The sequence below is a fragment of the Excalfactoria chinensis genome, chromosome 8 (assembly GCF_039878825.1).
Source record: "Excalfactoria chinensis isolate bCotChi1 chromosome 8, bCotChi1.hap2, whole genome shotgun sequence".
Taxonomy (NCBI): Eukaryota; Metazoa; Chordata; class Aves; order Galliformes; family Phasianidae; genus Excalfactoria; species Excalfactoria chinensis.
Window position 1 is genome coordinate 8,045,999 of NC_092832.1, and position 253,342 is coordinate 8,299,340.

At 39.0% G+C, this 253,342-nt stretch overlaps 5 protein-coding genes and 2 long non-coding RNA genes across 13 annotated transcripts; 4 read left to right on the plus strand and 3 right to left on the minus strand.

Moving 5' to 3' along the window:
- Positions 1–4,089: 4,089 nt before the first annotated feature.
- Positions 4,090–48,489, minus strand: LOC140255809 (uncharacterized). 2 transcript variants are annotated; one of them, XR_011904554.1, is made up of 4 exons: positions 48,411–48,489; positions 39,731–39,810; positions 12,973–13,081; positions 4,090–4,887 (listed from the first exon to the last, which is right to left on the minus strand). It is a non-coding gene; the product is annotated as an uncharacterized lncRNA (long non-coding RNA). The 2 variants fall into 2 exon arrangements; XR_011904553.1 differs by having other exon boundaries at positions 4,090–4,890.
- A 38,146-nt stretch (positions 48,490–86,635) lies between these two features.
- CDC73 (cell division cycle 73) lies at positions 86,636–195,853 on the minus strand. Its single transcript, XM_072342659.1, has 17 exons — positions 195,616–195,853; positions 191,375–191,480; positions 190,892–190,961; positions 189,887–189,949; positions 189,745–189,797; positions 188,781–188,869; positions 186,312–186,528; positions 173,551–173,649; positions 172,216–172,294; positions 158,307–158,371; positions 108,197–108,254; positions 105,285–105,320; positions 104,844–104,931; positions 96,934–97,095; positions 94,954–95,054; positions 92,757–92,898; positions 86,636–91,528 (listed from the first exon to the last, which is right to left on the minus strand). The coding sequence occupies exons 1-17, from the start codon at positions 195,744–195,746 to the stop codon at positions 91,492–91,494; spliced, it is 1,596 nt and encodes a 531-aa protein (XP_072198760.1). The 5' UTR covers positions 195,747–195,853; the 3' UTR covers positions 86,636–91,491.
- On the plus strand, positions 128,417–137,957 carry B3GALT2 (beta-1,3-galactosyltransferase 2). The gene is made up of 2 exons (XM_072342660.1): positions 128,417–129,023; positions 133,495–137,957. The coding sequence occupies exon 2, from the start codon at positions 133,631–133,633 to the stop codon at positions 134,897–134,899; it is 1,269 nt and encodes a 422-aa protein (XP_072198761.1). The 5' UTR covers positions 128,417–129,023; positions 133,495–133,630; the 3' UTR covers positions 134,900–137,957.
- Positions 195,854–196,095: 242 nt separating the features above from the next.
- GLRX2 (glutaredoxin 2) lies at positions 196,096–198,295 on the plus strand. Its single transcript, XM_072343306.1, has 4 exons — positions 196,096–196,199; positions 196,437–196,506; positions 197,039–197,215; positions 197,643–198,295. The coding sequence occupies exons 1-4, from the start codon at positions 196,165–196,167 to the stop codon at positions 197,766–197,768; spliced, it is 408 nt and encodes a 135-aa protein (XP_072199407.1). The 5' UTR covers positions 196,096–196,164; the 3' UTR covers positions 197,769–198,295.
- Positions 198,296–199,019: 724 nt separating this feature from the next.
- On the minus strand, positions 199,020–215,341 carry RO60 (Ro60, Y RNA binding protein). 5 transcript variants are annotated; one of them, XM_072342748.1, is made up of 9 exons: positions 215,211–215,341; positions 210,950–211,549; positions 209,662–209,882; positions 209,274–209,420; positions 208,212–208,349; positions 207,807–207,923; positions 206,855–206,968; positions 206,270–206,416; positions 199,020–205,019 (listed from the first exon to the last, which is right to left on the minus strand). In XM_072342748.1, the coding sequence occupies exons 2-9, from the start codon at positions 211,527–211,529 to the stop codon at positions 204,867–204,869; spliced, it is 1,617 nt and encodes a 538-aa protein (XP_072198849.1). In that variant the 5' UTR covers positions 211,530–211,549; positions 215,211–215,341; the 3' UTR covers positions 199,020–204,866. The 5 variants fall into 5 exon arrangements, 4 of the variants coding, with proteins under 4 accessions (XP_072198849.1, XP_072198851.1, XP_072198850.1 ...); XM_072342750.1 differs by lacking the exon at positions 215,211–215,341 and adding an exon at positions 212,300–212,428 and having other exon boundaries at positions 204,753–205,019; XM_072342749.1 differs by lacking the exon at positions 215,211–215,341 and adding an exon at positions 212,065–212,205 and having other exon boundaries at positions 204,753–205,019.
- On the plus strand, positions 212,628–214,162 carry LOC140255817 (uncharacterized). The gene is made up of 3 exons (XR_011904556.1): positions 212,628–212,649; positions 212,872–213,002; positions 213,544–214,162. It is a non-coding gene; the product is annotated as an uncharacterized lncRNA (long non-coding RNA).
- UCHL5 (ubiquitin C-terminal hydrolase L5) lies at positions 215,342–228,577 on the plus strand. 2 transcript variants are annotated; one of them, XM_072342753.1, is made up of 11 exons: positions 215,342–215,742; positions 216,195–216,258; positions 216,982–217,087; positions 222,012–222,137; positions 222,222–222,283; positions 222,382–222,512; positions 223,307–223,370; positions 224,493–224,595; positions 225,002–225,115; positions 226,380–226,478; positions 227,963–228,577. In XM_072342753.1, the coding sequence occupies exons 1-11, from the start codon at positions 215,472–215,474 to the stop codon at positions 228,005–228,007; spliced, it is 1,185 nt and encodes a 394-aa protein (XP_072198854.1). In that variant the 5' UTR covers positions 215,342–215,471; the 3' UTR covers positions 228,008–228,577. The 2 variants fall into 2 exon arrangements, with proteins under 2 accessions (XP_072198854.1, XP_072198853.1); XM_072342752.1 differs by having other exon boundaries at positions 215,443–215,742; positions 225,005–225,115.
- Positions 228,578–253,342: the final 24,765 nt, after the last annotated feature.

The following is a 253,342-nucleotide window of genomic DNA, read 5'->3' on the forward strand; positions in this document are numbered from 1 at the left end:
AAAGATGACAAAGCTCCTAGGAATTAAAAGAGAGAAGATATTACCTCTTGGATCAGGTACTAGATTGCCTGGATTCTTCTCAAGACCTTCAAAATTACTGTTTTAATTCAGAATTTTAATTTTTATCATATTTTTAAAATCTCTGATGTCACCTTTATATATATACGTAATTGTAAAGTTGAGATTTCCAGACAATTGAAAAAGTAGCATTAGAAGTCATAATTGTTGTGTATGTGCTTGAGTTATATAAAGTCAAATAGCTGGAATGGAAGTATTGCAAAGATCCCACCCAGAACACTTAGAGACCACTATCTGTATGTTACTTTTAATAAGCAAGTAACAACAGCAGCTTCAATTGACTCATGCATCTAAATTTAATGCTGGTTTAAAATACCCACTGCATTCATTAGCTGATAGGTGGCAAACCTGAGTTCTGTTAAACTGTCAACACGTCCTCACTTCATGGTGATAGATAGCATCCTTATTATCTTCTTAAGCTTTTTATTCCCGCCATGCTGAAATGTAAGTGACTGTGTTGTCAGAATACAACAGCTCATAATGGTTTTTATTACTACTTTAAACCTTTCCTAATCTTATCTAAATAGGTAGCAAGGGATTTTTTTCTTTTATTTTCTTTCTTTCTCTGTTTCTTTTACATGAACTATGTGGCAAAGATTTGTGACTCTTCAAACTTCTTCTAGTAAACACATAACTGAAGTGCTCCAGATACTAAAGCAAATTTTAATTCAGTTCAAAGCTTCCATCCACAACAAGCTGCCATGGCAGGCTGCCACGTTCTATCTAGAGAAAGGCCAGGAACAGACAACAAGAAAGGAAGGCCAATAGGCTCTATAATACCATACACATCAATGTTTCAATGTCCAAGAAAATTATATGCATTACAGTTTAATTAGCCAATTCATATAATATATGTCTTTAATTATTCAGCTATGGCAAGTCATCACAGAATCTCAGCTCACATCTACCTCTGAGACATACCACTGCAATATTGCTGTTGTTTTCAAACTTGTAGTTTATATTCATCTCCTGACTGGCCTTTTAGGAAAATTCCCAGCAGCCGATCCAGACAAGGCTCTGCTTTTGCCTTTCAAATACTGTTTTACTGTGAAAAGTTTACATATTTCACTCATACTGAGAATAGGACTAAAACTGAGCAGGAAAGTTATACAACTATTTGAAACAGTACTGATTGTTCCTTATGTACTACTCTAAATTATGCATCCTCTTAGATTAAAGAAACCCTCTCTACTCAAAACAACAGATTCTCTTCAATTACGTACTCTCCAAAACAATGTCTAGCTCTTCACTGACGTGTGTAACCCCTCACACATCCCTCCTTACCTTCTCTACATGCTCTGCTGTGAATGGGGCTTTTTTTCATTCTACTTTAACAAAAATTTATGATAACAGTGACAAATGTGACCATCTTCATAGTGCTGCAACGTCAGATTGTGCCTCCCCAAATTCTCCACATTCATATATAAAGGACTAAGATCTGTTACTATAGTAACTACAGTATTACATGCCCTGAATGTTCTGTCTTTAAAAGCTTTGCAACAATGCTGCTGCAAGATGTTTTATTCTTTTTCTTTAATACTACAAATCATGAGTTCCTTACCAACCAGTCACATAAACATTATGAAATATTCTCTCATAAAAAAATAATCTTACACTTAATCCTCTCTCTCCTGAAAGAGTCAAAACAGCGGGGATGTAATTTGAATCAGAGATTTAAAACTGCTTGATTCTAAATTACATTATGCCTGAGCTTTATACTGGCAATTTGTAAAAATTATAAAACAAACTCCTGCTGCAGTAGCGCTGTGTCTCATTGAGTGTGGTAACTGAGGAACAGGGCAACCCAAAAGTTCAAATGAGCACCACTTCACACATCCCATTCTTGTTTAGGCTGAATCCTAAGATGTTACTCAACCAGTAGAAAACTCCATAAATTTTGAATATTTTGCTACCAATATCTTATACATTATTTCTTCTCTCCTCTAATGTTAGTCTTTGGGTCTGTATTGTCTTTGAATGCTGTACATCCAGGGTGTCTCATACATAAATGCAGAATCTAAAAGAAAAAATAACTAACCAACTGTTTAAACTTCTAATCTTTCATAACTGTTGTTTAGAAAGAAATGTTTCAGGTACTAAGCTTGTATGTGAAGTTCCTCAAGAAGAGTCAGATAAAGGTGCCCACTTCAATATTCCAGAAGCAGTTCCCCTTGCCATGAACTGTAATCACTGCTTAACTATGGGCAGTGACTTTGATAGTTAGGTGCCTTTGGACTGGAGATGACTCCTGTGTTGCTTGCAAATTCTTTTCCCACCAAAAGGCAGTTGATTCAGACTTCAGATGTTACAGAACATAAAACAAGGACATTTGTTTCCAGAAATATTCACTATTCGTTTCAATACATAGTTTCAGTATGTGTCCTGAATTTATTATGATTTGTAGGACTCCATCTCTTCATCATGCATGCTCACATCTGGTTAAGATGTTGTAACAGTCCAACGGGTTTTGACAAAAGCTCCCATCTCTTTCCTATTGCTGAGAGTACTTTGGATCCTCAGAATGATCAAGTGCAATGTGTTGCACTATCCTTCTGCACAGTAGTTGACGCTTCAGTCAACTGCTATAACCTCTTGACACAAATTCATTCTGGATTTTTTTGGATGTCTCTCTCTGGTTTCAAAAAAGGAGTTGATTTACTCTCAGATAGATCTAGGCCAGATGGCACCTTTTGCGTTGCACTGGATTTGCAAACACTGTCTAATTTTGAAGTTATGCTTTAAAGGCTTAACAGATGTTATAGCTGATGGGAGCTTTACTAGTTTGCTTGTGCTGCTTAGCAGTAACAATGGATAAATACACAATATTCCATAAATTCTATTCATGGCAATATCACTGCTGCGACAGCTTTCCTTGGCTGAAAGACTACAGTGTCTTACTTTTGAGCCAACAATTGCTGTCTTCTGGTCAGGCAGCACAGCCACATGTTAGTCTGTGGATATGAGAGCCACTTTGTGCTCCTGACACAGGAGGAATACATTTGTGTAAATAGTACTGATGGTACTCACTTGGGCAGAAGGTAATGTCCCCAGTTTTGGGTTTTTTTTTGCCTAGTTATTAAAGTAAATGAAAGTTTTGAAAAAATACAAGCATTTCTCAAGGCCAAAGCTCTCCCTCCATTCTCTGGCAATATTCAAGTTGGAAGGGATAGCACACTCTATGAAATTTATGAACTCTGTCTTAAATTTTCTTTAAAGTTAACTTTTTCTTTAATGTTAATTTTTAACAGAGCTAGCACAGAATAACCTTTCAGAGGTTAGCAAAAATACTTCCACGTTGTTTGCTATTTTTCAGTTCTTTCAGACTGTAAAGAGGCCCTTAGTCCAAAAATACTGAAAAGCAGGTAACAGGAAAGATGTTTGCAGCAGCACAATTAGACCAAAATACAGTCTGCAGTTACTGTGTCTGTCCCTTTATTGCAACTATTGCAAACTGAAGTGCACAATGTTGCAAGCGAAGACAGAATAATTTTTTTCCACCACATTTAGAAACACAAGCATGAAAATCGAGGGAAGGAACAATAATGTAAAGAACAAACACTCCCCTCCTTTTCTCTTTTCCCCTAGAAAATCTAAAATTTTGAAGGTCATTTTAGGAATATATTTCACATTTCTCTTCTGATTATTTTTCCCATGATTCAGCTAAGCACAGCTGAGTACACACAATGCTAGGTAACCATTTTTCAATGCAGGAAAAAATTAACTACTTATACAAAATAATGTTTCAATTAATGATTATCTTTGAACATCCTTCTCATCCAAAATTTCTTCTCCAAGTGTCCAATTAATTGTGGACTGAGAAGATAAAAACAAAAATGTAGCCGCTGTTGGTATTTTAATATCCATACTGTACTCACACCTTTTGTCATGGGGAATAATCATTTGCAAAAGCTAATTCTTCTACCAGCAATAACAAAAGGCACTTATGAATAGCAGCGTACATATGAGTTGTCCAGATAGGGCATTTGAATGATGACTTCTCAGACCTATATCTAATTCAGGAGTAGAAGATGTGAATGTCAAATTTCTTAATATAAATTATCTTTTTAGTTTGAAAACATAATTAAAAACAAAGTCTTATTTTTCTTACTGACTGGCTCCAGAAAGAACTTGGCATTCAGATTTGGAAAGGCAAAGATTGTAGTCCTGGAACTGAAGGTAAAATAAGTTTGACTTGTCAGCAGTTTGCAGGAGGAAAAGATGTTTTTATGTTTTTTCAACAATGACAATTTGTGAAATTAGCATGTGAAAAATAAAAGGTGCATGAATGTTTAGATGACACGTATGCTTTCAAACATGCACTACTAGTAACCCGCAAGGCTTCAGTTGATGGAAATTTTAAGTTTTTGAGGGTTTTTCTAATCAATTTATAAACCTGGAGTAGTAATATCATAACATCAGCTTCCTTTATATACATTTGTCCGCTTCATAGACCACTCTTCCAACACTTCATAAAAGGGCAGAAAGATCACTCTCCAGTACACCAATTTCTTTGTAACCACGTTAATCATTCCTTGAAAGCTCCCGAGACTTGCTCTTGAATCTATCTAAAAAGAAAACCTCCACTTCAACAGATCATTCAGAGAGATGAAATTCTGCCTACTACATGATTGAACATATTCTCAATCAAAAAAGTAGCAATCACTGAATACATCAATGAACAATGACATTGGGCAGGGCATTGTTCTTCATTCTGTCCAACAGACCATGGCAAAACACCTCTTTCATATCAGAGATTGCTGCTGAGTGAGTCAGAGTTCAAAAAGCATCTGGTCTCTTGCCTTTTTTTTCCTGCTTTAAAAAAAAAAAAAAAGAAAAAAGAAAAAAAAAGAAAGAAAAAAAAAAAGAAAAAGAAAACCAAATGTTGGCAAGGTTCTCAAGGTTCTGCCTTAGAAGTAGTAAATTAAGTTAAAATCTCACTTCTGATGTTCGTTAAATGTTGGGACTGATTATCCTACAGTCATAGAGTCAGGATTTCCTTCGTGTATGTCTGCAGGGAAAGTCTGGCAGGACATGTAAAATACTTTTTACCAGGAAGAGTGCTTCCTTCACACATATTTAGATTCATGGAATATATATTCCCTGCATGTATGTGTCTGTATGTTTGGGTAGAGCTTTAAAGAGTAATTCATAGTATTATTCTCCGCTAAAAATTTGTTACATTCACACGTTTCAGAAACCAGGAGTTTGAAAAAGACAAGCTGTTAGAGCTGATAGCTGTGGATTGTAGGGAATTAAACACAAACAACACGATTCTTGCATTGATCTAATTTTAGCTCTAGGGTACAGCAAATAACAAAATGGTCAGGATCTGAAATATGGAAAGTACAAGGAGAGGCTGAGAGAACTGTGTTTGTTCAGCCTTAAAGAGAGAAGCCTTCAAGGGTTCTCTAATACCTTCAACAACTACTCACTGGCAGAGTGCAAAGAAGACAGAGCCAGAGCATTCTCAGAGATGCACAGTGGACAGACAAGAAACACTGAACATAAGTTGATGCACATGAAAAAATTAATTCAATTAAAACAGAACTTTTTTCCTTACAGAAGCAGGTCACTCACAGAGTTTGTTCAATCTCTGCCCTTGAAGATAACCAAAATTTGACTGCACAAGGTGCAGAGCAGTCTGCACATTTCCCTAGACCTGCTCTGAGAAGCAAGCTGGACAAGTTGAGCTCTGAAGGTTGATTTCAGCTGGCAATTCTGAGATTTTGTCTGACTTTAGAATTTACTACATGCCACTCAAATTTGATGTCACCTTAGTTTTACCACTGAGAACTATTCATGCCAGAAATAAAGAACAACAATACTAAGATAATAGACACAGAAAAACTTATATAAAAGTATGAATACCCTGCATTTGTTAGTTCTGTGTCTGCCTCATTTCAAATAATTGCATTCCATCTCTGGAGTCTTGGCACGGGTATGGGGACACATTCAATATCAGAAACTTCTCTGACTACTGTTCAGTAGCTTTCTTCTATAATCTTTTCCACTATGCAGGCAGTTGGAATAATAATCTCTTTTCCACTTCTCAAATAACATTTCCTAGCACAGAGTGATTCTTAACGGAGTTATACTGCTGTGTCTCCCTTGGCATTCCAAAGACAATAAGCCCTTAACAGCACAAAGTTATCATGAGTACCAAGCTTACTGTAACCAAAAGTTGGTATCTCAAAAGTATAAGGAAACATGAAGTGTAAACATTATGGTATTAGCAAACCTATATTTAAAATTGACTCAAAATATAATCAAAATGTTACTTCTGGCTAATAAAATCTACTACTTTTCCTGGCATTTTCCAGTCTGCTAAATTGAAACTAAATATAGTTTAACTCCAATGCAATTATAGCAACTTGAAAAGAATAACATTTTAAAGAATACTTCTGCTTTTTCTTCCACAGCTTACTTTTTTCTTGATAGAATACCTCGCTTCAGAATAATTACGTAGCTCTCATTGGCATATGGAAGAAGGCAATATCTACCAAAGGATTTAATACTTCTCACACCTCTTCTGATGCATGATTGTGAAAACATCCCAAAGATTGGAAGTGGAAGAAGAGAAATAAAAGGAAGAATTTACATCTCTATTGCAGTTGAAAAAATATAGCAACCAAAAAAATATAGCGATCGAAATATCTTTCCTTCCTTCAAACAGTAGAGCTGAAGCTAAAGAGATATTCATGAGATGAAAAAAAGGGAAGGGAAAAAGAGAGAAGGGTGGGAAGAGGAAGATAAGAAGTGAAAAATGCACAAAAACAAATAGACTGATGCAGATTCTGGTCCACAAAAGTAGGCAGCTCTCTCTCCACCAGATTTTTTCCCCTCTTCTAACCTTTAGTCAAAGAACGGATAAGTGATACGATCTACAGATACCTCAGCTATAGCAAAAACTCAGTGTCTAATAAACAAGTGAACTAGCTTGTGTTTATTGCTTTGTCTGACACAGCCTTATAGAGAATAATCCTGAGGGTTACTTGCAGTGAAAATGTTAACTGACTTATTAAATTAATATATGCACTGATGATGTATATTTCCCAGGTTGTATATGACATCTATTAAATATGTGTGTGTAGATATTACCCTTACATTTTCTTATGAGACTCTGTAATTGATCAAATGGGAATACATTTAGTCATTTTCATGGCTTTTCTGGACATCTTAATCCTCAAAGGTATAAATTAGAGTGGCAGATATACTGGAGGTTTTCCAAGTTTGTCTTCTAAATTATGAGGTGTTCAGCAAATACTATGCTGCTGAGTTCTTTCACACGGAATACATAATGGGAGAGAAAGACCCTTCAAGATAAGAAGCTTGAAACTAAGCACACGTGAACTCACTTCTACCTTCTCTCTTCCTCGTGTGTGCACACATACACTTGTACACACAATGGCCAAGGTTACAGTGCATTTACTTTATTAGATTCTCCTGTAGGCAAACCTCCAAAAATTGCCTTAGGTGAAAATAACCTGGCACACCATCCTTTTGCTGCTGCTTCCCTTCATTCCTTCTTTTCCCTTTTGCTACATTTACTTCCCCAGCTTCTTTGGTCTGCCTCTTTCTCATAAGCAGAGTTATATATAAGTATGCATTAAACTGAGAATTTTTAAACAAAGCTGCCAGAGTGAATCTTTCTGTTCTGCTGAATTTTATATTTAAGTTTTAAATCTCAGCATAGAATTAGAATAACAACCACAGATTTATTATATAAATGCATATATTGTTTCAAAGATTGCCACCAAAGAGCATGGTACTAAACTGCCTCAATAACACTGCATTATGGCTATGAGGACATATCATTTAGCTCTTACTGAGACGTCTGAACAGATGCTTTCTCTCTCATGACCCCACTTTTATGACTACCTGCTTATTAGTGTGAACAACGGTTTCAAAACTCAGTCATTGATGGTTTGGTCAGTCCCTGCAGCTACTCATAATCAATAGCACAGAATGTCACGCATCAGCAGAGAGGCTGACTACTCTAACAGTTGAGTAATTTCTTTACATCACGTGGTATGATGGAGATATGGATGTAAATAGTCACAGATCACTATTTGAACCTCTTGCATGAAGAAAGAAAATGAGACAGTCTTAAGAGAAACCAGAACAAGTAAAACTTGTAATGTTAGGATAGAAAGTGGCATAGCAGTAACAATGGTAATTGTAGACTTCTGAAAACTAGTTTGTTATTCAGAATAGCAAATAAACCCACTCATGGGAATTTAAACAAAAGAAAGAGGACTTGACTTACAGGAGGTTGCTGTAAGTGGAGGCCCTATTTCACTGAGCTTTCAAACGTTCAAGTGTTGGATCAGTCAGTGCAACATTAGATTTGCAGGGAGAAAAGAAAAAATAAAAGCAGATACCTCCTTTAATCTCTTACACTCCCTTTGTGAAAGCAGAAAGCTCCAGCTGAAGAAAATGAACTATTGCTTTTTACAGATGTGATCCAATGGTTTAAACTGCACTAACTCCCACAGCTCAGATATTTAACATGCTATTTAAATACATGTCCAGTAATTTTGCCTGATACAGTATTACTTTGTGTATTTGAGGTCATCAATCAAAAGTATAATAAAAAGTTTGATGAAAGGGCAAAAAATAACCTTCTGTGACAACATCTTGTTCATCTATGATTTGTTTCCTGAAATTGAGGTCCTTAGTGACAATTCTATTCTTGACCTTATGTTCATTCCAGGTCACATGCCCATTGTAATGAGCTGCCTTAGTTTCTTATATTCTATGGCATGTCATTAACTTTTAACAGATATTTTTCTGTCCTCACTTCACAATGCAGTAGGAGTCATTCATTTAAATCTAACTGCAGCTATCTATTGCCATTGAATTTTTATCTTATGAAAACATACTTAAAATCCACAATCTCCTGACAGTAAACAGAAATGGCTATTGAAGGATTTTGAGAAATATAAATGAAGTTTCTTCTGGAAAGAAACAAAATAAGACAAGGCATCTGCAAATAGCATGGAAATGCAAGACAGAAGAACATTTCACGTATTATGTACCTTCAAGGCTCCTAATGGAACAGTTCAAAGAAAGTAAGCCTATCCTAAGCTAAGGATATAGTATGAAACCTTAAGTGTCTCATTTCCCATTCAAACACAACTGCTCTGGGTACTTCTAAGTCCTGCGCAGGGCACTAGAAGGCAGAAAGGCAATGCTTGCAAGTGATTGTTAGGCAATAAATTTACATTTCAGGTACAGAATACTTAGAATTTTAAAATGAGCTACTTGTGTGCCTGTGCTGAATGTTCTAATCATACAGAAGTTACGATTTTTATATAAAGGCATAGAATACAAAATATAATTCTTTTTTTTAGAAGAATAGCAAACAGAAATCCTGCTACTGACCAAGAGATATCACAGCAAAATCTGTCATTGATGTGAATAGCAAGTATGCATGTAGTATATTTTAGTGGGAAACGACATCTCTGTGTTGCTATATATGCATTTTGTGACAAAAACTAAAGAAGATGACAAACTACACTAATGTAGTCATGCAAGGAAGTAAATAGGAGTTCAATAGCATATGCATGCACTTCAATTTCCTACAAACTTTACTTCATGTTCAACTGCAGTACAGGGTTTCAGCGCTTAATGTTTCAGAGAACATGCTACTACTTAAACAAGTAAAAGATTAAGAGAGAACAGGATTGCAGAAAAATTTTTGTGTCTGCTTTCCCAACATCTTAGACAACAGTAATTTGAACATGTAGATTATTCGGACTTTATGAAGAGCAGCAAAATGACCTCTCTGTTGAAGCTCAAATGGGACACAGTTACCACTCCTTTCTTGGACTGTCTCTTCAGCTACACATTGCTCAAGCAATCTAATACTATATATATATGTGTATATATATATATATATATATATACACATTAATTAATTAAAATATATTTTAAATATATATACACACATTATATATGTATATTGTATATATATTAATAATTAAAATATATTAATTAAAATATATATAATCAAAGAATATGCTCAGTTTAGAAGCAGATGGACAAAATCGTACCCCTTCCTAAGCAATGAAAGAATCATTTAATAGAGAGCTTTAAAATTCCAGCACATCTTGTCAATCACACAAGAAATGGGAAATGCTGATGAAACGATTTGCAAAATGTCTTCTTTATGGTAATTGGCTCTGTCAAATTTTGAAACAGATATTTATGGAAGAGTTGCTTGGAAAAGCTGAACTGCAAAACTTGGTAGAAACCACACAGCCAAAGAGAAGACCAGTTGGTTAGTATTCATGTATGCTGCTGAATTCCAACTTCTTCACAGGTTCAGGAAGAACTGCCAGACACTTTGAGGGTGTTCTGGCAGTTGAAATGATTTAAATATTGTGTTTTTTTTCTCCTCTCATTTAAAATTACAGGAAAGATTTAACTAGTCAGTGTACACACTCCATGTGTAAAAAAAACCCTTCGGAATAAACTAGAAACTGCCTTAGGGACCCAAAGCTGCTGCCCTAACTGCTGCCTGTGTTGCTGCCATAACTGGAGCTGACCCCTAGGAGGGATCAGAGATAAATTGTATTGCCAATTCAGTTGTGAATAAAGACTGCTTGCTGGTATGCGTAGGAGGAATGTACTTACCCTTTATTTGTTTAGGTCCAATTGCTGTATATAAATATCTTAATGAATTTGGTGGCAGAGAGATATGAGATAAATAAAAGATTTGCAGAAGGAAAATGCTGCAAAGACCTCAAAAACAAGAGTATGCAGAGTTTTAATCATTACAAATATCATACTTACGTGCTAGACATACTTTTCTGGTGAAAACTAGCTTAAGTTTAATTAATTTATACCATCAGGAGATGTGAAGCATAGCTGCTGATTTTGCAGCTCCTGCATATAACCCAATTTTGAAGAAATATCTGAAGCAGGGATTTCACCTGAATTACTGGGAGCAATCTGGCTTAGTTACTGCTAAATGTTACCATCACAGCCAGATGAGGTTGCTGGGTGTCCTTTTTTTTAATGAAGCTTTTCAAATCATCATCTTAAATACAAAATATAATGTCTCCAACTGTGTTAATTTCATGGTAAATTTAATCCTAAATATGCAGAGCAATGCAGTGCTAAAGGAAAAATAAAATCCCTGAAGATTTACCTCAGGTGTCTGCTCTAAAATACTATTTATCGTTTTAAATTTTCTAGAAAGCTAATCCATATGGATACACAAATAAATAAAGGCACAAATGCATGCATGCCTATACGACAATATTGTCTCACACCCACACATCAAAACATACGTTTTGTCGAACGCACATACATATTGAACAATAACATTTTCTTTTTTTTTTTTACTATGGTATTCATTTGGAACAGGATAGTTGACGTTTTCATTTTACACGCTGCTCCCATCAGAAATAAAATAAACAGTACAAATAAAGAGTATGCAACCTCACTATCGTTAAAATTTTGTGGGTCAGGATGATAATTAGTCTTACAAAGCTGAGTCGAGCTGTTATTAATTGTACATCTGTTTTTCTTTGAACTGAAATTCTGGTTATCTTATTAAACAAAACAAACAAGTGCAGGACCAAGATGTAAAATGCCATATCTCTTTCTTCTCTATCATGCATTCCCAGCAGCCAATCACCATGTACAGTTTCCTGTTACTGGGAATATTTAATCATAGAATCACAGATAAGTTTGGGTTGGAAGGGACCCTTAAGATCATCTAGTTCCAATTCATTGCTGAATGCAGGTACACCTCCCTCTAGATCAGATTGCTCACAGCCCCATCCAGCCTGGTCTTAAATGCCTCCAGGCCTTCCTGGGCATCCACAACCTCAATGGGCAACCTGTTTCAGTGTCTGACCACCCTCACAGTAGGCATTTTCTTCCTAATATCTCATCTAGTTTGTAGCTGATAAACAGTACATATTTGTGTTTCTGGTAATAAAATCTCTTATACAGGATCATGAAAGTAATATTTTGAAAAGTTTGAACCTTCCTCTAACAGAACCTACATTTGTCTGTGAAAATAGTAACCTACTTAGAATCAAAAAGACCAGTTTTTATTCAGAAGCTATTTTAATGACTGAGTTGCGATATTCCTGAAACAAAAGGTATTAATGATGCTATATACATTGTGTTGATGGGAACTCTTGACAGCAAAGAGCAAGTAAGAACCATACAAGCAAATAAGGGAAAAGAAAGTAAATAACAGAAAACTCTTTCAGGAAATACTGCCGAACATGATTGTTTTTACTATCTTTTAAGCAAGGCCATATTCCCCTGAACTAGTGAGTGGGCAATATCTGGCTTACATGCCAAATACAACCCTGCAGAAAAATTAACAAGCCCCTAGCTTATGTTTTCCCTAACGGCCTTCCTCAGAGAAAGCTGGAAATAACATGGCCCACAAACTCCAGACGTATTAATTTCAGTGCTGGAGGCAACACATACACTCGTTCAGCAGAAAAAATTCACATCGAATAAAGGAGAATTATTGATCTCCTTATCAAGTTTATATGAAGAAAAAGCATTGGATGCAACAGGGACCTAAAATGAGGGTACTAGGCTATCAGCATCCTAGTGTTTGAGAGCAGAGAGGCCAGTGTAAAGGGTAAGAGCATCAGCTGAATGGGTGTGAATTGAGGATAGAAAGGCTGCTATGGTGTTTAGAACTGAAACATGTCAGGTCAAATATGATATTTTAAAAGAAGTAGGGGCAAGGTCCAGGAAAAGTCTTGTAGGACCAGGAGAAAACAGAGAATTGGGGCAGAAGTGGAAAACTTTCTCACATCTTCATGTAGTACTGCTAACTTGGGGAATATGAAAATCTTAAGAGTCCACAAACAATAATATTTGTAGATTATATGCTGAGTTCTTTTTATTTACCTTTCCAGTGAGGGAGTCATTTCAGACTGTACAAGATCAGGAATCCTTCTCTTTCGTGTAGATAATCCAACAGCTTATTTCTTCTGAACATGTAGCGTCCGAATGTTTTCTGAAAGAGACAAGAATTTTTTCCTGAAAATCCTGTGCTTAGCACTTTTTCTGGGAAAAAAAGATAATCTGAAAAAATTTTGGTTGTTACAAGGAAAAATCTTTTTAATATTTCAGTTCAAAAGAAATACCAGATTTAAAATCACTAGATTTTATAGCTCTGTCAGTTCCGTTCAAACTGAATGCTTGACTTACAAACTCCTTAAGGACTGGCATGCATTACCAGTATCAGAGGTATAGACTACATCATATGCATTTCCAAAAAATAAACATAATTAAGAAAACTACCTCATGCATATATATTCTATATGCTTGTGGAGAAGAGGCATTTAGTAATTTAGAACGATATACAGTAGTAGATCTTAGTAAATAGAAGTATGGACAGTAACCAAAGAGTTCATATTCTCCTTACCTGGAGAGCCTTGTAACACAAAACAATAAATAAGGCTTCCAAAAAACATATTAAAAAAATGAAAAGTATTCACGAATAAAGTTTAAAAATAAAAAAAATCGTGCTTGTATCAGCACTTCTTCAGCTGAACTGAAGATACAAACAGAACTCATTCTGATTCTGATACAGCTTTTAAAGCAGTGAAACAGTGTAGTGGACAAATGGCAAATGTAAACGTAATCTGTCATTGCTCTGCACAGGAAAATTGAGCACATACAACTTTCAGAGGCCATAGAAGTTGTTTCATGGGGTACTAGTGAATAATTTTGTTGCTTATTCTGTTTTGAATTTGATGAGTATCCTCAGGCATTTCTTTTCACTATGGTTCCATTTCACTATGGGTAGAAATAAAGTGTATAAATAAATGGGTGTTGAAGATTCTTGTGTCTAGTAGAGAGTGGATAAAATGAGTAAGAAACTCTCTCAGCAGTCCATTTTAATTAGGGCTGCTGAGATGCGTATAATTCAGATAAAACAAAACACAGTTATGATCACTAAAATGAAACTTGACAAGCGCTCCACCTAAATTCATGCTTGGTTGTTGGCATGCTGGGAAAAAAACGTTAATCATACAAAATATACCTTGTTTAGCTACAAGCTACTCAAAGAGAACAACGTACTGAATATAGGGTGCCTTTTGCTCTTGGGACAAAATTTACTAAGAAGTGCTGATGAGGTTTTCTTCATAATTTCCTGCCCCTGGCGTCACTGCGGCAAAATCTAAGGGCTGTCACCACCAGCCTCTTTTGCCTTCACATTGGTGAAGGAGAGCCTGCCAGAAGTCTCCATGGATTCAGAGGTGAAAATTTCATGGTGTGGCTAAGGATGGATCTAACTCTGTCAATGCAATTCTCATAATGTTTTATGGTGGCTCAGACCTCAAAGAGTGAAACAAATGTTAACCAGCAAGTAATTCAGTGGCACATGGATAGGACTCATTTGTCAGATAAGCATCAATAACTGCTGACAGGTAGTCCAGAAACCTATTTTAAATGAAAAGACAAATTGTGTGTATTCTGAGAGCTAACTGACAATACGTAACCTGGAATTCTTCCTACAAAAAATAATTGTTACAAGATGATGAATATGACCTTGAAAGTCTGAAAAAAATCCTTCCCGTTTTTAGAATGCTAATATTTCTTATATATGCAACATATGAACTTGCAATGAGGAGACACTAATTTTTTGAGGACTGCAGTAATGTTAACATACATGGATTTTCATCACCAATACCAACTTTACTACATGTAGAGCACTTTACGCCAGCTGTATATCTGACTAGCTGTGTAATCGTGTCACGTTATAACATTCAGAAATAATTTAACCAAACTTTTTCTAAAAACTAGCTTTAAAAAAATCTCTTTGTTTTAGTCTATCCAGAATTTTCAAACATTAAATTACTCACGACTAAAATGTTGCCATTTTAATTGTGAAGTCAAACACCACAGACCATTTTTGTCATATTTTAGATAAAGCTTTTCAGTCCAATTTGCAATTAGCAAAGTGAGCAGCAGTTTACAAATGCAAAATAAACATCACAAGTATTCACAGACTGTCTGTGAGATACAAACAGAATTAATTACATTTCCAGCTGAATTGAATGAAGGGCTTTTTAAATTGTCCTTTTTCTTGAAAACTTTAGAGTTTAAAATGCATCAGAAGGAGTATCTTCCTTCCACAATCCCTGCAATGTTACATTAAATTTCATGAAATACCAGCAACTATTTAAAAGCCACCATTTTCCCTCAGCTGAGCATCAACACTGAAATGCAAATTGATGTGTAAAAATTGCCTGCAGTGCTTGATGTAAATTAAAATTACTCCTATAAATTCCATGTTCAAATTATCCGACAACTGCTGTTGTATTAATTTTGCTGCTGAATACATTAAACAACAGTAGATTCATTTTCTCCCTAAAATCACACTTACTTTAGATGCTGGTCAGGAAGAACTACTAAATACACCAATAATCATTTAATATTTCAAGGCAGGCATTTTTTTAATGATCTTCCTCAAATTGGTATTTTTCCTTCAAATTATAAAAACTAATGAAAAAACCTTCTGTAAAGTGAGTAAGTAGCAGTTCTTTCCTAGAAAACACCAACACTGGCCCCCAGGGAGTCTTTTCTACTCCTCATAGGTAGATCAGAGTATTTCCAAACTGCAGGTTAAGGTAGCCTTAGAAAAACAGACATACTCATATGGGTTTATCAAAATAGATACATGGTCAAAGCCATGAAGGTGAGGACTAAATATTTAAAACAAACCCTAAGCTACAGAAGAAGACAGTAGCAGAATTAAAGTTTAGGTCTGAAATCCAACACCACTACTTCAAGCTTCTAGACTACCCATTTTTCAAGACAGATGCCAGGGCTGTTATAAATGAGATGAAGTCACTTCACCCCTTTCCTCCTCTTTTACTCTGAATCTTTCAGGAGAAACCAGAAGTGGGTGGATGTGTCTCAGGCTTCTGCTTACTCTGGCTTAGCACAGCCCTGTTAAGCTGCTGAAAATAGACACGTAGGTAACATTTATTTGAAGGCACATTTTCCTCTGTATTTTTAATATAGCAAAGAAGTCTAACACACTCCCTAGGTAATTTTCTCCCCAGTCAATACTGATCTCACAGATTTTCATTCCCTTAGCAGCTTTTGTCAGGTGCTGTCTGTGAGGAGAGTCAAAGCCGGTGGTGGCAGTAAGGCAGCATCGCCACCAGTAAGGCAGCCACAGGCACAGAGTCCCACTGCTTTGAATATGGCAAGTAGAGCAGGCCCAGGGCCAAAAGCACGTTCCAGCAATGGCCAGAAGGTCCAGAGGGACAGGATGCAGAGCTGGGGAACTGCTGACGGAGCCAGGGACGCACAGACATAGCACTGGGATCCATCTGACTGCCACAGGATATCACCAACCCAAATCACCAACCTGGCTGTTAAATCAGGCTCTATGTCAAGTTTCTGGCAAATACATTGCGCTCTCAGACACTCAAATGAAAGCTGGAGGCAAGATTCCATTCTCTCTTACATTCTCTTTTAGCCACAGGGCACTTGGGAAAGAACCACAAGGAGAAACATAATAACTTTTGACCAAAACAGCTTAAATAAAATATTTTCAGTCAATTGCAAAATTCTGTAGATATTTTCCTAGTTTTATTAATCTTAGTGCTTTGTTCATTTTGTTGGAAACTTACATCAGGACAAAGCATTTTCAGAACATTTTCACCAGCTCAAATAGTGCTTATGTGCATACAACACAGCATATTCTGTGTCCTTATTATTTGCTAATTTTCAACTTTTTAAAATGGATTACATTTTGTTTACACCAACTCTGAAACTCCATTCCCACCTTCTTTCTACATCTCACACTATCTTACACGCAGAAATGATATGGGGTCAGAGACAGAGAAAGGCTTACAACGCAGAAACACCTTCGCAATTGAGTTTATATCTAATGCTGAACAATTTCACAGAAAGCATTCACCAGTCTGGGTTGCTATGTTCAACAAATCCAAACTGCAAATGACTTTGGATGTTTAATATGTCAGTGTAAATTTGGGGTACAGTTCAAGAAATCACCGTATAAATTTCTACAAACATTTACACATCCCCTCATGTTTCTATTTCTAGCTAAATGAAAGAGGAAAGCGGTTGATGGAAAAAAAAATCATATTTATAGTCTTGCATCTCCTTCACAGCCTGACTTAGAAAGTCTCGCCTTTAATTAAGGAATTTATCCAGCTCACAAAGGAGTTTAACACAAATTCTTCAGTCTTGACTGGTTTCAGAAGTTTTATTAAAGCTGCAGAAAATTACAAAGTCAATTCACGAACCTAATTCACCACATTTTCCACCTTACTTCATTTTCATGCCACAACTTGTTTACAACAAGACAACCCTGTTTAAAGTGGAAAAAAACATTTCTATATGCACTGTAGGAAGTCAGTGATAAACAGAAAAATAGGTATTAAATTCTTTTTTTTTTCCAAGGTTATATCATGAACACCATCAAAGTACTTACCTTTCCAAACCTAGAGTCCTCTCGTTTGGACTTCTGTAAACATTCATAGGGAGATTTGATTACATTTCCCTCTGCTCTCTTACCAATCTCTTCTGCTATCTGAGTTCTTAGATGCCGGGGGAAACAAAAAATCTGTTTCTGCCTTTCCTCCAGAGAACATCTTTCGTCCCTTGAATGGCTCAGAGTAACCAACTTGAAGGCATAAGTTGCAGCTACCAGTCCTGACTTTCTCCTCCATCTTTTGCCATAGTAATCACAGGCAAAACAAATAACCTTAAAATGTTGTAAAGTTGCAATTACACATTCCTAAATGTTGGAAGGGGAAATTACTTTTGCTAGTCAAGCTTGTTCCCATAAGCGTGGACAGATCAGTTCTCAGTCCTAACTACTATCGAGCTTTTTAAGACTTCTGTTGCCTGTGGCTAACAAACTTAGCATTCCCCCAGGCCAAGTTCTCTATTCCATTGATTTCCCTGGACTTGGCTCAGCAGCAGATTTGTCTTTCCTGTGTCTACAGACCCTTATAAACGCAAGAGCACATGGAAAAAACCTGTGAGGATTTCATAAACTGTGTGTAATCTGTGGGAGACATGGTTTCATATGATGAAAAAGTTTGCATCTAAATCAGAATCAATGAACACTGAATGATGAAAGTTGATAGTATTAAGGATTCTCTATTTTCTGTTTAAAGATTGTTTCCTTATTTAGTAGAAATAGCACGGTGAAAGCTTGAAGAAACATTTTCTGGAAATAAGAGTTTACATTCCCAGAGCATGTCTCTAATTTCAAGTTGAATGTCTGAGGTTTCTTTAAAAACGCCACATTACTCCTTTCCAGACTTTTTTTTTCAGCCTAATTTAACTGTGCAAGTGAAACAAAAGCAATTAGCTCGTCATTGGTTACTGTAAATCAACATGGAACTTCTGAAGACAGAACGCTCCCATTTAGATAATGCTACTGAATCTCCTCTTACTATCCTTTGTTTAACTTAAGATTTTTAGGAATATCTACCATGATGCTGAGGAAGTTAATGGATAGACATCTATTACTTTCTCTTTTCTGAAGCCAACCTTCCATCACAATCATGAAAACAGAAGAATAAGAAGAAAAAAAAAAAAAAAAAGATAATATCCTTTCTAGTGCTTTGTTTATTTCTTCCACCAGAAGCACAAAAGCTGTTTTTACATTCTAAATGTCAAGGTAGATTTTAAATCTATTGTAATAAGCACTTAGTTTGGGGGCGGGGAGGGGGTAAGGGGGGAATAAAGAACTGGTAATTATCTTTCTTAATAAAATGCTCTTTAATTTCAGTTAGATGTTAAATGGGGCATGACTCATATTTAAAAAGACCACTGCATAGTATCTATTAGTTGCAGTTTAATGAGTTGATGTCCAACTTATTTTCAGTGTTTGTTTGTTTTTACTATAACTCTCACAAGTTTATTGGGTAACAGGGAGCAGCTCTCTCTCTCTTCAGAACGTGAACAACCACTAGGACACTCACCACATTTATTTTACACACAGCAATACTTGCCTTAGTAGCCTCTTCCTGTAACCGAACAGCAAATTAAGAGAACACAAAAGTAGCAGAATTACAAGGAACTTAGAAATTTCTGCCCAAGAATAATTACATTGTTACCATGAGAGTGGTAAAACACCAGCTTTTATTGCTAATAATTCTCAGAGGGCCCCTATCTTTGCAGGGACCGTTGCTTTTAAGTCATTAATGCATAATAGACTCACAGTGGTGAATAAACAGGATCGATCCTGTTCCGCCTCCTGCCTTATCCTTCTCACTAAAATGACAAAACTGACCGTGCTTAATGGAAATAATCCTGCTTTCATCTTCTAGTGTCGGAGAATGAACTTTGCATCTGTTAGTCAGCGTGAGCCTTGGCTTATTTAGTTTACAAAGCATGATGTCTTAGTGAAAAAAGAGAAAATTTGAACACGTATCTGAAGTACTTTGCTAAACAGACTTCAATATGAGTGTTCTCTTGCACTGTGTTGCTCCTCTGTAAAGCACTCACTCCATATTACAGCTTCACAAAGCCTATGTCCTAATTTTCCCACCTCTGAATCACAAACATGACTTATCTCTGAGATGCTGTGCAGAGGGAATAGGACACTCATGTTCATATATGTAGATATGGACAGTGACTTCTTTCTGAACTTATCTCCAATAAAAATGTGTTTGTTTGCTGAGAGAGCTGGTAAGCAAGTAAAAGATAAAGAGGATCCCTGGTATGGATAAGGGATTTCCACTATAGCAACGCCTCTGAGGAATGATAAAAATTCTTTCCATATTTCTAATTTATTGCTATTATTTCTTATTCCTCACTGAATTTCAAAACATTAACAAAAGGAAATTGAAAAGCTCACGGCAGCAAAATAATGTTTTAACTATATTAATCACACAACCAACTTTATCCCTTGGTATTTTATGCTCCAATTCAAACAACACATCTGTTCATAATTGCATGCATGACTCATTACTATGGGCTATGAATTTGTGAATACTGGAAATATTGTATGAAGGATAAAGTATTTCAGATTGGAAAGCTCTGTAAATATTATATAAAGACACAGTTTGAGATATATATATATACACACACACACATATATATATACATATACACAAATATATCTTAATGTGTTTTCTAATTTTTGTACTTAGGTTTGGTTGCACTGATGGCTTCTCACACAAACACTCCAAGGAAAAAGAAAACTTCACATAACTTGGAATTTCATTCTCCAGTTGATCAGTATTTAGATAATAATTACAGATCTCATCTTCCATAACTGTATTAGTCCAACTTCCCCTTGAAAAATTATAGCCCCTTATTGTTCCGTGTAGAAAAAAATAATATTTCAAACATATATCACAGTTTTAGTATTTCAAAATTGCTTTCCATCTTCTTTTAAAGATAAAAAATCACTAATTTAAAAATTTTTTAAAAAACGGGGGAAAGATGATGAAATTGTAACTTTTCCATCAGCGGTCTATAAAATCCTCCCTTCCTCTAAAATTAAATATGACTTCCAACATCTAGTAGCATAATTGTCCCACACTGTACACTTTCATAAAAGACTGTGCAGACCAGAATGCAATCGGTAGAAAGGCACCTGTATTCTGAGAATAAAAAAAAGTGAGATGGAAACTCTTCTCCTGGCAATTACGATTGAAAATTGTATCTTCGTCACTAGAAAGAAAATCAGAACATACAAAAAACCCACAAACTTATCAAGTTCTGTCTTGACCCAGAAACTCACAATTGGGAGGTTTCATTTCAACAAGGAATCACTGTAGGTTAGGAGTTGGAAGGGATCTCAGGAGATCACTCAATTCCAACCCAATGCTAAAGCAGGTTTCCTCAAGCAGGAAAAGTTTACAAAGATCACAGAAAAATATGTGAAAATTATGCCTATGAGGAAAGCATAACAGCTTCCTTTTCCCAGGAAGTGGATGTGAAGTCAAACCAGCAGGAGATGCTTCTGTTAAATCTCAACTTAAAAAAACAGTCTTGGAAAATGGAGGACAAATAAACTCAACTAAATTCTAGAGCACCTGTTAATAAGCAATAAATACGTCTGTAAAAGGACTTTTTTTTCGTGGATAACACTGTTTGCTGTACAGTTCTGCCAAGCTCTGCAGGACAGTTCAAGGCAAAAGACAATATTTGTAATAATATAACAATCAATAAAAGCAGCATTCCCAATGAGAAATTAGAGCCTCACTACTCTAATTCGGTCTATACATTATTCTGTTTCCTTGGAGGAGAATTCAAGCACAGAAAAATAAAGCTAAAAATAAGTTTAAGAATCCTACAGAGATTGAAAGATTTTTCTTCAGGAAGTCTGAAATGGAAAAATCCACAGAAAACTTGAAAAGTTTAGCAGCCTCATAAAATACTTCTGAGGTTTTTATGCCCTTGAAAATGCTTTTTTGATGAGGCAGGTAAGGTAACCTTTTTTTTTCATAGGGTATCAGCCCTTTCAAAGGACATTTTATGCCCAAACAGTGAACCAATCAACAGTTTCCAATAATATCTGTTGTTATTGCAGCACATTTAACATTTCCTGCCCTCCAGCATAGCAAACATAGGGACCGATTTGTTAATCCTTTTTGACACTGCTCCATGAAGAGCTTTGTTAACATTTTTACAGTATCGTTAATGCTTTAATTTATGGTGTTTAAAATCTAAATATTAAAATACTATTTTTCTGATTTCTTATAATAGTAAAAGAGCACAACAACAATTATTTGCTGCACGTTTCAAGCAGCCATTAGTAAATTAGAGGAATAAAATTATCTGTGGAACTTATTTATCGTAATACTTTATTGTTTTTAAATAGATAAAAGACATTTCAGAATTAGAGAGTAACTTCCAGAGCTGATAATAATGCCTGTAAAGATTCGGGAGTTCAAGATCCCAGAAGTCTTCATAAAAATGTTCCTCAGCTTTATAAATCCCTGAGATCCATAATATCGGTCTTTATGTAACAAAATCCTTAAGCCTTTGCATTAACAGGCTTAAAGCCAACCATTTGGAGAGGAGCTCTGCTGAGAGGGACCTGGGCGTCCTGGTGGACGACAGGTTGGCCATGAGCCAGCAGTGTGCCCTTGTAGCCAAAAAGGCCAATGGCATTCTGGGGTGCATTAAAAAGAGCGTAGCCAGCAGGTCAAGGGAGGTGATCCTCCCCCTCTACTCTGCCCTGGTGAGGCCTCATCTGGAATACTGTGTCCAGTTCTGGGCTCCCCAGTACAAAAAAGACAGGGATCTCTTGGAAAGAGTCCAGCGGAGGGCCACAAAGATGGTGAAGGGCCTGGACCATCTCCCCTACGAGGAGAGACTTAGGGAACTGGGTCTGTTTAGCCTTGAGAAAAGAAGGCTGAGAGGGGACTTGATCCAGGTTTATAAATACCTGAGGTGTGGGAGCTATAGTGGCAAGGCTGGTCTCTTTTCAGTAGTGCGTGGGGACAGGACTAGGGGCAACGGGCTGAAACTCCAGCATAGGAAGTTCCGCACGAATGTGCGCAAGAACTTCTTTACGGTGAGGGTGACGGAGCACTGGAACAGGCTGCCCAGGGAGGTGGTGGAGTCTCCTTCTCTGGAGATATTCAAGACCCGCCTGGACGCCTACCTGTGCGACGTGGTGTAGGGAGCCTGCTTTGGCAGGGGGGTTGGACTCGATGATCTCTAGAGGTCCCTTCCAACCCCTATAATTCTGTGATTCTGTGATTCTGTGATTTGCTTGATCTGATTTGGATCCATTACCTCCGTTTTATCAGTTTTAAGCAGGAATAAGGGAAAGCTAAACAGTTTGTACAAAGCCAGCCTGTGTCAGAGAAAGAAGCTAAATTCAAGGCATCTAATTCCAGGACTCCCTCTGGAAGTCCATCACTCGCAGCTGTTAAAAAAATATGTATATACTTAAGCTTTTGCCTCCTCTCAGAGATTTTATGCATTGTTCTCCTTAGGTGCAGAGCCTATAAAAGAATGAAATACAAGCATTCCAAATGGCCCTTTAACTAAAACGAATGCTAAATCAATGCAGAAGTTGTCATATATTCTTCTGCACCACCATCCTAAAAGTTTAGGTTGCAATAATGTCTCAGAGATGCCTGGAAATACAAATGGATTCTATCTAGAAGTCAATGAAGCTGCTGAACTGAAAGGGTAACCTTCAAGATTGGATCAATGTATCACGCAGTGTTATAAACACGACCGTTGTTGCTGGTTTTCTGTTTGAGATAGGCTTGTATTAATCAAAAGCAGGAAAACAAACACGTCAGCATTTAGTAGCACTGAATCTTTTCCTTATTTTTGGGAGGATGGAAGGGATGGGAGGGAGATCCTCTTTTGTTTAAACGTCTGCTTTTAAGCAGCAGTAATAGAACTGAAGAAGTCACTGAATCTACACACACACATAATCCCATGAAAATTTCAGAGGGTTTAATTGTCTTTTTAGAAATTAGTTCACAGTAGAAACAAAGAGTGCAAGATTGAGTAATGAAAACAAATCAACGCTGGGACAAGAAATTTTGTTCTTAATATGAAGATTGTAAATCTCTAGGGTGTCGTGTATCCTGGGCCAAATACCATGAAAGTAAATTAATACCTGTCAGAGTCAATGAGACCATTTCTTCTGACATCAGTGAACTTTGGTTTAGGCTGTATTTTCAGTGCAAGATTTGACAATGGATGAAAACACAAGAGAGACTATTCCCACTTTATCAGCACTCTGCTGTATGGCCTTAGGCAACTCCTACCCTCATTATGCTTCAGTTTCCCCAGCATGCAAACACTTGTGCAACTGAGGACCGTAAGACACAACAAAACCACAAAGACTGTAGGGTCTTCGTGCGGTAAAAAGTCTGCTTTGAATTGAGTTGTCTGCAGATAACACTACTATGTATCTTAATCAGATTCTTCAATTGCAAATTTTCAATGCTGGATAAAAGCCAGTTTGCAAATAAAATCTTTGTTGTCCATTAAATGTCTCTCGCAGACACAGTAAAATCTGAGGTTTCTCAGTTTAACTTGCACTCCAATACCTCCCTCTCAGGCTCTCAAAATACATTTGACTCCAGGCAGTGCCATAAATAATCCACAAAACCACCTCCATACCATTGGTAACATTGCTACTTAAGCATGACTTCCCTACTGAAAAAGAACATAACTACACCAGTAGCAAACACGTGCCTAATGAAGCAGGATCATTTTAAACTGCTGTTATTAAAGTTACATATGCATGTCAATGTTTTTCAACTTATTACATAGAATGTGAGCTAATAAAAAACCAAGCTTTAATAAATTCACGTCAGTGCTCTCAAGAGAGCTTACAAAACACAACAACAACAAACGTCTATTTTCATGATAATACATACAGAGAAAAACACTCGATGTTGCTAAAAGAAATAGCCAAATTTACCCTAGGTGGGGAAGCCATTAATAGAGAGTTGATCACAAACCAAACAAGCACATACCCCATTCAGAAGCCAGGTAGACATTTGTGCCAACACTTATTACAAGTCACTTCCAGTTAAGCAAAAATGGACCTCAGGTATTTGAAGATCATGAAAATTAAATGCAAACACCTGACAAAACTAAATATGAACCAAGATGCTGGTATTTACTGACAGGAAAAAGCAGCAGTTTCTGGACTTTCTGATTTTTAAGAACCTGAATACTTGAGGACAAAAGCAATTCCTTTGTTACAATGGCTATTGCTTCGCTCTCCCAGACCTTGATATTTGGATCACTCTCAATGTATTCCGCATAAACTGAAGAACAGCAGCTCCTAGTTTGTGTTGAAATTGTGTAAGGCATAGAATTTGAACACAGACTTTGATATGTATGAATTTAATATTTATTTGCAAAGAAATCAGAGTAAGAGTTGGAAAAAGAACATCATTGCAAGATATTTCTAAGTGTTTTATAGAAATAGTCAGGCTATGCTTCCCTCAACAACTTCCATTATTTCAGTCCCACCCTACTTGGTTGGCACAGTGAAGAACAGAATTTCAGTCACTCACTTCATTTAGTTAGATTCATCATGTATAAATACCTTTCTCCTCTTTATTGCCAAACACCTAAGAGGATTGTCTAGTCTAGAGACCAAGCACTAATCACATAGAAAGGTAATTAATATTGCTTTTGATTATCACAAATTATGTAAGCATCTATATTTAAGAACCTTTTACTTTATCACACAAAATATTTTACCACTCCTCCTTTCCAGTGACAATTAAATGCAGATACTTAGCAAACAATACCCATTTTACTATTTTTTTGTTATTTGAAAACACGTGATAAAAGCTGATAACCACTTGTAGAAGCATCTGAATGAGACCTCTGGCATTCCTTCTCCCCTCTGCTTTAATTTTCCCTTCCCTCAGTTATACAACGATACACCACAACGTGCTAAAGGTACATCGGTGCATATGGTCTTTCATTGAGATACACAAGAGAAAAGTTCCACAGAACAACTTTAGGGAGAATTCCACAAATCATGTGAAAGTGCTGGGCGCCTGCCCCTCCAGTCAGCTGAAGCACTACAGAGTTGTGGAAGCAACTTGCGCTTCCTGCTATCACTGCCTCTCCCTGTGCTCTGCAAAAGGCACAGAAATACACACACAAAAAAACAAATGAGCCAATTAACAGAGGGGCAGTTTAAATGAATGCATTGACATGTCCAAATGGACACTTTTAAACTGTGATTGATCTCCCCTATACGGCTCCATGCCCTCATAGGAACAGCACTAATGCACTGTTAATAAGTGTTGTATTGCCTGATTTTGAGCTTACTGAGATCCTGGATGAAAGATTCAGGTGTGAATCTTGCTATGTAACAGAAACAGCCAGGACTCAAAACCTATAGGTAGCTAATGTCCTTAAATTATTTATCTTATCATACACAAACAAGTTTTCATTACCATTCCAAGCTGCCATCCTGGTAATCCTTCCTTTACTTGTTTAAATGTAGGAAGACATAACCCATCTTAGGAAAGCACCAAATCAATGAGAATTTTTGACATTATTCTACATTAAGCAACTAAAAACTTTGTGAACCACAATAACTGAAAAGATCAGTAAGGTTTATAATGAAGTAACAGGCATTAAAAATGCTCCACTCCTTTCAGCTGCATATATAGGTAACACCATTGGCTTGTTTGCGTGCACAGACTCAGACACACACCTAACAGATTCTAATAGAAAGCTTACTGACAAAGCAGTACTTCAGAAAGAACATTAAGTTCTTTACTGAAGAACTCCAAGCTTACAGTTCCCAATAATAAATAATAAATAAATAATTAAAATAAATAAATAATTAAAATAATAATTAAATAATAAATAAATAAATAAATAAAAAGCAGCAGCCGGTCAATGACAGAAATCAGTTTACTCCCTTCTAGTATCAATTAAATCAAAACTATCTGTTACCACTGAGCTGCTGCTGGCACACATATAACATACTGTGTGTGGAGGTGCATGTTGCAAGGCTGACACTGAACGTAGGCCCATCATCTCAGAGGCTGCATTTTGACAGACATGTCTGAATAATACAGAATGTTTTAGCTTTGTAGGAACCAGAAGAATCCTGATCTCAAACCATTTCCCAGAGTTAGGATCTACTGTTCTTCTGAATAAAAAGCTTTTTGTGGTTGGTTGGAAGAATAATCTCTTCTATTGTCTTTTCATAAATTCTGTTATGTGCAGCTCTTTCACTGCTAGAAAAACTCCCATTGTGGCTGCCAATTTCCTCTTACCTTATTTATCCATTCAGCTCAGCACAAGATGGCAGCTTCAAGCAGCCAGCTCTCCCTTTCCCTTTGTTTCTGTGAGAGAAAGCAGCACCTCTCCTGCAGAAATGCACTGGCCTACAGCATTGCTCTGAGCCATCTACGTAAATCATTCCAGCTAGAGAAACAAAGCTCTTAAACATAGCAACAAACAACATTTCACAGAGAGAGGAAGCTAGCTGAGAACAACGCTGAACATTTGAAGTAGTGCCAGCTTATGTAGCAGAGAAAAGAGAAAAATTCATCCGACTACCCTAGGAAAAGATGCAAGAATAAAGGCCAGAGCACAGGAAGGTGCTGTAAATGTGAAGGAACCGAGAGGCATAACCTGGAGGTGAGCATCATGGTAGAGTGGCTGGTTATTCCTGCCATTGTAAAGTGCACATGAAATATAAACACAGCCAGGGGGGGTTTCCTCCACATGCTATTTGCAATACTCTCACTTACAAACAGACCATCAGCCTTTTATTAATGTTTCATTCAGGCTAGAGCAGCTATTGACCCAAAATAAAAGAATTGACCTCTCCAAGGCTTTTGTCATACTCTTATTTTCAAACTTCTTTAGATGTACGTGTTTTCTGATGAGGAATTCAAACCGTACTTAAGGTCCCAATTTTCTGTGTTGTTCTAACATAAGAAATACTCTTTTAAAATTAGCCCTTGTGTAATTTTGTAGATACAGAAACCAGAATACATTTCAACTAATTTTGCACAACCAATACACAGGCAAAAATATCTGCTCAGACAGGAGACCAAAGCATCTACTTTGTTTTCAATTTCTCATAATATATTCTTCCCACAGAGAAAGCAGCCCTGAAATTCAGTCTAATTCTTATCTGACATTTGAATCACATGTTTTTGCACTAATTCAATCTTCCTATGTATCAGTGACTTCATCTATAATACCAGTGTGTGCCAGTGACACAATTCTTAATCATGTATTTGTTTACAACTTCAAACTTTTTTAATCACGACCTCTTGGAACATGCTGTCAGCAGACTTGTAGCGTAGATACTGATTTTAGGAACATTTGGGCTGGCCCTGGTAGCATATATTATATCTTCCTCAGCTCTTTCAATAAAATACCCTAACACACCAGCTAAGATCTTATTCTGTGTATAAAATTATCATCTTCAATGGGTCTGCTTCACACTACATCACATACACTAACAAGCCAGGAAGATTCACACAGAACTCCTAGAATACACAGAGGAGATTTCCAACTGATATGAAATGCCACAGCTCCATTGACTTCAAATAGAACTGTGCCATTGTATCCTAGTTGAGGATGTGACCCGCCAGCCTTCAGCTATTCAGCAGGCTAACTCATCATTCAGACAAAGCATTAATGTCATCTGATAGGTTTGCTCTGAAGACCATACAGAAATTTCAGCCCGAGAGCCAGCAGGAAACACATTTTTTACAAGAATGAATTCATAGCAGAACTACTGAAATGAAGCTCTTAGTTCAGAGCAGATCCCCCTCCTTCAGAAATGATAGCACTTGGAACATGCTGCAAAAACAGCTCCTCCAGGATTCCTCCGAGAAGAGGACAGACTGAAGAGGTTAAGAGCCATTTTGAGAAATACTGGGCAAAAAATGAGCACTTTCAGAGAGAGCTTTTTTTTTCCCTGCAAGAAGCATCAGGCATAAAAAGGAAAATGGATTAACTGTCAAAACTGCACTGTAAACATAAAAGGGTAAGAGATACAGCCCTGTGGAAAGGTGAGGTGTTAAGAAAGTATGTGCTAGGGCTGCTTAAATACCACTTTTATAGCACAGCTGTCAATCCAGAAGAAAAAAAATCAGATTCAAAGATAAAATGTTTCTGTCCAATATTGTTCTCAATAAGGCCTGAAAATATCTAAGAACAATCTCAGGCAAAGGCTCATAGAAAAGCAAAACCAGCTATCTCTGTTTTATGCTATTTGTGGTACTACTCAATGTATAGCCAGTATGGCACCAGCCCCTTGAAACTTGACTTATTTAACTAACAAAACATTAAGATGCTATGATGTCTATAAAAGTATCACATAGTAGGTGTCTTTAAAGAGCATGTAAGGTAAGAGGCAACAATGGGCCATAAAAAAAGAGTAGTTAGAGTAGGAAGTAGGAGTGGACTTTTAACCATGAGGTAAAAGACATCCAGGAACTCTCATGGAATATCAGACTGAAAACTCCAGGAAAACTGCCTAATTACAAGATTGAAATATCTAAATTTCCAAATTGGAGAATCTAGCATGGGACATGTAATGGTAGATTTATTAGAGACTAGTCACGAGATTGATTCGCATTAACATCAGCAAACAAGCCCCACTTGCTGTGCAGAAAGCATGAAGATGAGCACATTTGGCCTATCATTTTTGCTGATAGGACAAGAAACTCTCATCTCTGGATTCTTGCCTCCCATGTGGGTCAGTTCGCCATTCAATAAACTATTGTTTGATAGCTATGTGATACAAGGCAAGGGGTGTGAAGATCCAAAGCTGATTCCTGCTGTATTCAAGTCAGAAAGGATAAGCAGAGTTGAAAGTTACATAAATTACATCCTAAAAACTTAATCCCAAAGTTCTAAACCTATGCTGTTATTTTGCTTAATTAATTCCACTACTTGCATTTGCATGGTCCATTCTGTGTCTGCACAAAGGATGTAATGTTAGTAACTCTGAACACCCCTGAGGGAGACAGAGCTGATCAAAACCTTAGATTTCCCTTTTTCTGGTTATTCAATGGCTTTGACAAAAGATTTGTTGTGCCTTGGTATGAAAGGAAGTGAACTTAAAAAATATATATACATCTGCATAAGATGTGTGACAGTTTCAGTTCTCTATTTCCTAATGGAAGAAAAACAAAAACAAAGAAACCTAAAACAACAAAGCAAGCCATTGATGCCTGAACTCATTAGTCTGCCTGCTGTAGCTTCCAGAGCTGGTGCTATTTGAGAGCCTGCATTCCCACCAGGATTCTTCTTATCACTTCCTGTGTTTACACTGGGAAGCTGGGAATAAAGTCAGAGTTCCCAAGAAATTCAGGCTTCTAGCATTCCTGCAAGATGAAGCTGCACAAAAGCTCAGTATTCGGGCCTTGCAACCCAAACCTGTAGAGAAGATTCTGTTCTGCAGCTCAGGGAAACCCAGCAGCTTGCCAGGTGAGTCTGGTGGAAAGCAGACAGGTTTCCAATTGCTGCTTGCAAGGCAAATGAAATTCAGTCAGAACTGTTGCAAACAGAAGAAAGTGTTCCAATTTCAGGTATTCAGCTACTGTTTTCTTTAAATGAAACATTGATCTTCCTTCAGTTCTTGGCTACCTATGGATTATTTCAGATGATCATTAGATTCCTCTAAGTGGATCTACAGCTTTCAGGGCAAATACAAAGCAAATACTAAGCACATAAAGACAACTAGATTAAATACAGATGAGGGGAATTATAGCATATAACTAGAGTTAAAGATTAGGCTATATAATTAATATAAGCGTCACCCATAATTTCTATAAATATAGAGTCCACAGTTAGGCATTTGTCTGCCTTATAAATTACTTACTACTTATTACTTGCTTGGTACCGTGAACACTTAAGTATTAAATAAAACTGTAAGTAATTAAGACAATTATGTGATTTGAAGTTACTGGGGAATTTGCTACTTCTTTGTAAGAGTATTTGCATTTAATTGACAATAACTCAGTTTGAAAGCAAAGAAGTTTAGAATAATGTATATATCCTTAATTTCAAGCTTGCTTACAAATACTATTATTTCTTCAATTAAAGTATAAGAATTGAGAACTTAACATTGATCATAAATACTGATCTCCAGCTTGCCCTTATCTTTTTGTCCAAGGCCATCATACCTTGCTATCTTTCACCTTCCAGTCACCTCAGATTTTTACATGAACTTGCCTAAATCTATGCAGATGCTTATTTTCAATAAGATATCCCTAAATCACTCATAACAATCTTATGTGTAATGGAATACATGATAACATATTAATATATGCAATTCTGAGCTAAATTTAGTTTAATTATTTACAGAATTAATTACTCAGGTGGCAGAATTTCTTCATTTTCTTCATTCAATTTATTTCCTAAATTAAGCTACTTTACTTAAATGAACAACTTAGAAATAAATAATTCGTATGCACTATTTATGCTTTCCACAGGAGAAGTTTACATCTCTATTTTTAAATACAGCAGAGAAGACCGAGTCCAGCTAGGCAGGTAGCCTCCATAATTTTTCTAAGTCTTAAAGTACTGAGTGAATCATCCACCTGTTCGAAATCCTGAGGGAAAATTGGCTGCAGAAGAAGAAAGTAACACAGGATGAACGTGGAAGGAGTTTGGAAAGATATCCTGAGATATGCAGAATGAGATGCAGATGCTTCTGAAGCCCAGAAAGTCAGCAGATACAGAACAGAGAAAACTGGCAGTCTTGATTGCTGGAGTTGTCCATAAATTAATGTTTCCAACCCCCGTATTTGCCCTGATGAGTAACTTTTAAATAATTGAATAAAACTACAATTTACCATGGAAGAAAATTCGATATTCGACTTTTACAGCAGTGACCTTTCTAAAATCACACTTATTCATGAGTTTAATTGCAGAGGGGATAGAACCATGACATCAGCTTCAACGGTTTTGTTCAATACAAATGTAGCAGGATCAGGCCAAGGTGAAGAGGCAGTATTTGTGTCACAGAAGTTAAGTGGGGAAGGTCTCTGTAAATGTCTAACCTAAGAAAGCACAGAAATCTGTATTTGGACTTGGCATTTTTCCTTTTCTCCCACTTGAAGACAGCACAACTCCTTTTCATCCCGGATAGCATTAGTAATAATTTGTCAATAGCAATTCTGAAACTTCCATGTCTAGAAACTCTTTAGTAGCACAGTATTTCCTAATCTTTTCCAACAGGATGAACTTCCATTCTCATCAGAGACAGAAAAGCCTACAAGCAGATACTGAATGGGAAATGGCCTCATTCACTAAGCTCTATGGAAAGTAATCACTCATCAGCTAAACCACCACCTTAGCTACAATTCTTAAGGGAGTTTAGAACTTCCACATCTGCAGTAAACATGCTTTGCAGATCAAGAACTAAACTTGATTTTATAGATCATTTGACTAATATCACCCATTTACTCTCAAAGAAAGTATTAACTATCATTTTCAATGGCTAACACTCAGCTCCACTGAAAACTGAAGATTTATTTTTTTTAGCATTCTGTAATTATTTTGTATATCTTAGAGTACACAAACTGAGTATTTTCATAGAATCATAGAATTGTTTGAGTTGAGAAGACCTTTAAGGACCAACTAATCCAACTCTCCTGCAATAAAGAGACATCCACAGCCAGATCAGCTTGTTCAGAGCATCAGTCTCAGTACCGACCCCTGAGGGGATGCCACTAATCGCTGATCTCCATCCAGGCACTGAGTCATTGACCGCCCTCTCCTGGTACAATCTTGCAACCATTTCCTTGTCTGTAGACAAGTCCACCCATCTAATCCATCTCTTTCCAATTTGGAGAGAAGGATGCTATGAGATTCTACGTCAGAGGCCTTCCTGAAGTCCAAACAGATGACATCAGTGGCCCACAGTAATTTAAAAAAAAAAAAAAATCTAGAAAAATATTATTTCTTGTGTTTGCAGGTATAGTTGCATATAAAAACAGAAATTCATCCTACTATTGTATGTTATTGTATTCCTTCTTAATATAAATTAAGACACTATTTGCAAATTTCGGGCCCAAAATAAGGTTTGGATTTCAAATGTTCAGAGAGTTTTTTCCATCAGTGAAAGCATGAACTGCATACAAAACCTAAACTGCATATACAAACTTAAACATACACCAATATGGGGACACAACAAATATTTCACTCCTATGGTGTTTTAGTTTTGGAGATGTCAAATATTAATCCCCAATTTCTTACTTTCTTTAGGCAAAGCAAGAGAATAATCAGATGGCACATGAATACAAATGTATGGCCTGGTTTTTTTCGAATCCAAATCAAAAACTAGTGACTGACTGGGTCATAAATAATTTTACCTGTTCCATATTCCATGAAGTATAATCTGAGTAGCTCAGAATGAGATGGCTGCAGCTGCCTCTTATAAAACTGCAATATATTTGGTAATTTAGGCCAAAATAACTTCAGGCATGGATTAAAACCAAACATAGGGGCATACATCATTTAAATTTGTCTTTAATCTTCCATACTGCCTCTATGCTTCTATATTACTTCAGTGAAAGTATTTGGAGTTGATCTGTATAATATCCATAGAAAGACCTTGAGAAAGCTGCAATAATAGGAAATTTTATACACCAATATTAAGTATAAATCAACAGGCAGAAAAGGGAAAGAGACGTTTTCCATTTTTAAGAAGTGAGCACAAAAGCGTGGCTTAAGCAGGAACCAAATGAAGAGGATGAAAGTTATAATGGAGCTCCATAATCAACATAGCTATGCAATAATTTGATTTGCATTATAATGACACTATTTAGACATGCCCTGCATATTAGAGATTGAGCAAAGTACATAATTATTGATTAGTTATAAACCATTTGTGTTTTATGTTTATTTTGTCTGACAATAATTATCATACATTTGCACTAATTAATTCATCATCTTTTATTACTGGAACTGAAAGGTAACTAGCATAAAACAGCAGAAAGGGCACTAAGAAGAAAAGTAGGAAGTCCTGCAAAGCAATAGAATTATTTGCAATGTAATACCAAGACAACTCTCTTTGCTTTACTCATTTTTATATAACAAACAGTGGCAAATGATTTCCTAGCAAAAAATTACTAGTAAATTGCTAGCTAAAATACGCTCAAGTGAAATTCAGCAAATATGATGATGTGACTGACCTATCATTCAGTGTTAATATTAGACTGTTTTATGAAGGCCCCAGTAAATCCTGGTCTTTTAGAATTCATTTTAGAAAGTGGGTAGGTTTTTTTTGCTTTAGGAACAGAAGTTCTCTGTACTATTTCTGTCATACAACAGTGCACCGAAAACTTTACAAAATGCAGCTGTATAATGCTCTGTGAACAGAAAATAAGTTTGTTTTTCCTGATGGATGGCTTCATCAACTAGTTGTATAGTCACTGTGCTGTACTGGCATAAAACCACTGTGCAACACAGCATGGTGCAGACAGCCCTAGGTTGAGCCAGGCATTAGAGAAGCAGAAACGTATCAGCAGAGCATTGCTACTTAGCCCTATCAAGAGGCATAAGACACTGAATACAACCGTATTAATGTGGTTCTTGCTTGCAAAATCAGGGCTTGTAGCTATGCAGCACTAATCAAAATCATGCATATTTACACATGGCTTACAGCTATGCAGAAAATACACATGACGCTGCACTGTACCACCCTGTGATAGCACCTAGAAGGGGTGAAGGAAGCAGCAATAACCTTTCTTGAGTTTTCCCTCTGTGAATATGTATATAATACAATGAAAAACCATATGCAGAGCAGCTGGGTCTACACTGCTCTATTTAACTGTCCCCAGTTGCACATTACAACCTGTTCTACAGAAATGATGGAAACTCATTTGTGATGCACTAGTCTGCATCTTCCAAATAGATGCCTGAAATAACAAGAAGCAGCAGGAGCAACTGTACTCAAAAGAGAAACTAGAGTGTGAAATCCTTTTCTCTACCCAATCTGGGCAGCCTTTTCCAGCATCTCACCACTCTTACTGTAAAGAACATCGGCGTCCACAGCCAATATTGGAATTCCACACTGTCCTCTCTATTGAACAGTGCATGGTGGATATGAGTCAAGAGAAGGCAGTGACCTGAAGGTTTAGTATTTAAGTGTCACACAGCATCAGCTGACAAAGGGCAAGCAAGGTGCTGCCCATAGGCCCAGCACAGGATGTTGGTGGAGATGCATCTAGCAGAGCCATGCTCTTGCAGTTAATGATTGCATGCACCACTCATATTTACTTGACACACTGTTTCCCTGGAAGAATTCAAATGATTTCTGAAATGTAGATAATGGTGTAAAAGCATACAATGTGGTTACTGTACATAATATTTATGTTACTACAGACTCCAAGATTGTTTTGACAAATACAGCCTTTATATATTTCCCTGATTATTTCACTGTCTTTTAGCTTATATTAACTTTGTACATACCTTAGAATATAGGAAATGTTTACTGAACTGGAAAGTCCTGTTTTATTTACATGAGAGAAAGGAGACTTCGGAGCACAAGGTGATGCTTTATGGGTCAGTATTGAAGACTTGAATAGGCAAGAAGTTAAGGAGAAATGAGTTAAATCATATCAAACTCAAAAGAACCTAGAAAGCATTTTCCTGCTTTTACATCAACATTCTCTGCATATATGTAACACAGATTGAGGTATTAAAAGAAAGCAAACACAATTACTTTATATATACATATATATACTTTATATGTATATATACTTTATATGTATATATATGTATATATAAAGACAACTTAACCATCCAGAAAGAGCAAGCAATCGTGTTCATGCTTAAATCTGGGTTTTAGGGAGGAATAAGAAAAAAAAAAACTCACAGTACAACCTGATATCTAAGAACAGAACTGCTGAATAAATGCAGTTTTGAAGGCAAAATCCACAGAAAAGCAGGAAGCCATACCGTGAAATGATACTGAATAAATGTTAAAACACTTAATATAGCCCCAGAGCAATACACACCACAAGAGTTTTTACTTACTTTTTTCCTGTCTTTTGGCAGCTTTAACTAATTAAAACACGTTCCAAAGATTGTTTAAAGTCGCAGCGTTTTTGTTCATTGAGTTTGTATTAAAGGCATTCTAAGGTAAACTTATGGTGTCTCATTTATTTTGACTGAGGATATATGAGCATTTTTTTAGGCAGCCACAAACAAGGAAGTGATGAATAGATTGCTTAGGTGAAACAAGATATGTGACTTAATCACTCATTTCAGCTTTCAAGTTGTGAATGATTCCGGACATTTTTACATGTGTTCACCTCCCTTTCTGCCATCCTTCTCCCTATCACACTACTCTGACAGAAAGCTTCATCTAACAGCTGACACTTATTCTTGTTCCACAGCTCATCCTCCCCAGGCAGCTCCCTCTCCTCCTTCCTTGATTGCCACCCCGCAAACATTCTTATTCCTGCTTTCAGCTCCCCCCTAACGATTCCTCCTGCAACTCTGATGACATTCCTGCTTTATATCCAGGCATCAGAATCTCTTCAAAACAGACAGAACAGCTCTCCTACAAAATGTCAAAGTTAAACAGGATGCAGAATCTGGGATTTTATACACTATGTTTTAGGAGATCACTAGTATCGAGTACAGTAGCTGGCTTATCACCTGGACCTGATTTGATACAGTCTCCATGTGTGGTACAAATTTTAGATAACATATTCATGTCTCTGTAACTGAGAAAAAGTACCAAAAGGAAGATGTGTTTTCCAGTACAGATGCTCTGGGGGGCTGGAGAGGGGAAGGAGGCAGGAACAATTGCTCATTGTTCACTTTCACACTGGGAACAATCTTCACAACACATCAAATGACATTCAATAAAGGAGGTACCCAGAGGTTCTATTTACTAAGCTCTTAAAGTACATGATTTCCTCCTTGTTTGTTTTCATACCCTAAGCAAAGGGTTTACCTCACTCCATTATAAAAACACAAAGAGAACATGAAGCAAAGTAACTGTGTTATGATCATAACATTTCCTGTATTTGATGATATTCTAGCATTTCAATCAGACTAGATAAGTGTAGTGCAGTGTAGTACTAAATACTCTCTCCCAATTTGTATTTGTGCTAGAAAATACCAACACAACTCAGTGAAGTGCCTGATAAAAGGATTTCATGAATTCTTTAGAGTTTTCCATCATTCCCCTCGGTGGGGATATTTCTGTTTATCTTTTTCACTGAGCTCCAAAAAGCCAGCAGGTCACATCCCTTGCTACTCAAACACAATGAGCCTGCTAGAATGGATTAATGACTAGCAAAGCATATTTTAGCATGACTGATAAATACGCTCATCCTTCATGTGATTATAATCAGCAAGTTGGCTACCAATAGCCTAAAGACCACTATGTTTGCTTACTTAATATTAGTTGGGCAATGTTAAAGCCTAGACAACAATTGCTGACTTTTTTTCAATCAGACATTCTGACTGTAGGTAAAAGGTAATTACATTTAACAGTAATATTTTTGTAGATCAAAACTGTCCACATGAAACAGAACCACATCATGCTAAATGCATATGAACATGTGCACTAGGAAGTAGCTATTGGTGTACAAGAGTGTACACTATTGGTGTACACTGTGACAAAGCAGCATGGTATTGCATAATATTATCACCATCATTTTTATAGCTGGACATGGAAGTAGAAAGGAGCTTGATTCACACACAATCAAACAAGAAATTTCTGGCAGTTCTTCCCCAAATGGGAGTCTCACTGAGCTGAAATTACAAGTCATTTCATACACAACTGAAGGCTAATATACATCATCCTGTAAATTAACTCTCCCAGTACTGTCCTGCCCTATAAACAAAGGGGCACCAGCTGAATTCTGTCTTCATTTGACTCTGCAGCAAACTTGCTTTCTTTAGCCAGATTCCCTGATAGAGCAGCTTTAGTAAAACTGTTGTAAGTGCAAATTAAATCAGTGAAAAATGAAAACCTGGTGATTTGTTTTGTTGTTTATTTAGGGAAAAGCAAATGGGGAACTGTTCAGATGTTGTGAATTGAGTTACGATTTCTAAACCATTACTAAATTATCAATAACAGTAATGACTTGTTTGATGGTTAATTGTCAAGAGGAAAAGGCCAGTGAGTTTCATTAATGCTGTAACAGATCTGTGTTAATTATATTAGCAAACATTTCTGCTGTTTAAAATTATAATTACCAAGATAGAAGTTAATAACAACTTGTCTTCTAAAGAAAAGTACTATAGCTGAACTAGCGGAGCCAGGATAAAAGCAAGGTAATGTATCTAGTTTTACTAAATAAAAACAACTGTGCTAGAAAACAGGTAAATTTTGCTGATACACAGTAGAGAATTACTCTCCGCCTACTGAGTAAATTGAAAGCATGACTAACATAATTAACAAAATAACTTTTCACATTCACGCCGTTGTTTAACAACATATATGCTGTATATTGTTTACAAAGTGAATCTGTGCAAAAAAACAGCCTTTCCTTATAAAAAAATCATATGGTAGAACAAGGAATCTACTTTAAAGGCTTTTAGAAAGAGGCGGTTCATCACTGGTATAACATGGGAATGTATTTAAATACACAAGAATCCTATGAATCCTGGTCCTTCTGCAGCTCTCTACACTGAGCAAAGAATGTGCTCTCGGTGTAACACTGTTTATTCTGCTGCGTTAAGAGCAAAGTTATAAAAGAGTAAAGATGTTCAGAATGTTTGTGTGACCAAAAATTGGCATTATTCTACTAATAAAAACTAATGAACAAATCCTACCAAGTTACAATAGACTTCGGTTTCCTCAGTCAGTGGCTGATTTGATTTTCAAGTACTTTTTATGAGCTCCGTTGATGGGAAGTGATATAATGTAGCACATCCTCACAACAGTCAGCTTCTATCCTTCTCCCAGATAACTACAAACAGGACTGCTTATATCTGAGCCCTTAGATATAGTTTGTAAAATCAGGCAAGTTGGCAGGATACTGGGGAAAACCACATGGTCTCCATATCTCACTCAGGACCATCCACTAATTACTCTTCCTAGAGATTAAAAGCAGAAGTTCTTCATAGCAAACCAGTCACACATTCGTCCTGAGACACGAGCAGTTGTCATCCAGCAACAACCCTGTCTGCCCTTTTGCTTCAATAAGGTGAATATGGATTTATTTTAATGCAATTGCAAGCAGCCAGGCCCTCAGGCCCATTACCAATTAAAGAACAATCATGCACTGTGCATCCAGCATAAAATTACTTAAAAAGAGGAAATGAGAATGTGGTTATTTTGCTACAGTTGCAAAGTCCATAAACACCTCTGAAAGATAAATTGTTATTGGAAAAATACTATATTCAAAGTGGAATTGAATAGCAGTTATTCTACTTGTAAGCTTGAATTTTTAAAATGTAATTTCACGAAACCTCAAAACTTTTTACAAAGTGAGGTTTCACAGAGTTCAATTTAACTTATACCTGACTTTGATCAGTCAGCAAACTTACAGTGATTGCTTCCCTTGTCTCTCTGCTCTCCCGTCTGAGTCTCCGGACTATGTGAAGCCTAAAACATCTAATCTCCAAAACTGGCATGCTATTACAGAATTAAATAGAACATCCATGTTTAATCACACATAAATTTGATCACTCTGCAATCCATGAGGGATTATGAAATACTCATTTCCCTGTTCCTTAATCTCAGGAGGAATATGGGGAGTACAAAGAAATCTCAGAAAGTTAGCAAACTCCATTTGCCATTAGCAAAGAGTATTGTAGCAGAAACCAACAGCTCTCAGGTTTGCAGTGACTGCAGGAGTTATACAGTGGATGGCAGCGACTAGCATGGCATACAACAAAGGGCAGTGGCAAAGCTACTGTTAATTCTTTCTCATGCAATTCTATACTGAAAACTTTCAGCGTTCCAAAATATCATTCCTGTTCTTGTTACAGATCATAAATTAAATCAAAAGAAATAAAGCTGGATCCTTGAATGGAACCAAGGGCCAGCTCAGGAATCTGCATAGAAGCTGGCTGAGCTCACATGACTGCTCTATGGATTAGACTAAATCTAACCTCCGTGCCCATGCTAGGGTTAACATGTCACACAAGCACTATACTTTTATTCTTCACACAATACAAGAATGGGCATTGCTTAGGATATTTTCTTAAGCTATAGAAGGAATGGGCTCTTATGGCTTACCTCACAGCCCCTAGCTGCATGTGGCTGGAAGGCAGTCTGTGCAATCCAGTGATGGCCTTCCCTAACTGCAGGATGATGCTCTGGAAAATAAAGAAAGGTCCAAGTTAGCATGCCCTTGGGATCAGAAACAGGACAGTTCAGCTTCGTTTAAGACATCTGGTTTTAAGTCATTTTAAATATGAGTCTCAAAACTGAACAAACAAAGAGGAATTGTTTTGTCTCACACAATAGTTTTGTTCTTTGACAAGGTTTCCTTATGAAAATTCAAAAAGGATTATATAATCATCACATGCAATACTCCAATTTAGTGGTGTAGTCAATTTGCCTTACCTAGACACAGAAAAAAATGGAGTCTTCAATATTTCTATAGTAGCAGGATGAAACGAGTTAGTTATCCCTTCAGAGCAATAAAGATTTAACCAAATGATGGTTAAAAACAACCTTTTCATTTAATACTTCTTTTGTACCATCAAGTAAGTGTGCAGATTTTACTCTGAGGTTTTGTTGTCCCTTTAAGATTAGTGGATAAAAGCTTGTTTTACACTACTTTTATTAAGTGAAAAACATTCTTAATTCACATAACGCATTACATACCATGTGAAAATGCAGTTATTGACTGCACCATTGCAAGTTTATTATCCTGTTAAAAGTTAATGTTGTAATTACTCCTGGGCCATTGCTTTTTTAAAGCTAATATAGGCCAACGGTGTAATTAACTGTGTGCAATTCAAAGAAGCCCAAGAGAATTCTTAGTGCTGCAAGAACATGGGCAGATGTTTGTCAACCAACTGGACTTAGAAGAAAAGAATTAAGTAATTCAATACATCTAAGAGAAAAATGGTTTTATGCAGTAAAACGGTAGAGAAAGAGGTTAGTTTTTTCTCACAGGTAGCTCGTAGAAAAGGTAAAACCAAGAATATATATACAGTACTTCTTGAGGGAAAGAGTATATCAAAGATGATAGCACAGAAAAAAAAAGGAGAACACTGAAAAGTAATAAAACTCCCTTATACCATCATTCTCCAAATACCTTTGCCACAGCCTCGTTTTGACCCCATACATTCCAAGCTGACCTTAGAGGAGAAAACATTCTCTTTCTGCCTAGCAGCAGCAGGCCCTCCCTCAGCTGAATACAGAAAAAGGCAGCCTTAGTTTGGCTTGGTCCATCCAGCAATGGTTGAGAAACAATAGACTTCCTATGCATGACTTCACGCAGATTGCACCCACTGGAGTTACCCCAATTGCAAAACTAGTCAAAATTAAACAGGGGGAAAAAAGATCCAGCAAAACTTTATCTGCTTGGATGTACTATACAAATATATCACAAGAAGTCAGCATTACCAGCACAGATTTTGCCTTGCTTTGTAAATTCTCCAGTTACTTAAGCAACCATGCAATATATTCAGCCTAACTTCTGGCTACATGTGCAGCTTGTAAATACCAGAATTGTCTAAGCAAAGAAAAAGGCAGTGTAAATTTAACCGAAGTTAGTTTGCCAGCAGTAAAACACAAAGGCAGACAAATAGTTGCTTCAGCAAAAATCCAGCTGTAAGGAAACCTCAGGTGGCTAATTGATGCGAGTAGTATGATCTATCAGGATCATCACCTCAGTCCAAATAATTTAAGTCCTCCACAGATGAGACCTAGCAGAACTTTTATTCCATGTCCAGCCATGCAGTTCCTTCCCTCTGTCCCTAGTTATTCAAGCAAACAGACCTGCAAGCATCTGGAAAAATGTTTCGAATCAAACATTCAGATAAAGCCCACTATTGCTTTTGAAGAAGGAATACATTATTAAGACAATACAATTACTGAAATCAACAAATACTTGGCAGTTTGAATAAGGTATTCAGAATCTGGACTAAGTTTTGTAACAGACTAATTTAACCAGGGGTTACCTTGAAAATCTGTACCCCTATAATATCTACTTTTGCCTCTGCTTAAATGTTTTCCAGAGCCATTAGCAAAGTAGTTGCTACAAACAGGTTCTGTAGCTGTTCTTACTATAATGCCTAAGTTCCATATTCCTCCCCTATCTCCAAGGCACCAATTTGCCAGAAGTATAGAAAGGCTTTGCAAGCATGCACTAAGCTCTGGAATTATGCTAAAATTTTAGCACAGCTCTGTTTTGCACACCCCTAGTATAGAGAATTATTTTTAATTTCACTGACTGGTTAAGTCTGTTGCAGAAACAACTGTTTAAATAGCCCTGCTCAAAGAACATTCAGAATGTGCAGACTAACCATTTGTGGAGAGAGGGGTTGGCACCTACGAATTAAAGGAGTATGTATAATGTGCAGCTGTACCTTCACGCACCAGCATACCAAAGGACATCCTTATGACAGTCCTTGCATATTCTTGAGAGGATTACTTCTTCCAGACTCTGACAAGGAGGTCAGCCAAGCACACTTGCTATTCTAAAACACATCCTTACAAATGCATTTACACTGGCAGGTTCAGCCTCACTGAATCCCACACTTGAACCAAATTAAACCATTTCAAACATAAGAAGCCATTATGAAGAGTTTGCCTGCGTTCTGCTCGGTCTAGCTGCACGTTATAGAAGACAGACATTCAGTAAGTGTTTAATCAAGGCAAGCTTTGTAAACTGCAGGATAGTGCAGTTTCCAGGGAAAACATGAAAATAGAAACATATTCTAACTGCCAATCAAGGCAATTATTTTAATGCTGCCACTCATCTTAAAGAAAACACATCTAAGTTTAAATACTTACAATCTGCGTGCATATTCACTACACTTCTGTACCTTATTAAGCTTTTGCATTACACCAAGTCCTGTCTAAACTTCCTTACTCTATATCTGTAGCTATAAAGATAGCAATTTTCTATGTATCTTCATTTTCATAAAACTAATTTATTCCATTGTTTTGTGCATGTAATACTCCACCCTATTTTCAAAATACCTCATCCTCTTTTATCAAAACGAGATTTTCTAGTGGCCGAATTAGTGCAATTAGAACCAGTTCTAAAACAAACATCCCTTTCGCATTTAATTTGTTAAATCATGGTAAAGCACAAAGTAAAATGATTCGTGCTCCTGCACAAAACCAGATGTTCATTGGTTACTTTCTATTCTGTTCTAAACTGTATTTCTCTGGTCTTACCCATCTGCTCTGTATGTGGAGCATGTATCCCTACTTCCCCATATTTTCATGCTTATTAATTTCCTATCAAAGTACTCAGAACATCCAGGTAGGTACTGAAAATTGAACAGGCAGTTCAGCACATTCCAACTAAGCGGCTGGAGTTAAGGATCAAGCAGAAATAATCAAAGTTTCTTTGGCAGCAGAACTTCTGAGTCCTAATTTCCCAGGGTTTTTCTTCTTTGCATATTCTCTGCTATCTCACCACGTGCTTGAGCTCTTGCTTCTAACATTCCTTCCTGGGAAGCCTAACGGCCACGGTGAAAAAGCAAGCTCAGTGAAAATGGAAGCATGGAAATGCAAAGGGCCTTGAGACTGTCCAGGGGGGCTGTTTGCAGCTGTCCCCTACAAGGCCTGTCCAGGGGGCTGTTTGCAGCTGCCCCCTACACACCTCTCACGTGAGCAAGAAGCCATCTGCTCTTTCTGGATCTTGCACTGAGAATTGCCCATACACAGTAAAGCACAACTTTTACTTTAGATATCACACTGCAATCCATCCTCCAGAGACAAGGTCTAAGTTCTATTCCAGCCCTCCAGTGTCTGCAAGCATTCATGTGAAGTGCCCCCATCACAACAGAGAGGCGACTTAGAAGAAGATGAGCAAAGCAAAGGCCGTGTGAAAAAGCAGAGTTAACAAGCTGAGGAGAAACACAAATAAATGAGGAGGGAAAGAAAGAACCTACTATACCAGAATTCCAAATAACAGGAAGGAGCCAAGAAATACATCATCTTTATGAAGGATCTATCTCCTAAATAGTTGTTTCTAAATCACAATAATTCCAGGCCTCTGTTTGAAAGCCAACTGCTTGCCTCATAGCTTTGTTTTCCCACTCCCACTCAGAATGGTAAACTGCTACTGCACCCCTAACAGCCCTTTTTTTCCCCTTCTCATTAAAAAAGGCTTGTTTGCCAGAAACCTTAGAGCAAAAGATATCTAGCATAGCAGCAGTATCAATTTACTTCCTAATCATTAATGTTTTCCTTACAACAACATTTTCATTTGCTCCTCTCCCTTTTCAGTACAGCTGGGCTGCTTCTGGGCCATAGCAACTGAATTGGGATTTGTACCTTTTAACCTGCAATTTTAACTATCCATACTTGACTGGAATCAACATACACTAAATAGGTTACTGCCACGGAGTTCTCTCTAGAGCTCCTTCGTGACAGGGGAACAAACCCAGGGGAGCAGGAACAAAAGGACCTCCCTTCCCTAACGGTCCAGCCACGTGCGCTCCAGGAGAGGGGAAGGGAGACCGCGAATGGGTCTAGGAGGAAAAAAATGAAGAAAGAAAGGATGGTCTGAGAACGAACGGCAATTAATAAACCCAGTAACACTAAACAACAACCAGAGAGTTTCAACAAGGAGAAAACCAAATCCCAAATCTCACCGATGGGCTGCGGGAGGCGGGAAGCTCCGACCACGCTGTCTCCTCACATGGAGCCGGGCCAGAAACCCCGTCCCCTTCCCGACCCCGTCCCCTTCCCGACCTCCCCTCCGGTGCCGCTCCCCACGTGCACATTTAAGGCAGCCCACAATACCAGCACCAACCGAATTACACGACCATAGCAGTTACACATATATATTTTTAAGAAAATATACAAAGTAATTGCTAGAGCTTACACAAGGCATCATTTCCTTTGCTGAAACTGTAACCATGGTAAATAACACTGTACTTCCCAGTGACAGGATTTCAATGCATTTCCAGTTAACCTCTGAAAGAAGAATATACTCTAAAGACTTTTGACTAGCCTAGAAATGTATCACTGTTACATTAAATTCCTCGGTGTGCCCATCACAGCAGGTCAATAACTAAGCCACTCGCTGTGGAACTTGATTCTAGTCCAAGCCAGCTTTTATCTGAAGTAATGCAAAGTTTCTTACTGTTGTGGCTGTGGGAGGAAAACCTGGATATGTAGCTCATATGGCAACACAATATAAGAGCAGATCAAAGGATGATATTTTAGATTCCTTTTATTTCATGATGCTTCAGTGCTTGGATACGGGGGAATAGAGTTCAGAAGAATCAAAGATCAATGCTAAAAGAACTGAAGCTAGAATCAAAATAGGTCTGGATCAACGAGATGAGATCCATTAGTAAAGACTTAAGTGCAAAAAGAATAAAAAACAATAAAGCTCCCAAAACTGGAGATGCAATTTAAGACTACAAAGGTACAAGAACATTACAAGGCACAGTACAAGAAATATTCAAGTGTTTTTCCCTGTATTTTCTAATGTGAATGCATTCTGAACTTCATTATATACCGTGTATCTCATTATTACAAAAACATCAGCAAAACAGAAAAGCCAGAGGAGAACAGCAAAATTTGTACATATACAAGTTACACTTCATATTGGAGGAAAATTAAAAGCAGCGGTGCACACACACATACACAGCATGGCAACACACTTATGAAAAGAAAAGGAAAGAGAGGGAGGAAAATACTGTTTACAGATATCTTACAGAGCCAGGAAAGAAGAGTAATTATGTGGTCTTAGGAATAAAGGAGAATGCTATTGCAATGAATACCATCAAATATATTTGAAAGAAATTCTTTCCAGCTTTTGATTGACTGTTCAATCCAAAATACTCTGGATAAATACTCTCAAAATGTATAAATAACCTTCATAAGCAAAGTGACTGCACGAAGAGTACTTTAACTCTTATAAGGTTTGGAACTTCTGTCAGGTCTAAGTCACTTGAAATGAAAAGGTGTGATTAAACTGATGTGTATGACGGGACAATAGTAGCAGAGCTATATACACACTTGTGAGAGAAAAATAAAGTTATCACTACTGCTGTCACAGAAATGTATATTATGAGAAACAGGTGGTCTATTCCAAATGGAGTCCGCTATATTCTAACAAACTGCATCCACTCAATGGAAAACGATCCTCAAAAAAAAAACAGGTAGAGCAGTTTCCCGATCTCTGCATCAATTTGTACCAACGAGGACTTTTTGCTCTAACTGTACATTTGACACTTTTTCCTCTTACAAGCAATAACAGCATTTAGGTATCATATATCAAAACACTACAAGGATATTAATGATCAGCTTATGAAGAAAAACCTCAAACCATTCCATTGTTGATCTCACTGAAGTCACCAGAATCTACAGCAACATAAATTAGATTGCAGGGTTTGTTTTTTTTCTGTGAGGTGAATTCTGCCATAATTTGTAGGGAAGGAAAAAAACAGAACACCTTAGCTATCAACAATTGAGCTAATTAGTAGATGTAGCTTATTCCAAAATACAACTGTCAACAATATTACCTTATAACACAAACATGCTTCAAGCAGGCTTAACTGCTAAAAGTAAGCAGGTGTGAGAATAGCGAGGCTGTCTACCTCTCTCATGCCTGAAGAAATGCTCAGGTTCAAAAGATGCTAAACATTTTTGCTTTTAATTAGTTGCCATTTGGATGTCAGCCTCCTGACTGCATAAAAGAGATGAGAGCATAAATGGGCATATGCGATAAGCCCAAGATATCACCTTTCCTGCCAGATTTCCTAATACCTCTGTTACTTTTAGAACACTGGACGAGATTCAGGAAAGTTACAAGCTCCAAAATTCCCCAGTCTCATTCAGTACAAGACTTTTTTCTTCTTTACAGCTGTGCTGAGGTTGTTCACTAAACAGTGAGTTAGGCTCTGGGGAATAAGCACCCCAGAAAGCCTCACCTGGAAGGGAACACAAATTCCCTTGGGTTTGCCCTGTAGGTTCTGAGAAGAAAGACAAGGCTGCAAACTGTCAGCTTAGTACCTAGGATTCTGTTGGTCTTTTTTTCCACAGGAAATGAGGTAATTCAAGGAGAAACAACATATCCAAGACAAGAACACACACATTTAAGCATTTTTTGCGGGAAGAGAAAGGAAGAAAGGGGTTCTTTTCTTTTGACATATTTAAGCTCTCTGTGGGTTTGTATACTGTTCAAGATTTTAAGAGAGACTAAGAAAAATAGCAATCAATAGTGTCAGCAAAAGGTGACAAATGGAGAACAGAGTGGCTACTGGAGGGACACGCCACTTCGACAGTGACCAAGCAGTGATCAATGGCATTTGGAGATGAAAAAAGACAGTGGGAGCAAAAAGAGGAATCGATCCCGTCTGCTGCAGACACAGGCACCTGGAGCAGGTAGTGTGTGACAGACAAGGGTTTGGTCTGTCAATAATTTATACTGCTTCACTGCATAACTTTTAGTTAGAGTCTGCCCTGAAAGCAACGGCATTGACAAATATTGTATAACAGAGGTCTACTAAAGCCTAGTATCTTCCATTAAGAGCATTTCAAAGCATCCTGCTCAGGATCCCATCACTTCATTCCTTTCCACAGAACAAGTTTTAGGCCAAACTGAAAAAGCATTTGACTTACTAGTTTTGACAGAAGAAATAATAGTGAAGCACTCAAAGACTAAGCAGAAACAGGAAATGAAAATTAATTGTGCTCTTACAAAACTGATCATACAGTCCAGCTTTGTATTTTTGAAAATGCTAACATCATACAAGGCAAGCACACCTGTTGCAAAACAGTAATTAATTCAGGTGATTATAAAGGCCTGCAAACTGAGCTGGAAGAATTACCAAAGACATCTGAAAGCAAAGGCTGCAAGTGCAAGATGCTTCAGGGCCAAGAGAAAAGAGAAATGGTATTGCCAGGCTGCATCATATACAGCAGCTGACAGAGACACCCTCTATTACTGAAATATGACAGGTAGGCTGATACTTAGAAGCAAATAGGGCTCAGCCCACTCCGTACCTGTAGTTCCAGCCTTATGCAACAAACACATTTTTTTTCTCTGTGGTTTTCTCCTTTTAGCATACAGAAGGGGTTATTGCATCCATTCAAAAGGATGGCTATTGTTAGGACTCTGGGGATAATGAGGGTGTACTGGTTTTCAATTGTAACAGAAGACTCAGGAGGCACAATTTAAAACATTTGAAGAACAAAACAAACACAAAGCTCTTTCAGTTTATATAATTTGGCACATAAGTTAACTGCACTGGTTTTACCCAACTGTAGCTTCTGTAAATTAAAACCAACTTCAATTCATAGAATTAAGACTGCTTTAATATATAGTACTAAATTAACCAGTTGTTTGTGGTGTGGTCTTTTTTTGCCTACATGCATAAACTTTTTCTATAGATTCAGACTGCCTTTCATACACATTTAAAAAAGCTGAGAGCTCAAGTGCCCACAAAACCTACAGTCATCTTCAGCATCTCAGTTTATGAAGAAAACATCTATTGGCATATTAAGATAAATATCACATAGAATATGTGCTGTGAAATGGAAGCTTTCAACCCTTTTGAGAAACAATAAACAGATATTTTATTCTCAAATCCTAGATTTTAATTATACTAACTGTAAAAGCAGACACGAGGAACAGAACTTTCATAACTGTTGTAATGAGATGGAAAGCACAGCAACAACAGAAGAGCAGCAAAGTCCTAGGCTGCAGCAAGAACTTACTCAGACACTAGAGTCACAAGCACAGAAGTGTAAGAAAGACTCTACTTACATTTAGAAGGTCTCAGGTACACAAGTATCTCCAGAGAGAAACCCTCACCTCCACTGCCAACTCTTAAATGAGGTCTGGGAAGGGGCAGATTCTGCATCCAACCCCTCAAATCACACAGGTTTGTCCCATGCACCTGAGCACTTTGGGTTGGCCCTGCCTTCCCACCATGTGCTCAATCACTGCTTCATGCCAAGACTCAGCATTTCCTCTACACGTGTCCTCAGAAAAGCACAGGAGTAAGGCATTCTTCCCCAGGTCTCCCATAGGTGTGTAAGAAAATGTCAATTTTATTTATGAATTAGCAATTCTTTCAATAAATGTTTTACTGCATTTACTTGGAATCCTGGATTTGCTTAAGAACTCATCTTGGGAGAAAACACAGATCTTTTGAGCAAAATAAAAGAACATTAATTGACAATTGTGACATTAATTTATTTCAAATCTTCTAAGCACCATCTAATTTTATCAATACTTTATTTATTTTGCTAGCCAGTGTTACGCAAGGTCAAGCTTTTGATTAATTGCATCTTCATCTCTGAAGACAGAGATTAAAACTGGTGATATCTATTCTAACCGAATCCATATAGGTAACTGCCGTGTCTTCAATGAATTATAGAAACTAAAAGTAATGCTTAGTCAAGTATTTACTGCAATTTGGACACTTAATAAGTTACACAGAGCTTCCAAACACTACTTCCACAAATATACACACTTCAAGATAACAGGCCAGTTAGAAGAAACACACACAGTTTAGCTTCAGTGACACCCATTCCTGACTGCTTATTTTCAGTAATGTCAGTCATTTCTGCAAGAAGCTGTCACTGCAGGGCAACTTGCAAGCCATGTGACGGTTTGCTTCCCAGCTGCTGACAAAGTCCAAGGTAAATTTTGTGACCCTCAACCAAGAACACTACATGAAGTGCATCTAAATTTTACTTCCCTAAGAAAACCATTTCAAAACAGTTGTATTGAGGAGTTTAAATCATCTGTCCACTACTGCTGCTCTTCTCTGTTTTCTTTCAAGTCTGAAACCGACCTATGGCTATTAATTTAGGGCATGGTCACTGAAGTGAAACTTCTTTTGGTTCCCTGCACATCATTAGTCTATACGACATTGCTTCTCGCAGATGAGCATGCCATATGCAATTCATTCATCTGGTGCAAAAAAGTTTGTACAGATCCCTCCAATTGTAATGAAGACCACTTGGCTGGTCTAATGAAGTCTTAAGAAAACACTCACAAAGTGGAAAGGATTCAGCATTCAGCAGAGCCTTAACTGTTTCAGAAACCTGCCTTCCAAAGCAATTGCCGGTAGCCTGACAGTTATGCTTAAGGCTTTATATGATCCCTGCAGATAAATACATTTCCAACCTCATTACACTGCTACAAACAGAAGCCAAGCGTTCAAAATGCTTTATGTATTGGCTGAACCATATTTCAGTTTGGAAAGCAGGTAAAATTTGTATCATCACAAATAGGTTAGACATTCAAGTAAACAAATCAACGACATTATTCTATGTTATAAAATCAAACCAAATATCGAACTCTACATTTCACGGCTGCCTACCAATAATTAGTGAAATTAATTTAAAAAGTTTGCTTTTCTTACTTTATTTTAGCAATTATCCACCATTTTATTTGATTCAAGTCTAAAAACCAGTTTAAGCCATGCTATCTTTCTAAACAAGTGATGATCAGAGTAATCGCTTGCCCTTATATCAGCTTGGCAGGTTTTCAGCTCCACAAATACAAAAGCGCCTGCAATAAAATCTACTTCTGGCTGTTCATATAGTTTGGTCCATAAACTTTCAAGTATCTATGTTGCAGCCAGTGTGTAACAAATTATAATGTTTGGTTTAGTTGTAGAGGCATAGTTACTGTGATAATTTCGGGGCATTCATCTGCATTTCCCTTAGGACAACATCATTTGTTGACTATCTGCCTTCTCTGAGTCAAGCCCATCCAAGTTCAGCATTGTAGTATTCAAAAAGCGAGTCTCTCTCTTAAAATCCCTAGTCATTTGTAGGCTCTAAAGGGACAATTTATATAAAAGGAAAGCAGAGAGACAATTATCACTGAGTTATTCTGCAGGAGAAAAGTGAATGGAAAAAACATGATTTAAAGACTATATAGGAACCGAGGTGCACAAACTTCAGATTTTCAAATAAATGAAGTATAATCACTAAATTCTTATAAGATGTATCATTGTTTCCACTCATACACTTCGGTTCTGGGTTATTTTTTTCTTTAAAACACACATTTGTGGCCAGATTGTTTTAAAAATCCCTTATAAAAAAAACCCTTTTTTGAACAGGAGAGGTTCGTCCCTGAAGTAATTTAGTGTCTGTGTGTGCAGACGAAGAAAAATGGACAGGAATCTTACGAGTTTAAATAATTACTGCCGAACATGAAAATTAGCCTGTCATGTACAGAATGAAGTTGTTTAAAATGCATTTCTACAAGTTGCACTGCGATAAGGGAGACAGGCTTTTAAAGGACGGAACATGTTCTAATGATTCACCTGGAAAGTATTTTTTAATTCAAAATTAGAACTTTTAGAGAGAAGTAATGGCGTATTTCTTTTTGATAAGCCACTTCACAGAACAGGGATCAGAATGCAAATTACAGTTATTTGCTCTAAGTGGTTTTCCATTAGAATGGCATTAATATGAAACATTTTCTTTTTCCATTTCATCAAGACATTTTACAGTATTTCTGCTACTTTAAAACATGGTGTATTAATTTAACAAAATTATATATAATCTCAGGTGTATTATGTCTGCTTCATTTACTTTTAGCAACGTTCATTATCTTATTTTTAATGTTTGAACCTGTCAATTGGTAACACAACCACTTCTCCTCTCTGAAGATCAGGTTTCAGATCAGAGAAGCAAAGTCTAATTACAATAGTCATTTTTGAAAAAATGAGGTTTTCATTAAATAAAAGGGTGATACAAGTCCTTGGGTATAATAAGCCAAAAATTGGTAGTAAAATCTTTCTCTCTTCCTCTCAGGAGTTCAACAAGTAACAAACACGAGGAGGTGGTAAATGTTTGGGGTTCTTCACTCTAATGTAATGAGATTGTGCCAGAGAGAACATGCTGTAGGATGAACACCACATAGTGCCAAAAACACTGGTAGAAATTATGGGACACGTGAAAGAGAGAAATCAACACCGATCCATGATTTTCCCAGTGATACCCAATACTACTCCCACGTACTGGTTGAGGACAGCAGGAAACCACTGACTGCACAAAGGGTAATCCAAAGGGCACATAGAATCGTTGGCCCACGAACTGTATCACTCTTTCTTAATATCTGAAATTGCTGTTTTATCAGCTTCTTTTAGCTTCAGTGCCTGTGAAAATGACTTAATTCCCATCTCACAAAGCATATGCTTACTCCTGTCTCCTTCAGTTTTGCTCAAACAATGGTTTCCATAGCTGTGCAATGAAAATAGATATGTAAAAGATCTGGGATAATCTTTCTCTCTTGTTAGTTTATTAACCCCCAATATTTCCTGTATCTGTTGTCAAGACAGACGCACAAATAATTGTACTATCATAGCTCAGAAGGTCAAAACATAGATGCAGACACAAATTCTGCATAAGCTGGCACTCCTATAGAACAATATGCTCACGAGCTTTTACCACCATAAGAAATGGTTCACATTAATGCCCCCCTTAGAGTCTTGAAATCCTAGGCCACCTAAATGGTGGGACTCTCTCTGCCAGAGAAGCTTTAAGACTTTGCTTTCTTCACACTCAGTCATCGAGAGAGCACTGAAAGTGTTTTTCCTACACCTTTAATCTCTAATAATTTCCAAGGATATGAAAAATTAGCAGCTTATGGTAACTAAAAAAAAAGAAAGAAAAAAGCAAAACAAACAGAACACTGGCTTGGTGCAAGCATAAAGGTTATACCAACTTTTTCTTCCACAGTCAGTGTACAGATGGCTTATTGCATATGCATAGAAAACTTGGGAAATGTCAGAAACAGAAAATGCAGAAGTGATTCTTACCTTTGTTATTTATTTATGACAAATACAATGACAAGTGAGGGGAGGAAGTTTTCCATCTTCTTTCACCTTGTCAAGTGCAATCAACCCCACCGTAATGCGCAGTGTTCTTCAGTATAGCAAACACAACACTTAACTCTCCCAGATTGAATTAATAAAGAGAATCTTAGGTTTTTTTATGTTATACATTTGTATTCTTTCATCTCAGCCCTCTGCCTTTCAGAGAAGGTTAAGAATGACCCAGGTGAAATTTCTCATAAGTAGGCTGTGAATCACAGCCCTGCGGGTCTGTTACAGGACTCAAAGTCTAAAACCAAAGATTTTATTATGCAGAACTTTTATTAAAAAGGCTGGAAAGGGATAAGAATTGTCCAGTGACACATCTGTGGTAATTACCTGCCAGAAGCTGTAACAACTATCAGTGAATACAAAGGAAAGTTAGCAGCAGCAATTGTTACTTGAGAAGAGGTGGACAAGCAATAGCAATAAAGTGTGTCAAATAAAGTAAAAGAATAGGGGAGAAATTGTGCTCTCTCAAAAAATGCAGAGAATTGACGATTGGGATGAAAGAAAATAAGAACAGAAAAAAGCATTCAGGATTACAAGAAAAGAGCATTTTATAAAGTGGAAATCCTTGCATCAGTGGACCTTATTGATAATTGACTGGTTTGTTATTTATTCTAATTACATTACCAGAAGGCAGTCCACATTAAAAAAATCATTACGTGTAGTAATACTTGGCTTCAGGGAGATTAGCCCTTTTATAACCCATGTCTACTAGCTTACAAGAGCCATAATATGCTTTCAGGAATGTTGGTTCTGTGGCTGCTAAGAAATAGTTTTCTCTTCATCATCAGCCTCCAGCAGATGAAATAAAACCAGTAGGATAGTTGTAGTTTTTTTTTTTGAACAGCTTACCTCTTCAATAAGTCAAAAAACCTTCTGTTGTTCCGGTCCTTCAGTGGTATGGTTCAGCTCTTTTGGCTGCCCATCAAGATTCCCATGACAGTGCTGAAAAGAACGGTGTAACTGAAAGGAAAATCCTGTCTCTTATGTTACGTTGAATAAGAATCAGAAAAAGTAATGGTAGTTGGGGGGTTTCACTCGCAAATCATTTTGGAGATAACAAGACAAAAGCAAAGGTGCAAGAGTTTATCTGGAAAAGATATACCGACGAGCAGAAAGAGTACAGAAAACACAGTTTTGGATGAGAAAAACATCTGACAGGTACATATTTTCACTAGAATTTTGAGAGAAGGTTTGTAAGAAATTGATGCCATTTTACATATCTTATCTCACAGATGTTCAGAACCTATTTATCAGTCAAAATCATTCAAGTAGCTCAGAAAATGTTATTTGTCTGCACCAAACTCACCACATTACTGGGAGGACTAAGGAAGAATAACTCTGAAACACACCCAGGCATTTCCTTTTCTGGAGTAAAATTGATCATTCATTCTCTGGTTTAGCTAAATAATCTTTTTTTTATTTTTTTTTAATCACTCTTTCTCTTATATTAGGGAGACTAGCAGGTTTTCCAAAGAGTCAGATGAGCACCCCTTGCTCATATAACAGATTAACTTCACAGTAGCAGGAGAGAAGTCCACAGCTATCCTCAGTGATAGACTAGTAGATAGACTCTGCCATCTCTTGAAACTCCATCTTGACTACGTAGACCTGAGGAAAATGCAGAACACAGAGATTCAGGCTGAACTCTAAATTAGACAGAGTCAGGATCTATAACCAGAAAGATGTTCTTCCTACTACAGCTCCTTTCCAGAGTGAATTAATCTTTGCAATACCATTGCTTCCCTACAGAAATTAAGAATTCTCTCCAGTATTCACTAAAAACAATGTATTACCAAAACAACTACAGCAAAAAATGTCTTACAACATAAACAGCCAAAACCAACATAATTTTTAGAAGTCTCAGCCAGTTGTCTGTGGAATTGTACTTTCATACCAAAGAGTACTTTATGGGGATCACAAGACGGTAATTAGTTAGAGTCTATGGCGTGCTCTACAGCTGAAATAGTGTCTCTATAGCAAGACAGTAAATGTGACATTACATTTAAACTCTGAAACCTTACATGTACCAGGCAATTGCTATTGACAAGGAGGGTGAATGGCTGATTACACAAGGTAAAATTTCATTATTTTCTAGACATAAATGTCCTGTCATTATTACACTCCTTTACTCACTTTGAAATAATTATGGCACCTAAGAATGTTGGTTTAGTACATCAGTCTCTTCCTGTTTGTCTGTCACCTCTTCTGATTAAGCTGTCTCTAATAGGAATAATTGTACATACATTCCTCTAATTCTGTACTCCTCCAAGCAAATTCTCTCTTGTAATGAGAGATAAGCAAAGAAGCTCCAATTATCCCTATTATAGCAACCACAGGAAAATGTTCTTGTATGTTGGAAGTCAGTCTAAATTCAGGTCTCTGTAATTGTCTGGACTGATCTACTTGCACAAGAGATGCGTGAGGATTTTAATGATGCCAGAAAACCAGCCAACGTTTTATTGCCGTTTCCTAGACAGTGACTGGCAATCTCGTCTAGGCATTAAAAACAGACTTTCTAAATCTTGTGACCATATTCGACTTACTAAGGAGGGAATTTTGTTTTAAGGAAGTTCAATTATTTTGTTGCTGACACTGTTTTGTTTCTGGTTTTAAAAAGAAGGAACACTTTCTTCTTAATGTTTTACAATATGTGATTTGTAAGCTTCCTCTAAGAAGATTTTCTCAAACAGCCACTCCATTCTATCCCTTAGGTGATTATTTGCACTAAAATATTTAATAAATGCATACATGATAAATATATACAAAGTAGTAGTTACCCAGTAATGCGTCCTAAATATTGCTTCTAGGATCTGAATACTGTAGGTTTTTGAACTGTTGAATGATGTTGACCTTAAGTTCAACAAACAGAACTATTAGATGAACTATTTTGTGTAGGTGTTAGGCATCAAAACCATCTCCCAGATAATTCTGGCCACCTAGGAATCAGACCTTCAATTAAATAAAAACATGAGAACAGTTCAAATAAAAACCCAAAGACTAATAGTAAGAAACAAACAAACAAACAAGTCTGAAAAATAGTCAAATAATCTTCTTAACTGTGGAACATAATCCTTAGTGAATTTATGTCTTCTGCTATCAGAGATACGTGAAAATTTGTAATTACAAAAGCAAGCAATCAGCTGTATTGCCTAATTCTACAAAGCTTTGTGACAATCATATAATATAGTAAATACTTCAAGAAAAACTATTTATTTCAGGTTTTAGCGTTCTAACTGATGTATCGAACAACTTTCTTGGTAAAAGAAGAGAGATCTACAGCCAAGTCGTAACTCATGTTGTCTGGAGGCTGGAAAGATAAAGGAAAAAAAATGGTACTTTACATATTGGTCAATGCAGTTTTACTGCTTCTAGAAAAATCATACGTTTTATTATTATTGTCTTTGATGCACCAAACAGGCATTAACAATGCTCAAGAGCTTGATCTCTATTATCTGTTGCTATTAGCCATCAACGCACTGCACATCTTTGCACGCATACTTAACAATCTGTTGCAGTTTTACAGATCACCTTTTGATCCATTCACAGTACTCTGAATAACAATTATGTAGATAGCTCCCAGAGGTTACTCTTTGATCCCTTCCTCAAGAAAGATCACTGTTACCTGTGATACCCCAGCAGACATATTCCTGCTTTGTTATTAAAAATGTCCAAAGACAGAATAAAAATCCTAAATGCTTCCTACTGTATTACATTTTCCTTTATGCTATTTTTGAGTCTCTCTCCTTTCTGTCACAGACCTGGATAATGGTACTTTATTGCAAATATTTTTCCTCTTTTCCTAGGTTTCCTAGGTTGTCCTTCCTGATTTACAGGCAAAATTCCCATTCTGCTCAGTAATTAAGCATCTGGATCCATACAAATAAAAACACAATTTAATCCAATATTTCTTCCCTTCTGTGATAAGCTTTCCAACAGAAAATGGGGTTTAGTAATTTGCCTGAGCCATATGATATCAAGACATCTAAAGGAACTTGAAAATGAAGTGTTTGAACAATAGATGATAACCTTCTGATAAAAACTACCTCTGAGTCACAGCAAACGTAATGAGAAATTTTGGGAAGGCTCTCAGATGGCTCACAGAGAACAGATCAGACTGAAAAATTTGCAGCATCACTGGGCAAGAGGTAGAAGATAATGTATGTAATATGATATTTTGCCCACAGATGTATAAACATGAGATAACATTGAATACTGGAGGCTATTAGCAAAATCTTGTCCCACTTAGACACTGGAGATCTTTGAAGATACGTAGGTAAAAAAGGCACATCCAGATATCGAGTCCACCCAGATTTCTGAAAGACCTTAAAAGAAACTGTGAGAGGTGGTCTTTCCATAGGTAATCTACTGGCTAAAACTGAGAGGATACACTATGGAAAAGTTGCATTATTTGTCTTTCTCCAACAGGAAGTCCTATGCCTTCTCTGTCTTCCCTACAGATTGATCTAACCTCCCAAAACATAGGATGAAAAGAGTTCTCCTCTTTTCAGAATACACAGAATTATTAACCAAGAAAATAACTTGGTTGCTATCAAAATTATTTGGAAAAAAAAAAATCATAAATAAATAAATATATATCTATATCTACCTTTTTCCTTTGTGGTACTTTTTAGTAAGAACTCACAGCATAAAACCAGAAATATCTCAATAGCTATCAGTAGACTTCACAAACATCAGCCGTGTTAACTGCTTAAAAGTACAAGTTTGCACTTGAAGGGAAACTCTTCAAGTTTTAATCAGAATCTTGCATTCAAAATTCATTGATAAAACACCACTGCACTTTAACCTTCCTCTGAGTGAAGAACTGCATTTCAGGTTGGGCAGCATGAGTCTGAAAGTAATGTCAGTGTTTAGTCAGTTGCCAAAATTTGAGCTTCCATACTTAAAAAGGCTGTGAACATTGAGTTCTATTCATTTCATCACCTGCCTCATTTCATTGGAAGCACCTCAAAATGCAATTGTATTTGCAGTTCATGGAAACTAAAACTTCTTAGGACTTTGAGATACCTTCTCCAAATCACTACGGAAAGATAAGATCCATACTGACTCTTATGGAAGACAGGCATACACACAAACAGATAGGCTTATGCAGAGAACACCAAATAACTTTCTGGGTTTTATTTTTTTGTAAATACATATATATCTATAATCTTAGGAAAGAATGAGCTTTCATTGTTTGTAACTTATCATCTTGTATTTTCATCTTATTTTTATCCTTTTTATTTCCACTGAAAGTCCAGTCATAATTCACTGAGTATTATGCATTTAATACAATTCTTAAGAAAAAAAAAAGGCTCACTGTAAATACTTATCAGAATATTTACTCCTTGTAAAGTGATTTATTTGTTATAACTTGTCAATGAGCAGATTTACTTATCTTTCTGCATGTATGCCCTTCCTGAGAAAGATATTTATAAATAGTAAACAACATTAACAAAAATGTTTCACCCCAACCAAACAGAAATTCTGAGAGAGAACAAAACAGTCCATACAGGTAAGATCATAGAACCATAAAATCACAAGGTTGGAAAGGACCTACAAGATCATCTAGTCCAACCATCCTCCCTTTACCATATCTACAGAAAACCACTAAACCAGATCTCCTAGCTCCCTATCCAGACAGTAAAGATGGTCAGCTCTGCTTCTTTCCTGATACTGTGAGGAAACAAAACACCTGACAATTTCTTTTTCCCCCCATTTCCAAGCTTGGTTGTTTTTTCCTCTCTTCCTTTCAGTTGTCACAGAAGTAGATTTTTATATAAATCACTAACATAAAACTACTGATAATTTTGAAAAGGTTATATGGAAATTGCACTAACATCAAGAGTCACATTCGGTGAACTTTATGACAGCTTTTGCTATGTTGTTGGCTGATTCAAATGTCCTTGCAGAATACCAATCGTACTCCTACATTTGTAGAATAAAACATGAATAAAATATAAAAGTTTGACATTAATAAATATTAATTTACACATTTTTCTTGAGCTTTGTTCCAACTCTGGCAAGTTCCAAGTAAAATTTTAGTAGGCTTACCTGTTCTGTTGACCTCTAATGATCTTGATGAAATTTGCTCTTCATAATGTACTTTCATGAGCAGTCTGTGGCACTTTTATGTTGAGTAAGGTTACATCCAGCACCCGAAACTCTTCTATGATAGCTACATGGGATTTTTCTATAGATTAACTTGGTAACAAAAGAAGGTATAAAAGATTTAAGTAACGCTTTGTAATGAGGTTGTAAAAGGATAAATTTAAATGCAATTGGTAATAATTATTTCAACAGAACTCCAATACATTGTTATTAAAATGGAGTGTGACCAAAACACAATTGTGAGAATTACTAGTCCTTTCTATTTTAAATAGCAATTATAGACCAAAAACTAATAGGTTAAAAATTAAGCATCACAATAGAAGGGCAGATACTATATGAACAGTAAGAATGAAAAGAGGATGGATAAAAAGTCATCTTTGTAATAGACTGATAGACTGTTGATAGACTGGCAGGGTGTAAAAATGAAGAAAGGAATGCAGTCTTATCACTGTTACATCCATCAATTACCATAATAAATTAATGAATCTGCGCACTTCTTTCACACTGTTGTTCCTAAACAATAACTGGACAGGATTCTGGAAATAAGTGGCTCAGGTTACAAAAGTATAACTACATTAAAATACTCAAAATCTGCTAACATTTTAATAACAATGATAAGAAAAAAAACAGTTTCTTTTATTTTTTCCTCTGTAAAAGGCAATTATATTAAGAAAACAATTTATTGAGAATCGTGTTTTATTATAGCATTTGATGCTAAGAAAATGACAACAGTTTTACACTTTTAGCTTCTTTCCTTTCATACTTGTGTTCATAAACAATTTTCAGGTTTTGCTCTGAATTAGAAAAGTAATTATTTTCAGAATGTTCTCGTTAAAAATATATTCCCTTTCATTTCTGAACCTATTATAGAATCAAAAATGTTGGTGTTGGTGGGAATCGCTAGATCCATTTGGTCCAAGCAAAGATACCCAAGCACAGTGTGCCCAGGCCCACATCTACTCAGCTTTTCAAACTCACCAAGAAAGAGACCCTACAGACCCTTTGGGCAGCATGTGCCAGAGCTCAGCCACCCTCACAGCACAGAAGTGCTTCCCAGTGTTCACACAGAGCTTCCTGTTCCAGCTGTGTTCAGTGCTTCTTGTCCTGACCCTGGGCACCTCTGAAAAAAAGCCTGGCTTCATCCTCTTCATACCTCTACCTCTTGGTATCTCTATACATTGATGTCAAATTAAAAAAGCATTGCCAAAGCACTTACTTCAGTTCCATAAATAATATGAACAAGAAAAATATATATACATATATACATATAGCATATAAATATATATATATCACATATATTTAGCACTATATATATATGTATATATATAGCATTTTCTAGTTCAAAATTGAAATTAAGATGAAAGTAAAAGAAAACTTTTAAACAAACAACAACCCATAGAGTTCAAGTGAAGCACTCCAACAACATAAGCAGTAAAGAAACCTGCTCCTAATGGAATCTTCCATAGGCACAAAGTCAGCTCCAGAAAAATACTGACCTTCGAAATTAATTTTACTAAAATAAGCTAGAGTTGGCTAGAGGCTGTTTTTTTTCCCTCAGCTTTGCATGAAGGTCAGCCACAGGCTGACAAAAACAAACCCCAGGTAGCATTACTAAATTTCAATAAGCTGGTCTTCAGAGGTCAACTGAGGATAACATGAGTATACTAACAAAAGATCATTTACAAGAAGAAGGGAACATAGATATCAAGATGTCAGGAAAGGATGTTTAAAATTGTTAATTCTCCTTTTGACAAGAAACAGAAATTTCCACCAGAAAGTAAATAAATATTCATGAAAGGGATTGAGCCATGAGATGAGTTTCTCTGATTATGACAAATTTTCCATCCACATTATGATGAGGCTGTCATCCTGAATACGAGATGGGAAGAGAAGAGAGACAGATAGAGGTTTACTTTCTTCTAAAACAAGAGAATATTTGGAAGAGCTTTTAGTAACTCTGTATTTCTAAAGCAGCAGTAACTCATTTTCTGTTTGGCTGTCTATAAAGAAAGAGAAGTTTCTTCCCTTCTCTAAATATACTTCAACATATTTCTCCATGTACGTTTTTATCAAAGGCCATGTTTACCCTGTGTATGTAATGTATGTCTACAACACATGTACCTTGAAGAAATAAAGACATAAGATCACACTGACACGAGAGTGCTACAGTCATGATTTCTGGATTTGCTGGAAGTACTCTATTAAAAAAGTAGATGCATCTACTTGCTGCAGAGAAATACCTTATGTAAGTAGCTGAACTAGATTCATTTCTTGGCCCAGATTTCCTTACGTGGGGGATAGTCTGAGACTCTACAGTAGAACAAGACACAGAGTTTCCATATACTTAGTACTAAGTGTCATCTTCACCCTACCACCAAACTAATTTCCATTCACTTGTAAATTTCACCTACATTAAAAAAAGAAAAAATCTGCAAATAGTAATAGGCAATAGAAGGGTGACAAAATTTTTCTGTGTTGTCATCAGTATTAGATAGGTTTTTCTGCACTCATTCTTGGTTAAGAGTATTACTTCTGGAAACACTAACAAGAAGTCTAGAAACATCAGCATTTAACAGCAGAATTAACAGCTGATAGGCAAAATTAACCATGGTAGCGACTGTACAGCTTTCTTCACATTGTTTTCCACCTGTTGCAACTGGGAAGGGTTTATATTCCTAACTCCAACACAGCTGTACATCACACTGAAATCGCAAAGGTTGTGTTATAAAGCATTTGCTCACAGGCACTTTGCAATCAAACACAAGGAGCAAAAAATTAGCAGGAGGCAAGCTGAAAACGTGAGCAGAGAGTGAAGCAAGGAATAAAGAAGTTCATTTTCACATCTAACATTTCTTACATATGACTAGTTGCTCCTCTGTACATCCTGACATATTTGCCTCATTTACAATCAGACATGCTGTCAACTGGAAACGCGTATAATTGTGTAAGCAGAAATCAAACCTGTTTTTCCCATCCTGTACTTCAGACACATTCAAACAACGTGATCTTCAAATGTATCCTTCAGACACAAAGTTCAGTTCCCAGAGGAAATAGAATCTCTTTTTCTTCAAATCAGAAGGGCTTACGCAGAAAAAGGTTTTATTCTTAAATTTCCATCTTCTCCTACAACAACTTGTGTCAGTTCACATCTCATTGAATGAGGAAAAACAGTAAAGCTGTTGTAACCCAGCATGAATCATCACAAAACATACCAGTTAGAAAGTCATGCGAGAAACAGTTACTGTCATGGATAATAAACATATAAAAATGTAATACGTCCTGGTACTTGCAATGATGCAGCCAGCAGTGAGATGGCACAGAGAATTTCAGCAAAGTACCTTCTTCGTTATTTCCCCTTTGACAAGAATCACCAATCATTTCATAATCAAAGTCATTTTACTCCAACATCTAGTAAGTTCTGATGGCTTTAATACAATTTCTTCTCTCTTGCTAACATTCCCATGCGTCTAAGGCCCAGTGAAAGTAAATTCAGTTTTTCTCCATCTTCAATATTAAGAATACACCCACATGAAAATGATCACATGAAAGTCTGTTTTGAAAAGAAAAATGACACGCAGCAATATCTTGCTAACGCTAAAGGAAAATGACGTTACTGCAAACAGACTGCTGGAAAGTCTGGAGTTTGAATCATCTGTGCAAAAGACAGGAATGTTACCTGAGATGTGAGTAAAAACCTGATTGCAGTGTCTTTAATAGCCTAGTCTAAGCAGAACTGATATGATTTATAGTGGAAGTACCCTAACAGAAAAATGGCATGCTATGGAGCAGAGACTAACCTAAAGAGTACTTTCAAACAAGTATCAATCGTGAACCGTTTCCATACTCTCAGTTTTAAAACACAGCTCCCCCAAGGAGATCACTTTAGCATATAGATCTGTAAACGCTGAGACTCTTAGGCAATCGATTATTAAGATAACACTAATAGGAAGTAGACACAGAAATGTCCTTCTAATAATCGCAGCCTGGATTGATAGATATAACGAGGCAGTCCCAAAAATACAGCATCTATAAACAGGTTACAGTTCAACCAAAGTGAACAAAGACTGCAACAGAGGTACACAGCAGTGAAGTATCAAACTGTCTCAATGGACCATTAAAGCACACTCAAATGAAAGAGCAGTTAAACATTCTGCTTTGTTTTCTTCCCCCCTGCAAAGCCCTGTGACAATGACAATATTTACAGCCCACACACAAAAACACAGATGGGCAAAAATTCATCTGCCCTGATACCTTCCCCCAAACTTGTGGTGGTCTTGCGTGAATGAAGGTTTGTTCTGCTGACTGTCTCCTTTAAAGAAAAAAAAGGAACTGATGGATAAAGCTATTCAGAAGCTTAATTCCAAACTGCGGTATGGTGGTCAAGACATGCATAAAAACGCCTGGTCAGTGAAAAGTAGTAAATCACACTTCTTACACAAATCTGAAGCCTATATACCACTTCACTTTGTTTTGCAGCATCTATCAAGGCTTTCCACAGAAGTGATTTAAAATTAAAAATGGATTTAACATTACACATGCCATCACATTTACTTACACAGCAGTGGATTCTGGGCTTGTTTCTATAAGGTGAGAGGAAAAAAAAGTGCATCTTTTTGATGTATGCTTTTGAATAAAACATATTTTATGCTTAAAAATCAGTGGGGTGGGTTTTTTTGGGGGTATTTTTGTTGTTTTTTTCCCTGCTGGCAATTAAAACTAATCCTATAATACAATTGTTTTCCCTACCCTTCAGCCCACTCAGTTTTATTATGCTGTATCAGATGTTTCAGATTTTCTTCTCAAAGTACAAATTCCTTATACCATTTATTACAGTTATGCAATTGAGATTCAATCTCACATCCATGCGCAATTACGTGCACGAAAAGTTTATCTTAGCAAATTACATTTAAATTGTACAATTATAAAAGCTTGATGTAAGGCATTTATGTGGGCTGTGTAAGAATGGCTTCCTATTTCCAAATGTTATATTGCCTTTCCTTATCTTCCTCTGTAAGTCTCTGGCAAACTGTTTTCTAAACTCCTTCTTTTATGATGCTACACTTATTAAAATATAAGGTAAAATCCATACCATGTTGACTACAGGCAATTCTTCAGTCAAAAAAGTACAGTTAAGAGAGGCAGCCTTTTCAGCTATATGCTGTTCAAGGGATGAATTCCCAAGGAAATCAAATTAAAGCATCAACATTTTTATTGCCTACCTCAAAGGGTTTAATAGTTAACTTGTCTCAGTACAGTTATGTTCTTCATGGATGCCGTGTTTGTTATGGGGACTTTTATAGGACTGCTGAAGTTAAAATGAAAGCAGAAGATTACTGGAGTCAGAGATAGGAAGCGGAATACACGATTAAATAGAGTATGTTGTTACAAAGCCCAGAGACTCTTTTCTTTCTCTCCTGTTCCCCTGTTCTCTTGAATAGACATTGCCTGTAAATGATCTACTACAATGAGTTCTTCCATTTCGCAGCCCACACACTGAGAAAGTTTTTGAATTACAACATCATGTTAGGATTTTCTGGACAGGTAAAAGGATGCTCAGTTCTAAAGTGCCATTTGTGTGCATGCGAATAATGCCATCTCTTAATAACAATGTTTCTCATAGGTTGGGAAGAACTATTATTAAATATAATTGATCCATATATGAAAGACCTGACAATTTAATGTTTTTTTCTTATTTAGCAGAACTGTCTCTTACCTCAAATAATTAAGGCTCACATTTTTAAGTATGAATCAGCCCTGTAATTCAGCCAATGATTCAACCAATCACCCACCAACAATCCAGTCAAACATGAAGTTTCAATGTGCCTAACCTCCACTTAGAAAATAATTAGCAGTAGCAATACTTTTTAGTATGCACATATATGTTTATCAATATATAAATTATCAGTACATAGACTATATGTGCCAGTATATCAAGTATCAATATTGTATGAATAGTAACAGAGTACTATCATAAATACACATCATTATCTTGTCCGAGTTTTCTACCCAGTTCTTTTGCCTGCTGTATTCAGACAGTAACAGTCACTGCTCAATTTTCTTTCTTTTTTTGTAATGAATTATCCTTGGCACTCTTAATTTACATTGACATGAAAATTGATTTCATCTTGAACTTCCTGAAGACAAACCTACTCTTCCACATTTCTACTAAAAAAAATAGTTTGGAAAAAAGTCTATCAAGTCTTCCTGAATTTTACAGTGCCCATGTATTATCATTCTCTCTCACTTTCTTGAGCAAAACAGTAAAATCCTTATGGACAATCAGACATCAAGTGGCAATGCGTTACAGTCACAATACTTAAGATATTTCTTGCCTTAGGCTCTGTCAGCAAAAGCAGCCTTTTCACAAGGGGAAGCAAGACTCCTCCCTAAGAGACTCTTTCTCTAGAATCACTTGGCAGATTCTGCACAAACACAAATGTCCCTCAATAAGAAATAAGAAACTTTCTCTCTACCAGTCAACAGTAACCCCTAGCATTTCTCAGATAAAGGTGATAGACACCATCATATGAAAATAAAACAAATTCAGTTACTTCAACATGTACAAGGCCAATTTTAATATAAATAGGCATACATAAGCTAAAGAAAATGGAATTAGTTCCCAGTACAACACCAACTGGAAATACAAAGATCCATTCCTTTGTTTAAATATCTGGAGATAAATAGTTTTCATTTAATATGATTTTTCATTCTTTGTCCTGGTATTTAAAAATTATTTTAAGAACTCTACCCTGATTTCAGACATTTAGATACTCATCATCACACCACCTGAACAGCTAAACATTACAAATTTCAGCAATAGAATCTAAACCATATGTGTTCCTCCATAAAGGCAGTTAAGAATTAAGTTTGGTTGTTGTTGGTGGCTTTTTTTAATATTAATACTCATATACTATCACAACAAGCTGGGAAAAACAAGAGTAATACAGAAACATGTTCACAGATGTTTGTGACAGGCTGAGAACAGTATGAGAAAGAGTGAGCTACTGTCTCCTACAGAAGTGTTTGAATACTCTTGCATTCATCACTTAAAACTAACAAAGCTGAAAGGCTCAGCTACAAGGTCAGATCCAATCATTGCAATTGTATGTTTTTCATTAAAGAACCGTGGTTGGTTTCGGTTATTTGTTTCTTCAAGACACACAACAAACTGCAGGTCTTCGAAAGCCCAAGATCAGAGGTACTGCGTTGACTCAAATTCCCATCATGATCATGGGTGTTCTATCCCTAAAAGCATGTGTAAATTGAGTGTGATATCTCTAGCCTACCTCACAGCAGGAACATAGTTAGAACATCCACACCAAAGCACTGGATACTGTGGCCACAGCAGAAGCAGATGTATAAGAATCATGATTCACCACTGCATTTCGCTAGTTTTCACTCTGCTGTATCAATTTATTTCTCTTTCCCTTGATCTTGCATGGCAAGATACGGTAAATAATCACTCTCTATTCACTCTCCCCAGGCTACTCATAATGTTATGTCATTTATTTACCCCCAAGTGTTCTCTTCCACCTACACTGGAAACTGAAAAAATGTTTAAGCTCTGCTAGCAGAGAAGTTGCATCACACATTCCACTACTGTCCATTTGCCTACACTGTATGATTCTCTACTACATATTGTTAATATTTTGACTTAGTCAATCAAGACAGCATTCAGATTCATGCTATAATATTACATATATTTTCTGTTTCCTTTTCTGTTACTTCCAAATAATATTAGCATTTTATTATCCTTGTTCGTGCTATTAAAAATAAAAGGAAAAAAAGTTGACTCATGTAACATCAGAAAAGGATATTCATTACATACGTTCTTTGACTTCCCATCAACAGCTACTGCTGGCAGAACACAGTCCTACGGTCATGTTTCATTCTGGAGATCCCAGTGTCTGGAAATACCTCAATGATTTTACTTCTAGAAAGATATGTGCTTGTCTTGGTGAATTAGTTAGATATTATTGGGATAATTATGGTATTAAAAGTTAGAAATTCAATTAGAAAAGTGAAGGAGTGATTTGGGAGTCAGTAGCATTGAGCACTGCAAAGTGTCAGTTAAGGCCAGGAAATTCAAATCACTGCAGTCAGCTGAAACAGAAGAAGTGTCACGGATAAATAAAATGGGCTCATAACTGACTCACCCAACATGTAACTGGACATATTTCTTCTAGTCAGAGCCTCATCATTTGAGAGGATGCAACAAAGCGGCATCTTTATAAGCATAGGCACTTATGACATCAGAAGTATTTAGTTTTGATGGCCTCAACTGGAAAAAAAAAAACATTCCCTGTTGAATAAGACTTTACACACGCTGTGATCTGAAGCTATCACAATTTAAAGTAACAAGAAGATAGGGAACTTTGGTATTATCAAAGCTACTTGCAAGTAGAACTGTATCACAGGTGGTCAGAACATGCAATCAGTCACTCCACACGTCTCTGAATGTGTTTATATAAGAGAAAATGACAATGAAAGTACATAAAATTGGGAACAAATATTCAAGAATTTGTATACTCTTCAGTGTCAAGTTAGAAAAGATATTCACCTCTTTATTCATTCGGAAAGCCCTCTGTAGTAAACAGACAGCAGACTGCATGGCCACTGCACTGTCACAAAGGACGAGAGCCAGCTGAAGTCATGAACTTCAATAAAGAAGCGGTGTGATTTCTGGACACGTGGGTTTAGTGGTATTTTCTGGAGGAAAGAAGGCACTAAGACCACTGGCTTCAGGCTGCAGTTGCTGTAGCTTGTAACTGGTTTGCTGGTAGAGCTGCTGACAGCACTGGCACCGAGTGCTCTGCAGGAAGCAGAGAGAGAGGAAAATGACAGGGAACAAATCAAACCCTCTCATTTCTATTTTTACATATAAGAGCTTCCCTAGGGATTATTTAAGAAAGTAATCTAATGGCTATTACATACACTTACATGCAGCATTCCTAGCTTATGGGAAAGAATCTTTAACATATTATGTTGCATAAAAATTTCCCTTACATGTTTGGCTATAGGATTACCATTCTCTTGAAAAACTGAGAGAAGATACCAAATTAATTCTATCACTGATAAACAGACAATTTCTTGTAAGAAGGCAATAGTCACACTATTCTAAGTCAGAAAATGACTGATCATTACAGTTAAGTTGTGAAAGATTGTAAGTCTTTTGGTGAAAACTCAAATGGCAGCTGTTAAGAAAATGTAACATTAAATAAAGCAAGAAAACATGCAGGAGAAATGCATAGCTTATTTCTTTGGCCTCACCTATGGGGTTATTTTCCAATAACACCTTTCTCTTCTTTCCACTTGGCCAAACTGAAGGATCAAACACATGGTCTGGTTGAATTTCATCCCATTGGTCTCAGCCCAACAGTCCAGCCTGTCCAGATCTCCATGCAGGGCCTTCCTACCCTCAAGCAGATCAATACTTCCTCCGAACTTGGTGTCATCTGTGAACTTACTGAGGGTGCACTCAATTCCTTCATACAAAATATCAATAAAGATATTAAACAGGATGGGCCCCAATACTGACACCAGGGGAACACCACTTGTGCCCAGTCACAAGCCCGATTTAACTCCATTCACTGTCACTTTCCAGACCCAGCTCTCCATCCAGTTCATACAGCAGAGCATACCTGTCAATCCATGGGCTGCCAATTTCCTCAAGAGAATACTGGAAATGAGGCTGGTCAAGCAAAACCTGCCTTTCAGGAACCCATGCTGGCCGGGCCTGATCTCCCAGCTGTCCCACACATCCTGCATGATGACAGTGAAGATGACCTGCTTTGTGACCTTCCGCAGTACTGAGGTCAGGCTGACAGGTCTGTAATTCCCGGGATCCTTCCTATGACCCTTCTTATAGATAGGTGCAACATTAGCAAGACTGCAGTTGTCCAGGACTACTGATAGGCAGTGGAAAGTGGCTTGGCAATCACCTCTGCCAGATCCCTCAACATCCTTAAGTGGATCCCATCTGGTTCTATGGACTTGTGACAGTCCAAGTGGAGAAGCAGATCTCTGTTTCCACCTGAATCATGCGGAGTTTATTCTGTTCTCCATTCCAGACTTCTGGTTCAGGAAGCTGAATATCCCAATAATAACTGTTCTGGCTATTGAAGACAGGTTTAAAGAACGCAATGAGGACTTAAGCCTTTTCCTTATCCTCACTACATTCCCCACATCATCCAGTAAAGGATGGAGATTCTCCTTGACCCTCATTATACTGTTAATATATTTGTAAAGCGTTTTCTGTTGTCCTCTACTACAGTTGCCAGGTTGAGCTCATACTGATTTTCTGACTTAGATTTTTCTCCCTGCATACGCTAGAGACCTCCTTGTACTCTCCCTGAGCTGCCTGTCCATTCTTGCACAGGGGACAGCCTCTCTTTTTCTCTCAAAATCTCAAGAAAAGTTCCCCGTTCAGCCACGGTGGTCATGTTTCCCACTGGCTAATCTTATGGCACATGGAGACAGACGGCTCCTGGGTCTTAAAGACTTCCTTCTGGAGTAGCATTTAGCCTTCCTGGACACCACTGCCTTCAAGAATGACTCCCAAGAGATCTTCCCTACCAGCGTCATGAGCAGTTCAAAGCCTGCCCTCTGGAATTCCACAGTAGCAGTTTTGCTGACTCTCTGCATCTGTTCAAAAAGCTTCTGTGTTCAAAATGGATTAAAACCTTCCATTTAGTTTTAAGGAAGCATACTTAATTCATCTCAGTGACAAGTGAGGTCTGTTTGAAGGTGATCTTTCTTTGAAAGCAGAACAATTATTTTTTCTGGTACCTCCCCCAAATCATCACCATCTTTTCTTTTTCATTCTCTTTGCTAAAAAATAAAATAAAGGGGAAAAAAACCAGCAGAAGTTACAAAGGAACACACACAGAATACATTATTTGAGAAATGATACTCCATACCATATAAGCTTGGAAGAAAATATGCAAGTAACTGAAAATAACTCTTGTGAAATTCCACAGGATGAAAAGTACTTCTGCATTTTCCTTTAAGAATTCTTGTATATATTTGTGCCTAAACATAAGCTGTTTGGAAGGCAGCTTGAAGTCTCCACATATTAACGCCTGTCTGAACCAAAACGAAGACTCACAAAAGCAGCAGAATATCTCAAGTATCACTATTGTAGTCAGAAAGGACTACAGCCACTGAGAAACTCAGCCAGAACTAACCACTGAAGGACTCCCTTCTCAGCATGAGGAGATGGCAACTGTATAAGCATGCAAATTATCAGTTCAGATCTTACTCCTGGTGACACAGTCACTAGAGAAACCTTTCTCTGTAAGATTTGACAGTGTGGATGGTGGTTAACATTATAAGTTTCTGTGTATTTCGTCTATATTTGAATCTTCTTGCAACATCTACATCAGTCCTTCTCTGCTTCTGTTACTTGTTCTCTAGTTGTCAAAGAGGTAAACTAACTCATTTTAAAAAGCAACTGGGAATAGGAAGTTAGAACAATACAGACAAATGTATTGTCTGGTAGCTCAAATGATTGTTCCACCCAGAGCTTTTTCTCTGAAATGAAAGAACAAAGAAAACAGACTTGATTAGAAAAAAATATCGAATTAAGATCATTAAGCAGGTTCTATAGACATCTTGGAATATTATTGTTTTCCTGTGTTAGCGAAAAAACCTGTTGCTGAGATGAAAGTCACGCAGTGACTCCCCATTCAGTCTCGAACACCAGCACTTTTTGTTCAGCAACAGTAGAATTCTATCCCATGGAGGACAGAAATGCTGAAAACAAGAAAGGCAGTTCAGGTAGTGCAGACACTCTCAGGTCTCCCAAGGAGCCTGGGCCCTCTCAAAGTCCCAGGGAGACAGAGAGGCAAGAGCATAGGCAGCTTCCAGTGCAGGTTTAGAAAAAGCTATTGCTTCTCTGACAAAAGTTCATACTGGTGTTCCAACTACACACATCACCATGAAAATAAAATGAGGAACTACAAAAACTGACAAGTGATGTAAATGCATCTAAACAGCTGCCTAAATCTAAGAATGCCAAGAACTCTCAGTGGAGGTTTTGTACATGTGGTGTGGTTTAAGACTTCTATGCCACACAAATCAAGCACGTGATAACATGAAGAGACAAGTAGCCTAAAATAAGTACGTTCAGAACCTAGATTAATATTTAAATATGCAACTGAAGACACTGTTTGCACACAGTCCTGCACCAGAACATTCTTGAACAAGAAAAGTAACTTACTGTACTCACCAACCTACAGTTTTGAACTGAAATCTCCAATACAAAATATAGCACCCGAATTAAAACTTCATTTTAGACATGCATGAAATCTTGCTTGTAAATCACGAGAACACAGGTTTGCATTTAAAGGGTACAAACCACAGTATAGTCCTGACTTTCTCAAACTCATATTTCCCTGCAATTATTATTCACGTTCTATTGATTTTCTTTGTAGCTGGAGGATGCCTCTCAGTTGCTGAGTGATGTTCTGGCATATCTAAAAGACCTGATCTTTACTTTCATTGAACCTAATTGAGACAGAATACTACAAGAGAACAATTTCCTTCCCAAGATACTATCACCGTGTCACTTACTTGTGACAAATGCTTTTGCAGAAAAAAATATAACAATAAAAATAAAGCATAAAAATAAGAAAACCAGCAACAAATGCAAATATCTGTGTCCAGATACACAGACAACAAATCTTCACAGTCACTGAAGGCAAGCTTACAGCTGGGGTCACAAAGGAATAGGGAGGCAACATTACCTAAATGAAGGAATTGCAGTTCTTTCAGACCAAAAAAATACTTTCCATTTAGGGTGGAAAGCTTTCAAAATGTTAGTAATTAAATCTTAGAGCACAACGTTGGTGTCAGTCTCTCCCTGAAATCACCTGTCATTATGGTACAAAGTACTTGGAATGGCTGGTATTATAAATATCTGATGGGATTTTTCTAACATCAAAATTCTGCTGGCAAAAGAAGACACAAAATGGAAAGTCTCCGTTGTCCACCTGGATTTCTTCCACCCAGATGAACTGCCCCAATGTTCTTCCTAACACATGCCGGCAGTAGCTGATGATCTAAGTGAGCAGAAGAGTTCATGCACTGACTGCTGTTCCATGTGATTACATTATTTATTGATCTAGGAAAGGAAAATGTTTTCCACAAGACTTTCTGTTAGGACACATTGTCCTTAGTGGCTTAAAAAAAAAAAAAAAAAAAGGCAAATTTAAAAAAACTGGGACGTGTCACCTGAGGAAGTTTTTCACCCAGAGGGTGGTGACACACTCTGAACAAGTTGCCCGAGGAGGCTGTGGATGCCCCATTCTTGGAGGCATTCAAGGCCAGGCTGGATGTGGCTCTGGACAGCCTGGTCTGCTGGTTGGCGACCCTGCACATTGCAGGGGGTTGAAACGAGATGATCATTGTGGCCCTTTTGAACCCAGGCCATTCTATGATTCTATGACATAAAGTGGCCTGAAGATTCCATTCTTCTGTTTTTGTTTCACAAACCCTTCAGAAAAGAGCCACCTCCCCCCAGTTATAACAATTCTACATTTGACTTTCCAGATGCGCAATCCAAGCTTGCCTTTTCTGGGGTAACAGCATCAGAGGGGTCCTCTTTTGCTGACATCAGCTCCTTTTTTAGCATAGAGGAACAGCACGGTAGTCTGACGCTACATGGACATTAAGTGAGATGGTTAGGAAATAGCAGACTGACTCGACAAAAGGAACTGATACTTCAGCATTCAATCACTCGGTAAATGAAATAATACATGTAGGAATTTATGGATTCTGTGCATGGTGTGAGATTTCCCTAATACCTCTTATCTGTTCATCTGAAGAAATTATAACACACAAAAATGGCCAAGCACAGAGTAAGTCCCTTCATTGAAAATCCAATGAAGTAATAGCCAATTTAATTAATTATTTGCCAAAATAACCAGTGGCTGAAATGGTTTTGCTTGGATGCCATCATTTCATTCTATCCAGGCTGTTAATTTCTACGACACCATTATGCACAGAGCTGCCAGTTTGGCATTTTGGCCTCATTAACTCCAGCCCTATTTATTCCCTGGTTTTAGAGAATCCTCCTATGCCTAGACACATGTTTCATTCCTGTTTAGCTCTGTCACATGGCTGATCTGATGGAGATGAGTGTCAGCTGGTAACCTTTTCAGGTTACCGGAACATCAGCAGCCAGTACAGCAAACACAGAACGTGGAAAATGTCCAAACTACTCGTTCCTTTTTACTTTCTAGGACAAAGCAAATTGTTGTCTAGAGATCTGCCATTGAGACTGAGTTGTTGTTTTCTTTTTGCACTAAGGGCAATGCTACAGTCTATTTTTTCTTTCTTTTACACAATAAATGAAGTGGTTTCCCATTCTCAGGAAGAAATTAAAAATTAGCTTGTGGCAAAAAAGGAATTTGTTACTTACCTATACGAGCAAGCTACTCAAACTCATCTCCCTTTGCAAGCCTTAACCATAACAATCTTGTATTTTTCAGTAGGCTTTATAGTAAGAACTTAGCAACTTTTGCATTGATCTGTCAAGATTAAAAGTTATTTGATATTTTTGCCCCATCACTTGCTACCACTGAAGAAAACATGCTTAGAAACAGCTACCAGATTAGTTGCTTTCTAGTGAAAGGAACCTGAACATTTGCTGGGCTTAATCCCCTTATCTGCCTCTTTGCCCCCTCCCCCCCCTTACCAATGAAAAGGCTTTTCAAATCTAGCAGGCAATATTCACCATCATAGCATGTTCAGATGTCACAATATTTAGCATCAGCAAAATTCAAGACAAGGAGGTTACATGTTCTTCACCCATGAAAATAAAACAGCTGCTGAAATACCTTTCCAAAGCATGTGTTCGCTTCCCCATTATGCAGAGGTCATAAATCAAGAGTGGCTTCCTTCCTGAAAAAAAATCATGTTCCAGATTTTCATCCTCAGTTCACTTGGAGGTAAAGTCTGCTTCATGCTGCCTTGTGGATGTGATTAGATAACAACAACAGAGTCTTAATCTACACGTCTTCAACATTAGAAATAAAACATCTTGTTATAGCTAACTGTAATAATCCGGTTAAAATTCAAGGAGGTGGAGCAAAATGTCCTGCTACTCCACTTTCACAGCTACAAGAATACTTATGAAGTTAGTACAACATGGATGGAGAAAAGTTCTGGAGTAATTTTGTGACAACTTAGTACATGTATAAAGTGATGAGGAAAACAGACAGGCCTGTTGGAAGCCAGTTTTTTCTGCACAGCTGATGCTTAGAGCACAAGATGCAGTAAGACTGGAATGCAGATCCCCATTAGATTTTGTCTGATTTTTGAATCACACTGAGTAAGTTATTCAGAGCACGCTCTGATCTTGACATGTTTGAGAACACTTAGGAATATGGATGAGAATTGGAACTGACAAACCATGCAAAGAATCTAAGTGGATTGTCATTTTTATTTATTGTGTCAAAAAAGGGCTGCTTCTTATGTTACTGACATCACGATTAGGCAGCCTGCATATCGCCACATCCTACACTGAATAGGTTGCACTGTGTCACTGAATGAGCTAGCACTATTGTTCCACACATTTTATAACAGATAGACTCATCCTCATGAAGGTAATGAGACAGGCCTCCTCCAGAAGTACCAATAACATGGAAATTAGCATGAAGAGATCATAATATCAAATGTTTCTGGCCACAAACTAATAATGAACAACTATAGGACTACAAATGTCTCATTAGATATAATTGTTTATGGTTAATATTCACCCAATACCCCAAAAGCCATTAAGAAAGCACTAATCTTTCCTAGCATCATCTTGTTCACAGAGGAAGGTCTTACCCTAGTAAAGCACACAAAGGGTTCATTCTAAGTCTCGAAATAAGCCTTTCAAAGAATCACACAGCCAGAGCGATTGCAAGGAACCTCTGGAGACCACCTAATCCAATCCTAAGCTAAAGCAGATTCCCTATAGCAGTTCACACTGGTAGGCATCCCTACAGCTCTTTAGTATCTCCAGAGAAGGGCACTCCACAACCTTTCTGGGCAGCCCGCTCCAGGGCTCCGTTGCTCTAACAATAAAGTGCTTCCTTGTCTTTGACAAGGTGAAGAATAGATCTTATAGCTATCAAATCCCCTACAATAATATTTCATTCCTCCACTGAGGCACCTTTAACAAGCTCTTCACATTCAGTGGGTCTGGCCAGGGACAGAGCTGAACATGAGCGCTGTACATACACATGACAATAACAGTCAGGGGTGTGTATTGGCACAGTCAGAGAGCAATGCCTTTAAAAGCACTTCAAATAACAGACTGCACGCAAACAACATGAGATGCTTCATCCTGTTCATCCAGTCTGAAGAGGATCAGAGCAAGGTGCCACTGGTCACGCACAAATGGACCTCTTTAGTGGCTGACCCCAATCACTTAGTGTACCCAGAGCTCCTTCCACTGGTTATAATCTCCCAGACCTTTTGGTCCCCATGACTCCCAACCCTCTCTCACAGCTTGTGCCCAGACCTCTCATCCTACACACCCAGTAATCCAGCTTGGAGTTCAGTAGCGAGCCTACAAGCACACACAGAAAAGAGCATGCTCATACAAAAAGCTTCGGCTTCATTGCTCTTTTCCATTCTTTCCTCCTTTATCCGCCATCACTTCCTCCCATATCAACAGCCCACTCCTACATACTTTTTCCCATATGTCCTCATTTCACTACATTCATACTCACATTGGGTATCTCTGATGCCATTACCCTTTCTGGGAGGGTTACTTAAATCAAGTAGGCACTGCAAGACTTCTCCCCAAAACATGCCCTATGTGCTCTTTAATTACCTGGTAAGTCCCTCTTGCTTAACTCCCCATTAGCCACCTGCTAAATCCAGCTGTACTCACATGCTGCCTGTACCAAAACCTGATAATTTTGATCCCATTACTGAACTACTTCCCTTTCATATGCTAATACTGATGTGGCTATGTAGCTACAGTCGACCTTGCGAAATTCCTCTTCCTTTGCAATTATATGTGAGGTTTGGATGCTTTTCTTGTAATGCCCACTTACCTCTCTGTGAAATGTGACCATTCGTCAATGCCTGCACATCTTTCTTTCACTCACTTCAGCTGTGATTTCCTCGCACCCCTCTCTGCCTTTCATTTTCCCTTCTTCTAAACCCAACAGTCAGTTCCCTCTTCATTCACAAAGATGGATATTCAAAGAAAAACTAGAAAACTCATGAGATCTAAGCAGATCTGACTTCCCCTTGGGTAAGGATAGAATTTGTATGTATATCTCTCCTCCATCAAAGGAAGTATTTATTTTCTTTCAAGTCCAAGAAAAACAGTATCTTTATATAGCCTCCCTTTTTCCTCCATCAAGTTTTTGCCTCTGTTAACAGGAAAATAGTCATCCATAAGAACTCACTCTGGCAGATGTCAGCTCCTACTTGTTGTAACGAGAACTTAGCAGTATAAACAAGCAGAGAAAAGGGGATGATGAAGCAGGGCTCTTCAGCAGCAGGAAGATGAAAAGTTTCCCATTCCATTTACTAGTGGTGTCACAGCTGAGCGCCCATTAGTTTAACTCATGCACTTGGGATTCATTTCTTTGCTACCATTAATCACTTTATCTTTCACTGAGAGAACAGAAAGGCACGCTGGATTTCACTTCTGAGACTGTGATAAGAGTCTTACAATAAGAAAAATAAGACAGAAAAGAGTAAATAAAACATCTTTTTTCTTTTTTTAATCAAAATTATCAGACTCCTTAATGTTGATATAGCCATGCTTTGATTGTTTGGGGATGTTTGTACAAGGCTAATGCACTCTTACAGAGCCAAGTCGATTCCGGGGGGAGATGTCAAATTAAAACCCCGTTGCCCATATCACCTGCTGCTCTAATCTCCTCAGATCACAAACCAGTTCAGTCAGCTCTGTTTCTCAGCTTTCCAATTTCCTGCAACACGAGAACACAATTGTGATCCATTTACACTGCAGAAACAACTGCCAGAGCAAAGATTCATTGCGAACTGCTCTTCAAGTAAGCAAAGATGCACAACAGAACTCTCGCAACAACACCAGGGTTTTGCCAGAAAATGAGTATTGCTGTTAAAAACCTCTTAGCACTCTTGTTCTGAGCAGAGAGCATCAGTACCTCCTCTCCTTCAAATTGTATCTTGAGGTCCACTGCAGCCTAAAATCAGATGGGACAAGCCTGTTCACCTATGGAGTTTCTGGTTAAACAAATCCCTTCAACTTTTCTAGAGCAGATGTAGCTCTGCTACTATAGAAACAGTAACACCAACAGAAAAGGTGGTGTTTAGCTCAGAGCAACAAGGAAGCAAATTTGAATTCTCAAAGACGTAGGGGAAATGAGCAAATCATATCCTGGACTTGCTGTTTGTATGGGAGATAAATGGGACTCAATTTTGAAGGCCAATACTTTGCAGAGAGATATAAGTTTGATGCTATTCCCTTCTGACAATGAGGGCTCCTACTGCCAATTTCGACACACAAAAAACCACAACATTCATTATTAACATACAGAATATTAGTGATCAATTCTTAATGTCCATTTACATTCAAAGGAGTGTTAACTTATTCAAATGAATTCTTCCATGTCAAATGCGACAATTAAGCACATAAAACTACCTTGTATACCTAAGCAAATTCTAAGTTTTATGATGACACCTATAAAAACAGGCTTGCAGGCCAGCCAAGGGTGAGGTTTTAGTACTGTAAACACTTTAAAAGATTAGTACACTGCTGCAAAGAACATGCAGCCTGAACAGATAAAACTGATAAGGGATGGAAAAAAGGGGATATAAACACAAATCTTCGATTGCTCTGCTTTATCTTGAAGAAGAAATAGGTTAGTAATCTAGGGATAAACTAAACAAAAAGAAGAAAAAGAGAATGTTGATACTAAAGGCAATGAGACACAAAGAAGGGCAAATGTGGAGCAGAACTGATGAAAAATAATAGAAATGGGAGAGAAAAAAAACAGGATTGGGTAAGATGATCAGTTTGTCAGAGAAGATGTCCAGACAAAGCCCTAGAAGAATAATCCAAGTCAAAGGGCTCCAGCATTGCCTGCTTCTTCCACATAATCCAATCCTCTCTTTTTTCAGTGCAAGAATACATCTAAATGGGCAGCTGACAGGACAGGGAAAACCTTTGCCTGAGTTCAGAGGTGTCTGATTTTTTGGGTCAGTACTTAACACTGTGTACTCCAAAACTAAACGTGCCTCAGCTTAAAAGCTCCATATTACATTCATTTTATAGGGGTGGGAAGCTTCAATCTTCTTTGTACACCTATAAGGGTTAGAAGGTTCTTGTAATTCTTTATTTAGTCAAATTATATTTCTTAGAAAACTCAAAAAATACACAACCACACATCTTTTTTATCACAGAATCACCAAGGTTGGAAAAGACCTTCAAGTCCAGCTGTCCACCTTTCACCAATATTTCCTGCTAAACCCTTAGCACAACATGTAAATGCTTCTTGAACACCTGCAAGGGCAATGACTCCCAGTCCTCCTTGGGCCACCTGTTCCAGAGCCCGACTACTTTATTGGAGAAGAATTTTTTCCTAGTGTCCAACCTGAATCTCCCTAACATAACTTGATGCCATTCCCTTTAATCCTCACTAGATACTGGGCAGAAGAGGCCAATCCCTCCCCCCCCATCCCTCATAATTCCTTTCCACAGTTTAATACTGGAGATTTAGGTAAGGTTTCCTTTTACTTATAGGCTATTACTTCCAATCAGTGTACCAGGCTTACTCTTTCTTTTGCCATTAGTATCCTATTTTTTTCTCTCCGTATAAATCCTTCAGGATAAAACTACATTTGCAGAATCCCACCTAAATACTATTTAAAGTTGTCTCATCATTCAAGTACTATCATTTCTCATATTCTCACAAATGAAAGATTCATCTCCAAATCAACACATTTGACACACAGAATCCACATGTAAACGTGCAAGTATTCTAGCACATTCTCTTCCTCCAAATAGTTAAAATAGGAGTAGAGAATAACAGTGATAGTATCTGAAAACTGAGAAAGCTTGTTTAGATTTTGCTACTAACTCTGTAGTTTGTGATCCTACATATTCTGGTTAGATCCAAGCTGTAAGACTATCTTCATATTTAGAACAACTAAAAATACTTATGAATACGCTTTGGGAATTCAAGAATTGTTCAAATATAAGGAGAGCCACATTGAAATTATTACAAGCAACTTTCTAGGAACCATAAGCCTGCAGCATGATGAATAGACATGGGAAAAAGTAGGTAGAGATCCCATGAATTTGTTTTTCTCTCGGGCTCCGGCTGCAAACCCAACATTAAGGCCCACGTTCTGTATTGCTGCACTTCCTGATCAAATCTCTTTGAAGAGCTGCAGTTTCTCATGCCCCTTCCAGTGCCCTCCACCCCATTCCAGTGGTACTTCTTCCAGTCTTTGGCAGAAGAGTGAACTCATTCCAGCTTCCTCCCCACCCTTCCCCCCCAAAACAAAAAAGTCTTATGGGACAGATTTTATAGCACTTTCTTATATTAAAAATAAAAATAAATATGACATTCAGTGACTTCATGAGGCTTGGAATGACAAGCTTGTACTGTAAGTAAGGAAGGTTTGGAAGAAATACTGTGTAAATGGTTTCCATTAGCGTAACTAGGGAGCTGAGCTGAAGCATAAACAGTCTTATATTTCCAGAACTGACAGAGACCTATTTTGTTTTAGGAGGTGAAAGGGACAGAAATCATAAGGATCAGCCTCAAGCACTTTACGGATTTGCTGGAGTAGGTGTGGGAATATCATCCTCAAAGAGCAAGTCAAAGACAGGAAGAAGTCAGGAATTAAACTAAGGGTTACTGTTACCTCCCTCTATGCTACACTTCTTCCAAATCAATGGCTTTCTTCTGAAGCCTCCAAAGGGTTAGCTGGGCCATGTTAAGAAAACCAAAGCACTCCCAGAGAACATTATGAACTCCACACTTTATCCAATAGCAAGACACTGCTTCCAACAATCAGGAACAATAAATAGCAGTACCAGTGTTACTTCAAGATACCATTTTAGACTGTCTAATATTTTAAGTCATCACTCCCAAACTTTGTGATGCCGTTTTTCTGCTACTCCCATGACTTCAGGAATATGAGCTCACAAGTGCATTTCTGCTTATGTTGCAAACTGTGTCCCTTAAAAAACTCAAAAGGAAAGGCCAACAAACTCTCCTCAACTCATCGCATATTGAAAATCTTTGGCATTGTTGGTTTTTTTTTTACTCCTTCCTTCAGTGCATGAACAGAGATGGCAACCCTTTAGAAGAGACAGTAGGGAAGCAGCCAGCACATGTAATTGTAAAGGTTTTATACACAACGCTTAGAAATTAATGGATAAGTCTGTCCAACTCCAGTGAGCTTTGTGCCTGTACCTCATTTCACTATGAAGAGGATTCTGGGTTTTTTTCCTCTCCTCTGTTTTATGTGCTGCTTCTCCCTTTGTCCTCGGGTTTTAGAGAACATTTGTCTGTTCACTCTTGTCTGAATATCAGGAGTTTTTATTGTGCCTTAGAGGAGTATAAAGCTATTAAAAACAGGCATTTTCTCTTCCTAAATCTCAAGGTGAAATTTATTTTCAAACTAGGTATGCCCTTGATTTCTCCTATTGTTTGTATATGTAAATTTCTACGCAGATCAAAAGCTTAATATATTCAAGTGCTTCCATTTTATAGTCACAAAACACTTAAACGTGTGCTCAGTTTTCACTCCATACGAAGAGAGTGTGGAAAAAAAAACAACAAACAACCCTCACAGCTTCAATACACCCAGCAAGAAGGAAGTGAATGGAAGGAAAGATCTTGTTTTGACTGCTAAGTAAAAGTTGATTGAGAAAATCATCTCTTCATCCATCGCCCAGAGACCACCTATCAGCTGCAGCTCATGGAAATAAACTGTACCCAGTATAATGCCCAAGCCACTTTAAACTGGCATGTAGAACAATTCATTCTGCTACAGAGATCTGAAGGTAGTGAGTCTGTGAGTGAGTGAAACTAACCTGAAGTATTGAAGTAGCTCACAAGTCAAGGAAGAACCAGTATCTGCAAGTCCTGCAAAGGCTTCTGACACCAAACTATAACTGGGACACAAAATGAACCTCCAAGGTTTTTGTTTTGTTGTTGCTGTTAGAGTTACAGGTGCTCCAGCCCTCTGACCATCAAGCACTTTGGATGCTCACGTAAAGTATATTATCGCCTGACACTTTTAGAGATAAAGGAGTTGCATCAAATCAGTATTTCTCCTGCAGGAATCCTATTTTAAAACATACATTTCTACCCATGAAGCACAAAGTTCCATTGCAGGAAGAGGTGAATCTGAAACGGCCCGCACTGCACAAAGTACTCCCAATATTGCCACGTGCCTGTGTTAAAGATTTTCCTTCTGAAAGCTGCCTTTTCCTTCTGATGGCAAAACCGCTTTCGATCTCCTAAATGAAGTACAATAGCACCAACTGCTGCTATCTCACCCGATGACTGCTAGATCCTATTACTCTAAAAGCATGAACTACTTCCCAGCACAAAGGCTCATTTACCTCACGAATCAGCTGCAACCCATCTTCGGCCTCAGCTGCCAATGAAGCTCTTTCATCTCTATTCAAATGCAAACCTCCCGTGATCTGAGCAAAAGAGAGACGCCGTCCTGGGGGAGCAGCTAGAAATCAGCTTCCTGGTTACACAACAACAAAGCCATCTCCCCCGGAAAAGTCGGTGGAAAAGTACTTCATTCTTGCAATTAGCTGTTACTGAACAACTCCCGTTTCACTTCGAAACGTCCCTTCCAGATGCTACATTTCTATCACACGTTTCCATGCCTGTCCCACCTCCTTTTAACTCGCACTGCGGCCGCGTGCAACGCAGAGATGTACCGAATAACATCAGTACCGTGGCCTAACAAAAGAACTCCAAGGAGCTGAAAGCTTTTAGCAGCCACACTTAGCCAATGTTTTGATGAATTCGACCGGCTGGCTTTTCCAGACTCCCTGCTACACACTGAGCCTTTGGGAAAAAAAAGCATTTTGAGAGCTCTAACAACTAGCTAAACCTGTGCTCTTCTCACCTGCTTTTATTACAGGTATCTGCCACACACGATGCTGCTTCATCGGTACAGCAGATTGAGCAGACATGGCCTTTGATTATCGGGAAGCAAAAATAATGGAGCAATTACAAGGTAACGTACACACCTGTAAAGAACCCTGATGCTCAGCATTAAAGGCTAATAGTATTTACCATCAGTAAGAGGTTAAACGTTACTCCCAATTCCTCGTTGCCTCTGAAATACAGCACACATCAGAACTGTATCACATTACCAAGTCCTCACTCCAGTCAGAGATAAATGGCAGCTTTCTAATTATGATTACATCCTCTCGTTTGTGCTATAACTGATAATGACAGCAGCGTGCCTGGCTGCCTTGGCTGCTCACCTGCATTCTGATAGCTACAGAATTGCTGAGCACTGAAACTTTTATTGAAGCTTTTGAACAATTAGAAATACGTAACAAAACACCTCTGGAAAAGCTCAGAGTTTGTGAACATTACATAACAAGGTGACCAATGGCTAATGAATGCAAAGTTACTGCTTACAGCTGTTTCAAGCTTGAAAAAACAGCACAGCTGCTTCTCACTTCTGACACCTCTACTTCAAGAACTAAGCAATGCCAGTTAAGACACCAGCTCCAAGCCAAATGCTAATGCCTAATACACAAGCAACCACTGTCTCAAGATAAACTGCTCTTTAACAGGTAATGTGATCTAGAAGGCCAGATAACAGACTTTTTGTTCACAATGAACATTTACCTTATGCCACCTTCCCACATGGGAACTCATCACTCGATTCTAATCCATTGCATTTCCCCGTGAAGAGAACAGATTGTCTTAATCAAATGAGTGAACTCTGGAATTGGTTCAACAGTTTTGGGGGCCTGACATTTGCAGTAATTGTTATTTTTAACTTGTATGAGTTTGTTCTATTAAGTTTCCTTACTGCACTGTCCAAATAAACCTGATTACGTAAATGTTTTGTATGCCGTTCCTTTTTACGGACTCATTTGTTAGCAAATGAGGATCTCACGGCAGTCGCAGCAGATTGGACTTCCCTGTAAAACAAAGCAAAACTCACCATGTTTTTTCAGTACAGTAAAGCAAAACACTCATAACTCACCCCATTTTAAGGCTGCAAGTGCCTTTAAGGATTGCTTGCCTTCCACAGAATAGATAATTTCATGCTGCAATTCCTACTCCTAACTGATCTCTAATACTCATTACTCCATGTATTTCTAACAACTTCAGTCTCTAATAAGCAGCTGCTAGGAGTTGCCTTTTATTGTTGCTTGCTTCTTTTGTGTTTTGTTTTTTTTTTTTTTTGTTTGTTTTTTTGTGTTTTTTTTTTTTTTTTTTTTTTTTTTTTTTGACTGAGCAATAGCTTGCATACCCATTTATGCTATGGATGTTTGCAAGCTAGAATGCTAAGCTCTGGATTTCATCTGACAGGACATTTTGCTGTCCTTCATGCAAGCAACAGTTGAAAGTGTGCTCTATGAAGCACTGAATCAGTTCTTGCTGCCTGACCTGTAGCTGAAAGCCTCATTAAAGCCTTCAGCTTAACCTAAATAGGCCTTTTAATGAAATCCTTTATTAAATAGGTGTACTTCTCAGGAGATCCTGACTGTGCCCAAGTTCAAAGGCAGTGTGCCACCACGACAGTGTCCATTTGGCAGCCTTATTGCAGGCCAGCAACATATGCTGTGCATCTAGGATAGGCTTGTAACACACCCATAGTTTTGGATTTCTCAGCTAGCAATACAGACAGCAACAAGAAGATAGGAAGTTACGAGGGGGTTAAAATGAAGACCCAACAAGTATAATCACATTGACCTCCCGCACAAGACGCTCTTGGTAGAGGTATCTTAAGTGCTAACCTTTTTAGGAACTGTAAAACAATAGGGAAGAAAAAACAGATGCCTCCTGAAAACAGCAAGCTGATAGGTAAAGGAGCTCGATTAAATTTCACTCCATACACATGGGAGAAATTTGAGATTCCCCAAACCTCGTTAAACCAAAACATTCTGTACTTAGTTCCAGTAATAAGAGGCTAGAAACCTGGTTCGCTTTATGAACTACATGCATCTCAAGGACCTTTTTACTGTTAGTGGAAAGCACCGTTATTGATGAGGACCACCATCACTCAGATGCAGGCCATTCTGTGGGGGATTCTGGTGAAGAGCCACAAACCGTGGCAGTGTGGCATTTTCATCCTCCCAGCAGCTACTGAGCACAGGTCTGCAACGCACATATACAAAGGCAGGTTCCCACATCAACATATCACTGCAGTCTATTTTAAGACCAAGTTAAACACATGGGCTAAAGGACAAGAATACACCGGTCTTCTCTCAGACCAGAGGTAGTCCAAATGAAAGCTGCCATTGTGTGGATATTTGGATTGACAGATCATTGAAAACCATTTCAGCCTTCCATGTCTATTGTAGTTCGACCAATTTATATTAACAGCAAAAATCTAGAATCATTAATTTCCTTGCTTCATGCTCTTTTGTGAGCCTAACAGTTGAAAAGACATCTGTGGAAAATTATAGTAAAATCGTATTAGCTCTGCATGACACAATGGTATTAGGGTTTGCATTTTATCCCATGACTTTCATAAATCAGGTTTATCATTCTGTTGCAAGTCACACACATTATTTCAAATAATTGAAGTTAAAAGAGGTTTAACAGAGAGGTGAAAGTTAACAGCACTCATTTATTTTCTCTCTGCAGTGCATAGGACAGCCATTTAGAAGTGTAAGACAACAGCAATCACTGCTATTGTCTAGACAGAAACAGAGTGAATTTTTGCCTATGGTTGGACTTGCTACCTTCACAACAAGGCAAAGAAGTTACCAAACGCGGATGTCACAACACAGAAACAATGATTTCCTAGTTATGCTCAATACTCAATAACATTCCACTTAAAAATCAGTACTTTACCAATCATTTATAACAATCATCCTATAGTATTTTCCAATGCAAAATATATCTGTGCAAGCAGTTGTTTTTCCTCATACAAGTGTTGACTTTCAGTCCCTTTTCTAGCTTCAAAATACTTAATTTTTACTTGGTGATCAATTTCCAATAGTAGAAAAACTGCTGTGTTTAGCAGTTATTAGCTCTGTACTGCACAGAACTGTAAGCTATGTCAATTTACCCATGACCTAAATTGGGGTTTTGCATGGTCAGCTAGCTTACTCAGGGAGAAAGATGCAATAGTTAGCTGAATCAGACAACTATCTCATTAAATATGTTTTCTTTGCACATTCTAATGAAGGAAATGACATGATGAAAAAGATGCACCATCTTTCAAGCATGGAAATCTTAACCTGTAAGGTCCCACGTAGACTTTTTCCTGGCATTTCAGTTAATAGAGAAACTACACATCACTTCCTCTAACCTTCAGAGCCTCAAAACAGAGGAGCAAAATAAACAAGAAGTTAAGCTAACTAAATCACAGTTACCTGGAGTGACTGTAGAAATACAGCTCGTGATGCTTCTGAATGTCCTCACTCTTTCACCTTTTCATGGCAGAACAGAATCCTTGTCTCTGCCATGCTTCAAAAAGCTTCCATGTTATTGCTGCTTTTTCAGTAGCTCAGTCTACAGTCTTTCATATCCACATGCAGCATTGCTAACTTTGGTTTGGAACACAAAGAGCTGCGTTAAATAAAACCAGACACCTCATTAATCTAAATTTAAGCTTTACCTAATGCTTTACTATTATTATGAAAACACTATTTGCCATGGATACAATATGAACAATGACTGTTTATGAGGCTAGCAGTATATTACTTAGTATGCCTCCTGAGAGGCAAACTGCTAAGTGCAGAGGTCTCCTTATGCATAAATTCTAATGTAGCTCAATCATTGCATCATCTTAGGTTGTATGTCAAAATGTCTAGTTCCTGTTCAGAACTATAGTGCCAGCTTAATTTTGGTATTTTAAAACTAGCATTGTAAAAAAACTAACAGCACACATCACGAGGGACACACATTTCTTCTCAGTGGAATAAGGACATCAACATAACTGTATGCATATAGACAAAAGTACCTGTGCTTTAGTTTTGTATTCAGAAGATCATCTAACTGCCTTGATCATTGGGGAATCAGAAGCTCAATGAACACCCAAAGTACTGAAATTAAGAAGATTACAAGTGAAAAAACAATCCCATTGAAGAGACATTTTTAGATGGCTATCTGCAGGACCACTTCATTCAATCACGTTAAAGTTAGACTATTGGGACAGCAATTTAGGGTATTAGTCCACTGCATATAGAAGTTAATTCATTCTCTGCTGCTTATGTCTTGTATTACTGTTTAGTAATCTCACTTTAGGAAGCTTTCCCATTTATGTGTTTTCTTGCATTTTTAATCTCATAATTCTGTTTTCAGCAAGTTTTCAGTAACCAGACTAATTATTTCCATCACACTTAAAACACAGAGGCTCTTTCATAAAAGTTTTATCACAGAACAAAAAAGACCTCTCTCCATTGCAATCTGCAATCTAACTTCCACACAAGCAGCAACAAGTGAATTCAAAGTCAAAGGTAGGTTTCTGGCTTAAGGTACCCTCCAACACAAAGTGGTTCTACATGACATTCTGGAGTAACCAGCCCTGCTAACACCTCACTGTTACTCACACAAGTTCAACCTTATGAGAACTTTCTCTTCTTCCATTCAGTGGTGGCCATTTCCATTTCTAAAATGGTTTTGATTCAGTTTCAACCTTGTATACCGGTGGTAATGTTTGGGCCCACTAACACAGGTCAGAATGAATAACTTAAAAACCCTTTTAACAAACCTTAAAGCAACTCCAAGACTTACCTCTCACAGTTTTCAGGGAGACATGCAAAAACCTTACAAAGCAAGTAAGCAGTTTCTTCGGCTGTAAGTGAAGATCTACTACAGTAAAGAAATTAACAGATGCAAATGACAACAACGACCCAAGCTACTTTTATTATTGACTGTATGTATTGACTCATATCTTTCAGTTTTACACGTGAACTAGCTTGTGCATTGTAGTTTCAAAAATCTGAAATTATTCTGTGCACTTGTATGCTCACAAAAATATTAATATGAAAAGAGAACGCAATAAATCAGTTTGGAGGAACAGCCCACAACCACACGTTACTTACCAATTCATTTTCCTTGATTAAGTCTCATTCTCAAAACTTACTCTCTACAATAGCAGCACCATCAAGAGAATGATAAATTCACTTATGATTGTCAAGTACATGAACTCTACTTACACATCTCCATACTTAAAACCATCAGTTTTCCATCCCTGCTTCAATTATCATATCATATTAATAGCGTTAAGGTAGAACTAACCAAAAAAGTCAATACAATCACTACTGCTGTTTAAGATTAAGGACAAAACCAGCATTGGACAGCTGGTGGTTGTAATCTACTACAGGCCATCTGATCAAGGGGAGCTGTCGACAAGGCCTCCTCGCTTCATCTGCAAGAAGCATCACACTTGCAGGCTCTCATTCTGATGGAGGACTTCAACATCCTGGGCATCTGCTGGGTCTGGAAGTGGGCCACAAAGATTATGAGAGGGCTGGAGCACCTCTCCTATGAAGACAGGCTGAGTGAAATGGGTTTGTTCAGAGAAGGAAAACTTCTCTGCAGCCTTAGAGTATTTAAAGGAAGATTTCACTTACATACATGGAGGAGGATTTTCCACTGAGAGGGTGGTGTGGCACTGAAGCAGGAAGCTCAGAGAGACTGTAGATGCCCCATCCCCACAGCTGTTCTTAGGCCACATTAGTTGTGGCCCTGGGCAACCTGATCTAGAGCTTCATCTAGTACCTGACAACTCTGCCTGCAAGAGGGGGGGTTGAAACTTGATGATCCTTAAGTTTCTTTCCAAGCCAAGCCACTCTGTTGAATTATGCATCTGTTCAAAACCAAAAACAATACTGCCATCATTCTTCAAAACATTAAGTAACAAATGAGCAACTCTGAATACGGCGTTCAGAGATTTCATTTTGTGACACATTTTTCCAAAGATCAGCTGAACTGTAACCTGCTTGGCCAACAGTTTCTTCAGGCAGCAATCTTAATTTTTCATGAACACATTGCTCTAATAAAGTACTTGGCATTAGTTATGGCTTTAGAATTAAAATGCATTCATGACATTAAAATTTAAAATCACTAAGCCATTAATTTTGACTGACTTTTTTTTTTCTGTACAGTGTTCTCAAGAATTAGCAGCTAAGAACGTATTTCACCAGCAAAAGAATGAGAGCTGTAATAAAATATATATTGCAGGGAATAGCAATATTTTATACACTGCATAGCAAATAAAAGCCAGAAACAACTTTTCTATTCTGATTAAGGCTTATCCTTAAGACAAATAGCACATAGTAGTTGAGCTTACAATCAAGGGAAACTCAACACTGTCTGCTGTCTACATTTCCTTCTATATTAAGAAATAGAAAGGTTTACAGCATTAAAGAACAGTTCTTTTAGTTGTCTATTTCCAGCAATGTCTCGAGTGACTATTTTTGTTACTATCTGGCTACAAAAATACCCATGTAATAACTGAAGAGTTGAGCTTATTCGTTGAGGACACTGATCTGCAATTTGTTCAGGTATGCAAACACACTTTAGAAGGTAGTTGTCCTCCTTTGCCTTATGAAAAAACTGCTGCTTTGTTTAGGGTAGCATTCGGAAAGCTCAAGCAGTATATATCACAGGCACTGTTGTTCTTAATATGCAACCATTACTTTTGATATCTTTGCTAGCATCTAAAACCTTGCCACAAAGAAAAAAAAAATCACCTGCTGACAGTACCGGAGCTCAATAACAAATTTCAAACCAGTTCTCAGCTTATCTTGTTTCACCTTGTTCATCTTGTACTTATGGAACAGAGCAGTGTTATGACAATTAAGATGTTTAATAGAGACGGCTATTTCAATTTGCACACTAGTATCATTCCACTGTTCAATAAACTACAGGCAGTGCAGTAGCTCAGTTTTAGTTGTATGTTTTAATTGAGTACAATTTACACACTTTATATGTTTCTATGTAAAGTGTCAAACTTACTCAACAATAAAAATACAGCTCACTAAAACAGATGTCTGATCCTGCAGCTTCCCCAGTTCTTACCATCGGTTTTCTTTATTACTCTACATTAACTGGTAGATAAATTAAGCATGACATAAGTGTTAAAAAATCCAGCTGTGTTGCAAAACGCTGCTGTAAGGCTAAATTTTTAAGTCCAAGTAGTTTCATAATCTATGTGCAGATATTTCTGAAGTCAGTAGGAATGCTATTCTCTGACAACCTAATTAAACTTCCAATAATGTCAGCAGGAAACTGATTGCAAAACGGCTCATATTATAAACATCGCTACTTTTACGACTGACAAAGAGATGCACAGCCAGACGATCAGGTGCCACCTCCTCCACAAACACATTTTGAACTTGTGATGAAAATTCCCTCCAAGAACAAAACCCCAGTGATGTCCAAGGTCTGCCTTCAATCCCTAAGAGGCACACTTGTTATAAACATAGCACAGATTTCCTCTTCTGCAAGTTTCACATCCACATAACTTCATGCCTTTAAGAGAAGCTATTCCCAATATATACATAAATTTATATCTACATCAAACCATCTTCTATGTACAATATTGGATGCTAGACTGCATGTTTTTAAAACACAAGTGAAACACAGGGCATGGAAAAAAGAAAATGAAGTTTGTATACCTTAAGACTACTACGTAGTCTTTACACCACAGTGCACATGAAGCAGTTATGTTCAACGTTCAGTATATCAAGCTTGGTGCCCACTGTAGAAGTTTCTTTAAAACTGCCTGAGCTGTTGAAGTCTGAACAACAAAAAAAACCTTTACATTTCTGATTGGAAACACGTCAGAGGAGAAAAGCCACTTACAATATCTCTCTTAAGTAGCAACAAACCCTAAGCTTACCACTTCCTTATGGTACTGACTGCATTGCTCATAGCCAGTACAGTTTTGTCTTAACGCAGCACAGGTTCAAACCAAATACTGAATGTTTTACTGCACTCAGATATGACACACATAGGTGTTAGGAAGTAAGTCACACGGTACTGACCCAACTGCCCACACAGATAGGAGAACTTGCTAGCAGACTTTCAAGGAGCTCTGTATTGCTCGCTCTTCTCAGCCTCTTTGCAGAATCTGTTCAAATCATCCGGTTTCTAATCCTGGAGCCATTTATTTATTTATTTATTTTCCTGCTTGTTTTTATTTCCATCAAGAGAACTGGCTAAATTTGAAGATAGTAAACCTAACACAGCACGAGTAGATACATATTATTAAAACCTTTCAGACTTCACAGTCTTCATATAAATTTAAGACAACCTTAAAAACCTCTGAAGGACACGTGGCTTCTGGATTCGTTAAAATGAAGGTAACATCAAATGAAAAGCAAAACTAAAGAACAGGTAGACCATTTTACTTTTGTCAAGTCTTAAATGTAAAGTATATTAAAAAACATGGTTTTGGATTTCAAGAATGGAATATAAACATGTATTTTATATCCCAAAAAATCCATGCAGGTGTTACAATATCGGATCATTCTCTACATGAATTGGTATGCAACATTGTTAAATAGATACACAGGTACCATAAATCCATACAAATACCATGATCTTCTGGCCTCATTTATACCGTGGCTCATGCAAATCTGTTCTTTGGTAAATTGAGTCAACTCATTTTCCACTCTGCTAGGAGGCCTTATTAGCCACTCGTATCAGGAAATGACAACTCCTCTAGACATAGTTTGGGCTACTTTTGTCACAAGAAAATAATGTTAGTGGTGATATTACAGATATAAATGCAAAGAAGTTAATATTATTCCTCCTCGTGGTGACTGTTTCCAGGGGATAAAAAAAAGAAATCCAAACTCTGTCCCTTTCTATTCCACGTTCAGTCCAGGTAACGCTTAGACTTGCAGGAAGGTATTTTGATAGATGGGAACATGCACAATTCCAGCTTAAATAAAGAGACTTGTATGGAGGATAGAGATTTAGAATTAGTGTGAGCTGAAGGTATTTGTATTTAAGTTTTAAGATTCAGTAAAGTGGGACATCACAAATCCAAGTCAGTTTCTAGCATTTTCATCTTCCCTTTTTCCAGGACTGACAGAATATACATATACAGGTTGACATTTTGATACCAAAACAATCTTCACTTTTCTCAGTTTGCAAGTCCTATCAACTAAAATGTAAATTCATCCACAACAAAATATTTTCAGTAAGTGAAACAATAAGCAAAGAAATCCAAAACTAAGCTCAGAAGCTAAGTGGTTTAGAAAGCCTCAGTAATAACTATGTGTGCGTTAGCGTGTCTATCATTTTTTTTTATACATTATATATATAGACACATACACACATATATACACACACGTGCGCACACGCGCACAGGCACACACACATCTGTAACCTGCAGTGAAGATCAATCTATTTTCTAATAAGGAACATAACACATTATTTAAAAATGTGCCTAATTTAACAAAACAGAGAAGAAACTGCTGCTATCAAAATATACAATTTGAATTGCAGACTAGAAGGCTAACAACATTAAAAAAATAGTTTTAAGCAAAACCCCTTTGCTTCTGAATAACAACAGGTAACAACCTGCCACGAAGCATCCAAACCAGATTTTATAAAAAGTTTCAACTGTGACCCTTCTTCATTTGTAAAGTTATTGACACAACATATAGTGCGAGCTCTGGTCTCCAAACTGGAGTCTCTTTCATTGTTCTCAATCCACACTCCAGGAAACGAACGGCAGCTGAAGGATTCAGAATCTCAAGTGAGATTTGTGCTTCACCATGTACCTAAAAAAAAACAAAAACCCAACAAACAACTTGACTCCTCTTTTGGTATTTATAGACATTGTGCTCTCAGGAACAATAAACAAACTTTGTTAAAACTCCACTCTTAGAGCATTAGCTAGTTGCTGAATAGATGAAATGCCTTATAATCCATCAAACTCTATTAAACACAATATCCATCCCATTAGAAGACAGCTAAAACGTCTGCTTCAAAGAAAATTCATTCAGTCACATGGATTCCAGCATTTGAAAACTGTTGCTAAAGATAACCCATTCAAGTTCATTCTAAGAATTTGAATATATAGTTGAGCTGAGACTTTTAAATAAGAAGGCACAGAAAGTTTGATGCTCAGAATCATTTAGACAACTCCCACAGGATTTTTCTTTTTGAAGTCCACTCAATCGTTCAAGCCGTTTGCCGTGCAATCAACATGAAAAGATTAAACACTCATTAAATGCATGGACTTGTCTCTCCCTTCAATATTTCAACTGCTTAATGATAAAAAGTTTATCTTCTACAACATGAAAAAGATATTACAATGAACTTGGTATTCAAAGAAGGTTCTGAACCAGAGAGAAGCAGGCAGAAGCAGCACCACTTTTCAGAGCTGCTTGTGTACCTCCATTCCTCAATTCTTATGCAAGGCATTGCTAAAGTAAGTGGAAGGTTCCAAAAATGCAAAGTGAGAACACTACACCTAAACTCAATGCATGTCATATCTTTTCTGACCTTTGTTTTCTACCTGGTGCTGTGGACTCAGAGGCATCAGAGTAAGATTATGCTTTGTGGCTATTATCTTGACAGTAGCTTCTCACCTTTACAAGAAGACTGTAATCTACTAAGGTAGGGATAGGAAAGAGGAGAACTACAGCTCACAACTGCAGTTCAAATGAAGGGCTGGGGGAACAGCAGCAAACTGCACCATGTGGTGTGATAATGTTCTCTGTTCCTTTGCCTCTGCCTAAAAGGAGATGGGGAGTCATTACTCTAAGTCCATGATCAGTAATCATCCTTCTTTTACATCCATGCATATTGCCCTTTGAAGAGGCTTGTTCCTAATTTATACTGGAAATATAGTGGTATGTACGTTAAGAAGTCTAAACAAATATTTAACACCTAAAGCATTGTTAAGCCACTGAAGCTGTATATGGTACTCGTTTCCTTAAGTTCATTCTTCCTACTGAACATCACAAAAGCACAAGCATAAAAGACTTTCCACATGAAACGTACCTGTCTAAAGTTTCCCAGAAGCGTAGAAATACTGGCCTGTCCAAATGTCTTTTGTGGTAGCTTAGTTCTAACACTGTTACATCCCATTTCTGCACATTTGGATCCAGACGTACTTCATCATATTTGAGATGAAAAGCTTTAACTACAGGAAACAAGAAAACATTTAACATACAAGAGGACTTTACAGTGCTTAATTATTATTCAAAGAGAACCTCCCCCTTCTTCAGAATAAAATCCAAGAATAAAACAAACAATTCTAGCTCAAGAAAATCAGCTACTTAATATTGAACTCAATACAGCAGTCAGTGATCACTACAGTTCTATGCAAAAGGGCTATTTATAGCCAGTTTTATCTTTTATTTATCTCTTTTTCTCAGGGCTAATTTTATCTTTCTAGTTATATAAATCCCAGGAGAACAGTAGGAAACTCACTGCCAATTCATGAGTATTTTCTTTAGAAAGCCAGGATATTATTTCTGAAGATTCTGGAATCCCCCCAAAGCCTTTCAAAGAAATCCCACCATAACAAAACCAAAAACAACAACAAGAAAGCAAGCTATTTCTGACACCACTGGAAGGCTTGTTTAAGTCAATGCCAGTGTAACCCCTTAATGCCACATGAAGTAAGCTGAGAAAGTCAGTAAATGCCGATTTCCTCTGATCTAATGCTCAACTAATAACAGTAAAATATTATCAGTTCATTTCCTTTTGGGAAGCCTTGTCTCATGCAAATTATGCAAACCCAAGCATTAGCAAGATGAGTCCTACATTTTTCTTGACATTCTTTTTGCTTTCTGGACCAAATCATCATTTTGACATGATCCAGCATAAAGTACTTGAGTCTTGTGCAATCCCTTCCTGGTAATCAATTAATTGCACCATCTATTTTGAGTCTGCAACTCCTCAAAAGCATTCATGCATCTAATTCCACTCAGGACTGAATCTTGGAGGCAGTGAATAAGGGAATAAGTACATGAGGTATTCATAAAACCTTTGTAGATGTTGATATGTTAATGTTTGTAAGCAAAAAAAATAATCTAACATGGGAACAAGATGTACGTTGGTGGGAACTAACTACTGAAAGAAAGAACAAGAGGTATCATTCTTTCACTTGAAAAAAAAAACCCTAAGTATTTGTATACCTCCAGTCTGAACTATGCAGGCTAGGATTTGGATTTACTTTTTGGCACAAAGAAATTCAAGACAGTTTCTGTGGTCCTCTACATCTACATCAGTCTCTTCTGTTAAGCTCTCCCGTGGTATGTTTTTCTTTTTGATTATAAGAATCTTTCACTTCCTCCTTGTTCATTCCTTCATTCAGTTTTCCTTCTCACACATATATCCTTTGCCTTCTGGACTACTCTCCTCCATCCTATCCCAAACCAGCATTCTTCCCATTTTCAACTTCATCTTCCAAATGTGGACTCACACAAAACCTGACTGGACATGTCTCCTCACCGTACTGACTGGAAGATGACAGACTGAATTATTGGTTTTTTTTCTTTCTTCTGAATTTTGAGTTTTTTGTTTGTTAAATCTGCAGGTTCAGAAAACAGCACATGCTGAAAAAAAGGGCCTATTTCCTAAGGCAACTTTACAATTAAAAAATAGCAGGAGAATAGAGGCTTACAGTTCCTTTACATGTAACAGTACGCATTGCAAATAGACGAGAGAACTGTGCAGTGTATGCACTGTGTGTACCAAAGCATACAGACATAACAGTGCTAATAGAAAAAACTTCGGATCTACACAGTGGAAGCATACAGTTCACATATTAGAAGTGGCTACTTCTTATTAGACATTCAAGTTCTTGTCAAGACACCAGAGCATCTTTGTAGAACTTCCTTACTGAAATACTGGGTGGTTAATCCTCTCTTCAAACAAATCATGAAATCACAAGACAGCTCATAAACCTGTTTTTCTATCAAGTGCCATATATGCGGTCTTTTTGTCCACTTAAGAGACTTGGAAAATCAATTTACTTTTCAAAACAACAGCTGTTTCCATGAACTTTCAATAGAACAGAAAAGTTGCAGAGGTCTTTGTATTTGGGTATTCACACAGATAGCAAGACCATGTTTTCTAAACTGCCCCAGTGCAACAGTACTCTGGCAGCACTTCACCATGTGGTAAGCATACTGCTAAACAAGAAATAGAGCAACAGAAAGTAAAATACAAATGACAACAACAGCCTTACTCTTAGCAAAGATATCAACAGGTGATCCATCAGGCAAGAGCCACGGCCAGCCTTTGAACTGCCAAGCAGGACCCTGTACAAACACTGCTACCACACGATCCCTGTGAACATAATAGATCAATGTTTAAAAATACATTTTCTTAATTGGAAAACCTATCTTAACATAATCTGTTGGTTCTGTTTCTCTTTAAAGCAACAGCAGTCAAGTTCATGTAACAACTGCATCTTCCGTACAACCATTCTTTCTCTATTACAAGGTAAGTGAAAAAGAAAAGTTACATGAATTACCTTTCAGCTCTGCTCTCTGCAGATTCATTTATCTCAATAGTGTTTATTTCTGGACATTATTCTTTGGTTTTTCAAAGTTCTCTAACAGTTTAGAGATAATCCTCTATGAATAACAGTGTAAACTGACTGAGATGTAGCAATTTAAAAGCCATTATTTTGCATGCTGTTAACTTTTACACTAAAATCTTATTACAAGAGACAGGTGCTACATTCCTTCTTCCAGTTACAAAGTTGGTCATATGTTGTGAGGCTATGTACCCATTAACTGCTGTTTGAGAAAATAAATTTGTTGTTAAGATGATGAAGCTTTAATATTAATTACATTTTCTAAATAGCCTTTCAGAATACATGTCCTTCCATATATGGGCTGCTTTCTTGAACACTTGCATTATCCAAGCATGGTTCCTACCTACTATAACAAATTACTGCATATCTAATCCATTTCTCAACTTTAATTTACTGAATCACAAATTGCAAAGAATAAACAAGAGTTGTGTGTGTGCTTGACTTTGTGGTGGTGGGTTTCCTTCTTTTTAATTGGGGGGAGAGGAGGGAAGGAACTTGGAGCTGACAATCCTAAAGCTTAACATTTAAGATCATGTTGCAGCTTTTGTAATGGGTAGCAGAAAAGTCAGCAGCAATGTTTCCACACATCCACACACACATCCAGATACTAATATTTGATGATACCATGGATAAACTAAAAAAAAAAAAACAACAACAAAACAATTCTAAAAGCATAGCACTTGATCCCCTTTGGTCAGAAGCATTTTAAGGTTTGAGCATTAAACATCTTGAATGCTATCTGATATCAGAATTTCAAAACCACTGGCTTCTGATTAATTGTTTCTGCATCAAGAACTTGAATTCAGAACAGAAGCTCTGGAAAAAATAATCCTCCCCATTAAAATCTACTTTGGAGGTTCAAAAAACCAATCAGCAAAAAATGTCCTGCACACCTAATATCTTTACACCCACGAGGAAGTAGTAGAAATGTTTACTGTTTCAATGCATCACAGATATAGAATAAATACAACTATTATAAATGTGTTTCATTCAAAGGGAAACACATTCTTGTACTATCAGTGAATGGCCTTATGAACAAAATCTTTTGGCAGCTTTTTTTTTTTTTTTTTTTTTTTTTTAAACAGGAAAAGATATTTCTGATTCCCTTTCCGCAGCTGAAGTTCTCCCTTCAGAACTAAGGTCCCATAGTGTAATTCAGTTCAATCTATGTGATTCACTACTGAACCCGTGGTTCATTTCTTTTGACTGCTGGAAAAGAAAAATTACAGTATCAGTTGCTGAAGATGTCTGCAAATGCTGTTTCCCCATAGACTCTCAAGTCAGAAAGAAGATGAGAAAGGATTTTTGCTTTGCATCATACTTCAATGACTTGCACGCTACAGTATCAGAAACTGGAAAAATCGTATCAACATTTCTACTTGAATTTCTGGAATCATTTCAGACAAACTGAACTTAATTGTGCTGCTCATACTGTTAAAATGTAAAACACTGTTTCAGTTATATATTGTTTTAACCTGGAGACAAGAATCCCTTAGTATCAACAGACAAATCCATTCTTATATTCCCATCTTTATTTTTCATGCAACTTAATAGAATTTTATTGGTTCATTTCAAGTTCAGCACTCTCCCAATGAAGAAGTTTAGTAAAGGGGAAATCTATCTTACCAGTCTTGAGGCATTAGTTTCAGAGGTTGGTCTACTACTCGGTAGGGTACGGTCACACTGACCGTAGTTCCCCCAGGTTGCATCTGGTCCTTCCTTCTCTGTATTAGAGTTTCATTCTCTCGTTGACAGCCTTGTTTCTTCTTTTCATCTGATGGTACAAACCTTGGGGAATAAAGAAACTGTCAGTAGACAAAAGTACTTCAACAGAACAGGGAACATAACAACTTGATCAGATCCTTGTATTACTGCAGTCACTGAAGCCATCTCACTTTCACTATGCTACACCTCCACGACTCCATTCGGTACATCAAGACGAAGTTTCATAAGCACTTACAGTAAAACCAGTTGTACTCAAAGGTCTTCTGCCCCTCAAAACTACAACCATTATATGCTGATGACATGTCTTGCCTACCTAACACAGTTAAAAGATGAAAAGCCAAATCACAGCTTGCTGAATGGCATTAACCAATTCTTTTCAGGGATCAAGGGTTACATAGGGAAGCTCGTGCATTAAGAAAATGATTACTTTCTAGAGCACATTTTGTAGCTTTTGTCCTCATAGAATTCAAACATACACATCACAATTACATTTTCTCCAGAATGCTGTGATTTTGGAACAAAAACATTCAGGGGACAGTTTTCTGCTGGGTTTTTCCTTCTCTTTTTTAAATTATTACTTATTAATTTTATGACAGTGATTTCACACTATTAGATGATTCATCTGATGTATGATACTACAATTATGATTTCTTTTCTTCCCTTTTATTTTAAATAGCTTCTTTGACAGATCAATTATGTTTGCAAAATAAGGACAATGTGATCCTTATGTCTCAATCTCTGTAAAAAAAAAAAAACAAAACAAAAAACACAAATGCTTCAGACTCAACCCTTGATTTTTCTACCTCCATTTAAAGAGTCTCCTCTATATAACGGTAATAAAACGAAATACACACAGCAGTTCCCAAAATTGGCATCATAAATGTGAGATTAACGTAAGGCTCTTGATGAATCTCAGTGGAATTGTAACAAGGAAAGGTAAAATATCTTGCATTTCAAAGAACTACAACTATATGACAGCAAAGTTTGCTGACGTGACCCAGTATCACCTTCCAGGCCAGCAAACTAAGGAAAGCATGAGCTCAGAACCATCCTCTCTCCCCTAATGTTCTATTCAGAACCATCAGTTGCACTACTAATATTGTTTGCTTCTGACATTTTGTTTCTGAAGTTCTGACCAAAAGAAGCAGCCTATTTAACTGTAAAAGGTATCAGGAGTATTGGTGCTATATTTTAAACACACAGTGCTATATTGGTGACATTTCTCTTCATTATAGAACAGATGGCGCATACTAAAAGATTACTGCATTTAAGAGTACGCTGTTTGAACAATTTCTAAAGGTATTCTCTTCGATCCATTCCAACTTCAGTTCTCAAAACAACTTGAATATGCTCAAACATTAGGTAGACTGCATTTCAAATTACCAGAAAAAGAGAGAAAGGAAGTCAACTAAGAGGAATATTCATTATTCACTTGAAAATGCTTCCTTACGCTAACGTAAGAGACATTTCGTGGGGGAGTAACGTGTTACAGACGTAATATCTTTGTTTAGACCAGCATGTGGAAACTGCCAAGTAAAAACCTGCTAGCAAAAATACTTTACTTTCCTTACTAGAAAAAATGACAAGCAGATGAACCCCTTCTATACTATTCAGGATTTAACATTACTTCATGAACAGACTGGCACAATCAGTTTTTGAAATGCATCTCCAAATGCATAGCACTACACTGGAAAATTATCAAAAAAACATTACCAATAACTAACCTGAGCACTGCAGTTATCTACCACTGAAAGGACAAAAACAGCATGGCAGATGCTATGGGATGAACTACAGATTATCTGTCTACCTACACACTGCACATAGCTCAGCTCTGAAACATTCAACACAGGTTTGCTTTGGACAACTCCACCAAGCACACTAATTTAAAAACTCAGTGGTGAAAAGAAGCTTTAATCATGAATGTGCCTAAAAGGCTGACAACATGTTGATGGTTTTGTTTTGCCAACACCACATGATAGGAAACTGCTCCAGCTGGATGCATTTAAGTCCATGGGGCCCAGTGGGATTCATCCCAGGGTACTGAGAACTGAACCATGTCATTGTAAGAACTCTCACAATTATTCTTCAACAGTACTCAGAATTTGGAGAGTCCAGTGGACCAGAAGCCGGTAAATGTAGGCCCAGTTTTCAAGAAAGGCAAGAAAGAAGACCCTAGTGATTACAGGCCTATCTGTCTCATTTGGACACCTGGCAAAATTACAGAGAAGATTATCTGAGAGTTATTGGAAAACACCTGAAAGATGAAGCAGTCAGCCGTGATAGCTAACATGGGTTCACAAGGGGAAAGGCCTGTTTAAGAACTTCATCATCTTCTATGACAAGGTTACCCGCCTAGCTGACCAAGAGAAGGCAGGTAGGTACCATCACCTGGATTTCAACTAAGCTGCTGATAACTGCTTCTCATAATACAGCATACACAAAGATAAAAAACAGTGCAATGGGTGAACACTTCTCCAGCAGACTGGAAAAGTATAGGAAACGGGGTTACATCAGGCTAGAGGCCAGTCTCCATTTTAGAGCCAGTTATCTTTAGTGTTTTTATAAGTGATCTGAACATAAAACTTAAGCATATACTGAATGTGTAGATGATAATAAACTGGGAGTAGATGATGACACCTTTGATGCGCCCTGCAGAGGTCTTGACAGATTAGAGGGTGGGCAATCACCAATCACATGAAAATTAGGATACTCTAAGCTTCCAAACTTAGTAGAAGAGGTAAAAATGAGAACAATAAACCTAATCACCTCTGTCACACGAGACAAACATGGATGAAAAGAAGCAATATTGCCATTCTACAAGTTTAGCAATTTCAACCCTATAAATTACATCCGAGACATTCCAAAATTGGCTGACACACCTATCTTCTGTTTTACTTCTAGTTTTTAATGTTTAAGAATTCATCCTTATTGACAGTTGTTCTCCACCTCAAGGTCAGTTAAAAACTGTGTTACGTAACTGAGGCCCAACCAAATGGCATCTTAATCCTGCATATTCCGGACTACAATCCCCTTCATTTTATTTGCTACACGAGTCTGTATGTTTTTGAACACATCACCAAGACAGAACAAACAGCTTATCTGTATGATTTGATGACAAAAAAAACCAATGAAATATACTGTTCCAAAAAAATGAAAGAGTTAAAAAGGTGGCTATTGTAAAGAAAGCATTGAAATGATTACACACATCTACACACAGAATAAGAAAAGAAACCTGAATCTCAGCATTAAAGAAAACAGCAAAAATACTATATTCTCTTGGGAATTACTTGCCATAACACTCTAGCTGGTGGTGACGTATTATTTTGCTTGGCCCCTTTCATCTATCAGTATGATAGAAATGTACTGGAAACCTGACTGCACAGTAGCATATACTTTCATTGCTTCTACATTTTACTGTTCTCTAGTCAAGGAAAATTTAAGATCCCATCTCTATTTAGAACTCATCTTCATATCTCTTCCAGGAAATTAATAATGCTCAATTCTCTCGCTGTTAATTGCCAAAGTGCGTATTCACATCATCACTGTTGCATTCCTTCACAGAGCAGGTCACTTTACTCTGGTAATAGGCAAGCAATTGAACAGGATCAAATGATGGAAGATAACTGGAAGACTTCTAAATTTAACTGCCAGGTCTGCTTGCATCTAGGCTCTGAACTCACATCAGTTGCTAACATTAACTTAAAAAATACTTTCACTCAGGGCAGGTCAACACTTTCTGCCTCACAGTTTAGGCACACTGAAAAATGCATGAACAGAGAATAAGGCAGCTCCAACACTGGACAGTAACTGAGTTCACCATAACACACATTTGATTTGTCTACAATTTGAGGCTTATTTTTACAACTCACTCAAAATTTCTTACTCAATTACAGAGCCAAAAGCCTCACAGACCTACATTCGCAAGAGAATAAATCATTTTTTGTGCTGCACAATCCTTTAGACAGTTTGCTCAATATTAAAGTTGGATAAACCGTCAGTGAGATTTCAGTCCATATAGATCAGTTAAAGAAACTGCACTTGAACAAGAATTTCCAATGTTTCATTTGTCACATCATTTTTAGCTGTGCAAAACTACTGATACTGAAAATTAAAGGTTTTCCTTGTTTCTGCGACAAAGGGTCAAACGATAAACTTTCAGAGCTTGTTAGACATACCCAGACTTTTTAGCTCTTCATTTTATTTCCTATGTAATCTGCTTTCTTATCAGATAAATACATGTAACTACGGTTAAACATAAGATGGGTAACAGCACTGACACATTAAAAGTACATACTGATGATCATTTAATTGTTGACATCTCCCTGATGCAAATTCCTGTTCCACTTTAGTTATATGTAAACTCAAGTACCCTTTCCTTATTATCACACACTTCATGGAACTGTGCAACAGTCAGCACTGCAGCCTGCAAACAGAGGGCTTCACACGTGTGTCAAGGTCTCCCTGCCCCACAGCCTTGGGTCTCATTTTCCCAGGGGACAACTCACCTGTACCCTGCACATCTCTTACATTTCCTACCAGACTCTCCACCTTTCTTCCAGCTCCAAAAAATCCTTTTTTATTCTTTTTCATGTTCTCTCACTCAGCTTCTACAAACCAGCTGACTAGATCTCTGAAAATACAAGGGATTCTAATTTATCTGCATCTTCTTCTGTGGGTGCAGTGAGCAAAAAAGAATATTATCTTGGATGTTTCTCTGTGTGAGCAACTTCCTTATATTTTATTTTAATTATTCTACAATTTGCAGTAAATAACATTTGCCTTCCAAATCTCCACTTTCCTGTAAACACAGCTAAAAGTGGTGAAAGAGTTATTGCAGGTAGAGACTCGGCAGAAATTATACAACTATTTCCTTTGGAAAATCATCACACATACATGCATACACACACACACACACATATATATATACATATATATATACACACACATATATATCTACATATATCTATCTAAGGCTAGTTTCACACTGTGCATATCTGAGTAGTAGGAACAAACCCTGCAGCCCTTCCTAAACAAACTAATTCAATTGGAATACAAAAACTGCAGGCCAGATGGCACACTGTCTAGCAAAGTGCTGAAACTGCCACGGTGAAACCAATATTTTGCTCTTCTGAGTTCTGCTACTGCACTTCTGATTTGTTAACACTCTCTGCTTCCTTGTTTTGCTTTTCATACCTGTTAAGTATGTGAGCATCATCCTTTGTTCCCTTAAACTTCATTTTTGTTGTTGCTTTTTCTTCCTTGTATCAAGTTCTTCGCACGCTAATGATCAGCCCTCTCTGCAGGAGTCTTAGTGAACCCTAACCATAATTGTGCACCAACAAGCTGAAAACAATCAAGGTTTCCAAACACAGACAAACTCAAATGTGATAAACACAGGCTATATTCCATTGCAGCTATTCATCTGCCAGAAAGTTGTCAAGTGTAAAGACAGAGCTTTGTTTCTTAAACTAAATACCCACATAATCAAACATCTTCTGTCAACATAGTTATATCAGCCCAGTATCTGCTTGCACATTAAATTATAACATTAAAAGCAAACCTCTCTGGTTAAATATTTCAGAAGACGCACTAAGAGTCCAGTATGCCTACCAGACCTGTGATGAAACGTGGCATCTAGAAACTGGAAATAGCTGGAGATCAGAAGGCACTTAGTACCTCACAAAGCTGTTTTGGAATGTTCTAAGTTAACTCCAGTAAAAACTTAACACTGCAGTAAGGACAGCTTATTTCTCAAAAGTAAGTGTATCAAGTCTCATTGCAGGATAAAGTTAAAGGTGAAAGAAGAGCTCTCCAGTTTTTAAACAGACAAAGAGAATCTATAATTGTGTACTTGACTGTTTCAGAAATGATGCAATATTAACAGACAGGTAATTGTCAACACCAGAGTCTCTTGAATGTGTTGTGTTGTTTATAAAAAACCATAATACCAACTTTTACCTTTCCACTAGGAAGCAGACTGTCATGTTGATTGCACTTGGCCACAACTAATTAAATTTCTGGATTAGGTAGGCTTAGCTAAGCAACAGTAGCTATTACTTTACTGTCATATCCTAGCAAACTACAGTGGAACAAACAGATTTTAGCAACTCATTAATACACATCCCTGAACACAATTATAACTATTTTTGCTGTGTGTGAACTATAAAGAATGCCTATCATTTCAGCAGTCATTTCTTATTTACTAATCTTTGCTAAACAAAAAATACAAAAAGAAAAATAAGACAGTCTCCATCGTTTTTACACCTATGAAAATAATTTCAAAGACAATGCCACATTGGTAGTGGCAAAGAAAGACTGAGCAGACCTGTCCAACCATTCATTGTCCTTGACAGTAAGTGATCCCAGCACATGAACACTGGCTATGATCTGAGGTAGCAATTTTTAGAGATCTACTCTTATTTTGTACCTGCCGACATTGTGCTTGGTATATCATGTCTTTACTAACTTTATCTCCTACTAATGTTTAAATCTTACCTCTTAATTTCGCTACTGCTGTCAAGCAACTTCTTCACAACCAGCACAAGCTTTCTAATCCTTTCTTCATGGTTTGTTTTGTTTTTTGTTTTAACAATCTTCCCATTTTTCAAATTCATCCCAGCTATCGCTCAGATCAGGGCTATGTTCTACTCATGAAAAAAATCCCACTTTTCTACCTCTCTTTTTCAATCTTAACCGCTATCTCTAACGCACCACTGTACAGAATGATTTAGACTCTATAAATGGCAGCACTCTCATTTGCACCTGGTCTTACTGCTACCCTTCCTTCCTCACAACACAAGTTGTTCTATAGGCTTTTACTTACAATTACTACGCTGAATAAAAGTCCCATTATTACTGAACTTATAGTAATTATCATTCATCCTCAGGAATATCTTAAGCACCTACCGATGTGAGAACCCAATCCTTTCTGACCAGGGTCTACCAGATATTCCAAAACAGAATAGTTTTATTTAATATTTCATTTACATATATGTGAACATACGTTCGATGTTTTATGGAATTTTGATTGAACAGAGCAATAGAGCAATGCACTGAAATCAAAATATATGTATGATACAGCAACTGCAATACAGACTTAGATGACTATGTACATGGATTCCCATTATGAGTCACAACATGATAACTGCCACAGTGCTAGGTGTTCCTAGACACTGGGATAGAATATACACGCTGAAGAAATATCAAGCTTGCTCTAAGTTGATTTTCTCGCTTGTTCAGCTTTTATATTCCATGATAGGTTAGGCAACATACATAGCCTCCCCTGGTGGTCTGGCTCTCTCATGAAGTTAGTATCATTTATTGATCACCTCAGGGAAGGCCATTAACACAGCTGGCTCATCTGCTCAGCTAATACAGGCATTGATCTAAACCAAAAGCCACTCTCTGCACCCCTTTTCCTATACAATAGCTGTGGCAATTTCCCACGTTCTCTTCTGAGCTGCATGAACACATTGTCCTTTCCCATGTCCTCTGAGCCATCTTCCATGGCATTCGCTCTTCAGTCACACGCACACGCATGTGCATTACATAAAAGACAACCACAATAGTCATTAAAATTGCAAGGTCTTTTCCACCTTGATTTGGCTCACGGGTCACAACTGTGTAAACATTACAAAATAATGTTTTGGCATTTTTATCACTTTTTTTTTTTTTTATATATAACTTAGTTTGCAAACCTAGTTTGTCATAGGAGACAGCAGATACTTCCCCTTGGTTACTTATTAATTTGGTACTGATACCTTTATATCTGAAAACAACTGTTACACAATATGTTCTAATCAGCTACTTACTTCAGATCTTGCAGAAGGTCCTTTGCGTTAAGCATTGTTATTAAAGAGGTCGTGGCTGCTGGAATAATGATTATGGGAGTTCGAGATCCTGTAGAGATAATTAAGTTGTATTTCTTGGTTTACTTTTTTTTTTTTTTTTTTTTTTTTTTTTTAATTAGAGGAGCTTTACATTAAAAAAAAAAAAAACAAAAAACTTTTGTTTAATGGACCACAATTATAGACAAATACTCAGGGAAAAACGTAGTAAGTTTTATCTAAATTGAAGGTCTTCATTCACCAAATAAAATGTACTCCTCTAACAGGAGCCTCCAGGAGTCTGTAAATAATGGTAACATCGTGTTTAGCAAAACACAGTAATGCTTGCTTGTGGTTCCAGCAAAAGAAAGAGTGGGTGCAATTCACACAAAAACAAAAAGGGCCATGTAACCAGAAATGACTCACCTTTTTTCTGGTTTGGAGGTGGTCTTGCTTGAGAAACTGAGAAAAAAAGTAGAATACATGACAGAATGACTAATATATAATACAAATGCTGCAACTCAAAACATTTCAATATTTATCCGACACTCCAATGTTTTCAGCTGCAGGAGTCACACTACAGTCACTAGATTGTTTTCATAGATGCAAAACACAAAGTTTAAGAAGGACTTTTTAATTGGAGTCCCAGTATTCAGAAGATAAGCAGTTTTGACCTAATACAGATGCAAGTATAACTGACTCAATCTCTTCTACTTTTAAGCCAACCAGTTATCCTTCTCCATACACCTCAAGAGCAAATGATATGACAGTGTCGAAACATTGCCAGCCATGTGCAAGTAAGTTGCTTGTAGATCCCAAGCTCGACTGTGCTCAGCCAACAGGAGTAATGTTTCACAAGATCATCTTTACAGATCTTCACCTTTTCACTAGTAGTAGTGGTAGATGAGACCTGGAGGATTTAGCTACCCTTAACATACACAGAACTTCCAATAAGCTTGACATTTCAGTCTTATTCAAGTTAGTTTTGGATTACAATTTTAACCTCTCAGTTGAACTTCCCCCCCATACAATGTTTCCATTTTAGTCATTCCAAGTTTTGCAACTTGGAATCTCCTCAATAGTGGAGATGCTTAAGCCTGAAGTCAGCAGCAAAGCACGTATGCTTCTTCACTTGGGTGCTGTTACTGAATAACCTGGCTTCTCCAAATAAATGTTTCAGTTTCAAACAGTTTTCAGAAGTCCTAACCTTAAAAAAATAAAACAAGAACTCTTGTGCTTGATAGCCATTAAATACGTTTACCCCAATTCACAGAATTAGAAAATGGTGAGTAGAAGAATTGATGCAGACTGTGTAACATCAACTCTCAACCGCTACTATGTACAACACATTTCATTAATTGACTTCCAATTTCATAGCACCAATTTTGCTCATGTTTATTTATGACCAACTGTTCCAGAAACTGGCTAGAATACCATAAATATTCACATGAGCAGTTGCCATTGTTGAAATATTGAGACCATATCCTCAATTATCTTTTCCCGACACTATCAAATGCAGAGATATAATTGGTGATACTGTCTTGAACTACTTAAACTTTATGTACTCTATTATTAGTATTATTTTTTTCAAAGTAATTATGTCCTCATTGTAAAAAAGTTGTAAAAAAATAAAAATAAAAAATAATAATAATTAAAAAAAATCATGGGTGGCATCAACTGCCTAGGGAACAGAAAACTGCATCTATAAGAGAACCTGATACCTGTACTGAGACAGTGTACTTGAAAATGTAATACTCTAGGTATGTCCCCCAAAAACCTTGAACTGAAACCATATCTGATATATAATTGTTGAAGACAGTATTCTAGAACTGCTTTTAGACAATTCAGCTAATTCTTCTGTATACAATGAAGCAACCTCATAAATACTGAACATTTTCAATACTTGGATCACTGTTACCGCCCTCTTTCCTGAGGGGAGTATCTCCAAATACCCCTAGAACTGGGCAGAAGAAGAAATTCTTTTCTGGAATATCGTATCATATATTTTCTTCAGATACCTCTCTTTTTTATTCTATTTTCAAGCTGCAGTATGGAGGCAAGCTAACAGATCAGAGCAGCCACAGAGAAAGGCAATATCAGTATAATTATTAAAATGCATTTCCACCAGCTAATGCACATGAAACTACGGCTAGCAGTAGGGACCTGTGACAATCCAGTCACGCTTCTGCTCTTGCTTCTTTTACCCTTTTCATACTGCTGTCTGTCAACTCCATTTACATTATTATGCTCAACAGGGCCAGCAAGATAAGTATGACAGGTAGTATAACCTTTCTGGTACCCAAATAAGCAAACAGAATCATAGTATCTGTGCACAACACCATTTAGGAATGCTGAAAACATTCAGTGTTAGTACCATTTTAGGGAATTTCTTATCACTTTATTGAATTATAGCATTAAATCCTGCTAATAAATCTCAGGGAATGACCAAGGCATACAGTCAAAGCACTCAGTCTAAACAACACAAGCTCTAGCATGATTTATAGAAAAAGAAACAACATCCATTTAAAAAGGCAGCTTAGATTTAAAAACAAAATTAACGCCAAGAAAGCTACCAAACAAACCAATACCAAATTACCCCTCCCAAACACATTTATAACAACTACAAGTGACTTGTTCTTTAACAGTAGCCTTCACTTCAAAGTTCCTTTCACAATAACACGAAGTCTGTTTGTACACTTAAACTCATCTCAAATCTCTCTCATTAGAACACTCCAAAATACCTATATCGTTCTAACTCTGAATTTGAGATTCAGTTTCATGTACAAAACTGAAGTCCACTAACCCATGAATTGAAAATCCAGCTGAAGAGTCTAGCTCTACTATAAACATATGTTAAGACACATCAAGAAGTAATGGTAATACCTTAAACGATAATGCATTCAGAGAAATAAATATTTCTGATATATTAGTTTAAGAAATAATACATCTCTTTCTGAGATTTGTTTTTCTGCTTACGTTGTTTGTCCTTGAGATATTAACCAGCTCTTGCTATATATTTCAGTATTTATTTGTGAGCTATTAGACTTCTAAGCAAGAAGCTTGTCACTCAGCTTTCCCATTTCACTACCACATCCTTTCAAGAGGATGACTGGGCAAATAGTGAACTGAATGAGCACAAGCACCAGATCATTACAATTCTCAAACTATGAGGATAACTTTAACCAAGAAGTCATTCTGTTCTTTCCAATACACATACAATTAAAGGCCACAGAAACAACCCTCACTTCATTCTCGTGCTAAACAAAATTTGAGGTATAACTGTTCTGGAGCTCATACTTACGTGGAATAAAAGCATAAATGAAAGGATGTCAGCCTACCTGGTCGTGGTACAGGCTGTGCTGCTGGTGTTTGTGTTTTTCGAGCAGAAGCACCTTCCTTTAAAGAAGACAGAAGAGGTAACATTAACCGCTGGCCATTTTGTCAGGTACAGTATTTTTCCACTAACACAGAGTTACAGAGGATATAAAAAAAAAGAGAGCAATGTATTCCCATTATAAGAGAGAAAGAAAATACTGAACATACTCAAAATCATTCATAGATCCTGTTTTAGATGTGGAGGAGAAGAGACAACCTGGTAAGCCTTTATAGCTTTACCATTTAACCACCAGATGCCAAAACAACTTTTTACTACATTGACAGAATTATTTCCAGTTTACAGTTCTGTTACATTTCAGACACGATCGCTTCTCATCAAGGGTTTGTATGTAGCTATAAGCAATTGGCTGCAGAAATTTTTAAACAAGATATGCCTATGCTCTGAGATGGAAAATGAGGACCAAGGAATGCCAATGCATTCCTGCCATCATGAGTTTTAGTGACCACAAATAGCACTCTCATGATAATTGGTTCTGCTCATGCCTTATCCAATTACCTTAATGTAACAAACAAAAGACCTGTACAGCTATTTATTCTTAATTCTGCAGTTAACGCACCACATAAGAGAAAAGTGAAATCACATATCTGGTTGCAAAGCAACAAAATTCTTTCAAGAACACATTCTGCTCTTGTATACTTCTTTCAAAACCCACCTGAATAAAACATATATTGTTAGAAACAAACAAACAAACACACAAAGGCATATGTACATTCCAGCTACTGCAATATGGGAGACTGACAGAAAACCCTTAAAATGCATCCTTGCTTTCACGTTACCTGAATTGTCATAGAAAAAAAACTGTTTCAAGTGACTCCAGTATGGCACACATATCTATGTAGACTTAACAGTATGTTCTGTAATTCAGAATTTAAAAACCTAATAAGCAGGAGGCGACACACAAAGAGCTTCAAGTTCCATGACTTAACTAACACAAGAACTGCTTTGCAATTTCCACCATGAAGGTTAGAACTCAATCTTTCGTACTCAGCAGCCTCCTAATTATCTTCTGCATAAGGACTTAACCCACAATAAAAAAAAACAAAAAGGATGAATCCTAATTTTTGCTGTCCTCTTTTCTGATTATTAAAATACCAACACCTATGTAGGACACCTGAGTCAGTAACTGTTATTTTAAGATTTACCGTTATAATACCCAAAGAAAGGTATTTTTGCCACTGTCCTTTCACAGTAATTACTCAGAAAATGATAAAAATCGAAACACCGCGTTCTAAAGGAAGAACATCAGCAAAAGCTACCTATGAGACAGGCCTTGCAACTGAGAACCGACTGCTATTTAAATCTATATCACCTTACTTTCAGCCAAGAAAATGGAAATTTTGCATCTGTTTCTAGAGAAAAATAGCACTTTATACGTGAAAAGGCTGTTCCTGCAGAGCACTGATTACACATTTTGAAGACATACCAAGAATTCTCCCATGACATTTCTTTGAAGTCAGAGCAACACAAAATGGAAAGAAAACCTGCAAGCTACCAAAACATCACTTCCCATAAGTTTCATATTTCTAAATCCAACTTAGTTTGTTTGCACGTTTAACTATTGCAGGCTGCAGTCCCACATGTCCATTCGCCTTTTCTCCCCTACAGAGTCCCTGCTGCAACTTCTCTGCCTCCCCTTCCACCAACTGAGTGTTTGCTATAAACAGACCTGCAGGTCCCACTTTAAGGAGGGATAGGAAACATGAGTTGCATCAAAGACAGTTGAGTTTTCCTGCAGCCTTGCAGAGAATCATAATCACAAAGCCTTGCATTAGTTTCTATGTAAGCTGTATTGCACCAGACCATGTGTAGTCCCATCTAATGAAATAAGTTCCAATCTTCTATTTTCCTCCTCATATTTTTTTTTTTTCTGAATTATCATCTCTAAAGCCAGTGATGGAAACAACAGCACAGAAGCCTAAAAGGATAAAGAGAGGCTTTAAGAACACAACTGAAATAAATAAATACAACCACAAATGTAACACGAAAAGTATCTGATTAATGGTGGGACACACAGCCATTTAGATGAGTAGACACTAAACACATCTACCAACTCTACGTCTGTGACCTTTGTTTGTATGAACCGTTTCTGCAGGATCAATAAATGACAGAGGTCATGACTTTCAGTTCTGTAAATCACTGACTCAGTCTGATAACTTCATGGACAAACCTCAGCTTACAGTTCCTGATGCCTTCTTAGCACAGTTAGCAGTTCCCAATTATTGGAGCTGCAACATCCTTCCTTTGCCACTGATTTTACAACATCGCTGCACCTTATTACCCTAATGACCTAATCACCATCTTCTAACATTTAAAACCGCAGACAATACAGTTGTAGAGGCTAGTACTTAATCCTAGACTTTGTATGCTTTTCTTCTTAAAAATCATTTATTAAGATGAGGGAAGACAGAAGTACATAACAGTGACAGCTGACAGGAGAAAGATCAAATACTTTCTATGAGGAAGTCATCAGCTTCCATTTCACACTGTCCTGAAAACAAAGATTATTGAGTTTAAATACTAGACGAATGCTTTCCAAAAGCATTTATATGAAGGTATAGGTTTTTCCCATGACAAAGCATAGATTTACGATACATATTCCATTTACAAGGCATATACAAGCTCAGAGACCTACACACTTTGGTTTCCCTCAGAGCAGAAAAAAAATGAGTTGACAGAGAAAGTATCGTAGTGGGTTCTTTAACTACACATGGCATGTGCAGCTGTTAATTTATGGCCTGTTAGCTATTCTGAGGCAGATTCTCATTTACATACTCTATGTATATACAGCAGCTTATTTCCCAGTGAGTGCACAGAAAGATTTCACATTACTAATGTGGAGTTTTAATGTAGAAGTTGCTCTTAAGTAACTTCACACTGCAAATTCCATCTCCAATTAGGGCAGCTTTTGTTTGTGCAGCTGTACCCTGAGCAGCAGAAGTCACTGTTTTGCTATTTAAAGAGCATTCAATTTCAAGTTTCTGAACACTTCACAGTTTTGCTCAAAGACAACATACCTCATTCTTATGCAGAAGCCATTTGAGACCGTTAAGGAGAACAATGTGAATATTCATAAGTTGAAATTCATTTAGTAACAAAACCATGTAATTTGAAAAACACAAATCTGTAAGATGACCACATAACACAGCGTTCTAATCATAAGCACCTTGCTTGGTTTAGTTTTGCTAATTTAACATAGAGAGAGACATACATTTCTTCTGATTTATATTACATGTATGAGCATTTACATGATGGGAACAAAAACCAGACACAGAATGAAATCAGGAGAACAGATATTGAAACCTGTCCTGGATTTCATTACATCAATTACAGATAAAATGCTGCATATATTTGCCATAGAAATTCACTCTGCTTCGCTATTAATGGTTCCTACCCTGATGCACACCTACAAAACACCTGTATAATAATCTTTCCAACCATAGCATACACACTCTGCTACTAAGATTTGTCCTATCTCTCTTACTAGAGATATGGGATTTTACAACAAATCACTGCACAGGTATGAATACAATCAGGTTATTACATGTGAAAAACCCAGTATAGGCAAAAAAGGAAAAAGCTCACACTCTGAAGGATAACTGAATTCTTCTAGTGTATGCCTTGTTAATTAAACTCTTAGCATGTTCTGTCCTAAACTTGCAGATGTGGGATCAGGGAAGCCAAGGTGCAGGCAGAGCTGAACTTGGCAAGGAACGTGAAAAACAATAAGAAAACCTTCTACAGGTACGTTGGCCAGAAGAGACAGGCCAAAACGGGCGTACCTACTTTGGTAAATTTAAAAGGAGAACTGGCTTCAACAGATGAAGAGAAAGCTGAGGTGCTGAATGAGTTCTTCACCTCGGTCTTCACTTGTGGCCAGGATTCTTGTCTTTTTCACGTCCCTAAGCCCTGCATCCCCAAACCTCTAGGTGGAGACCAAGGAGGTAAATTCCTCCCCACTGTAAGGGCAGAGCAAGTCCGAGAGTGCCTCCTTAGACTGAATGAGTACAAGCCTATGGGGCCAGATGGCGTGCATCCCAGGGTCCTGAAGGAGCTGGCTGCGGGGTGACCTCATTGCAGCCCTTCAATACCTGAAGGGAACCTACACCCAGGAGGGGAATAAACTCTTTGAAAGGGCTGACAATAGCAGGACTAGGGGAAATGGATCCAAGTTGAAGGAGGGAAGATTTAAGTCGGATGTTAGGGGGAAGTTCTTTACTAGGAGAGTGGTTAGGCCCTAGAACAGGCTGCCCAGGGAGGTTGTGGGTGCCCCGTCCTTGGAGGTGTTCAAGGCCAGGTTGGACGGGGCCCTGGGCAACCTGATCTAGTGGGTGTGTATGTTTGGTGGCCTTGCTAGGCAGGGGTGTTGGAACTACATGATCCTTGAGGTCCCTTCCAACCTGGGTCATTCTGTGATTCTGTGCGATTCTGTGTAAACAAATTGCAAAGGTTAAACAGAACCCTACTTTTCTACAGATTAACTCTTGAGTAAATCACTAATGTATGACAAACAGTCAAAACTATTAAATGGCTTCCAAAACCTGCATCTAACACCTGGTCTGCATGTTCTACTTTAAGCTTGATCGAAGCATTTGTCTTCATATAAATCGCTTGGATTCTGAAAATGTAGGGCTATCTCCTAAAAATGTAAAGCCCTTAAAAGCCTTGAAAAGAAAATCTTCCAGAGGATCAAACTGAATGATCAGATTGAGATGCCTCTACAGACTTTCTAACAATTCCGAGCTTTCTATTCACATCAATGGATTTTTATAGTAATGTTTTAAGTTCAGACAGCGCTTCTTATCATGGTTTTATTTACACATGAAACTGGTATAGCTCATTTGCACATTTCTACGCACACAGATCTGCATACAGAATCCCCCAGGATAGATATTTTAATAATAAATTGCAAGTTTTCAGCTGCATCTCTAAATTTAAACGATGATATAAAATAAAATGTAATTTGTTAACACGATCTTAACTATTGTATAAATGCTGCTAACCTCACAGCCATTTTAACTTGCATTGCTTGCAATGTTAATAAAAGGGTCATTTCAACTACCTACATTGTTTCTACTTGCTTTTAACCAAGAAAATAGGGGGGAAATTGAAGCAGAAATAAAGTTATCGTTATGGAATGAATTTTAAAAGGGGAAAGAAAAACAACATTATCTACCAAAGGACCAGGATACAGATTGCCTATGGAGAATAATAACGCTGCCTCACCTGCTTTGCCAACTAATAAGCTCACATGACATTAGACAAAAGGGGTTAGTCAATGTTAGTAAGTAAACAGCTTACACCGAGCATCATGACTTCTCAAGCACAGCATAAAGAAAAATACCAATGGAAGACTGCCAACCATCCAGACTGGTTACAAGAAAGAAACTTCATGTTTGTCTTCTTACAAAGATAAGGCAAATTTCATTAAAGGTGAGGCTATGATTCGAAAGTACTGTTAAGGTACAGAAATTTCTCGACTCCATGAAAATCAGATGTAGACAGTCTCTGCTGAATGAGTACAGCATTATAACGATGGAGGAGAGGGAAAAAGGATTGGTGAGGGAGGGTGGCAAGAATAAAACCAGGGTGATATCATCAAGAACTGACTGAAATCTGAAGACATCAGCACTGAATGTTCCACAGCATTTCAGTTCAGCTTTTGTTTAACAAAGGTGTTTTTTCCTTAGCGCATTATAAATTAAAGCTAAAAGGTGACACAAATTCTAAAAGATTGACACCGTAATGGTCAGGATTAATGAGTTTTTTTAGTAGCAGGGCAGGCCTGGAGATCAGCATCAGGGAAAGAAACAACAGGTGTTTACTGCAACTTCATGTATGTCACAGCCAGGTTCAGCAAAGTATGCTTTAATCAACAAAGAAAGGGTAAGTGAATGAATAGGCCTCCGGTTTATAAATACTCTGCACAGGCAATGCGCTCACTCTGCATGGAAAACATATCTAAGCAACTCAAATTACAACTGAACCCGAATGAATATGATAGTGACTGGTGACCAACTGACTACAACAATGCCATACAAACAACCTAATTAAAAAACTGAAGATCTTTCTGAGAAGAGGTTGTAAATGCAACGATTATTAGATACCTTAAAACTTATGCATTAACCCTCAAAAGATGAGGTTTCAAAATGGTCTTAATCTTCAATGAAGTGTGACAAAAATTCTCCCATCTTTATCCTTACACAAAATTAAGTATTTCCATGCGAAGTTACTCCAGTCAAGTAATTGCAACTCTGTTGTTGCTGGAATGCCAACTTAGAGCAGAAGTGAAATGAGAAAAACTCACACCTGCATTTTTCTGGAGAGAAGCGGTTTTCATCAAAAACCTCATAACTAAGAGAGACTCTGTAAAGAGAACCTTATGGTGGGTTACGTTCCTCCTTTGAATCAAAGAGTTGTCTATTATGTACTTGCTTATGTTTAAATGACTCATTCCCTTCAAGTGAGCGAAAAGTAGATTATCACCAAAATCTTATCTTTGCTTAGAATTCTCTGTTTGGTTTAATTATCTGAGCTGGCCTCTTGTATATTACATGGCAATCCATAGAAGCTTTGACAAGTACATGAGAACAAAAGGATTTTTTCATCTTTTAAGAAAGTCAGGTACAAAGGTAATACACTACTTTATGTTGACATCAGGCCATCAGATCAGTTCAACAGAGATGGTAAGTGCATAGATATCAATTTACTACCATTTGCTTATGGTTTAGTCTCCAACTTTCAACCTCACACATTTATCCATCTCTTGTTCCAGCATCGCTTCTAGATGAAAGTATCAGCCAAACACTCATGAAGCATTTCCACACCCACAGCTTCACAAAATATGGGGCTCAAACAATTACTGACAGAAAACCCCTGCTAATGGGCAAACACCAAACACACACACAGAAAACAACGTCACTTTTGCTATTCAGATCATACTTGAAATGGTATCAAGAGAAACTGTCATATGGACATGAAAGTTGCTCAGTACGGAGCAATGAGAAGATTCCACTTACACCTGCATTCTGTGAGTTATGACTTAGCAGAGGAAAAGGCTTTAAAGACTTCAAAAATGTTCCTTTGTAGCTTCTGGAAAAACTCATGAAGTGCTTTGTGTGAGAAGAATTTCTACTTTTTTTTTTTTTTTAAAAAAGCTCTGCAGGTACCCAAATGAATACAGATGGATCCTCAGTGCTTGTGTGAAAACTCTTCCAAAATGCCCAAACTGAATCAAAGTCCAAGCAACTGATTAAATGGAGACAATGCTATTCAAAGCCTCAACACAACAGAAACTGACGATGCTCTTTACAGCCTCCCCTCTGTTACTCTGAATTCTGTTCCTCAACTGGGCTATGCTCTAATAGAATTCTAATATATAGGAAGCTAAATAAAACCTTCTTCCCCCCTCAGCCCCAGTAACAACCGGTTAAACAAATTATTCAGCATCATTTTTTTCCCAGCAATGTTTCATCCCTTGTGTTTACAGAAAAAAAAAATTCAATTTTTAATTTTATTCTCCTGTATGCTACCAGTTTCAGCAATTGCAGCTCAAAGCAACTTCAATGTTCATGCTTATAGATCACACCATGTTACAAGAAAATGAAATTGTCTTGAGTGGTCGTGGGCAGAGGGACAAAGGGAAATTTCCAAGTATCACCTTGGAAGACTTGAAATATCAGGGGAAAGTCTTAGAAACTGTATTTGTAGCTGATGTACAAAGTGGAATTTTGCAGCAATGAACTCTGTGTTATTTTTGTCACCAGGTAAAGTAACTGCTGAGTTCAGAAGCAGCATGAGCTTTTTCAGGATCAAAAGCCTTAGCTGTGGCTACTGTAAATTGCAATAAGGGAAGAAGAGACAAGAGGCTCTGAATGATGGCAGTGATGATAGGAACACAAGAGATCGGAACTACTTCTACATTGAAAGGGCTGTTTGGAAGACATAAGCCAGGGAAGAAAAAGGGATGATCTTGAGGCCTGGAACAGACTGCAAGCAACATTAATGTACGGACTCATGAAATCTGTTGATTAATGCTGATAATGAAATTCAGGCTCAGATTTTCTCCTCAACTTTTTGTGCATTTCTTTGCTGAGTCACTCATACACAAATACACTTCAGAGTCCTGTTGAACATGTACTTGCTGCACTGGCTAGAGGTAAGTGAAATCAACTGCACTTAGAAAGTAGTATAAAGTGATGTAAGAAGGACAAAAGCGTATCTGTACAGGTTTTGTGCCATATGCAAGCACCGCAGAGGTCTGCAGAACAGCATCTGTCAGAGCCCTTGTATCAACAGGCTACTCACTGAGACACTAGCTTGGGCACCTGCACAACAAGTGTCAACAAGTACTGAGAGCCAAGCAATACCCCTACAACACCAGCCTATCAAGTTAAAAACACCACAGTAATTTACTGTGAAAATTTCTCAGTTTGGTCCATGGTCCACATCTGATGCTTCCTGCAGCTCCATGCACTACAGTTACACATGTAACTCCCTCAAGCTGGAAAGGCCAGACATTTTCGGAGTCACCTGGAATATTGCCTACATTTGTCCTCCTGTTCCAGTTGCAGAACTTGACAGGTTCAAGTTGCCATATTAGAAATAATAATAATACCATATCCTCAAAAACAAAACAAAGAAAAAGCCCTCCAAACCAGATTCCATCCCATTCTTACCCCACACATCCTGCCATTTTAGTTCAAGGAACTTAAAAAGTAGACCAAAAGGAAGAAATGTGTGCTACGAAGGTGGGAACAAGTCAAATCAAGACACAGTGCTTTTTTGGCATGCAGGGGGAACAATGAATGGGCTTGGTTTGCCTTTTAACACTAGGCAGATGCATCCTTGATCCTAATGGCAGCCAAAGATACCACTTTCCCACAGCAGGAATGTAAATTCATGTTTCCCCCTTTGTCACAAGCCTCATTTAAGCCTTATGTTTACAGTTTGTACAGTCAGAAAAGCCCCTGTGAAATGTCTTTGCCAAGCAGTATACATAAACACAGCACTACTCTAAGTTAAAACACAAGGAAAGAGAAACACAACCTTGAGACAAAGGCCTTTTCAGGCAGGGCACCTTTAGCTGGGGCTGCAGGAGCACACCCCATGCATGTCAGTGCACATTCTGTTCCCCTGCTCCCTCGCTCACACTCCTGCCAACAAGTTTAAATCTGTTCCAAGGAGCTGACCTTGTCCCAGCTCTTATCACACAGAAACTGGGAAAGCTAACATGTGGCAATCTGTCCCCAAACACTAAAGACACTGTTGGTCTTCTTGTGACTAACTTCTTACTTCACTAAAAAGAGACAACCTGAGCAAAACCAACCCTTCTCAATGGATACAAATATCTTACATTTTTAACTTACAAGCTCACTATAGGCTCCATGTGAAAAAGCACTGTTTAAAAAACTATCACAACTGGAGGTGACATTTGATTACAATGCTACTTTATTCCTAAACAGTGATTGCATATATTTGTGTCAAGTAAAATGAAATATTTCAGGAGGTTTAACATCGATTCAGTAATAAGACTATTGTCCTCAATGTGTTTACTTCCAGATTTTAACAAAATAAATCCTCAAAGACACACTTGCACATTCAAACTCAAACTATGGACTTTCTTCACTACCTAAATAGGATTTATCTATGTGTGTGTGTATATACATAGAAATAGGCATAGTTCCATTCTTAGAAATCCAAATACATAAACTCCATGAACCAAACCTGCGAAGTTCATAAGCAGCGTACCAATACTATCTCATTCAACTTCAGAAGTCCCAAAGACCCCAGTACTTTATGCTTTCCCTATTTAACCCAGGAAAACACAGGGAAAAATAACCAACACCTTGTGCTTCCCAGTATTCTCTACTGGTTGCTCCTACCCCTAGTAGGAATTGCTAACCATCTTTCTCAGTACATTAAGTTTGCACACTTCTAAAATACACAAAAGCCACTCATCAGTCACAGGATTTCTGACTATCTTCTATGCTACCTAAATCCAAATCGTCCAAGTTGTATTTCCAACAGGCCTGCAGCTTTCCTCCCTAGGTGTTGACAGAAAAATCTTAGTATGTTTTGCAACAATCACTGCTACATAACACTAAATTACATGACTTCACACATCAGCCCCAACAGCTGGGAAGGCAATGGAAACCCCAAATCCCTGATTTTCTAGGCCATGCCTATATTCTCCCTAACAGATCCCATGATAAAGTAATTCCCCAAACACTATAAACTAAAATCTGCTTTGTACTCAACGTTCAGTTTTCAGTTACCTTCATTTAATTGTGTTCTGGAAGTCTGACTCTTGATCCAAAATCTATACCGACTTTTGATGGGGCTGCTTCCTTTCAACCAAAAGAAGTGAGCAACAAAACCACAGCTTTAATCATTGTACAACAGTCACCTGAGCCACCAGTATTTTAGTCTCATGCATCACAGATTCACATTTATGATAAACAGTAGAATGTATTCCATCTTCATCATAGCACAAATGCTTGCTACTTGTGTGCTTCTTGGCAAACATTCAGGTTGAAAGAATCGACTTCAAAGTTTCTGCACTAGCATGTGTGTAACAGAACACGTGGATTATTGCAGCTGTAATCTATCTGTGGCAAATAGATTACGAAAATCACTGGCGCTGAATTAACGCCACCCTACTGTAGAAAGTAAAAGTCAATGATATATGTCTGTATTAAAAATTAACCATAATTGTTAAAAATTAATGAAGAATGTATTCTGTTAAAACAGAGGAAGAATTTTGGCCCTATCACCAAAGATAAATTTTTCTATTTTTCCTTCTGCCTCTACTTTCAGCTTCCTTTGGCATTTTATCTAAATTCCCCATTATTCCTCTCTCTTTAGTAGTGAAGATTAAATTAAGCCCTTCTCAAAGCACAAGGATGAGAACATCCAACTTTTATTTTTTCAATTTATATACAATCCATATGCTAGACAGCCCATCTCGAAGCTTCTGCCTATGCATTATGAGATCCGCCTTATAATACTACCGCTGTTTGAAATGGCTCAGGCACAGCTGTATTTTCAGCAGTGCAGAAGTGCAATCCTCTTAAATGAAGGTCAGCTGGCAAAGTCTCACTCCTACAGTCTGGGGCCACTCTGTTCAAAGATGGAGACAAGATAAGAGCCATACAGAAACCTCGACCAACTTACAGATCTCCCTATTATGCAATGCCTTACGCCATCTTCACTAATCCCTGCAGAAAAGCCTAACGCCCTAACTCAATGAACAGAATCTAAGTATATTTAAAACACATTTTAGAAGTTTTCAAATGGCTTTTTCCTCTACATATACGCACATACATAGAACCTTAACATGTAACTTCCAGCTGTGAACAAAGTAAGATGGCACACCATGCCAGGCAGGACGAACACAGGTAGGGCTCAAGTGCAACTTCCATTTCTTCTGCTCGCATTTGAGTGACTATCAGCTGTCCTTAATGATCCCTCAGATTTCACAGTATATCTGAAGGAAATGCATCTTGTGCAGTAAGAGCTCCTCAGCTCTCCTTGAGCCTTCACAGCTGTCCAGTTACTTCAAATAGTTGTGTCTTTGATATGCCTTCTGTCAGTGACTAAAAGTAAACACTTTTTCCACCCCCCCTATTGCAATCTGTCGTGGACTAAGATCCGTTCACTGGAAAACTCTTGAGCACTTAAGTGGAAGGAAATAAAAATGAGTAAGCCACAGAGAACAATGTTTTGGAAGAGAATATGGTTCTCAATGCCAAGAATGACCTCGCTAAGGAGACAAAAAAATACCACAAAAGAGCAACAAGATTCCTCTGTTATGACACCCTGGAACTTTGTGCTTCAGAGAGCTTTACCAGTCAGAAACAGATGTAATTTCACAGGGCTCATCCTTGCTTGTCTTATGCTGGTGTTGCTCTATTTTTATGAGAAAAACAAAACCAAAACAGCAGCATCACCTTTTGAGAAAGGACAGCATACAGTAATATTACAGTTAATTAAAAAGGCCGGTACTAAGTACAGATACTTCATGCATTCATATTTATTCTTCTGTTCCTCTAAGAAGACATTATGAAAAGGCAAGGAAAGAGCTATTTCTTCTTTATTAGCTCCTACACTGCCATATTCTCGTGTAAATGAATACATGCCTACTCTGAAGGAGCAGCAAAATCCCTTTTCTTCTCAGCCGTTTTTGTCACTGACTAGTGCCTAGTTTGAAGAGTAATATTTGAAAATTCGATAGAAATTATGACAAGGCACTATGAAAGCCACTCCATAAAAACCCAACCTACTCTTGCCATCAGATCTCAATCAACAGTGATCAGATATTCCAAGCGGCACATTTTCCATTCCAGATGAGAGAGGTTCCTCTGATGTAGCGATTTCATTAGCTCAGGGCAGCTTCATAGAAACATAGCCAGCTCCCTCTCTATGCCAGCAGGGCTTCAGAAGCTGCACCGCCACACAGCACGGAGTTACTATTTATAAATCTTGCAAGCATCTCATGTATGCCGCAGCATTGTTTCAAGAACAAGCAGGCAATTCTACACAGAGTCATCAGAGCTTATTAGCTCCAGCCACACGGGACCAAGCCGACTCCACCAGACCACTCAGAGTAGGCTGATGCATCTGCTCCCTAATGGTCCACATTCCACCAGGCTTATTAGATTGTAGGCATTATCATGTGAATACACAGATGCAATTTTAATCTGGCACTGCTCCCAACTATTGGGAGGTACTGCTATTGAGAGGTACAGAGATTCACAAAACCAGCTCCTTCCCCGCTGCAACCAGCACTTCCCACATTACTGGCATATCTCTTCTCCCCACTCCATTTCCCCAGCCCACCTCAGATAACCAAGTTAATTATACAGAACAAAACCCCTTTTTGTCATGAGGCAAACCCAGCACTGAAATACAGACACTGGTGCATATTTCCACACAGCGCTACGCAGGGTCAATGGGAAAATAAAGAAACTTAAATGGCAAAAGGTATTTTTTTCCACAGTGAAGATATTTCAATGTGAGGCGACCTGAATTCTCAAATCCAAAAGATTCCCTCTACACTAAGTGTTGTATTCAGGTCTTATTCCAAGCAAATATCATTATGGCAGGGTTTGTACTCCTTTGCTTGCTTACGAATTAAATAGAAGTAGAAAACCATTGTTTACTGTTTTCTCTGCTTTTTCCCCATCCCCCATACATTAGTATGCCTCTTACTAATAATGACAAGGTTTTTGTGGATGTGGCAAAATAACCAACTCCAAAGCAAACCACGATGGGGACCCAAACATGGGAACAAAAACTATCATTTAGTCTCCTTAAAGCTAGCTGCCTTCTTACCAAATTGTAGACCATAATACTTGCACGTATGAGTAAAGCTCAATGCATTAACTGGAAAAAGAAAAAAAGAAAAAGAAAGAAAACAAAGAGAGAAAGGCATTTTCAGAAGCCTGAATGCTTAGTTAGGAAAATCCTTGAGAAAAAAACCTGAAAGAATCTGCAGTGTGCAACCCATTGCCCAAGGTCATGAGACTCTGGGATATTATTTAAGGTTATGACAATTTTTATGGGTTGTTTTGTTTGGTTTTTTTTGTAAGAGGATGACAGATGCTCCCTATAAATTTACTTCACTAAGACGGATCAGTGATAGAAAGCTTTGCAAATGCTGATTAAGAGTTACTAAAATGTATCTCTTCTAGAAATAAAATCCTTTAGCCCTGAATTCATAAAATTTGGTCTACAACATTAAAAATACACCTTTTCTTTCTTTTCAATACAAAGCTGTCCACAGTATGTATGATATTTAACATCATGCCTTGAGATGGACAAGATGCATAAGAGCTCTCTTTCCTATTCCATTAGGTAACATTAAATTGCAGAAAAAACCCTGAATGGAATATGGTTTAGGGCAGCAGAACTTTGAATGTTAATTCAGAATATTCTGTTATGTCAGAATAATCATAGAACGGAATCACAGAATGGCTTGAGTTGAAAAGGACCACAATGCTCATCCAGTTTCAACTCCCTGCTATGTGCAGGGTCGCCAACCACCAGACCAGGCTGCTCAGAGCCACATCCCACCTGGCCCTGAATGCCTCCAGGGATGGAGCATCTACAACCTCCATGGGCAACCTGTTTCAGTGCATCACCACCCTCTGGGTAAAAAACTTCCTCCTAATATCTCACCTAAACCTCCCATCTTAGTTTAAAACCATTCCCGCTTGTCTTACCACTATTCACCCTTATCAACAGATGTACCCCCTCTTGTCTAATTGCTCCCTTCAAGTATTGGACGGCCATGATGAGGTCTCCCTAGAGCCTTTTCTTCTCCAAGCTAAACAGTAATTTCTGTTAAAAATGCCTTCAAATCTGCCAAAATTCAACTAGAATCTTACATAAATTACAGAAGGAATTATGAACATAGCTACTCAGACCAAAAGCATGTTTTCCACAATACATCTTAAATGTCTTTTGAAGTCACTAAGGAGATGCTGTAGTAGATTTTGAAGTGAATTTCCAAAGTGGAATGACAAAGTCTGTAGGATAGACCAGAAAACCAGCATATGGGAAGTCATTTCACATAGCAGGACAATTTCTTTGTCCGACAGAAACATGGACAAATGAATACCTGCTTCCAATTAAATTTTCCCACAAGAATAGAAGTTACTTTGAAGGAACAGGGAATCAGTTCAATGAATTTAAGCACAATACGTGATAAAACATCTTATTAATATACACCTGTTGGAAATCATTTCCAGTTGAGGGAATCAACACAAAACAACTTATGGGAAATGGCAGATGTTTATCTGCCTGGCCAAGCTGAAAGTAACTCTACCAAACTAGCTAGTATGCAAGGCAGTGGAAGCAATTTTAGCAGTACGTCCACGAGCACAGCAAGGAATTGCTTTAAAAAAGAACAACAAGTTTCCAAGCTAAGATCCAAGTTCGACACTGACTATTAACAAATACTTCTTAAATTTATCACAGGGATCACTGGAGAAAGTAGTTATCCATATATTTTGTTGCCTTTCTCAGTTTAAGCATTCTTGTTAGAAGAAAAGGCCCCAGGTATTTAAGACAGCTACTAAAGCGTTGTGGTTTCCACTGTAAATCCTCTAGATCCCACAAAACTAGCTGTAAATGAGGATACCTACCTAATGGAGCTGCAGAAATTCACGCATTAAAGCTCCCGAGGAAATACGACACGTGGAAAGAATCAATACAGGACTCAGCCCCAAAACAGATGAAATTCGGGCAGCTTGGAAACTTTCAGCTTTTCAGTCTCACTGTTTAACATTAACTGAAGATCCACGTCACCATTTTTACCTTGATTTACTACAAATAACAAGAAACTTTTGAGGTTGATGAAATGCCTCCATATTCACACACAAACCACAGAAACAGTGGCGAAAAAAACCCACAACTAGTGAGAAGATGAACATCAAGAGCTGCAAGTCTCTCAGCCTCCAAGAAGCCACAAGGCAGGTCCAACAGCCCAAAGAAACAGCCCAAGTGGGCAGGAGAGGCCTGTGCTTTGGCAGCGAGCCCATGGGACCAAGGCTCCTCGATTTGTTGGGATGCCTTAAAAGCCTGAAGGCAGATAGAAAGAAAAGGTCTTTCTGCAGCATTTTTTGGGAACAGATGGTGCAGAAAGAAGGAGCTGGGCAGGCTGCAACAGGCAAGCCCTTCCCCAAAATCTCAATTTCTGTAACAATTTCTGTTCTCATTAAAAAGTGTCAAGTTCATGCTGGGAGTGTAGGGAGAGCGGTAGGGACAACCTGATCTTATAGGGCAGGCACCTGGAATGAAAAAGTCTCATAAGACAAGCAGAGTAAGTTCATTTTCCAGTCTTTAAACTGCCTCTGAACGTTTGGTACTTGTGTTCATTGGCCTTCTCTCCCCTGCTGTGCTGAATCAAAGCTTCATAAAGCCCCTGCTCTTTTCAGAATGCAAAAGGAACACTTCTGACAGGCAGAAAATGCTACCACTGGCACTGGCATGTCACTTCAACAGGAGAACTGCACAACCAAAGAAGCTGAACTATCTAAATGAAATTGTTGTCCATCCCCTGGAAAGAAAACCTTCATTTAGCACTTAAGATCAGCAATAATTGGATGCAAAGCCTGGGGGAAAGACATGAAAAAATCCAAATACAGTACAGAAACAAATGTGATAGAGACAAAATTCTATTATTGAGGGAATACCTGTTCCTAAACAGCAGTCGAATATGCCAAATCTGCATCTAATGCGCAACCAGAACAGTATTAGACCAAAAGCAATGGTGTTTTGGCTTTTCAATCATATTCTGAAGCACTCCAGACCTGCGCTCTTCATAAGAAGCTGTAAGAAATCCTGAGACTGAACTCCTCTTGGGTAGGAAGAACGTCTGTTCAGTTACTAGAGACTCGATCCTGAAAAATCCCCTTGAAATGTTTCATTGGGCAGATGGTGGACTAAGCCTCCTGCCTCGGAGAGATCATCCGGTCTTTTCTCTCTAACAATTTTGCAAAGTGCTTAAATCGCTTTCTGACTGATTAGAACAATTATAAACTACTCATTAGAGAACATAAAAATAGGTATGCAGTTTCACTTACTGGAAACTCTTCCTGTTCTTCTTTAGCCACTGAAGATGGATCTATTGTGCTGTACTTGTGCTTTAAATTTTATACATCCAAAGATTAGTGGAATCACTTGGGAGCCATTAGAACAGAGCAAAATCTTGACCATCTACACAAAGTGCAGCAAGTGTGAGATTGGTTACAAAACATCCTAAGAAACAGTGAAATTTTCGCTAAGAAAAATAAAGGCAAGCAATACTGACACTTGTGGTCATTTCTAGATTGCTGTTTTTCACTCAGTTACAAAAATGCTTCTGAGAGTTAAGAAATATGTTGTGATCACAGAGTAGGGATTCAGATTAGTAATTCTCTACTGTAAATGATATATTGGACAAGTATCCTATTTGAATCACTGAGACGAGCAGCCACTGGCCATATACATAGTTTAACATAAAGTTTAAGCTAAACCTTTATGATGTCCTGTATGAAAGCATTTCCAGAGTGAAAAACGGAAGTTTTAAAGTAAAAATAACCATCCTTGAAAACATTGCCATTAATCATTTTGAACTGTCACCTAAAAGGGTTTTCAACACATTGAAACTTATATACGGCTACGCTTTACTCTGATAAAACAGAGCAATCTTTGCAGAGTATTTGTGGAGCATTGATAAAGCATAACCCATACGGAAACATTCAATTTACATGTCAGCTGTGATGTACATATTTAGTTTAACTTTCAGGGGATTTGTAGCCATCAGGCAGAAAATTATCTTTCTAAGCAGTACACCTGACTGTTGCAACCACTGTAAACTCATTTGAGAAACTTCTGTTACTGCTGCCAAGAGAAAGCTTTATTCAGATGGCTCCCTCCCAGATTCTAATTTATCTTAAAACTAGTTTGACAAGACTTGACTGCTCTCTGAAAGTTACACAAAGGAAGTTTCTCAAGATTTTTGGATAATATATTCCAAAGCCACACACCTTTGTTTTGCACAGATATTCTGCACAATTATCTTTGTCTTGTGCACAAGTTACTCTAGTTATCTTAAATGATTTCCTGCATCTGCTTCTAACATGGTATAACTTACTGCAAAGTCAACCTTACACTGTCCACATTAACTCTACAGCGTTCCTTACATTCACGCAGCACATCTGCACATCGCTGTAACTCCTCCTTAGCCTTAGTAGATATATTTCAAACACCAACATTGCAGCTTCTAATTTAAGATGTAACCATGGCAACATCACAGAACATACTACTCCTCGGATCAAGAACAAGCAGTCCACTGACCCTTCACAGTGAGATCTGGCCAAAATAAAGCTCATTCCAATCTACGACCACAGCAAGACTACTTAAACCTTCAGGTCACACTTACAGAGCAAAGCAAGTTCCGCCCTCCTGAAACAGCCAGGAACACACAGTACTGCACAGAAACACTGAAAAAGAAAGTTCTATACAAGGAACTTGTTTCTGAAGCTTTGACTATCTCAACCTACAATTGCATACACAGATAGAAATCAATAGGAAGTGGGGTGGAGAGGAGCAGAGCAAAGGGTTTTTCTTTACACACCCGCAAGATAAACCAAGACCTGCTCATTCTTTAAATGTAAACAGTGGGTGAAGAAATGGTGCACTAAGATCTAAACATTCCAGATTCAACTTGTTCGTGTCACAAGATGACAACAGGCAACAGCTCTACCTGAACTTCACAGCCTATGCACAAGTGATATGGTCATATAATTTAAAAGCCTAAACTAATGTCACTCCCTTCTATCTAGAAAATAAATGGCCCTTGATGTTTTTGTACCTTTAGTATTACCATTTATGGGAAGAGACAAACACCAGGAGGTAAACGTACTGCTAAGTATTCATGACCCTTTGGAAATGCACTTCAGGTACAGTGGAAGCCTGAGTAAATTAAGTCAGCAGAAACTTAAATCAGTGGAAGCACTATGGATCTCAGTGGGCATCCTGTTGAGATTTAGCCTTGTTTTTCAAATACATTTTTATATGCCTGATCCAAAGATTGAAAAATCAGTCCGATTTACATTACTTACATATAAGTAAGTCAACACAGGTTTAGTTAACCACATGAGCATCTCGCTGCCCTACTGGTAGTCCAGAGTAAAGCAAGCTGATAGCACTAACCTCTCTGTCATGGCTGCACACACGCAGCAACAGACTATATACCCTATGTAATATACAGAAACGTAAACATAAGAAACTGTGTGTTTAAGTTGCAAATCCAGTAGACAGCATACATACAACCTTTCAAAAACACCAGTTCTGAATTATTCATTGAAGTCCCAGAACAGTAAAGCAGTGCCGGCTGGAAGCATCTCCTCTCCCACTCCATTCCCTCACTACCTGCATCACGTCCCATCCTCCAGCTTTTTTGAAATAAAAGATTACTAGAATTGAGGAGATTAAAGCCTTTATTGATATGCATGTTTTATTTGCATTAAATATTTGGGGAATACAGCCATGTTCCTAAAATGGTCCCACGTAAGATGATAGGATTTGCAGAAAATGCCATTAGGACAGGAAATGCATACATTAAACACAAGACTAAATTAACATAGAAAGTAAGTATGCATAGGTGATTTAGGGGAATAGAAGTCTGATTATGTTTCTAGGAAATTACCAGAATATGCATCTAGAATAGTAAAACACAGTGACTGTCTGGAGAATTATTAGGCGCTACTGAAGGAAGCGCCTCCCCTAATCCAGCCTGAGATTCCATATGATAGACCCATCACATTTTCTTTATCCTCTGACTAAACAAGGAAAAAAAAAAAAAAAGAAAAGAAAAGAAAAAAAAAAGGAAATTGGTCCAAAGCACTGAATTCATTCTCTTCTCAAAAAGGATGGACAAACACATGGGTAGGAATGCTGCTCACTTGCCATCTTCAGCATCCCCTACCGAGAGGTGTTTTTAAAGCATACAGTAAATATAATGAGGTGCTTCAGCACAGAAGGGTCAGTTACTGACAGAAGTAACAGGAACACAGATTTTGTTAGAAGCAGAAAAATTTCTATAATATAAAAATGCCTGTAACATAAGGAAGACACTTTCTGATTCATCAATAATGGAAATAAAGCTTAACAGTTTATACATGAATGCCTTCCAACTGAACTGGCCAACCTAACGTTACAAAAAGCAGCTTTTATAGTGTAAAAATATGAAACATGTAAAGCAAGTATGAGCCATGAAATATATTTTTTCCTCACCATAAAAGCACCAAAAAAAATTCTACTAAGAGCACCAAATGGGTTAAATCAAGCTTTGGTGTTTAAATGCTTCTAATTCCTTTGCAAAGCAGAACAGCCTTTGGAATACTGAAATAGAACATCTCGCATTAAAAATCCCCCAGAGAATCATAAGTTACAGTGTCAAGGAAAAGTGAAAACAATTTGGAAAAACTCTCAATCATTCATTTAATCATCGTACAATTCTTATACTATTCACCTATCATTGCGCTTGTGCTGAATATGTATCATTTATCAAATAGGAGGAAGAGCCTGTAGAGGTTTCTGGCTGCCTTTGGATTTAGTCAAAATGAATGCAAACAATCACGTGGGATTCAGCCAAGCAGTGACGTTAAATTCTGCTCTGTCAGAAGACAGCATCTGTCAAAGCCCACATTTAAACTGCTGCCTGCCTGTGCAGCAGCCGAAGGACTACGGAATGGATTTAATAGAGCAGAATCCTTGGTTAAAACAGCTCGAAACCACTTCTACTACTGCCTAGCAACAATGAAGGAGGGAAGAGAGGCAAATCCTATTACTAAAGGCAACTGAACCACTACGTGCTAGCACTCGCTGCTAACATTACCGTTAGAAATATGGATACTGGGAAGAGGAGAACACAGCACTGCATTGTCCGACAAGGGAAACACCAGATGTAACAGCTCCAATCTATCGAGTGGGAACGCCAGACAGCCCCGACCGCCGGAGCACGAACAAGAACTACTGTCCTTTTGTTTGAAAGATGAACAAAAAGCCCCAAGACAAGGACAACACTTATGAGCAAGGAAGGTAACGCAGCAACAAGCCGACAGATGGACAGATTGGATACTGAGAAAAGCAATCGCAGGAAGCAGACTGCTGGGGGATGTGCGCATGTTCAATAGCATCTTTTTTGCTGAAGTGATGGCGTGCCAAAACTCTTTTCTGTGGGTATAATCCTCGCATCATAAATGGCCTGACCAGGGAAGGTATGTCAAATTCTTGTGTGTGATATTCATTCAATTGTCTGTTACCTTTCAGCCATTACAGATAATGAGCATTCCTAATTTGCAGTGCCCAGAGATAAGGTGTCTGTGAGCAGTGGAAAAAATTCCAGCAGGTTTTCCTTTCACCGTGCAGAACAATGTCACTACCTTACACATTTAATGCACCGCATACAGCCTGCTGTGGGTACAGGAGGGATTAAAGGGATAACGTGGCTACTGTAGTGATTGCATTTAACTGAGAAATTAAAAACTTAAACCCCTCCAATTTAGAAAAAAAAAAGACCAGTTAGAAATCCTCTCAAACTAGGTCAGAATTAATCCTTATCGGAAGTAATCTTAAAGCACTGATAAAATGGCCATGATACGATGCACACAGGGAGCACTGAACCATCAAAACAGACCGTGCAGTCAAATTACATTATCTAAGGAGTACCTTCAGACCTTTCTCACACTTGCTTACTTGCTTCCCCCCCCCCCCCCCCCCCCACCCCCTTGAAACACCAGGCATAACTGGGGAGGCTGCAAAAGACTGGACACATTCTAAGCCATCAGCAGCGTAATCAGGCACCACGTTTTACAAGTAACATCAGGCTCCGCTGACATCCCAAAAGGAAACCTTCACACACTGTGCACTCAAAATGGTGAGCACGTAAATTACCTCATGCCATCATTACGATCTCTGTTTAATGTGAAAACACTGACTGTTTAACTTGGATTGCAAAATGGCACTCAGTGTAATTGTCATTCATTTCTACATTTTGTTTTAATTTAAATACTTCATCAGTTGTGGCAAACAAGCAGGAAGACAGTTCACTATTTACAGTGCAAATTTAAGATCTGAACGTACGGCAATTTAATACACTATAGGATGGAAATGCTTCTCTGCAGAACCAACCAATAAGCTGTAATAAATCATTAATCTGTCAACATAGCTGTGTTTACTTTGTGCAAGGCTCTCATCTGGCTCCCATCACTTTTAAAGCCTTTCCAGGAGTTTTAAAACAAAAAAGACCCTGCCTTCCGGCAGTACTCCCAGAGCAGCACGCCTACCAGCAGTGCCACTTTCCTGTCTGACATTTTAAAACCCAAACATCACAGCTTATCTTGATTATTGCCCGTTTTGAGCACAAGATGAGTGCAGTTGGAGTGAACCAGGGCACGACTCTGTGAGGCCTCAAGCACAGCTGCTGCTCTTCAACAGAACACCGGCTCAGGCTCCTTTTGAACTCTTCCCTCTAATTAAAGGGTTTGCCCACAAATCGGAATATGAAAATGCAGAACGTGTAAATAGGGAGTCGAATGCTTCAGTTGTAATTATAGAGCAGAACCGAAAGTACAACACCAATAGAGCACAGACCACAAATAAAACCTCAAGAGGCATTCACAGTGAATATATTTGGCATTCGATCACACATCAGAGGCTGCACAGGCAAGTGCCAAAATTCAAGAGCCATCCTAAGTCATATCTTCAAAAGGCACAGCTGTATGCAACAACGTGCTTTCAGAGCACAAGGTGACTGTATGGAGACCTTGGGCAATAGTTAGCAATTTGCCTTCTGTTCTGTTGCAATTGCTGTTTCAAGTGCCTACTATCCACAGCATATTTTGAAAGGTTTTACACCTGAATTACAAAGGAAGTAATGTGCAGCTTCACTTAGTTTTATAAAGCTATCTCATATAAAACTATCAGTGTTATAAAGCCAAGAAACAGCTGTGGGTCCTTCCTTTATCCATATAGGGCCTTTCGAAAGGGCAAACATGGACCTAAGATTTTCCAGGAAACTCCCACCTGGCAAACATGCAAGCGAGAGAGGACTCTCTTTATAAATAAGTCTTTTTGATGAGAGATGAGACTAAGATAGTAAGAAATTTAACATGCACTATGTGAACATGCAGTGCAATAGAACAACAAAACACTTCAGCCATTACAACCCCATTCTGGGCCAGTTTCTCTGCAACACAGAAAGGCAGCGTCTGCAGGCAGTTTTCACTTTACACTAATGTTTCTATAACAAGGTTTTCCCTTTTCCTGCGTGAAACTGGGGGCACAAGAAAACTGAAAAAGTCTGAGTAGCACAGAGCAGATTTGCCAAAGTATTTGTATCTAACGACTGAAGTTTTACAAGTGGCATAATTCAGCGTAGCAAAGTTAATTCTGAATTACAGCTGCTGCTCTGCATTCATCTCCTCATGAAATTCTTGTTTTCACTTCTTCCTGAGCCGCATGCACATGAAACGAAATGGCAATTAATCAAATATTCCCACTGCTGCCTCCTAAACCGGTATTGAACAATTAGCTTCCCTGAGATCTAGGATATCCTTTGAAGTGACATTTATGTTTGCTCATGTGGTGATATTCATCCCAAATAGCTGAGCACTCATTTAGAACACTGCACACTGCAGAGAAAGTAAGAATTATGCTTGGAGAGCAGGCTTTTATTTTCTAAGCATGTAAAAGAAGGTGCGAGAGGTCGGATAAACACACATCTTCCCCATCGGGGGCTTATTTCCTTTCGACTTAAGGTGTAATTTCTGAGCCAAGAAACATAATAAGAATAGCGTGGAATTAAAGACTAATTCTCAAGCACCACACTTCAGATACAGGCTTAACATTTGAAGGCTGGAAAATAATTTGTAAGAATAGATAGCTCAGGGAAAAAATAAAATCCCAAATACTTTCGGAACACAATTCACAAGCACTGCTTCACAGCACAGCAGGGAAGAGTTCAGTGTAGCACAAGGCAAATATTTTGCCCTTTCAGAAAGGAGTAAGGAGCACTGTTGCCGTTTTTGATAATGCTCATGGTTCCAAACCCGTTAAAATCCCCACTTACTTGCTCCTCCTGGTGGAGGTTAATAAGATAGACAAACTACAGTTTCGACTCAGTAGCTGCAGCAGTACTTCCCCCTTGCTTCTAAACACCGAGTCGCGTCTTCTACATATAGGCTTTTCTACTTACATGTGAACTCACACAGTAACCAAAATGAAGGGTAGTTATGCATCTGTCCTTATTCTTTCCAAAATCTCATCTTTCCTTTGCATTAACTCAAACTGAATGTTAGTCACACAGTCATATATCATTCAACAGCCAACTCTTCATAAATTACTTCTTTACTGTGCAAAATCATGTAATTTCCCCATATAATGCGTTACTTAGTTTTTAAACACTGAAATTAATCCAATATTGGTTTTTAAAGATAGTGAATAATTAAGAAATTACACATTTATATTAAAAATAGCATTTTCTGTGGAAGCCTTGTTCAGCTGCCATCCCTTTTTTCCTATACAAAACCCCAGGGCCCAGAAATAAATTAGAGCAAATTGAAAATCACAAACGAATTGCTACTGTGCAGTGAAAGGTTCATTTACGAGACGATGTGATCAGCTTTTAATATGCAGCATCATGAAGCTGCCATATTGACTCTGCTCTCAAATATGAAAAAAATTTAGGAGAAAATGAACCACAGTCTACTTTGGCACTACTTCACATTTCTGCATGATAATAGAAGTATAGTAGTTACATCTAAATTCTCAGAGGAAACAAAACCCAAAAAATCACATTCATCAGATAGCTTGCCTGAAAGTAACTTATTGCTGTGCAGCTTTACTTCACGTTGATGCTACTGTTCACCTAAGATCTGTATCCACTAAAACACAACAGCTTAACAGAAAATCAACTGCATGCCAGTCTGGTACAAAAGGCAAATACTCAATACACTTTCAATGCAGACTGGAGGGTTAAAGGTGCCTGAAAGGTGAGCAAAATTGTTATCGTGTGTTACCATCTAAGCACTGTGCAGAGAGGTTACTGGACCCTGAAAATTAATTTTGACAGGTGCACCTTCTCATTGACTTTCTGAACACAGTCAGGGCTGGTGGAGACACGCCAGGCAGTGTACTGTGACTAACAGAGCTCTGCCATCGTCAACCTTGCACCGTCTGTCCCACCACCAACACACGTCCATTTTACAGAAGGAGTTTTAAACTGAGCCCTACCAGCCTCTGCGCATCAAATCCATTTTAATTAATGCCAATCAACTTCCCAGTTGCTATTGAGCTCTCTTCATCCAGTCCTTCTCAAACACTGCACAAGGATTTCATACTCAGTAGATATGATGCTGTTTAAGGCTACTTTACACTTTCCCAGCTAGCATGATAACTTTTTTCCCCGTTTCATCTTCAGTGCTCAGGATGTTTCCAGAACATCTACCATAAAAGTAGGCCTTTTTAAAAAGCAAGTAATTTCAACTGTAAAACAAAGCTGGCTTTTAGAAAATTCAGACCTAATTTATACTACTGCAGGTTGTCTTCTTGAAAAAAAAAAAAAAAAAAAAAAAACAACAAGCTTAATTTTATCTATTTTGTCTACTTTCTCATTGTTCTCATTGTTGCCTCATATTATGAGCAGCTAGAATAAAATATGTGTTTGGTTTTCTCTTTAAACCCTTCCAGAGAGAGCCATTTGCAGAGAATTACTCGACATGAACAAAAGAAAATGAATACCAAAGAATAGCAGTGGATTTGGGAAGGAAGCAAACTGCATTTTGCTTGGCCATCGTCTCACACCCCATCACTGGATTCTTACAACATGCTTCAGTGGAGAAGACGACACTGCTGCCTTGCTAAGATGACCTGGAATACCAAAAGGTCTCTATTTCGCACCCATCTGATTGGTCTGATCTCTCTTGTATTTCTTTTTGCTGTGTTTCTGTTTTTTAACCATCACGACTGGCTGCCAGGCAGGGCGGGCTTTAGAGAAAATCCCATGACTTACACAATCCGAGGATTTAGATCTACAAAAAGTGAGATGAACCACAGCTCTCTAAGGAACACGTGGAAAGACACCGTACCTCAGACCCTCAGGCCTCATATAGTCACCAACCCCAACAACACTGATCTGTCTTTGCAAGGAGTAACTGGCTTGGAAAACACCCTCAGTGCTAATGGAAGTATTTACAGTGAGAAAGGTACAGGGCATCCAACCTCATATCATTTCAAATACATCATCAATGAGCCTGAAAAATGCCAGGAAAAGGTCCCTTTCCTGATTTTGCTCATAGCTGCAGAACCAGGCCAGGTGGAGGCCAGACAGGCCATTCGACAAACCTGGGGTAATGAAAGCCTAACGCCTGGCATCCAAATTGTCCGCATCTTCTTGCTGGGGCTAAGTACCAAGACCAACGGGTACCTCCAGCGTAGAATACAGGAGGAAAGCAGACAGTACCACGACATCATCCAACAAGAATACTTGGATACCTATTACAATTTAACCATTAAAACACTGATGGGAATGAACTGGGTTGCATCTCATTGTCCAGGCGTTCCCTATGTTATGAAAACTGACAGCGATATGTTTGTCAATACAGAGTATTTAATACACAAGCTTCTGAAGCCAGAGCTTCCTCCGAGGCGCAAATATTTTACAGGATATTTAATGAGAGGTTATGCACCTAACAGGAACAAGGATAGCAAGTGGTACATGCCACCTGATTTGTATCCAAGTGAACGTTACCCTGTATTCTGCTCTGGAACTGGTTATGTTTTTTCTGGAGACTTAGCAGAAAAAATCTTTAAAGTCTCCTTAAGCATCAGACGTTTACATTTAGAGGATGTGTATGTGGGGATCTGCCTTGCCAAGCTGCGAATTGACCCCATGCCTCCACCCAACGAATTTGTCTTCAATCACTGGCGAGTTTCTTACTCCAGCTGTAAATATAGCCACCTAATTACCTCCCATCAGTTCCAACCTAGTGAACTGATCAAATACTGGAACCACTTACAACAGAATAAGCACAACGCCTGTGCCAATGCAGCAAAAGAAAAAGCAAGCAGGTATCGCCATCGTAAACTGCACTAGAAGGACAACACCCCCTCTTGTCAAACGTATTCCACGTGCAATTTGTAAATATTGCTGAACGCATGTACAGTGAAAATGGATGAGCTTAATGGGACAGCCTTTAGTTGATGCCCATCACATAGTGGAGTCTGAGAATTATTTTTTTAATTTTCAAAAAGTATAGTTCTTGATAACGTTAATATTATAAAACCATAACCCAAAAGGTTTTCCCAGCAAATTTGAGGAAAAAAATAATGGAGATATGACAGTTTTTTGTGTTAACGTGCAATAATAAGCATGCACACTTCAGTGGTACAATTGCTGACTTATGCGCCAATAAAATCTAATTGAGCATATTTTCCACACAAATTTTATTTTTAAGACAACACATTCATAGCTCCTGCTCTTTTAAATGTAACCATTTCTTGTCTAGGATTGCTATAAGTAAAATGAAAAACAAGAAGGAAATTCAGAAAGGGGAGATGAACCTTACCTTCAATTAGCACATGAAAATTACCACACACTTCTTAGAAACGCAATACACTTAGAAGCGTCACATTTAAAACTAAGACACCATTCAATGAACTCTGAAATAATGCAAAAGTCTTAAAGTAAGCCCACTTTTAGCAAGGTTGCTTTTTTGGCTAGGGGAAAAGAAAGAATGAAAACAAAGCTCAGAAAACCACTACTCTGCATACCCCCTTCTGAAACTCACAGCAGGTGTTCTTGATTCAGGTCTTGCTTCTCCTCCAAGTCATTCTCTACAAGTCATAGGGTAAGCACCTGACTCTGGGTGCCAAGTAGCATTGGTACCTATGTGCAGATTCATTCAATCTGCTATTGAGTTCCTTACGTAACTTCAAGACAGCACAAAAGCTAAAAAAGAAACGTAAAAAAGGCCTTTCACCACATTCTCAAAAATGCCCCATTTTGGAGGAAGAGAAAACCAATTCTGTCTTGGTTTCTTTTACTATTTACTGCCTATCAGAAAAAGGGTCAGTCAAGCTCAGATAGGACTGCAAGAGGAAATTAAGCCAAACGTTACCTTACAGACAAAGAACTAAGTCATATAACATTTCCAGATAGAATTATGGGCAGGACCAAAATGGAACTTACAAATTAAAACTACAACATCTGTCCCTGAAAACAAGATGGGAGAAGTAGGTTAAATCGATTTGCAGGTTTCCAGATTTTTTTAACGAGCAGAACTTTCGAAGTTTATTTTCCAGTGAAGCAGTGTTGCATTGGAATCAGGTTACTGCTACTTGTCACAGTAAGCTACACTCACCTGTGATTTAGCAGCAGCAAATGATCAAACTGTGATTAGTTTTGTTTGACTGGTACTTTTTAATTGGATAAAACACAATTATTTGATGTACTTTTATTATTTAATAAAACTGATGATATTTATGGTCCTTCAGACTTCACTTATTAATGGTAAAGCTACTGAGGAGGAAATTATTTGCTAGCATTAGCGTTACCTGACTTTTCCTCATTTCCCCTAATTCTTAACTTTCATGCCACGTACAATACAGAGATTCCAGAAGGTTTTTGTTTTCCTTTGTAATGAAAAGATGGATGGTGTTACTGAGCACTCAGCAACACTAGGAGTGTAAGGGTCTGGAAATAGACACATCTAAGCAAATGGTGTCACACTGAACTGGCACTCCTAAGGAATGCCAGGAAGAAATCTATTGAAGATGGCTAGTGGAATTTGCTCTTCATCACTATTTTTTTTCCCCCCACTGTCTTCCAATAAACCATCATTTGCTAGATTTAAGGTATGATAACCATATGTCTGCACATTTCCTACATACCTCAAATAATTGAAATAAACACTTCAGGGGAAGGGGGGGAAGGGAGCAAGAGTGTTAAATAATAAATCTCTGCACAAAGGTCTTCTCAAACAACTCCAACTGAAAGCACATTGACTTCATTTCCAGGAAGGTTACTGGCATTCACGTGACACAGCTGCAACAGAACAAGTCTTCAGACATATTGTTTTGGCACTCACTTGTAGTTCCCCTCACACTCTGAGCTAACACAAACCCCAGCTGAAAGCTGCCTGGCTTGTGTTAACTACACCCATATTAACTATTACTATGCTATACAAGTTTATAGAAATCAAGCAATTTTTAGACAACTAGAGAAAGCCAGCTGCTATCCAGAAGCATTTGGCTGTAGAAGATATACAATCACACAAGCAGCCTCTCCTTGAGTCATGTTGGCCAAGGACACAGTCCTCCCTCTTGGAGGGAGTTTTAACACTGTTCCCTGCCTTCAGCACTTCCCTGCTAGAATGTAATATAATGTACTCTACTTGGACTTTCCCAGCTCTGGCTAGTTCAAAATGCTGTTACTGGCTTCTGGGTATGGTCCAAGAGGTTAATAACTAAACCTTAAATAGTTTGGCACTTTAATTATGAAGTTTGGCAGCCAAACAACCTCTCGGGTACTCCACTTTGGAGCTCATGCACGATACCAATCTGCCCGAGTTTGGCAGAATTATGTTACAATACCAATGAGTTCAGCACACTGAACTTCTTTCTAGGTAAAATATAAGAAGATGCAAGAAAAAACAAAGCCATTTGTAATGTTCTTCTAAGAGCCTGACAATTTTTAAAAATTTGAATTAGTACTTGGGTATAATTGAAAAATAATCTATAAACATAACATACTCGAACCATTATCTGAACAGTCAACAGCTACTTAAATCTTTTGTGTCCATGTATTGTTTTCTTGCAGTCTGTTATGAAGCTTTCAGAAATGGGAGGGAGAGCTTTTATGGTGAAATATGCAATTACAGAATGAAAGATCTCTCTTCCATTCTTTGTGTTGTTACCACTCTTTAGCTTGTGTTGAAGCTATTTGCCCAATGTAGAAGAGCGCAAAAAACAGCTGATGTTAAAAACAGTGCTGTTATTAATGTCATCAAAACCCTTGACAAGTTTTCACATGTCCTGTCCAACAAAAAGAGGGACTAAAAATGCATTGTTAGTAGCAGCAGGATAAAAGTTTCTATTTGTTTAATGTATCTGCAATGCAGTAAAAAAAAAAAAAATGGATAACACCAGTCTGCTTATCAAGATTTGTGTAATCTTCTCTCTAAATGTCTTTTGCTCTCTGTATGCTTGTTTCGCTTTGAGAAGAAATACAAAAGGATCTAACATGACTCTCAACTTATTCAAGGAAACACATGTTGTCATCAGCACCATCACAATGGCAAAGAAATACTTTGGTCAAAGGAAGCATGAGAGTCAAGTCAGAAAATGTTTTTAGTAGTTCTTCTATGCATTTAACTTTTCAACTAAGTATGGAAGCATTCATATCAGACAACCAACATAAAGTTCCACAAATATCATCTACCAACAGCAGAATTGTTGATCTCCAATGATATCAGTAACCTGAATTATTAGCAGATCACCCCACATCGTATTTAAGCATGGAAAAAATGCACCAGTACAGCTGCTGGAGGAAGAAAGCCAATCCTATCCCCAACCACTGATCCACTTCTCACAGATCAAGTTCATGATCTATTCTACTTGGGGGGGGGGGGGAACAAACAAACAAACAAAAACAAACACTACAGGTAAAGGTACTTAAGGTACTTCCAAGCTTTAGTGGTTGCTTTGAGGAAATGAAATTAGATTAGTGTCCTTTAAATTACTTATGTAAATACTATGAATTATTCCTCTGTTCTAGAATTGAAAATTATATCATGGCAGTGATGTAGGAATATAAGACAGACTGGTCGTCAGGTCAAGGAGACTAGAACAGTGATTTGCAAACTCACCCTCTCTACAATGCTGTCTGTGTATTTTAGACCATCTTTACAAAGTTATTTCCAAACATAATGTTATGTGTTATGTCTCAAAATCAGTGCGAGATCATGCATGGTTTGAGCATGGGAAAAGAACCTACAAGCCATTGCTATAGACAGCCCCAACACCATCTCTATTATTTTCCCAATAACAAAACACCCTCCATGCATAGACCTCATCATTTGTGAAAACTTACCAGGAGCAGATGAAAGAGAGACGATGCTAATATAAAGGTCACTACTTTCTATATTCAAGCTAATAGCAAAAACAGGTTTGTAACTACTTTGCCAAAGCATCAACTGTTGTTTATATCTTTTTTCATTTTAAGCATGCATTTTTCAATCCTTACTTTACACTGTCAGATAACACAAGTAACCACTGGACAATTTATTTACACTATGATAACTGCAGCTATGGAATTTTAACAGCATAATCTCCATTTTTCATTTCTGACTTTGTACTTCAAAAGCAACGTGGGATTTCGGGTAGAGTCTTACCCTTCCTGACCCCAATAATTTCATATTGGAGATCATCCCCATCTTACATGGCATTTGCTGTATTACTACAGATGCCCATTCATTCCAGCCTCCCATATCCAGCTATGCTTTGCAGGCCACTCAAAAGGGGAGCACAGGGAGAAGAAGGAGGCAGGGAGCTGCACCGCCAGCCAGGCAGTGCTGTACCATGCAAATGTAGGTCAGGAAGCCGAGAACAACCTCAGTGCTTTGTACCCAAGGCAAGAATGAATTTAAAGGGCTTCCATGGCAGGAGGCTGGGGGAGGGCTGCAGGGAGCAACCTTACAGCAGGTCAGTTTAAAAACCTCTTAAATGTGAAAAAGCAGAAGAGTGAAATGAAAACAACCACAGCAGCTGATCAACCCCACACAGGTCAAAAAGTATGTGTGTCCCGTATAAATAGAGCAGCCTTAGTCTTAAAGAAAAGCACCATGAGGCCAAGTTAGAAAGCATTCTCCGAACTTCTAGTGATGAGCACTTGCCTTTCTCCCCTCCAAGAGAAAATAAAAAAAATTCCTGTGACTGAACTTCTAGCTTGTGCTTCCAGTAGAAGCTTTCTATTACACCCTGAGCCAAAGCAATTACAAGAAATGACGTGACGGCATGAAGAGATGGTCAGGAATTGCAGAGGGGCTGTTTTACACACAGGAGTGCCAACAGAATCAAGTCATAAGCATAGAGAACTCCATCAATTTTCCCTAGGACTTTCATTTCGTCCCCAAAGAAGGCATTTGCTACATTTCTCATTTGTCCCTAGTTAACTTGAAAGAAAGCCAGACCTGGTACAGTGTAGTACCTTTGCCTCGTAGTGAAATGACTGCATAAGAATTCAGCTGAACACAGGATAGAGATGAAAACTACCATGTTGCCATTCTCATATTACCATGGCAACAGTTAAACGAGCTCTCTTCAGCAGTTAAATCTGACAGATTTCATGGTAACACTAACTGGATGATAGTAACGATGTGTTGTGCTCCACGAATCAACCAGTGCACGAGTCAAACCACAGGGTACGAACCACTCACCACTGCCTGTGGTCAAAGTGTTCTGACCAAGATAGTAACCTCCAGTTACTCCTCTCAAAACAAGTCCCTCCAGCACAGGGAACACTCATGGCTTACAGCTTCATGTAGTCTCAACGATTTCCATTTGAATGCTTAAGTCGTGCACAGATGCTGTACCGGGTAGAGAAGTCAAGGCTGCTGAGAAATGCTTGATGGGAATGTTCTCAAAGGACTCCATTCACCTGGGAATGCGTGAGAAAAGAAAACTCTTTCTACAGAGTAAACAAAATTGTTGCTGCTCTCTTTTCAGCTTCATTTGCCTGAGCAAGCAGGAGGAAGCGGCAGTGACTGGTGTCTTCCTTAGAACACCTACCAACATGTAACCAACATAGACTTCTTCAGATAAAAAACCACTCTACTTCACCGAGGGCCAAAGTATGCTGACAAATATGAAAATCCTTCTCTGAAGACAAGCTCATCAGAACAATCTCATCCACCTCCTTCAAGCCTATTTAAGCTTTATCTAATATTAACTGACATGTTAGATCTTTAACATCAATATTCCGTGAAGCACTCACTGCTATCTCCCAGATACTTAGCTTGGGTATGATGGAAGAGCCTCTACATATTTACCTCATTAGAAAGAGAAGTGTGTGAATGAAGCATTACTCACCTTAATGTTCTGAGAATAACAGGGTTGATCCTGTCTTGCAACTGATTCAATAGAAAGAATACAAGAGAATTGAGAACAGCGTGAAACCCTTAAAAGTTCAAGATTTCCTAAGATGACAAACGGATCAGAGGAAATAGTTATATTTGCCACCATATAAGAAGTCTTCAAAAAGTCCAGTATTCCCAGTTCTTCCTGTTGACTTATTAACTAAGTTTTGTATTACATTACATTTTCTTTTTAGAAGTCTGTGCCAACACAAAAATGCTGAATTCCTCCACTCTTGAGAAGTCAACAACATCATTCTTGGGGAAAGGCCAAGCATTCCCACATCACAATAAGCCAAAGGCTTAAAACAAGAAAAACTGACTGCCGCAAGAAATGCTTTTTTAATACAATACCAAACAAGTCACTAAGGAAAACAAAAACCTAACCCACTGCCTTTATTAAATATTTAACATATCCAGCATCTAAAAGACATCAGGTCTAATAGAACATTAAAAGAGATTCTAGGTTTCTTTCATTCACTGCCACTGTCATCATCTCTAAACCAAGTATGAATTTGGCACATAAAGAAAAGCTACGTCACAGTTAAAGCCTGTTGTGCCATAATATATAGATTGATGCGACATAAAACAAAATGAATCACAGGAAAACGCCATCTGTGACTCAGTCTAAAAATTTTTTTTATGTAAAAAAAAAATGGAGTGCTGCCACTTACTGCAAATTCCAGCCTTTTTATAGGCATTCCTCCCAAGTCCACCTAGGCATTGATTTCTCTAGACATAAAAATTCAACTAACCAGCCTTGTGAATCATGAGAATAACCAATTTCCCATTATAACATCTTTGAATAATTTAAAGCTGTGTATTTTATTCTTTTCTTTGTTTTTTAAACTTGAGAAAGAATAGTATTTTTATGTCAAAACAACATAGAGAAACAAGACCGTAATTTAGGTATGCTCTTCGCATTACTTAAGACTCTAAAATAAGACTAAATATCATATACACACCTGAGGGGACTACACATCTGTTCCTCAAAAGGCAAATTGCAAAGCTTATGCTGTTAGCACCATGAAGCACATCGAAAGGGGAATAAAATAAAAATAATTATATTACATGGTTCCTAAGTATAAACAAACCTTCAGCTGAGAAGGTATTTACAGTAATGCTCCTCCCGACGTTGTGAGAAAACTGTCTTCCAAATAGCAACTGATTTTTAAGAGCAGATGCTCCATCCCTAGAGGCATTCAAGGCCAGACTGGATGTAGCTCTGGGCAGCCTGGTCTGGTAGTAGGCAACCCTGCACATAGCAGGGGGGTTGCAACTACATGATCATTGTGGTCCTTTTCAACCCAGGCCATTCTGTGATTGTATGATTAACCCGATTGTTTCACAAAACAGCTAAACCATATTAATCTAAAAATTTGTCTGTTTTCTGAATTCTCAACATGGTAAACAGAAATACCTAGATTAAAAAGAATGATAGATAACCACAATTGTTCTATTATCCTACTAAGTCTGTTTGCTACATCCAGAAAACGTATTATTTTCTTTCTCCATTTTTATTCTCTTTGAGAAATGGATGCTGAAAACAAGTTAAGACATTCCATTTCATTAATGTCAAAAAAGCAATGACAGCCTTCTCCCATTAATTCCGAGGACTCCATTCCTAAGTACAATATAATACTGCCATTTCATTAAATGAGAAAGGAAAAGACTAAGTCCCTCAAGCACGTTTTCCCTTACACCATTTTCTAATAGTAGATGTTAAATGACTCAAATGATTTATTGTCCAAATTTCACACTAGCAGAGAAGAATACAAAAACTTAAAGTACACAATCACACCTCTTTCCTACCCTGCCTCCTATTCATCACAAGACTTCACACCTGTGAACACACACTTTCTGTGCACCATCTTCTGCACACATTCTATAAATAAAGTCTCTTGGAGAAACATTAGTTTTGTTGCATGCAACAGTCCTTATGACAACCAGACTAATATTAATTGGTTACCTCTTCTGGTTCCATAAGAGGAATATCTACAAAGCTTGTATTTACAGTTTTTCCTGTAAAACATATCTGCTCTGGAATAAAGCCATTTTCCCCATTCCTTATCATGATGTTGTCTTGGAGTTGCATTTACACCGCTGAGAAGCTGTTATTTACAGAGAGCTATACTCAAACAAATTACAACCGCTTAGAAATTCCTTATTTGTCAGGAATTGCAGGTGATTTGTGTCTGAAGTATTAATACAATGTACTGACTTATAGAAGAGCTGAGCAAGCTTTTCTCTTCTAAAGTTTTCATATTCCAAGGAACCAAGCCATTTTTTCCCCATTTTTTCTGTACAAACCAGTTTTTCAGCAAGAAAGCTACTAAAAATGCTGGTTCTTCAAAATCTCACCACCTGAAATAGTATTCCAGATAGCAATACACATGGTCATAAACTAGTGAAGCACTTCTGCATCTATGCTCCAGCTTCTAATTAGGAAAAACTGGAGAGCTGGGCAGTGCCTGTGTGCTGAGAGGACTGATATAAGCATGCCAAGAGGGTGAAAGAGCTGGCCTTCACCCTGCTTATCCAGTCCAGATATATAATGCAAGGTGGCAGATAGCTTCCATTTTTTTTCTGTGACACTTAAAGACTTCCAAGCAAAAATAGCTTCCAGTATTTGCTGAACACATTTCACACTGGCTTTGTCAGTTACTTAAAATGAAAAATTACCACAATGAGATGAGTTGCCACTGAAAATAATAATAATAATAATCCATTTCCTACCAAGGCCAGCTAAATAATTTGGCTTTTCATTTGTATCAGCAACAGACAGACAAGAAGAGCTTGTCCCGAGCTTTTGGAAAGTGAACAAAAACAGAGTTCTTCTTCGAATGGACAATAAAGCTTTCTATTCTTGCTGCCCTACTTTCTTTCCTTGCCAGGAAGGAAGATGCCCTTTCACAGCTCAACATTTTCACTATATAACAAAAAGATGCAGTAACCCTATGCAACTTCCTTAAGATGTGCTACGAAGAGTGAAGCGCTTTTCCAAACAAATCCCATAACAATCTCTCCACCCAAACACCCCAAGAACACACTAACGACATTTTCTCTCAGGGAAAAATGCCTAACTGTTTTAGCCTTCAACATATGGATATTAATTCCCTAAATGGAGCTTTTTTTTGAAGACTGCATTCTGAAAAGATGACACAAATCTGTCTGTTCCTGATAAATACCAAAGTAGAGCTTTTGCATTTTCTGTGCAACACTTTGAAAGCATCTGATAAGCTATATCAGATATCCCAGAATTGGTCACGTATTGTAGACCAACTGATTCTGGCATCAGATGGAATTAAACTAAGCCAAATGGACTGGCTTCAATGGTTTGCCATGGAACAGCACAGAGTTCAATAAGTCCAGAAAGAACATAGTAACTAAATGGAGGCCTTCAAACAAAACAGTAGAAATGCTTTGTAGCTACTCTGTTACTATTAGCACTTGGGTATTCTGACACTTCAGCAGGTGTTAGAAAGTACATCCCTCTTACCATTAAACAGAATGAGAAAAGTAAAGATAAAAACAAAGGCAAGCCACACGTAGGGGAAAAAGCTACACAGAACAAGCACAGTGAAATTAGGTAAGAAATTCAATCCTAAACCACACATATAGAGCCAAATGAGAAGAAAAATTTTAAACGGCAGGCTTATATTGATCAATTTAAGTAGGAGGAAAAGGTGTTTTCATTGCATAATGAAAACACAAGTTAAATGTGAAAGGAGCGACCATAATCTGAAAATAGACATCCACTGCTCTTCCATTTCCTATGCCATTTCCTATTGCCTTCTCACCCCAAAGTCCTCTCACATATTCTACACATAAGCGAAAGCAAAACAAACTACCCTCAGGCTTCAGCAGCAAAATGAAAACAGAAATGAAAATGATTGAACATTTGTGAAAAGCAAGTGAAGAACAATATTCACATGATGGAAATTCTAGAGCTTCCCAGATTAACTACTGCTCATTTATCATGAAATCCAAAAAAATCTTGGATTGTATACACTGGAAAAGGCACCATCTTCATAATGCTGTTAATAACACCACTGTCGTTCAACAGAACCCATTGCTACCTGGACTGAAGAGGACTGACAGTAGAATTTTATTTGCCCATCTAATTCAGATGATAGCTGTAATCCTACGTAACCTAACAGTGAATAGCACTGAAAACAGTGACCCAAGAAACAGGAGAAGTGAGCAAGAGAAGCAGGAAATACATGTGACAGCCTCGCACAACTGCTCAGGATGCAGTGGGTTCATTCATGATTTAAATGTTTATAAAAGATTCAGGTAAAGGTGAGAGGTCAAAGCATATTAATTTAAATGCATGCAATTTCCCCACAAACTTTCCAGTGCAGGAGTAAGTTGGCTTTTGCTCCACTGTAAACCAAGGAAATTAAACCACAGCTAACTATAGTAAATTTATTCCTAAAGACACCACCAGCCAATGGCAATTTTATGCTTTATAGCTTATGAATGTTGATGCTGTACACTTTGGTAATTTGCTTTAATTTGCTTAAGTGCTTTGATCCATATACAGCCTTAAGGAACACTCACATATCGCCATAATAGATGGCATCATTCTTTGTATTGATGAGAAAAGGCTCTTTCCGAATGGCAGAACTATCAAGCATTTGTACTAATAAGAAAAAGATGATTGTTGAAAGCAAGTTCCTACTGATTCATAGTCACTACACACACGCATTCAGGTGACAACAGTTCTGCCCTGGAAAGACCTGGGGTGTTTAACTCTAAATGGAAAATAACTGGAGCTTTTAACCATTTAGAACAAAGCCTGCACTGGGGAGAGCGGAGGCTACAAACAGTAGGCTGGAGGAACATGAAGAAGATCCCTGAAGGGCTCTGACTGACTGAGACTCAAAGGGAATACAGCAGGTTGAGTTTCAGACAAAGGGGAGGTGTTCCCCCACTGACAAAGCTGCACACAGCTATGGTCTCTAAACAAAATGAGAATCCAGGAAAACTAGATGCTGAAAAGGGCAGAGAGCTCAAGGACAATCTGTTAAGCACAACAGATCAGCAGCAGGTTGAAGGCTACAACAGCTGACCACAGGCTAGGATTCATTTGTATAAACGAACGCCTGGGAATGCTGCTGGAAAGCACAGATCAGATGTCAGCCCCTCCTACAGCAGCATGGCAGTTAGAAATAAGCATGAGTGTGGACAAGGTTTTATCAGTATCGAGGTAACAATCAAAAGAACTCAAGACTGAACCCAGATTTCAATTTGCATGTTTTTTTGTGCAGAGAAATCCTACATTTTCTTACCTTAGAGTGAAAAACAAAACAAACAAACAAAAACAAACAAACAAAAAACAAGGAATTAAGAAGCATAACACAACTTAGTCATACTTAGATTTATATTGAAGTATAATGATAACTGAGGGCTGCTAGAATGAGCTCTTGATAAATAAGGACAGGAAATGTCTTCTTCCTCCATTAAGATTACGCCACAAAGCACAAGAACTTGAATGACTGAGAGCTCCCCCTCCCTCCCAATAAACCTTTCTGTAAAGAGCAATTTAACTGCAAGCAAAATATTTCTCTCACCACCTTCACACTTTCTACACAATCTTATTCTACTCTTTACCCTTGAGAACATCTGCCCACACCATCAGCTTTTAATCTTATGGACAGAATTAATTAAGCATCCTTCTGGGGAATGTGGTAGAAGTGAAAAATGGTGAATCCTACTCAAGCCAGAATTCATATTTTGTTTTAAACAAAACCAACAGAAATCAGAACATATTTCCAAGAGCTGTGAACATTATTATGCCACGCATACAAAGTATCAGCATATCCCTATGCATTTTAATGCTGTTTCACTATGACTTCACTAATGCAGCACTTCACTAAATTCCTTTAAGTTTGCCCAATATTAAATGTCAGGTTTATCAGCCATTTCCACTCCCCTTACAATAGCATCAGAAAGTTCCACGACTTCCTTAAAGGTATGATTTTTATTCATAACCAAGAACTGCCACAACTATTAGTATATTAGCAACTTATGATATGTTCTTGAACTTCACCTGGAGTATTTAAGCTGTTTATTACCTTTAGTATTACCTTCATCATAACTTCACATAAAGGAGTGACAATACTTGGAAATATTTTCTATATGCTGTAGAATTTCACATTTCCCGCATGCAGATTATTGTTACTGTACTCTCACTGTTTAAAATATGCATGTGCCAATAGATGCTTCTAAGAGGATTAGAATTCACACAATTTGATAATGTAACTTAACTACAGGCACCTTTCCAGACAAGAAAATTAAAGGACATGAAGAATCTCACTGGGAATTGCCAGAGGAGTGAATATAGGAAATATACTGAATAACATCCTTGCCGCACATTAATTATATGAATGCCTACCCTTATTAAACATTTACTGCATCCAAATGAAGGAGAGCAGAATACCTGATGATTCTTTCATTAGCACAAATGGAAGTTGTAACAACAGATACATTTACAAAGATTGTCAGGGATCAACATGAACTTGATTTACACAACCAAATTCTATGGTATTTGCAAAACTTGAGCCAAATGTAAGAATACCCTTTGAAATGACATATAGCGATAGCCCACGTAATCCAGCATCCCTTTAGGTTTTACTTTCTAAGATAGAATAGTATGCAGATAGTAATGCAAACACGTATTTCATTATTTTAATCTGAACCTCTTCTGCTGTTTGCGTCTGCATATTTTTTTTGAAGATTCTTCATTTTTCATACTTAATTAAACATGTAAAACCTACTGCAAAATGAGTGGTGTGTTACGCCATGTGATTGCTAAGTTATTTGCTACATAACATGTGTCTGAAGGCCTTCCATAAAGCCCTTTCTCCATCCAGAAGCCTTGTTTTACTTAGTAACCACAAAGGAAAAAAAAAAGATGAATCAGGCAGGCTGTTTTTTCCTAATGATAACTGAGTTCCATTTAGACTTCAGTATTATCGCAGTCTGCTTGCCTGAGTCGCATCAGCCGCTCCCAAGGCAACTATGAAGCAAGGCAGAGTAACACCACTACAGGACATACCTGCACCTTCCCGGTTCCAAACGAAAGCAAGAGGTTTTCATTCTCATCAGGACACCCATGTGTTAGCAGCCTGCTTCACTAATGTTCCTCCCCTCCTCCCACAACATTTTCTGTATCTACTTTCCAGTTCAAGTCTAACTTGAAGCAACGTATGTGCTTCTTTTTTTTTTTTAATCTTTGTCAAGTTTAATGAAAATCACCAGCGAGAGAAACAAGAGGCTCCGGTTAAAGCCCCTGAGGAAGGAAAGGCAGGCAGCCCTTTTCAAAACAGCAGCACCAAGCCACCACAAAGCACACACCTGCACTGATCAGCTGTACATCCCTCCAGGCTAAAGCAGCGCAGGAGGAGATACCACCTGACCTAAGTAGAGGAGAGGTGATTCCAGAGAAAAACCACCATTTGTATTGCCCATGAAGAAACCCATAATTCCAAAATAAATACGGATTTGAAATTTAAAGCACTATGAATTCACAGCAACTACAGTTAACAAGAAACCATCTTACATCACTATTACAGGACTTAGTCATGCAACGTTTTGCTTCACACTTCCTTTTTAAACCTATGTGTAAAAGCACGTCTGTTGCTTATGCATATAACCCACTCATACACCTTCGTGCAGGAAAAGTGTCTGCTTTCAATCTTGAAGAGAAAGGGGAGCAAGATATTTTAACTCCAGTAACACCTTACGTCTTCTGAAGCAGCCAACCAACTGAATAGTTCCTAAAACAGCCTGCCAAATGTAACACTGAAGTAAAGCAAAATAACACCACATTTTGTTAATATTCATACTACACCAAGTCTAACTGGTAGTTTTACATACTAGCTTATCAGGTGGTGTATTTGTGAAAGAAGCAGCGGTTATTGTCTATTTATCATTTACCAATTTCAACATACCAACTGCTTTGGGTAACTTGGTTTTTAGACACACACTGTTTTAAATAGTAAGCACTGAAGATGAGCAACAACAAGAAATCTGTGAGAATCTCTTTGACATGTTAGAAGAAAATCAACATCTCTTTACTAAGAAGTTCACGTTCACACTATGCATGCACCTGTGCAAAAATATTAGAAACCAGACTGTCTTTGTCTGGTAAGTATCTTCATGGATACATCTCAAGCTGCAAACACGCAGGGTTCATGTGACTCAGAATGATCTCTAAACTGAAATAATCCAGAAAAACTCACTATGTTTTGGGAAATAAAGCGTGTGTAATAAAATAGGAAATGAATGACAAGAGAAAATAGACACGCACATTGACACATAGATGGGCCTCCCTGCCCTCCAGACACACAGTATCTTCCTGAAGTTTTTAGAGGAATCAAGACTAAAGGCCCACCTTTCCTGCAGCAGTGATAAAAGTAGTTTCTGTGATAGCACATTGCTTGGTAAAAGCATAAATGCAGCTCCAGATGGCAACTCTGCAGAATGCAATCATAGGTATATTCCAGAAGGTATGATCAGCACTGCCTAAATGCTAGTTGAGTGAGCCATAACTAACGCAGAGTTTTTTTATATTGTCTTTACAGCCATTTACCTAATGAGAATGCCTGTGCTGAAACAGAGTATCCAGGACCGCTGACAGCAAATGTGATCACGCCAGAACTCTGCCTATACATTCTTGTCTCATCAGAAGCACACAACGCTTCCAAGTAACCCAAAAAAAGATGATGTGGATTCAAATGCAATAGCACGTGGCTACACCAAAGGCAGAGGCAGATGAATATGCTGACTTATGTGGAACAATAAAACCACATAGAAGTAGAAACCAAGATACAGTCTGCCTCAATCAATTCCACTCTCAAATAATGCAAGAACAAACTGCTTCAAAGGATTCAAATCATAACATACTTTGCTATTCTGACAGGATCTTCAAACCACCAGTGATGCTGCACTATGTTAAATAGTGCTGAATGACAATTTATAGTTCATCCCTGAAAAAACTGACACTTGTCTCTCAAGTCCCATCTCAGTTGTGACCTCTGCAGGTTTGATGTGCTTAGAGCTGAGTAAGTACTACACCTGCCTTACATACTCGTGTGCCAAGAACACCTTATAACATGCTCCTTGTAACATGGGCCTGTAACAGCAAGCTAACAGTTACACTTGTGAAGCTACACCTGCAAAGAAAGCCTCCTGCACTTAGACATCCTTTGGCTGGAATCAGAATGCTGACAGCCATAAACAGAGAAGAGTTCTTACAGAGAGGATGAAACAAATATACAAGCACAAGAAGGAAAAGGAGGTGGACCTTTAAAATAATAACTCCAGAACAACACCCACAAATTAGAACTATAGTCCAAGACATTCAGAAAGGGCTTTGACAATAAGGAGAAAACACAGACTTGATGAAAACAAAAGCTCAGGGGAAAGTTTGCTCTGGCTTAACTACTAAGTAGCAGTAAGCTCCTTGAGTAAAAGGCACAAGTGTGGGCTTAGTGACATGCTCCTTATTGCTTAAATAAGTCAAGCTATCCTGACTTCCATGCTCAGAAAAAGAAGGTACAACAATAATGCAATGTTACACAAACAACTACACCAAGCAGAGAATTTGTTTCCACAAAAACTGAATTACCTTACTCCACTAAGAGGAAATAAATGCTAAAGTGTCATATGGTCTAACTCCAATAGCATGTAAGCAGAGAAGGGCATCTTGATTCAGCCATCTCAAATTAGCTACGCCAACTCCTTAGCTAATCAATAACTATTCAAGGTCCAATTTTGATTTAGTCTCTCTCTTGTAAATTGAGAAGCATGTTAAGCTTCAGAAATGTGTTACAGCTACTATTCAAAGGCAACAGGATAGTAACCTTATAATTACTGTAACAAACGTGGATGAGCTTGGGGGGAGAAATGGCAGTATGAAAGTATACTGCCTTCTGATCCCCCATCTTTCTCATGCTCATTTCCATCTCTTTACTCTTCCACATTCCACATGCCCGCAGAGCCTGCCTTCAGGGACCCAACACGTTCCTTGTCTCTACCTTTAAGTTTCCACAATGAGTAAATACAAATGTCACTAAGACCACGCTAAACTAACATGCTGCCTGAAGGCTCAGCACACTCATACTTCTGCCTCTGCTGGGATCTTTGATATCCCAGGCACTATTTAGTAGGAACAGTGGCAACAATTATTATAAATGTTATGAAAAACTTGGAATTAAAAATTTCCACTGAAACAACAACCTCTGCTTTAAAAGGCCATGACCCCAGTCTCTTAATGACCAAATTCAGACACACCTCAGCAGAATGTTAGAACCTTCTTAGTGATAACCGTTATCTCAGTTGTTAAGGATGGGAGGTTAAAATATGCTTTTATCTAGATATTCCTTTGGAAAGGTTCCTAAGGCCTATATGGTATTCAAATACTGTGAGTGTATTTGAATGTCACACAGTAGCTCCATTGTCTCGTCGTATTAAGAGAAAACTGCTAACAAACTGTCAATTGAAGACACAGCCATCACATATTTAGTAGATACTTGGACTTAATTTCTAGAAGGAAATACATCAACAACATTGCCTAACTTGGAAACATTGCCTAAGCTGTGGAAAGCACATGATGTTTGGTCAGAACAATTTAGACAAATATGAATGTCTGTAGCTCGAGGTCAGCTAGCATCACTGCACAATGCTCTATAAAACTTTTATTAATAGCTCAAATCTCAAGTCCAGAGAAATACGAATGAAACTAAGCACCTTTATGGGATGTAAGCTGAAGTCAGGCTACACTAACAAAGGCAAACAAAATTTGCTGACAGTTTTATTTGAGGTCATGTTTCCCAATAAGGCTGACCGCTGGAGCATTTGGAAAGGACCCAAGGCCTGGCTCAAAGCAAACAGGGCAGAAGAGTCTCTTGCAGGGGCATTCACAGAGCTAACAAAGCAGCCAGGAACGCTCATCTTTAGGTCAAGACAGGTCTAGCAAGTCATCTTAAAATTCATACCAAGAGTCTTTAAGGCACTCGAGCGCTTTTTAAAGTAATGCTCTGTGGGTGCCTGAAGTTCCAGTTCAAAGTATAGTCAGAGATTCTTCAGATTCTCATACTTGGCATTCCTCTATTTAAACTCCACAAGGACCTGAGGTGCACACCACAACCTCTGCTGGCATGCTGACACAACCAGGTTTTACACAGAACAGTGACTTCAGACACGTTCATTCAGTAACAAAGCTATGTGGCCTGAGCTCTCACTCTCTTTTATTCAGTGGCCAACAGAGAAAAGCTCAGCTTCCAGATGTGTGACTCGTTACACAACATCCCCATTTTTTCTTGCATTTGCAGTTCTCAGACTCTAAACCTATTATGAGGAACAAAACAGGCAGTTCTATTGTATAATGCCGTACAATAGCAAGATATCTTGGCACAGATATACATGATTTACAATCACTGAGAAAATGAGTGCAGCATTGTTCAACCTAGCATTTTCTTGAAAGCAGCATTTGTGTGTCATTTTCCCCAGTTTTTATCAACTTGACTGTTTATGCTGAAACTCTTTAAGGGAATCTTTATTTAATGTTTGGAAAACAATCTGGGCAGTAAAATGCCAACCACTGAAATGACTATACAGACCCTTTAGCATGTAATAGTCTTTAGCAATCTTGCATTTCATTCGCTGTTACTAGAGGAGAAAAACACAGGCCACAAAAAAGGCCTGCTGGTCTGTTGCTCCAGAACACTCTAAGAGGGCAGGAATACTATGAGGCTGCTGGGAGAGTGGTTCAGTGAAATCCATCAAGGACTTTCCAAGTTAGTGCTCAAGTACCAGCTCTTGGTCCTGACGGACTAAGAATGGGTGGTCACATCCCAGTTAATTACAGATAAGCAGACTTAATAAGAAAAAAAATTACAAGTCTTATGAAAACAAAAGCCTCTACCCCAAGCATCATTTGTGGAATGCTCTCCCATTATGCAATGATTACACCACATTCCTCACCCTCTTTTGCTGGTTAGCAGCTGTTACACACAGAGCATACACAGAAAGAGGTTGGGCCCACAAAACAGGGGCCATGGGCAGGCTGACCTTACACTGATGTGGGGAATAACGGCCAACTTGTGCATTGCGCTGCTTCAGAGGCTGCTGCAAGCACTTCCAAAGAGTCTGTTGTTTTGCTGACTCCTCCTTCAGTATCAATCCTTGCAAGTATTTTAATGACATTATGATACATAAAGCTGGCGATGAGGATGTAAGTAGTCTGCTCACCCCAATCTAATATTGAAGATGCTTTTCATTTTTATTTACTTTTGGAAGTTAAGTGCTTCAATATTGGCACATTGAAAGGCACTGTTCAACTCCATCACGTGCCTTTGGAAAGTCATTAACGTAAATTTTAAAGCATCTCATGGATCTATCTTATTTACATAGAAACCTCATTGCTATATGAAGCGCATACACCACTCTGCTTGCTCCTGCCCCTGCATGTTTCCTCTCCACTGCTCCAGTGTTCACAGCATCAGAAACTCAGCCTTACCCTTCATTCTATAGCACGGCAATCCTTCACATATACACACCAGGGGTTCATAAAACCTTTTGCATAAAATAAAGGAAATCACCAAGACTAACATACTCAGGTTTCAGGAGCAGCATCAGTAATATACTTACATGAGTTAATATTCAAACACAAGACTGAGCAAAAACTGCTGAAAAACACCTCTGACCTTAGAGGTGTTAAAACATATTTCCAGTTCTTTCAACATGAAGCCTGCTTGTACCGTGGCTTACGCTGGGACAACCAGTTTTGTTACTAAGTACATTACCTCAATACCTCAGAGAAATGTTATATCCACCTGCTTACAGAACACTGAGAAAAACAAATGCCAACAGTTATTTCTGGCTGCGTACAAGTGCAGATGATCAATGACAGATCCCATTAGTTACAGAAAAACAATAGACAAAGGGAGCTTCTGTGCTTCTGCAGCTTTGATTACTGAAAGAAAATAGAAATTAGGAAAAGGGGAGTGTCCCAGCAATTAGGAAAAGCAAAGTAATTTCCATGAGGAAGGCCCTACTACAGTAACACATAGATCTAATTTGCTTGCATCCAAGTTTCCATCACTCTGAGTTATGGCTGATGGTTAGGACTCCCACAGATGAAAGAAGCAGAAAGCCTTCCAAGGGGCATCAATCTACTTCTTTCTCCCTTATTAAAGTCATGAAAACTTAAATTAATAATAAAATTAAAAGACATAAAACAGTGACTACATTTGTCATGGAGAAACAAACATTACTTGCACACGTACAATCAATACAAAGCAAGCTCTCAGCTATAAGAGCACATGCTTTAGCACCTATCTATAAAATCCAGATTTACCAGATACATGCAGAACCAGCAGCCTCTCCAACATTCTAAAACAGATACAGACGAGACAGCTTGTTTGTTCTGATCATTGCATCCGAAGCTGTTGCAACAGTTAAGTACATCACAATTCCTACTGACAGTAATCGTTAGTCTGAAATTTAATTTATATATATATATATATATCAAGAAATGGCAACAACCACCACCACCCAGGCCCACTTTCTAGGCTTCCTGAGGATACCAGCTTAGTCTCAAAGCTAGCATTTCCCTTCAGTAAGTAAAAAGTAAACAGAAAATGCCCTGAACTTGTCAAAAAGCATACATGTACGAATGACAATGTTGAGAATAACAGTTTAAAATTCTCTCCCAGCATTTCCTTGCATTCTATATGGTACAAAACTATTAGCAAATTTATATTCTGCAACTCCACTCCTCTTATTTGATCCATTCCAAACACTAAACTATTCTACTTAATGAAAACCAACCAACCTAAAGAAACAACACAGACGCTGCACTGCCATACAGAGGATCATGCTTAGACATGAAATCTGCAGGTAGACCTGTGGGTTTCCCAAATTCAAGCTGCACAGTTTACAGGCTGCTGGGCTTGTTGAGCTACTATCACTGGCTTGGTGGTTTCCAAAGCATTATCAGCTCAGGCAAACAGAAAGTGCCCCAGGTATTATCAAAGATGCCTCATTAGAAACAATTCCAGGTCCAGAATAATGAAACCACGGCTTCATAAAAATTCATTAAATACGTCAGCTCTTTCTAAGACAAAGTAAGAGCACCAATTAAGCAAAAACCCTGTTGCAGGGAAGAACTGCCAGCAGCACAAGTTATTTTAGCTGACATTACTTCAAAAGAGCCCACCATTCACCATCTGTTCTGGCACAAGTTTTGAATGCTAAGAAAGTTTCCAGCATCACTGATGAAAAGAAAGCAGTGGAAATGCAGAAGTTTGTTTTGCTGTTAACAAGAACAAACATACAGGACAACTCAGATTTCAGCAAGAACAAATTAAAAAAAAAAAAAAAAAAAAAAAAAAGAGCTCTGCACATTTCAAAAAATGAATTCCAAAGAATTACACTAAGACACGCAGAGCCAAGAGGAAGACACGTTGGGAAGATAACAGGAAGCGAATAAGAGACATCTTGCAACTATTATGTCCTAAGTGGGTGGGCAGCTCCAGGTAGCAGGGCAACAGTTTGCACTGCAGGTAGTAATCATATGGCTACCAAGTTCTTCTGGTTGCTAATAAGATGGATACTTTTGAAAACTAATGGCTCCATCAACCTTTTGAAGGGAAAACTTGCCATTAAAATGAACTGTGCAGATCAGATAAAAAAAAGATAAAGGGCAAGGAGCAACAAGGAAGTCGAGGGAATGAGTGCCACAGAGAAAACAAAAGCAGGGACAGATTGTGTTACCAATATGCAAATGCTCAAATGAACCACTTTATTAGGTTAAACCACCTCTTCTAATATGCAAAGTGGAAACCACAGCAAAAACAGTAAGAAAAAGGAACAGAGTGAAAATAAATAACTTGATTCAGCTGTTCTGAAGTAATACTCTCTCAGAAGCAAATTCTAAACATCTTTCCAAAAAAACTTTTGGTGAAATCTCACCTGCACGACTAGATTTTACTTCTGTGTTCTAAAAGAAGGCTGAATTTAACAGGAAATGGTAAAGAAAACTGAGATAGAAATTGAAAACTTAATTCATAACAAGATTTGTTTAGCCAAGCCACAAAAGAAGTCTTATGAGAAGGAATGCACTGCTCTTTGTAAGAACATCAGTGAAAACAAACACCACAGAAGAAGCAGAAGAGCTATCTAAAATGAAAACAATGAAATTAAATAAGTGCTTCAAAAGTTCACTCACCACTCATCTGGAAATCAGAGGCCTGAGGTTTCAATCTAATGATAACCTGCCTCGCACTTCAAGCCCATTGAGATAATGTTTGATGAATTCACAAATGAGATAATACAAATAATTGTTACCATGTGGATAGCAGAGAAGATATTACATACATATCACATTCACATTCTAACACTATACTCCAGTTTCCTATGATTTAGCCAAAGAGAATTAAATACTCTACCATAAATTTGGGGGAAGAAATTACTTCCCCATTCCCTCCTACATTTATTTAGCATTAAAAATAGAAACACACACACACCTATGAAAAGAACTGTAAAACCACAAAGTAGTTGTAGGAAACCACAACTTGTAGGAAATTAATACATAAATCTGAAGAATAAAGATTGGGCCTATGTGATTACATCACTGTGAGAAAGTCTGGACAAAAACAGAAGAACATTTCCATGCAATGTAATTAATCAATTCATTCTCTCCATCCCAATATGAAAAACCAAGTCAGTATGGCACTGCAACTTATTAGGAACAAAGTAAACAACAAAGTTACCTCCTTAATAGCTTGTAAAATAAGGCTCTAAAGAATCCCCCACAGTTTCTTTCTTGGAAAAAATGCTGAATGCCAGGAGTTTTAATATTTCTCATGACAGAAGATGATATTCATTGTGCAGTCACAGCAATACCTCTAGCAGTTACACCAAGGAGTTCTACTTCATGTTGCACAATTCTTTTATTAGTCTTTTTTCTTTTTAACTATCAGTTATATCCTTCTCTTTAATGGATGAAAGCAGCCAGGACAGCTTAATAATCCTACCCCCAAACTTCATGCACTACAATGAATATGTACTGTATGGAATATTTAAACTAGGTTTCCTAGAACAGGCTTTATTTATCCTTTTCATCAACTCACGAAACACTGCACGGTTAGTTACTGTGCATTGCTTTGCTTTTACAATATTGACATTCACAAGTTTGAAACATCTCAATCACACTACTTTACTACTATCCTGCTTTTTTCCCCCACTCTTTGTAAGGCAATTTAAACAGCTTGTTTTTCAATTCACAACAACACAACTTGAAACAGACATGCGGCAACACAGAAATGCGGATCTATTGTAACACTGCTCATAAAGCAGCTTTAATTCGTTTAATGGAAAAGAACAAATCTTTGGACTTAATAGGTTATTTTCTTCCCTTGGCTTCTTAATTCATCCACAAACAACAGCGTTCAGAAGTAAATTGACTCCCTCCTTAAAATGTTGACATCCAATTATTATTATTTTTTAAATATCTTAAGAGTTAGAAGGAGGTTGGATATGAAGGGCTTAAGCAAGAGCTTTTAAACAAACAAGAGAAGGCTCGAAATGATTTTAATAAATTTGCATTCAGAATACCATTTTATGTTAGATTTAATTCTGCAAACTACAAACAGTGCAGGGATTTAGGAGAGTATTTAGTACCGCCGATTCATCACATTCATATAGGTATGCAGATGGCAAAAACTGTAATGAGGGCCCTGCATTAGTTCTGTAGCATCTGTCCTACTCATCAGCAGATCAGAAAAGCATTATTTTGAAAGTATTCAACCCAATTCCATAAAAGCAAAGAAATGTTGGCCCCAAAACTTAATAAGTCTGTTCAGGGATATCTTGTCTTTCTATGTAGCAATCCCCACCGACAGCATGGTTAAGTCATACGAAAGAAGCCCACTCCACTAGGCCAATAATGTTCAACAGTAATACAGGTAAAAATTCTTCTGACATTTATATTTATTTTTATTAAGCATGGAGTAGGAAAAACCAATACTCCAAAATCTTTCTTTGGAGCAGTTTCATCACCTATGAAAGATGTCCTTAACAGGAATACATAAAGCTAGACAAAACATCAGTCAACAACAAAAAGGCTGCACCTCCACTAGACAAACTTGCCAGCAAAGTCTCCCTATTGAAAACCTTCAGACAAAGCCAAAACTTTTAAATGAACCCTCTGAATCAAAACACGATTCACTTCCCACTTTCCACACAGAAAAGCAATCATTACCTCTATTAATCAAGTGAAATGCCCTACCTTAGGTATGGCTGACAAGAAATACATGACTTCTATAAAACACTACTAAGAAAAAACCTTCAGCTTACCGTTACAGACTTCAGAGTCATTCCATGATAGGTGCCCATGGTATCAATTTTAAAGCCCTCCGTTTCTGCAAAGCAAAAAAAGTCTCCTGTAAGTCATTACAAGCACAGGGCCATAGATTTTAAGTGGACAACATTAGAAGCATACTTGAAATTATTTTTCTAAGTAACACATATTGCTGTTGCATGTAAACATTGTTTACGCTACAAAACCTGGGCAGTATTTAGGAAATCTCTATTTTCTTTAGGCAGAGCTCCACTTGGTATTTCTGCCTTCTGTAACCACAGTGAGCTGCTTCTGCCACATGCAATCTTCTAGAGAAATGATGTAAGTTTAAATCTTTGTAGCACATAGTATACTATATGCAGTATTATACACATGCAGCATCAGAAATTCTCTTCATTACAAAATGGAAAAGCAACCCATTCTCAGAATGTATTATATTGCAATGGTACAAATGCAAAAACATGCTCCATTATAAACTGCTTTACCAAAGATAAAAATCACAGACACTTCCCATGATAAATCCACATTTTCAGTGCATTAAAGCAACATCATTATCATATGATACACACACACAGCAGAATTCACATAAACTCACATTACTAAACTCAAAGCAATAAGAAATTGTTGGGGGTTGGCTTTTTTTTTTTTTGTTTTGGAACAGCATAAATTGAGATTTAATAAAACAACGCACCAAACGCCTGCAAGCAATCAGAGACTAACCCTCCTGCAAGCCTTTCTGAGTTCACAAAGTCCTTTTCTGTCTTCCTGTCCTCAGTAATATACAACTTAAGTCAGCCAAATGTGGCCACCAGAATTTGTGGTAAAACTCTTCTCCGTTTACATTCCCTAGCCTCATATCCACTGTCAGCTGAATCAAGCAACCAACAGCTTAAGTTCATTCTTAAAATGTTACAATAACCACTAGTCTCCAGAAACGGGCACGATAACCCCATCAACACAATGGCTGTGAGCATATGTATACACCTAAGCAACTCCTGTTTCAGCTAGTAAAGGTACTTGACACTGTGCAGAAAGCCTTATTGGGAACTGGAATATTATGCTGTCTTCTCAAAATTCATAAGCATACAAACTTACAAACCAAAAGCAACACAGAATCCAGTTTAATGCTTGCACTCCAGCCTACAAGAAGTTGAAAACCATCAGATTTTCAACCATGTTAGAGCTCCTTGTGTTTACCATGAACAAATTAACTTAAATGGAAACCCACACAACCCTGACAACAATGCAGTGTCCTGGGACACATCTCTGATTGTTCATCCTTTCTTCCTTTAGATGAGGAAGATTATCATACAGTTGCAGGAAATGAAGCAGAAAAGTTCTCCAGATTTTATGGCTCTCCACTGCCTAGAGAAAGATACTCAAGAGATCAGAACTGATCATACTTTTCTCACTGCAGAGATGGATATCTACTTCCTGAATGCTGTTTTGGGTTTTCTATCAGGCCTACCACCAACTCCCACACAGAGAATCCCGGTTGTTCCGCTGGTGCTGTCTACCATGTCACAGGCCATTTCTCCACCACACTGCACCAAGTGACCTCAGCTCCATCCCTCATTTATCTCAGCTTTTCAAACTTTTCCCCTTCTGCTGGACTTAACGTTTTCCAACCACACAGAGTTAATTTTGAGATAGCAAAATGCAAGTACAGACCTGAGTACTACCATCTTTACTATGAAAAGGTTTCCTTTGTAAACTGAAATCACCTTACCTTTCCCTCTGAGCTCAACATGTAATTGCTCTCAGCTCAGTGCAAATACAGTGTAGCTCATCTGACCAGGATTTACATGGATAAAACATTTCTCAGTGATATTGGTCACTGTTTCTGAGCAAGGAGCATGTTAATATTACATGGGGTGCTCAAGGCCTTGCAGAGTGCTTGGTAGAGCTCCCTGCCTGAAGTTGAAGGGATGCTTTTACTGACCTGGTGTGAACAAATCAGAGATGTATCATCTAGGATGACAGTTGCTTCTGGCTTGCAGACAATTACTGACAGAGGAACCTTTCCCCTTTCCCAACTGGCCTACTACCATTTCCTCCTACTTCTAACATAAGAAGTTCCCACCCATTTCAATCAGTCAGCCCTTAGTAATACCAGCAAGCAGCACCCCTGCCATGCCAGGCGTACCTCAGTACCTTCCCTCTCAGCACAAACCCAGGTTCTATCATTAGTTCTACACATTTATTTTCCATTTCAATTATTTCTTTCCACTAGGATCATTACCTACTTTGTTCCTAATAAAACCTTGTGCTCCTCCTGAATTAATGAAAAAGCTAACACATGACTCCATCAGCACCACAAAGGGAATAAAAGCCCACAGAGCCAGCAGCACAGTTAGAAAGTAAATCAAAGAGGAGACAAGCACCTAGCAGGGAACCAGCCTCTGTTCAACCTCTAATGGTTTCATCTTTTAAAGAAAAAAAAACATATACTTGAGTTCCTTATAGAATCTACCTTGGTTCGTGCAGTGAGCCACAAGAGCCACTAAACATGGCCCTGGGTCTCACCAACTTCCTGCTCCCAGGCCTTATGCCAACCCTTCCTCCCAGGAAGAGGAGTGAGTTACTAGGATCCAAAGAGCCTGATGGTACCTCAAGCATTTTAGAGTAGGCTCCTAGCCTGCTGAACATTTCCAGCATGGATATAGGCCTTCCAGTGCTATTTAACAACTACTTAGAAGGTAAATAAAACACTTCTGATCACCAGTAAATAACAGCATAGTGCCTCTATTATTTATTTATTGATTAATGCATCTCTAAAATAAATTACATGGCCAAAAGAGAATGTGGGTGTCCACACGGATTCCTGCAAACAGTTACCGCAGCCACTATGAGGTATCTAAGGGACGCCAGAGCCTGCTACCTGCAGACACGGTTGGGTCAGCAGAAGGAACCACCTCCTAAACAGCTCAACAGCACTCTAATTTCCTGCCTCCAACTCTTAAATGACGAATGAGAGTTAAGCAGTGGCAGCTTCCAAATAACCACAGCAACCCTCAACTGACAACAGCACAGACAGTGCTTCTCCCCGATCCTCTCAATCATCTCATTTTCCATGTGATAATTCTATCAGTCACTTGAAGAAACAGACACTGCTGACTGCAGGAACCCTGTCACTTCTACATTCATACCATTTTTAGAATGTCCTAATAGTTTCTATGCATGGCAACTTCAGTTCCATTCCCAGCATACAGCCTATGCAAAGCAGACAAATGCTTCCAAGTCAGGAACTCCACAGTAATGGCTTCATTCCCATTTCAGAAATTACTGAGTCTGTTAGCCAGCCTTCTACAGCTGCTTGTAGAAGACATTCAAGGGCCAGGACAAAAGGCAGAGTGGGATTTCTTCCAGAGCATTCTCTGAGGGTAGAAGCTGACCCTGACACAGCTGCTCAAAAGCACTCCAGGGACATAAAAGGACCCATAGGCCACAGTAAAGCAGAGCAGAAAACCAAGCAACCTGGAGCACCAACAGACATGCCCCCACCATTCATTAGTATAAATGCTGCACCCTGCCCTCCAACAAAGAAGAGAAATACAATGCATTTTTTCTGTCCCTTCCTCTTCCAGCTCAAACCTGTGCTGCTGAGTCATGCAGCAGCACAGACATAAAACTATTAACACCCGGCTGAGATTCAGTTGGCAACTCCAGATCCAAAAATCATAGCTTCATTGATGGCGATAGAGCAAAGAGTTAAATTTATAAGCTATCTACCAAGTAAAGGGTATTTAAGAAGAGATTCTTCAAGAACGACGCCAAGATGGCAAAACTTCAGATCTCTATTTTTAAACGTTGAATTAGAAGCAGAACAACTGCTAAAAAAGCTGCTTGAGAGTCTTCAGTAACTTCTTTCCTCCTCTAAGACTACAAAATAGTTAGGCTATCACACTAACTTCATTTAAGTACAAACAGCTCACATGAAATATTTAAAAGAGTAAAGAATGCAAGCAAAACTTATCATTAATGTATTGCAGGAAAAGCATTACAACTTTTCCTGGTTGCCAAATATAATCTGTTTGTATTGGTTTTTAATGTACAGATGGAAACAAAATGTACAGAGGGTATAAGTGAATAAGTAAAGGAAAAACTCACCAATGGTGGTGCCTTGACCGAAGCAGCTGGGGCAGTCCTCCCTGGTGAGCGATCTCCAAGAGATACTGCTCCAGTGGGAGTCAGCCCTTAAATGAGGTCTCAGAGGGGATGGAGTCAAGCTCCACCCCTCCCGGGAGCACAGCTACATCACTCTCACCTGTGCTCCCACAGCTGACCCCATACTTGCCTCAGCTGATTAATCAGAGGTTCAGGCTGTGATTACCAATCTCCCATACACTCCACCCCTTCACAGCGTGAACCAATGATTAGGTGAGTTTTCCCTTATCACAGAGACCCAACGCGACGCTGATACAATCTCCCGTCGCACCGAATGTTGATGTTATTCAAATGATGATTGGATGGGTATTCACGATCTTCCGTGGGCCAGTGCTTGATAGATGTTACTGGAGACAAGCCATCTCGAGGTGCAGGTCCATTTGCGTTTCATCAGTCCACACAAATTGTTCTCTGATGGTCCTAGAGGCTTAGAATCTTAGGGAGAGTAATACAGATGTTTCAAGGGTACCAGGAGAGGAAGGTCTGCCCTCCAGGGCAAGATACAGGCCGTATTCTTGTCTTGGGTCAATACTTCTGCTCGCACCGGATTATGTCCCGGCCTCCGATACCATACCCTCTGGCCAGATATCTGTGGCTGTATAACTATATCTGGCACCAGAGGAGGAGTCCTGATCTGCCATAGGGACATGATGGGTGTCCCTTTAGCAATAAAGACCGGAGTATTGACCACGATGTCAGTAGGCCATGTACCTATCACCGAGGGGGTAACTGAACCTCCCACCTCCAATAGTCTCCCCCAAGGTGCAAGTAGGCCACACCACTTGGGTCCTACTTGCACCTTCCAGGGCCAATTTATCTTATGGATTCCTGGTTTTAGATTCTCAGGGGCAGGGAGCAGAAGATTATTGTCATTACCAACCTGCGGTTTTACCTCATTATCAGTACCTGTAATTTGAATCCTAAGAGGGGAGGCCCATATAGTGTGTAACATTTTCAGGGCACTGGGTCTGCCATCCCGAGGTCTTTCGTTCAAGTCCCGCAGGGTTTCGTATAATCTTTTTGTCCACCCCTGCAGGGACTGGGAGTCTGTCTTCAGGGCAGCCTTAAGGATACCATTGTAGCGTTCAATAAGGCCTGCCCCTGTTGGATTATATGGCAGATGGAATCGCCATTCAATGTTGTTCTCTTCTGCCCAGCGCTGTATCATCGCTCCAGTAAAGTGAGTCCCTTGGTCGCTCTCGATGACTTGAGGTGTCCCATATGCAGACATCAGTTTAGTGAGTGCCTTAATTGTATATGCTTGATTTGCCTTTGGTACGGGATAGGCTTGCAGCAGTCCACTTACAGTATCAACGCAGGTCAGGGCATATCTCGCCCCCTCAGACCGAGGGAGGGGCCCAATGTAATCAACCTGCCATCTCTGAAGAGGACTATATCCTCTAGCAATGTGGGATGTTGTTTCAGGCAACGGTCTTGGTCTCATCTTTGAGCAAGCGTCACAGTCCTGACATGCTTGGACGATATCAGATAGCTGTACAGGCAGCCCCCATGCTTTAGCAGCTGCCCACATTATCTTTTGTCCAGCATGCCGTAGCTTCTGATGTAACCATCGGGCAATATTTTCGGATTGTGAATTCCCAATCCATCGAACTCGGGCCAGTGTGTCCGCTTCATCGTTTCCTGGTGACTGCAGGGGTTGATGACCAGAGACATGGTAGACACATACCGTCCTGTGTTTGACCGTATTCCAAATGTCTACCCACATGTCTTTCCCCCAGATCGGTCGGGCGTGGATAGTCCATTCCTGGGTAGCCCACTGCGTAATCCACAGAGTAAGCCCCCGGTACACGGCCCAACTATCCGTACAGATGTTCAGGATGCCATTACCAGGTTCTTTGGTTATAACCATCCACACGGCTCGCAATTCTGCCCACTGGCTGCTCTGACCATCCCCCTCATCAAACCAGATTGTCTCAGTAGAGGGATGGTATGCTATAGCTCGCCACTTGCTCGGGTTGCCTCTGCTGGACCCATCCGTATACCAGGCATCTTCAGGAATAGGATATCTTCCTTCCTGAACAGGGCTCTTCTCTGGTGGAGCGACCATTGGTTCTTTCGGCGTATCACTGCGATATGTCACTGGGCCTAGGATCTTCTGTAATTCCTCCTTAAGTGGAGACGAAGACAGGCTGCTTCTTTGACTTAGATAGGCGACCCATCGTGCTACCGTCTGTGCTTGGGCCACCCCTGTCTTAGGAAGGTGAGTTAAATCTCTTACCCACCCCTGGATCGGTAATGTAGTTTTAACTATAACCTCTGCTGTTTGGGTTATTGGCTCTACCGCTTGTAACGCTGAATAGGCAGCCAATAATTGTTTTTCAATCATGCTGTATCTTTCTTCTGCTCCATGCCAAACCTGAGACCAGAATCCAATGGGGGTTCGAACAGAACTCTGGCGTTGCCACAGGCCCCAGCCAAAACCATCCTGGGTAACATGAACGTCTAGTTCAGCTGGGAGGGTCGGATCAAATATACCCAATGCCTGGGCTTGTTTAACTGCCAGCTTTGCCTGTTGGAAAGCATCTTGTTCTACCTTCCCCCAGTTCCACGATTGACCCTTCTTGGTAAGCTTATACAATGGCCTCAACAACTGAGCTAAGTGAGGTATAAAGGAGCGCCAATACCCCAATATACCTAAGAACTCTTGTAGCTGTTTCGATGTTGTAGGGACTGGGAACGCTTGGACTTTATCCACTACTGCACTGGGTAGTACTTTGGTTTTTCCGGACCAAATTACTCCCAGGAATTTTACAGATAGCCCCGGACCTTGCACCTTCTGTGGGTTTATAGCCCACCCTCTCTTTTGCAGATAAGCTATCAATAAATCTGCTGCTTGTCTCACCGCCTCTAATGAATCGGATGTTAACAGGAGGTCATCAATATAATGATATAAATTTACATTATGTGGCTTCTGCCACTTAGCCAGATCACGCGCCACCAAATTATGACAAAAAGTAGGTGAATGCACGTACCCTTGCGGCAGAACCTGAAAAGTCCACTGCCTGCCTTCCCATGTGAATGCAAACTGGTCTTGTGATTCTTCACTAATTGGAATACTGAAGAATGCATTCGCTAAGTCTAGGACACAGTGATACGTTTTAATTTCTCTACTTAGTGTGTCCATTAGGGAGGCAATATTGGGTACGGCCGCATGAACGGGCGGCGTGACCTTATTTAATTCCCTATAATCCACTGTCATCCTCCATGTTCCATCCGATTTTCGCACTGGCCATATTGGGGAGTTGTACGGGCTATGTGCAGGCCTTATAATACCCACTTTTTCTAATTCCTGCACTGTTTTTGTTATTTCATCCTGCCCACCTGGGAGTCTGTACTGTTTTACATTAGTAATCCGACGTGGCTTGGGCAGACAAATAGGCTCATGTTTTGCATGGCCTCTCAATATTGTCTGAATTGCCCGGATACTAATGCATCTCTGTCGCAACCGGAACTCTCCCACTGTTGTGTGGAGAGCCAGACCCCACAAGATATCAATTCCCAATATGTATTCCGGAATTGGAGCAATAGATACCTTGTACTCCCGTGGTGGGAGGCGCCCGACCCCCAATTTTACCCAGGTTTGGGTGACTGGAACAGTCTGTCCCCCAAAGCCTCCAATCATTACTTTATTCCCTCTGAATTTTGTTGGGTCCCCATATATTATAGATGTTTCTGCCCCAGTATCAACGAGGGCCATAACCTTCTGCACATTCTCTCGGGACCAATATATTGTCAATTCCACATAGGGCCTCCGGTCCCGTCTAGAGGCCCTAGGGTGACTGACGTCCCTCATCACGCCATAAACTGGGCCAGATTCAAGTCTTTTACCTCTGATGCCTCTGGTATTGTGACCCGAGGTACCTGAGGTGGCCTCTTTTTCCTATTTGGCACGACAAAGTCTTCTAGATTCCAAACTGTTGTTGGTCGTCGTTCTATAAGCCTTATCCCCGGTCTTTTGGGGCGGTTTTGAAATTTTTGTTCATCCTTCAGCTGTTTCCACAACTGAAGTAGAACGTGATTGGGCTGCCCATCAATTTTGGCAAATTGAACACCTGCTCGGAGTAGATCATTAAACATTTGTTTTCGGGACACCCTAATGGGTCCCGCCCGAGGGGTTCGTGGAGCCGATCTCCTGGCTCGGGCTATTGGAAAAACTTCAGAATCTTCAATTACTCTGATATTGCGCTTGGTTCTCAGGCGCTCAGTTTCTCCTAGGTCCGCTACCAATTGGGCAGCATGCTGGACTGCTGCCTCTGCGGCCACTAAAGGATTTAATATAGAAACCAACGTTCCATACATATGTGAGGGAGCCTGCTGTAAGATTAGGTCCCTCATTCCTGCGGAAAACTTCACCATGTCTGGACTAACAGATGCATCTTCATAGACAGCCTCTCGCATGCCTAGTTCCCGGATATAATTCTGTAGGTCTTCCATAGAAGACCACATTCCTGTATGTACTGGCATGTCTGTTTTATTTGACCATACCATACGGCAGGCAGCCATTATCCAGTCTACGATTGAATGATTCTCTTCAGGGAACTGGGACCCTGAGTACAATCTCTGCCTCAGGGCAGGATGGACTGTTATTGTTGCTAGTTTAGATACCTCGGGGCCGCTAACTATTACACTTTCTGCTCCCGAGTCCCATAATCGTAGCAGCCAGGCTGGGACACTTTCCCTCGGCCTTTGCCTGAAGCGCTGTACTAGATCCATAAGTTCGGTGGGTGTGTATGGACGTGCTGTTACGTGTAAATATGAGTCAGCAGGGGTCCATTGATCAGGAGGCACCCCTGCTGGTCGCTCCTGGACTTTTTTTGTTTTTTGAGTTACCATAGGACGGACTTCTAATAAGTCCGTCTTAAGTGGCTCTTCTAGGTCAGATTTAGTGACCTTAGTTTGGTCCGATGTTTCAGGATCCCTACTATCATCCATTGAAATATATCTAATTTGGGGGGTATTTGAAAAAAATGATGAATTTTTCCCCGTTAACAGACTAATTTCGCCCTCTAATTTTTCAATGCGGGCTTTTAATAATTGATTTTCATGCTCAATCTTATTTGATTTAATCTCTGCCTGATTTAAAGCATTCAATAAAGGCCAAGCTGCCATGGATGCAGCCATTTGCCTTTCCTTGGTTGTCAAAATATCTTTTTGCAATCCCTGAAAGTATTCGGTTAGATAGTAAGGGGACATATTGCCCGTTACCCGTAAGGGCTCCCATTGTTCAATAATCGTCGCTAATTGAAAATATGGGGACGCCTCAAACCCTGGGATTTGTCCAGGGAGGGTTTTCCCTAAGGGGGTGATCTTCTCCCCCTTGAACCAGCTAAACACATTCCATAGGAAAGACATTTTTTTTTTTTCCGATATTTGCAGGCTCCTGCCTGGCTCGCCAAATGTATTGGTTTTTAATGTACAGATGGAAACAAAATGTACAGAGGGTATAAGTGAATAAGTAAAGGAAAAACTCACCAATGGTGGTGCCTTGACCGAAGCAGCTGGGGCAGTCCTCCCTGGTGAGCGATCTCCAAGAGATACTGCTCCAGTGGGAGTCAGCCCTTAAATGAGGTCTCAGAGGGGATGGAGTCAAGCTCCACCCCTCCCGGGAGCACAGCTACATCACTCTCACCTGTGCTCCCACAGCTGACCCCATACTTGCCTCAGCTGATTAATCAGAGGTTCAGGCTGTGATTACCAATCTCCCATACACTGTTTTATAAACATACCAGCATTGTTCAAATCACCTTAATCAAGATACGTCTGAAACCAAGATCTCCAGAGACCAAACAAAACAACCACTGCATAATCAGTTCTAGTGCTTCAAAACAAACTATTACCAGCTGACATTAAGACTATCTATTCCTCTCCAGTTATTGCACTTATTATGATCACAATTTCACACTTCAATGACCCAAAAATCATCAAAAGAAACATACTTTTTCTATATGGTTCATCACTTGGTACCTTTCTAGCATCACCATATATCAACCCAAGTGCTTCTCTCACTTAAAAGATACCAATTACATTTCCTAATGAAAATATGCACAGTAATGCATCAGCTTATTGGACTGATCATATTCTCCATCATCACACAGACAGATGTTCAATTTCCTCACATATGAGTATTAAAGCTCCAATAGGCTTCCACTCACTTAAAGCCCACTGCTCTGTGTAAATCTAGGTCACTCGACATTTTGATTTTGCACCTGCTGCAGCTCCAGACATCCACTGCCAACACTAATTCAAGCTCTGACACTTTCACAAAGAATAATAGTTCTAAAACACTTTGATTAACCTGTTTCTGGAAGGATGTTCAGGCAAAAAAAAAAAAAAAAAAAGACAAAAAACAGTTTGGAGGAACGTGGCTCTGAAAATTTGAAAGCCCGAATTTTAAGACTTTGCTTGAATTTCGTTCAACGTAACAGTCTTTAGAACACTCTGCTTTAGAATTGTTCCTTAACAAGTAAAGCTAAAAGTTTCAAACTGTAACATTATAATGTGACAGAAAGCACAGAAATAATAGGAGGGTAGCAAAGTCCTAAGCAGCAGCAAGAGAGGAGAAGTCCAAATGGATCAGCTGCAGGCACAGAAACAAAGGAAGAAAATAGACTTAGCCCTGGAAGGCCTCAGGTACACAGGAATCTCTAGTGAGATGGCCCATATCTCCACTGCCAACCCTTAAATGAGGTCTGGGAAGGAGCGGATCCTGGCTCCAGCCCTTCTGGTTACTCAGGTACATTATATGCAGCTGAGCTCCCCTGGGTTGGCCCAGCCTTCCCACCATGTGCTCAGTCACTGCTTCAGGCTGTGACTCAGTGTTTCCACTACAGGATCCTAAATTTCCAAGTTACCCGAACCCGAACCTAGAAAGTTCTTTGTAAAATTCATATAAAACAATTTAACGATAGTCTTAAAAACAATTGAACCCAAGCTTTTCAAAGGGTCACAATATAAACAAAGCAGAAAAATCACAAGACAAGTCTTGTGATCTGTCTATTTTCCAATTCAGAAGAGATTTCTTATCAAACTACCCCGTCACACAAAGCCAGGAAAGCACAAGGGTGATCTATTTTACTCTCCTTATACAAATCTGCACATTCTCTTCCACAAAGAAACTGAATCCTTATAATAACCTTATATATGAACGCAATAAGTGAGTCTAACCAGGCATTCAAGCTTCAAAACTCCAGAATTCCTACTCCTATGAATAAAATGGTAAAGCTGTACATTAATAAGTGACTTTAATAAAACATAATATTTAAAAGTGAATAAAATTGAAGGCAAGGAATAAAACTACAAAGTGAAAAGCAGAGGAAGTTTAGCATAGAAAGGAGCTTTGTTTTGCTGGAGAGAGGATAGATCACTGACTGCCAGCATGAAAGAAGTGAAACCAAAAGGAAGGAAACAGCAGTCAAGCAAAGTAATTGCACTGTTCACCTTCTCACCTCTAAGCTATTTGAGCGAGTGACAGGCACACCGCCAAGTACAATGTTCTTCCATTGTGGAAGTACCTAGGATGTACACTGGGACCTACTGTAACAGACTATCTAATACATTTACTATGCCATAAATCACCAAATGTTAAGATGCTTGAAGGGAAGCATTCTCTCTTCTTTCTAGCCATAGCTGCTGTACTGAGATGCTCATTTGTGCAAAAGCTACGGTTGTCTTGGTGGTACATAAGCAGCCACTCTTCAGGAATACTGCCTTACAATTACAAAACCCTCCATTAAGTACCAGTCTAAACCATCCTAGAAACAAAGCCTTCCCCACCTGGAGAAAAGATTTTAAGCAAGCCAACCAGAAATGCACTGTGAACCACTGCAAAAAATTAGGATGCTATTCAGCAGTCTCCTTTAATAAGGGACCTCATATTAGAATTCCTTAGTTTACCATCTTAGCCCTGCAGACTTTCAACTCTTTATGCTAAGAGTGAGACCGCTATTAGACAACTTCTGTAGTAAACCAAACACAGAAAAATCAGAGCAAAGCAACTAAACAAAACAGCGTCATCTACAATGACACAACTATTCCTCCACTGGAATTTCTTGTAGAAGAGTGCACAATTAAATAAATGTATTGGTGTAATTTAACAAAGCTGGAGAAAGTAATTCACAGACAGATCTGACTTCACACATCTTCTGTATTCCTCTTCAGAAAGTGTAGTAAAAGGAAATCTACTTGTCAGATGCTCAGATCCTGAGACTAAAAATTATCAGAAAAAAACCTGAAGAGTAAAAAACATTCAGGGAAGGTTCTCCTTCTCCCCTTCCCCAATCTCATGCCTCTCATTGAAAGAATCAGTTCTTCGTATATGCTCTTACACATTATTTTTCACTACTTAAAAAGCAAGCAAATGCCTGATCTCACTCCTCTCCCTCCCTCCCCATCACTACCATGGTTGCCACTGAGCAGGGGTACTAAATACACACCACTGGATTGAAATGAAAGTACACTGAGCCCAATGTATGTAACAGGATATAACAAAATATATGACCAAATTTTCCAGAGCAAGTTACACACACAAAACCCTAGATGATATATTCACATGCAAGTGAATATTTACAAAAACACATATATTCTGTTAGCTTCAGGAATGGCCATAATCTGATTTTGAATATCTTTTACATTATCCAACGAGGTGAATGTGAAACAACTCCTACAAGTTTCTTATGGTGTGAAATTCTCCTTACTGTTAGAGCTGATATTTCTCTTTCTCCAGCTACAAACAAAAGTTGAATACCCACTTGGTAGTCTCCTATACTCTTGCTTTTTGTTTACATAGTGAAAATAATCATGCTGTTCCAATACAAAAATTGAACAAGATGAGCTACAGTACAGCACAAAGTCTGACAATTCACATACACTGTGTATGACTGCTTTTCTCTTTCTCCATACCAAAAAAAGAATAAGGGCAAATACACTGAAAGATGCAAGCTGGAGCTGTTCATCTGCAGTTTAAAGTGACAGCAGCACATAAGCTTCTGAGGCCCACAAAAGAAAGCCTTTGGTATCATGCCTAAGGACTTCCATTAGAAAAAACAATGATTTTGTTTGAGAACCAGAAGGAAGAGACAACTGAGACAAGCAGGAAAAATTTGCCTTGGCTCTTCAAGAAAGACCACATGCAACCACAGCACAGTGTGTACAAAACCAAACACTGCAAGATACGAAGTTCAAAAAGAAATCACCACTCAAATTCAAGCTTCCACTTAAAAATGACTGAAAATTCTTAAAACATCTTGGATTATTTCCATCTTCTCAAGAAGGGAGCTAATATTTTGCATTTTTTTCCATTACAGGTACGTGCTTTAGTAACATCTATTTACAATTACTGACAGCGACTTGTGTGAGAAAGGGCAATATCTTTCAGTTTATGCATCGTATTTCCAGTTTTGGTAAGGGACTGGTGTTGTTTGTTTGGTTCAATTTATAAATTGCAAGTGATCTTCCAAAAACAAAATAGTGTTTTTTTAAGTTTTCAGCTTTCTTCCTAAATGGCAAGAATAATTCCTATGAAATAATAGCTGCGGATTCAAACAGCAGATAGTCTTGTTAAAAAATACCTGTAGGTACAGGAATAGCTTTTTTGGGTCTTTGCGTAAGCTTGACAAGCAATGACACAACCTGCAACCTTCACTTTACACTCATTGGTGTCATTTCTCATTCTTATATTTATACATATAATTATTTAAAGAAACATCACAATCAGCTTACCCTCTTTGCCCTTGAATCTTTCCTGATCGTATCTGTTGTAGGCAGCTGGAATAGGCTGCTTATTTCGTAAAGTGGGATCCTAAAACAGATCAAATAAGGTTTGTAAAACACCCTAAAAAGGTACTTGTTAGTTCTTAAACTTCACTAAGTATTGCATGGAATAGCCTAAAAGGATCAACTTAGTTCACTTCAGCAAGACTTGAAATGCCTTTGAAAAGTTGTGACGCATTTAAACATCCACACAGAGAAACAATTTAGAAGTACATACTGAAGGGAACTACAACAACCTTAGACAAAAGTGAGCAATCAGTAAGAAACCACATTAGCTAAAACTTGTAAGCTTCATAAAATCAGAGAGTTTTTCTAATACCACAAGGTTTTAAAGAAAGAAGTGACAACTCATGGTTAAGCCTTCAGCCATATACACACAGTATGTTCCTTATCAGCTCGACTGAGCCAGTAATCCATTACACCCTCAGAATAAAACCAAATTTGGTGGAAAAAAAAGCATTGTTTGCTTTTTTTGTTTGTTACAGTGTGGTTTCCTTAGTTTGTTTTTGAAGTGCCGAAAATGTGCCAGTTAAGTACCGAATCATTCTTCTTGTGTATGACTTACTTAGGTGGTCACAACTGCTCTGCATGGCATATGAACGGTCCAACTTACAGTTCGTGAAATTCAACATGAAGCCAATGCTTAAATGCTGAAATTCACCTGGCTCCATAAATTTAGGTCTTTGTCGGAAGCAAGAGTAGTAAAAAATAAACCAAGTCAAATGTCTTTTACAGCAGACTGAGGTTCAAGAATATGTAATACTTAATAAAGACTAATGGTAAATATCATAATACAGAACCAACCTTGTCTAATACCTAGACAGCTTACAATAAAGCTGTAAGATTGTCCTTCTGATTTATTACAGGCAAAAGAAAGCTGGTTCAAGCTGTTCCCACTCATGAGTCATGTTCCAGATTCTTAAACATTTGCTACCCTATCTGTCAAAAACCAGCAAAACATTTTGTTTTAAATGGCAGTTGTCTCATGTAATACATCTTTTCCAAATAGATGCAGAATGTCGCTAGTGTATGATACATACAGAAGCTGGCACTAACACTTCATCAGTAAGTAACAAGAACATACTGAACAAATTAAACTAATATATTCAGCTCCTTAAATACCAGTCTATGTAACTTAAGGCAAAGAATATCTACAAAGCTGTGCTGGGAAGTTATTCATTCACTGGAATGAAACTAAAACAAACTTTGTATTTAATAATGACGAGACATTCTACTCTCCATTTGGAGTGCCAGATCTCATAGCCATTGAAGAGCTGCTCTTACCGTAGGCGCTGTATTTGGTGCAGGTCTTTGCTCAGGTGCTCGGCCTTCTTCTCTGGCTTTTACTGATTGAAGAATTGCAAAAATATTCTTGGCAAAGTTCTGAAAAACATTAGCAGATATCAGTGGATCTTTCTGATGATCTGTGTTTCAAGTAACACCAACACAAGTAGAAAATACCATTTAGTTAACCGGGATCTCATAGAAAAACAGACAGCGCACAAGTTTCATATACAGAAGTTTTACAATTCTTTTTGCTATAATAGAACCCAAACATAAGCAGCTCCTGGGCAGACTTGCTACCACTGCTCCTTAAGACTTATACCCTCAAAACAAATGGCTGACTCCAACTGGCATCATTACCACACCAACTAAACCAAGTTGTTCACAAACTAATACCAATTTCCTTGTTTGCTCTTGCCTATCATGCTTTGCTGAAGCAAGATGAAACAAATAAAAATAAAGAAATAAAAAAGCATTAACGAAAAATGTTCACCTAGTTTTTCTAGGACCCATCTCAGTTACATAATATGCTAAAAAGTGCCTGTCTGCTCACCGCAGGCTCCTACCAGGATACATCAGGCGCACAGACTGTCTGCTGAACTGTGCTACAAGATTTCCTACAGCCAAGCACACTCAGCTGCTTTCAGTGAAGAATATTTGTGAGCACTTAAAAGGCCTAAAGCTGCACGGAGCTGAAGGTTGGCACCCATCTCCTGCACCTTCCAGCAGGGCAAAACACCTCAGCTGGCTGATGAGGGTCCACGGATACAACCCCGTCATTGTGATGCAATTCTGTTCTTTTAGTAGCAACACCCATTTTACAACTACACCCCATTTGACACCAAATAATTTAAGAAGCAGATCCTTCCTCTTTAAATAGGAGAAAGGAAATAGAAATGACTGAATTAAGAGCAATCCAAACAGTAACTCCAGCCTATGTTTGTTCTATTACCACTCAACAGGTGTCTAAACTGAGAGATACATGCAGACAGAATGCCAAATTGTCTGTAATCATTGCTAAATATTACTTGTTAATAGTTCAGGATATTATGAAGCATTCACATGCTTAGATTCTTCCACAGCATTGATGCTAATCCTGCAATGTTGTCAGTTACAACCATTGGCATCATAAACCAAATGCAAAAATTACACAGCTAGGACCTCTGGGGTGAATTTTATAGAAACAATTTAAAGAGCTTCTCTAAGCTCGCTTCCCTTGACCAGCACATTGTCCATTCACTCAAAAGCAGAAGGGTTGTACCTGGAGATGATCAGAAACCACTCATGAAGATAAAGCCATTTCTTGCACAAAATGTTTTCACAAAGACTGAGGGAATTCACATAAAAGCACATTTCAAGTTCTTTTCTACCAGAAAAACCTTGGAAACACCCTTCAAGGAGCTTGAGCCATGTGCATCTATATCAGTTATATGCCAGTACTCAAGATCAGCTCTGTTCTTGGAAAAACTGGACTAACTGCATGTTTTACTTGAAATTCAGAGAGTTCTCCTGAAGTCTGGGCTGGGCAGCATGGCAACCACAGTGCTCATCACTGCTGCACTTCTTCACATAATATCCCTTGGAAAGACAAGCTCCTCAGTCTTCCAAAAGTCAGGAGGAGAAACTAATTAAATAACAAGAACAGGAATTTAGAGGAGTGATTGCCCAGAGAAAAGCCAAATCCTTTTGCTACAGGGAAGCTGCAGCCAGCTTCCACATTACCATTTTATTCTTTAAATGCACCCTTTATTTTATATACTTACATACTCCTAAAAGTAAGCTTACTTTTCAAAATATGATCTTTTTCAAAGGCATTTCAGCATCTCTGCTTTTAAATAACTGGACCAAACTTCAATTCCCATCAGGGTGAAAAACAAGAAGATATTCTCCAGCATGCTGAAAAGACGTTGCTATTAAGCACAGAATTACAAAGTGTTCTCACTGATGTGTTTCTCTGACAGCATCAAAATGCAGGGCCCTCGAGGACACCCATAATGTCTATTTAGACAGAGGAAAAGAAACAGTGCTTTAGCAAGCACTCAAACTAAGCCCATCATCTTGCTTTTTATTGTTTTGTTTGGGGATGTGGGATTACATTATGACAAAAAATAATCAAGCAGAACATCCATTGCAGGTACTGACTGATTTGCAAAGCCCTGCAGACTGGAAAGGCCACTGAGTGCTCATTGTTCGTCCCATTAGACACCCAGAATACAAACGCGCTCCAGTTTCTACCCACATTTAGTTGAATTTCATCTCAAACTCAACATTTTTATTATCAGAAACTTCCAACGCAGAGCACAGCCCAGGAAAATGCATAAATCCATCTCTCTGCATTAGGCCTTAAAGAAATCTGAATACGCTTCAGAAAGCTTAAGAAAATCCTTAGTAGAAAAAGCACAATTCCATCAATTCTTGTGTTTTTCTGCCTAGAATGCTGTTATACCCATGAAAGCTCTCTTTGTTAATTCCAGCCATGTCTACAGCTAATAATAATTCATCCCACTGGGGAAGAAAAAGAAAAACAAAAAAGAAGAATATTTCAGCAGCTGTAACCATCAGGATTCTGCTATTTTCTTAAATGAAGCTCTACATTAATAGCTCCCACCCTCCATCATTCCTCCTTAAATTGGTCCCATGCTCTTGGGATAGAATTGAAAGGGTAAGCAGCAGTAGCCAATAGAGCATCAGGGAGACAGAGCTACTGTCAGCTGAACAGACCATCATCACCTTACAGGAAGAGTCCTGACAAATTAATGAAGAAAACCTGCAACAATATATAAATTCTCCAGACTTTATGACATAGATAGGCCATGTCTTGACAACACAGTGACTAACAGGCACCAAGTCAACATGCTATCACTAGTGTTAATAGGAATTAACTTGTTTGTATAGTACATTAACTGAGTAATTGTGTATTTAGGAAAAACCCTTTGCATGTTTAAATGTCAAGCATGCATTTCAATCTAGAGTCCTTTAGTGAAGGCATCACTCTCCTGTGTCAAAGGAACTCTAAGTATCCTCCACAGGAACTGCTCACAAACACTGAAGCTAATTTTCACCCCTTGCTATTCCAAAACAAAGACTGTCTCAGAGTGCTGCATTTTGAACTGCATGCTCAGTTAGTTGCCAATTCAAAGGTAGAACATATCCAAGATGAATATTGAGGGACAGCTGCAAGCAATCACAAGCATGCAAATACGAGTAGCCTGGTTACATGAACCCTGGATATTCTTTGTAGTGCGCTTTTTGAGACCGTAATGATTTCCATCACTTCTGACCCAACATCTTTCCTAACATGGGAACTTTTCAAAAAGACCACAGCTAGAAATATGATTTTGAATGATACAAGTGTGATGAAACAACCCCTCTTCCCATTTTCATTCTTAAATTACCACTGAATAACAAGTAAAAGCACAAGATGCTCAATGTGCATGCAGAGGGCTCATGGACCTTGAACCACTTCCCATATTCTTTTGGCCTGTAAAGACTGTAATGCAGTAATGCATACAACAGAGCGACTGATACAAGAAGCACAGTTCAAACAGACCACCTGACTATAAACAGGTCTCTTCAGTTGTGCTTTCAGGACAGCAGCAATGTAAGGAACAATTGGAATGCATATAGCTAATAAAAGCAGAACATAGGGAAAAAAAACTTTATGCTGCCCAGTGGAGGAGTATATTAAAATACATTAACATAACACATGATTTTTGCTAACTGCTGTGGAAAAAGAAAACGGGAGTCACACACACTCAGAAAAAGCTGCTCTGGGAATCAAATAACATTTCTCCAGTCAAGATGTTTCAGTGCTACTACAGTCTACTGCCATGAATGGAAAACATGCAGCTAACAGCCCTGCATATCTGTGCAGCGTTCTCAGTAAAAATTTGCACTTCTCACTTGACTGTATTTTATTTCATTCACTAGATTATTTTATTCTGGTTTTTTTTTTTACAGCAAACTTACTGTAATAGAGACCTGCAAAATAACTAACTTGAAATAGAATGAAGGCTAACTTGGAAGTATGAAAAAGCAATACCACTGTAACATCCTGAAGATAGATCAGGCTACATCTGTTTTGAACACTTTCTTGCAAATATCCAAGTTCATTTCTTAGGCGCACACATCATATAGAAACACTGCCTTTGCTGGACTTATTTATTGAATCACTGAAGTGCCCAAGGATGAAGCAGCTTTACAGCTAACCTGAATTTCATTCAGCACACGTAACTTGGATCCTACTTTCTGACAAACCGGAGGTACCTTTTTACAAAATATGAAAGCAATTGTCATGATCTGATCCATTTTTCTTTTGTACTTAAAACATATCAGCTAGATTCAAGCAGCAATACAACAGCCTTCTCAGTTAGTTAATAGAAAACACAGAATAAAGTAGAGTTGGGCAAATTAAACCTATCCCAGCCCATTATGCTTGTGCATAGCCATTTTAAAACCATACCTTCCTTTCATATGAATGCACTAAGAGATACTAACCCAACACAACTTTGCTTGTTCAAGTTCACCACTGAATTCACTGTGAATTTCAGGAGCGTGGAACAATTCTGCCACCTAGGGCCCAAGAACTAAATTGCTTGTACAATCAAAAGTCCTTTTACAATTGGCAAAGTTTTACTTAGGCCATTTAGCTATTAAAACTAATTAGAAACACCACCCTAATCATGCTGTGAAGTTATTTTCATCTCAGTATTTGCTGATTTCATTGCTATGAAAGCTCAAAACACATTAAAAAAACCTTATGAAACGGACTAACCAAAGAAAGCCTCTCAGCATTTACTTCAAATGTGCCAATTACTGTTAAAAGGGTCAAGCCTATAATTAAAAGACATTCCTCTGTCAAAAATAGCGTATGCAAATACCATCTGTGCAGGTGATATTATTCAGGCAATAACACCAGATCAGAAATATCGAGCACTGTAAAGATGAAATACATTGGGTCAAAGTTATGAGCCTTGCTATTTAATTTGTGTATGCAGGAACTGAGAAAACCACAGAGGAATACTGTTCAGAAGTAGTTCCAAGTGACACACGGTACGAGTAAGTTGGCAGTTGTGGGTTATGTCCAAGGTAAATGCTACACAGCAGCAAAGAGCTAATCCCTCTGTCTACGTCAACTATCAATGCCCCAGTTGTTTTGCTCAGTTCTGCCTGTATCACCACGCTCACAAACAAACTCCAAAGCAAAGGAAAAAAACTGAAGACTAGTTTAATCCAGAAAGCTCAGTCATGTTCTTCAGAATAAAGTTAGAACTCAGTCCAACACCCTCAGTATTAATGCCCTTTTTATGGCCATGCAGTAGATTGAACAGCAACAACCTTTCCTCCCATAGGTAAGTAGAGCTGACTTTACTATTATGGCAGGATTGCTAAGCAAAGATATGAAATGTTAATTGAGATGAAGGTTTAAAAGAAGCTGTTGGCTTCAACAAGTGGCTTTCTGTGGAAAAATATTTGCTGTATATCCAGATCTTTCCATACAAGAAATACAAGAAATCTGTACTGTAGCAGTATTAAGACAGAAAAACATTTGATTCAGCCTCACTTCCTACTTCTAATGATGAATATATTTATATTTCAAAACTCAAAACATTCACTTTTGATGTTTTGGTAAACATTAAGCAGGGAGAAAAATCAAATCAGTTGCTGTGCAGGAAGGAAGCAACGCAAAGTGAAAAGTGAGACCTTGGCTTTCAAATTCTGACCTAGATGTAGTAATTAATATGCACAAAGAAAATCTTACATGGACAAAACCCATCATTATGTGATTCAGGGCTTACTAAACTAGAGGGACTGAATTTCAAGTAATCCTGACTCTATACTAAGCTGCTATACACGTTTGCTTGGGCTGATTAAGTTATTTTTCCTGTACCTAGGGAAAGCTTGCTCAAGAAAAGAAAAAAAGAAACCAAAAAACAATACCTTAAACTTTTAACTGGGAAGACCTCACTGCAGCCATCCAGTACTCGAAGGGAGCATATAAACAGGAGGAGGAATGACTGTTTACAAGGGTGGATGGTGATGGGATAGGGGAATGGTTTTAAACCAAGATGGGAGGGTTTAGTTTGGATATTAGGAGGAAGACTTTTGCACAGAGGATGGTGACGCACTGGAACAGGTTGCCCAAGGAGGCTGTGGATGCCCCATTCCTGGAGGCATTCAAGGCCAGGCTGGATGTGGCTCTGGGCAGCCTGGTCTGGTGGCTGGTGACCCTGCACACAGCAGGGGGACTGAAACTGGATGAGCATTGTGTTCCTTTTTAACCCAGGCCATTCTATGATTCTAAGATATATTGTAAAGAAATAAATACACTTTTGTTGTTTTTTAAATCAGAAGGGCACAGAGCAAATTATTACCAAAAGAACACTGCTTCATTTCAAAGAGTTAGAAATTCACATTAGTGCATTTCCAAGATCTCAGATTTAAGATTTCTCCACAGCTAAGTCACATGCTGCTTTTATGCCAAGTAGAGCAACAACTATTTCTGAGCACTCTGAGAACTTAACAACAAAAAACAAAACCAAGAAGAAAACATAAGTACATCAATCACTAAAACAAACTCTCCCTTCCAGTATACCTGTGAGCGCTCAAACTCCTGCTTCAACTACTTTAGTACTCCTGCAGATAGCATCCAACTGCCATGAACACGTTTATAGCAGAGATGGAATGAGGATTTTGCTTCAGAAAGGATTGCTGAAGCCTGCTTCTATAGATTACAAAAATCAAAGGATTATTCAGGATGGAAAGACAGGGAGAGGAAGGAATCAATTCAAGTTTAAACACTAAGGTTCTTTTTAAGCGTTCTGAGCTTTATTTTACAAAACAGGCATTTATCCAGATACACAGACAGAACTGAGAGCCCTGCAAGGCAATAATTCAAAATTCAATACTCTATACAGTTAGTATGACAAATATTCTGTGTACAGATACAAACCTTTAGCTACCAGACAAGATGTCCAATTCAATGAACAAAGGTACTTTCTATGAATAAGTTAGGAAAGTTCTGTTTTGCTAGCATTTTCCTTTAAGATTCACAGTTGCAGCTCCAACTGATTTAATGTATATGAAAAATGACAAGCTCAACCTGCCCTCAAGATACACCTCTAACTGTATGTAATACAGATAATACACAACTGTATTATCAATTCATTTCCTTCTAACAGAGAGTAAGCAAGCACCCTAAATTATGTGCTTTATACAAGAGATCACCATGAAAAACAACAGCGAGACACCAACAACACCAACACCTTAACAATCTGAACATCAACTTTGACTTTATTTCTTTTTAAACCTCTTCCCCCTTTACCTCTACTACTTACTCCCCCCCACACACATGCCCAGCTGATTGCAGCACAAAGATGGCAATTCCCTTGCTCCAGTTCCCACATTTATAAAGATCAACAATCAGAACTGGACTGTGCAAGAAGTAACAACTACTGTGGCAACTAAAGAAAACACAAGGGAGAGGAAGTTCTCGGTTGGTGAGACGGTCAGTCAGCTCCACAAAATACATTGTTGCATACCTTTACTTAAACCTGCAACTATGTTGCATCTACGTAAAGTATCCTCATGAGCTACTATAATAGGAAGTAAAACCTTATGCTAAAGAGATTCAATTTGGCTCTGAAAAGCGGTTACATAAAAATGTGACATTATTCATAAAACTGGGAAGACTTCGCTATAGACTTGGGAAAGGCCAACAGAAGTTTAAGGCAGACAGCACAGGATGAGTCACCCACCCGAGATTAAATCAACCACTAGTCCCAGAGGAGGGTAGAATGGCATAATGATCAAGTTGGAAAGTATCGAATAACACTTCAATCAAGAGCTCTAAGCCAAACTTTAAGCAAGCAAATGCAAATTATGGAAGTCTTATAGACGAAAGTGTGAGGTGGAAGGTACAACTTTAAAAGCAATATACTGAATTTGTGAGGCTGCTAGAGATAGTCATGAAACAATGCAACAGCCAAGTAGAATATTAGGGTAAAATAACGGGCTGTACAGACAGAGGACTTGAGTTATGCATTATAAAAAGCTAAGTCATGTGTGAACGTCAACTGATAAATGACAGCCAACAAATGACAATGTGTGTGAAATTATTAAAGCACTAAGGCTATACTGCCGCTATCAATTCAACAGCAACAAAACTCAGGAGGCTTCCATAGAAAAGAATCATGAGATTACGAAGCGTTGAGAAGAAATGCAGAGATCAGTTCTTTAGCTGCCATAAGTAATTGTGTGTCGGAGCAACTGGTCACAGAAGACACCAAAGGAAAAACTCCCTTTATTTAGCCCATGGTCCCTACACCAATACGTACCTTCTGAAGAATACTGTGTAAGAGGAGCACCAACACACTCAGATTCAACACTCTTGAAAAAAAATCACTACTGAATTTCAGCAAGGGGAGTAACATAATAAAGATGCTATTAAAAACATAATTAGAGGCAGACCTAATGGTGCAGAACGCAAGTGTCAAGACAATTTTCTAGAGACATACATAGAACACTGAGGAACACCTTGCTGAAGGAATCACTATTTTCTCTAAAGACAGCAAAAAAACAGAAGAAACCTGCCCCAAACCTTCCAGGGACAACAGATTTTGCGCTGCACTCTAATATGCCCAGCACTTTCCTTTTGCATCTTAAGCCAACTCTACATGAGTGTGTACTACAAAGGACACAAGAAGTTCACATACATTCGTCTCCGTGGCAAAGACAGTTTAAGATCTGTTTCTGGCTTTTTAAAAGAAGCAATGAAACTGACCTTTAGGGTGTGCTGCTAATCCATTACCTTTACCACAGCAGTGCTAAAAGAATTCAGATATTGAACACCACATGGCAAACTACTAGTCAAGTCAACTTCATTTTAAAATGTATTCTAGGAAGATTCCAGATTCAAGCAGATATTGATACTATTCTCTATTTGATAGAGAAAAGCCAAGGGAGAAGTTGCAGATAGGTGGCATGCTTCCTTGATCAAAAGTTTTTAAAATGAACAGGCAAGTAGCCAAGGAATGACATTCCTGAGAGAACCTATTTGAGTTCTCAGAAGTTCTTCACAAAGATACTTTATAAAGAAAGAAAGAAAGGGGGAAAAAAAAAAAAGAAAACCCGAAGTAAAAACCCTCTTACCCTACAAATGAAACCCCCAAGCCATTCCAGAATAAAACCACTGTCCTGGGTAACAAGTGATGTTTCCCCATCTATTCACTCAGACTGTTTCTTGTACAGAAATTCAAACATTTGCTGTCTTTTCTTCAAGCTAACAACACTCCTGAAATTCTGGCCAAACAGAAAAAAGAACTTGCTGTTACGCCCCAGTATTTTCCCCAGACTATTCAGCTTGGGTTGTAGCGATCATGAGATGGAGGAGTTCAAGATCCTGAGTGGAGGAAGCAAAGCAAAAAGTAGGATTGCTACCCTGGACTTTAGGAGAGCCAACTTTGATCTCTTCTGGGACCTACTTGGGACTATCCCATGGGCCAGGGTGTTAGAAGGCAAGGGGGCAATTGGGAAAAGGTGGCAGGAGACCTGCATGGATGAGCAAGGAGCTCATGTGCAAGCTCCAAGCAAAGGAAGTTCACGATATGTGGAAAAAGGGTCTGACCACTTGGGAAGAATATAAGGATGTAGTCAGGGCCTGCAGAGATGTGACAAGGAAGGCTAAAGCCCACCTGGAGTTGAATCTAGCTAAGGTGATAAAGGATAATGAAAAAGGCTTTTTAAAGTACGTTAACAGCAAAAGGAAGGCTAGGGAGAATGTGGGCCCCATACTAAGTGAGGGGGGCGTTCTGGTAATGGGGGATGCTGAGAAGGCAGAAATACTGAACGCCTTCTTTGCTTCTGTCTTTATTGAAAGGGCTCTCCCCCAGGAATCCCAGACCCTGGTGGTTGATGAGAGAATCTGGGGAATGGGAGATTTCCCTTTAGTCAGGGAAGAGGTGGTCTGTGAGTGCTTAGGAAACATTAATGTCCATAAATCCATGGGACCTGATGGGGTGCACCCGCGGGTGCTGAGAGAGCTGGCGGAGGTTATTGCAGAGCCACTCTCTGTAATTTTTCAGAGGTCTTGGAAAACTGGGGAGGTGCCTGAAGACTGGAGGATGGCCAATGTCACCCCGATCTTCAAAAAGGGCAAGAAGGATGACCCGGGTAATTATAGGCCAGTCAGCCTCACCTCTGTCCCAGGGAAGGTGATGGAACAGCTTGTGCTGGATGCCATCTCCAGACAAGTGGGAGAAAAGGAGGTTATCAGGAGTACTCAGCATGGGTTCACCAAGGGGAGGTCGTGCTCGACCAACCTGGTGGCCTTTTATGAAGATGTCACTAGCTGGGTGGACAGAGGAAGAGCAGTAGATGTAGTCTACCTTGATTTCAGTAAGGCTTTGATACTGTCCCCCATGACATCCTTATAACAAAGCTGAGAAAGTATGGGATAGATGAGTGGATGGTGAATTGGGTCAAGAATTGGCTGACTGGCAGAGTGCAGAGGGTTGTCGTTGGCAGTGCGGTGTCTGGCTGGAGGCCTGTGACTAGTGGTGTCCCCCAGGGGTCTGTGCTGGGTCCAGTCTTGTTCAACATCTTCATCAACGACCTTGATGAGGGGACAGTGACCACCCTCAGCAAGTTTGCTGATGACATGAAGTTGAGAGGATTGGCTGACATGCCTGAAGGCTGTGCTGCCATTCAGCAAGACCTGGACAGGCTGGAGAGCTGGGTGGTAAGAAAATGGATGAGGTTTAACAAAAGCAAATGTAGAGTCTTGCACCTAGGTAGAAATAATTGCATGCACCAGTACAGGCTGGGGGAAGACCTGCTGAAGAGGAGCTCTGCTGAGAGGGACCTGGGCGTCCTGGTGGATGACAGGTTGGCCATGAGCCAGCAGTGTGCCCTTGTAGCCAAAAAGGCCAATGGCATACTGGGGTGCATTAAAAAGAGCGTAGCCAGCAGGTCGAGGGAGTTGATCCTCCCCCTCTACTCTGCCCTGGTGAGGCCTCATCTGGAATACTGTGTCCAGTTCTGGGCTCCCCAGTACAAAAAAAGACAGGGATCTCTTGAAAAGAGTCCAGCAGAGGAGCCACAAAGATGGTGAAGGGTCTGGAACATCTCCCCTATGAGGAGAGACTTAGGGAACTGGGCCTGTTTAGCCTTGAGAAAAGAAGGCTGAGAGGGGACTTGATCCAGGTTTATAAATACCTGAGGTGTGGGAGCCATAGTGGCAAGGCTGGTCTGTTTTCAGTAGTGCGTGGGGACAGGACTAGGGGTAATGGGCTGAAACTTCAGCATAGGAAGTTCTGCATGAATGTGTGCAAGAACTTCTTTATGGTGAGGGTCACAGAGCACTGGAACAAGCTGCCCAGGGAGGTGGTGGAGTCTCCTTCTCTGGTGATATTCAAGACCCACCCACGCCTACCTGTGCGACATGGTGTAGAGAGCCTGCTTTGGCAGGGGGGTTGGACTCGATGATCTCTAGAGGTCCCTTCCAACCCCTACAATCCTGTGATTCTGTTATTCAGAGGAACTCCATGCTGGAATCCCAAAATTAACTTCATCTCTTTCTGTCCCTTTCTCTATGCTAACTATTGCCTAAATTCATCCACCTCACCTCACTATTGTAACAGGGACAGTAGGATAAAGCATCTAAGCCTTCACCTATCATCTTTGCAAGACTCCTTTGGAAGGCAAGTAAAGCTTAAAATGCCACTACACACACACACACACAAAAAAATGTTACCCAGGTTCCTTCAAAACCTACATTTCTAATGATTAAAATGTTTATGGTTTTTATAAATTTATCTATCACAATCATTTACTGTGATTGTAATATCATTGTGTAATATCTCAATGACTTATTGTGATAGCTGTGCAGCAGTGAGATTCCCACCAATCTCACAAACAAAGCAGCACTCACGCTGCACACAGCATGCAGGAATGTATCAGGTACCTTGTGATTACCTCACAACTCATAAGTTTATTCCACCTCTAAAGCCATGAGACTATATTGTCTAAATGACTGCTACATTAAAAAAAAATTGAAAACATGACAAGGAAAAGCTAGCAACTTCTTCTTAGGAAAGCAAGGATACAAAGCAGAAAGGCAAAGGATATAATTTATCCACCACCTGCCTAAAACAGATACTTGCAACCTGACACACTGCCTCCTCAAGAAGTTCAGCGTGTTAAGTGCCTGCAATAAAGAAAGCTCACCCTGTTTGGACAGTAAGGCCATCAGCTGGGCTTGCAACCATGGACGGCATATAGCCAAGTGCAGATGAGGACCCCAATTAAAGGAGCTTGAAGGAACATAAGCACACAGGAAAGCCTCATCATGCTATCACTTTCTGGTTTTGTTCGCTTTATCATTTTCACTCCTTAGATCTCCAGCTCTCACAGCTGTATGTACATTGCTGCTTCTCCCAGTAACACTCACGTTTCCCCTGTTTTACACCCACAGGTACTTTCCTACAGACTTCTCAATTATAAGACTCAAAATAGCTTTGTTTGAAAAGGAATTAAGTCATTACTTAGTGTCTTTTTCTTTCGAGATACCTTTTAGGCTTACTGTAATAAGGAAAGAAAGAAGCCTTGCTGTAACTGTGCCAACAGCCCTCTAACTTGCCTTAACCTGGAACACTAAGCATAATCATCCCAGTCATCTATAGTTAACAGACCAGAGATACAGAAAAGAGAAAATGCAATTTGTCATTTGGATCATACAAATAGTTTGGTATCTACATCATTACCTTGCCTGTGCTTTGTAAGATTGTAGTTCTTGTCCTCCATACTCTCTCCCTGCTGACAATATCTCTCGTTACATCCACTTCAGCATCAACAAAACTTCTCTGTTTAAGAGCAGTTATGTCATCATCCAGATCTGTTTTGATAGTGGATCTTTTCTTTGCCATGATTTTTGCTTTGATAGCAGCAATTTTTTCCACTGACATGGCTTCTGACAAGGACCTAAATGAGCAAAAATAGCAGAAGAGACTGAGTAACAGCATAAACAATTCTTCTGAAGGAATTTGTGAAAGAGTAATTTCCTGCTGCTTTAAGTTTATGGCCATAAGAAGCCACCTCACATATACTTATAGATTATAAAGACCTGCAGTGACGTTTCAGGCATTAGAATCATTTTTCTTCTGACAAAAAGATTCCATCCAAGTACTAGCACAAAAAAAAGCCACTGTAATATCGTAACTGCTGCACCCAGGAATAACAACTGCAAATGTGAAGCATCAGGACTAACGTTTCTATTTATAACATCATCTGAATTTCAACTCCCAACTTCTTACAGTGAATTATACTTCGGTGTGTCGTCAGTCAATCCCTGGCTGCTCTGAGACTTACAAAGCATTACACCAAGTTTTGGCTGAAGTTCTGTTATGGGGACTTGAGCACTCGGATGTTTTGTGTTAACCTTACAGAGCACATAGGCCAAACAAACAACAGACAGTAGTAACTTTGTCCGCACTAAACCCTAAGTGAGGAAGCTCAGTTCATTCCAGCATCTTTTATCTGTTTGTTTTTAATTGTGAACACGGTAGGATTTGGTTGCCAAACAGTGAACCCTACTGTTTTCCAGGTAAACTGTAGAAAAAAAGGCACTGAATTGCACAATCTGAACCACATAGATCGAATTCAGTTGTGCATGGTGGGTTGTTTTTCTTTTTTAAGATCAGATTGCTTCATAACCAGTATTTATTATGTTAAGTTTTCTACCTCCTTATGTGACTAAGCTACTGAACAAGGAGCTTCTCTGTATTGCCCAAACAGTGACAAGCATGCAGCTCAAGCTAATGGCCTGTGAACATCACTTGTACTTTTAAAAGGGAAATCCTTTACATTCAATATTAAGCCTCTGTAAATATAGAGCACAAAGTAACTATGAACGATATTCAGCAATCCTCAGTGCAGCATTGTTTCATATTCTGAATCAAAGATGTGACACATTCCTGCTAACACCCACATTATCACCTGACATAAAACAACATGCATAGTTACGCTTTTTTATTCTTAAGACTCTCTTTTTCAGCCAGGTACAACAGTAAAACCTGTTTTGTTCCCTCCTCCTCCCTCCCCCCCCCCCCCCACAGTTACCTTTTACGTATACCTATAGAAGACACGGGGATGACAAAATTGCTGTTCTTAAGAGCGATTATATCTCGCTTGGCTACACTAGTTGTATCAAGTCTAACTGGTAAATTTAATCCTGGCAAAGGATAAACAGATATTCACAGTTCGGTTTATGCTCATGAAATAAATTTCTCAAGAAGGCAGTTGGTCTATCAAGTGAAACTAGTGCTTTGCAAACTCCAACACAGATGAAGTACAATGTTAATGCACATTCATGTGCTCCCTACAAGTAAGGTGTGACTCACATTTTACATTCTGAAAGCTGATAAATACACAAAAAATAGAACAACTACACTTATCAAACCTCCAGAATTTATATATTTGAAAATGAGCTATGAGAGCCTTGTATTCCTAAGTCTTACTACCTACTAAGCCCCAAAATCTTAGCATTAACAAGGTCTTACAACAACTCTATTTTCTCTCTGCTTGGCTTGGGAAATGTGTGATATAAGCCCCTAAAAGAACTGCCATTCTCTACAAAAGTCTGGATAGATACAACTGGAAAAAAGAAAAGGCAACAGGCAAATTTTTAACTACTTGAGTACTGACTGCTGCTTATGGCAATGACAGTACTTCGTCCTCTGGTAGCCTACCATCTCTTCAGTAGAAACCAGTTCACTTCTGCAGAGGCCCTGTTAATCTGGGACACAGTCCTGCAATGTTTTCCTTCTTGGCACTAGATTTTTTTTTTATTTGAAATACAGAGAGTTCTTAAGACTTCCTCATTGTTTCTCCTCATTGTTTTGGACTCCTTAAATAAATACCATCACAGAAGAAAGCGTAACTAGTGCGGTTAGAAAGGGAGAGGGGGACAGGTAACAGGAGGCAACTGTTCTGAATACAAACCAAGGTATCTCATGCCATGACATCTGTACTTCCACGTAAGAACAGGAGTATTATTACCAGGCATGAAGTTCTGCCCCCTCAAGATATAATTCTTGATTACAGCATCTAAAAAGAATGGGTGCAGGCTAGCACTGAGAGTAGCTGGACAAAATAAAGACCATATGTCTAAAGCAACACACTTGTTAGCAGCTCTTTATTTAAGCATTATCCACAGGAAATTCAAGTATTCCTACCTGATCTGCTCTGTTTGCACGATACCTTCTTTATGTCCTTCCAAGCGAGCCGCCAGCCGCTCTTTGTCAAGGCGCACACACTCTTCATCCTGGCAGTAACAGTAATGGTTAGTCCTTGTGTATTCTCTTCAGCAAAACAAAAGTAGAATTCAAGCTATTCAGGATAATTTAAAAGATTTGGAAGGTCTATCTTTATTCCCAAGCATAATTTTAGTATTCATTTTACAGTATATCACCTCAGAGCAATCATGTGCTCGTGTGCCATTAAAAATGCCCCAAGTTCTTACAGACACAGTTAAGCACACAATTCCTTTCAATAATTCTTACACTAAGAAGAAATCTAAAGCCTTAACACTCAGGAAGTACATACAGAAATAGATTAACTCAGGACTAGAATAATGCAGAGAGGTAACAACTGGATGAACATATTTAACAAAATAATTGATAAAAAAAAATGAAATAAAATCAGTCTTTAAAATCAGGCACAATTAAGTACTAGACAAATTGCTCATTAAATACTAAAGACAAAGCTTCAGAAAATAGTAAATCACAGGGAAAACTGTCATATCTGCTATAAAGAAACTAAAACTGCAGATAAACAAGTAAACAGTGATAAGAATGGCTTTTAACACCAAGTCACAAACGGCAAATACCAATAATTACTCATTAAATAGCAAATAGATTCCAATCACAGTGCTCCTAGCAAGCAGATCATAATGCAAGTAGCATTCATAGGCACAAGGTCAAGCTTTACCCTTATACACTACAACTTATATGTAGTAACTAAAAGTCCACATTTAACTCAGAGGCTGAAACTTAAGTTCTAACTCCTTCCAGTTCCTGTACATGCAAACAGAAGTAACACGTGCACCCAGAGGTCAGGCAGCCCAGCTGAATTGCTAAAATTACTGTCATTTACACTCCTTTCCCCCAGATTTGTTTTGGAAACAGCTAATCTCATTACCTCTATTCTTGGCTTCTTTGCTTCCGCTAATATTTCATCTGCTGCTCTTTTAACTATAAGAAAAAACAGGATATTAAAAATGCAGTATTGCAGAGGACGTCTGTAAAATGAGCACTGAGGTTACTTATTGGTTACACTGTACCTTGAGTGGAACGTTGAAGACCAATTTCAAGTGGAGCACTTCTGTCTATACTTGATGACGTTGCTGAAATCAAAAAACAATTCACTTAAGTACGAAAGATTTGCTAAAGCATTTCAGCATAAAGAGATGAAGGGCAGCAGATAAACCTCAACAGTGGAAATTTTAACTGGTCAGGTTGGTCAAACACTGGAACCAGAGATGTTCAGAACTTGACTCCACGTGAAGATCTGATTATTCAGGGTCATTTGGCTCTTCTTCAAAAAGGAGACCGAACCACATGACTCTTGTAGTCCCTTCCAACATAAAATTATCAGCAACTCTATGACGTGTATATATGGCACCAAAGAAAACAATTGCAAAAGAAGTTACTGTATAACCTGCAATTAAGAACTACTGGTTCATCTATTTTTTGTTTTTTAAGACAGACATCCTAGGGGCCCTTCAAAAACCATAAAATAGGCTTACTGCTCTTATTACAGAAATTCTCATTGCAACAAACAGAAGATCACCTCCAGAACAGAGTGACTTGAAAAACTAGGTTATATTTATCTTCCTCTAGTCACAGAGAAACCTCTTCTCTCTGATTACTGGCAGCTGAAATTTCAACATGATTAAATACCAAAGCAATCTTCCAGACTGAAAAAGCAGTGACTTGATACATTCTATTATGCTGAAGTTTTTATCCCACACACTTATTGCATTAAAATCAACGTGAAACTACCAAAAGTTTCCCACAGTCTAGAGAGAACAAAATACAAACACTGAGCATTCTAACACAACTATGAGCCAAAGGATAAGAAAACTATGAGAAGTAACTCAGCCTAACCATGATTATAGTAATGCAGCTCCCATCTATGCGTTATAAAAATATTTAAGTTCACAACAAAATGGGGGAGAAAAAAAGAAAAGCTCATTTTATTAGCAAAGTCCGAACATACTTGGTTAATTTACAAACTGCCCATGATTTATCCAATAAATATGCGTTTAATAGAACTCATCACTCACATGTTTCCCCATTTAGGTATGCAAGCAAGTCTTTCCTATCAGGTCTTCTTACCACAGGAATGTTTTCAGTCTGAAAGGAGAGCAGACTCAACATTAGACAGTTATTTCCTCACAGAGACTCTTGATGAAGATTTTTCCCTTTTACTGAACATCACTCGTTCATACAAAGACAAGAACATGTAACCTGCATCACAAGAAAGCACAACTATCAAGAGGAAAAATACAATTACTATCTTAAAGGGCATCCAGCTACACTAAATCAAACATCATTTGCTACAAAATGAGAACAGTCCTTTTCTTCCTTCATTTTGAAGCTGCAAATAAATAGTATTTCTTAAATGCACACACGCTTCATTGCATGGCTTTTTCCCCTTTCCCAGGGAAGTCAGACAGTTAAACACTACAGTCATTCTCTGAATGATGACTGTGCAAACATCACTTCAGACAAACAGGACAAAGTGAAGTTCTGTATCATCTACTTACTGCAGCACGACGGACATAAACAGGATGCGAAAGGTGCACATTATTGAGGAGGAACAAGATAGAATCCAAAGTGTAGTATTCCCTGGGCTGACCTTCCTTCCCTGTCCTGTAAAGTCAACAAACAAAGACTTTTAACATTTAATTCCCCAAAACGTCCTCTCTCCTTTCCAGGTAGCAGTATTACTGCTTGCTTTTTGAACTGCCATCAGGCTATTTCCTGATCGTGTTAACAAACATTGGTAACAGATACGTGTTCTCAAAGCCTACTTAATGAAGGCATTATAAACACTGCCCAAAATAAGAGCCAAATAGGTCATACAGCATACAGGCAAAACTTAGAAAACCATAAGAGCATACTCCCTTCTGTCTGAAACACATTTACTCCTGTGATTATCAAAGGAACTTTCTACTTTATGTGGGATATATGCAGAAGAATGCATTTGAACTGCAAAGGAACAAAGCAACATTGCATACTCTTCACGTAGCACAGAGCTGGAAGGCTGACAATGTGTACCTCACCTGTGAAAACAAACTGACTCTTCCCAACAGAGAGAAAAATAATCCAAAATAATGTGAGAATTAGTAGAATAAAGGATCGTCTTAATCACTTTTCCTTCCAAAAACTTAACCTGCATCTGTGCATGGCAGAAGGGAGGGCTGTATTTTGCTGCAAGCACAGGGAAAGGGATGAGACTCAGTACCATTCAACTGCTAGAAAACCAAAAGCTGGCTGAACACCTACAGCCCAAAAACTGGGTTACTCAACAAGGAATTGTTTGGCTGTTATTGTTTCACTGTTATCTTTGATCAGGCGACACATGAACTGATTCAGAGCACTGCTAGAAGTGAAAGCTTCCTCCACACAGACTTGGCTCTGAAGTGCAGTCTGTGTCATGTGCCACAGTTGTTGCTTGAATTTAAAATGAACATTTCAGATTCTCTCTTTTCAGATTAAGTCATTATTCCTCAGAGGCTGTGATGCACTTCAGAACACCATACAGGAAGTCCAGCTGTTCACCTATTCAAGTTGTTATTTGCACTATTTGGCAATGAATGGCATTATTTGGAAGATAAATACTGAGCGGTTATCTATTAATTTAAGAAGCCAGTAGGACAAAGCCAAAGGCATTGCCCAAGCTATGCAGAGCACAGCTGGTACTCTACCAACTGCAAGAAAACCTCAGGATCATTATGGCTGTGAGGGGGTGTCCTGTTAGGAGGGCAGTTTTAAAGGCAAAGCATCAGATGGACAAGCAGACATACAGCAAGGAGATAACAGAAGCCAGAACTGGCATTTTAGCATCATAATGCGATCCCTTCAGATTTCCCACACGGAGAACCTGTACAATAAACAGAGAGCTAAAAGCTCGCTGATCTGAATGTAGCTTACTTCACTCAATTACCAACATCAAAGCAGCTAAAGAAATTAATAATCATTTCATCACTTAGTAATAAAGATATCAATTATTTCAGAAACAAAACCCATCAAGTTGCAAACCTTGTCAGTCCAGCACTACTGTTTTTATTTGTTTGGGTTTTTTTAATATGCAAGTCTCAATCTCTTAGTATCCATTAAACTCCAGCTTAAACTGAAGTGTTTACACAACACAAAAGAGAACGTTTCACCCGGCTGGTTTTAACAGCACAGATGTAATTCACACTGAACCTCTGGGTAACAGGGTAACTCATCTTTTAACTGCGCTATTTCTTCTGGTGTGCTTGAAAGCATGAATTTTCCCGACGGCCTGTGTCCCATCTGTGACAGAAAGCGATAATCCTCAGAACCACAAGACTAGACATGTAGGGGACCATTCAAACTATAGCAGCCACAACCAGCAGCTCACTCACTGTTTAAAAACTTCTCAGCTGTGCCTATAATCCCTCTAACAGGTAAGCGAGGCAGCTAAGGTGCTCTGTTAGATGGATTCCTGCTTTTGGACTCAAAACTCACTCCATATTTACTCTTAGGCCACCAGAGATCAAACACACAAAACACTACCTCTGGCCACACACCTTCAGAAGTATTCAGTCATGTTCCATGGATTCAATCTGGGAACTAACCTGGATTTAATGAACTTCCGTACGTCTTTCAGGTTGCTTTTCAAGCAGCTCCACTCCTCAGAACAACGCACTGCTGGCAGCCCCTGGTGTCAGTGGGGAGAGTGGGCAGCACAGAGCAGCTCAGCACACCCAGCAGCACCGCTGGCTCCTGCCAGTTTCGTGCTCAGGGAGTAAGTGTTAAATGTCTACCAGGACTACTTCTAATTCTAGAAGGGACAGAATGCCACCGCTGCTACTCAGACTTGGATTACTCTCTGCTAACTGCAGGAGATTGCAGAGATGCAATTACAGCAACCACGCTGTGGACACCTAAGATGGAAGTCATATTTGCCTTGTGGAAGATTAAGCTACTAACAACTGCAAGCATAGCCTGGACCCTCCCAAGGGATCAAGGATATGGGAGGTTTCCAATCTGAAAAGTTCCTGAAGATGATCCTCATACGACCCTGAAATTACATGAATTAACAGCTACTAAACTGTCATCTCAAAACTACTGAGCACAGCTCGTAGAACTGGTTTCATTTTTACACCTTTGCTTTAAGGACTTAAAGATCCACAGCGGTTCACAAGACACGCTGTGCATCAGCAGCAGTCTGATTCTATCACAAGTTCAGATGCCATCTTCTTGGGAGTGAACCACAATTCACTATAAACAGAAAACAAAATCTGTCACAAAACAAGAGGAAATACACAGCTGTTATGAAGCTACTGCTTCTGTTCAGCTACACATACCCTCTGCTCACCCACAATCCTTCCTCAACCATACAGATAAAGCCACCTTAACGTGCATAATAAAGTTTTTCTCTCCAGATGCTGTCTTTTGGTAATAATTTGTAGGCCCAAATCAAGTCTTCCTAAGCAGCAGTAGTTTGGCTTGAGTATCTGCTTCTGTGTTCCCTACAGAACAGGGATGAAAGTTGTCTGTCCAGTTGGCCTTCACTCCTTGCTGCTTGGAAAGGCAAACTGCAACAAGGAAAACACCTTAACTGCCCATAGTTACTCAGCAGAACTGAAGGAGGATTCGTCAAGGACTCCAAAGCTCAGCTGTTTATGCAGATGTTTCTCTTCCTCCCCAAGTACAGAGCAGCATCTCCCTCACAGCCAGGAAGTGCAACTAAATCCACAACAAGTTTCTGAGAGCTTGAAACAGGTAACAAGGTAGTACAATTCTAGTTCTATACTGAGGGCAAAGTGAAGCCAGCTTAAACAAATCAACCTATGAACTAACCAATGGAACAGTTTCAGTTTCCTTTCTCCCTCGAAGCAGTTGCAGTGTCCTGATTTGAGCATCAATATTCTTATCATAACACCAAGAACAAAAACAAATCCTGCTCTCAGGCTGAACAAGGAGTTTGCTTGGGAAATCTTGCAGTTCCTCTGCTTCTCTATCATGTTTCAAAGCACTCTTTCTGATCAGTACTCAAAGTATTCTCTACTTAAAAAAAACAAAACACTACTTGCCTTTGGCTTTAAATGCTGTGTTTTATAAGACTCACTGAATCCCTTCTAGCGTGGATGTTAAATTACACCACTCCTTCATCAACAAGAAAGAGGAAGTATCCTCGTGCGCTGTCAGCAGTGCTATCAAACCAGCAAGTTCAACAGGTACAAAAACTCCTTTTCTCTTCAGGACCCATTACGCCTGTTAGCACCGTTTACTCAGCGGACACCGTGCAGGCACGCAGAGGGCACGGCGTCGGGCCCGGGACGCGGCATCACCCGCGGGCGGCCGAGGGGCACCCAAAGCTCGCAAGGGAGCGCCGAGCAGCCCGGCCTGGAGCTCGGTGACTTCCCTGCCGCGGGACGGAGCTCCGAGAAACGCCACCCGGCTGCGTTACCGCACACGGCGGACGCGGCACAGATTTCCGATAACAAACGGGGCCGAACTCCGCGAGCCGCTTCTCGCACCGCCCCGCGGGATCCCTCTATCCCCCGAGGCTGCCAGCCGCACACCCAGCCCGGACCCCTTCCCACGGCTCCCAGCGCTGCCCGTAGCGCTGCCCACGGCCCTGCCCGGCCAGGCCCCGCCGCCCGCAGGATGCCGAGGGCGGCCTTTCCCCGCCGTGCGCTGCGCTCCGCCGCCGCCTCCCGCAACTTCGGGCCAACTTCTTCCCAGCTCCCGGCCCGCCCCGTCCCCGCGACACCGGCCGGCCCGTCTCCCCTCCGGCCCCGGCGCTCACCCCCAGATGACATAGTTGGTCTTGACGTTCTTAGGCCAGGAGAACTCGCCGAAGATCACCTCGTCTCCCTTCACCACGATCTCCTTCTTCTGCGTGTTGTACTGCCGCAGCACGCTCAGCACGTCCGCCATCTTCACCCGAAGCCGCCGGCCGCCGCCGCTCCGCTCCGGCCCGGCCCCTCCTTCAGCCGAGGAAGGACCCCGCCGCCAACAGCCAGGCCCCGGGCTGCCCTCGTCGAACGCCTGAACGCAACCGCCCTACTGGATCCGGAAAACTGAGGAGCGAAGGGATTTATCACCGTTCAGAGAAACGACAGTGCACGCGTGAGCGCGGGCCCCCGTGACGCTTTGGAACTGGCTCAAGAATCGAACAGACTCTCGCGACCGCCCCGCCTCCTTCACCGCGGCTGCCTGAGGAACAGCGGACAAAGGCAGTGTGAAGGGCAGCCTCGCGTCTCGAGGGGCGGGGCTGAGCGGAGGAGGGGCCTGAGAGCGGTGTCGGACCGCCGTGAGAACTGGGTGGGAGCACCGCCCCTTCCTGCCGGCCGCCATGTTCCTGCAGAGGGCGCTGCGACTGCGGGGCAGGTGGGTTGGGGTGCGCGGGGAGCGGGTGGCGTGAATGGGGTGAGGGTAGGGGTGAGGGTATGGGTAGGGGGAAGGCCTTGGAGCCGGGCAAGTTGGGTTGAGGGAGCGTATAGGAACTGCCGTAACTGCGGGCTTTGTAAGCTCCCACCTGCTGGGGAAATTACGTTTAAAGAAAGTAGAATGAAGACAACCTTTAAACTGGGAACTACAGAATGTGTCACTTACGTTGCTCTTCAGTTTTAGAATGGGGAATAGGCTGCCTGCCTCTGTCAGTCTGTCCGATGCTGCTGCTGTGAATCAGATACAGGTACCGGCTGATCCATTTACTGATCTGTGCTTCTGAACGTCGTGGTTGCTTCAGGGCTCTTCTGAGATAGGAGATCATACAATGGGTTGTGTTGGAGGGGGCCTTTAAGACCATCGAGTTTCAGCCCCCAGCTGTAGGCAGGGACGCCTCCTTCTAGACCTGGTTGCTCACAGCCCCGTCCAGCCTGGCTTTGAGTCCATCCAGGGAGGGGCTGCCACAAGCAGTTCTGCATATCAAACATACTGCTTGATAATTAACTAATAGTAATGTTGATATTAAGTCATGCACCATTTATCCCCAGTGCTGGGACCTGATTTTCCTATGCTGTATCCTTTATGTGACTTTATGAAACGACTTCTACTCAAACTCAGTACAGCTCACAGTATTGGGGAATTAAACCTTGTAAAGTCACCCCTCCCAAATGTTCATTGCTGTGATAGCAGATTGATACATCCCTGTTTGTTTTCGTGACTGTTGGATACCGTAAAACTACACCAACTTACTAACTTGAATGTTCTTTTGCATATGATAGGAGATAATCTCAGACAACTGCGTGGTGATTTTCTCTAAAACAACCTGCTTCTACTGCAGAATGGCCAAAAAGCTTTTTGAGGGGCTGAACGTCCATTACACAGCTGTAGAACTGGATGTGAATAAAAATGGAAGCCAGTTCCAAGACATTCTGGAGCAGATGACAGGCGGCAGAACAGTAAGTATATCTTTTTTGCAAGTAATGAGGCAGTGAAGAACTTACACTGCATGTTTTCCCTATAGATTACAGCCATCTCAAGGTCTTTTCTTTTTGGTGGGCCAAGTGAATTTGGAATACAAGCTCCTAAATTGAAACCAAGAACTGCAGGCATTTTGTACTCGCTCTTCCTCTTCAGATCTCAGAGGTGTTCTTTTCTGTCATGCCACCGAGATGATGTAAATATCAAACTCTGTTTTCAGCTTCATGTGTTTGACACTTATGTCATGTCTTAAGGTTATGTAATCATTTTGTATGTATGTATGTATTCACTCACATACAATGAGACTGCAGTTTGTAAGCACATAAAACAGTCCTTGCATGTGCATGGAGTTCGCTTAGGTTTCTTTATTTGAAGTAATGAATGCAAATTTCATGTTCTTGACAGGTCCCGAGAGTGTTTGTTAATGGGACTTTTGTTGGAGGTGCTACAGATACTCAAAGACTTCATGAAGAAGGCAAGCTGCTTCCATTAATTCATCAGTGTCAAGCGAAAAATGGAACTACTATTTAGCCTCACTTAGTTGTCTTTTATATAAGATGGGTAAAAATTTAGACAGGTTAAAAAATCACCGAGATGTATTGCATGAGCTGGGGTTAAGCAGCTTCTAGATGCGTTTTTTGCATCTCAATTGATTTTCTGACACAGACTTCATGGAACTGACCAACTTGTCTTCCTGCCTCAGCTTTACCACCACGGCAGTTAACATTATGCATCTCTTGGTATCACGGGTCAAAGATAATCATGTCACTGTTATTCTTGTATTATGTTTCATGCTATCAACTCTCCAGAGTTAAAGATTTAAAGAACACTGGTACTTTAGTGTTATTTGTTTTCTGCAAATTAGCTTTGTTTCTGGCATTAACTGTTACAGCGCACGGTCAATCCATTGGCTATGGGGGGAACCAGAAAGGAAATCTGAAGCAACCAAGTTGTAATGATATTGCTCTGTGTACAGCTTCTAAATAGTTCTGCTACTTGTACACTACTGGTACTACTCATTCAGGTGTCTTCACCTCACATTAAAAGCAGTGCCTACACTTGCACTTGTTTTGTGTGTGTTTTTATATAGTATTTAAACTCCTTCTTTTGTGCAAATGCCATTGTAATTGTATTTATAATTGTAATTTATTGGAACAAGTTATGCAAACACAGAATCAAGCAAGTCCATTGGAAGCATCTGTTGTTCCTTTTAATTGAGTGAAAGCAAGTTGCTTTATCTATGTCTTGCCTAATCTCTCTCAATCTGATCAGAATCCACCACAACCTACAACTACCCAGGCCTGCAAACAGTTCAATTATCATTTTAAAACCAGCAGAGTTTTGATAGTATCAAAGTACATTAAGATCTGCTGAAGATCTACACAAGTCTTCCAAATCCCCCAACTTCCTTTGATTAAGTTCTTTTGTCATTTATGTCCATGGTAGATTGTGCTAGCAGGCCATTCTCTCTTACCAGGCCTGGAGACGAAGGGTGCGGGATGTCTGACTTTGCCTCCCTCTGATTTCAACATCTGATCACCTAACTACTGAAGTTCAATTCCAATGGGTACAGTGAAAGGGGGACAAGATGCTTGTCCTTTTAGATCCCTTGGTAACCATGTTGGTCTTTAATCCACAGTATGAAATATCAGTTCACATTCTGTCATTCAGGAATAGCCTCTAGGTGTAAACCAGATCACCCTCTGCCTAATCTGCGGCTACAAAGTACATCATGAACCATTCACTGCTATTTTGACACTTAATGCCACACAAAACAGGTCTAATATGCATAGAGTTTATTTAGTACTTATATTCTACAGTCAAAATGCAGTTTTACTAGCAGTATTAACTTGCAGTTAAATGCCTAAAAAAAAACTGAATTCAAAAGTTTCAGTAAAATGTACATCCAAAGCCAGACCAACCAATGCCAAGACTTGGTTATTTCAAGAAAGTTCATATGTCAGTAGAAAATACCTCTTTCTTCAGTAAAAGAGGTCATTACACTACTAAAGATGCACAGTTGAGACCAAAAATGCTACTCAAGGATTTTCATTCAGGCTCTCCTCAAGGAAACAAAGTTCTACACTGATTTTATCTAACCAGGATTGCAAAAACTATCATTTGATTTTGGCAGCTTCCCTCTTAGGAAGCAGGTTTGAAATAAATGTAAGTAATACGACTTGTAGAAGATGTTCAGTACGCTGCTGGTCTGCACTGTGCGTCTTTAATTCGTGTAATTCAATAGCAAAACACATGGACCTTGTGTTTTCACCACTGCAATTTACTCCTTAATTCTTCTGGTTTCATCATCAAGTCTTTGCTTACCAAGACACACTCATTAAATTGAGCAAACAAACTTATCTCCCTAAATTTATATTTCATTAAGGAATTTTGCACATGTGCTGTTATCAAAGTATTCTTGACCTATCATTCTTAGGCCAGTTACGTTTTCTGACCAGGTTAACAATTGTGCACCTGGAAAGCTTGCAAATCAATGATGTAAGTAATAACGGTATGCAAAGCCAGTTTTCGTTTTGTTCCCCATTAGAAAAAGTCCCCAAACAATTAGTTTAAAATAACCCTTTGAGTTCTAAACTTCAGAAGTCTCAGGGCATTGTCACTTAAGGCATTATTCCACTCCAGCCATTGAGAAAGCGTGCTGTTTGCCTGCAGAGGCTACCGAGTGCCAATTTGATACAGAAAGTCACGTCTTAAGGCAATCAAAGAGTTAATTATGCTTCTTTCCCACTGTATGAAGGCTCCCCAGCCAAAGATTTTCTCATTAATTTCATGTAATCCCACAGAAGGTAACAGCAAGACAGCGCTTTCATTATTGGATGGCACAAAGCCATGTTATGTTTAGGCTGACAGCCATCATTCATTGTTTGTTAATGAAGCATTTGTAAAGCTCACAGCATGCCACATATGTGTATGCAGATACTTTAGAACACAGAAATACCCAAAGAAACCACACTTCACAGCATCGAAACCAGAAATCCAACCATAAGCACATAAAGACGCCATACTTTCTGCTGAAGGTAATTTTAAGTCGTAGCTCTCAGAGCAGCATACAGCCTTCTTTTACATCTTCCCCTTAAATCTCACTTGGCAGTGTTGTACACCGTACTGTGTTGTGGTACAATGAAATCTCTACCATTTCAGCAAACAAGCCATTGGAAAAAATGACTCGCAAGCTATCTGTACTCTGTGAACCATTGCAAACGGCTACATAAGCTTATAAACTGGCCAAATGCTTACAAAACACAATTAGAAGAGCAAGCAAGATGAGTGGCTTTTGCTCAGGTTTATTCCTACATTCTATCCTTCAAATACTTTCAGTATTGCAAAGGAGCTGCCCATTCATCGAGGATATTCATCATGTACACGTTTTCCTTATTCCCAACTGGACCAACACTTAAAAGAATGGAAAGCTCTGACCCAAACTTATTCAGGAAAGGTTTACATTTGAAAAGCCATTTTCTTAAGATGTTTGTTGTGTGAAAATAACACCGTTTAATTGCAAAGGCAGATGCTGGATATAAAACCAAAAATCTGATAGATAGAGCAAATTAATTACTCTGTTAGAGAATTATATAATCAGTAGAACATCATCCAGCTTTTAAACTTAAGTACTGTATCGGTTCTGGGTTAAGTTGCTTAGCTAAGCTATCTCATGCTCAATGATGACAAAAAGGCGGAACATGGGCAACAGAAGAGAGGATGAGAGTGTGAAGTATAAGCCACAGCTCACACAGTGACTGGAATGATGGGAAGAAGAAAGAAGCAAAACAGCATCTTCCAATGGAAAAAAAACATTCTCCCAGTGTTGTTCCAGTTGGAGCCATTATTAAAATACATTTCCAAAATGACCTGTGTCCTTCAAAAGCCAAGAACATACGCTTTGTTGGACAGCCTTTCAAAGCCATACCTGTAAGTAGGTATTTACAGCCCCAATGAAAAAACAATAATGGAAGAGAGCAACATCCTGCCCCCACAATTATGTAACTGTGATTTAAAGCAGCAAGTTTCTTTACAGTCATTTATTAGTGGCCACTGCATACCGGGCAGTTAAACAAGCCTTGCTGATCTTATATCTGCCTTTACACTTCTTTAAGCACAGAGAATTGTAAATTAACCCCCATGTATTTAAATTCTACAAGCATCCCAAACCCTATTCTGCCTTTCTATACAATTCCTGACATTAAATCCTCATTCTTGGCAAGACTGCAACCATCTTTATTCATTATACAACAGTGACACGCTGTATTACATTTAGAAATCTTCCATATTCTTGAGTGTATCACTGCAGTGAAGAAACCTGCCCTCTGATGTCCACTGGTTACAGCTCTTCATTACAAATGAACATTTTTACTTCTGCTGTGCTTCCAACCATTAGATCCTTTCCTTAATGGTAAAGTGCCTGAGTATTACAAGTATTAGATTATTACATCTTAAACTAAGAATTATTAGGATGTCACACCAAAGTGTGAGTCTATCTGAAAGCCCATTAGTGGTGACAGTAACCAGGAAACCTGCAATCACCCAGATTACAGCCGTACTTTTAGACTTGTTAAATGTTTATTCTAAACTTCACCACTTCTAGATTCCTTCCTGAACTGCAGAGCACAATTATAGCCCCGTGTTTTGTTAATGCGAGCGTTCCTCCAATGCAAAAGACACTATTAAATTGAGAGTCATGCCTCCTCTTTAGTGAAAAGGCAAATTATTTATTGCATATTGAATTATCACCTAGATTTAACAAATTTGTCTTAACTTGCATGACAGCAACTGCTTCCCCTTCACATGCCCAGGTACCACTTTAGAAATTACTAGTTCATAGTAGTAATGCATATCATAGCACTTAAGTCAAACCATCCTCCTGAAATCCAGCAAGCGGGCAGATAGAAAAACACAAGCGTTTTTCTATGGAAAAGAAAAATGTAGCCTCATTCTTATACCACTTATAAGACAGTAACAACCCTAAAAAGAAGACAGTAGGAATAACCAGCACACCACCTAGTTTCAGCTGTCAGCTTTCAATTGGGTTCTCCCTCACCATGCAGACTTTAAAGGAGGAGCAGATGACAACATGATCTCAGCAGGGCTAAATCTACAGCAGACAGCCACCACATAGAACATCCTAACAAGATCTTAATATGGAGTTATGGTAAATATTTAGGGGCATATTACATACTCCAGCATGGGTAACTATATCTAGCATCATCAGATCTGAGAGCTACATTTTCTGTACGTTCTACTGAACAAAAACTCACCTTCCCCGTACTTCAAGGATTTGCATTTTAAACTGGAACCACTTTCAACGTTGCAACGCTACTGTAACCTCAGTTACTGTTAATAACTAATCTTTTATCTCCAGCAAATTTATGCAGCTAACTGCCAAAAGTTACTTGAAATACCAGTTCAAGTTTCTCCTTCCATATTTAGTCCAAAACACTTCCTATTACTTCACAAATACTACTTCAAAGAAGAAAAAGTACTTGCAACAGATACTTAGCCATCAGTTATTTTCAACATCTCTAGATTAATAGGCAACATCTAATCAGTTGTTTGACTATTGTCTCATGTAAAACACATTACTACCAAAAATATTTCCAAAACATCAGTGCATTTACTTGAGATAATTAACATGTAAGTATGTTCACTCCCCATATTTCTTATGTTCATTCAGCAAGGAGACAACGCTTGGTAGGAAGTTTTTCCACAGGAAATGGCTAAATTTCTAACTCAAAGTGCTATTTTGTTAGTTACTTTGCAGGAACACTTGTTTGTTTCTGTGTGTTACCTGACAGGCTGGTGCCAGCAAAGAGTTCTTCAAGCATTCTAACAGAGCTGTATCGTAACAGCAGCGATAACCCAGAAGTAACTCAATTCATGTTCCCTGAAAACTAACGCACACCTACCATCTGCTCTTTAAGCCATGGATTTAATACAACTCTATTGTTTCTTAGTGTCAGAGAAGGATTTCCTCACTGCTTTGATTTATTAAAGTCTGCAGCAGGATACCTTCAATCTCATATTTTAGATAGCACCAAATAGAAACCCATCCTACAGAGTACAACCTTTGAATTTATAGTCGATATGTAGGAGGCATAATAAGAGGTATCAAGAGTTATTATACTTGTGAAAAAGCTTGCTTTTTTTAGGCAGAAAAAGATGGTCTTACATGTCATTTACCACAGTTGGGTTATTTCTATAAACCATAATAATTTTCATATTAACATCAAATTCACTGTTTAAAATAGAACTATCATTAAAAGATGCTGACATCAAATGTCTGATGAGAAGCAGTAAAACCATCACTGAAAAAAACCCCTCTTAATACTGTGATCTCCTAAAGAGACCTTTTAAACTTTCCCCCCCCCATACACACATCTATAAACACATACGCACCATTTTAAATACATATACACATGAATTGCTATCAGCCCCTGTTCCCAAGTGCTAAGATACTCTCTAGCTCTCTCTTCCCTCTCCTCACACTCTTAGTATCATGAACGAGAGAGGAAACATCAAGTTTCAGTCACTTCCTAAACAAGACTTTGAGAACGAGGCAACTGTACATTTCATAACAGGTTTTTTAGGAATTGGTCACTATAAACTGGAGGTAGTTTTGAAAAGTGTTACATTGAATTAATTTACGAAACAACAAGTAGTGTTAATCTACAAAAAGATTGTAAAAATGTAATATTCTCATTAAGAAGATGTACGTATCATTGAATACATTCTTTTGAAGAAATTGTAGTTATTTGTTTCTAGTTGTTAACAACTCCGCTTTCAAGAGTCAGCTAAGATGCATGCATTCACTCATCTTCCTCACTGAAAAGCACGCTGCTCCTATCTGAAGTCACAGCAAGTTCTGAATGTGGTTTCCCAGACATTTCCAAGCCTTGTTAGCAAGTCTGTAAAATATTCTCCAAAGCACAGAGCACTTCTGAAACTGCATTATACAGAAACTACCCCTCTAAGAACAATTTTTTTTCCTTGACAAATCAGATACCCCTGCTAGAAGACTTAGCATGAGCTCTTTCCCTTTCAAGTTTATGAGTTAAGTTTCACTGGGTAACTTTCATACTGCATCACAGTTGCACGGTCTCACGTGTGCTATACGTTGTTTTTTATAGACAACAGAAACTGTTGAACCTTGGTAATTTGCTGAACATAGCAAGATTAAAGAAAGGCCCAAAGAAAAACACACTCTCAACTAACCTGCTGTTAAACTGACACTATTAAAAAGCTAAAACCACCTTTTCTTTCCTGCCCCATCCTAGAAATAATTCATCCATTTATTCTTGTAAACAACCATCACACAGCAACGGGGGGGGGAAATAATCTCAGTATTCATGATCTAATACAAATGAAATTAAATTACTTATTGTGTAACCCTGTAACTCTTAGCAAACTTCCCACCATTATTTTCATTTGTGCACAACAGGAAAAAGGAGAAAAGTGATTTATCATCTGCTTTTCTTGCTTTCCCTTCACAAAAAGGTAACATTTTGATATGTATATTATGTGCCATATTCTAATAGAGTACATTTGGCTAGGGGTTCCCAGGGTGAAGTCTGTTGCCAGCAATGGACCCACTGGGAAGAACAGATGCCTAGAAAATTAAATCAAATCCAAAATGAAGTTTCGAATGACATCCAATGCTCCAGCATCAAAACCACATATATCCAACATGCCTCTGTCATCTGGATCGGCGATCGTAAAACCATTTGAGGTCATTCCACATACAATCAATTTAGCAGGAATACCCATTTTCTAGAAGAAAAACAAAAAGATATCTTCAGAGCACACATATACAGTAACCAAAACATGCCAGAGGCCAAATCTTGCAGTCCTGCATACATAGGCCACTGTCTGAAAAAGGTGTAGAAACTGACAGAAACCAGACAGGCCAAAACAAGAATTGCAGACTGTTTGTTAACACTAAATGGCAATAGAAACAATACTTATATAAAAATAAAATGATTACAATGAAGGACATTAATAAAACTTTCCTGCAATACTAAGATTCATAGATCATTTCACGTGTCAACACTGATTTTGAAAATCAGCCTCAGATCTGGTGACAATAAGTATCAATCATCTAATCAAAGTTAAAGACCGTATTTCTGTTTAAGGCAAGGATTTCCAAGTGTTGGTTGAACAACTAAAACAGCTTTGTCTTGGACAATTCAACTACATGAGCTGAATGTGCAGGTTAGCAACCTGTAAGGTGAAGCTAAGCAAGCTTTAGGAAAGTCAGAGTACAGAAACTTCATGTCAAAAGCACAAATGTATGCATAGGAGCTAAACTCTGTGTCTAACTCTGGCCAAGTTTCACTAGGCAAAATTTAGGTATTAATTTCATATGAGTGAATATGATATGAAGGACAATGTCCAAACAATTGTATTGGTAGTTTAAGATATATTAATTTAGAAACAGTTTCCTTAAAGTGTGAAAGATCACTGCTCAAGTCATAGTTTTAATAGCAATGTGCTGGTAAGAAGGTATTTTTCTTAGTTCCATTTCCAAACACTGAAGCCGCACAGCTTATAGAGCCTGCTTAAAATATACAGGCTGTTCTTCACAGGATATCATCACCATCTTGAGTTTTCCTACCTTCATTACTTAATTTATAGCTTGGGGTGATTTAATGCAGAGATCCAAGTTAAACAATGAACTTATTTCTGTGAGTTTAGCGTTATGAACTTAGAACAAATAACTTATTTGTATCATTAACTTACTAGATCAATCACATAGAATGCAGAAATACATATATTCCCTGAATGCCAAAAGCAAACTAGGCAAATCTCAAATCCTTTTAGCAATTCAGTGCTGTTAAATACGTGCAATTACTTCCACTAATTCACCCTAAATGGAGAATATGTAATTTTTTCTTTTTAACCCTGTATAAATTTATTATTTACTGCACATAGCCACAACTTGTTAAGTCTCTAAAATGTGGATAGCAGTGACATATTTTGTACTGCATTGACCAATTGCAAGCACTCGGAAGTATATTTACCTCCCTGTACTCTTTAAGAGCTGTTGCAGGACGAGTATTTCCAGCAAAGGTCTCGTTATCAGTAAATACAATGAAGACATCAGCAGCTGTCTGTGTTTTCTGAGCCCATATCATTGGAAGGGAACAGTCAGTGGTACCCATTGGAATCTTAAAAGAAAAAGAGTGTATACATGGAACATTACTACAAAAATTAGTAAGCCATGGAAAAAATGCTTTTTAGATAAGCTTTGTGGTTTGTTATATTCAGAGGCTTCTTCGTTAAACAACAGTTCATTCATTCAATGCACTCCTTTTCTATTTATTTATTCTTTTCAAACTAAGCATTGTGATCTAGTAATGCCATTGTCAATGTTGTTACTTAATATTCAAGGAAGTTGAAATAATCACTGCTGTTCAACTTTCCCTAAAATAAAAGGGAAAAATTCCTGTGCTTTCATATATAAATATCATCTAACCACAGCACTACAAATGACTGCAAACAAAATGAAATGCAACGCAGTTATGTAATTGTTGAGACCTCTCAACTCTGATGTTAGCAAGGGCATTCTCCTAATTGCAATTTTATTTTATTTTAATTTCACATACTTCATACATTTTCACTAATACTTGAGGTAACGTCATATCAGCTGTCACAGGGCAAGGGACCACTTCATGCGAAAAGGCAACAATATGGGAATCCTTCTCAACACGTGCTATAACCTGAGGAAGAGGAAGACAAAAAGAGTTCAGAATTGTTAGTGCCCAAATCAAGATACTTCCTGGTGAACACATATCATATCCTTATTTAAGACCATGCAAGTCCTCATATACATTAAAGCTTCACCCTGTACTTTAAATATTGTGTAATGCTATTATGAATAAGCAATGCAAAAACTGGAGCTTAAGAGCTGTTCTAATTACCATCACTAAATCCACTTATTTCTTCTCTCCTCTCTCTGACATAACACACCACGTGTTTAAAAACAAACACGTTCCACTCTAATACAAACACTCAAGAAACTTTACAATACCAAACGGAGGCAAAAGTTGTTGTGAGACAAAGGCATTGAAAATGCATTGTTGACAGTTCAAATGTGAATAAAAGTTAACCCAAATTTTCTTGATCCAACCTCTCCTACATTATCAATGCTTCTGAATTGTTTTCTATGTATTTTCAGTTAAGCTGAGTGAAAAAGCAGCCTTAACCACTTTGATTAGAACTGGAAATTGGTTGCTGGGGGGGGTGTTCAAGGCCAGGTTGGATGGGGCCTGTGGGCAGCCTGGTCTAACATTAAATGTGGAAGTTAGCGGCCCAGCCTTGTGGCAGGAGGCTGGAAATTCATAATGCTTGAGGTCCCTTGCAACCCAGGCCACTCAAATTCTGTGATTAAGCATTTGATTTATCAGTATGGCACACTGTCATATCTTCCATACATAAAAGAGTATTATATGACAGCTTCTTTCTGATTTCTAACCAGCTTTAGAGTACCCCTAACCCTGTATCAGAAGTGCAGCTCAAGCTGTGTTCAGTTACAAATAGAGAAATGTAATGCCTCACCATACACATTGTTGCCGCAACTGTGTTAGCATTCAACACACTGCCCAAAACTTTTTGGGTCATTGATGCGCTGACATCAACTGCAACGACAAAACGTTTTCCTGTTGGTTCAACTACCTAAAAGGAAAGAAAGAAAAACAAAAGCATGTACAAATGGGTTATTAATTTGTTCTTCCTTCTGCTTTCCATACAGATGCATTTTGTTTATTTTTTCAGGACAACATTACAGGACAATAGCATTACCAAAAGCTAAGTAGTCTTTTCCTTTCTCTCCATTTAATAAAATCATTAAGACATTTGTTACCAAGTTGGAATACTCTTACCCACCCAGCAAACATTAACATATATTTTTATAGGCTTCCAGAAAAAAAGACTTAAGCCTATTAAATAGAAGCATTACATTACCTCAAAAGTTTTGTAGAATGAAGCATCTAAAGCTTCTAAGATGTCTTCATCAGGACGCCACCAAAGCTTCCCTCTGCTTCCATGTCCGGATTTATAGGTTTCTAATGCAGCCAATACATGGAATGGATGTATTCTACCCTACAGGCAAAGTAATAAAGTAAGTTTTCAGAAGCCCGAACTTAAAAATATATTAAAAAGCAGCACAAACTAAGAAGACTGTAATGCAAAATCCGTTTTGGTTCAATTGTTTCTGAACAGTTTCTGTAGTGGCTGCTGCACAATATTTTAAGAATCACAACTTCACTCTGCTGATTTATGAACATTTTGTTGTTTCTTTTCTCTTGGATATGTTTAAGTCATTAATCTCCAGCAGCAAACATTAGGAAATCTGAATGCCTTCTATCAAGGTGTTACGCTACCACCTTCACACACCTTTCTCCAGTGTGTCAGTAATGACGTAGAATTAAAGAAGAAACAACAGAAAGCAAAGAGCAGTGAGAAAGGAAACAAAAAAATGGAACTGTTGTTTTCAATTCCACTAACCATCCTAACTCAAAAACAAACATCAGAAAGACACTCATCTTCTCTATATCCCAGTAATACTTAGGGATTTCCCCCCCACTTTGGAGAACCCTACCATCCCTCATAGAGTATTACCTCTGATGGACAGTAAATCAACCTGGAAGGAGAAAGTCTCCCTGTTCTATCACTTTTTCCTCTCAGAGACTAAGCTAATTACACTTCATTCACTTCCTGGGGTCCCATAAAAGTGCCTTCCATTCACTTTTTAGGACTGTTAGGCTGCCTCTAAGTTACAAGACTTATGAACAGTGGATGAACCCACTAGACAAAGCTTGCCACGGCCTTAATTCAAGATACTAGTTGTCAGTACACTTCATCTGTAAAACAATTCTACAGTTTATTAAAAGAATAAGCTACAGATTTCTTACAAAGACTCTCTCCTTTATTTCATAAAGACTTTACCTAAAGAAACAGTTTCGGAAGAGGTTGAGAGTCAAAGGTTGGCAATGATTATGATTTTATTCATGTATTAATTTTTACCTTTTTTAGCAGTTTCTCATTTCGCAATCGTTCACATACTGTTGCCACTTCTGAACCCCGTGGCTCAAGGACTGAATTTGCAGTCATCTTTCCTAAATTCCTCAACAAAACAGAAATGGGCATGTCCTTCAGCAACGCCTTCCAAACCTCCGAGCAAAGAACAAGGGAAACAAGATGAGATTCCCAAGTACAAGAAATGACACCTGTGTGTTTACTAAGTGTATTTCAAAATAAACGTGCAAGTTACATGAAGATTTGTATTACAATTACCTACATGTGTAAATAACTTGGAAAAAAGCAAGCATAGGCTTACTTTCAAGCAGAACTCTTGCCTTAATATTCTAAGTGTTACTCTAAAAAGAATACAAAGCTCCTCAAGTTTACCTACCTCTTTAGATTTCAGATGGTTTGTCAATAGATGTTCCCTAACAAGACCATATTCCTCTATTAAATGAATAACCTCCAGTTCATCTTTTGTGTGTTTCACTCTGTCCACAGCCTCCAGGTATTTTAAAAGCTTTTCAGTCTCAGCAGAAACTGCTTTGTCTTTGTAGGCTTCTTGGACATCTTTCCACCCTTTGGTGATGTATTTAGTGACGATGGCTACTCCTACAGAGAAGGAAAATATTTGCCCAACAGGATTACAATCTTAATACTGACATTCATCACTCCAGCAAATAAACAAGTTATCAGGTTATTTTTGTGAAAAACCAAATGAAGTAACAAAGAAAAGAATATAACTGCAAATGCCCAGGTCCGATGATCGGTTCTAAGAAGGATCAGCTCCATACAATTTAAAACAGCTGTTTTGTTTACTGTGTTATTCTCCTTGGCAGTAAAGAGCCTAACAGATTCTAAACCATCACTCTTCCCGATTAATGAACAAGCATTATCTCAGCATTTGTAAGCAGACAGGAACAAACTGAAAGTACTATATTATTTTAACTTCTCTTGACATAAGCTAAGTAAAACAGGGAATAAATCCTTTTTACCTTGAAGACGCACAGTTATATTTCTGACACGATCCCTCACACCTTTACAATGTAATTTACATGATACAATCACTACGAAACCATCATTCCACACTGGCGTAGACAACCAAGCTCAAGGAAGTATAAACATTTCACCACAAGTATGTGAAAAACAAGTGAAGTCATAAACAATTTGACTAGAAGCAAGTACATGATAACAAGCTAACATCAACAAAAAAAGAAAGGAAAAGGCCCAGTGAGGGAGCTCTAGGCTTATTGAGGGTTACTAACACATTAAAGATCATACACCCTTGTATGGAAATGAGAAGGGAACATGACAACAGCTACTCCTTCCCAGATGTACCATCTTCAAGCCCTTTAATATGCATGTTTTAAAGATGAAACAGAATAACCAATTAGAAACTGTAAAGAGAAATAATTCTAATCAGCTACCTACAACCAACCACACTTCTAGTCAGGGGTGTGCTTGCTTTGCAAAGGATAGCCTAGCACCTGATACTGTGCAGAAATGAAACAGAGACCTTGACATGAACGCCAACAAAGTGTGCCTATTGGCTACGCACACCAGACATGAACTCAGTCCCTAACAGGGATAACACAGGTATTCATGTTTGCAAAAACCACTCCACTGTGAATATTACAGGTTTAAAATAAAGTATATTCAGGTGGATGAAAACATTTTACCTTCGCTGGCAGGTTTCAGGTGGGACAACCTCAGAAGATCTTTATGAGACCAACCACTTCTTTGTTTATATTTTGTAACTGCTAATGCAACAGCCATGCCATTCTTTCCATTGTACCAATCTGCCACAGCTCTTCTCAGTGCCCGGCCCCACATGCCACACTTCATGCCCTCCTTCAAATCTTTTTTAAATTGGATGAAAGTAAAGAGATGAGTTGGTGCAGAGCACACCACAGGAACAGCTTTAAATGCTGCTTGTTTTGTTTTTGCATCAGAACACTGTGAACAGACTGCAAGTGCAAAAAGCAGGGGCTCCTGTTTGGCTGTTCTGCCTTCTTGACTGAATGTCTTTATTTCTTGAACAACTTCACAACCTCTGCCTTCTTCAATCAGTCTCATTAAAGCTGCTGCATTTTCAAAGCCCAGCCTCTGCTCCTTGACACAGTAAGTAGCACCTTCTGAACCAAAGCACAGGAAGCGGTGCAGTCGATTCATGTCAGTGACGTCCCACTCATAATTGCTGTCAGAGTCTGGCACCTGCATTTCATTCGGGGGTTGCGCTTGGTCTGCCTCATCCGCCATTGTTTGTACTCCCAAGAGGTCTGTTGAAAGAACAATAATGTTTATTTAAAACTGCTACAAAAGCTTTCTGACTAAAGCCTTTAATCAGTTCTAACTTAAGTACATGTATCAGTTCTATACACCTGTGTTTTTCCCTTCATAAACTTATTACAAGCCTGCACTTGTACAGGCCCCACTCCATTTTGTGGATGAATGATTGAACTTAGCAAGTGAAAAAACACGGTGCTAAAATAAAGTAAAATACCAGTAAATACTTAATCAGGAGACTGTGAGAATTTAAATACAGTGGGTTTCAGGGAGACTTTTCATACAACAGCTTCTTAACAACTGACAGTAGCTCAAAAAAAAGAAAACAGAACTATATTACAGGTTCACATAGTCTGCTGCACCACGTAAGATCCAAGAAAACACAAATTCTGTACTGCTTTATGTTTTTAGTTAAACATAAAAAAGCAAGAAACCACTGTGAGAATATAGTCCTTCAGTTCTTGATATAGTTCCATCAGTAAAGAGATGCCACTAACAAAGAAAGCACCTTTCTTCCCAAAGTAGGCAAGCAACGCTCTGCATGCTGATTTATGACTTCCCTTACTTCAACAGAATTATCCTCTCTCTACAAGAGACTAGAGACACACTCCTTCCTCCAAGTCTTGCCTGCCTGCAACCAGGATATTTTAATGATGAAAAATGAACAATCATCCCCAGTGGCAGTCAGCCCTTAAATGAGGTCTGAGAGGTGCAGCCAGGCTCCAGCCCTTCTGGTCACACACCTGAATTACCTTCACCTGTGCTCCCAGGGCTGACCGGGTCCTTTCCCCAGGTGCTCAATCAGTGGTTCAGGCTGGGACTCAATATTAACCACAGAGTAACATTTTGTAACAGCCCAAATAAAAATCCAGAAAAAACACCATTATCCTCAAGGCTAAATAAGAACAGGAAGCATAAAGGATCATGCATGAATAAGTGGGTCTCCACATAGGTGAGGAGCCCAGGTGCATACAATGTACCCAAGTGAAGCAAGGGGTGGAGCCAGGACCCACCCCTCCCCAGACCTCATTTAAGGGTTGGCAGTGGAGGTGAGGATATCTTGCTAGGGATCTCTATCTTATGCCTTTTAAAGGTAAGTAACTCTTTCCCTTCATTGCTGTATTTTGATTCTTTTTTGTTGTTGCAGCTATAAACATTACTATCCTGTTATTATTATCCCATTATAGCATTACACATGCCCACTTTACAGAGTTATGTTGTTCTCATATGTGTACTTTTATAATCCTTATTATCTATTACTTGAAAATGAGAGCAAAACTGAAATGGAATACTTTTTGTGTTTCTGTTTTTACAGGTAAAATCATAGGATGTCCTGAGCTGGAAGGTATCCATAGGTGCCTGTGATTGTGCTTGAGAATGGCTCGAGCTGGAAAAGATCTTATATTGAGCTGGTTCCAGCCCCTGCCATGGACAGGACTGCTAACTGTAAGTGGGTACCAGACTGCTGAGGATCCCATCCAGTCTGGCCTTAAACACCTTTAAAGATAATGTATCTACAACTTATCTGGGTAACCTGTACCAGGGTTTCACCACCCTCAGTGAAAAAACTACTCCTGGTATCATCTGCTTCAATCAGTGGGACTCTGTCCTCTTGTGGTACTTAAAATGTCTATGGAGGAGGCCTAAACTTTTAGGCTAGTTCACCAAGAATAGAGGCTACGATTTCAAGTCTAACTCCTATAGACTATGTATAAATATGTAGAGATCCCTTTAGATCCAAGCAATTGTCTTGAAGAATCAGGCTTGCTGCGTATATCAGGCCACTCAAATTGAGCTGCTTTTGTGATACTCCAGCAACACTTATTTTCTCTGGACCAGTTTTTGACATGGGAGCCACAGCTCTAGTTTGTTGACTATTTTCTCAAGCAAAGGGTATATTTCTAGTAAATCTTATTCCAACCATTCAAAATGCAGAGGCTGATATTTTCATCTATTAAATTTTTTACATAATTATGTAACTGTACAGGTTGGAAAGGACCTCTGAAGATGATCCAGTCCAACCTTCTGCTACAGCAGGTCCCACAGAGTAGGTTGCATGGGAATGCATGAGCAAACAATGTGCTGTTATATCATCTCTTGGTATAAAAGGCAAACCAATTGCAGAGACTGTTTTGTATTATAGAGTAACAAGCTCCCAAAGCTATTTTGTCTCACTAACTAGTCCCTCTCCTCTGCCCAAACTTCAGGGTTATTTTCCTCCTTTCATACCTCTAAAGCACAGACAAATCACATCCCTGCAGATGGCTAAATGCAAATATGTACTGAATGGATGCTTTACCAAAACCCTGCTGCTGCTTCTATGGAGCTTCAACAATGAATGTGAATTTCAAGCCCTCATGGGGAATTCAGCAGTGCTATTCTGGCTCTAGAATACTTCCAGCTTCTGAGTTACCTGAATGCAACCAGCAAAGTGAAAAGCCCTAAGTCACAGACTAAATACTTTATAACAGAAGAATGAATGAGAATTGGTATGAACCTGCCCAGCCTGATCACATCCAGTTCCTGCTAACAGGAAAAAGATCACCAGGGAATATCCGTGATCCATGCTCATATGTTGAAATTAAGCTATTAGCTTTAGTAAAGCGTTGCTGTCACTTCACTTATCTGTGTTTTTAAATGTTTGTAAATGTAGCTTCTCCATGGAGATTATCAAAAGTGAAATATAATCTACCATGCTGTCTTCATGTGTTCCAAACATGACATAAGGTACTGGAATGGGCTCCCCAGGGAGGTGGTTGAATCGCCATCCCTGGATGTGTTTAAGAGCCGTTTGGATGTGGTACTCAGGGATATGATTTAGCCGAGGGTTTTTAGAGATAGGCTACTGGTTAGGCTGCAGTTGGACTTGATGATCTTCAAGGTCTTTTCCAACCTGGGTAATCCTATGATTCTATGATAAGTTAACCTAAAAGTGAAATATGCCTTTGCCTGGCACATAGCACCCTATATGGCACTTAAGTACAGAATGGCACATCAGTACCTGTGTATTACCAAAAGACAGCTGCGTTCACAAGCTGATCTCTATCATGTTTTCCATGACTACTACAAATCACTGTTGGTTTTCTTGAGAGATGTAACAGTGCAAGATTCAGTTATATGTGAAAAAATGACATCTGAAGCACAAAGCTTTAACAGAACCATGGGTTTTTAGGCTGATGATGAAACAAAATTTGCAGTGAAAACGTGGAGCTTGACAAAGTTTGATGCTTTATTAAAGGATTAAAAAAAAGCCTGGGAAGTTGAAAGTCAACACTTCAAATTGTCCTCAAAATCCAGACGTGCTCAATGGGAGAAATCACGTTCACTCCCTCTGCTGTCACTCAGGTGAAGTCAGCTGTGGAGCACAGCACTCCTAAAGCACAGCAGGGCTCCGACAGCAACCCGAGTGCTTTTGCTTCAAATCTCTATCTAAAGAGGAACGTTAACGGCCCGTGACCCAGCTGACAAACGGAGCGCCCTGCAGCTGACACCAGACCACGCAGGTCACCCGTTCCCCGCACAGCCGCCCCGAAGGACCCACCTGGAGCCCGCAGCCCGCCCTGTGTGCAGGTGCACGGCGCAGCAGCCCACACTTTGCCACCCACCTCGCCCCCACCGCGCCACAGCCGCCCCGGGCCGGTCGCTGCCACTTGCCTGCGAGGCCGCGGGGTGGGACCCGCCCGGGCCAGCGCGCCCTCCGAGCAGCGGAGCGGTCCCGGGACGGATCACCTCAAGCGAAGGCCTGACAGAGCTGGGGGCGGTGGAGCCGGCTGTGAACGCTGGCAGCGGCCCCGGGCGGGTCCCACACCTCCACACGCAGCCCCGCCCGCCGGCGTCCTGACAGCATCCCCGAGACCCGGATGGAGCCGCGCCCGCCGCCCCCCGCCGCCGCGCCCAGTGCCCGGATGGAGCCGGATGCGGTTACTCTCGTCGCCCCGGAACTGCTTACCGCGATCACTTCCCGCTCCCGCCCTGCCTCACCATAGAGATGCCAGGTGCGGCGTGGGCCGCGGGGCCTGCCGGGAAGGGAGCGGCGTGCTTTGGCCTCGCGGCGTAGCAGGCTGCTGGCACCGAGAGCCCGAGGGCAGCGCGCGGGCCGCCGCCATGGCGGGAGGCAGCAGCGCCGGGGAGTGGTGCCTCATGGAGAGCGACCCAGGCGTCTTCACGGAACTCATCAAGGGCTTCGGTGAGGGAGCGGGGCCGGGCTGGTGCAGAACGCGGGGTGGCGTCCTCAGGCCCGCAGTCCGGCCGCTCGCCATTTCGTTCTGCAGGCCCCGCTGCAGTGCTGCTGCATGTCCCTGTCTGCGGCAGCGCTCGTAGAGAGCGAGCTGTGTGAGCGGGCTTAGGCCGGCGGGCCGGGCTTCAACGGCGGGTAGGGCGGCTGGAGGGCTGGTTGAGTGGCGTGACTGCGCTGCTGCGGGACCTGCGAGGGGGGCTGCTTTGGGAACGTGCAGTTTTACGCTGACTTCCAATTAACGTGTTTGGTAATACCGTGTTTACGCAGCTAAGTCTAATCTTACTTCTCCTGTGTTTATGTTTAACCAGTGCGTGAGTTTTTCATTCATTTTTTTTTTTTATTAATGTTCCTTCAAACTGCAGCAACTAAGGAAAGATTCCGTTTTTTCATTTTCTCTCCAGGCTGTAGAGGAGCGCAAGTAGAAGAAATATGGAGTTTAGAGCCAGAAAACTTTGAAAAACTGAAGTAAGGAACTTTCCTTTCTAAACGGTGTGTTTTTTTACCTATATTTGTATGAACTCTACAAGAGGCTTGTCCTAAGCTTGGGTGGTGAGTGCTCAGTTTCTACTGAATTGCATCAGGGTTTTGATTTCATCAACTAATTTGTAATTAAGTAGCCTTTTATTAATGCCTTGTTTCATTAACTGGTTTTTCTGTTTATGGGTAGAGCTGATAATAGCAGCTAGAGTGTGAGAATAGTTTTCTAATGACTTTGGCCTTGGTTCGCATTGCTTTCATTGAGGAGCTCCTCTTATCTTTGAATACTTTGTTTAAAAGGAGTACCAAAACTTTCATTCCATTTCTTATGTGTGACTGATAAATGGCTTTTGAAGCATGTCCCAGTCACTAACAGGTTGAAAAGGGTGTTTTGTACCTTACAGTGACCGGAAGAACTGGTCCTGACTTGCTAAATGCAAATTCAGATTGGAATTGCTTAGCTTACATGGAAAGAAGTCTTAAGTCTGTTCTCCCTAATTAAATGACTGTAGCTGGAAATTGCAGTGCAAGGTCCTGGTGTTAAGAGAAATAAATAATTAACAGCATTACTGTAACAGCATATAGTTAAACTATCATAGATACTTCTTGCTTTGGTATTTTTTCTTAATACACCTACTTTGTTTGCTGTTTTGTTTATTTGTGGTTTGGTTTTTGTTTGTTTTTTTTTTTCCTATGAATTTGATATTTTAGGCCAGTACACGGGCTGATATTCCTTTTCAAGTGGCAGCCAGGAGAGGAACCAGCAGGTTCTGTTGTTCAAGATTCCAGGCTGGATACAATATTTTTTGCTAAACAGGTATGGCAAGTTTGGTATTTCTGTTAGACGTGTCAAAGAATCAGAACACTTGATATGGAAAGATCAACCAGCTTGTTGTTAAAATGTACACAGCAATTAACACTTTACTAAGTGAAGCAACTTTGACAAATCATATGAGATGAAATACTATATGTTAGATGTCTGGCAAAGCAAATCTGATCCATCTGCCGAGGCAGACCAAAATATAATCCAGTATTTAAAAAGTAAAGCTCTTATTTATTTACCAGCCCCCTCCTATAAGAAGTAACTATTCTGTAACATAAAGAATTACTTACTTTTCAGCAGAAGAAACCATTTTATTGTTTATTTTTGATTTGTTATTGTTTTTTTCTTGGAAACCACTTCCAACAAATCATAAGAAAAAATGATTTTATTTATGTGTGTAGTTATTCCCCTACTGTACCACTGAGTCCTGCCAAGCAGTGCCCATTGTTCTTAGGACACAACAATCACCATCAGTTTACCTTTGTCTTGACAACTTCATAGGTGTCATAGGCACTATTTTAGGTTATGGTTTCTTAGTAATGAAACGCTGCTTGAGATCAATAGCCTGTGTCTATAGAGTAGTTTTACTGCAAGCAAGGTCAGCAAAAATCCATGTTGTATCTCTCAAAGAGTAGTTACTTGGTAGGAGGAAATGTCTGATGTGAATCTGAAAAGGCTCCTTTTTCTCAAGTTAAAGCAATTTTATCATCTCTATTTTGCTGTGTGAATGGCCTCTGAAAAGTTTCCAAGCTTTTGTTTGCTCAACATTGTCAGCTTCCCCCTGATACTTCTCTTTTTGAAGCATGACCCTATTTGAAAATAAGAGCCTAAGAAAGGCCTTGAGCTTTAATTTCTCATTGCAGTATGTACTTAGAAATTCAGGCCAGTGTTAGACCTGGTAACAAAAACATGAAAAGTCATAAAGCAAACAATAAAGATCGTTGTCTTCTAGAGTTCTTTGAAGCATTTGTCTTTTACTTCTTTATTAAATCTTAAAATGTTAAAACTTGTCATGAGCATGGAGGAACTTTCTACAACTTCCTTCCTTTTCCTCTCTTAGGACATGCAGTTCTGTAAGATAGATGTACTGCAGCGAATCATTAAGCAATTTCCAGACATGTTGATGTGGTGATTTGCTGTTGATTAGAATACAGGATGCCTTGGGTCCTGCAAGCCTGTTTTCTTTAGATGCATGAAGCTTGCTATCTCTTGTGGTGGCTCAGATGCTCATTGAACTTTCATGGGCCAATTCATCTAATCAGCAAGCAGTTCTCTATGGATTTTGTGTATTGTCTGGTTTGATCTCCTTCCGCATTGTGAGATGCATTTGGTCAGTCAGCCTGTACAGGCCAAAGTTGGTAGAAGGCAAGTGGTGGTAACAGGTGACTTTGTGGTAGTGATGATTTTGACTTTTGTTGGTCTGTTGATCTGTATCTCAAAACTGAAATGACACTGAAGCATTGAAAAATATTAAGAGCCTATTTGACACTTCTTTCCGTTCCCCTTCTCATAAACTGTCTTAAATGTTAGCATCTAAAGAGGTCTGCAGAGAAGTTCTAAAGTGAAATTCTGAGTTCTCTTTGAGCTGGACTAAGTAGCCATTAATGCAAAACAGCAGTTAAGTATGGAACATAAGTGATGTTATCAGCAGTGTAGCTCTGTTGCATTAAAAAACTATTTTTATAAGAAGCTTTTACATGCTCGTGGTTTGGTCCTACTCACTTCCATAACGATATGGTCACTGAATTCTAAATGGTGACACTGTCTGACATATAATCATGAGTATGTTGGGAGAGCGGGAGGAGTTGAATTTTCAGGTCTGTGGAGTCTGCATGCTCATTGAAAGTTTTTTTTTTATTGGCTGGTTAGTTTTATGCACATTCATCTTTAATTTGGCCTCCCTGTTATGCTTAGGTATGATTTGGTCCTCTATTTGAGGGCAGAGAACTCTGGATGATCTTACGTACCCTTTGAGGTAGGATACCTAGGCACAATGAGGTGAGTTAAGGATCCAATTTCAGCCTTAACTCTGAATTCCCTGATTTCTGTATTGCTTAAGTAGGCCCTTGCCATTATTTTAACATACAGTGGTTATGTGACTGTACCACTCAATGTATTAAGCTGTCGTCAGCACTGTTTAGAATAGCAGAGTTCTGTGCTGATCAGTGTGGAAGTGAAAGCATCTTTTGACAGACGAGAAGGCCATTCCTGTAGACTTTCTGACTAAGTTTTTTTTATTATTCTAATAACCCCTGCAGATTTTATTACTGAATAGTGAAATGCCTTTATTTTGTGCTGTGTATTCATTTTAAGCTGCATTCTGATGGTAGAACATCACAGTTGTGATAGTAAAACAAGAAATGATTCAGGGAAGAAATTTGTGCCTGCAGAAGCAGGATCCTGTTTGTGATACTGTTAGCTACAAATCAAAGTGTTGGGTTTTTTTCTCCCTAAAAGCATATACTGGGTGGGTGCACTGAGAGGATGTTGTGTTGTGACAAGCCTTGCACTTGTGTACTGCAGGTACTAAAATCACTTCTTCCTTCCACTGTTGTACTTCTCTCCCATCACCTAGGTCTACGAGTGTCACAGAATTGTAGGGGTTGGAATGAGCCTTAAGAGATCAAGTCCTACCCCCCAGGAGTGCTGCCTTATTACATTTATCATCTGTGCTACCTTCTGATTCACCTGCAGAAATCTTCCTGCTGCTTTTTCTTCCTGCCTTGCAGCTCTGCAGAATGTGTATAGTTCTGTAATATGTCTCCATTTCATCAACACTGGTCTAAGATCTGTGTTTGTTCTGTGTTTTGCAGCAGTAAGATGGGATAATTTAACATAGTTCTTGTACGCTTAAGCAGGCTGCTTCATGGAGTAGTTGGAATACAAAGTTTGTTCATGCTGAAAGGCAGATATTGAGTGAGGCAACTAACCCATGCTGAGCTTGAATTTTGCTATTATTTCAAGCTCCTTTATCCAGCTGGTTCAGTTTCTGAGCTCATCTGCCTCTGGACTCAAAACCTCTTTCTTGCTTTCATTTCTGAGTTCAGTGTTGGGTTGGTGGTCTGTCAGAGCACTTGTTATTCCATCTTGATTTTTCGGTGAGGATTATCATACAGTGCAATCTCCAGATGGAAGTTAGCTGTGGTGTCCCTTCATTTTAGTAGCACACTCTTTACCACAGGGATCAATACTGTCCTCTCTACCAATTCTGCCTTTCTCTGTCAGATTAGTTAATGCCATGTTTATGCCACTGTTTCAGTTTAGCTTTCTAATGATCCTGCTTTCATCCCAAAGTGCTGCAGCCGCCTCTGATACTGCTCCCAAATTATATGACAGATAACAGTTCTTGGTACTCTTGTTGTAGTACTAATTCTTTGGAGTTATGTCCCTCTGTTAGGCTGTTAGTTAATTTTGTTCTGCTGCTGTTCACTGCTTTGCTGCCTTAAATTGATCTCCCCTCTGTGCTTAATTATATAATAGAGTGAAATCCAGCTGCTAGCTTGCATGCCTGCGGTCTATTTAAGTTTCCTCAGTTGTGGTAATCTATTCTGACCTGTGTGGCTGTAACTTAAGACAGCCAGATTGTTCTTAAATTAGGAGGTGTTTTTACTAAATAACTGCCCTACATAATCCTAATCATGAAGTGTGTTCAGTGCAACATATAGTGCTAACATAATTGGATTTCTTTGAAGACAGAGACAAGTGATGTCTCTGAAGCAAGTTCTGGAGTAGGAATGGCAATTCAAAGGATTGTGATGGTTGACAGGAAGACAAACACATGGCCTGATTTATTCTGCCCGCTTTTGATGTCTGCATTACAACTGTTTGCAGTGAGTGAGGAGAATTTGGTTTTCATTGTGAAAAGTTGCTTAGAGGAAAAAAAAGTTGGTATAGAGGGAAGTTTCCTTTTTCCTCCTTTCTTGTTGGAAGTGGTTTTGCATTCACAGCCCTGAACTGATTTTCAGGTATTTTACACTAAATCAACATCACTTCTGCCAGTCCTAATGGTTAATGTCTTCAATTACAAAATAGGCTACTGGCTGAAGAAATATTACGTTTCCTAGCCTATAGTTCCCTAAGGGAAAAACTGAGATGCCTTGTGACCTCATAACTTTATTGTATTATGGTCGTTTTTATTTTCTTATATACAACAATAGAATATTAAACTCAGATTTAAGAAAGAGTTACACAAAGTAGTAACTTAGGCTCAAAAAGGGTTGATATATTGCCAATTAACAAGGGAAAAATCTTATTTTTCAACTGGCTTTTTCTTCATCAAAACAGTCTCTAAAAATGTAATCTTTATATCTCAAAACATGTGTAAGTTTTATTAGCCTATCCCTTGGATATTTGATATGTTTTATCCTGCGTAACTTCCAAAAACAAACATATGTAGGTCCTGTTACATGCTTTATTATCCCCCACATAAATTTTTCTGGGGGCTCTTAATTCCATTGGGAATTCTGATCATTCAAAAGAAACTCTCTTTGCAAGGATGACTTTATTTTATTTGCTATGAATACAGTATAGTTTGAGCAGTTCAACCTAAATGCTATTTTAGTGGAGTGACCGCTGAAATCAGAAGGTTTTCATTTGATTTGTTTTTTATCCTTTAATAAACAACAAAAGGTGGAGGCAGTGAATCAATAGAATGAGTTTTTAAGCAGAGATTGTGAAATACTAGTTTAATCAATAGACAGTATACAGTAACCTCTCAGTATTCATTTTATTAGTGCCTCCAGCATTAGTGTTTCTGTGGCTGCTTGGACTGTGTTTGCTGTCCTATTTTCAGAGTGAAGCTGTAATGTGACTCAGCAAAAAAAGTGTGTGTAATCAGAAGTGTTGCCAAATATGAATTTATACTTTTGCCAGTGGTACTGAGCAAATTATCAACTCTTGCCCTTTTTCTTTCCTCTAGGTGATAAATAATGCTTGTGCTACTCAAGCCATAGTAAGCGTGTTGTTAAATTGCGCTCATCAGGATATCCGTCTAGGAGAGACTTTGTCAGAATTTAAAGAGTTTTCACAGAGTTTTGATGCTGCAGTAAGTGCCAGTTACTTCCTCTATTTTAAATAACAGTGCATTTTGTATGGAAGCTTATCATTCAATTTTGTTACTCAATTTCAGATGAAGGGCTTGGCACTGAGCAACTCAGAAGTGATCCGACAAGTTCACAACAGCTTTGCCAGGTAGCAGGTGTTTTACATGTTTTCCAGCTAGGAAGAATTCATGCAGATTCCCTTTCACCTGATTGATGGATTTATTTATTTTTACACGTTTTTTGCAGACAGCAGATGTTTGAATTTGATGCAAAGTCTTCAGCAAAAGAAGAAGACGCGTTTCACTTCGTAAGCTACGTTCCTGTTAATGGACGGCTGTATGAGCTGGATGGATTAAGGGAAGGACCAATTGATTTAGGTAGTTTTCTGTTTTCTGAACATCTTTTGGTTACGTGTTATTTAAAGAGTAGCTTTTAGATTTCCTTAATATTCAATTAAGGCACATACTACTTTGCAGCAATTTATATCTTTGTATTTTTGTTGATCTGAAAATTCATTTTTTTCCTCCTGCTTTCTCTTCCCATGAAAGAAAATAGGTTGTTTTGTGCAATGTCACTTCAAGCAAACAAACACAGCTGTTGAAACTGTAATGCTTTTGTCTTTCTTTACTGGTACTATACAGTCCCTTTTGCTGGTCTTTTTCTGCAGCATTGTCTTTTGTCTGTGATACTGTCACCCAAGGGGACATTCCCATGTCCTGCTTTCAAGCATGTTTTGGGATTGTTTTTTCTAGGCTGTAGTCTGTCCTTTTAGTTTGTGAGAGTTTGTGTACAGCTGTATATGGCTGACCCCTTATGCTTGTTCATAATGCATCTGATGCTTACACAGTGCCCTTGTTTCCCCATGTGTAGCAAGTAATTATTTCCAAAAGATATTAAAGGATAGCTAGTTCCAGCTTAGTTTTGCTCGCTGTTAGAGTTCCTGGTACACATGTCACAGACTAAGAAAGATTACAAGATATGAAACATCTTGCATCTTGAAAAGCTCTGTGGGTACCAATCATGTTTTTGCACCTTCTTTAGTGTCTGCTGTATCTCACAGTATTCCATAATCTGTCTCCAGTATCTTTTTTCTCAGCATACTTAAGTGGGAACTGTTGAGTCATAGCCTGAAGTATCTTTTTTTAATGGGTTGTGTTTTTTTTTTTTCTAGGTTCATGCAATCAAGATGACTGGATAAGTGCTGTGCGGCCTGTCATAGAGAAACGGATACAAAAGTAAATGATGTCATGGTTTTAAAATAGAACTCCTTATATAGATATAAAGGAAAAATAAACAACAATTCTTTATTCTTGATTTCAATTGAAGGCTTTCAACTGAATTTCTAAGGATTGAAGTTTGTACATCCCTTCATGTGTGTATTACTGTGTGACTTGAGAACTTATTGCCCAGCGTGAGCCAAATGTGATGAATAGCTAAGTCTCAAACATGCTGCACTCCAGTGTGTTTAGTCAAAGTAGGTATCTGTAGCGAAGAGAGTTGCTGCTAGTACTCTGGGAAAAGTAAGAGCAAGATTAAATCTTAGACAGCTGTGGGTCTTCCCAAGTGAGAACTCAGTGCCATTACCATTGATAGTGTTTGGGTGTGCGCTTAGAATTCAATATACCAGTTAGTAAATACATCCATACAGCTGGTATTTATAGTAAATGAAACATAGGTATGTGACTTGCTGTGGAGATTTCATCTAGAAGAATCCATCTAGAATTTCTTCAGCTTCACAGCTCTCACAGTACAGCAGCACCGATCTTGGTAGAATCAACTTTAAGCCAGTTTTAGAAAGTATCTTTCAAAGTCTTTTACTTCAGGTCTTTCATTAGACATGCAAAACACAACTGCCAAATCACATTTGCAGAATTTATGTTCTCAAAGGGCTGTTAATCTTACTGTTGGATCTATTTTCCACATCATGTGAGTAAGTCTCCAATGCTTTATAGCAAGTAACAATACTAAGAGAGCACAAGTATTGCATGCAGTATTTTCATGCAATTTTTGTCAACCGTGCCCTTTTGTTTTGTTTTGTTGTTGTGTTTTGTTGTTGTTTGCCTCCTCCTTCCCCTTTGCAATATAGCTTCAAATACTTGACAGCAGACAGGAATAGCAGTATCTTGGGAGGACAGATTAGCACTTTCCAAGCTGTAGCTCCTAATAATCTGAGATTTTATTTCAAGGCAGAATTGGATCTGTAGCACAACTTGATTAATTTCAACTGTGTGTTCCCCTGACAATCCAGGAATATATTTCCTTTTCAGTGGAAGGAAATCCTGAAGGAGACTTTTGGGTTTTTGTGTAAAAGATGGATTTTGAAAGCTTTTTTTTTTTTCTTTTTGTTCCTCTTTTAGATACAGTGAAGGTGAGATAAGGTTTAATTTGATGGCTATTGTATCTGACAGAAAGATGATATATGAGCAGAGGATTGCAGAGCTACAGCGACAACTTGCAGAGGTAAGTTCTGGTGTTGAAGTTACTGGGTTAGATCTGTGGTAACAGTTCCATGTCTTTATTATTCAACTCCTTTGACCCTTGCTTCAAATGAAGCATCAACTAAAAGGAGTAGGGAAGGATGATTGCATCTGTCCAGTGCCATATGGAGACAGCTGTTGTAGCTCTAGTTAGTTTTGAGTATTGAGTACAGGATAGCTGCATCATTGCATCTGTCTGTCCTAGCTAACATGCTGATACAATGAAACTATTTTTCTAAACAATAAAGTTAATCCACATTGCAGATATGTCATAAATAAACAAGTGTTGGTGTTGTTTTTTTTTTTCTGTAATTAGAATATTCAAAAGGCAAGACTTCTTTCTTTAAATAATAAAGTGCATTAACTCCACACATTCTGTTTTGTGCAAGGAGGAACCTATGGATACAGATCAAAGTAGTAACATGTTAAGTTCTATACAGTCAGAAGTTGCAAAATATCAGATGTTAATTGAAGAAGAGAACCAAAAACTAAAAAGATACAAGGTATGTTGCCTTTTCTTTTTTGATCCAAATATGGGAAACATGGCAAGGAGAAGCTAGCTGTGTTGTCTGTGAGAGGCTGTTGAAATTAATCTGCAAGAATTTGGGCATTAGAAATGTAACCTGTTACAGCTTTTTATGGAAGATCTTATGCCATTCTGGAATTACATGTGGAATTTCTTGTATTGATCTTATTTTTCTACTGAGCTTTCATACAAGCTTTTCCAGCTTATGGTCATTATTTATTAAGCCAATTCAGGAAGTCCTTGGACTTCATTTATAGAGTCCTTCTGTGTTTGCCCGTACATCAACTAATCTGACACATAGATATTGTATTCCATGCAGAAGCTCTCCTAAGGTACTTTAGTTGTTCTTTTGTTACAGTTTACCTGCTATTCTTTTCTCAAGCAGGTAGCAGTGAAGGAAAACTGATGTGTTGTGCATTGTCCTAAATAAGTATTTTATTCAAATGCACTGAAAGCATGTAATCCTTTATGAAAATTAGATAGGGGAAAGCTTCTCTGAAATCATCCCTTGTAACTTTTCGATGATTCTGTAATACTTCTCAAGGAATGTTTTGAGAAGAAATGCAATTTAAAAGCTTGGTAACAAATTGTTTATTTTCCCTTATTTTTAGTTCATGATAATTTCAAATCTGTCTCTAGTGTACTTGTGCTAATTACCTCTTCAGTGTTTCTGAGTGTTATGGCTAGTTATTTTAGAATAGCATCACTGCATTCTGTTCCATTGCATCAAGGAACTGTACTGAAGTAATCAAAAACGCATCCTGTACTTTACAAAGCATGAGAATAAGCAAAAAAATGAAATGGGGAGCTCAAAGACTGCTTAAACTTTATAATTGTATTTTGAAAGATTATGGAAACTATGTGGCAGTCAACTATTTTCTTGAAGTTATCGCTTAAGTAGAGTTTGTGCCTTATGCACTGAATTCATCTGACCTTTATGTTTTTTTACTGGTGCTCAAAAATTTATGGTTTGGGCTTTTTTGTTTTTAACTGACTAAAACATAATGTATGTGTTTAAGAGCCATTCGGATGGGGTGCTCAGGGATATGATTTAGCAGAGGGTTGTTAGAGTTAGGGTACTATGGTTAGGCTGTGGTTGGACTTCATGATCTTTCAGGTCATTTCCAGCCTGATTCTATGATGATTCTATGATAATAAATTCTAGTGGAGTCTTCAGAACAAAAGAGAAAATCCACTGTTTATGATATAGTAATTCTGTTAATATTCTGAATTTTTTTTAGATTGAAAACATTAGAAGAAAACATAACTATCTGCCTTTCATCATGGAATTATTAAAGACTCTAGCAGAACATCAACAGTTAATACCATTAGTAGAAAAAGTGAGTATTTCTTAGCTGAATTATAAATAACAATGCATTACTATAACTTTTCATACATTCTACTTGAAAATGCAATCTATTATACAGGTATGAGTTTTTTTCAATTACAATTGACCAGGCTCGATGGAGCTTTGAGCTACCTAGTCCCGTGGGAGGTGTCCCTGTCTCTAGCAGGGGGTTGAAACTCAATGATCTTAAGTGTCTATTCCAACCTAAAGCATTCTCTGGTCTTGACAAACCCTGTTGGTCTGGAAGTTATTCAAATGCTTGCGTATCAGTGTCTGCATGCATGACTTCTGTTTGCCAACCTGCTCTCTGTTCCGATACTGTTCTATTGCAGTGTTTATATGTCAGCACTAGGTGGCAACCTGTGCACAAAATTCTGGCAATTTAGAGGGCTTGAAATGTTTTCTGATCATTGTCCAGATAGATTCACTGCTTCAATTGCTTTCTCCTTCGTATAGTATGCAGGTATTAATGTTGACTTAAGATTAGGATTTAAGCATGTTCATTGAAGTCTGTCAGTCACCTTAGCAAGGTTATTAAACGTTATTTGTAGATAGGTGGCTGCTTAAGTACTTGGCTTGAATTATGAGATCGTAGTGCGTATCTGCTTGCACAGTAGATAATATTTCTATTTTGAACTCTAATTGAAGGAGGTCTATATGTCACTATTCAGGGGGGAAGAAAATAGTAAATACAAGGGCTTCTCTGAGAGTAATGCCTCCTGTTTTATTATGTTGGCATTAGATGGCAGCAGAGGGGAGAATATCTGATGTGAAAGCATGTGTGTAGCAAAGGGGTGTCATTGGATTCCTACAGGCAGAAAATATTGCATTTGTTGATGTTCACCAGTACTCGTGGATGCTTACAGAGACCAAACAGTGCATGTGAGCACAGTGAAGGCAGTGGAGTGTTTCAGTACTGGTGACAGCAGGTTGCCTTTGCTGGTACAGATTTTTACAAGCTCTAGTGAAAATGCATAGTTAATGGTGGTGACTCCATTGAAAAACAGCAAATTCTCAGCTATAATATAAAATGCTCTATGGAATAACGTGGTCTTTGTATCTGCTGTGATTTTCATGGAAATAAATAGGAGGCATTACTTTCAGAACAACCTGTGTGTTATGTGATATGTATGTTTATTTTCTTGAGTTTTGAGCAATTCTGTAGTCTAGTAGTTTATGATATAATAACTGTGGGTTTTAACTTAACACTTCATTTTGTGTGTTGCATTCCTTATTAGTTGGTACAGGTTATACGTAGCCTGCAAAAATCTTGCTAGGAACTGTTTTCTACTCTACAAAGTAGTTGTAAAGCTACAGTACCTATTAGTACCTATGAAGTGTCTGAGTTTACATTTAACACATTTCTTTGTGCAGTGTTCTATGTAGAAGGCTCAGTGTTGTGAGCAGTCAGTCAAATGTACAAAAGCTAGATCTTGGTACCATCCGAGTTTAACAGCATCTCCCTTTGCTTTCTAGGCTAAAGAAAAACAGAATGCCAAGAAAGTTCAGGAGGCCAAGTGAAGATGACCTTGCAAAGTACATTCAACTGTGTGCTTCTGAAACTATTTTCATGACAACAAATAAAACTTTTCATAAACATTAAATTTTGTCCAGCGCACGTTTGGCAATTGTAACAGTTTGTCTTATGCTGTATGCACGGGTCTAGTTTTTTTTTTTCCTTCCCTTGCATCTTGTGCATGTAGTACTAAATAATGTTTAGGTTCTATTGGTCAAAATCCTTATTTAAGTCTGGTTTCTGAATGTTTGGAAAGTGGGCTTAAACACATGCAAGGAAAATGTACCCGTTTTGTCCCACATGAGTATATGGTAATGATGCAAATGCCAGAATTTAAGCATGAGCTTTCTTTGCTCATCCCTACTAACAGTTGTTCTGAGCTCATCCTTGCTATCCGGTGACATGCCCTGTGTCTTTGGCTTTTTTTTTGAAGTCCATGTCTAATTTTTTTACCGAGTTGAAAACTACAAATCTAGCAGTAGTAACATTTGCAAAGACCGATGTATAATCTCAGAAGATCTGCATTGCTTTGGGTAGAAAAGATAAATAAATATTCCCATTTTTATTTTGGCAAACTTTCTTCCTGTGGTATTTTTATTGTTGGATATGATAACTAAGACATATTGAAGGTTGGCAGACTTGTGGCTGCTTGTTTACGCTGTTGTTTTGGGCATTAGTTTTGGGTATGATCTAGTACTCTTGTATTTCTTTAAAGCAATACTTTTTAATTGACCATAGGAGGTGAAAGGAAATTGTTAAAGTAAATGTTATAGTTTAAGAACAATCACGGAAAGAAGGTTTTCTTCATAACATTGGAATGGAAAATACTTGCCATGTCTTCCATGGACCAGAGGGAGCACAGAGACTTGGTTGGCATCACTTGCTTTCTGTTAAGGACAAGCAGACTGTTTTGGTAAAGATAGGATCAGGTTGTTGCAACAATGCGTAATTCTGAAATTACTTATACAAAATTAATGTATGGTGTATGTAAATTCATTTGGGAAACTTCCAGTGTTCCAAAGGGCTTGAACGAGAAATAGGGAAAAATAAGTAAAAGGCCTCAGATTGTTGGGAAGACACTTAAAACCTACGGAAGCTGCTGGATTTACTTTGCCTAAAGTTATATCTCATTGAACTGTGAGGCCATTTGTTCTTGTATGAGAATGTTCTCTAGAGAATTTCTGGAAAGCCCCATACAGCACAGATTCCGTTATCTGTCTGTGCTTGATACATTTTGATAGAAGAAGTAAAGCAAACTGCATTCTCCTACTGCTGAAGGGATCCTCTTGAGTGGCTGGGAAAATACAGTGTGTTTCAGGGGAAAAAAAGTATGTGGGATCCATGTCTGTACAGAACTTTGATCAGGTAGGTCATAGGTGAGAATATCATCAGCACAAATGTTTTCTGCTTCAGTGTTTCATTGAGACAGCTTTGTTAGGGGAAGGAAATGACTTCCTTTGCAAAAGGCATTTCTTTAAGTGGTAGCCCGATGATGTATGCTGTTCCACAATGTTCTCAAAGTCCTGCTAATTCCTAAAACGCAATATTGCTATTCCTTAATGGATGTCAATTTAAGGTGTACTCATTCAAGTCGCTCAATTTGCCTTTTCTGTTTCCTCATATACACGAGGAAGGAGGATTTATTTTTTTAATAATATAGTTTTTATTGCAGCCAAGCTTTGTAATTCAGTTGAATAAAACATTGTGGGTATCGAATAGACCAACTCCTGTCCCATGAGTGAGTGGAAAAATGGTTTTTGCTGTTGGCCCTGAGGGTTATTTGCAGCTCGCTTTTAGAGTAGCAGGGATGTTAGAGCTGCGTATAAACTTGATAACAAATAGAAGTGTTGAGGGGGTGAAATAGGATATTGTGCTTTGTTCTACCTTAAGATGTGTGTTGCTACTTATAGAGTGGATCAACGTTTATGCTTTATTTCAAAGCCTGTGTGTGGAGTAAACACACAGTGGGAATCAAAACTGAAATGTGACCACAGTGGTAGCAAGCAGCCAGTTCAATATCTATGAAGAATTCTGCTTTACTGTTACGCTGTTGTCCTTCAGAAGAGGTCAGCAGAGCATCTCCTACTTGCTGAGATTCTGATTCTAATAACCCACTGTCAAGATTTAAGTGTGATCTCACCGTGCTGTGCTCAGTGCTAGACTTAATAATGTGGAATATTTGTTAATATCATGGTTTAGGTTTGTTTTTTAATCCTCAACTTGCATTCTCCTCCGCTTTCATTCTGTTGAGCGACACGGTGCAATGATACAACTGCTGTGAGAGGTACTTACTAGCTAAGTTAGTGGAAATTGTAAAATCATATAAGTAATAATTTAATATGATACTTTACAGTGTAAGTACTGAAAATTAAACACTGCTAGCATCACACCCTGGAGATCTATGTAACAGAAGCCCTATAGCCTTTCATTCAGCAGTGTTGCCCTGAGATGTTTGGGATTTAGCTCTTGTTATTAAGATGTTCAGTAACTGCTGTATGCTTAAAGTAACTGTATTGAGCTAACTGATCAGCCAGACCCAAATCATTCTTTCAATATCCTGTAGTATTCGCTGTGAAGTCAGATATGCCAAGGTACTGCTGTGCTCAATTATTGCTGTGGGGGAAAAAGATGATCATTCCCACTGCGTTACTCCAAATATAATTCGTTTTGGACAATAAAGGGTTTAAGTTAAGAAGCAAAGTATTATAGGATGGGTTGGTTCCAGGTGGTTTGGTACTGGTGAAGGGAGATTTCAGGAGAGAAAAACAAGCAAAGCCAACCAGATGTATGCAAGTCTACTGTATTTATGTGGTTAGAATAGGTGTTTATGGGTGCCTGATTGCCTCATCAGAAATGTTGACAGATTTATTCTTAGCTGACACCTTCATCTACTAATACAAATGAGCTTATCTGTCCCTTAAATTGCTTGGCATCCTGTTTAATTAAAGTATATTGCAGAGAAAATGGTTATGCCATCCATACATATACATTGGTGTATCAGCTTGTTAACAAAGCAAATAGCAGATAGATTCATTCTGCTGCTGCTGTAGAGGCAGACATTGTGGCCTGTGGGGTCTCTGGGAGCTTTTGTATGGTTATCTGAAAGTCACTTATGAAGGCAGGAGCTTTTTGGGAAATGAGTGCTTTTAAACATTTTCATCTAGAGATGCTACATATAACTTAAGCCTGCTGTTGTGGGAGGCAAATTTGTCTATATTTCTGAGAAGCTGCACTGGAGAACGGTCTCTTTCACATGCATAAGCAAAGTAGCAAAGTACTTGTATTGCTGCTGCTGCTTTCAAACTGCTCCTGCAGAAAGCTTCCTTTAACAGCTTACACTGTGCATTTATGCTGCCTTGAGGAGTAACACTGAATATAATACTGAAGTATGCTATTTGTTCTGTTAGCAGTGGATTGATTTATTTTCTAGGAGTCAAGTCCAAGAAGTTCTTACGAGACTTCTGGTGTTGTTGGTGAACTTGGGAGTGAATGAACACGAGGTAAAATCATGTTTTATTTAATTTCTTTTAGTGGTAATTCCAGAGGTCTCACCTTTGGCCAGTAGAGAGGCTTTGAGAATCATATCAATGGAGAAGGCTTTGTAAACGCTTAGGAATAAGTGAATAGAAAGGATGTGTGTGTGTGTGTGTATATGTGTGTGTGAGAATATATATATATATATGAATATATACATACGTGTATATTTTCATATATATATTTATATATATGCACACACATATTTCAATCACGTCAGACCAACCTATGTATAATTTTTTATTCCTAAGTAGCTTTCTCTGTTGCATCTGATAACTGCAAGTATGGAAGAAAAACAGTTCAGCCATGGAGTCTTCTTGTCTGCTCCAGATGGTCTCACTTCCCTCTATTAATAACATCGAATGGAGTTTATTATATCGAAGGCACTTTGCGAGTTTACAGTCGAATGTTTTGCAATGATAGGCAAGTATTTTCCATATTTTGTGCAGTGTGTTTACACTCTATTTACATCCGTTGGCTTTTTTTAACTCTACAAATAGCGACTTGCTAGGACGCATCTCTAGTAGTAGCTAAGCAATCATCTACAGCTTTATCAGTATCTGATATGTACTGTGCAGTCAATGAAAAATGGCATGTGTTTAAACAAGTAATTAATTTCTGGTATCGTTATTGATGGCAGTGTGGTACCATTTAATTGCTGTAGCCTGATTTAGACAATGAAACATGAAATACATGCAAGATATTTCTCATAAAAACAAGTTCATCTTATCTGGACATCCAAAAGTTCCTCTTATTGGAAGCAGTTCCTGCAGGCACGTGCAGAATTACGTATGTGAGTCACTATTTCTTCATAGCAGGCATCCAGAAATGCCTTTATATTAAAGAGTCAACTATCCCTGTCCTTGCTGGACAATGCAAAGTAGGTAAGAGCAAGTAGTTTGTGATTCAATGTCTCCTATCCTTATTAAGCTATCGTTCAGCTCTTGTGCTGTTAATGCTGATGGAAGAGCAACGAGCAACTCCTGCATGAAAAAGCACGTTCATTATGCTGCCATGGTATTAATAGTGCCCTTATGAACAGCTGGGCTGCATTTGACTTGGCTCACTGCAGTTAAATAGAATCACACTTTACAAGTTTTCCTTTGCAATAGGAAAAAAAATGTTTTCCAAGAGTGGGAGAAAATGAGCTTTTTATTGCATCCTTCTGTTTTTCATTCCACTTACTGGCTGGTAACACATTTGGTTGTTTCTCAATTCCTCAGAAATCTACAGAGCGTTTCAGGAAGTTTCATACTACGTTTTGACTTAGACGTCAAACTGTGGCAGTGCAAAGGAGTATTCTATACATGACTGGTGTTTCCTAGATTACTGCTGGAAGTGCAGTTTGCTTTTAAAGGCATGGGAGGGGGGAGCGAAGGCTTAAAGGTGAAGCTTCAACCCCTTTCATTTTTCCCCCTGCTCCACCTTGTAAATGTCACCCTGACCCCAGCTCTGTACCACACTCATGGGAGAGCAGGGAGCTTCTGCCCAGAGCAATGAGGCACCAGGTCAGTATTGTTAGGGACTGTACACATCTGTGAGAATGGAATGGAGGTGGTTAAAATAGTCCTAGAGGTTACAGAGTCATTTATGCTCCCATATCTATCTAATCCTCTGGTAAGAAGAGGAGAGTGGGTGAGATATAGTGGGAGGTACACTTGCTTGATTACGTGAAGAAAAGCTTAGATGTTGATAAAATGTTGCTACATGGAAATGAGACAGACATTACTGTCCCACTCGACAGGAACTGGTAGAGACTGTTAGTTAATGTTGTCTGTGTGCTAGTGAGGGAGCTTCTACTTATCTCCTGTGGTAGAGGGGCCTTGTGTTAGGGGTGATCCACACTGTGCTGAGGAATGAACAGCAAAGGTGCTCAGGACTGTCTGTGCATCTCTGTACAGCTCTGCTTGTACTGTAGAAGCACACTGTAGGAGCAATGTCTGTGCAGCTCCTTCTGGCATCTCATCTAGTTTAATAAACCAGTTAAAGGAAACAAACCCAATGTGTGAATGCAATAACTTCGGTAGTCCAGGTTCTTTGTATTGCCACAAGCAGCCCATACTGTCTGTGTGCCGTATAGAACTGGGGTTAGTCTTGTTAATCGAATTCTTCAGCTAACAGGTGGTGGTTACTAAGGGAACTGTGCTTTTCCTTACTGTCTTTTAAACATTTCCCTCTGTTTCAGGGGTCAGATATTTCTTTTTAATCCTGAAATGGTCAGTGTGCTTATCATTATGCTTCAAGAACTTGTTTTACATCAACTGCAAGACTGACTTTGGTCCCATTTCAGACAGAGAGGGAGAAAAATGGGATAAAAAGCTCTTCACCTGATCATCAGTAAATGAATGGTAATGACATGAAAAGTAGAACGTGAATTGCAAGTGAAGTCTTTGGTTGTGGAGTGCACTGGAGGATGTAGGTTTGCTGGTCTTCAGAGCATTTTGAGTTGTGTGCCTCTTCAATTCGGTGTCATGTAGGCTTTTCCCATGTGAGAGGTCTGTCTGTATGTCCTGAAATGCTTTTGAGGCAAATATTTGACTTAAACTTTCTGTAGATAATAAATTAAAGATCTATGCAATGAATTTGGTTGTAATAATATTTAGAAATGTTAATCCGATGATACTCATTGATTTATCGAACTGTTCACTTATTTCCTATGGAGTTACAGGAGTCACGATGGTGCTTTGCAGATGTAGTTAGAACCTGTAGTCTTGTTATGACGTAGCCGGACCTGTAGACTTGCTATGCTGTTCCTTTGATTACCTTTTCAATATTTACAGCCTCAACTTCTTCATTTTGCACTTTTCTTACAGCCAGCATGGCTTTTATTCTGGCAAATACTTGGCATGGCCCTTCAGCTCTGACTTTTAAAAACTCATTCTTTACTTTTACGTCAGAGAGCTCCGTGTTTGAAGAAAGCCTTTACATGAGTGTTTTGCAGTTTGTTTCTACACAAGCAAGCTCTGTTAGCATTTGCTGCGATTGTTTCCATTAAGTTTATTATGTTAGGTAATGAAGGATCTAAACCTCTTAGGATGTTTGAAATATGCGAGAATCAGACAGGACAATAAAAACATCAGTGAATTCCATAATCAGCAAGAAATTTAGCCTGAGGAAGTAGCAGTAATGGATAATACTGTGGTATATGATTCATTTTCCATTTAAATTTGATTCACTTCTTGTGACTCACAACAAATCGCCGATTAGGCTTAATATGATCTTATTCCCACTGCCAAAAAAAAAACCAAAGATGTCCGATAGAAACAACCAGAAGATTCAGTTTAGCCTGGGGAATCTGTTTAGTTGTTTCCTAACTGAAGGTATTTCCGTCATTCATGAAAGCTCCCATTAAGCATGTCGTAAATTCCTGGTCAGAATGAATGGTAAATACTTAAGATACCAGAAATGTCATCCATGGCTTTGATCAATTAAAGCAACATTGAAGTACTGAAGCAAATAATTGATACTGGTTTGAAAGAAGGATATGAGGAATACATCTAAACTGTGTTTGTGGTGAGATGAATTCTCCCTCTGAAAAATAACTGTGTTGCAGGAAGCATTTGGGATAAGGAATGTCTTACAAACAGTGATCAAAGTTACTTGAAAATCAAATATTACCACTGAGAGAAAAAGCAAAGGTGGGATTTTAGTCTTTGTGCTTCAGCGAATTTAAGAAGAACATTCTTTATTTTCACTGTGTGTTATGAAGCGCATTTGAATTAATGAGTTTTGCTTGCTTTTGATGCTGTGCAACGAAAGATCACCTTGCCAGGGCATTATGTCCCTTCCCTGCTCCCTGTCATTGCTACACCTGAAGTCCTCGCTTTGCAGCCATTCTGTTGTCTGTAAGTCTTATTGATTCAGAGCCCAGCTCTGGTCCATGGGCTGACTTGCTGATTTGACCTCAGACCTGCCCAGTTGCTACAGACTGGCATGGTGATTGCTATTGGTGCCAAACCCTTGCTGCTGTCTGCAAACCTAATCCTGATTCTTACCTGTTGATATAATATCATGACCTGCCTCGTCTGATGTCAGAAGGCCTGGACCATGCTTGTGGCTGGCCACCATCACTGGATCTGTGCTGCTCACCTTGGTAGGTACTATGGGACTGTGTGGCTGGAGATGAGGCTGCTGCCGAGTCTGCCAGCTGCTTGCCCAGCTCCCCATCCTGGGAGCACAGCCTGCCCCTGGAGGCTCCCTGACTGCACCTCTGCACACTGCATCTGCCCAACTCCCACCTCCTGCTGCACTGACCTGGCTCAAATGGAAGAATACACTGAAATCTAATAAAATAGGGAAAAAAAAAATAGCCTGCACTTATCAAAAGTGGTCTCAGTCCTCAGGTGTTTGTAGGACTTGCATGCGAAACTGTGTTAGGATTGCTTTCTGTTGGCACTGTCCTCTGATTCTTAGCTTAATGTTTTGATTCCTGCTTCTGTGTTTCCTAGCAATGGCCAAGTCAGATTGGTCTCTGGAGCTTAATATATTTCTAGATGCTGATCTTTTGATCTTTTCTGCTTTCTCCTGGTGCTGTGCTTGTGCTCCAGCCACTTGACAGCTTCATCAGTGCAGTGACTGCAGACGGAGACTGTTGGTGTGCACTGTACTACAGATGCTGCTCTCCAGCTTCTGCTTCCACCTGGCTACTTATCCCAGCTGTGGAAACAGTCTTCAATACCTTCCTCGAAGGAGCAGTCACAATGACAAAGCACCTGTTTGAGCTGCTGGGAACATAATGATAGCAGTATGTTCTGTGGGTATGTTTTCCTTGTGTACCTCTTTTACATACTCAGCCCCACCTGATATGTGGGGGAGTTTAATTCCATATTTTTCTTTCTTTGCCAGCTACCAAACAGGGCATGGACTCCCAGTTACCTTTTATATCATATACATGGAGTGTTGCAGCTGTAACTATACCATGAAATACAAATGCAAAGGCCAAAGCTAGGAGAAAATACTTGGCTGACTGTTTCAAAAACACTTTTTGATGTGTTCATATTGAGCACTGTAATCTCTGTCTGGCTCTGGAGGCCCAGTCCCTGCTGATGTTAATGTGGTGGGAGGGGCAGAGGGAAGAAAGAAAAACCACATCATTTACCCTTGAAATTATGCAATGAAATCCAAGTTCTGTGTAACTGGAATCTAAGTTTGGTGCTTTGAAGCTGGATGAGACACTTCCAGTAGATTGTTATCCTTTTTATGTTTCATGAATCACTTAAAGCTGCATGCTGTGCCATCTGCTAACAGTTTGAAGCCACGGAAAACAGCGTTAACAGATTTGTCTGTGTCACTTAACAGAAATCTGACAAAATATGCATAGAGCTTGACGTAGACTTGGGATACCAAAAATGGCAAAAGCTGCGTCCTGACGAAAGGAAGGAGTCTGGTGTAAATGGCAGGGCTCATGTGCTGCAGAGATTGGGTCTACTGCTGTCGTGAGGGGAAATCAGCAATGGTTGTACGCAAGATGATGCTGGAATTGGAACAGAGACATCAGAGCTGAAAAATGGAACTCAATACAAACAAAGTACTCAAATTGGAAAAACAAGTGAAGTGGTCTTTATTTCACAGACAGCTGTTTTGCAGCTTCTATATATAGAATCACCAAGGTTGGAAAGGACCTCCAAGGTCATTCAGTCCAACTGCCACCAATATTTCCTCACTAAACCACGTCCCTCTGTACCGCATCTAAATGGCTCTTAAATGCTTCCAGGGATGGTGATGCCACCACTACTTGTTTTTTCATGTTAGATGGAACAGGATCGTTGTAGTAACATTCATGCAGTGCTTGTGTCTGGATAACTGCGTTGTATGTTTGCCATGGTTCTTTCCCATACAGTGAAGTAGCTTCTCTGTCATTGCAGAGCTGAATTTGCATCACAGGGTTTATTGCACTGGCAAACACAATGTACAGCGCAGAGTTCAGAGGTCACAACTGCTGTAAAGTTGTAATGAGTGTGCTCACAGCAGCAGTAGGGACGTTGTATGCTTTGAGTTCTATTTTAGATTTACAGTCTGAATTTACAATCCTCATATCTTGGTAAATATATTTCCTTGCTATTTGGCGTAGCCTACCTCTAAAGATAGTAATCTTGATTGCAGTAAAGCCGACGTCTAGATGGGTGTTCTGCTATAAAGGCTGTGTTTGTCCATATGAGATCCTTCATTTTGAAATGACGTGTTCAAATATTTCTTCCCCAGAGAAAATGAAAAGTACTAACGGAGAAATCAGATGCATCAGCTGCTCCACTGCAGAGGACCGATGTGGCCTAATGGTTTTTAATGATGAACAGTGTTCACAGATGGTCTTGATTAGATTTGGTTTATGTTTCAGATAAACGTGAGGAAGTTGTTTGTTATCCTTCTCTTCTGAAGACAGGATTAATGGTGGAGCTCAGTTCGCAGCTTTACAACTTCTTTAGGTCGTTGCACCCTATTTGATTATATGCATCTATGTATAAATTTGACTTTGACTCCTGGTTCTGCGAATACTTCTGTGCATGCAAATGTCTATATGAAGTCTGATTTCTCACAAGAATAATTTGTGTAGGTGTGGTAAGGCTTACCTGTAAGATGTGTGGTTGGTTCAGCACCTTTCAGTAGCCTCTTGCTGTTTCTAAACAGTTTTCATCAGAAATTCTTGCAGGTAAAAGATATCTCCATTGTTTTTTCTCCTGCTGTAAGTAAATCTGAGTCCAGAACATCTCTGAGAGAGCAACGAGTTAAAAATGAGTCGTTTAATTTAGGCTGGGCTTGAATACATATTGTTCTCAGTCCACTACTTACAAGAGGTTTTATGCTTTTCTGTTCTCTTGCTTATTTGCAAACTTGGTGAAAGTTCATTGTTGAACGTCACTATTTCATTCTGCTATGCCATGGGCTGAACTACTAAAGTAGAAAGGTTTCTATGTACTGTTCCCATCCTTTATTTTTACCTAAGCATTGTTTCTTTTCCTCGTAGTTTTACTATTCTTCCATTTCCTTTTTTGTCCTCAAGCTCATAATAAAGCAGAAACCAGAAGAGAGGATAATATTTATGGACACAAATGCAACTTTGAAATTATGTTAATTATTAATATTAATTATTAATGTGTTAATATTAATAAGTCTGCTTTGCCTAAATAACTAATTAGTAACTAAATAACTAATCTTGTCCTGATGTACACTTCTTTATCTTTATCATTGAGAGTAAAATATGCAGTAATTAATATCTTTGTTTTTAACTTGAAATCCCGTTTCTTTTACTACTGTGTAGAAAAGGGAGGCAGGGATCACTTCCTCAGGAGCAGTGTCATCTTTTTGTCCAGCTTCCTCAGTGGGCTTTGAAAACACTGGAAGTGTTCGTTCCTTGAGGTGTAGTTTTGGTGTGATGTGCTACATACGTAGTTAGTATTCACACAGTTAATAAAGTAGGTATTTGTACCTACTTTATTAACTGTAATTACAGTTAATAATTGTATAATAATGTAATTTATTAACATTTGTACCTGCATTTGCTTTGCTGTAAAAAAAAAAAAAATCCCTTAGAATTTAGCAAAGCAATCAGTTTTTTCTCATGTCTCACTCATGTCTCACCTGCAAGACCAAGTCAAGGCTGGAAATGACTTTCTTTGGGGACTACAACTGCAGTGTTAATAGATGATTAGTAGATTAGTAACATAATAGATTAATAACTCACAGATTTTTACTGACTGTTCCTTATTTTTCTATTGGACCATGTTGCAAGCTTAGTGTTGTCTCATGTGGCAAGGAAGACTTGTGACACTGATGGTTGAGGATCTAATCAGCTGGAATATCTCATTTTTCCAAAGATAACATGCCAGGAACTGCTGAGGATAAGCTTGTTGCAGATACAAGTTCCTCTGAGAGTCAGGCAGAGGCAGTACCAAGTCCAGACGTCACTCAGCAATTCTAGCTCCTAAGTGCCTGCATGGTATCCTGCCTTCAAGTCCTAAGCTCTGAGGAAACAGCTGGTATCTTGGAGTCCTCTGTAGCTATTTGATTGTCATGTTTTCAGGCTATATCTATGTAGCCTATGGGATAGCTGTTGGACAATAAAGGTATTATTTGGAAATGCAGAACGTGTTGCAAGCAGAGGCTGACGTCCATGCCCATGTGTAGTAAATCACTGCCATAGTTTGCTGGATTTGTCTGCTCTGTGCTGACTTTGCTTAGTTGGAGGTCTGAGAAGGGTAGCTGAGGCCAAGCACTGCTCATAGCCAGGTTATAACTTACTGGGTCTGTTGTGATTTGGCTTTAAGTACACCAGAAGAGGTTAACTTAATATGATTAATGAGAGCGTCCTTGGGAGTAGTCTGTGTAGTATAGTCTTATGTTAACTGAGTAAGAGCATACATTAAATTAATCACAGCCTCTTAAATGTTGTCACTGATTAGACTAACATTGCTCTTATATTATTATCCTTTTAATTACTTAAATAAGGAAATGGGTTCTCTTGTTCAGTTATGTCAGTTCTCTAATGGTCCATTTTGTTTGCCTCTTCATCTATCCTCCTTGGCAGCTGATAATGAAGAGGGCAGTTGTGCCCACAGTTTAGACATAATCTGAATCGTTAACAGGACTGAAAAGCATCTAACATTCTTGTTTTTCCTCAAGTCTTTCAGCTGGTGGCTTCCTGCTCTTGTTTCACTTTGGGTTCTTTGTTTACTTTCATACAATTTCCTGTTTTGTGTCTCTTTTTTTTTTTTTTTTTTTTTTTTGTATATGCAGGATTATATGTCACCTTCATGAGCAGGTGTGTTAGGTTCTGTGTTCTGACGCAATCCTGTTTCTGTCTGTGTGTACACAGGAGTCAGGAGGCCTGAAATTATCAGTTTCAGTATCTTAGTGAACGTTTTGATGTTGTTTTTTGGCTTCAACGGCCTTCAATTTGAGTTCAAAATCCTATGTGGATCATGCTGTTATTTTGACCTGGTGTCTTTTAAGGCCAGTTCCCCATTGCCACCTTCCCCTGCAAAGAAAAAGGCAAAAATAATTGTTACCTTGTTCTCCCAGCAGGTTCAGATATCCATTGCCACAGAACAACATTCTTGCATGTCATTAAGCTTCTCAATACCCATCCTGGATTTTGGCACTCGTGCCAAGCAAAGATGTAGAACCTTTTTTTTCACAGCCCCTTCAGACAGAATAACATCTTTCAGTGGAATTCCAAGTGCAACATCCTGTTGTCCTGGTATGTGTTGTGTGCAGCAGGGTTTTATCATCATTTCCTGTGCAAAACAGTGTTCCCTCTCAAATGTTTGGTAGTGAGAGATGGAGAGATAAAAGATTTCAAATGCCATTTGTGAAGTCCATGCTAACAAGTACTCTGAAGACTAATATGAAAGGAAACTTAGCTGTAAGAACCTTGAGGCATGGAGGTGGTGGTGATGCAATGGAGCCCTCTGAACATCTCTAGTTATGGCATAAGTGAAAAACATTGAGACCCTGGAACATGTGCAGAGAAGGGCAGTGGAGCTGTGAGGGGTCTGTGATGCAGGTCTTACGAGGAGTGGCTGAGGGGAATGGGATGGGTAAGTCTGGAAAGAGGAGCTCAGGGGAGACCTCTCTACAGTGCTCTGAATGGAGGTTGCAGGAAGATGGGGGTTGGCCTCTTCTTGCAGCTAATAGGAAGAGATGGAATGGCCTCAGGTTATGGCAGGGGAGTTGGGTATGGGGAAAAACCTCTTCTCCAAAAGAGTGGTTGGGCATCAGCACAGGAAGGTGGAGTCACTGTCCCTGGAGGTGTTCTAGAACTGAGGAGTTGTGGTACTCAGGGATGTTGTTAGTGGGGAAATATTGGTGGTAGGTGGGCGGTTGGACTTGGATGATCTTAAAGGTCTTTTCTTTAATGATTCTATGATTTTTAGAGAATAGATTTGATGTAATGAGAGAAATCGGCAGCTGGCTGGAAGAGTCTCAGGTGCCAGCAGTGCTCTGAGTGCCTGCCATTGGTGATAAGAATCAGTCTGCAGCAACATCAGTTCCCACATACTTATGTAACTGCTGGAATCAAAGCTAATGCAGCTACTGAAGGTAAAATGTTTTAGGATTGTTAACTTGTGTCTCCCTTATCTTTTTGGGTCAATAGAAGCAGATCAGTGTTCATATAAGCTAAATATTCCTATGTGCATATGTAGGTGAGTGATTTTTAATCAGTTATTGGTGTGCCTGCACATCAGTTCTTGCTTACGTAAACTAAAGTTCAGCTACATAGAGACATTAACAGCAGCTGCAAAGAAATCCTCCCTTCTCTTTTTTTCCATTCTTAATTTGGATCTTAACAAAAGAAAGTCCTGGAAGTGAATACTGGATCTTTTGTTAGTGGTTTAAAGGTGTCAGGAAGCAAGAAACAAACAGAAGGATGAGTTATCTCTTCTGCCTACTCCCTTTTTACCAGCCCCCATCTAAACACCTGGCAGCGCTGCTCACCATGCTGCTGAGTTCTTCTGCCCCCCTAAGGGATACTCTGGATTTATAGAGCAAAGTGTTAGTTTCCCCAGAAACCTGGGCTTGTTTTAAAGTTGCTTTTGTTCATTTAGTGACTATCTTCTTTCTTTTTACAGCATGTGTTCAATAAACCAACCCCTCACTTCTCTTTATGAGGCATACCTTAGGCACAGCTCCTTGGGGTGTTATCCTCACAAAATGTCATCAGAGACATTGGTGGGATAGCATTATTGATCACCTCATTCCAGTACAACTCGATTACTTTCTTTCCTTTAAAAGTTCTGCTGGAGCAGGCCTTCAAGAGCAGCTGGTGTCCTTCTTGCTTTCTTTGCAGATGCTGCACCTCACTCAAAGATATGTTCCTAAGCTGACCTTTTAGAGCAGCCCACAGCAGGTCATGGTTTGTCAGTTCCTTGTTTTAAAACGAAATGGTTTCTGTTAAATGTCTTGCATGAGACTGCAAGACTTGCATGTGGCCTGAAGCAGCTGCTTTGCTTGCATTTTGTAACTCAGGCTGGCTGTGCGGGAAAGCAAGTCTGAGCAAAGGGAGAAAATGTACGTGTCTCCGAGAAGTGCAACCTATCTTTTTATCGAAGGCCAATCTTTTTCCTCCAGACAGAAGAATGTAAACAGAGCCTGCACAGCATGGGACATAAACACATTGCTCACTGAGGAGAAATGGGAACTTTCCAAAATTTACCCTATGGATTTTTTGCAGAAGTGGTGTGCATCAGCTGAAACCACCAACTCCTGATAAAAGAACTGGGAGCCACGTTTAGGAATCATGGCTTTCACGTTTTGGTGGCTGTGGCACTGCAGGGCACGTGCGTTTGCTGTTGCCAGATGTGAGATGCTGGCTGCTCAGCAGCGAGCCAATGAGGAGCAAGGCTGGGTGAGAATAACAGCTGGAGCTCTGGAGATACAGTGGATGGAGTTCATAAGCAATACTTTATCCCGAACACCCGTTTCTTCCTGCCCTTGCAGGGCAATGGGCATTTCCCCCTTTCCCTGTGCAGCCTCGTGGAGAGGGATCTGCTGTGTGCTCTGTGCTGCAGCCCCTTGCTATGAGTCTGCTGCTCTCCTGAGCCTTCCTGCAGGAAATAGCTGAGCTAATTTTAGAAGCAAAAACAGACGAAAGAGGCCAATAGCAAATGCAGCCAGAGTATCTGCTGGCTAATTGGTTATGAAATCTGATTGATGCTCAGGCTTTTTCTGTATTAGTCTTGGCGGGGTTGGGGGGGAAAGCAACGCAGACCTTTTCTAAGGCAGACATAAACGAACAGAAGCTCTTTAAAAATGAGCCTGTGGGAAATGTGGAGTTGGTGCAATACATCACGGGGACAGAAAGACTGCACGACAGCTTTTTGGGTACACGTTGGCATAAAATCTGATGGAGAGAGAAGGAACTATGATACTTTGCCTAGAGTGAACCAAGGGAAAGCACAGGCTGCTGCTCATGTTGCACTGCCATGCAGCTCTTGCACGCAGTCCTGGGCATATCGTGTTCTGCAGTGATTAAAATACAACTCCTAGTGACAGCAGGAACCCAAATGCCCTTCTGAATCGTGTGCAAAGTGCGACAGTTGTTCCTCCAGCTCAGGTCATGTTTCAGTGTATGTTTTAACAACAGGTTTTTACTGCATCTGATTCCCCTACTGTTGCCCTGGCTCAGGACGCAGGAAATACAGAAACTTACAGCAGTGTTTGGTTTATAAGGGGAAAGGTAATCAGCTGCTGGGATCTCAGCCTTGCATGAGTCCAATTTGTGTTGAGAGATGAAAACAAAATGACTTCTGTTTAAAATCTTCTACCTTAAAATCTGTCACTGCTTTACAAATCCCGTTGCAGAATGAACAGATGGATGAGGAGGAACGGCCCTCTGCTGCTTTTTGCACCGTGAGCAGGATCAGCAGTGTCCCGGTGCAGTAGATGTGCTCGGACTGCTCTCCTTGGCTGTCCTCCTGAGCCTGGCAGGGGGAAGTCAGTCCTGCAAAGTGTTTCCCCTTGTCAGTTTATCCCCTCCTATTCCATTCTTTCTCATCTCTTTTCTGTTGTCTGCTCTTGAATAGATCTTTACTGTGTTCTAATTAATGCACTTCTTCCACACACTGAGGATGTGGTTGTGTTCATATTACAAAACTCTTACTTGGATTAAACAGGTTACTGGGCTTGTAAGTTCAAAAATAAAAGGTGTGAGTGTGGCTTTAAACCCTCATGAATTTTTGGCTTTCTGTTCAAGCCCTTGATAAGGTGACATTCATTCGGAACTGTACCTGCTTTTCTTCTCTGATTGCTGCATGCGAAACAACCAATTTCTTCCCGTTTTCAGTAAGATGATGCTTCCTGCTCTTCTGTGTAATCAGCCTCAGAAAAAGGGGTATTTTGGACAAAGAAAAGCTGCCTATCATAAACCCAGCACCGTTCTGTAACGTCTTGTTCCAGTTGATTGTGACTTAAATTTGCTTCTCGGTGTCATCTTTGGAAAAGACTCTTTGTCTTTGTAAGCTGGGCCAGAATGAGCCCCGATGAGCTGTCCACTGTGACTGATGTCTTCAGAACACACCCGATTGCAGCAAGAACGGATGTAGAACGTACAGCTCGTTACGGTGCTGCTGAAGGGGTTTTACTACCTCCTGCTGCAAAGTGTGGTGGGAACTGATGAGTTTGTGCTGAGGACTTTAACAAAGCAGCTTTCCAGATCCAAAGGACCTGTCTGAGGATGTGCAGAGACCCAGCATGAGGCACAGGAGTGCCCTAAGGCAAGGGAATAACTCTGTTGTTCATCTTTATTAAATATCTTTGGTGCTCAAGTCATTCCGGGGACTAACACCTGGCAGGTATTCACCTCAACAAACCTGGGGATGTCAGAATTAGTTTGGTCAGTGGGAGTCCTTTATAACAACATATTTTAACAAGGTATGTGGTCCCAGTCCTACAATGGTGCTTTTCCCAGATTATTATTCTCTCACTATGCCTGAACTTCAGAGAAAAACGTTTTCTTCCTTGCTTGCCTGATCCTATAAGTAACATGTCACAAGTCTTATAGTGGGTTTGTGGACAATACTATGAAAGCCCCACCTGTCCTTGCAATGTGCAGAAGCCTTAAGGCTCAACACTCCTCTTTCAGCAGTAAATCATAGGCATTCTCACAATACTTTGCTATGAATAGCTGAGCCTTCTTCAAGAAGCATCCTGATAATGTGGTTACTATCAGAGAGGAGGAAGGCAGCTATATGCAAAGGCTCGTTAAGGGTCAGATGAAGAAAAATCTTTGTCCAGAAACTTCTGGGAGTTTCCTGGTGTTGCCAGTTGTGTGTTGGAGGTGATGTGTTTACTGAAGGCTTCAGTGCGTGACTGCCAGCTCTTTCTTATTACTTGAAATCCAGCCTGCTTAAGATAGATAACACTTCTGCCGCAATTTATTGCATGTGGCACAAATCCTGTTCTGTTGCACATATCAAATTCTGTTGATATCCCAGGCAGCAAAGAGAATTTGGCTCCTGTTCTAATCTAAAACATTGAGGCGAATGGCAAGAATTTCTAGAAGACGAGATTTCTAGATGAGAGAGTTGAGGTGGGAGGTTGTGAGGTCAGTTTCTAGTAGCTACTAGAGCGAGGCCGACACCATCAGAATAGGTTACTGAGAATGGTAGTACCTCTGTGGTTTTTCAGGTGGCAAACATAAACCACTGCGAGGATGTTTTGATTTCTGTGGCGATGTGATTTTTATAAATCCCATACATGCTTGAGGTAAGAAATATTTGCATTGTGGGACACTGCCTTGTGTGGGTAAGGTCTTGGGGCCAGCATAGGACTGGGAGGTGAACAAGCAGTGGCCAGCCCTGAGTTTCCTGCTGCTACCCAGCTTGCAGCCCAGTCCCTATCTGCTCCTCCAAGCACAGAATGTACAATGTTTTAACACAACTTCATGCAGTTGTTTTCCTGCCATGCTGTTTTTCCTTTCTGCAAGTATGATTTTGCTGCAGCTACTCATTAAATGCCAAATAGTTTGTAGGGACGTATTTCCCTGTGTGGACAATTTGCTTGTAGGATTACTGTTTTATTATTGGACAATTGTGCTTTTGGTTCCATAAAGGAAGATGCTGGAGTCTGGGCCTGTCTGATGTTTAGTTTGTCCACAAATAGCAAATGACAGCTTCCTTGGTATCTCACCTAACAAGAAATGTCAATGTTTATAGGTGTTTTCAGTATGTCGTGGGCTACAAATAGCATTTCCATTCAAGGGACCATCATTTTCTTCCATGAAGAAATCAAAAGATTGTTTTGTTCTTGTTGTGGGGCAGCAGATATGGGCAGCAACTAAAAATAATGCTAGAACAAGTAAACACAGGTAGAGTTTGTATATCTTTTACAGGCATTCATCCAAACCAAACTCTTTCAGGTTCAGCCTGAAAAAACAGGTTGGAGCAGTTGAAAGTAGACACAGAGATGCTACTTGAGGACAGGATGAGGTAATAAGCACAGCGAGCGACTTCTCTGCATCTGTCCTTCTCTCAGAGACTTTCTCAGCTCTTTGAGAACCACTGCAGAGTTTCAGATTGGCCTCAGTAGGGGATGAATGTAAATATTAACATGCCTAGAATAACACAAGCCAAACTTTTAATTCCCGTTGGGTCAGTTCTTGCTATATTTTCCCTGGCTAGTGTCCCAGTGTATCCAATCCTAATTTGGTTTCAGTAAGAATAATTAGGTAATGAAAGCTGGACCTCATGATTATACTGCTGGTCTGTAAACTTTGGGCTTTATTCTGTTTTCAACCTTGTAAAAGATTTTCTGCAAGAGAAGTTATTTCAGCTTCAGTGATGTGCTTCATTGATGTAAAATCAAGGTGCCGCATGCGCCACATTTACACTTTCTGGTGACCAGATCAATAAGTTGAAAGAAAGCTCTCAGAAACTGCTGTTATCTGATGTGCAGATATACTCAGCAGCTTTTGGTCCTGTGGTGTTGCAGTGTTCGGACTTGACAGAAAGCTCACCTAGCTGGTGGGATGTGCCTGTGGCCACACCTGTGTGTGAGTACAGGGAGATGGTACAATGGAATGAGTCTAGAGGTTGTAAGGACTTATTTCCGACCTGATCAACTAGCTCGGACAGTCCTTCCTTCCCAGGCAACAGAAAGCTGCTGGAAGACCAGAGGGGTTGTAGCTAGAGAGCTTGTACCACACAGGGTTAGCCATGATCTCTTTGCTCAAATTCCCTGCTGTGTTTCACTGTTATTTATGGCTTCACTTATTTATTACAGGTTATTTGTCAATGGTTGCTGCAAAGCAATGCTGCTAAGGTTATCAGCTCTGTTTACCTACAGTAGCTTTAGGAGCTCTGAAGTCATGACTTTGGAAGTGGCGGCTCTGGGTTATTTCAAGAATAAGTAACTGTTCTGTAAACCATAAAGCATATATGTTTCAGGTGAACAGAACAGGGACTGTTTGATGTTTTTCACTGAAACTAAAACATGTCATGAGTTCTAGAAGTGTAAAATGTGTTGGGTTTTTTACTCCTTGATTGCATGATGATGAAATTTGGGGAGAAAAAAAAAAAAAAAAAAAAAAAACCTATCATTTTCAGATCTCACATTATTTGCATTAAATTGCAGTTAAAGTCAGTCCTGCAGCACAGCAGGAACATCATTTTGCAAAACCCTTATTCGGACAAAATGATGTTTACGACCAGACTTCGTATAATAAGGTCAGATGGACCTTTCTGTTGACAGAAGTATTTTTATTTCTTGCCTAGAGCAGAGGCGAGGGAGGGAGAGAAGCAAAGGAGCACCGAGACAAGAATTTGTAAGTGTATTTAATCACTCATTCAAATGACAAGTGAATCAAACTCATCTAGTCCTGGCCTTTTAGCATGGAAATCAGTAAAATATTGAACTGCTGGAGTCAGAAAAGAGCAATGGTAAGTCAAGCCAAATCCACTGTCAGCAAGAATGTCTCCAAATACAGAATTAGTTTAATTGTCTGTCCTTGTTAGGCCTGTATTCTAGGATGTAAAAATAGCTGCCAGCAGTCTTTAATCAAGACTTGAAAAATATATTCAGACAGGGATCCTGCAGGTCTGTGCCTGATGGTGCTCGCAGTGGGACAGGTTTATGAACCATCCAAAATGCCTTTCGGACAGCTGGGAAGCCACTGGTCTTTGTGGCATAAAAGTGAATGCAAGCCATGGTGGTGGGTGACAAAACACAAAGTTGGTCCAAAGGAATTCTGTTTACCCTCTTTGTAGAATCATTAAGATTGGAAGAGATCTCCAAGATCAAGTCCAACCACCAACCCACCCCCACCACGTCCACTGCCCTCGTCTCTCAGTGGCACATCTCCACAGTTATTGAGCACCTCCAGGGATGGTGACCTCACCACCTCCCCAGGCAGCCCATTCCAGTCCATCATCACTCTTTCAGAGGAGATTATTTTTCTAATACTATGTTCACATATACTATTATTTTTCAGTGTGTTCTCTGTTTTCACTATGTTTAGGCTTTAAAAACACACATATGTATTTGCAACTGTTTAATAAATAAATAATGCCAGTACTTAGAGGTTATGTATATGGGTCAAATCTTAGTCGAATGTAAATTTGCGTCATGCTGCTGATTTCGGTGAGACTCAGTCAGAAGAATGGGATACCCAAATCAGAGTTCTGCTGTTTAAAAGCAGCTGACAAAATGGCCCAAGAAGAATAGAAATGTGGTAGGATGTATTTACAATGCCTTCTGAAATGAAATAAGATAATTATTGAGGAAACTTCTGGAAGGAGGAAGAGATGGCATTATCTGTGCATATTGTGTTGTCTGCAGAAATAACTCGGAAGCGTGAGTTGACTCAATCTGGAAAACAATGTAATGAAATACCCATGAAAGGTCAGAAAACTGGATGGTTACAGTGATGGCTATAAATAGATTAGCATAAGCTGAATAGGGGATTTCAGTGAAATATCCAGGTGCTAAACAGCACGCGTCACCAGGTATGTTGCAAAATGGTGTTCCATGAGTTTGATTTAGAGAAATCATTAAGATTTTATAATACTAAAGAAGCATAACAGTGTGATCCTGATTTTGGTTACCATTTCCATCCTGCATCTCACTTCTTACATTGCCTTGCTCGAAACTTTTCCTCATGCATTGCAGGCAGATAGTAAATGCCCTCAAATACTGTACCTTGCAGCTTGATTAAAGAAAATGAAGATAGTGAAGCGGAGCGGAAAGAAAGAAATCTGTGCAGTTGGAGGACAGCAAATTGGACTGGATTAGTTATTCTCATAGATCAGTCGTGGAACTCATTATCAGTCATTGCTAGGAATATCAAGGCAACCAGGCTAATGGGAAGTAATTGCTAGGACTGTATTGTCACCTTTTGCTCAAAGTGAAATTAAACTTCTTTCTATTTTTCTTTTGCCTCAGATACTGTTGTATTTCAGATCTACATCACCAATTATACAGTCATTTGGGAAACTGTCTTAACTGAGCTCCTCCAGCATCTTCACGTCTTCCCATTGGAAACAGGCAATTCCATTTTTCTCCTCTGCATTGGCCGTGTGCCCTGGGCTTTCTAACTCTGATGTGGCAGCAAGAGAGATGCTCATAAACGACCACCGAGTAGGGAAAAAAAAGTGTCCCAATCACACAATCATTAGTTACTACTAAAAAAATATTTATGGCACTGTAAAGTCTCACGTCTCTCCCTTGGCTTGAAAAGTTCTGGTGTTTCTTAGTCTCTTTTGTTCCATGCTATTTATAATCTCTAGCCGCCCAGGTCATACTCCCTGTAGTTCCCCTGCCAGGTTAGAAGAATGTTTTTGTCCTTTTCTGTCTAAAATTACTCCAGCACGCTTTATCTTCTGTTTCCTATAAATATTTTTTCCCCAGTTCATTGTTCCTGATATTGTTCCTAAACCGAATATATTGATTTCCTGTCTCTCCCCATCTTTTGTTTATTAAGATGATAAATGTTTTAAGATAGAGCCTGTTCTTTGTTACACACACTGAATCTTTCTTGGATCTTACAAGAAAATCGCCTTCCCAAATTTAAGAGCTGAATCACAAATGTAATAACTTTAGAAGAGCCAACACACATCTTTAATTTCTTTCTTTCTTTATTAGATTTTTGTGCCGTTGGTTAAGAAGGATTATTGACCTGTCAGCATTTGATATGATGGTCTGCATTTACATGTCTGAAATAACTCCCAGCAAATGTCAGTCATATTGTTTCTAAAATGGTGCCACTGTAATAAAGAAATAAAAATATTAATCACTTTAAATTTTCTTTAACTCATTAATTTGATACTTGCAAAATCTAAAAGTGTGACATCTATCTTTAGATATGCTATTTATGAAGCTTGCGTGACCTGCTGTTAAATGATCCGAAGCTGAGATTTATTCACAAGAGTGGAGAGAAGTGGAAATGGGAAGAAATGCTGACCAGAGCATCCTCAGTTGACCTGACCAGATGGTCACTTCCTCAGGAACACCCCGAGGTAGTCCCCAGAGCATCCTACAGGAGGCAGGTGATGTGGCATCTGCACGGCACCGTTGAGGTCACAGGATGTGTCCCAGCCAATGGAAATATAAGGTAACCCTGCCCATCTGTCAGTCTTGTGTTGACTTCAGCGGAATTTTGCTCCAGCAGAGCTTTACTCCAGTCATGGTACTCTGTTTGGAAAAATAAACATGAATGTATTCTCATATCCTGAATGCAAGTTAATCAAGTTGGATAAGGCAAGAGAAAGTAAATATAAGTAACGCTATAGGCCAGGATGCCAGCTGATCTTGTGGTTGGATAGGTGATTCCTCATTATTTGCTCTGCTAAGAGGAAAACTTGTGCATTTCTTTGTAATGTTTGTGAATGGATTTGTGTGTTTGTCTTTGCACTACTGTGGCAGAGCACCATAAATGCGATAAGGAGTGACTCATGCATGCACCCCGTTAGCAACGTGAACACTCTGAGTGACGTGCAGCCGCTCCCACAGAGCAATGCATGCAGTCAGAGGAAGATGCCTTCTGTGTGCAGTATGCAAAGGGATCTGCAGGGAGTTGAGGATGTTTACGTAGCCATAAAGGGAGCAGGTGTGAGTGGGACACTGAACAGAGCCCAGCATCCTGTTTTTCAAAGGAAGTCTCTTTTTTTTCCTGGGACGTTGTTGCCCTTCTGCTTGCATCTCTGGGCAAGAGATATAGGGATCAATAGTAAAAATACACCCAGTATCAAAGCTTTTTAAGTGGTCAGGTGCTGGAACAGGCTGCCAAGGGAGGTGGTTGAGTCACCATCCCTGGAGGTGTTCAGGAAATGAACAAATGATGTGGTACCAAGGAACGTGGTTTAATGGGGGACTGTTGGTGGTAGGTGGACATTTGGACTAGGAAGTCTTGCAGGTCTTTTCCAACCTCGGTCATGCTAAGATTCTTTTCCTTAGCATGCTGTGTATGGCAATGGCTGGAAGGCTTTGCTCAGATGGGGCTGTGAGGTCATCTCCCAGGAGGGAGGACTGCTTTATCTCAGCACGATAGAAGATATTTCCATCTGCTCAGTTGGAGCAGAATCTTTTTCTACTTCTGACGATACTTGGCACAGAGTTGACACCAGAACCACAGATTTCCACTGTTGTTTTGACTCTCAGATAACTTCTTTTATGGACAAGAGTTTGATAGCTGCACATCTTCTATTTACTGTAACTGGTGTTCTGCCACGTTGGCTTTTCTTCTGCATATTCATTAATGCATCGCAAGGCTTTGGCTGTGTGTGGAGGACTTGACTCCTTTCCAGCAAGGCCGTGCTGAGCGGCACTGAGGCGATGTCCTGGCACTTGAGCTGCATGCTGTAGAGTAATTTTGGTGCTTTCCTCATCCTAATGAAGGATGGAAACCTTGTTTGCCTCTTTCAGGTTGGTGAAAAAAGTCTCCTAGGAGTCAAAGAGAATTTTTTTCCATTTTGTATTTAATGACAAGCAATAAATATTCCATGAAGCCCTACTGAGGCTGTCGTAACAGCAGCACAGAGACTACAGTGTGTTTGCGCAGCTTTGCAAGCGGTGTTATTCATTATGCAAAAGACAGAGTAAAGCCATATTCCCTCTTCAGCCCAGGGGAGCTGGATTTAACAGGGAACAGGTACTGGCCAACTTGCAATAGCTGCCCAGTCCAGCAAGGGATGGGGAGCCCCAGGGCAATTCCCTTCAAATAATAATAATAATTAAAACATAACAAAACCCCTCCACTGAACACCCTATTTATACACAATTTTTCTGATTTTAGGCGTATGCTACTATTTTGTTGGGGGCATGATGAGCCTGTAGCTTTTTACTTTCTTGAACAACGACAGTAACAAAGTACTGCTAAAAATACGACATCCAACTTTATATACATTGTGAAGATTATTTAAGTTATATTTGTGAAATGCGACCCCTGTCTGAACTTGGGAATGTCTGCTGCTAGAAGTTCAAGCCAATGCCTTTTTATAGCAGTGTTCTGACAAGGATTATTTATGTATTTCACTGTATGTGCTGTATAGAAAACTCTGGAGGCAGCATTATTTTTAGCTGCGCGACCTTCAAGTATATTCATCTATATACCAGTAAATTAGTTTTTAACAGGTGAATGACTTAATATAGCAAGGCAGATGAGTTGCAGATGGGGATAACATCTGTCCAAACTGCTTTTTTCCAGGCTTTAGATTACTCATCTGGGATGGTTAGAAGCCAGCTATGGGGATTATTGATAAAAATGAGTTAAGAATAGATTAAAACATTTCCCTTGTGAGGGATAATGTTTCTCTGCTGACTGCATTTTCCATCTTCCATTAAACATCGCGAGTCAGAATTTTTTAAACTCATTTTAAACTGTTCATGTTCTATTTAAATTGCATGGCTATAAATGCTCGAGTTCCCTGACACAACGTGAAGGCTGTTCTTTTAGAAGAAAGCAAAAAGGACGTCATAGCTTTAGCTTAGAGTCTGTATTGTGTTGTGGAGAAGGAAATTTTTTCCTGTTATCCTGAGTTGTTGCCTGCTCTGAGCCACACACACAGGGCCAAGATGGACCCCAATTAATTTTAGTCATTGGCACAAATGCAATCCTCATCTGAGAATCCAGACCTTTAGCGCAGTTGTGGTTTTGTGTAGTTCCGATGCTTTGGTGTCTCTTTCTTTCTGTTATTGCTCTTTATTCACAATAAATCTTCTCAGTAATCTGTATTTTAAAAGTCCTTGGCACGTACAGAAAGATGAAGAGATGGAGTTTGGCATGAGGAAATTATTCGAAATGCGATAGCTCTAAAGCTTAAAATAAATGAGTATTTGAAGTCTGTACAGAGATGCAATAAATGTGGAACAACTCTATCCCT

Excerpts from the sequence above, each read along its gene's own strand:
- B3GALT2 (XM_072342660.1), top strand. The coding sequence starts at position 133,631 with ATGCTTCAGTGGAGAAGACGACACTGCTGCCTTGCTAAGATGACCTGG.
- RO60 (XM_072342748.1), bottom strand. The coding sequence starts at position 211,529 with ATGGCGGATGAGGCAGACCAAGCGCAACCCCCGAATGAAATGCAGGTG. Across the intron at positions 207,924-208,211 it reads CATTCTACAAAACTTTTGAG|GTAGTTGAACCAACAGGAAA; the intron begins GTAATGTAATGC and ends CTTTCCTTTTAG. Across the intron at positions 205,020-206,269 it reads CTCTTAAAGAGTACAGGGAG|AAAATGGGTATTCCTGCTAA; the intron begins GTAAATATACTT and ends TTTTTCTTCTAG.
- UCHL5 (XM_072342753.1), top strand. The coding sequence starts at position 215,472 with ATGCGGTTACTCTCGTCGCCCCGGAACTGCTTACCGCGATCACTTCCC. Across the intron at positions 217,088-222,011 it reads CAATATTTTTTGCTAAACAG|GTGATAAATAATGCTTGTGC; the intron begins GTATGGCAAGTT and ends TCTTTCCTCTAG. Across the intron at positions 224,596-225,001 it reads TACAGCGACAACTTGCAGAG|GAGGAACCTATGGATACAGA; the intron begins GTAAGTTCTGGT and ends GTTTTGTGCAAG.
- CDC73 (XM_072342659.1), bottom strand. The coding sequence starts at position 195,746 with ATGGCGGACGTGCTGAGCGTGCTGCGGCAGTACAACACGCAGAAGAAG. Across the intron at positions 190,962-191,374 it reads TTTATGTCCGTCGTGCTGCA|ACTGAAAACATTCCTGTGGT; the intron begins GTAAGTAGATGA and ends CTCTCCTTTCAG. Across the intron at positions 104,932-105,284 it reads ACCTCCAAACCAGAAAAAAG|GATCTCGAACTCCCATAATC; the intron begins GTGAGTCATTTC and ends TTATCTCTACAG.
- GLRX2 (XM_072343306.1), top strand. The coding sequence starts at position 196,165 with ATGTTCCTGCAGAGGGCGCTGCGACTGCGGGGCAG. Across the intron at positions 196,200-196,436 it reads GCGCTGCGACTGCGGGGCAG|TTTTAGAATGGGGAATAGGC; the intron begins GTGGGTTGGGGT and ends GTTGCTCTTCAG. Across the intron at positions 197,216-197,642 it reads AGATGACAGGCGGCAGAACA|GTCCCGAGAGTGTTTGTTAA; the intron begins GTAAGTATATCT and ends TGTTCTTGACAG.